Raw genomic sequence first — 288,358 nt, 5'->3', positions numbered from 1 at the left:
TACCTAAAATCCAATATCGTTATGTGTGGCTGAATTGAAGGCTATTGGTGTTCACTATTGCCCCTAGCAGAATTTGTCAGTCTTGGCAGTAAAAGACCTAGGTTTCCATTTTGGCTTTTGGTCTCACGCTACAAAAAAATGACCAGGACAGTATACCCAGGACTAGAGAGATGAGATTTTACCGGGAAGGACCCAAAGAACATAAAAGTAACTAAACTATAATAAAATAAGTTGTAGACAAGTCAATCCAAAAGAGCAGATTGAGCAAAAACAACAACTTTGAAGTAAATCCAGATAAGTAAAAGTTCAGAGAAGATACAGACAGACATTGAGCCAAGTACTAGACTTTAACCAGCAACAAACAAGGTCATGGAAACATCTTGTTATTACTCTAATGGAAAGGAATGGGCTTTAACACGAGAATTCTGATGGCTTCATTGTCCTAATACTCTGCAAGCAGAGAAGAAGCAAAAGTCAGTCGTTTTATAAGCTTAAAACAATAGTTCCTGTCGAAATTTAAAGCTCTCACAAAGAAGGTGATATAAATTGTTTTGACCACGGCAAATGTCTAAAACAACAATGTTAAAGTAAGTGTATGTAAAAAAGATTAACTTTTTTTTTTATAATGATTTGCTCAAAACACTTAAATGATATCTTGGAACCTCAAGAAAAATCATTCTCATTTGCCAAGATTATGGGGCTAAATGTACTAAAGGTCGGCGGACCGCACTTTGCAGCGCATTTAAAAGGTGTTTGTGTCGCATGCGATCGGAACTTGACACATCGACGCTGGCTTTCATGTGACAAATTGGGGGGACGGGCTGGCGGACGATCTGACTGATTCCGACTAAGTGCGGGATTTAACTTTTAAATTGTGTGGCAAGACAATGTACTTACATGCACCAGGAAGAAGAAGGTGAACTCTGGTGGACCTGAACGGGGTGCGACACATCCAGCATATCGGGCGCAGGATCTATGTGGATGGCGGCACAGTGCATCATCGTTGGAGTACAGATCGGGGATCGCGACTTGGTAAGTAAATGTGCCCCTATGACTAATTTAAAGGAAACCTACCATTTTATTTGATGCATAATGAACAAAACATGCCTTGAGAATGCTGTAGCTACACTGATGCAGAATCATATCTGGTTTAATCCCAGTGCTGAGAGGTTTTGCTGAAACAATTATAAAATTATGATAATGAAGCTCTGTCACTTCTGAGCCTGGGCTCGGCACTTTTCCTTTCACATTAGTTATGCACTGCAGCAGAGAATGATGCAATCAGTGTTCTTCCTGCCAGGCAGAATAATCGATTGCTACACCATCCCGCAGGTGCTGTATATGAGTGATCCAGCTCAGGTTGATTAGTCCTGTCTTTGCTGTTCAGAAAGCTCTGTGTATAATGTGTGTCATGTGGATTCAGCTTTCCAAAGGTCCTGAATTTTATAATTGTTTTTTCAGCAAAATCACTCACACAGGGATTAAACAAGATATGTGCCTGGATCAGTGTAGCTACAGCATTCTCAAGGTATGTTCGGTTCATAATTCATGAAATAAAATGGTAGATTTTCTTTAACTAAAAGTTTGGCTCATGCCACTACATTTCAAGTGGAAAGCTTTTCAATGTACAGCAGATAGTTATTTCACTATAAAAATGTGGCAAATCATAAAATCAAATCTGTTGCATCAACAAAAGCTTTCAGAAAATGCAACTTGATGGGTTATAGTTAGTAACTTTCAGGATAGTGGGGCTAAGTGGGTGAAGAGGTCATCAGCGTAGACTGCATTATTTGTGCTATGAGTTGAAAGCTAACAAAGAGGTAGATATCAATGTAGTTTTCTTTGTTCTTCTTGTTCTCCCTTCTGCAGTTTTCTACCACACTCCAAAAACATAGAGGTAGATTAATTTGGAAATTAGATTCTAAGTCCAAATAGAAACAAATACTTATACTTGTGTACAGTAAGAATTTTGCTAATACCTATGTAAAAGCCAGTGGGGTAAACAAATTGAACTTATGTGAACTTTCTCAGAAGAAACACATAACCTGCCTTGAATGAGTTGCATCCTGGGAATTTGCGTCCTGGGAATACCTGGAGTTGCCCCCAGCAGCTGGCTGGCTAGCCCTGCATCATCAACCAACAGCCTAACACAGAGCTGAAGAACAAAACCACCCAACTTTTAAGGGATAGATACCATCAGTCAGCTCCCAGCAAGGCAGCCCTGGGTGGAGCTCATAAGCTCTGTACTCTGCAGCCAGTGTCCAGCAACCAGTATTTAGAGGATCCTGATTGCAGAAGTCAATAGTTTCTAGGGTACCCAGAGGCCTTTCTAAGTCTTTGGCTCTGCTATGGAGATAAGCTTTTAGGTCCCCTCATTCAGATGAGGTGTCTAATAGGCTGCCCATCAGTGTAAACTACATGGGACTTGAAAGGGACTGACATAGAAACAAATTTAATGTAATTTAAAAAAAAAATGTATGCAAAGTTTGAAAAACTAAAAAGAAAAACATTATTTGCCATCTTCTTAATTGTATTGATTCGGAAAATAAAGATAGCATTAATTCTGCATGCTGTTAAGTTAAACCCCTTATTAACATTTTACCACAGAAACAGTTAATAAAATCTTATCAATAAGTTTCATTTACTTGCCAACTATGTCATTGAAATCTACAAATCATCCCACAAAACATAAGTCCTAAATTGGCTACATCGATGGAAAAATAAAAATGTATCGCTCTTGGCATGTGACAAGGGAAAATTTTTAAAAAAATGAATGGGTCATTAAGACCCAAAATAGGCTGATAACTAAGGGGTTGATGATGTACTCAGTTTAACAGTAGGTGTGTCATCCTTAAAGATGAAGGATAATCTTGAAGGGCCTATGATAAATATAGTTTAACTAAAATCCAGATGTTCATAAAATTATCTGTCTTTTCCATGTCTAACATGCGTTAGCTGTATAATTTGATTTGGTATACAATAGATGGGGCCATATTGTAAAGTACATGGTATTTAAATGGTATTTTTATGGCTTCATAGGCTCCAATGGCTCCAAATATGGCAACTGTTTTTGGAGGTGTTAATTAGAAAACAGTAACTTCATTAAAACCATTATTCCATAAATAATTAATCATGCAATAAAACATTCAAACGGACATACCTAGAAGACAGCCATACTTTTTCACCTAGGAAAAAAACTGGAGGAGACCTGAGCTTCTTGTCTACGTGGGTTTTGTTGCGGGTGGATGCTGACCAAAGACCAAAGACTGACGTGTTTTCTCCCTGATGGATCTGAGATCTTGGACCAATTTCATCCTCTGCAGGAACATCAGAGCTCTCAGCAAGAGGGAGAGGCGTCCATACTCAATGAAAAATGGAACGGAGCCGGCAGATTCGAAGTCCAGAGAGTCATAGGAGAATTCAGCCCATGGTAGCAGTCGTCCTGTCAGGCACATACAAAATGTTGGAGATAGCAACCTGGGTCTGATTAATCCTCTCAACTTGTCCATTGAACTGCGGATGGTAGGCAGATGAGAAGTCCAGTTTCACTTGAAGTTGACCGCACAGTTATCACAGAAACTGGAAACAAACTGCACCCCACGGTCCAAGACAAAGCCCACAGGCAGCTGGGTATCCGCAACGGGAGAAGAAGACTGGCGGGCTTGAGACGAGATGGCTTGTTTCGGGCACAAAAAGTGGAGGAGCCCACAAAATCTTGTACATCCTTGACCGGATCAGGCTACCAGTAGAAAGGGGAAATAAGGGCGACAGAGCATTGCACCCCAGGGTGCCCAGCCACATGTGAGCAATGTCCACTGGAGCCGCAAAACTAGTCGCTCAGGAGGAATGACATGCCTAGGAGCCGGTTCTTTCCCAATGACATCCGAGGCACAAGAAAGAGCAACAGCCTTGGCTGATGCCGAGGGTGGCCCCTAGGCGCCTGAGAACTTTCTGTACATGGGACTCAAAGTCCGTGGAAATTACCAGGATATCTAGATAGACCACCACACAGGTATACAGTAAGTCTCTGAAAATGTCATTGACAAACTCCTGGAACACTGGTGGTGCATTACAGAGTCCAAACGGCATGACAAGGTACTCGAAGTGCCCATCTCGAGTATTAAAGGCCGTCTTCCATTCTTAACCTTCACAGATGCGGATGAGCTTATAGCCCCCCTACAGGTCCAACTTGGTGAAAAGTTTCGGACCACATAAGCGATCAAAAATTTCAGTGATCAGAGGAAGGGGGTAGTGGTTTTTCACCTTAACTTTATTGAGGCTACAGTAATTGATGCATGGAAGGAGGAAACCATCCTTCTTGGCCACGAAGAATAATCCAGCACCAGCAGGAGAAGACTTGCATATAAAGTATCTCTGCATGTTCTCCTTCACATAGGCCAACATGACTGTGGTTTCGGGAACAGATAGGGGATACACTTAATCACGTGGAGGAGACGTGCCCAGTATCAAGTCTGTTGGGCAGCCATAGAGTTGGTGTTGTGGCAGAGTCTCCTCTTGCTTTTCTGAAAAGACATCCGCAAAGTCTTGGTATGAAGCACGGAGAAACACCAGTGGCTTGGTGGACACCGAGGAGACTGTGAAGGACACAGGATGAGGTACCACCAAACAGCAAGACTGACACTCCGGTCCCCAGCGGAGAACCTTCCTCATCTTCTAGCTGAGCAGGGATGCTTGGCGCTGCAACCATTGAAGACCCAGCAGGATAGAAGATGTGGACCAGGGTAGCACATAAAAAAACTGTCTCTCCTTGTGCAATGCCCCGATTTGCAGAGACAGGGGCTTGGTGCGGTACCGGACCTGTTTGCAGATGATTTTCCCACTGACAGAGGAGATGACAGCGGCTTCTCAAGAAGGCTGGCACAATAGAGGCAAAGGTTCTCCTGTCTTTGTCTTGTACGCTCTTGAGTCTTCAGACGAGCTTTACCCACCTGCATTGATTGCACTGTAGCCAAAACGGCCGGTGGCTGATAAGGTCTTTAGAAGACAGAAGACAGAAATGGCAGACACTGGGTCCAGATTTGCACTCATTCCAGATGCTGGAAACCGAATGTTAATCTGAGTGGCCAGAGAGATGAGACCACTAAGTGTAGACGGCAAGTCACGTGCAAGACAGTGCGTCTTTAATCTGTTCTGACAGTCCCTTTTTAAAGGTTGCGACCTGAGCTGCTTCGTTCCAAGTTAACTCTGAAGTGAGAGTACGGAAATGAACCACGTAGTCCCTGACAGATGAATCCCCTTGACACAGGTTCAGTAATGCAAAGATGGACCGGATCTCAGCGATGAAGGAGGAAATATCAGCTATATCCAGGTCTTTCCTGTCCCAAAGGAGAGTAGCCCATGCTAGGGCCTTCCTAGAGAGGAGGGGGACGATGAAAGCCACTTTGGATCGTTCAGTGAAGTTAAATGTGCAGCGAGTGGAGTGATAAAGCCCCTGCACAACTTGGGGTCTCTATCATACTTGGATGGCAAGGAGTGTCTCTGCTTGGGTTCCACAGATGTAAGATGAACTGGAGTAGCACGAGAAGCAGCAGGAACTAGACGTTGCTGCTGAGTAGCCATCAATTTACTGCAATATGGCAGTGACTTGTCCAAGTTGCTGACCCTGCCTGGCAATTTGCTGGGACTGCTGGACCACAATGGTGGTAAGATCAGCCAGATCAGGTAGCGGAACCTTGGTGGGATCCATGGCCGGAAATTACTGTCAGGCACCAGGGGTAGTGGACCCACTGGACCACCATGGACAATGACGTAAGTGAACACCTGGAAGCAGAGTCTAAGTGGCACCTGGTTTTTACCACAGCACGCCACAAAGCGGGTTGGACTTGCTACAACGTAGTACCGCCAGGTCGCTCCACAAAGTGTGACTTTTTCGCTTGGAACCCATAACAAGCAGTAAAGCATTGTTGTAAAGATTCTACTCATATGATACTACATATCAGGATGATAACAAAGCCAAATCAGCAATACATTGTGATAAAGACCCTGATCTCTCACTTATTAACAGGGAGCTGTAGCCCCTCCCCTCTGTAAAATTGTATCTGAATCCTATATTTATGCAAGCTACAGTATCAAAGGGATAATCTGTACAGCCAGGGGAGACAACTACTTCAATTATAGGCAAAACTGAGGATGATAGCAGAGACGGGAGAGAAAAAGAACTGGACCGCACATCCACACATCACACAATGATCTACTGCCGCTAGGCTACATTATATAATGAACTCGAGGTTCTTAGTTACATTTTGATCAAATTGTATAAACCCATCAACCACTTCACGGTGACCTCTTTATGGGGGGTCCCTATGCTATTATGTGCGGCATCACATTATAGCAGAGACACACTGGACCCAAGTAATCAAGACAATGTTGTTCTGCATCACAATGGCTACTGATTTGTGAAAAAAAATATAAGAGTTGCATTTTAGACATATTAACTTTTTTTTAACCATTTACAGTAGTGCTACAAAAAAGTATAAACCAATGAAAATAAAAAAATATAATGAACAAATTCCAGATCAATCAGCATAGCACCCAACCACATTATTATTTGGATGACTGACCAGCACATTTATGGAATAGAACGGTTTAACATTACAGTAAATGTTCTATGTTTCAGTAGTTAAGATTAATGTTAGATATGGGCCATAAAATGTGCCCCTGAGATTACAGGTGAATTCATCAAAGGTTACAGAATCTGAAGAGACTACACCATATACTTCAATGTTAGGGGATGATACAACGTTAATGCAGTTAGAAATTATATTACAAACAATATATTTTTAGATGATCATATGTTAAAATGCCTACATTTTAAACTGTAGTTTTTATAGCTTTTTAGGCAGTTTTAAGTAATGATCATGCATACCTAGAATGTTTTAATTTCATTGCTGTTTGCCAGTACAAACATGAAGTATTAAAAATTATCATTTCAAATCCATTTGTTAAAATTTGAATCCCATAATCTGACAGCTAAGGGTATGATAATGCAATATATATGAAAGGTGTCCTTGCATACGGTTACATAAAATGTTTTGTGTACTGCAGTTAGTTTAACTTGAAAATAAGTTTTCTCGAAAATGATAGATCACTGGAAAACAAAAAAGGAAAACAAAAAAGGGGTGATTTGAGAGCTACAGAGAATGACACAAATATTATATTTTCACATGATCTGTTGCCCTCTGGCTTTTATGTGTGTTTGTCAGATGTTTTATCACATATAGAAAAACAAGTACAATCATAGTATGAGTAACGAAAGCTATTATTGAATGAGTTACTGCAGCAAGTCAATATTTGCAGTGTTGACCCTTCTTTTTCAGGACCTCTGCAATTCTCCCTGGCAGCTTTCAATCAACTTCTGGACCAAATCCTGACTGATAGCCGTCCATTCCTGCACAATCAATGCTTGCATTTTGTCACAATTTGTTGGTTTTTGTTTGTCCACCTGTCTCTTGATGATTGACCACAAGTTTTCAATGGGAATAAGATTTGGGGAGTTTCCAGGCCATGGACCCTAATTCTCTATGTTTTGTTCCCTGAGCCATTTAGTTATCACCTTTGCTTTATGGCAAGGTGCTCCATCATGCTGGAAAAGGCATTGTTGATCACCAAACTGCTCTTGGACGGTTGGGAGAAGTTGCTCTTGGAGGACATTCTGGTCCCATTCTTTATTCATGGATGTGTTTTTAGGCAAGACTGTGAGAAAGCCGATTCCCTTGGCTGAGAAGCAACCCCACACACGAATGGTTGCAGGATGCTTTACAGTTGGCATGAGACAAGACTGGTGGTATCGCTCACCTTATCTTCTTCGAACAAGCTGTTTTCCAGATGTTCCAAACAATCGGAAAGGGAATTCATCAGAGAAAATGACTTCACCCCAGTCCTCAGGAGTCCACTCCCTGTACCTTTTGCAGAATATCAGTCTGTTCCTGATGTTTTTTCTGGAGAGAAGTGGCTTCTTTGCTGCCCTCCTTGACACCAGGCCTTGCTCCAAGAGTCTCCGCCTCACAGTGCGTGCAGATGCACTCACACCTTTCCTGAGCAAGCTCTGCACTGCTGGTAGCCCGATTCCAAAGCTGAAACACTTTTAAGAGACGGTCCTGGTGCTTGCTGGTCCTTCTTGGGCACCCTGGAGCCCTTTTGGCAACAAAGGAACCTCTCTCCTTGAATTCCTTGATGATGCAATAGATTGTTGACTGAGGAGGTGAAATCTTTATAGCTGTGATACTCTTCCCTGTTAGGCCAGTTTTGTGCAGTGCAATGATGACTGCATGTGTTTCTTTAGAGATAACCTTGGTTAACAGAAGAGAAACAATAATACCAAGAAACAGCCTCCTTTTGAAGTGTCCAGTGGTGTGTTTCTTACTTAATCATGACAGATTGATCTCCATCCTCATCAACACCCACACCTGTGTTAACGGAGCAATCCCTGAAACGATGTTATCTGCTCCTTTTAAGGCAGGCCTGCAGCAAAGTTGAAATGTGTTTTGGGGAAAAAGTTCATTTTCTAGGCAAATATGGTTGGGGCTTATTTACTAAGAGTATGCGGATCGCATTTCCGTCGGACTCCGCGATGTTTTCGGGATTTGCGCCATTGGGACAGTTCTTTAGAAGGGGATTGTGTCGCACACAATCAGATTTTGGTGTAGAGGAGCTGGCTTTCATGCAACAGAAATGGGGGGGGGGGGGGCTGTCGGACGTATTTGGACTGAGCGCAGGATGGTCCGGCAGACCTGATCTCGGAAGTGGCACATGCAGGTTATCGGGTGAACAATGTTAGTGAATCGGGGCACAGTGCATTCCAGTCGGACAATGCACATCGGGGAATGCGCCAGGGACAGGTAAGTAATTGTGCACCATTGTTCTCTATTTTGAAATCCAAAGCTACATGACAAGTTTTTCCACTCCTGTGTAGAGATTTTTAAAAAAAAGGCTTCAGACTTATCTAAGTTAACTCTCAGTCCGGAGACACTGGCAAATTGTTGCAAAGTCAAGATTGAGGAGGGAAATAAGGCAATAGTTTTTAACCAATAAAGGGTTACTCTTGGGTTTTGGAATTACCACTACATGGGTGAGATAGAATTCTCGGGGAGGATGCTTACTATAGGAGGATGCTTTATCTGGTGAATTGTGTGTGGTCTTGAATAGGTAGGTCATACTATTCAAACTTTAACACTGAAGCCACTTTTCACCTTCCTGACATGGCCCATTTTTTAAAATCTGCCTTGTGTCACTATAAGTGGTTATAACTTCGGAATGCTTTAACATATCCAAGTGATTTTAAAATTGTTTTCTCGTGACACTTTGTACTTCATGTTAGTTGAAAAACTTTGGTGGTATGTTTTGCATTTATTTATGAGAAAATCAGATATTTGGTGAAAATTTGGAAAAATTCTTGATTTTCGAACTTCAAAATGTTCTACTTTTTCCGTACATAGTCATCACCGCAAAAATACTTACTATCTAACATTCACCGAATGTCTACTTTATGTGGACATGGATTTTTTATGCATACTCTTATTTTTGTAGGATGTTATGAGACTTTGAACGTTAGGTGCGATTTTTCACATTTTCATAAAAAACGCAAAATCCTGCTATTGAGGGACCTGCTCAGGTTTCAAGTCACTTTTAGAGACCTAAATAAACCCCATAAATTACCCCATTATAGAAACTATACCCCTCAACGGACGTCAAACAACTTTTATGAAGTTTGTTAACCCTTTAATTGTTTTACAGGGATTAAACAAAATCAGATGCAATTTTGAAAGTAAAATTTTTTTGGCTAAATGAATGTGTTTTTCAAAAAATTTAACAATTTTCAGTGGATAAAATACCAAAACGCTCCACAAAATTTGATACCCAATCCCTCCCGCGTATAACAATACCCCATATGTGGTGGTAACCTGCAGTAGGTGCACACAACAGGGCATCGAAGGGAAGCTGCGCCATTCAGAGCAGATTATGCATTGTCACTTTTTATTGGCTATACAATCTTTATTTTTTTGGCAATTTGGACATATAAGGGCTTATTTTTTGCAACATGAGATGCACTTTACAAATACTTCATTTTAGTGGGTCATTAGCTTATTGATGAAATTTTATTAACTCTTGAATGTATGGGTGAAAAGAAAATTGTCAATTTTGGTACTTTCTTTTCATATTTTTTTGAGGTCGTACACCGTACACTAAAAATACTATATTATCTTTATTCTACAGATCACTACGATTACGGTGATACTTCATTTATATAGTTTTTCATTTATTTTTACAATTTTACGGGATGAAAACTAATATAGAGGAAATCTCATTTGTTTTTGCATCGCCATCTATTTTGGTTGACAGAGCTAGTCTAGGGTTTATTTTTTACATGTTGAGTTGTTCTTTTCAGTGGTACCATTTTGGCGCACATAACTTTTTTGATCACTTTTTAGAACATTTTTGTGTAGAGATTTTATGAAAAATGTACATTTTTGGCGTGTTTTTCGGGTTTTGTTTTTACGGCGTTCAGCAAGCAGGTCCAATAATGTTTCTGAGTTATTGTACGGATTGTTACGGATGCGGCGATACCGAATATGTGTTTTTTTTTTGGCGATTTATGTGTTTTTTTCACTTTATTGCATGCGTATAGGGAATATTTGTGTTTAGGGGACTTTAACTTTATTTCATTTTTTTATTAAAAAATGTTTTAAATGTTTTTAACTTTTTTTATTTACTTTTACAGGTTAGCTTGAAGAAGCGATCAACTGATCCAAGCTCTTCTTCACATTACACAGTGTAATACAGTGTAATACAGATGCGCATGCTCAGTGTGCTACAGCCGGGTCCTGCCAGAAGGCACGGACCCAGCTCACAGAGGAGGATCACGCAGTCCCGGGGCTGCAATCGGAGTTAACACCCGCGATCGGAGAAATCTCTGATCGCGGGTGTTAGAGGCAGTTGTCAGCTATAATCTATAGCCGACATCCGCAGCTTCTGGCCCCGGCTCCGTTCAGGAGCCGGGGCCAGAAGTTTGACGTAATAGTACTGCATTTTGCGGGAACGCACCTCCCACCATGCAGTACTATTACGTCAAATGTCGGGAAGGGGTTAAGAGTACGTATGAATGGCCACAGACATAAAACAAAAAGTAATTTTCTTAAGCAAAGCCTATCAAAGCATCTGCATCTAGAACATGAAAGGGTTTTTTTAATAATAGACATTATCCCAATAGAGCAGATTCCAAAAAAAAAGAGAGCAAAAATAGGATAAAAGAGAATCCTATTGGATCTTTAGACTTAACTCTTTGCACCCACATGGGTTAAATGAGATAATAGATTCCATATAACCTTTTAATGTTTTTATTTTTTCAGTGCTTTATTTTCCTTCACACCGTTCACTATTTATTGCTATAAAATGGTCCTCTGAGTATGTTTGATTACATGCACATTTAATTGTGCCACCAGGTGAGAATCCACTCATATCCTTTACACTATTTTAGTTATTGCTGTATTGATGCACTCTCTCTGATGCAATTTTTGAGTCAACATTTTATCTAGATGAGAAAGGCTTGATGGGCTGAAATGTGTCCTATCTTTTGAATGCTTTTATACTGATATGAAATTTCTGAACAAAGAATAAAGAACAAAAAAGCTGATGCCCACGATTTATAGGCTTCCTGGAGTTCGCGAGTGGTGCTGGAAGCTGAAGTTTGGCAGCAGCAGCAGCATTTATTACAGTATGGATCTCATCAGAAAATTTCTTCTTCCACCGAGCGCCCAAGTCAGGTAGATGTGTGGAAGGAGTGATTCCACAAAAAAACAAGTTGTTTTTGCATATGAAATGGACAGAACATGGCATGTCCCACAGCTGTCCTGTGATAATGAACACTGTATAGAGGTGGTCGGGTAGACCTCAATAGAGCATGTCTGGCCACCACTGCCAGGGTATGGGGTTAGCCATATCCAAGCACAACTAGCTTGTTTCTAAGGGACACACAGCAACGTAGGAAAGAACATGCCAAGGAGGTGGTTTTAAACCTTTTGGAGAACTAACCTGCTCGGCTTGCTTAAATGTATAAGTCTCTCTGTGTAGTCCAAGGCCTTGATGATGTTGAGAAAAGGGTTCCATGGGAGCCATAATATAACTTTCCAAACTTCTTATTCTCTTGTTATGTTGAAGATAGTTCTTAATTACCGTGGCTGTGTCATTAGAGTCTATAAACACTACTATTTTTAGAAAATACTTACTTTCGAGCATTTTTTCCATAACTGCCTAAAGGCTCATGTCCACAACAGTATAAATGGCATTGTGCCCTCCATTTATTGGATTGTACATGACTGCACTAAATACAATAGACCTATGACCTAATTGTTTTTTTTTTTTTTGCATGTATGGCATGAAACATTTGCAAAACCTTGGAATTTGCACCTTTTTGTGGAACATGTTCAACTTATAAAATAACCCAGTGCTGTGTGGTTAAGGTGTGGGCTGGACCAAAACTGGTGCAGTTTATAGCTCACATGTACACTATGGGGCATATTTACTTACCCGGTCCATTCGCGATCCAGCGGCGCGTTCTCTGTGGAGGATTCGGGTCTTCCGGCGATTCACTAAGGTAGTTCCCCCGATGTCTACTTGGTGTCGCTGCGCTGAATTCCGTCGGAGTTCACTGAAGTTCACCAAGCCAGCCCGGATGCAGGTAAGCACGTGTCAAGCCCCACATTTTTTTAAAAAAATACGGCAGTTTCTCCGAATCCGATGGGTTTTCCGACAACCCCCCCATTTCTGTCATGTGCATGCTGGCGCCGATGCGCCACAATCCGATTGCGTGCGCCAAATTTCCTGGGGCAATTCAGGGAAAATCGGCGCAAAACACTAAAATTCGGGTAACCCGACGTAAAAACACGATTTGGGCCCTTAGTAAATGATCCCCTATGACTGTCCTGGTGTAGATTTCAATTCCGCTAGTTTTGCTGAAAATACTAAGAGTTTGGATCCTCTTGTTGCACACCGGGTGCCCCGATTATTAAGACAGAAGCACAACGATCATGTCTTAATATTTTGGCCTCGTTACTTTTTAATTACTCAATTATTTTTAAGGGCCATGCATCCATACTGTCAAAAGTAGAGCATGTTTTAGTCAGAACAGTTTTTCATGGAACACCCATAGACTATAATTTATGAAGATCTATGAAAAAACGGAAGCCAACCAGATGCAAATTGGCTGTGAATCCTTTGCACGGTCCTATATATATGTATTTTTGTAATGAATATTTACCATTTGTCGTGCAATGAACATCTTTTCAATAAAAGCTGTTAATATGGAAGGGATATTTTTGATCATATTTACGTTATTAATATTTGTATGTTCCACTATTGTGACTAAATGTAACATCTCTTCATCCCACAGATTAGTCGGCTGGCCACTTTTGTGTGGATGGCAGTAACATTTTATTGATGTTATAAGGATAGTTCATCAGTCTCTGCACAATGGTTTGATGTTTTTTCATGCTATCTGTGTGATGATAAGTGAAGCAGCCCACCAGAAACATTCTGTCAGTGGATTTGAGAAGTGTTTGAGCTATTTTTCATGCTTGACACAAGAGTCAAATAAGTAATTCAAACTCTGCCTGCAGAGAAATGTATTTATTGATTTCACTCTTCAGTTTCCAGTCCTGTTTTAAAATAATCTGATTAGAGGGAACCCTGAAATGGAGAAATATGTGGACAGAGCAAGTGTTACCTCATTCAGGATCCACTGTGGACGCGGCAGTCACAGTTATTGGTGATATTTACTAGTGGAGGTTGGAGAAATAAATGCCAATGTGTTGAGCAGCTAATTGATTTTGCTGAACTTCTGCACTGCAGTCTCATAGTTAATTGAGGATTTAACGGAACACAGGCCTTGTATTTTCCATTTTCTTTCCATTACAGTAGACACGTTGGAAACATGTATAGTGCAGGGCACAATAAAACTTATACATTATTCAGGGGTTGTCTTATTGCTACTGTAGGGGGATGTTTCTACCAGAAATCCATTCATTATATATATTGGAGCCTTTTTGAGTTTCTTTTTTATCATCAAAAAAGCACAAGAATATGAATGTGTTAAACTCACACAAAAACTTTGCTTTGATCCAAATCAATTTGAAATTAAGTCAAACCTCACTAATAGCCCTAAGACCTATAAAGGACAGCCTATAAACACATGGACAATTCTCAGCAGCCAAATACTGCAGTTTTCACCCTTTTTGCATCCCTGGGACATGTAATCTTTTTTAACAGAGCAAACAGACAGTCCATTACATACATGGTAGCGTGAATTGATTCATTAATCAGTATTACATTTTGAGCCGTGTGCTTTCCGATCTGGACATGAACTTTTTTCACTTGCATGTAAAAAAGCTTAAAGGACCTCCCTAGTTTTTAAACAAAAAAGGGTCAACACACCCTAAATTGCAGTTAAACTGATGAGGTGAGATTTATATTACTGTCTTCAACCATTTTTATGCATTTTTCCAACAAATGCAACAAAAGCGTGTGTCGTTGGTAACGGTGGCTACAGGGGGAAAAGTCTGTGTGCCTAAATAATGCAACTGCACCAAAATGTTGGTACACCATTCACACGTAAGCTACATCTAATAGATGGTGCAAAGTACAGTCATAAAATATGCCAGACACAGTGATGAATCTGATGCAGCATAAGACTGTCTAGTCTAACTCTTCACTGGCCTAATGTGTGACAGTTTTGATAAATCTCCCACATTTGTATACTTGTTACAAAGTAACGCACAATTATCAAAAGCTTCATAGGGTACAGTTAGTGTAAAGTTTTTGATGCTGGGTGAGAAATCTGGTGTAGTTTCACACATGTATCACCTATTAGTTGGCTTAGGTTAAGACAGAAACCAGTAGGGAGTTGAAAGATTCGACAAAAGATAGACCCCAGCGGGTCACTGCCTCATTTAGATTATAGTATAATGTCAGCAGTTACGAGCGCAGTTTAAAACTTACTATTTCTTATCCATTACGTAAAAACAATTCACAATACAATACAATTCATAATATAAATAGAAATGATAGTATGCTCATCCAAGCAATACAAACCTGTGGGGTTACCAATATAATCACTCTTAGTTACAGATCCACATATTATGTCATATCACATCATATTCAATGCTTAGAAGAAATAAGGGTAGATCTTACCATAGTATCCAAAAAATATAGATCTGGTATCCCTGATGATGGACTCTTGAGGCCAGTGGGGATCGGTGGGGATCGGTGCATGTGTCTACACACTTAGCCTTTAAGACCCATAATAGCTCCTGCCCTTACAAGGATTCTCCAAAAAGAAACTGTCCCCAGTCTCCATTATTGCACTTCTATCAACAGTATTTGTCTCATCAGAAGGAACATGAGGTGTCATGAGGGATAGAGTGCCGTCTCCCATGCAGCTCATAGAGCCCTCCATTCACACAGGTGGGCTTTTCAATTAATGGATAATAAATAGTAAATTTTAAGATAGAAACCTACTTCTGTAATTCTGGTCCATAAGCATTATTTTTGGTGCATTGAATTTTTTTGTGACACCATGCCCCTTTTTTATGTAGGGCACTAGGGTCATTACAAGAGCTCCTCTGTTCTGTAACTTCACAGGCTGTCACACTGTTCCCTCTGCCTGCAGTAATCTCACATAATGAGAGAGAAAAGCTGAGTGAGCAGGGGGAGAGGGAGACAGCGTAACAGCCTGTGAAGCTACATGGGGAACTGGTAATGCCCACCAAACCTTTCTGGTTCAATAGCATCATTTTAGAAGCTGATTTTAGAAGAAAGGAGGCCATGGATAACGAATATAAGATTACTACAGTCACAGTTCCTGGATCTATGAGTAAGTGTCCCTGGTTTATCATGCTGGAATTTGATGGCAGATTTTCTTTAAAACCAATCCAAAGAAGAACCCTTATACCTTTGGTGCACAGAATGATCTACTGAGAGCTGAATCCTGTAGTATTTACTTCATCACCTTTTGTTTTGTAGAAACCTGAAGATTGTACAATCATAACAGTTAAAAGGGATAACCATCTAGATAACACATTGTTATTACTTCTTAGGGTTGCCAACATTTTGACTTTTCCCTTAAGAGTTATCATTCTATTAACCTTTGTCAAAATATATATGAGTGATGTAACCATAATAAGATTTACCAGTCGTGCAGAAAGGTGGGATATATTAGGTCATAGAGCGAATTGTTCCTCAGTTTCTGGACACAAAGAAGTTCAATGCAATCTCACACTATAAATATAATGACAGGCCGCAGATCTGCTGGGAATCTTTACTTAGAGCTACATCCCAATCACCCTGTTTCATTGACTGTTCTACAACTGGCTGTAGTTCAAGCCAAACTCGCAATTTATCTCCAGGCTATGTATAGTAGGGCCTTTCATTAGTCTGGGTCAGACATAAACAACCTTTGACTGCTATTCCAGATCGGTGGATTTGACCATTTAATGCAATGTGACAACTCTAAGAAGATTAGCGAGAGCATTTCGTCTTGTGTAGATGCACATTCACATGCAGAATATTAAATGTTTCATCAACTTTAAAGCAATGGTGATGCACTTCTAAAGAAAGCTCTCTCCATTTGTGTCTGAATAAAATGGATTATGTCTTTGAGAGGTGCACAGGATTCTTGCTTGTTTACTAATTCATTTATGTCTAAGCCTCAGCAACATTTTGCAAATTTCTTCAGATGACTGTAAAATGTAAATTCTATGCTCTACTTTGAAAAGGGAAAAGAGGGAAAATCTAAGAAGCGCATGTATGGTAAAAATCGGGTCGGCTCCAGGCTTCGATAGGCCACTGGGCGACAGCTCCTCAATGGGCCCCTTTGACATGGAGACATTAAAAATTCTGAAACTTCTTCTTTTCCATAAAATAGTCCCTAGTTTATTGTCACGGGTGCTTCTGCAACCCATGTGCCTCCGTGTGCCCCCTCTCACCCGCAGTCTCACTCACTCTGCCGTGCTCCAGCGATGGTCTCCTCAGTGCGTGTGTCCCCGTCTCCTAGGGCACGTGCGCCGGTCGTTTAAGATTTAAAGGGCCAGCGCACTACTAATCAGCGCTGGCCATCTGACTACCTATATATGCCAAGCATCTTCCTAGGACCCTGCCGGATCTTTGTGGTTCCATGCCTGAGAGAAAGCTGTATTCCAGATTATTCAGATTTCCCATTGTGACCTCGATTCCGTTCCTGACTCCAATTCCGTGCTGCCTGTCCTGACCTATTGCTATGTCCCCGACTCCGAACCTCTGCTGCCTGTCTTGACCTCCTGCCTGTCCCTGACCACGAGTTTGCTTCACGATTCTGCACTACGCCTTGGCCACCACCGTGGGCAAAGTCGCGCCTGTGTAACAACTTGGTGGTACCACGCTGCCACAACTCGCTTTGCGGTGGGCTCTGGTAAAAACCGGGTACCACTTAGACTCCGGTCCCAGGTGTCGGCTTACGTCATCGCCCACAGTGGTACAGAGGTTCCACTACCTCTGATCGTGACATTTATCATACCATACAGCCCTGTCATGGTTATTTTATGTAAGCCCCCTCACCCCCTATGGATTCATTAAATATAGTCCCTTTCACCCCCATGGATTCCTTATGTACAGCTTATGTTTAACCATACATTTTGTGTGTGTTGTTAGTAGCAGCAGCACTGTGGAAAATGCATTTATATTCCAGGTGTTTTAGCCTGATTTGGATCAGTTTGGTGCACTGGTATCATCTCTCCAATGTACTGCTGCACAACCCTTTTCCTTTGCTATGAGTCACTGCTGTAGCAGCTTCTGTTTGAATACTATAGCAGTCATTCAGGAGGAGGGGTTATGCAACAGTGCTCCAAATCCAGCTACAATCCTGGAATGTTAATGCATTTTTCATGGACTTGTTCTGAATACAAACAGATACAAAGGTGTGGCTACATAGATCTCTAGAGCTGCTACCTTTAGCTGTCTTCAGCTTTGCGTGGTCAATATTACTTACAGAGTCCCTTTAAACCCTTATCTTCTGTTTTGATCAGTTAGGCTTTATCTGTTATACTTCCATTGGCTTCTTGTTAATGGTTTATCAGCTTCCTGCCAGACGTCTGTGTCTTTTTATATATATAGAATATCATAGCATGCTTTTTTATTATTTTTGCCACTAAGTTATGAAGGTACTGTGAACAGATATCTCATCCCATACTCTGCTCAAGGGTGATCACTGATATAGCTCTGTCAACTAACCGAATAAATGTGGTGAAGATTTACTACAGACTGACTATTAGTAAGCTTTTGGAGATTTGAAGGAGGAATGGAAGCATTAACATATACACAGTTCTGTTAGTGTTTAATGGAAATGTGAATAGATTTATAGTGTAAATGAGTAAAGTAAAAAACAACAAAACCATTGATAACATTTGTTGTTTTCTTCCTAAATTCAATATCTTTAAAGGGAAATTGTGATGATTAAATCATCATCCATATATTAATATCAGTACAGGCGGTCCCCTACTTAAGAACACCCGACTTACAGACGACACCTAGTTATAAACAGACCTCTGGATGTTGGTAATTCACTGTACTTTTGCCCGAAGCTACAATAATCATCTATAACAGTTATCAAAGGTGTCTGCAATTAACATTTATTGTTAATGCTGGTTCTTATGACAACCCCACATTTTTTAAATTTTTTAAATTTGTCACAGAGACCAAAAAAATTTCTGCTGGGGTTACAATTATAAAATATACAGTTTCGACTTACATACAAATTCAACTTAAGAACAAACCGACAGAACTGATCTTGTACGTAACCCAGGGACTGCCTGTATTGCAATTGTATATGCATGACTGATCTGAATTAATGGAAATGATGATTTGAATTCAACCCATGTTCTCTATGACTACGATAAACCTAATAGATATTATTACTAAATTATGCAAGCAGTGCACCAGATTTTGAACACTTCACTGTTGTTTTACAACTACTAAACAGCACTCGGTTCTAATTGCAGGAAATAATTCAGATTCTGGCAGATTTGAGTTGTTTTCAAAGCTAAAAAATATAAGTGATCAATCCTAGGAATGGGATATCATAGTATTTTAGCACATAATGCTGTAAAAGTCCATCAAGTCCAACCTTTAAGAATTAAATAAACGTTTTTCCCCATAACCAGTGATATTTTTGCTCTCGAGAAAGTCATCCAGGCCCCTCCTGATCATGAGTCCGCCATAACAACCTCCTGCGGCAGAGAGTTCCACAGTCTCACTGCTCTTACAGTAAAGAACCTTTGTCTATGTTGATGGTAGAATCGCCTCTCCTCTAGGCGTAGAGGATGCCCCCTTGTCCTGGTCACAGGCCGAGGTATAAAAAGATCTTTGTAGAGATCCTTGTACTGTCCCTTCAGGTATTTGTACCTTGTAATGAGGTCTCCCCTCAGCCATATTTTTTCTTAACAGAATAACCCCAAGTTTTTTAATCTGTCAGTGTATTCTAGCCTCCCCCCCCCCCCCATTCCCTAATAATCTTGTTTGCTCTCCTTTGCACTTGTTCCAGTTCTACTATCTCCTTTTTATACACTGGTGCCCAAAACTGTACACAACATTCCATGTGTGGTCTGACCAGGGATTTGTATAAGGGCAAAACTATGTCTTTATCATGAGACATCCCATAATTGTATTTGATTTAGCAGCAGATCTGCAACATCCTGATCTGCAGTAACCTTGGGGTTATTCTGTTATAAAAAAAATAAAGCTATAAAACTATAGAAAACATTATCAATATTTACAGCCAGGAAAATACTTTGAACCCCTTAGATGATGTGATCATAGCATTAATGTGGTAAAAAGAAAGAAAAATCCCTACTCAGATTCCTTTAGGTCTAAAGGGGTTGCCATGATAGACAGAACTCAAAATATTAGCTTTCAAGCTGCCATGAATGGATTTAGAATGTATTGTGCATAGCCAGATGACATGTACTAAATTTTTACTTCAAATTTTACTATTCCTTACATATAATATATGGCTGATTGTATGTTTATATCCGCTAAATCCACTTACCAAATATTCTCGAGTATTAGCCGAGTTTTTCAGCACAAAAATTGTGCTAATAACCTCACCCTGGCTTATAAGCGAGTCAAGAAAAAAAAAAAACTGTGTACTCACCTTCCGACGCCCCCCCCCCCTTCCCCAGCAGGTCCTCTGCTATACAGCGATGCTCCGGCATCGGCTCCGGCATCGGCTCCATGTCCCCGCGCTGTCCGTCTCAGGGATCGTGGCATCAGCTGCTCGCTGACATGCGACTTTGTGTGCCAGCATTAGCACACACTATGATGTCAGCGAGCAGCTGACGTTATGGTTCGTGTGACGGATCGCGCGGGGACACGGAGTCTTGCTGGAGCATCACTGTATAGAAAGACCTGTCGGGGGGGGAGCGTCGGAAGGTAAGTACACTGTTTTTTTTTCCTACAGGTATTATATTGGGGGCAGGGGCTGCAGGCGTTATACTAGGGATAGGAGGGGTCAGGGACTTGCAGGATGTACATATACTACAGTGGCTGGCAGGCTATATACCACAGGAGCTGGCAGGATGGCTATATAGTACAGGGGCTGATTGGCTATATACTACAGGGGGATCACAGGCTATATACTAAAGGGGGCTGGCAGGCTATATACTACAGGGGTTGGCAGGCTATATACTACAGGGGCTGGCAGGCTATATACTAGTGGGGCTTGTTGGCTATATACTACAGGGACTGGCTGGCTGGCTGGCTAAATCATACAGGGACTAGTTGGCTGGCTATATACTACAAGGGGCTGGCAGGTTTTATACTAAAGGGGCTGGCTGGGTATATACTGGGTAGCCTGTGACCAATGCATTTCCCACCCTCAGCTTATACTCGATTCTAGGTTTTTCCAGTTTTTTGTGTTAAAATTAGGGGTCTCGACTTATACTCGGGTTGGCTTATACTCGAGTATATACGGTACGTTTTTTCTACTATGAAGAGGACCAATTTAGGGATGGTTACACTGCTTTCTAATAGCAGTTTTTAAAAATATGTTTATTTAGAGGGAATTAAAGAAGTCAGCTTGATTTGTGACAGTAAACCAACTACAGGTCCTTATGGTGCTGTGGTTTAAGGTTCCAAGTCGACCTGTTTGATGGCTGTAGATTAAGAAATATATAAAAAAAAAATTATACTTACTGATTTGAGTCCAATGAGACATAATGGAGCCACACTGGAAGATCCTGCCCTGGCTTCATTGTGCATGTGCTGTACCTATGGTGCTTGTGCAATGAAGCTGGGGTGTACTACGCTGGATTTAACTGCCACAGCATGCAGGGGTCAGAAGGAACAAGGGACTAGTTATTTACTGTTTGTAAATTTTGTAAATTTGTAAATTTTAAAAATACTACAGGGCAATTTGAGACACTAAACCACTGATAATGGGAAACTAATATTGTATAACTGAGAAAGTAATACAGTTATTTTTACAACAGGTCAGGCGTTGGTGTAATCTGTGGGCAGCATGTTATAGAACATGAGAAATAGTATAACTTATATTTTATATAGTATAAAGAAAGCGGGCAGCACTCCGTTGTAGATAAAAGTAAAAAAGTGTCTTTATTCCATAGTGAGCAACTGTGACAGCGACGTTTCGGCTCTGCAAGAGCCTTTCTCAAGCCATTCAAACAGTGAAATGGTGGCCATATTTAAATGCAACAGGTGATCACATGACAAATTGGGATACTCCCACCATTTTTGTATAACTGTGATATAATGCTTATTACATAGTCAAATTACATATCGTGAACATTAAACATAGTGCACAATGTAAAATACATGTATATGTATGTGATAGACGTTAAAATTGTGTTATATATAACAAACAGCTTTATTAGTGACACAGATTAGTCCAGCCATTGGTCTTGTCTGTGTAAAGGTGCTCAAGTGCTTCTGTGTTGACAGCAATGCTTCCCAGCTGTTTCCACGTGTCGACCTTCCCTGATCAGCAACAATGTTCTCCGATACATATAAAAAAAAATTTTTGAAAAAAAATTTTTTTGAAAAAATTTTTTTGAAAAAAGAAAAAAAATTTTTTTTAAAAAAAGGAAGAAAAAAATTTTTTTTTTTTTTTTTTTTTTTTTTTGAAAAAAGGAAGAAAAAAGGAAGAAAAATGCTCCATGGAACGCAAGCTGAGCGCCAAAATGTGCGCATAAAAAATATGTCGCACGGTGGGACACACACTATGCGCCTGGTTCTGCGCATGTGTATTATGCCCCAGCAAGAGCGTCTGGTGCTATGGAAACCAAAAAATGAAAAATTATCAGATACAACATAGATAATTCTGGAATGCAATATTCATGCAATTTACATAAAGGAAAAGTCCACGATGTGTCAGCCATAAATCAGGACCAATTGGCTGTGATAACAACCATGTTGGATGCACGTTGATATTGATTCACCAACGATTGTATAACTCGCAAATATAAGGGACGACCTTGCTGAATATACCCCTAATAATAAACGGGGCAGACGGCATCATCAATCCCCTAAGTTTTTGACTGTACTTGTATAAAAGACAGTGTGGTCCCTGGCTAGACACACCAACCGTAACCTATGAAAGAACAACAATATACAAAATATAGGGAAATGGATGGAAATACGTTTACCATAGCACTTGACAATTGCATGAACGGCGCATCGATTTGCGCTCTTGAAGCACCAAATGACAAAAGAATATTTTAGGAGTTGTGTAGGGAGGCTTCCACGAGGAGACATCTGGGATAGGCTCATATTCTAAAAGAAGAAAAAAAAGACATATAATGTCAAAATTGTTATATCACAGAAAGTTACTCATTGCTACTCTGATGATGGACTATAGAAAAGGAACTACAGCTGGATCAACAGGATCATAGGGACCAAAGTTTAAAATCCACATTGAGACCCTGTGGTCTCAGTGTGTCAAGGGTATAGATCCAATGTAACTCACGCTTTTTTAGAATAGCTACTCTATCACCACCACGTCTAGGAAGTGGCACGTGATCAATGAGACGGAAACTGAGATGTTTCTCTAGATGTCCAGCTTCTGAAAAGTGTTTCGGTACCGGGAGATCTTTGCGGTTGGATCGTATCGTGTATCTGTGTTGGTTGAGGCGCGTCTTAAATTCAAGTGTCGTTTCTCCCACATATAATAGCCCACATGGGCAACTTAAAATATAGATCACAAAAGAGCTATCACATGTCAGGTAATGTTTAATGTCATAACGTTTGCCTTTATGTTCGAAAAAGGAACCTTTAGTCATATATTTGCAATTGATACACTTGCAACATGGAAAACAACCCTTCTTAAGTTTGCCCAGTATGCCTGGTTGTATGCTGCTTCTGCGTGGACCAATGTCTGCTCTAACTATTCTATCCTTGACCTTTTGAGCATTCCTGTAGGACATTAATGGTGGAACTTGGAATTCAGGCGCACTTTTATTGCAACCTGTTAGTTTAGACCAATGTTTATTGATTATTCTAGCGATGTTATGGCTCTGGGTATTATAGGTGGTAACAAAAGGTATTCTATCTTGTCGTTTTTGTGTGCTATTTGTAGAAAGTAGCTCCCCCCTATTCTTGGTGTTTGCTTTATGTAGGTTCATCTCAATGATGTGCTTAGGGTAACCTCGTTTCCTGAATTTGTCAGTCATTGTCTGTAAGTTTGTCTGAAGTTTTTGTGGTTCACTGGTAATTCTTATTACTCTTAACAATTGACTATAGGGCAACGAGTTGATAGTTTTGCGGGGATGGCTACTCTCGTAGCGGACCAGAGTATTCCTGTCCGTTGGCTTCGTGAATATATCAGTCTCGAGTGTGTTGTTACTGATGGATACTGTGACATCCAAGAACTGTAGTTGCGTTTCAGAGGAAACTACCGTGAATTTAATTGACTCATCAATGGTGTTCACAAAATCATGAAACAATTCTAGTTGTTGTTTAGTGCCTGTCCACAGGAGGAAGACGTCGTCTATGTACCTCCACCACCTTAGGCAAAACCGAAAAAGTGGGGAGGCATAGACGACATCTTCCTCCAGTACCCTCATTACAATGTTTGCATAGGTTGGTGCCATGTTGGCACCCATGGCAACCCCCATGCGTTGTACAAAGAAATCATCTCCAAAGAGAAAATAATTGTTCGTAAGGACAAATTCCAACAATCTGAGAACAAAATCTTGCGCGTTAGGGGTAAACATCTTAGTCTTCAATAATTTGTCAACTGCATTCAAACCTCTCTGATGATCAATAGAAGTATATAGAGATACCACATCAAAGGAAACAAGTAGGATGTTATCAAAAGAAGTAATATCAACATTATTCAGCTTATTGATAAAATCAGTGGTGTCTCGTATGAATGAAGCGCCTGAGGTTGATAGGTCATTGAGTGCCCTGTCCAAAAAAGTTGCAACATTAGAGAAAATAGAATTGGTGCCGGAGACAATTGGTCTACCCGGTGGATGTAGTAGATCTTTATGAATTTTTGGTAATGTATATAACACCGGTGTGACAGGGTTTTCAATAAGCAGAAATCTATGCATATCATCATCAATAATCTGATGTGCTAATGCTTCATCTAAAATGGATCTGAGTTTCCTTATGAGAGAGAATTTGGGATCACATGAAATTTTTTGGTATACTTTGGAGTCAGCCAGTTGTCGGTTGATCTCCGCTACATACGAGCTGGTATCCATGACGACGACAGCACCGCCCTTATCAGCCGATTTGACGGTGATGTCGCCGTCACGGGCCAGCTCACACATAGCAGAGACCTCACCACTGGTTAAATTTGGGTGACTCAGTGGCATGTCTTTAGTGGTGTCACGTAGTGTTGCTATATCCATTTGAACAGCAGAAGCAAAAGCCTCAATATGTGGCATTTCAATGTCAGGAATGAATGTACTTTTGTTACGTAATTGGAACTGTCTGAGATTAAGTTCAGACGACCTCTGTCCTGGTGTGAAAGTTTGTGTGTGAAAAAAGTGTTTCAATTTAATACTACGAATAAATTTCTGGATATCAACCTCAATTTGGAACCAATCTGGGTGTGAAGTATGGTTTCCATAGCACCAGACGCTCTTGCTGGGGCATAATACACATGCGCAGAACCAGGCGCATAGTGTGTGTCCCACCGTGCGACATATTTTTTATGCGCACATTTTGGCGCTCAGCTTGCGTTCCATGGAGCATTTTTCTTCCTTTTTTCTTCCTTTTTTCAAAAAAAAAAAAAAAAAAAAAAAAATTTTTTCTTCCTTTTTTTAAAAAAAATTTTTTTTCTTTTTTCAAAAAAATTTTTTCCAAAAAATTTTTTTTCAAAAAAATTTTTTTATATGTATCGGAGAACATTGTTGCTGATCAGGGAAGGTCGACACGTGGAAACAGCTGGGAAGCATTGCTGTCAACACAGAAGCACTTGAGCACCTTTACACAGACAAGACCAATGGCTGGACTAATCTGTGTCACTAATAAAGCTGTTTGTTATATATAACACAATTTTAACGTCTATCACATACATATACATGTATTTTACATTGTGCACTATGTTTAATGTTCACGATATGTAATTTGACTATGTAATAAGCATTATATCACAGTTATACAAAAATGGTGGGAGTATCCCAATTTGTCATGTGATCACCTGTTGCATTTAAATATGGCCACCATTTCACTGTTTGAATGGCTTGAGAAAGGCTCTTGCAGAGCCGAAACGTCGCTGTCACAGTTGCTCACTATGGAATAAAGACACTTTTTTACTTTTATCTACAACGGAGTGCTGCCCGCTTTCTTTATACTATTACTGGAGGACCTGAGGCCCGGTCCTGGGTTGCCTGCACCCAATTTTCTTTTTCTCTGAAGGTTTGTGCTGCTTGGACTTTCTTCTTGTTATATTTTATATAGTTACCGTATATATCTGCTCTTCAAGGAGATTGCCATGACCGTTCGACAGAGGATTAGTCACCGATAGGATCGCCCTCATGACTTCTCCACCTAGCAATATTTATTTTTCCTTAAAAAAACTACATATGGATTTCCTCAGCTTCCTCTGCTACGTTACATACTACTGACATGGTGACAGGGTTGATTTTTGTGTTTAGTGATAAAAATAACTATCACAGACTAAAATAACTGAACTATTAATAAAATACTGCATCACCCCTTCAACCTTGTGTGTACAAATTCTCAGACTGCATATGAGAAAAGACCAGGGTGTGTTTATAGAGACATACAATGGCACCCCTGTGGTGTAGCACCAATGCAAGTAATGTGTTAATAGCCGGCTTTGTTATCCATGGTAAACACTGCAGAGGGATCTTTGTTAATCACTGGCTATGTGAGAATTCAGACATCCAGATTCCTTTCTCTACGATAGACCCCCCCAACTGGAAAGAAATATAAAAAGAAGGGATTTACAGCAATCCATTCACCTCTATGCTTTTTAATGAAATCCCCCTTTGAACCATAGACATTTGGATGTGTTTTTGAAAGAAAAACTAAATCTCTGCAAAGTTGGATGTGGGTTGCAGGGATATGGGGAAACTTATTTTTTAAAGCTCTAAAAGGGGCAATTTGGCAAGAATTTACAGTAACCTAGGGTCCAAACTGGTAGTCAGAATTTCCATGTTCCTTGTTAAGAAATGCCAGAGACTCCCACAACATACTGTGCAGCTCCTGGTATATTACAGAATATACTGAAACCTTTGTACATATAATTTTCTAATGATTCATATTGTATCATAAAGTAAAAGTTAATTTAAAAAATCTAAATCAAGCATGATAAACTCAGTCCTGCAGCTTCACAGGCTGTTAACATGATCAGAGCAGGTTCCCCCTGCACTTCCTGTTGCTGCTAGATTACAGAGGCAGAGGGAAGAGAAAGAGAGCAGGAGGTTGGGTAAGATATGCTCTTCTCATTGTAACAGCTTGTGAATCTGCAGCATTGAGGGGCTCTGGTAAACTCACAAAGTTGCTATAGCTCCATCTTTAGACTGTTTTTAAGCGTTATTCAGAATTGCGTTTATGAGACAGGAAAGCTTCCCGTCAAACCGGTACCAGCTTTCCTGCCCATTCTGCACTCATTTCAAGGGGACAGAGTTTGAGAACCTTAATGCAGACAATGCAGACTGCTATGGGAAAATGAAAGCTGATCTTTGATTGGTTCTCATGAGCAACTCGAAAAATTTTACCTCAGACACTTCTGATAAATCTTCCCCATTGCGTTTTATATCCATCTAATGGATCTAAGCATCTCTTATCTCGGATCTGTCTCATCTCTTTTTTTCTATGTGTCAGATACTAGTAGAATGTTCAGAAGTTAAATAAAAGTGTATTTAGACCTTGAATCATGATAATTTAAGTGCACTGTCACCACACAACATTTCATAGCACTAGAGGGACCATGAAGTGTCTGCCCACACCCTGGAATTTTACACTGACCAGCACTGAGCTAAAACAGCAATAAACTGTAAAGTAAGGGGTTAAAAATAATCTTTATTGTGTAAACATCACTAGGGGATAAAAATTTGAGAATTTTCTTTTATGGACAAACCCCTTTAAAAAATGTAGGGTATATGTTATAAATAAAACTCCATCATGATAAACCAGGGGCACTTACTCATAGAGCCAGGCATCATGACTATGCTTATCTTCTTAAATTTGTTATCCATGGCATTCTTCCTTCCAAAAGAATTTTTTAAAATTATGCTTATAAGTCTGAGCAACTCTGGCAGGTGTTGATGTCTTTTCACTGGTTGTTACAATGAGCAGAGCAGGTCTCCCTTCTCTGCACTTCCTGCTGCTGCTAGATGCCATAGGCAGAGGGAGGAGAGATAAAGAAGGAGGGGGAGACATGTTCTGCTCATTGTAATAGCAAAATACGGGTTATAGCACATTTACTTTGATAAAACATGCAGGGATGTTTATATTTGTTAATTTTTATTTCTGTTCTATGGAATTGGGTGATTTCGGTATTTTTTACTATTATTTTTTTTTAACTGTTTAATAAATTTCTTAGGGTACTGAAAACCTAGATGGTCTGATCACTGACAAAATATACTGCCATAGGACAGTATTGAAGTATATTAGAAATTTACTGAATCTGTGTTAGCCCTACAGGTAATACCGATCCTGCTATGATAGAAATCCTCGGTGAGGGTCCCAGCTGTCATAGCAACCGATCAACACCTTACAATGATGTGTTTGGTCAACAATTAAATCCAAGATGGCGTTGTCTGTGGGCCACCATAATTCAAGTGACGTGATCTTATTTCACTGCGGCATAGCCAGCACCAATCACATGAGTTGGCAAATAGGAGTTTTCAAGTGCAGCAAACACCCAGTATGTGTGGAGAGGCTCTCCACTCCTCCTGGACCACACCATGACATTCTACTCTGTTATGCTTTGCTAAGGGGTTCAAAGGGGCACAAATTCAATAACGTGATATTCAAGACTAATTTACTTTGGCCTAGGGGAGGGTTGGATGAAGTTATTCTGTAAGTGAAGTCCAACAAGAAAAAAAAGTTTTGTTACATTAAAAAGGAATTTGTCACAGAAATTATTTATGGTAAACATATATATTTTTTTACATTTTTGATCATCTATCAAAAAAGCTTTCATGAGAGATTCTACAATGAAAAGTATTTAAACCCTGCAAATTTCACTCTATGGGGCACATTTACTTACCCGGCCCATTCGCGATCCAGCGGCGCGTTCTCTGCACAGGATTCGGGTCCGGCTGGGATTTAAGATGGTAGTTCCTCCGCCGTCCACCAGGTGGCGCTGCAGCGCCGAAAATAATCTTAACGCCCCGGAATGCACCATCCCATAGAAGGTGAAGGTGAGCGCTCCCCAAGCGACACATTTTCGGTTTTTAAATGCGGCGGTTTTTCCGAATACGTCGGGTTTTCGTTCGGCCACGCCCCCCCGATTTCTGTCGCGCGCATGCCGGCCCCGATGCGCCACAATCCGATCGCGTGCGCCAAAAACCCGGGGCAATTCATGTACAAGCGGCGCAAATCGGAAATATTCGGGTAACACGTCGGGAAAATGCGAATCGGGCCCTTAGTAAATGACCCCCTATGTATCAGATCATCTCCATCTCCTATTTGCACAGAGCACGTCTAGAAAACTCTCCATAGACCTAATGCTCATTTCTGACAATGGCCATGAGGCTTCTGTACAGTATATCACTAAATGTTGTTACTAGAACCTGAGTAAGTACCAGGCAAGATGGCAACCACCATGATAGTTAACAGGAAATAGAATAAAAATGTGCAATAAAACAAGAAAAAGATTAGATACCAGTGATACATTTTAATCTGGTTTTAATCATGAGTCACAATGATGATACATTCTCTTTAATTTTCTTCTGGCATGTTGGTGATCCACACTAGCTGAGCTCCAGTCTCCTAAGCTTTGTACTAAGCTGCTACAAAATCCAGTACAAAGTTGGACAGGGCATTATTTTCTGGTGCTCTTCTAATTAAAATAAGTGGGAAAATTTCACTGACACTCACAAATCTGTTCAATACTTTCTAAAAAATGTAAAAGAAATGATAAGTATACATTTAAAAAGAAAAGAGGAAATTTAGTATTTTTCTGTTGGCTCTTTGCTAGTGGAGCAAGTAACATGATCTGCATTTCGCAAGCCCTTTTATATTTGATATATTTATCTGGCTTTCATCCAACGGAGCAAACTGTACTGGGCTCTCCTCCGACATTACATAAAAGCTGCAGGTACACTTGAGACTGCCCGTGCATTGTGCGCCGTGTTCCTGTCCCGAATGTATGAGTTTGTAATAGATGTCTTATATTTAGTGCTGATTTTGCATTTTATTCTTTTTTTGGCCTTGAACTTCAGAATACACTCGTTGTGGGCCACTTCAAATTTTTTCTGGTCATTCTATAATCTCTCTACCTGCGCAGCCATACACTGAGTTTGTTTAATTTCTATTTATTTACATTACGTTCCAGCAAATTTTTCAATGTCTTATTTCCTGTCCTATAAAAATTCTTTTTCCTCCAGCAGTATTTTATGGTATCCAGCAGCAGTGTATGTGACCATTTCCAAATAGATTTACCGGTAAATTAAAAATTTGCTACAAGCGTAAACATATGCAGTGGCCATATGCTTTTAGGTTGTGTTTGGTTTATACAAATTATGAATTTTGTTAACTAAATACATCAACATTTTATTGAACAATGACAAAGAGTAACTCCCCTGTTTATAGGTTTAAGCCTGATTGAAGGGATGTGGTTATTCCAGTTACTAAGTGCAAGTGTACGAGAGCTCAAGCACCAGCCACCGGCACACTCATTTTCGGGCGCAAAACTAGAAAAGGATGTGCCCCATAGCGAACCATAGAATCCCCCTCCCATCCATGGGTGTACTAAATTTATATACCAAATGTACTTAAATGGTGCCATTAAGGTGCTGGTAAATGAGGAAAGGCAGCATGCAGATTAAATGGCATGCCTTGTTCATAGGCTTGATGAAGTCAGTGTTTTGAAACTTGCATTGGGGTATCTGTCATCCTGGTAGATATGGTGCACTACTTGCAGCCACTTTTGCTATAAGTCTCAATAGATTACCCGTTCTACTGCATGCTCTTTTACTATATGGGCATGCAGTTCCCTTAATAGGCACTAAATATGTTACAGTGAAAACATATATGTTAACATTTTGCAGTAGTTCTTCCAATCTAGTTGGTTGACCACTTTGGATAATTGTATGAATACTAAATTATGGCTCCCGATTGTTTATCTTGCCCTTGTCTTTGTGGTTTTTTGTGTCCCTCTATGTGTTGTACTTGTCACCCCATGAATATTGTGTTTCTTTTCACTGTGTTCAATTATTGAGGATTTAATGAAGGAAATATTGAATGTTTTTCCAAACTTGGTTTTGTTGTTTTTGTAGGTAGTGATCACAATTTACCACATATAGCACATACAGTAGAGCCATGAAATGATGAGCAGATGGAACCAACACATATCCCTGTGGCTGCGGTACATTGATGTTGAGCAGCTTACATCCACACTAAATAAGGAAGAATTTAACCTCATTGTGAGACATCTCAATATCAATGATTTCAGCCTATCATTAATAGCAGAAATCCAGAAAAGGGCCAAAACAGACGTAAAAGAATTTATCAATTGCAGCATTGTCGGTGTCATCTACTCTCTAAATGTTCTTGCCCTGCAAAATATGTGGATAAAACAATAATAGAAATGTGTTGGGTCATAGGAATGCACTTGGTCCAAGGTTAGGAAGCTGTTATTGGGTTACAGGCTTAAAGAAAACTGAAGCTTGAATGACTAGACATCAGTCCGGATATCACCATCCAGATATTTAGAGATACCCAAATGTAGCTGTAACAATACAGTATCATTTAGGGATCTAGTGTGCCTCAAAGAGAATTAAGGTAGGCAGCCAGCAGTATGACAAATATATAAGCTCAGCCAGGAGACAACAGAGCATTGATTCATATTATAAGACAAAGCCAAAATACATACCTTACCATGTGAGCATTATTGCACCTAATAACTAATATTATTTTATGTTAAAGTGGCAAGACTTAGTGACTATTTTTAATTCAACAAAAATAAAGTTTTTATTATGTGTCTGTCAAGGTAGAGAATGGGGTACAGGCCCTAAACTCAGACATAACACAACCTACCTAACAAGCCTCACAAACAAACCCCAATGGTTATGGACTTCAGCTCTACAACCCATACATGTCAATGGGTGCACAGGAAAGATGACAAAACACTGAGAGACAATAGAGAAGACAGACAAGCAAAGTCGGACAAAAACCGGGACAAATTGTAGATTGCGGCTAAGTAACAATTTAACCCGTTCAGGCCTATTTTAGCCTCTAGGATACGGCCCCATTTTTCAAGTATGCCCTACGTCACTATAAGTGGTTATAGCTTAGGAGCGCTTTAACATATCAAGGGGATTTTGAGATTTTTTTTCTAATGACACATTGTACTTAAAATTATTTAAAAAATTTGGATGATATTTTTTGTGTTTAGTTATAAAAAAACCCCAGAAATTTGGCAAAAATTAAAAAAAATTCTTTATTTTCAAATATCAAACATTCAAAAGTAATTTTTTGCTTTTGAAGCAGATAGTTGTAGAACCCAAATTAATTGATAATTTACATTTCCCAAATGTCTGCTTTATGTTAGCATGTTTTTTAAAGGAAACCTACCATTTAGAATGGTAGGGGTAAGCTGTAAGTACCGAGCACCAGCTCAGGGTGAGCTGGTGCCGGTACTTACTTTCGTTAGTGTTATAAACCGTGGTATCGCGGTTTTAACACTTTTTAAAGAAGGGGCTTTGGCGCTGCGTGCGACCGTGCGCGCGCAACATCTCCACTATTTCCTATGTAGGCTCGTGCACGATCGTGCGCAAGCAGCGCCGAAGTCTCTTCTGCTCTAAAGTTTAAAAAGTGTTAAAACCGCGATACCGCGGTTTATAACACTAACGAAAGTAAGTACCGGCACCAGCTCACCCTAAGCTGGTGCTCGGTACTTACAGCTTACCCCTGCCATTCTAAATGGTAGGTTTCCTTTAAGATTCCACATATTTTATGATGCTCACACATGCCACAGTTTGCAGTCAGACCCGGAGGGGGTCTGACTGCCAGAGACATCAGGCAGCCACGGGGCACTTGGCAGACCCTGGGGCTTCCCAGAAGAGGATTGAATACCCTAGTAAGCGGCACTGAGGGTCTGATCCCTATAGGATCCCTATATCCTTACATGCTGTGGTCATGCTTGATGCTTGGTGTGTAAGGGGTTAACACTCGCAATCGGAGCTGGCTCTGATTTTGGGTGTTAGAGTCCGTTGTAACATACAGCCAACAACCGCTGCTTCTGGTGCTGGCTCTGTTTGTGAGGCGGTGCCAGAAGCTGGACGTTATATAGTGTCCCGGTGCTGGAAATATCTTCCTGCAAGGATGTACTATTACTATAACTATTACACCACCATATTAGGGGTCGGGAAGGAATTGTTCCTTGCATTGGGCCAATTGACATCAACCTTGCAGGGTTTTTTTGCCTTTCTGTGGATCAACACTGTATAATGTATAATTAATAGGTTGGACTTGATGAACTGATGTCTTTTTCTGACTTAATTACTATGTTACCATGATATAAAGGTTTTAAAACCTTTGTGACAGAATCATAAAAATGTTGAAAAAATAACTACTGTTGTCGACAGCAACCATTCATTAAGGGTCAGTGAGTGTTCATTTCTTGAAAAATCACACACTATTTGTATCTGTGGGCCACAGTATTGACAAAATTATTAATAATTATTATGAATCTCTGCATTGACAGATAGTGTGAACAGAGGTTTAGGTTTTCACCATCATATTCCTGATCCTAAAAGGGTTGGGGTTCTTGTAGACAATTACATACTTGAGAAATAAAGTACCTGACCCTGATTGTAGAAAAATATTAATGTTTTGTCCAGTTTCTTTTAATCTTTTCTGACTTTTGAGTTTTAGTTCAGCCAAATATGCACCTCCAGAAATAATTTACTTAAGTGGTGCAACATTGATCCACAGTCCACGCACTTTCTTTTTAGTACAGTAGCTGTGCAAACTAATTAATTCATTAAAATATGGTATTGGTTGTAGAAACTTTAGAAGATAGCTTGGAAACAAGAGGGCTAGAGGTGGTGGAGGTGATGATGATATGTCAACTCTAAAGAGGTTGTATTTGATTAAGTTTTTTTCAAAATGAGGACTCCAGGGAAGAGGCTTTGCTACCAGAGGGCAAAGGGGTTGGCGTCTTTAGGCCATTGGGGGCCCCACTCCCCAACTTTCCCTAGGACACGGATAGAGTTGTATGCAGGGACTAGCTCAGCCTTGCTATGCTTTCTATGGCCAACTCCCCACGCACATGTATTTGTTTTTACATTTCAGGACCTGTGAGAGTGAGTATTCCAAAGGTCCTTTTCACGCAGCTCTGCTGAGGGGAGACAGAGCTCATGTGTGAGGTAAGTACGTGTTTTTTATGTCAATGTGTATGTGTGTCTGCCTGTCTAATTTCTGTTGCTGTCTATTTCTGTTTGTTTTCTGTCTATGTCTTCTTTGGAATTCTTTTCCTGTACTAGACCATAGCACAGCACTACTACACCTATCCTGCTCTAGACCATACCACTCCTAGACCTATCCTTCATTAGACTATAATAAAGCACTACTGCACATATCCTACACTAGACCATAGCCTAGTACTAATACCTATGCTGTATATATGGACACAGCTTAGTACTATTATCCCTATCTTGTATATATGGGCACAGCTTAGGATAAAGATCTTGAAAAAGGACAGAAAAAACCAGAGAGAACAGCGTGGCCTGGCACAATATCACCATGGTATGGTTTGGGTATTGAACCGTGGGTTATTTCCACTCACCTTGTTGAGTTGTGCTCATCAATGTAAGAAAGTTTATAGTGTTGCAGCCTTGTTGTCTCCCTAGGATAATGTCCACATAAGGAGGAAGATGGTTAGAAGATGCAGGGATATATATCAACAAAAGATGATGTATGGGATAAATACATACTCAATCCCTTAAAAAAGGAAGATTTGATGGAGCAGACCACTTGGGTTTCTTTTTAAGTTTTTATTGGTTAGCAAAAGGGAATATATAAAAAACACAACGTGTTTCGCTCCTCGGCACTGGGGGCTTCATCTGGTCTAGGGGAATACAAAATAAGTCCCATAACTTTGTGAGGATACAAAGGTGTTGACATATATATTCTAAAAATGGTGAACATAAAAGAGGGAATTTCACATGATGTACAGAGGTCAGAATTTTTTTAAATATACAAGATATAAAAGTTAATCATAAATTCAGAAATCCATAACTCTCATACAGTGTGTAAGATAGACACTGATGTGTTTAGGCATATTCACATTCAGAGTTAAAATATAATATAGAATATGTCTAATATATACGTATGTAAAATACAGGTTGGTAAATACTGTTCGGGTTTTTAGTATGTACACACATAAAGCTTAGAGCTCAAGAATTAATAATAATAATCATATATATTCCAATTGTACATTATGATTCATGAGACTAATAGAGGTAAAAGGTTGCTGTATGTAGGTGGCGAGTAACATTAAAAACACAGTTATTATGTAGGTGGTGAGTTACCTTAAAAACATGGTTATTGGGTTGGTAAAAAACTAAATAAGATCAAACAGAACAAAATACATTGAATATAACATTGAGTTACTCTGTGATCGGTTTCCATAGTTAAATTTGAGTGGTGTGATACTATATAATGAAAGGTGGACTTTACTCCCCCAGAAGTCTTGGTATAGGTTTCACCAGTACTGATATATACACAGTACCACACCTTTTCGGCATCTAAATGGAATTTGATCATGGTCCCAAACTCGAAGTGAAACGCAAACCGGAAGGAGTGGGGGAATAGAGGTTGCTAAGGTTTGCTTACCTTTTTAAAGAAGGTGGAGGTGATGATCTGTCCCTCTGTATTTTGTATTTCCAAATCAAGGTATGTGATTTAGGTACAGTTGAAATCATCAACATCATGAAATCATGAACATTATCCCCCAAGGGTTTCTGTTAAGTTGTTCCAGAAAGAGTTTGGCTCCTATCATTGACCCTGTACAGATGTAGAACAGGTCTTCTATATACCTGCGATATGTGTGAATATGACTCCTGTAGTGGTGTTAAGACTAGAGATGAGCGAACATACTCGTCCGAGCTTGATGCTCGATCGAGCATTAGTGTACTCGTAACTGCTCGTTGCTCGGACGAGTATTTCGCCCGCTCGAGAAAATGGCAGCTCCCGCCGTTTTGCTTTTTGGCGGCCAGAAACAGAGCCAATCACAAGCCAGGAGACTCTGCACTCCACCCAGCATGACGTGGTACCCTTACACGTAGATAGCAGTGGTTGGCTGGCCAGATCAGGTGACCCTGGGATAGACTAGCCGCTGCCCGCGCTGCTCGGATCATTCTCTGTCTGGATGCCGCTAGGGAGAGAGCTGCTGCTGGTCAGGGAAAGCGTTAGGGTGTTCTATTAGCTTACTGTTAGGCAGGAGTGATTCTAAAAGAACCCAACAGCCCTTCTTAGGGCTACAATAACGTTATAATTTTTTTTTTTTTTTATTTGCAGCTAGTACCATATTGTGAGGAATTAGCAGGGGGACTTGCTACCGTTGTGTTTAGCTCTTAGTGACACACATATCCACCTCAAACACCAAAGTGGGAAAATTTATTAGGGGTTTGAGTAGAATTAGGCACAGTCTGCCAGTTTCTTTTTATTTTACGTTTATTGTTTTAATAACTCAGTGTCATCTCATCTGGCATAGTAGTGTGCTGTAATACTTGGCTAGAAAATAGCCATAGGAGAATACAAACGGCTTAATTACGCCTACAGTAGCGTTATATATATTTGTTTTCTGGTTGATCTGCTGGTGGCTGTAGTTGTTGCAGTGCATCTACTAGTAAATTGTGAGCAATTTGGAGTCAGACTTGCGACCACTGTGTTTTAGTGACGCACATATCCATCGCAAAGACCGAAGTGGGAAAATTTATTAGGGCCCGGGGTTGTATTTCAATTAGGCACAGTCTGCCATTTCCTTTTTTATTTTACGTTTATTTTTTTCATAACTCAGCGTCATCTCATCTGGCATAGTAGTGTGCTGTAATACTTGGCTAGAAAATAGCCATAGGAGAATACAAACGGCTTAATTACGCCTACAGTAGCGTTATATATATTTGATTTCTGGTTGATCTGCTGGTGGCTGTAGTTGTTGCAGTGCATCTACTAGGAAATTGTGAGCAATTTGGAGTCAGACTTGCGACCACTGTGTTTTAGTGACGCACATATCCATCGCAAAGACCGAAGTGGGAAAATTTATTAGGGCCCGGGGTTGTATTTCAATTAGGCACAGTCTGCCATTTCCTTTTTTATTTTACGTTTATTTTTTTCATAACTCAGCGTCATCTCATCTGGCATAGTAGTGTGCTGTAATACTTGGCTAGAAAATAGCCATAGGAGAATACAAACGGCTTAATTACGCCTACAGTAGCGTTATATATATTTGATTTCTGGTTGATCTGCTGGTGGCTGTAGTTGTTGCAGTGCATCTACTAGTAAATTGTGAGCAATTTGGAGTCAGACTTGCGACCACTGTGTTTTAGTGACGCACATATCCATCGCAAAGACCGAAGTGGGAAAATTTATTAGGGCCCGGGGTTGTATTTCAATTAGGCACAGTCTGCCATTTCCTTTTTTATTTTACGTTTATTTTTTTCATAACTCAGCGTCATCTCATCTGGCATAGCAGTGTGCTTTCATACTTGGCTATAAAATAGCCATAGCAATAGGATAGCATCGTTTGGTTTTAAAAACTAAAAAACACAAAAAAAAACAAAACAAAAAAAAAAACAAAAAAAAAATTCAAGTTATAACTCTCATTTTCAAAATGTTTAACCCGAGGACTAGGGGTAGAGGACGAGGGCGGGGACGTGGGCGTCCAACTACTGCAGGGGTCAGAGGCCGTGGTCCTGGGCGGGGTGAGACACCACCTGCTTATGAGGGAGCAGGGGAACGCCGCAGAGCTACACTCCCTAGGTTCATGTCTGAAGTTACTGGGAATCGTGGTAGAGCACTGTTGAGGCCAGAACAGTGCGAACAGGTGATGTCGTGGATTGCCGACAATGCTTCGAGCAATTTGTCCACCAGTCAGTCTTCCACACAGTCCACCCATGTCACCGAAATCGGCACTCCTCCAGCTCCTGCACCTCAGCCTCCTCCCCCCCAGTCTGCCCCCTCCCAGCAAAATTTGCCATTTGAACCGGCATACTCTGAGGAACTGTTTTCTGGACCATTCCCACAGTCACAAACCACTTGTCCGGTTGCTGATGAGCAATTTTCCGATGCCCAGGTTTTCCACCAGTCGCAGTCTGTGGGTGATGATGACCTTGTTGACGTACTGGAAGAAGTGTGTAAAGAGGTGTCCGACGATGAGGAGACACGGTTGTCAGACAGTGGGGAAGTTGTTGTCAGGGCAGGAAGTCCGAGGGGGGAGCAGACTGAGGGATCGGAGGATGATGAGGTGACAGACCCAAGCTGGGTTGAGAGGCCGGGTGAACACAGTGCTTCTGAGACGGAGGAGAGTCCTCGACCAGAACAGGTTGGAAGAGGCAGTGGTGGGGCCAGACGGAGAGGCAGGGCCAGAGCTGGTGCATCAGCGCCAAATGTGTCAACTAGTGAAGCTCCCGTGGCAAGGGCTCCTGCGGCGAGGGCTAGATTTTCAGAAGTCTGGAGGTTCTTTAAGGAAACACCGGATGACCGACGGACTGTGGTGTGCCACATTTGCCAAACCAGGATCAGCAGGGGTTCCACCACTACTAGCTTAACTACCACCAGTATGCGCAGGCATATGAATGCTAAACACCCCACTCAGTGGCAACAAGCGCGTTCACCTCCGGCCGTGCACACCACTGCTCCTTCCCCTGTGTCAGCTGATAGTCAGCCCCCTGCCCAGGACCCTGCCACAAAAACCCCATCGTCGCCTCCACGATCCTCCACAGCATCCACCAGCGTTCAGCTCTCCATACCCCAGACGCTGGAGCGGAAACGCAAATATAGTGCAACCCACCCGCACGCCCAAGCCCTTAATGTGCACATCTCCAGATTGCTAAGCCTGGAGATGCTGCCCTATAGGCTAGTAGAGACCGAGGCCTTTCGCAGCCTCATGGCGGCGGCCGCCCCTCGGTATTCGGTCCCCAGCCGCCACTACTTTTCCCGATGTGCCGTCCCAGCCCTGCACCAGCACGTGTCAGACAACATAATCCGTGCCCTGACCAACGCCGTTTCTGACAAGGTCCACCTGACCACGGACACGTGGACGAGTGCTGCCGGGCAGGGCCACTATATATCTCTGACGGCACATTGGGTTAACTTGGTGGAGGCTGGGACCGAGTGTGACCCTGCGGCTGGTCATATACTGCCGACGCCGAGGATTGCGGGGCCTACCTCGGTCCAGGTGTTTCAGGCCTACTATGCCTCCTCCTCCTCCCACCCCTCCTCCACCTCCTCCTCCGAACGACCATCCGTCGGCATGGCGCCATCAGTCGGTAGCTCTAGGCACAGCAGCAGTGCCGTCGCTAAGCGACAGCAGGCGGTGCTCAAACTGCTGAGCCTAGGCGATAAAAGGCACACCGCCCAAGAACTATTACAGGGCATCACGGCGCAGACTGATCTGTGGCTGGCACCGCTGAACCTGAAGCCAGGCATGGTTGTGTGTGACAACGGCCGTAACCTGGTGGCGGCTCTGCAACTCGGCAGACTGACACATGTGCCATGCCTGGCCTATGTGTTAAATCTGATAGTTCAGCGTTTCCTCAAGACATACCCCAATCTGTCTGATTTGCTCACGAAGGTGCGCCGCATCTGTGCGCATTTCAGGAAGTCCAGCACAGATGCTGCCACTCTCAGGGCAGCGCAGCGCCGCCTCCAACTGCCCGCTCACCGACTGTTGTGCGACGTGCCCACGAGGTGGAATTCAACACTGACCATGTTATCCAGAGTTTACCAGCAGCGCCGAGCGATTGTAGACTGCCAGATGTCAACTTCCACCAGAACTGGTAGTCAGGTCAGTCAGCTTCCTCAAGTCTACAATGAGGAGTGGACGTGGATGTCTGATATCTGTCAGGTGCTGAGTAACTTTGAGGAGTCAACACAGATGGTCAGTGGCGATGCCGCCATCATCAGCCTCACCATCCCGCTGCTTGGCCTGTTGAAAAACTCTCTGGTCAGCATGAAGTCGGAAGCTTTGCGCTCCTCACAAGAGACGGGGGAAGAAGATTCCCTTGTTGATAGCCAAAGCACCCTTAGGTCTGTTTCTCAGCGCATATCGGAGGAGGTGGAGGTGGAGGAGGAAGAGGAGGAGAATGTTGGCGAGACACAAGAGGGGACCATTGTTGAGTCCTTCACTGTTGAGCGTGTATGGGCAGAAGAAGAGGAATTGGAGGAGTTGGAGGAGGAGGAAATGGACAGTCAGGCCAGTGAGGGGAGCGAATTCTTACGCGTTGGTACTCTGGCGCATATGGCAGATTTCATGCTAGGCTGCCTATCCCGTGACCCTCGCGTTCAAAGAATTTATTCCAGCACCGATTACTGGGTGTTCACTCTCCTGGACCCACGGTACAAGCAAAATCTTTCCACTCTCATCCCTGGAGAGGAAAGGAGTGTGAGAATGCATGAATACCAGCAGGCCCTGGTGCACAAGCTGAAACAGTATTTCCCTTCTGACAGCGCTAGCGGCAGAGTGCGTAGTGCTGCGGGACAAGTAGCGAGGGAGAGTAGGCGAGCAGGCAGCTTGTCCAGCACTGGCAAGGGTACGCTTTACAAGGCTTTTGCCAGCTTTATGTCACCCCAGCAAGACACTGTCACCTGTCCCCAGTCTCGGCAGAGTAGGGCTGATCTTTACAGAAAGATGGTGAGGGAGTACGTAGCTGACCATACCATCGTCCTAAATGATCACACAGCTCCCTACAACTACTGGGTTTCAAAGCTGGACATGTGGCACGAACTGGCGCTGTACGCCTTGGAGGTTCTTGCCTGCCCTGCCGCTAGCGTCTTGTCCGAGCGGGTTTTCAGTGCAGCTGGTGGCATCATCACCGATAAGCGTACACGCCTGTCGACTGACAGCGCTGACAGGCTGACGCTTATCAAGATGAATAAAGCATGGATTTCTCCTAATTTCCAATCTCCAGCAGGTGAAGGAAGCTCAACCTGAATAATTTATCCACTCCTCCTCCTCCTCCTCATTTTCCTCCTTCTCCTGCTCTTTGTACAGTAAAGCAGAGGAAACTGGCTATTTTTTGACAGGGCCCACTGGCTCTACCTATAGTACTTTATGCATTTAATTTTTCTGGAGGGCCACCGACCCGGTCCTCTGTTTTAAACAATTTTTTGGACTGCCACATACAGGCACTCAATCTATTCCATTTTTCTGGAGGGCCACCTACCTGCTCCTCTGGTTTGAAAACTTTTTTGGACTGCCACATACAGGCACTCAATCTATTCCATTTTTCTGGAGGGCCACCTACCTGCTCCTCTGGTTTGAAAACTTTTTTGGACTGCCACATACAGGCACTCAATCTATTCCATTTTTCTGGAGGGCCACCTACCTGCTCCTCTGGTTTGAAAACTTTTTTGGACTGCCACATACAGGCACTATCCAAATTGAATTGTCTCCATAGCAGCCTCCACACGTTGTCTCCATTGCTACCTCCAAAAGTCGTTTATATAGCTGCCTCCATACATCGTCCCTTTATCAAACGAGGTGTGTCAGGCCGAAATTTGGGTTGTTTTCATGGATTCCACATCAAAGTTGTTAACCTTGTCGCCACCCTGCTGTGTTATCCACAAAATACACTGGCAAACTTTTACCATTTACGGATATTATTTCAGCGCTTCTTGCGCATCTGTTTACATTCCCCTCACCCGCCATATCCTAAACTTATAAGAACGCTACTACACTTGATCTTATACAAAAGGTTCTTAGAAGTGCTGTTTGGGGAGTAGCCTAGAGACAGGGGCTTGGATTGGCGAAAGCTCGCCTGGCAGCGGAGCGCCAGCTCCATGCGCATCATGCGCTTCTTGCGCATCTGTTTACATTCCCCTCACCCGCCATATCCTAAACTTATAAGAACGCTACTACACTTGATCTTATACAAAAGGTTCTTAGGAGTGCTGTTTGGGGAGTAGCCTAGAGACAGGGGCTTGGATTGGCGAAAGCTCGCCTGGCAGCGGAGCGCCAGCTCCATGCGCATCATGCGCTTCTTGCGCATCTGTTTACATTCCCCTCACCGCCATATCCCAAACTTATAAGAACGCTACTACACTTGATCTTATACAAAAGGTTCTTAGAAGTGCTGTTTGGGGAGTAGCCTAGAGACAGGGGCTTGGATTGGCGAAAGCTCGCCTGGCAGCGGAGCGCCAGCTCCATGCGCATCATGCGCTTCTTGCGCATCTGTTTACATTCCCCTCACCGCCATATCCCAAACTTATAAGAACGCTACTACACTTGATCTTATACAAAAGGTTCTTAGAAGTGCTGTTTGGGGAGTAGCCTAGAGACAGGGGCTTGGATTGGCGAAAGCTCGCCTGGCAGCGGAGCGCCAGCTCCATGCGCATCATGCGCTTCTTGCGCATCTGTTTACATTCCCTTCACCCGCCATATCCCAAACTTATAAGAACGCTACTACACTTAACTTGGTGCAGGCTGGGACCGAGTCTGACCCTGGGGCTGGTCATATACTGCCGACGCAGAGGATTGCGGGGCCTACCTCGGTCCAGGTCTAAAAAAGGCCTACTATACCTCTTCCTCCTCCCACCCCTCCTCCACCTCCTCCTCCTCCTCCGAATTACCATCCGTGGGCATGGCGCCATCAGTCGGTAGCTCTAGGCACAGCAGCAGTGCCGTCGCTAAGCGACAGCAGGCGGTGCTCAAACTGCTGAGCCTAGGCGATAAAAGGCACACCGCCCAAGAGCTATTACAGGGCATTCCACATCAAACTTGTTAACTTTGTCGCCACCCTGCTGTGTAATCCACAAAATATACTGGCAAACTTTTCTCATTTACCGATATTATTTCAGCGCTTCTTGCGCATCTGTTTACATTCCCCTCACCCGCCATATCCCAAACTTATAAGAACGCTACTACACTTGATCTTATACAAAAGGTTCTTAGAAGTGCTGTTTGGGGAGTAGCCTAGAGACAGGGGCTTGGATTGGCGAAAGCTTGCCTGGCAGCGGAGCGCCAGCTCCATGCCAAGGTCCAACTAACATAGTTTTAACTGCAGCACCTTTAATCTACTACTAGTTCACTGCCTCCATACATGGTCCCCTTATCAAACGAGCTGTGTCAGGCAGAATTTTGGGTTGTTTTCATGGCTTCCATGTTAACATTGTCGCCACCCTGCTGTGTAATCCACAAAATATACTGGCAAACTTTTATCATGTACCGATATTATTTGAGCGCTTCTTGCTCACCTCCTTTGGTTCCTCTCTGCCACCCATTGGTTTGAAGCCTGAGTCCATTTAGGGTATGTTGCCATGACACTCTCTAGCCTGCCGCTGCTGCCGCTGCCGCTGCCTCTGCATGCCATCCCCTATAGTGTCAGGGTCAATTATTGGATGTTTTAGATGCTATCTAGCCTCATTCGGTCACTCTGTCATGGCCATGCTGTTGCCCATAATTTTGGCATAATGGTGCGATTAAGCAGCCTCAGAGGCATCCATGCATGCTGCCCCTGCTGTTTCCTGTCCATTTCTGTGGTGTTTCCATCCTTTTCTGAGGTTCCCAGGTGTTTGGCCAAGCTTCCCTGTGCAGAGCCTTGGTCCCCTTGAAAAATGCTCGAGTCTCCCATTGACTTCAATGGGGCTCGTTACTCGAAACGAGCACTCGAGCATCGGGAAAAGTTCGTCTCGAATAACGAGTACCCGAGCATTTTAGTGCTCGCTCATCTCTAGTTAAGACATAATGAATTGAGATTCAAAGATGTCCATAAAAAGGTTGGCATATGATGTTGCCATTCGTGTGCCCGTGGCTGTCCCTCGTTGTTGTAGGTATAGATTGGTACCGTGTGTAATGAAGTTATTTTCTAGGACTATAAAGTGTGATGAGTAGTTTTTTTTTAAATTCACTGTTATTAAAGTGTTATGCAGAAAAAGCTCTATACAGTGGATTCTCCTATTGTATTTGATATTCAACTAAAGGAGCTGATATCCATGGTTACAAATGAAATATTAGCTGGTAAAGTGGTATTAGTGAGGTCTCTTATTAGATGATCTGAGCCCTTAAGTAACTGGGTAGTTTTAAACTGTAACTTTGGAGGTAGAGGTCTAAAAATGGGAGAGGTTGCTAGCCTATACCCAAGATTATGGGTCTGCCTGGTGGATTTTTCTCATTTTTGTGAATTTTTGCAGAAATTTGAGCTCTCCCTTGGTGATGGTTTTCTGTTTCATCACTTTGTCAATAATCCTTTGTTCTCTTTTTCTAGTATTGGGGTTGGGTTTTCTTGTATTGTCTTATAGTAGGATGCCCTTAAAAAATATATTTACACTTACACACACGTTTATACAATCACATTTATACACTTAAATACACACACATAACATTCTACACTCACTTTTACATACTTGTATAAACATACATACATAGGTATACACTCATGCACACATTTATGTACTCATATATACATTTGTACACTAATACATACAGTATATACAAACTCATTCTGTATATACATACAGTATATATGCATCAAATTTGCATACATACTATTTATATACATACATATAAAGCGCATACAGTACAACAAATTATTTTACATACGGTATATACCCACTGTGTATACACACACATGCAGTATAAAAACACCATATACGTACATACTGAGCATACAGTATACAGCATATACACACATACATACAGTATATACACTGTATACACACATAATGCATATAGATACAGCATTCACATATACACCCAGTATATACAGCAGATACATGCACATACACCATATGCATATAAATATATATTTATATGCATGTGTCTACATACTGCATATAACCACACACACAGTATATACAGCATATACACATGCACACAGTTTATACAGCGTTTACACACATATTGCGTATACATGCAGTATATACACACATACATACCATATATACAGCATATAAACACATACACATATATACAGCAAATATACACACATACATACAGTATAAACTGTACAGCCAATGCACACATACATACAGCATATACACACATACATACAGCACATATTGTACAGAAAATACACACATACAGCATACATACCTAAATTAATATATAGGGACTTACTTGCATTTCTTGCAGACTGGCTGATGTGCATTGGGGTGGGTCGGTTAGGAGGCTGGCTGTGGCATGGCATCATGTCAGTGGGGGGATGGCTGTGTCTTTGGCTTGCAAGTGGCTGTGGCAGCATGTGGGCCTGTGTGGCTGGGAAGTCGCAGAAGGAGTAGGCTGGCCGCGGATAGCTGAGAATATAACAGGCGGTGCTGGCCGCAGATGAGATGGACAGGCCATGTGGCAGCTGTTGGAGCTGTCGGGGTGGTTAGCGGCAAAAGAAGTGGGCAGGCAGAGGGGCTACAAATGAAGAGGCCGGCTCAGGCGGCTACAGATGAGGTGGGTGGACAGAGGCACTGCATAGGGGCCCGTTTTACTGTACAAGGAGGGCATGAGAAAATAGTGTTTATGAACTTGGTCTTGGCTGTTCATTTCAGGCCCTTGTGCCGCCCAGGCCCCGTAACAGCCACTATGGCTGTTGTTATTCAACTGTATTGGAAGGTGATTATAACCAATCTTCCTCCTTTATCTGCAGATCTAAATACCAGATCCCTGTTTTTTTCGGAGGTCCTTTAGAGCTTTCGTTTTAGGTTTTGATTTTTGCTGGAGTTTCTGTCTAGGCACCATTATTCAAATAGTTTCAGTAGTTTTCTAAAGTCGTCTATGATTGAATCATAATAGACCTTAATGTGGTGTCCTTGATCTTGTAAGGGGTAGAAACGGGATTTGTTTTTGATTTTTCATGGACGTGGTTCTAAAGATGGGGCTATTGGTGTTTCTGGGTGTCTTTTTTCTTTTTGTTCCTGTAATTTAAAATGTATTTTGAGTGTTCATTTTCTTATAAATTGGTTAATGTCTAGGAATCAAATTCTCTAGGTATACTACTAAAGGAGAGGCCTTTGGATAAAAGGAATGAAAATTTTCACTGTGGTTTGGCCCCTAATCTGTTTTTGTCTTTTTCTCCTTCCTCTTTCTCCGTGCTTGTTTTTTTTTTCTTTTTTCATATTCAGTAGTTGAAAAAAGTATCTATACATCTATAGTTTTTAGGTGCTTTATGTATTGAGAGTCTCTCCATGGTGGAACTCAGTGGGGCAGATTTATTAAGCTTAGTAACAGTAATGTAAAAGTCATGTTGGTGGATATAAATTGAAAGTTTTCCTTTCATTGCTGTCATCATGGACAGCACTGTAATTGAAAATGTAAAGACTCTGATGGGGGTTCACCACGGATGGGGGTCCTGGGAAGTATGCAAATATGTTCTCTGAGGTGTTAAATAGAAAACAATGCCTCCTTTTGCTACCTTTTGAACACACTCCCAACTGTAGACAGCGCTGTTTTGAGCTGGTTGGGTCTCCTTATGGAGAGTTTGCCAATTAAGGATACTTTATAGGGGTGTGGAGACCTAAAGTCATTGATACTCCACTAGAGAATTCTGGGAAGCATGCAAATATGTTTTCCAAGGTGTTAACTAGAAAACAATGCCTCCTTGAAAGGGTTGGGGGTCAACTTGGATACGTTTTATCCCCCCCCCCCCTCTCCCATATTGATCCACTACCTAAGCCTCTGCTCCAGGGGTTATAAAAATAAGAGACTAGCTAAAATTGTCTATCTCCAGTGATTTAATGTAGTGCAGCAGCACCTGCCTCTGCCAATCTCTGTTTGTATACAGATATTAAGTGATGATATGGCAATGGCAGCGCCCTCTACAGCCTGACTGCAGTCTAGGCTTTAGTGTGCAGCAGAAGAAGTGATGTTACAGCTGAACCTCTGCATACAAACAGGGGCATTCAGTGACAATAAGAGGTGCCCTGGGCTGGAGCTCACCCGCTGCCAGCTAAAATCCATGTCATCCTCTAAACATAGAGTGTGGCTGAAACCATGATTTTGTCTTAATGTTTTATCCTGAACAGTGGTTAAGTGGTGGTTGAGTTCATTGCCACCACCCTGCAGTTCTGCTCCAATCCATCCAAAGTTAATCCGCTGCTCCAGTCTTTCCTCACAGTTTGTTGACTGCATTCCATATTCTCTGTTTGTAGCAGGCTCTTGCTAACTTGACTTTGGGCTTTTGTGATGGCATTGTGCTTCTTTGATTTCTCTATTCTGGAATCCTGTTCTTCAGCCTGTTTTCAGAATACCTAGCTTCTTTGTAATTTTGTACTGCATTTGCCCTCTTTGTTGCGATCCAGCTCTGTGTTTGTTTGTCTTCATCTCCCTGTTTGATCTTGATCTCCCACTTTTGTGCAGGGAGAAAATGTCTTCTAGTTGTCTACCCACTACCAAGGGTAAGTGGCACAATAGGAAGGAATGGCTGAGAAGTGGGTTTAGCATAAGGATCTGTGTCACCTGTCCATTCCTAAAGCCTTCATTACAAGATGTCTATCAAATTCTTGACAGTGACTTTTCAAAGAAATGCAGGTCAGAAATATTATCTTACAAATGAGATGAGTGCCAGCTCCCAATACAATTTATAGACTATTTGCACATATTCATTTAGATTCCTATTTCTCTAGTTTTCATGAAAAATTGATTCAATAAATCACAGCACTCTCCAGCATTGTGATGCAATTTATAGAACTTATGTTTATTGAACATTTGGTTCCAAGATAATATGATGTCCTGCATAATTTTTGCATTTATATTTCAACCTGTCCAGACTATAGACATTAGTGCTGTTGGTAAGTAGTGGAATTAGGAGGTAGAGCACCTGGTGGTTATCCTAAAGAAACAAATGGTCAAGAGCAGGAGCAGACATATAGCCTGTGCACCCAGTTTGGCGAAAAAGGACTAAAGATGGTTAAAGCTGTTCTTTCAACATTAATATTGCTAAAAATGTTCAGACTGATGTGGGGTTTCCTGAGCAGAGTGGGTGGAGCTTCACAAGCAGGGTAAGTTTCATTTCAATCGAGTATTTGGCTTCCTGTGATAAGTATTTCAGTGTGATTTAAGGGTATGAACGACATGAACTATGTTGTACATATACATTCTGTGCTGTACCTACTTTTTATGCACTCATTTGTATGTGTTGTACTAAGATTGTATGATATGTGTGTGTTGTTAGCTCTCTACTTGTCTCATCAGTCTCTAGTATATGTCTGTTGTGTGTGCATTGATTGTAAAATACACCAAAAATAGAAAAAGCATACACTATGCAAAATAATAAAAATATACATTAATACATCATACTGTCTGCACCAAAATTGTGGAGTAAAAAATGAATTTGAAACACCTTGCGCCAAATTTATTATGGGTTTTAGACTATTTTACGATTACTACTTTTTTACGATGTGTAAAAGAAAGGACCGTGGCCTCGTGAATTGTAAATGTGGCCTCAAGGGCAAAGTCTATGCACCACAAAATTAATTATTTTAGCTGAGCAAACTATACCAGCTAATAGATGGTGAAAAATACAAAAAAAAATACGTTAATCTTATCTACTCCAGTTTATCCAGCATCAGAGAAAGTAATAATTGTGATATAGTTAAAGATTGATTATACTGAGCACTGGTTTAATGTGTGCCACGTTGATAAATCTTCACCAGAGTTTATATTATATAACAAGTAAATCTCCAATGTAAAACACCAGCACTGGTCCCACATAACCCCTTAAAGGAAATCTACCACTTTAAAGTTAGCCTTCTAACCCACAAATATCTTGCAACAGCTCAGAATGAGCTGATGCCGGACCATATCTTGAATAGAAGCAGAAACCGCTGTATTCCTGGAAAAAGTGTTTGTAGCGGTATATAAAATCCACCTTCGGTGCACCACGATATTGGTGCGTGTGACCGTTCGTTGCGTCAGCGTCGTTCCTGTCTACTATTTGGCAAGCACACTGTCTTCTCACCGTAGCCTCGCGATACTACGAGGCTTCAGCGTCGTTCGCACAGCAGTACTGGAAGCTGGTCACGACAAAAGGTGTTGGTGCTCATGCGCAAGTGTGCCCGAGAGCTCGGTGATGTCACCGGCGCTACAGCATGACAGAATTATGCGCACAAACGGTCGCAAGCATGTAGCGAACACCAATATCGTGGTGCACCGAAAGTGGATTTTAAATACCGCTACAAACACTTTTTCCAGGAATACAGCTTCTATTCAAGTTATGGTCCGGCATCAGCTCATCCTGAGCTGTTCTAAGCTATTTGTGGGTTAGAAGGCTAATTTTAAAGTGACAGGTTTCCTTTAAACAGTAAACCATACTCAGATCCCCATAGAGAGCATCACATAAATATTTATACATTTTATATTCTAATCCCTTAGTATAGACCTCCATGTTTGTTTAAAGTTTAGCATGATTACAGAATGATGCAGATATTATGATTCTCACCTTTTTCTTTCCAGAGTTGTGGCATTTTCCTGTACTGAAGCTACTTGTCAGAAATTTTCCTCAGCATCTGATAAGTAGGTGGAGTGTAACCTCTTTTTCTGTTTGCCCCAGCTCCAAGGCAATTATCAGCTGCCCATAGCTTCCATGATTCTTTGTGCTCTCTCATGATGGACCGTAGATGAGAATCCAACAAAAATCCAAAAAGTAATTACACTGAGCCTGTAGAGAGTCTTCTTACAGAACCTACATAGCAACTAGCCTGGTAGCTTTTATTAAGTAGAAGAGCATGAAATATGGAATTAGTAGTAGAAATCAGCACTGAAATACTTACATGATGTGTATAGTCTGCACTGTATGAGTACTATGGTTTCCCTGCTGTAAAGAAAGTGTCAGAGATGAAAGGCTGAGGGTAGGTGGAGGCGAGAGAGATAGTGAAAGTTCTGTAGAATCACAGACTAAGGCTACATTCACACAATGTATGGCAGGCATACATCGGCGCTGCGGATAGGAGCAGGGGATGAATGCAGCTCACCCCCGCCCCTCTCCATAGGCATATAAAGCACATTGCATAGGACATGTCCTATCTTTCTACGGGCTATGGAGCGGTACTGGGCACATGTGCGGCACCGTACCGCTCCCGTACAGGATCGTGAGGCCATAGAAGTGTATGAGGAACGTATATTGGCCGTATATATGTCGGCCGTATATACGTCCCCCATACATGTGTGTGAATGTAGCCTAAGAAGGACTGCACAGACACAAGGCTTTCCTGCTAGCTAAACATAGAAGCACCACTTAGAAGCCCCTCCCATGAATAAAATTAGCTGCCCATCCCATCTGTAAAAGTGTCCTGTATCTTTTGTGTAAACACTCTATGACTCACTGACATGAACAGCAGTGAGAGTGGAGATAAGGATGGCAAAGACATGCTGGATATTGGAAATGAAAGTAAAAAATTATTTTGTGAAAAAAAATTTATATATTTTTGGAGTCACGTTTTAAAGTTAAAGGGGTATTCCCATCTGGGCATTCACATTTAATTTACTTCATTTGCCATATGTAAACATTTCTTCAATTGGATGTTATTAAAAAAAATGTTCCTGTGTGAAGATAATTTCTCATAAATGTAGCCATGTGGTCCCTTAGAAACGAGATAGCTTCCTCGGATACGACCACCTCACATTTTGCCAACAATGGCCAGAGATGCGCTATCGAGTCCTGTCTGACCACCTGGATTCAGCAATCATTACCGCAGGACGGCTGTGGGACCTGCAGTAACTCCCTGACATTATATATACAAAAACCTTTTGTTTCATTGTGCAATCCCTCCAGCAGAGGTGGTCATATACAGGGACATAGTCTTGATTCTAAGGGACTATATGACTACATTTATGAGAAATTATCTTCACACAGGTAATTTTTTTTTAAATAACATCTAATTGAAAAAATGTATATATGTGACAGATTAGTTAAATTAAATGTGAATGCTGAGACGAGAATACCCCTTTATGGTCCCACTGGGAGACCCTCAGGAATCACATATACCTTGTTTGGTGAGACGGATGATGAGAGGACCTGACCTGCAAAGTTCATTAGGGGCTCAGTTGGGGATACGGGTATGACTCAAGCTCCCCACACCGTTAACAAGCACGATCAGGACACCACCATTTTGGGATGGCACACACCAATTCTGAATTTTTCAAATGATTTTTATTTCAGTGATTCTATCACATAGCAAAGCCTTCACCATAGTATAAAGAATTTTTTAAAGAGTAATTTTTCACAGATCTTCAATATTTAGTACGACGTTTCGGTCATCACGACCTTTGTCAAGTAGGATCTGACCTAGGGTGGAAAAACATGCAGTAAATACAAGGCTAAAGTATGCTATCTAGGGGGGAAGGGAGAGGGTATAGTGCAAATATATACATATATACAGGACGTCCTTTGTAAGAGACATATAAACATCTTGGTATGTAGGTACTGAGATCCATATCATTGGTAACATTGGCAAGATACAAAAAATGAAATGGTGAGAGAGAGAGGTATAGGGTAGCATTTGTGGAGAGGGATCTAGGTATGCAAAAGCGATATGTGGTGGGGTCGATGGGGCAGCGAATCGAGGAGAAAATAGGCTGTAATACTTACATGAGAAATCTGTAATAGGGGGGAGTGGTGAGGCCGCCAGTGTGTGTGGCCGCGAGGCGGTTAAAATAGCGTGTGCGCGTCACTGGAAGTGCACTGCGCATGACCGGAAGTGACGTCCGGGACATCGCAGCGCAAAACCGGAAGTGACGTCCGGGTTGCTGTAGCAACGGAACGCTGTGTGGGGACAGGAGCGCCGGCACATCGCGCACCCTGCAGAAATGTAGGGTGCGATGTGTCGCATCTGGCGGACAGGGGGAGTATATATTGGAAAGGAGGAGTATATATTGGAAAAAAGAGGAAGAGCTGTAGGGGAACATTAGATTGAGTAGAGAGTAAGTTATATGTGATAAAGTTGTTGCATGGATAGTGGTGAAGTATCAGCCTAAGATTAGGTCTAATGATTGGGTGTACTATGTGTGGTAATTACCATCCTGGGAGAGAGAGAAGAGCGATGCAGATTCTATGCTGTTATTTTTTCTGTAAGAGAAGGGAAATAACATAAGTTAAAGTAAATCACATCCATGTAGCATAGAAACATACAAATATGAAAATACATAAGACAATTAGGAGAAGGTCCGGTCATAAGCCCTATTCAGGCCCAATGGTTCGATTGTCTGCAAGGTGTGGATCCAGTAGGATTCACGATTACGCAAGAACGCTATCCTGTTGCCCCCTCTGCAGGGGGTTTCCACCTGTTCGATCTCCCCCCCTCATGTGCTATAAACGCACAAAGAATTTGAGGGATAGGCTAGTACGGGCTGACATAGGAAGCTTTCAAAAAACTAAGCAAATATTTCTATCCACCCCTAAAAAAGGCACATTCCCCTGCCTTAATTGTAGTCAATGTTCTTCCATCATTCGTGGGGAATCCTTCTGCCATCCCAGGACCGGACAACGGTACCCTATCCAAGGGTACTTCACCTGTAATTCACGTTTCGTGGTCTACCTCCTTAAATGTCCATGTGGGCTCCTATACGTGGGAGAAACTGTAAATCCCATAAAGGACAGGATTAGTAAGCACAAATCAACGATACGGACAAATCAAACTTTATTACCAGTTCCAGCGCATTTTATCAAATGCCACCACCACCCCTCTCAATTACGCTTCCAGATAATCGAACAGGTGGAAACCCCCCGCAGAGGGGGCAACAGGATAGCGTTCTTGCGTAATCGTGAATCCTACTGGATCCACACCTTGCAGACAATCGAACCATTGGGCCTGAATAGGGCTTATGACCGGACCTTCTCCTAATTGTCTTATGTATTTTCATATTTGTATGTTTCTATGCTACATGGATGTGATTTACTTTAACTTATGTTATTTCCCTTCTCTTACAGAAAAAATAACAGCATAGAATCTGCATCGCTCTTCTCTCTCTCCCAGGATGGTAATTACCACACATAGTACACCCAATCATTAGACCTAATCTTAGGCTGATACTTCACCACTATCCATGCAACAACTTTATCACATATAACTTACTCTCTACTCAATCTAATGTTCCCCTACAGCTCTTCCTCTTTTTTCCAATATATACTCCTCCTTTCCAATATATACTCCCCCTGTCCGCCAGATGCGACACATCGCACCCTACATTTCTGCAGGGTGCGCGATGTGCCGGCGCTCCTGTCCCCACACAGCGTTCCGTTGCTACAGCAACCCGGACGTCACTTCCGGTTTTGCGCTGCGATGTCCCGGACGTCACTTCCGGTCATGCGCAGTGCACTTCCGGTGACGCGCACACGCTATTTTAACCGCCTCGCGGCCACACACACTGGTGGCCTCACCACTCCCCCCTATTACAGATTTCTCATGTAAGTATTACAGCCTATTTTCTCCTCGATTCGCTGCCCCATCGACCCCACCACATATCGCTTTTGCATACCTAGATCCCTCTCCACAAATGCTACCCTATACCTCTCTCTCTCACCATTTCATTTTTTGTATCTTGCCAATGTTACCAATGATATGGATCTCAGTACCTACATACCAAGATGTTTATATGTCTCTTACAAAGGACGTCTTGTATATATGTATATATTTGCACTATACCCTCTCCCCTCCCCCCTAGATAGCATACTTTAGCCTTGTATTTACTGCATGTTTTTCCACCCTAGGTCAGATCCTACTTGACAAAGGTCGTGATGACCGAAACGTCGTACTAAATATTGAAGATCTGTGAAAAATTACTCTTTAAAAAATTCTTTATACTATGGTGAAGGCTTTGCTATGTGATAGAATCACTGAAATAAAAATCATTTGAAAAATTCAGAATTGGTGTGTGCCATGTTCTCCGTATATGATTGAACGTGGATTGAGAATCCTACATTGAGCACCACCCTCCTCAAGTGTGCAGTCACTATTGTTCTACGTACCACCATTTTGGGAATGATCGCTCAAATCCTCACCAAAATGAATCAAGGCTTGTGTCGCTGTTGGCGTGTAAGTGAAAGCGTATTCATGGCCGCAGTGATTTAAATGATGCTGCCACGCATCGCGGGTTTCACTGGTGGGCAGTCTGGGTTTGGTACTCAAACCTGGATCAGAACAGGGTTTTAATGGGTTTGGTATCACCAATGATAAGCATTGTTTGTGAGAAAACCCTGTTAGGGCTACACACATACAAAGCAGTGCATTTCATGACATTTGATGCTAAATATTGGATGATTTTGCAGCATATCACATGCAGAAATCAACAAGGGTTTCCAATTGCCTTGAAACCATGAATCGGAAGTGGAAAGACACAGGTATGCCATGCAGTTACTTTATGCTGTGGGTATTACTTGACGAATATGCATGGGATTTGGTGAAATTTCATTCAGTTCACTTGAACTGTATGATGTAACAGGTTAACTGCCTGCAAATATGTGGCAGCCTAACTACTGCAAGTGCATTAGTTACATATCAGTTTTTCTTAACAGAACATAAATAGGGCAGAACATAAATAGGACAGCATAGTCAAACTTCTCAGTGTAGTGGTCAGGCCAGGGTACTGCAGATCAGTTCAGATCCTTTTGTATAGGCTCTTATCTGAAGTGATGCAGTTCAGCCACTACACAAAGAATGGAGCCACTGGATTCCTATTCAACATTCTGTTATTAAGATGTGGAGAACAATTGATATGTGGGAGAGCGGGGCCCCTGCCAATCTATTATTGAGGACCTAAATCCATATACCATAACTACAATATTTTCTAAAACTGTTCAAGAGAATTACAACACGAGCAACCAACTTCATAGATCTGACATTGCTACCTGGACAAGTCTGTGCATATGTTAGGTTGCACATAAGTATGTATTTTGATCAGCCAATTCCCATATGTATGTGGTGAGTTTAGTTATTCAATCAGCCCTATCAATACTACTAGCAATTTAGGCAGAACCTGGGTTAAAGGTGCACTTTTCCATTCAGTTACAGCCTTTGACATATATTAAAATGTCAAACAGCCGTAAACATTTATTATGTACACAGATCAGAGAGAGTATACTGAGAAAATGACAATAGAGTGAATGTGGCATAAAACATCCTGGAGCAGTATCAGCTATCCTGTATACTGTGTGTCCAATGAAATGCATCATCACTTTGATCATCATTACAGTATTTAATAACGCATTTCTATTTATGTCTTATTTATTACATCTACAGATTTCCGATATGTATCCGGTTTACGCAGCTTTGAAGCATTTTATATTCCATTTCGGAGGCGTATATATTACGCTGCATATCTTTAGCATGTGACTGAATTACTAATTGTCTGCTGTGCAATTCATACACTATGCTACTATGAGTTGGTAAAATGTAAAATCACAACTTTGATGTGTGTAGAAAGTATAGACAACCCTCCTGTAGCACTTGGGACTACGGATTCAGTGCTCACTCAGGCAGCACAAATGGCACAATCATGTAAATAAGTGCAATATATTGATTCCTCTGATATATAAGATGCAGTTTACTGGGTGGATCACCTTACCCCCCAATAAAACAATCAATTCAGATCAATACATCATAAGCAGCTGAATTCCCTTGTTTTGTGTCTTGAGTGTGGATGTCTAGAGTTTGCTGCAGACATAGCCTAAGGTGATGCAAGTTTTTTTTTTAATAATATCTATTGCTGAGTAGTAATTTATAGCTCATGGCTATTGTTTAGAATGCAGATATTATTAAACAGATTTGTTTAGACACATTAGTGTAAAATAAACATGCAATATTTATAAAGTAAATGGCAGCCAACATCAAGGGTTGTGCTTGCCTGTACTAATTGTATTACATGTAGAAATAGGTGCATTTGCTTCCATGGAGGCTGAGCAGAGATATCTGCAGCAGGGGATCTAGACTTACACATTCACTGCTGGGGTGCTGCTGCTATATTTGGGGATGAAGAGGAGACACCTAGTCTTTGTTGTCCTCAGTAATGAAGGGGTTAGCCTGTGGTCCACGTGAGGCTTCTATCGATTCCATCTCCTTGTAGACAAATGCAGAGCTTGTGCTTTGCAGTCGTGTAGGGGCTGCAGTGAGGCTGAGCTCAACGATGCTGCTTTAACTCAACGTCAGATCAAGTTTGATCAATAACCCCCCTACTGGTCCAATTGGAAGAGCCTTATTCATCTCATCTCTTTTTTTTCTCCCTCACTCCCTTTCTCTCTCTCTTCACCACCATCTTTGGGAAAAGTCCCCTTGATTTTCTATAGTGAGGAAGGGGCTGAATTGCAGCTTGCAGTCAATGGAGCTGTCCATGTTGCTGCTGTAAGAAGAGGGACTGTGCAAAGTGCTGCAAAGACTAAGGCTGGGAAAATGGGACAAAACGAGCTGCAGACTGTCTTCCTATTGCTGCTAAGCCTGGCAGGAGAGACCTATGGAGGATTCCCTAACACTATTAATATAGGTAAGTGACTGAATGCTGATTCTATCCGTGTACTGGATGCAGATCATCTCTCTAGCCTTGCATGATCCCTTTGTAGTAACTGTGTATAGGCAGCAGCTTGTCTTTCTAGATCCCAGTGTCCTGCATTACAGCCCAACTTCATGCACTGTACTGTCATGTACAATACTGGCATCATTACACCATGCTATGATCCCATCATATAGGATGCAGCAGCCTGGTCTGCTGGCTATAAGGAATCAGACAGAATGCAGAGACAGATACTGTACTCATAATAAGGGTTGAGGCACTGCAGCTTTTTATGGAAGTAGCAGGGATCTAGGTAGAGCTTCTTATGGATTCAGCACACTGCAGAAAAAGTTGTGTAGAGCAATGCTCACCTAAACCCCCCAAGAATCCATGCAGGGAAAGGGAGATGAATGGGCTGTAGGAAAAGAAACATACAGCCTTCCTTTCAGTCACATCTTGCACACTGCTGAATAGGTTTACACTGTCTTCTTCTTGATGGGAACTGCAGAAGGACTGGAGTCAGCAAATCGTATTAAAAGAAAGGCAGAAACACTACAGCAAAAAGAAACACTGCTGGGTCTGAGAGCAAATTCATCCCTTAAAGGGAAATACACCATGTCACCATTAAAAGTTAAAAGCAGCAGTGATGTATAGTAAAGGGACTTGTGATGTAGTCATTCATTGTGTCTAGCGCACATATCAGGAGTGGCCATCGCACATCGTAGACAAATGTTACTTTTTCATGCCTTGAATTTTCCTGTTTTTATTTTTGCATAGGTGGACTTTTCATGAAAAACACCATTCAGGAACACAGTGCATTTTTATTTGCAGTTCAGCTGCACAACACCAACCAAAATAACACAGAGCGGCCCTTCCAGCTGTTCCACAATGTAGATCACTTAGACTCATCCAACAGTTTCTCTGTGACCAATGCTTGTAAGTATTTGCCTGAATATTTCTCCAGGGTGATGGGTGTGCAGGAATGAAGTGCAGGCAGTGCTTACTAAAGGGAATGACCTGTATGTACTAGCACAAGCAATGACTTCAATGTATTTTGCTGATGTAAAGAGATTTGTTGATGCTTTTGTTGACTTAAAGTGACTTTAAGGAGGGATTATGACAATGACAGGATTTACGTTTATCTATGTGTAAGAAAATGATAAATAACATCTATAAGATTGGCGTTATTAGCTTAATGTGATATAAAGTAAGATAGAGTGTCTCTCAGTCCCACATCGCTCTCCCCATTGCTGTCTCTCTTGTGTCTGTATCCCTCCTTCTTCCTGTCTCTCTGTCTTGCACTCTCTCATTTGCTCTTTCCCCCCATCCCATGTTTTTCCGAGTCTTCCTGTCTCTTCCTATCTCTTTCATCTCATGTAATAGTAGAGGCATTGCTGGGTATGTGAGCCTCTAATGCAGCACTTTGAAAGTCTGGACATGAATAAACAATCTGTATGCCCTGTCATGGCATGAAAATATTTCATTGGCTGGCATAGTACTCTGTGATATACTCTAATTCTGAAGAATACACAAGACATGAGAGTTTTATTGCATAGTATTTAATGAGATCTTCTCTGCAGTGCTCGTTTCGCTTCTGTGGACTACATGAAATAATAAGGATGCCCGGGAAATAGATGTGTGTAGTGTTGCTGAACATAGTCCCCCAGGAGCAAATTTATATGAGGGTTTCTATAATGTAAAATCTATGTATGTTAAGATTTTAACCAGAATAGAGTCACTGCATAGCCAAGACCTGACTATGCTGCAGTGCCAGAGCTAATAGCAAGAGTCAGATGTTGCCAGATTGTGATTTCTAGTCATGGACCAAATTTCTTGTTTCTGCTTCACAGGTGGTATATGCTCTGAACTAGGGTAATGGGGTGTGTAACCCTAAAATCTGAATTAATAAAGTAATGGACATTTACTTGGTGCAGTGTGTTCCCATAGTAACTAATGTATATGCCAAAGGCAATTTTTTAAAATTTCCATTCAATACTATCAATGGCAATTTAGCTACAAAACAAATCACCTCATCCTAAAAAAAATAAATCACTCCTGACGTCACCCTAGGAGCTTCTTTTACATATGGGTTAATGAAATTTGTAAAAATTCTGCTAAAGTTCACCCAAGTACTGAACGCCTCCATATTTTACTATCTTTTGCTCTTTTTTTTTGCTGAATGAATGTCATTTCAATCAAACACATTTGCTCCTTAATCCTTAATCAAAGTAATCCCTTCAAGAGGTTGGCTTTGTAACGCCATTTCTCATATATCAATGAATGGATTAACTCTAAATACACAAAGCTCTTACACATAGGTTTCAGTAATTGATTTCAATCAACAATATTTCTTTGTGGAAATAAAGGAAATTACACAAGGAATCCGATGCAGTCTGACACCTTTTGGTGTATAAGAGTAATTAGGGATATGAAAGATTGAATTGTGGGAATTATGACAACATCTATAGGTTTTTGTATTGAAACGGATACAAATAAAAGATACAAATAATAATTAGAAAAAAGAAAAGAAAAGGGCATTAGGTTGACAGTCAATGCCAAATGCCTCCTGAACCAAAATAGAAAGCCAAGTAGCAAGTAATGAATCAGTCAAGCCTGGTCCCAGCACAGAGTGCTAGTAATAAAAATGTTCAGGGTGTCAAATCAAATGAAAACCAATAATTTTTCATATGTCAGAAAGCTTTTACCTCCTTATTCCAAAAAAAAATGAACGACGTCCCCAGCAGTGAGCCTCCTAACATGAAGGAGTGTATGTGCTCAGCAAAGGTGAAGTGCCAAGTCATCAGTTTTAATTTTACTCCATAAATTGGATCAGTATAAATTAATTTTGGGCCATATTGCTGTCGTTGGGTTTAAAAAAAAAAAAAAACAAAAACAGGAAAAAAGAAGGTTTTGCTCAGCCTTGGCGAGGTCACTCTCACAGACGTGATTGACAGGACTGCTAGAATGATGTAGTTTGTTCACTTTGTGCCTGTTAGAGGCAAACACTCCTCTAAAGATTTAGAGGGCTTCTGCTTCCAAACTGATGAGAGTGCCAAAAATGTCCTGCAGCGGTGCCACAGAAAGCAGAACTGATACAATTTATGTCATTTTAGTCTTGGAGACACTCTCTGTTTCTTGATAAATAACCCTCTAATCCCCATATGTATATAATGCAGCTGCTACAAAGGTTTGTCCTTGAATTCCACAGTGGTCTTAACACGGTATCACATTATAACATAGAGGAATTAACACTTTAGTGGATGCCTTGAAATCTTCCACTAAGATACTTACTATTGACTGGATTGCTACAGAAACACTAGAAAGTGTTACCCTACAAGGCCGAAGCCTTGGGAGCCTGTCACACATACATATACTGAATATTTCATTCAGACACAGTATGTACAATAATATGCTCATTGTTATAAAATTATATGCATGAAAACTTAAATTTAATGAATTTATCAAATTATTATGTTTCAAATGATTGCACATGAATAGTACACACAAACATCTAAATATGCACCCACACACAAATATATACAGTACATCCACACACAACTATACATACAAACATATAAATATGATAAATACATACATACAGTAGTCACACAAAAATATATAGACAGAAACACATATACAGGAAGACATAAATACATATACTCACTCACACAGCCCCATATATATGCATAAACACTCATTCAAACACACACGTACAGGAAGACACCAATACATATACATAAATGCTCACACAAATATACACACTCAGACACACATATACATATACACGAAGGCGCACTTAAATATACACAGAGATAAATATACACACATACATACATACCCTCATACAGAAGCTTACCCATCTACAAAAATAGATGCAATATAAACACACATACATACACATTCACGACTCTCTGCAAAGTGTAGAATGCTTACTTATACACTTATATACATACACTGCATACAGACACAAACTTAAATACATATATGCACAAATACAGGAAGATACTAATACTTATGCTTACACACGCACAAATACGCACAAACACACATCATACAATACATACACGCACATACAAACACATAGTCGTACACATAGATACAGGCATACACATTCATAGTCATACACATACATACACACATAAACATTCATAGTCACACACATACATACACATATAAACATTCATAGCCATACCCATACATACACACATAAACATTCATAGTCATAAACATACATACACACATAAACATTCATAGTCATACACATACATACACACATAAACATTCATAGTCACACACATACATACACACATAAACATTCATAGCCATACCCATACATACACACATAAACATTCATAGTCATACACATACATACACACATAAACATTCATAGTCATACACATACATACACACATAAACATTCATAGTCATACACATACATAAACATTCATAGTCACACACATATATACACACATAAACATTCATAGTCACACACATACATACACACATAAACATTCATAGTCATACACATACATACACACATAAACATTCATAGTCATACACATACATACACACATAAACATTCATAGTCATACACATACATAAACATTCATAGGCACACACATATATACACACATAAACATTCATAGTCACACACATACACATACCTCCCAACTTTTGGACAAGCGAAAGAGGGACAAAAGCCCCTCCCCCTTTTTCTAAGCCACGCCCATTGTCCCACCCACCCACAAGCATAGTATAATATCAACCTTGACGGTCCCCACATAGTAAAGTGCCCCTTACTTTGGCCACCCCCCACCCCCATGGACCCGTATAATATCCCATAAAGCAAATCTGCAACATGTAAAACCCCTCTTTAATTTTATCCTCCCTTGACATTTCGTTTTCCACTTTTATTTATCTCCCCAAACTTACACATAATCCTATCTGTACTCCTATCCCCAACCCTCCTCACATGGTGTGGTCCCTGTTCTCTATCCTCCTCATAATGTATCCTCCTGTCCTCCAGTTTCCTCCTGTATCCTCCTGTCCTCCAGTTTCCTCCTGTAGCCTCCAGTCCTCCAGTTTCCTCCTGTAGCCTCCAGTCCTCCAGTTTCCTCCTGTAGCCTCCAGTCCTCCATCCTCCTCCTGTGGTCTCCTGTCCTCCACACCCTCCTGTAGCCTCCTGTCCTCCACACCCTCCTGTAGCCTCCAGTCCTCCAGCCTCGTCCTGTAGCCTCCTGTCCTCCAGCCTCGTCCTGTAGCCTCCTGTCCTCCAGCCTCATCCTGTAGCCTCCTGTCCTCCAGCCTCATCCTGTAGCCTCCTGTCCTCCAGCCTCGTCCTGTAGCCTCCTGTCCTCCAGCCTCCTCCTGTAGCCTCCTGTCCTCCAGCCTCCTCCTGTAGCCTCCTGTCCTCCAGCCTCGTCCTGTAGCCTCCTGTCCTCCAGCCTCGTCCTGTAGCCTCCTGTCCTCCAGCCTCGTCCTGTAGCCTCCTGTCCTCCAGCCTCCTCCTGTAGCCTCCTGTCCTCCAGCCTCCTCCTGTAGCCCCCTGTCCTCTAGCCTCCTCCTGTAGCCCCCTGTCCTCCAGCCTCCTCCTGTAGCCCCCTGTCCCCCAGCCTCCTCCTGTGGCCTCCTGTACCCCAGCCTCCTCCTGTGGCCCCCTGTCCTCCAGCCTCCTCCTGTAGCCCCCTGTCCTCCAGCCTCCTCCTGTAGCCCCCTGTCCTCCAGCCTCCTCCTGTAGCCCCCTGTCCTCCAGCCTCCTCCTGTAGCCCCCTGTCTGCCAGCCTCCTCCTGTAGCCCCCTGTCCTCCAGCCTCCTCCTGTAGCCCCCTGTCCTCCAGCCTCCTCCTGTAGCCCCCTGTCCTCCAGCCTCCTCCTGTAGCCCCCTGTCCTCCAGCCTCCTCCTGTAGCCTCCTGTCCTCCAGCCTCCTCCTTCAGCATCCTCCACCTGTCCTCCAGTCCCACAGTCCCCTCTAGAATCCTCCTGTCCTCCGACCTCCCCCTCAAGCATCCTCCTGTCCCCCAGCCTCCTCCTCCTGTCCCCCAGCCTCCTCCTCCTGTCCCGCAGCAGCCTCCACCTGTCCCCCAGCCTCCTCCTCCTGCCCTTTAGCCTCCTTCTGTCCGCCAGCCTACTCAAGCATCCTCCTGTCCTCAGCCTCCACCTGTCCTCCAGCATCCTCCTCCTGTCCCGCAGCAGCCTCCTCCTGTCCCCCTGCAGCCTCCTCCTGTCCCCCTGCAGCCTCCTCCTGCCCACCAGCAGCCTCCTCTTGTCCCCCTGCAGCCTCCTCCTGCCCACCAGCAGCCTCCTCCTGTCCTCCTGTAGCTTCCAGCCCCCCCTGTCCTGCTCCTGTGCCCCAGCCCTCCCTGTCCTCCTGTAGCCTCCAGCCCCCCCCCCTGTCCTCCTGTAGCCTCCAGCCCCCCTGTCCTCCTCCAGCCTCCTCCTTCAGCATCCTCCACCTCTCCTCCAGTCCCACAGTCCCCTCCAGAATCCTCCTGTCCTCCTGCAGCCTCCTCCCACCTCCACCTGTCCCCCAGCAGCCTCCACCTGTCCCCCAGCCTCCTCCTCCTGCCCTCCAGCCTTCTTCTGTCCCCCAGCCTACTCAAGCATCCTCCTGTCCTCAGCCTCCACCTGTCCTCCAGCATCCTCCTCCTGTCCCCAGCCTCCTCCTCCTGTCCCCAGCCTCCTCCACCTGTCCTCCAGCATCCTCCTCCTGTCCCCAGCCTCCTCCTCCTGTCCTCCAGCATCCTCCTCCTGTCCCCAGCCTCCTCCACCTGTCCTCCAGCCTCCTCCTCCTGTCCCCAGCCTCCTCCTCCTGTCCTCCAGCCTCCTCCTCCTGTCCTCCAGCATCCTCCTCCTGTACCCCAGCAGCCTCCTCCTGTCCCGCAGCAGCCTCCTCTTGTTCCCCAGCAGCCTCCTCCTGTCCCCCACGAGCCTCCTCCTGCCCACCAGCACCCTCCTCCTGTAGCCTCCAGCCCCCCCTGTCCTGCTCCTGTAGCCTCCAGCCCCCCTGTCCTCCTGTAGCCTCCAGCCCCCCCTGTCCTGCTCCTGTAGCCTCCAGCCCCCCTGTCCTCCTGTAGCTTCCAGCACCCCCTGTCCTCCTCCAGTAGCCTCCAGCCCCCCCCTGTAGCCTCCAGCACCCCCCTGTCCTCTTCCTGTGCCCCAGCTCCCCCTTTCCTCCTCCTGTAGCCTCCAAGCCCCCCCCCCCCGTAGCCTCCAGCACCCCCCTGTCCTCTTCTTGTGCCCCAGACCCTCTTTCCTCCTCCAGTAGCCTCCAGCTCCCCCCTGTAGCCTCCAGCCCCCCCTGTCCTCCTGTAGCCTCCAGCCCCCCCTGTCCTGCTGTGGCCTCCAGCCCCCCCCCCCCCCGTCCTCCTGTAGCTTCCAGCACCCCCTGTCCTCCTCCAGTAGCCTCCAGCCCCCCCTGTAGCCTCCAGCACCCCCCTGTCCTCTTACTGTGCCCCAGCCCCCCTTTCCTCCTCCAGTAGCCTCCAGCCCCCCCCCTGTAGCCTTCAGCACCCCCCCTGTCCTACTCCTGTGCCCCAGCCCCCCTGTCCTTTCTGTAGCCTCCATCCTCCTCCTGGCTCCTCTCCCTGTTGCCCCCCTGTCCCCTCAGTCTCTTACCTTCTGTCATTCCATCTTCTCCCCTGGATGCGCGGAGGGGGCGTGGCCAGCCGGGGGCGGAGCTCGCTCCTCACATGATTGGTGCAGACATCATGTGAGGAGGGAGCAGGGGCTGGTCCCGCCTCCTACCAGCCCCCATGCCTTGGCTGCTCTGCAGTTCTAAACTACGGGGGCTGGAGGAGGCGGGACAAAGCGGAAAAAGTGGGCGGGGCCCGGGACATTCTCTCCCCTTTCCGTGGCAGCGTGACAGAGCCCATAAAACGGGACTGTCACGCTGAAAGCGGGACGGTTGGGAGGTATGCATACATACACACATAAACATTCATAGTCACACACATACATACACACATAAACATTCATAGTCACATACATACACACATAAACATCCATAGTCACACACATAAACATTCATAGTCACCCACATACATACACAGATATACATTCATAGTCACCCACATACATACACACATACACATTCTCTGCCCTCTCCATAGTGTAGATGGCTACTCGTCTGTATTGAACCGCTTATTTATTAAGACACATGATTTTGTCAATACTTTACACTGATGTCATTTACAGACAATCAGGATGCAGTAGATGCATGAGGCACATAGAAAATGGTTTAAGTGAGTTATTGCTGCAATAATAGGGAAGGTTTAACACTGCAGCTTACAGGAATGAATGTGAATTATTAGGAATGTATGGAGGAAGCCACCTGTGTTGTGTGCTGTGGTAGTGCCTTCCACTACATCCTCAGCCTCTGCAGTGTCAGCTCATTAGCACACAGATCTCATATCCCCTCTCTGCACTGTCATTGCAAAAATTGCTGTTGTATGTACTGTATACCTTTACAGTCAGCTATGCTCTTGAATTACGCCCTGTTTGCAAGTCACATTAAGGGGAAAGAGCTCAAGAGAAACAAATGTAACCTTAGGGTTATTTGCTGTGGAATATTGCTAACAAAGAATTAGCACAAATCCTATTTTCTTCATTAACGTTGAGGATATGGGGAGATTAACAAGTGGATTGAGAAATATACGTACAAAAACGGCTTCTTTCAGCCAAAAAGAGTTGGCAATTGTTGTGTAGTCTGCAGGGCAGGTTTAGACAGTGATGTCAGACGTTGTAGTCTTTATTTGCAGTGCATGGCGAGGAGATATGAGTGAGTGTATGTAGGAACGCATTGCATGAGTTTGCATATTCTGGATGAATGTGAGACTAGGGTGACTATTGGGAGATTAGTTGTAGACATGATAGGATGAACATCTGCAAAGAGTTTGTATGCTCTTCCGGTACTCTCATTTCTTCTGATACTTTAATAAGCATGTTAATAGCTTAATTGCCTTACTATAGTGTATAGTTAGGCTATATGTGTATGGAAATGGAAGAAATGTTGATATTGAACCCAACAGGGGTAACAGTGGGTTGTTTGTGTTGTATAAATGATATGGAATAAATAAATACAGCAAGAAGTAAGAATACATTAAAGTAATGAATATGCCAAGATAAACCTGCTTAGTTTCACATAAAGAAATATTGCATGAAGTGTCTCCTTACAACTCTGCATTTTTTATTTTATTTGATGTTGCTTTCATATCCCTAACATCTTATATTTGGTTTCAAATGAAACTTTCCTATTTTATTCCTAATGTATGCTAATTACAAAGAAAGCTATCGGTATACTATATGCTTTTGACATAACATAGTAAGTTGGGAGTACCCAGCTAAACACCCTTGTGCTATAAGCAGAGGTCGATTTGGCATTTTTGGGGAAACCATGCCTTATGGCCCTTCCTAATGCACACATTTAATGTGATTGCTCCCTATTCTGCTCTAGCTGTAGAAGAGGTCTGTCAAGTTTAACACTTATCCACTATCCACAATGTATTATTGTGGAGGATCTGATAGTCAAGGCCCCCATGATTTAAAGGAGGTTGCAAATCCTCACGATTTACTCCCTCCCAAAGAGACTTGTATGAAATTATGGGTGGTGGGCTTGGAAAAGGCGTATCTCAGTTGTATGGAGAATGTCAGAAGACTTCTGCCCCCCATATAGTGAATTACAGTAGTCTGCAGTATAGTTTGATTGTAGGTCGGTATGTTCCCAGTTTCCCAAAACAGCAGTTTTATTTTTGCTTTTTTTACAATCAGTCTAGTAAAGCACCCATCACATCACCGTGAAGGGCGCCCCTGGTCTCCTGGGATCAGCGTAGCTGAAAGGAATGCATAATGGCCCTTAGGTTATTCTCCACTAAAAATCCTCAGCTATGTGTTTCATGTATGATTCTTAGCCATGTGAATTTTTTGATTTACCCAAATTCATTTGGTAAATTGGGCCCCTGAAAACAGATCTAGGCATCATTCACTCATGAATGAGACATGAAGACATAATTTTACACTTAATAACTATTAGGGGAATCCAACTAACAATTCACATTAATAACCACCTGACCGCCCTTTATTATTTTGGGGCTCTATGATAAAGAGATTTAATACTGACATCTGGGACGGGGTATATTTTTCTATTGCTTCAGAATGGAAAAGTAATTTCTAAATTTTATCAACATTAAAACCTAAAACCAACATAAAACCTTGCAAAAGTTTTTTTTTTGTAGGATTGTATTCTAATTTATTAGAACCCATACATCGGTGTAATGAAACCAAATAAAGTATAAACAAGTGATTTGTCTCCAAAAGTAGTCATTACAGCCCAAAATAAAGCTCTGTGTTAAGGTTCTGCAACTCTTCACTTTTACTTTTTATAAAGGTTAATTTAGGGTGGAGCAATTACAAATTACAAAACATATCTTACTCTGGAGGACCTGTCCTGGTAGACACACAATACATCAATTTGCATGGGCAGTGTGTAATGCTTAATTTCCCCAGTGGTTGCACTTGAAGAGAAATTGATCCCTAAATGTCCAGTTTGCATAGTCTCAAAGGACACTTCAATTGTGCGTCTAAGATAGACAACCTAATGGGCCAGAAGTAGACATTAAAGTACATTGTAATTTCAAGCTGGACATCTCAAGCAAGTCTTAAAGTAAGGCCTCATTCACACGGCCAGTTACACTCCCAGACCAGATCATGAGCATAGCAGACGGCCGTGTGAAGAAGGGAGTGAGCACTAATTCTCCCCTCCCCTCTCCGTTAAAAGCTGAGCTGCCAAGCCACAAATCAGGCAAAGCACAGGACATGTCCTGTATTTTGTGGTGCACGGTGCGGTCTATTCCATCCATTGTTCTTTCTATTTTAACTCACAATAAAATAAAATAGACTGAAAATCCTTAAAACACTGATTACCTTTAACAGGAGTCTACCAGCGGTTTTCACCATACAAAAACTACACATAGTGGGGGTCATTTACTAAGGGCCCGATTCACGTTTTCCCGACGTGTTACCCGAATATTTCCGATTTGCGCCGATTTCCCCCGTATTGCCCCGGGATTTTGGCGCACGCGATCGGATTGTGGTGCATCGGCGCTGGCATGCACGCGACGGAAATGGGGGGTGTGGCCGAGCGAAAACCCGACGGATTTGGAAAAACCGCCGCATTTAAAAAAAGAAATGTTTCAGATGCTTTTCAGCGCAGCAGCGCCACCTGGTGGACGGTGGAGGAACTACATTGATGAATCCCGGCCGGACCCGAATCCAGCGCAGAGAACGTGCCGCTGGATCGCGAACGGACCGGGTAAGTAAATCTGCCCCAGTGTGTGTTGTCAGCAGTTGTATTCCAGGATTCTGGTGACACTATGGTGCACAGATGGTGCTTTTTTTTTTTACAATCGTGCTACCATCTCACCCTATACCTTTCAGCAGCTTTGTATGGTCAAAACCTTTGGTAGACTCCATTTGAAAAGATTAATAGATAACAAATGAAATAAATGGAAAGTGAAGTTTCCATTATTAGTTAAACTGAGGCATAGAATATATATATCAATTCAATGGTCACTTCTTTACATTACAAGTGCATTTTCACAAGTGCTGAGAAAGCAGGGGGGAGGGTAAGACAGTGTAACAGCCTATAAAGCCAAACCACAGAGGAGCTATGATAGCTCCTTTGGCTCAATAGCATAATTTTAGGGCATGGATAACAAACAAAAGAAAATTGTCACAATGCATGAATCTGTAAGTAAGTGTCCATGGTTTCCTGGTTTATCCTGCTTGATTTTGATGGTAGATTTCTTTTAATGGTCTTTAATAAATCTCGGCATTGGTATTTGACACTAGTACAACAGGTAGGCCTGTAAGGTAGGCCTTAAAGCGAACCTGTCAACAGGATTGTCAATTTTAACTGGCGTTAGGTTCCAATAGCCTTTGCTATCCTGATGACCTTTGTCAGCATTCTGAATCAGTTCAGTACTTTATATGAGTTTAATTCACATTACTTGGCTCCCTGCCAGCAGTGGGGAGTCCCTGAAAAAAACTTATATAAATTACTGAAATGATTCAGAATGCTGACAGATGAATTTTTAAAAGCAGCATAGGATAGGCTATTGGAAATTGTCACCAGTTAAAAATGACATCCCTGGTGACAGGTTTGCTTTAATATTTAGATACCTACTAGTTTTTGGTAGGGCTTGTTCGGGGAGATTCCATCAAACTCTGGTTTGCCAACATAAATGCTTTCTATTGTGGTTATTTACATTGTCTACTGGGATTACAAATCAAATTTTAAGATTCACCTTTTAATGGCAACCGGTCAAGTCAATCTGAAACACTAAACCACCCACAGGTCCTTATGGTTAAGTGTCTCTGTCCATGACCGCATTGAAAATAGAAACATTTATACTCACCTTAGTCTGTAACTCTCTGTGTCTGTGCAATACTGCAAGTGAAGCCAGGGTAGCCACACCACAGTGGGCATGCGCCAAAGGTATAGTGCATGTAAAATAAACCAAGGTGTTATGTTGACTTCATCGCAAAAGGAGGCACCGGCCCCTCATCGGACTCACAGCCACAGACAGAGCTCATATAGGGCAATTTTGGAACAGTTTCCTATTAAAGATGTGAATTATCAGCAACACAGTAATCAGAATTAAAGACAAACTGATCAAAAAGATTTGATAAAAATAAGAAAAACTTGTCTCTATTCACATTTATGACCTCCATTTATTATATATGCTACTGCATAGGTAGCTTAAGAAGTTGCTGCAAACATTAATTATAGGGAATAATTGTGCATTTTGATGACAAAATGATAGCATCACAAAATTAAGTATGTATTATGCTTTCCTAAAGATTACCCAACTGGCTGCCCTTACAGAGCTTGTAGATAATGTTTCTTTCATGAGCCAGTATGGTGGCATCACCCAGAAAACCAACTTTGAAGTGAGATGTTAATGGGTTGTATAAAGTCAGGAAGTTTAAAGGAAACCTACCACCACGGATCTACCTATAAAGGTAGAACGGGTGGTAGGTGCATCTATTGGACGTGAGGATAGCCCTTTTAAGGGCTAATCCTCACGTCCCCTAAATCTTTTTAAAACTTTTATTTCTCTAATATGCAGATTTTCTAAAGAGGCTACTGGGCTACGCTTCAGTAGCCTCTTTGATCCTCCTACCAGTAATCTTTGGCGTGGCTGCGTGGTCACTGCACCAAAGTCGGAGCAGATGGCAGGCTTTGAGGACGAGGGCGCGCAGCTCCTCATAGCTGCGCGCCGAAGATTTCTGGTAGAATGATCAAAGAGGCTACAGGCGCGTGGAGTAGCCGCGATGCGTAGCCTCAGATCCGACTACTCCACGCCCCAGTAGCTTCTTTAGAAAATCTGCATATTAGAGAAATGAAAGTTTTTAAATGATTGCGGGGATGTGAGGATTATCGCTTCAAAGGGCTATTCTCACGTCCAATAGATGCACCTACCACCCATTTTAAGGCAGGCAAGCTTGACTTCAGTGTTTTACTCCCCGCCTCCTTGACTTCATACAACCAATTTCTGTTCAATAAACTTTTATTGAAATTGGCAAATAACAAGGTTTAAAGTAACGGTATCGGTGAATCAGGTATACACTACATCAGCATGTATATCTTAGTGTACATAGGACAAATGTCATACAACCAATAATACAACTAAGATGGATATGGATAGCCGCTTTATGAAAAAAAAAAAAAGAAAAAATAGTATTAGTGCCGCAATAGAGGCTATCCCTATATGAAGATGCATATGAAAGATGTTGTGAAAGACCATTTCTTTAATTAACAGAACTGATAATATTAACCGCAATAAACACATAGAACGAATATATACCTGGGAAATACATTGGGATCGATAGGAAGGGGAAAAGGAAAGGGCCAAGGGAGAAAGCAAAATAGGAAGGGGGGGGGGGGTAAGAGGTACGAGGATTCATCCACTTGATCCTAGGTTATCTCCTGTTCAGTCTATGCCCCCTCTATCCAAGAAGCAAATTCCGTCAGCAATGCAGTGTCTCAGAAAGCCTTTCTTCACTGCTGAGATAGAACCAGGGATCATAGACAACAACCCAAGCTCTGGAAGTGGTGTAATAGTATCCGACCATAGTTTGTTGTATAAGGCAAAAACCCCTCTCCACAAGTCCCGGACCCCAGGGGAAGACTACCAGATATGCAGCATGGAACCCTGCTCCCGGTTATATCTCAAGCAAGCTTCAGACACCAAGGGGAACATCCTGTGTAACTTTGTTGGGTTTCGGTACCACCTGGCCATGATTTTAAAGTTTGTCTCTTGAATTTGTGATGATACAGAGAGTTTATGAGTCAAGATAGCTGCCTTGTCCCAATCCTCCTTGGAGAATGTTTTGTTCAGAGCTCTCTCCCATGCTTGTCTATATGGGACTGGTGTTTTCTTAGCCCTTTCCCTCAACAACCACCCGTAGACCGTAGAGATCAAGTGTCTAGGAGCGTCTTTATTCGTGAAAATCTGTTCTATAAATGTCATTTCCCGTGTAAGGGATTGTGTAGGGCCTAATGACTGGATAAAACTTCCTAACTGTTTAGCCATAAACCATCTACTACCCCTCATGCCTGTGGGCAACCACTTCCAGGGACTGCATATCCCGATCGACTAATGCGTGTCTTATTTGCACTACCGTGTTTGGTGGGAGTCCAAACAATTCCGGGGTCTTGTCTCTCAGGGTCCATCTAGGGTCTAAGAATATTGGTGACATAGGGCCAGGTATGGATGTCAAATTGTGGCGTTTCCTCATCATCTCCCAGGTGCCAATGAGCGTTTTATATAGGGTTTTGTGGACCGGGGGTAAACCACGGGTTGTAGCACAGAGCCATAGGGACGCCCCCAAAGGTGTTGAGTTCAAGGAGGCTTCTAACATCACCCACAGCTTATAGGGTGAGCTTAAAACTGCGTCCACTATGCAGGCTAACATAGAGGCTTCATAGTATAAACCCGCTCCTCCTAGTTCTTTGTGTGACATCCGGGGTCTGGAAGAGTCCCATACAAATCCTGATATTATCCCTTTGAGTCTGCTAAAAAAGGGAGAAGCTATGCGTAGGGGGATTGTTTGGAAAAAATAGAGTATTTTTGTCCATTTTAATTACACTAATCCTTCCGAACCAGGAACATACAATCAATTTACATCCCACTTCAAAGTAGATATTCTGGAAGCGGCTACTTGACAACATACTGCTAGTGGTTTATTAGGCCAATTTCTGATGACAGGTTCCCTTTAAGAGCAGTGTTTTATTACCTTTTTTTTCCTTCTGTAGGTCCCAGACATAGCAGAAGTATTTGGAGGTCCCGGACTGTTCATTTTAGATTATCAAACACACCAGCCGAGTAGTGGCCCAGATTTCATTCATAACATATACCAGTTTTTTTTTTTTAGATACATCTCTGCTTGTTTTCCTTCTATAGAAAGCTTCTTTGTTTACTTCCGTGGACAGAAATCTGACCATGGTCACACAGGTGATTACTGTCTATGGTACTAATGAGCCGTGCACATGTGTGACCATGGTCATATTTCTGTCCACTGGAAGTAAACATAAAAGCTTTCTATAGAAGGACAGCAAGCAGAGATATAGAAAATGTGATGGAATGATACAGAAAGTATATTGGAAAATTGTATAACTTTTTATAATGCAAGCAATAACTTTTATTTGCTGAAATGGGAATACCGCTTTAACATTTTCCGGTGTATCCCAATGTGAAATACCGAATACATACATCCATACTGAATATTACATGGGGAACATATATATCATAATTTCAAGAAAACTCTGCCCATCAGATTGATTTTTGATATTTGAAGTCTGTCTCTATTTGACCACAAGTTTGACATTGTCAGTCATACTGTAGCAGAACATTGACCTTCTCTGTGTGTGAAATGTAGATGTCCTCAAACTGGAAATATTTAATAATTCATGGCTGCAAGGTCACCATGAAGTGTACTTGACATACAATTCTCCCTTTACACCTAGCTGTTCACCTTGCTTGAAGTGGAGGTATATTCTATGTAATCACTTTACCTCTCAAGCTGTAAAATTTCAATCCAGATCCTGCAGACAATTTTAAGTATCCGCTCTATTCACTGGGGCTGGATTGCTGAAATTCTAAGTTCACTTTTTTTCCAGTATGCATTTACTTCTCTTCCATAAAGAGACTGTGCCACGGGCTACAATAAGATTTAATACGGAGCAGGGAAATTGTGTTTTCAGCATTGGTTCTGTGTATCTTAAAAGACATTGCTCTGCTGATAACATTCAATACATTGAGAAATATGTATTATGCACCGCAGCCAACTTGCTTCGCTTTTCTTTAGATGTTAATTGGAAAATAAATTTAAGGCATTAGTAATTAGTAGATGGAACTGCTGAGCCATGGATTTAACGGAGGCACGCTCATTTGCTTCCACATTGAACTAACCTACCTTCTGCAGTGTTTATCATGCTGGCGCACAGGAACAGAATGAGCACAGCCACTGGGCAGAGAGAATGAAACAGGGTGTTTAGACCATTAGGCTGGACATGAAATATTTCTATAAGCCTACATTCATACCCTGTTCATGAATTATTTACCTCTTCTAAGAAATCCATAACACAAAAAAACATTCCTAGTAGTTCACATAAGGCTTTCCTGGAGGAAAATATCCAATTTCATCTCCCATTTCATTATTAAATTTGCAGAAGTGAATAACAACTCCCACAGGAGACATGTCCCATAGTCTGACCAGTTTTTAGGTGAGATGGCATTTTTCAGTAAGCTTTATAAGTACAATGAGCTTAAGATCTTATGATTGGTAGTGTAATTGTAGAATATAGACTCTGTTTACGGGAAATTGTGTTCTTTCATTGATTAATATGTGAAGTCATTCAAGAATATTGACGAGATTTGCTATTTAAAGAGGACCTGTCACCCTAAAAAACATCCTAAAGTAAGCAGCTCCTAGCGCTATCCCATTTTTAGCAGTGATAAACTGAACAATCCACTAAAGCTAGCAGACACTGCAGCGCCATAGCCTCAGAACACCGGACCAAGCTCATACTCTCTGGTGTATTCATGAGGGGACGCCGGGCCTCTGTAAGCTTGGTCCGGCGTTCTCAGGGTATGGCGCTGCAGTGTCTGCTTGCTTTATCTGAGGGTTCAGATAAAGCTAGCAGTTTAACACTTCTAAAAATGTGGTAGCGCTATGGGCTGCATACTTTATTAAGCAGCTCCTTGTGCGTTTTTTTTAGGGTGACAGGTCCTCTTTAAAATCTGATCAACAGCCAATAATTAGCCAAAAATTAGCCAAAAATTAGAGATAAGCAATATGTGCCTAATCGAAGCAGTCTAATTCAATATACAATACAGACAAAGCCAAACCCAATGGAGAAAACACTAGGCAGGTGCATTGCACCATATAAAGTGGGTTTTTCCACTTTTACATACAGCAGGTTGCAAATTCATTCATTCCCCTTGAACGTTTCCTCATTTATAAAGATTCCAGCCACAAAATTAAAGGTTCTGTATTTATATTTTACACTTTGTGTATAATATAAAGAAAATGATGTGTGATTTTTAAATGTTTTACAGGATGAAAAGAATTAAGTGTGTGTTATACATATGTATTCAACCCCTTGTTCTCATCTAAAGTGAGGGGCATTTATTATTTTTGGCTCAGGGTGGCACTAGAACCATTCTATGTTTTTCAGTGAAATATAAGTTTGTGATGAGTCAACAACCATCATCACAGTGAAGAAGATCAACATCATCAAAACCAAAGAAGATACCACACAACTGGTAGTTGTAGCATAGTGCTTAGCAGTGTTTATGAAAGAAAACAGCTCATTCTTTTACAATTTAGTGATTCCCCAAATAAGGAGAAACACCCAAGAGGCCCAGAGAGATCAACAGCTCAGGTTGGGGAATCTGTCTACAGGACAACTATTAGTTGTGTTCTCCACAAATCTGGACTTTCTGGAAGGAATCTAGTCATCAGAATTATTGCTTATAGTTTCCAGGTAAAGGTCAGATGAAGCCAAAACTGAACTTTTTGGCCTAAATACTACACTCCTTTTGCAACCATTTGTAGCTAAGATTTTATTACAATTTAGTATTGAGATATTTAGTATATTAAATATACATTAGTATATAGTATATTGCCCTATTAATAAGCTGCCCAAATCCAGCAAATATGGCAACATCAACTGGCTTATTCATGTATTCTGTGACTCTTCTTTGACACATGATCTTGGGTAGAAAATGATCTTGTCTGTACATTTAAAAAAAGTAAACAGTTTTTTTTTTAGATTTAAGAATGTACAGTTGATCATTGGATCTACCGGAGGTGTCTGTCAGCATCTCACACCTCTCTCTCCAAACAGGCTATACCATAAATTGTGTATTAGGGTGATGGCAGGAGGCAAAGAGGATTGCAAAGTAATGTGCAAGACTAAAGTGTGTTTTATATAATGATGTCACTTGCCTTTTATTATACTGGAAATTACACAACAGATGTGAAATACATGAAGGCCCATGCGGTTGGACCCTGCTGCTCTGCAGTGTGATTCATACAGTATGCAATGGAATATGATGTCTGATAAAACATGGAAGAATTGTTGTTTTGGAATCACAGGGACTTGCTAAAACAGCCACTATATGCTCTCTGAAAAACTGCACATATCTATTTCTTTTTTCTCAGTTTCATAAGGTTTATTGCTATGATCACAGTTTACAGTACAAAAAGAAGAGCTTAAAAATTAAAGGAGATGATGGCACGCATTAAATCCCTCTACCACTCCCCGAGAGCTCAAATTAGGGTAAATGGATTCCTCTCCGACCATTTTATAATAAATAACGGCACGCGACAGGGGTGTCCGTTATCCCCACTATTATACGCGCTGGTAATTGAACACCTGCTTATAGCAATTCATAGAAACCCCTCCATACAGGGACTAAAAATCGGGGGGACCACTCACAAATGCTCTGCTTTCGCGGATGACGTTCTACTATATCTTGCTGACCCCCTATCATCACTCCCCGCAGTAATGGAATCACTTAATGTGTTCGGCTTTTTTAGCAATCACAAGATTAATCTCTCTAAGTGTGTTGCAATGGGGGTGGGAACGGATGCGGTGACCACACAGACCCTGAGCAGCCAATATCCGTTCACTTGGAAGAGGGAGGCGATATCCTACCTGGGGATTCAAATCCCGTCGGATCTAGCCAAAACCTACCCACTTAATTATGGAGTGATATTGGAATCGCTTAAGGCCGATCTCGCTAAATGGACTACCATAAAAATTTCATGGGTGGGCAGGGTATGTTGTGTTAAAATGACAATTCTCCCCAGACTCCTTTTTCTATTCCAGACCATCCTGCTGTCCATCCCCAAAATTTTTATTAGTAAACTCACCAGTATACTCAACCGGTTTCTTTGGGCATCCTCCAATCCCCGTATAGCTAGGGCAACCCTGATATACAGAAAACAACAGGGAGGTCTGGGGTTACCAGATTTCAGGGCATATGTCTTTGCCTCATCTCTAGCAAGAGTATTGGACTGGTTCCATAATAGGGAACACAAGCTCTGGGTCCAACTAGAAGAAAAGTTAGCTACAACACTTCCATGGTCTGGTAGTTATTTAACAACATCACATTCAATGCAGGAGCTGCCTTATGTTGCCGCTCAAGTTATGAGAACGCTGAAACGCTCTTTGGGCTCCACACACTTATTCACCTTGGATGGTCCTTTGACACCCATATCTGACAACCCAGAATTTCCTCCAGGAATGTCTACAGATTTCTTAGCCACAATACGAGGCCAGGGCCCTCTCCGATTTAAGTCAGTCACCAGAGATAGTACCCTCATCCCATATGAGGAGATTCTTACTAGTGATCTCCGTAACCCCCGGGCACAGTGGGAATACAATCAATTAGCACACTTTTACCATGGCATTAAACCTAAGATAAATCTGCACAGAGAATTAACACCCTTTGAGTTACTGTGCACTGACCAAGGTGCAGTCTCACACACAATCTCACAGATATATGGGCTGCTACTGGACAATTTGGGCAAAGCGTAAATCCCATACGTTAAGGCCTGGGAAAGGGAGTTAGACAAGTCCTTTACACAGGAAGAATGGGCAAAAGCGTTTGAACTGTGCCACAAACTATCCGTCTCATGTAAATCCCAGGAGACGAATTATAAAATTTTGTCACGATGGTATTGGGTACCCACTAAGCTGAGGTCTATCTACCCGACTTGTTCAGACCTATGCTGGAGATGTCACCAGGCCCCTGGTACAATGACTCATGTTTGGTGGGGATGCCAGCTGCTCCGCCCCTTCTGGTCGCAAGTGCGTAGGCTTATCAATAAGCTGACGGGACACCAGCTGGGGGATGATCCCTCGACTCTGCTTCTTTTAATTCTCCCTTCATCAATAACCAAAGCCAAAAGGTCACTCATGGGATTTATGCTCATTGCCGCAAGATCCCTCATCCCTAGGTTGTGAAAGACAACCAGAGTCCCACAGATTTCAGACTGGTTCAGAGAAATAACTCTGCTGCATCGGATGGAAGAACTAACTGCCGCCAAACAAAATACCCGTACCGACAACACGACCCTCTGGGGCCCCTGGCTCACCTTTAGGCAATCGTCAGAGTTTAATACCTTTTCGTAATAGTGTGCACTCACTCTTTCTTTTACATCTAAACAGCTCTAGTTGACAACTAGCTCTACCCCGTACCCCCCCTTCCTGTCTTTCTTAGTTTGTATTAGCTTTCCCCCCTATGTTAGTAATATAGCTATCTAAAAACCTTTATATTAGACATTGCTGTTATACTTACAAATATACAAATATACTATACTATGTTGGCGATGTTTAAGTAAACTGATTGTTAATGAGGCTTCTGCTTTAATATACACATCATCGTAAATAACGTATTTAAGTATTGCTTTAAACTATTTGGACCTGCGTGTCCTATAATTCCAAAAATACCGATTTGTACAATGGTAATGCCACAATTGTTTAATAAAGAATGATATAAAAAAAAAATTAAAGGAGGAAATATTTTGGGACTCATTTTGATTCCAGTCCCATAGAATTTAAATGTAAATATTTTAGGTTTTCATGCAAACTCTATATACAATAAAACTATGTAATAACTCCCAACATGACAAGGTAATATTGTGCTGTATAATTATGATATTTCTCTTTGAGGAAAGCTCTCAACAGTTAATTGAAAAGTTGATTATTTGATGTACAATTTCCAATATGATGAATATTTGATGGAAAAGAAAATCTAGAATAACAATATGGTCTAGACAAATGGATCCCCCTTTTTAAGGGTGATCATTTGGAGCAGTTTCAATGAAAGTTGAGTCAATCATTCTAGATTCCCTTCACTGGCGCTTTACCAAATTTTTGGTAAGATTTAAGTGTAGTACATATCTATTGAGTACATCCAGATCTTGCTTTAATTGCTTTAAAATTGATATTTAACCCCCTTTAGTCCACTAAAACACTGGGGAGTATAAAAGGGATTAGTTTAGTTAATTTAGAATGATAGTATTACGTTTAGTTAACCCCTTCACACACCACAACGTATTATGACATTGTTGTTTTTTTACTGTGGTGTATGGAGAAAGCTCACGGGACACTCACCATCTTGGATGGCCAATCAGTCCCCTGGCAGACTATTAGAGATTGGCAGTAAAATTACCATATACTGCTTTAAAGTAATACTGCAGTATAAAGCATGAGTGATCAGACCCTCCAGGGTTAAATTACCCTAGGGGGTCTGAAATAATAGTAAAAAATAATAATGAATAAAATATATATATAAAAATACAATTTTAAATCACCCTTCTTTCCCTACAACATATATAAAAAATAAACAGTAAAAATCATAAATTGTTAATTATCGCCACATCCCAAAATGCCCATTCTATCAAAATATAAAAATATATTATTTCTGGCAGTGAACACCATATATGTTAGAAATAAAATATTTAGCATGTACCGCAAAAAATTACACCGTACACCAAAGTGTGAAAAAGTTTTTGGCCTCAGAATTTCTCAAAATGGCGCAATTTTTTTTATTATACAAAAGATTTAAGATCTACTGAAACCTAATAAAATCTATATAAATAGGTATCTCCCTGATCGTACTGGCCCAAAGAATAAAGGTGAAGTGTCATTTAGAGTGCACAAAGAAAGCTGTAAGCCCTTGTTTTTTGTCAGTATTACTGCACTTGTAATTTACATTGCATGGAATATTAAATGGCGCCACAAAAAAATAAATTGAAAATTTAAAAAAATATTGCTTTTTGAGGGGAGTAAAAAACATACACGAAAAAACAAAAAAAAATTGTTACAAATTGAGGCATGAGGCATTGTTCAAATAGACGATAAAATAAATCATCAATGGAAACTTTAACTAATGCATTACACTTCCGTTACTATTGTATATTACTTAGGAGTCGTCCTAAGTAAATGTGAAAATATATAAATATTGAAACTCTATTTATTCTGAATCTGAAGATAGACAAATAGATTGTCTCATCTCTAGGTACAAAGTAGTACAATTTAGTATGTTTTATTATTCACTTTTAATTTCCCTACCGTCAACCTGTATCACTGCTGCCCTCTTTATCTCCCTGGTCATATTATATTTGCTATAAAGTGCAGTCGTTGGCAGGTTAGATCTCATGAAATATTGTGATAAATATCTGCCATTTCAGGAAATGAGTTAAATAGTTAATGAAACTTGCACTCAATGTACAAATATCTGTTGCAGTTGGTCATAAATGAGACAGTTATGGACTTTAACAAATATTGTTTGGACTCTAGAATTTATGTATTTGTAACACAGCATCTATTTGCATAATTAGATGTCATGTCCTACAGCAGTTTCCATGGAAATTGCTGTAAATAGGAGGGTTGATAAAACCTCTAGTGAAAATAAAATCTCTGCAGTATTTTCAGATCTTCTTTTTCTATATTTACTGGACAGGACAGGAAACTGTTCTCATTCCCTTCTATATTTTAGAAGTAGCTGTGCTGCCAGACAATTAGATCACATTACTTGTGCCATACCTTCCCTTGTAACCAAACCCATGTCTTATAAACGCAGAAGAGAGAGCCCTGTGACTTCATTAATGTGTCTATGCTGCTGTAATCAAAGGGCCTTAGAAGCTAGATGTCACCAGATGCACATACATTGACCTTAAATTCCATAATTTAGTGAATTGTTCAACCCATTGTATTAAAGTACATATCTACAGGTCTATCAACAGGTCCATCCGCCGGCCTAACTTTAGTTTGTGGGAAAACTCATTTAAAGGGAACCTGTCACCTGGGACCTCATTTTCGCTAAAGACAGATTGTAAAAGCCCATGACACCTGCAGTGCAAAAGTGCCTCTCTGCCTCTTCTAAGCATTTGCATTACAATATAATTGTGTGTTATAACTTACTCTTGCATCCTGACAAAATCCTGGGGTAGTCACAAAGGCTGGGCTTTGGTTTGGATGCATTTCAAAAAACAATATGTGACTTTTCTGAGCAGCTGGCTCCCTCCATCTTTGTGCTCCTCTACAGCTTGTCTCTCCCCCACTGATGTCATCTCAACAGGCTGTGAAGGATCAGGAGGTGAAGCTGTACAGGAGCACAAAGGTGGGGGGCAAGCTCTGAGGAGTGAGTAACACAGACAAGACACATGTTGTTTTTTGAAATGCATCCAAACCAAAGCCCAGTTTTGTGACTACTCCAGGATTTTGTCAGGATGCAAGGTAAGTTATAACACACAATTATATTGTAATGCAAATGCTTAGAAAAGGCAGAAAGGCAGATTTGCACTGCAGGTGTAATAAGCTTCTGCAACCTGTCTTTAATGAAAATGAGATCCCTGGTGACAGGTTCCCTTTAACACACATTTGTTCTAGAAGAAAAAGAGAAAAAAGTGTAGCATTGCTAAACTCCTAACAGTCCAAAATGTTATGATATTAGTGGATAGTGGAAAGGTGAACAGCTGGGTTTGGCAGCACTGATTGGATGTGAGAGTGTCATAGATCCGCGCCTTCAACTTTTAACAGTGTGTTATTTAGTGATTCATAAAGTTAAAGAAGGGATCAGGGAAAAGTTATACAAGGGAAAAGTTATACAGAGGATCGGTGAAACCTATTTTTTTTTTAGAAAAGAAAATTGTTATAATATGAAGAATACAAGTATATAATACGATAGGCATGACATTCAACCTGATTTTATATCATTTTCCCTAATAATAATTTTGAAGAGTTGTTCATCTCCTACATCTACATTTTGTTAAACCATTTGTAGAACTCCATCATGAGTGTTCTTTCATATTACTTAATACATTGTAATAACTGTTTCTCAATTACACTCCATCGGGTGTACATAACAACATTATCTCTCCATTTTCATTACTTCTTCTGACATACCTCTTCAACATAATGTGTGAAAAATACACATCTCGGCAGTAAATTTGTTGGCGTCTTAGTATTTTACAAATGCAACTTTAATAAGTAATAGAATTAACAAGCAGGTGAATTATCAGAGTTATTTCTTGTCGGTTAGATATTATGCAATGGGGATGCTAAATCAATAAATGTCTACTGCAGTATAATGTTTGTTGCCATGGTAAAGCAAAGGGTTAATTAGTCACTGCAGTGAAAAGTCTTGAATACGCTGTAAAACAACCATGGAAACCTTATTTTCTTCTTGAAAGGAACTCATTACGTGACTGCAGTGTAGAAAGGTCCAACCTATTTAATGCATCCACCATTTGATCGCATTGCTATTGAGACAACAAAATGGCACAATATGATGATAAAAAGTGTTGGAACAGCTAAAATTAAGATTCTTTCCACACATTCTCTGTATTGATTTTCAATTAAAAAAATGTGCAGGCAGACCTAGAGGAGTCAAGAGGGTCAAAAGGATTTCAGGAACTGCTATCTGCTTCAGAAGGACAAATATCTTCTTGGATTTGCTTAAGATTATAACAGTGAATTATTGATGGCTTCATTAGTTTCAGTCGGCGATATCAGTGATACTAGCAATCCCACCTCTGGTCTAGAATTATTACTTCTTAGCTCGTTCATAATGTATGGATTATCTTGAAAAAATTCCCATAGGTGCTTTTAATGAAAGTGTTTTTATTGATACAGATACAGTAGACCAGAATGTTTTTTTTTTCTTTAACTGGTTGGAAATCCTCATTAATTAATAACACCATAAGGTTTTATTTATAGCTTTTAGGTTTTTCTCAATGACAATATCATTAATACAATGCTACAACTATTATTTATACTAATTGTTTCGATAGACCAAAAATATTATTACATTTTGAATATGCTGTCCCTGTTACCAAATTTTCCTAACTCCCTTTTCCCAGCAGAATTAGCTAGAATCATACACAAAGTAATCCCTCTTTCTGATGCTGCCCAGGTAGTGACTTGAAACATGTAGATAAGCCAACAAATCATGGACCCATTACCGGTGTTGTGGTGTATAGCACAGTATGCTTGTGATGAGTCTCTGACAATTGCAAGCTAGAACTTTTTTTTTTACTTTCTCAAAAGGCTAAGATGTCAATGATCAGTGGATGAAAAATCAATCGCAGGGTGAAAGGCTAAGTCACATAATACAGTGAATCACGGAACAGTATTTTTTTTTTCAACTAGGGCTACAATAATTGAATAGTTTGAAATGTGTATTGTGTACTATACCGCATAATTCCAATTATCAATGAATTGTTGTTGTTATAAATTCTTAGTTATATTGCTTGTGTAAGATACTGTAGTCAATTTGTAGCCTAGGCTTCTCATAACATCTTGTAATCAAGGACCATTGTATAATTCATCTTACAAACGTGTTTGACTGTTTTCAGAATTACTGTTCAAAGAGGACCTGTCACCCTGCATAAGCCCGTTAGGACCTGCTTACTGAAGTAAGCAGCTCCTAGCCCTGCCCGTTCAACAAAGCTAGCAGACACTGCAGTACATAGCGCTGTGAGCGCCGGACCCAGCTTACAGTTCCTCCCACACCATAGGCCGGCAGTGGTTCAAGCGTCAGTCAACATCTCCTACTACCGCCCCCTCATGAATATGTCGGACCACGTTAAGCTTGGTCCGGCGTTCACATAGATATGTACAGGAGTTTTTCCCAGTTTTAACGGAAGGTTCCGATAAAGCTAGCAGTTTAACACTGCTACTGCTCGGGTAGGGCTAGGAGCTGCTTACGTTAGTGACATGTTCTCTTTATTTATCTATTGGTTCTTGTCTGTCATCTTTCCTCCATTTTTTTTTTCAACATTTTTGGGTTCTGATAATTTTTAGACAATTATACCACTAATACAACATGCTTATAATCAAGATAATACTGAATTTTAGATTCTTCTAATAAATAAAGAATTTCATACACATAAGATAGCTGTTGGCTATATACATTTCATCAAGCATTTTTTTTTTTGCCCTTTTTCACCTGAGCTTTAATAACAATGGACTTCATACACCAACTATAGTCATCAGTCTTGACTAGTATTGAGCAGACCCAAAGTTCTCCTGCCATTGCTGGCACTGATTGTGGGTGTTAACTCTTTAAATTCAGCTGGCAAAGTCCCCAGCATCATATAAATCTCAGTGGTTGTGGAGTTCCAGCACTAACCTGCTGGAGTGCTGGGTGCGGCCATTTTTGGGAAGATCGTGACTCCCTGATGATATCATTGGGATCGTCGACCCTCTCAAAAATGTTTGTGTGCGGTGCTGCGGCATGCTAGTAGTGGCATGCGACCACAGTAATTTTGATGCTGCTGGCAACTTTGCCAGTGGTGTTTGAACAGTTAACACTACCTGATTTCTTTTTCCTCTTCACACTGTAAATTATTTATGTTATTTTGTTCCTATAAAGATTAAAGTTTATTATTGGATATTTTTACAAGACTCTTTTAATACACATCATTCTGCTCTGTTCAAACATTCAAGGCAGCCCCATAGGTTATCCAAAATCACTAAAATCTGAAAATTTGTCAGACATTTGAGAGGTAGACCAGCTGCATACAAAAGTGTATATCCCATGTAAATGGACATGTATGTTTCTCCAGTCACACAGACTGCCCACATTGTACAGGATGTGGATCCTTGTGTCATAGAGAAATCTGATGCATTGCTCTTTTTCTGCTGGCCAGACTAAAGCGCTGGTACTCCAACAGTTATTACTTTGTCCGTGCTGAGGTTTGGTCCTTGATTGCTGTTTCTTTATGATCCAAGGCCCCCATTCTGTGCACTGTGTGCAGTCTGTGAGATTGGACCAACATATGGGTCTAGCCAGCCTTAGACTGTTTATATAATACAGCTTATTTAAATAAAAAAATATTACAACACAACATTAAAAAATGTGTCATCCTTTATATTTTAGCCTTACAACTGGAAGAGTGTAAGTTAATACAGTACATGGGTTATAAAAATCGAGCAAGCTTTGTGTTCTGGAATTTCATTATATATTATGTAAGACCTATATGAAAATTGTTGTCCTGTAGAAATTCCAAAGATGGTTCTGTCATCAGCCAACGTGATGGTATTATTTGCCATTATCTTGCTTCTTTGATTTCTTTCTATCTCTTCTCCTCTTTTGACTTGTATATGAACACTAAAAAATAAATCCATATCCTCCGATTTCATGCCAGAGAAAACCCTTTTAACAGGACTACACATAAAGCTGATTAAGGCTTTTTCCGAGTTCATCAGTTAGCTTAGACCGAGGTTGTTTGATGTAAACACTGACAGCTCAATTCTTTTTAATGAATTTATGGCAGAGATATGAATGGGATTAACTAATAGGCTATTGACCTTAATTCTCTTTTTTTCCAATACTTTTATGGGTCTGCTAATGCTAAATGCCTTATGGGTAGATTTTCACTCTGTAATGTTTATTTGCAACTTACGAGGGAATGTTTGATAGATGCTTGAAAGAGAGGAAGAGACACAGATACCAAAATAATCGCATTATTATCACTATGTGGCCTACTTTACTTTACAAGCTGCAGATCAAATAAAAAAACTATTTTTCTGTCTTTTCTTTTTCTTTTTTTTTTTACAAACCAATGTGGTTTGCATAGCACTTGATATTGCCTTGTGGTATACAATTACTCTCATATGTATGCTTTTCCCTGAAATTACAGATTTTACAGCATAGAGGTTCATTGTCACTAGGCATAAAAGCGACAAAATAGTGATTTAGTTTCACCTAGTACATATGCATCAATCAATCTATCGACTTGTAAAGCCGCTCACATATTGCTTATGCTGCCGCCATTCGCAAGATTTAAATGTACCCGAATGCTGAATAAAGTCTAGATGACAGTTGTCAGACGAAATAAAGCCAAATAACTCAAGAAGAAGAAAGTCTTTTTATTTGTGGTTACAACTTAATGAGAATATATCCTGCTTGTTTTAGGTCATTTGCTCTTATTGCCTTGTGTTTGTTTCCTCAAGTACAATGGAGCCAGATAATCAGATGTAGCATGCTTCAAGTTGATTTGTTATTATGTTTCCTCTGAATATAGTGCATGCTTGACATTGTTACACATGGTATTTATGGAGCTATAGTCAGCTCTGTACAGTACTTCATCAGTCACTAGTAAAAGCACCAATGCCTATAAGCTGAGCAGTAAAGAAATGGAAAAATTCATAGGTTCATTTGGGGTAATTTATCAGTGGTTGGCACAGTTGTGGTACAAATGCTGTTTTGTGACTTTCCATAGAATAGTTTTCACAATACTGAACTGAATGTTTTTCTGGCTGGCGCAAATTTTCATTTAGGCGCAGGTTTTGGCACAAAATGACTCCAGTCAACCCCTGGTGTAGAAATAGGAGAAAAACCACTGACAAATTTATGAAGAACAATTGCTCCGTAGAGAGAACATTTTGCGACAAACACACACAAAATAAAAACAACATTATGAAACAAACAAATAAAAAAAAAATACAACAACATACATAGACTCATTTGATGAATTCAGATAAAGCAAAAATTGAATTGAACATAGACAACCAAGTCAAAGACAAATTGTAATGATAAATTCCCACCATTGAGTCTCTATATTAATAGTTGGATATAGCCAAAAAATAAACATTATGTGAAATAAACCACTTTGACACAATAGGACAGATTTACTTACCCGACCCAGTCGCGATCCCGCGGGGCGTTGTCCGATGAAGATTTGGGTCTGCCGCGATTCACTAAGATCGTGTGCCTGAGTTCCTGCATGTGTCACTTTGTGCGCCAAGGTCTGCCGGAGTTCACCTTCTTCTTCCTGGTGCATGTGAGTGCTTGATCTTGCGACACAATTTATTTTTAAAATTCCGTGGTTTTTCCGAATCCGACGGCCACGCCCCCCGATTTCTGTTGCATGCAAGCCGGTGCGATGCGCCACAATCCGATTGTGTGTGCCAAAACCCCTCGGCAATTTGTCGCAAAACCGAAATAAGCACGAAACCCGACGAAAGTGCAGCGTTCGGACCCTTAGTAAATGTACCCCTATGAGGGTGAATTTTAACATGCAAAAAATAGAAGGTATGTAAAAAGACCCATTTCTGACACTTCTGTTGGTTTGTTCGGGCATGACGTCCCACTCCCCGTCATGGCATGTGGGGTGGAAAAATGTCAGAAATAGTTTTTTTACATCGTTTCTGCATATTAAATTCCCCCTGTTGAGTTAATGAGGCGTATTTTACATAATGCATGTTTTCTGACTATTTAAAATACTGATGGTCCCCTACTTAAGAACACCCGGCTTACAGACGACCCCTAGTTACAAACGGACCTCTGGATGTTGGTAACTTACTGTACTTTAGTCCTAGGCTACAATACACAGCAATAACAGTTATCACAGGTGTCTGCAATTTTTACAACTGTTTATTGTTAATCCTGGTTCTCATGACAACCCAACATTTTTAAAATCCAATTGTCACAGAGACCAAAAAAATTCTGACTGGGGCTACAATTATAAAATATACAGTTCCGACTTACATACAAATTCAACTTAAGAACAAACCTACAGAATCTATCTTGTATGTAACCCGGGGACTGCCTGTAGTCTCTACTAGTCTTCTAACCTGGTGTAAATTTTATTCTTACACCAGAGCACTACTCCAGATTTACATAGAGGCTGGGACCACTTAGCATATTCAGTACTAATGTGCAGTATGCTGGCGGGGGTTAAGACTGCCATTCAATATGCTTTCTTAATAAATGTATTTTTGGATCCAAATTTTGGATTTGCATTAGTAATAATTTCACCCATCCCCTCTACACAGGGAACTAGACAGCCATGCTGCAAAACAGGGCAAGAATAGGCCCTACTCTATCTTTTGCTGCATGGTACCATGGTGCAGTGATTTATTGGCTGAGATTTATTAAAGCCCCTGTGTAACTTTTGCATCCTTAACGAAAAAACTAAATTCTATCCAATGGCAGACTGCATAGAAGAAGAATCTCGATTCCTAGAAACACTATTCGTCATTAACATGTAAATCATTAACATGTATGGGCAGTATGAATGACTGTAAATGCCAATATGGCCTAAAATGCATGTGGCAGTGTCAGCAGAATTATTCCTCAATAGATAATTGTCCATTCTACTACGCAGTTTGCGTACCTCTGCCCCGCCTAGTTACACTACGTAGGGACAGGACCCATGTGCAGTGAGTGGCGTCAAGCAGCGAGCCGCTGCGCCTATGCCTGACATGCGCAGTGAGCGAAGGGATAGATTATGCAATAATTTGGCTGATGTCAAGAGGGGGGGATGCAGAGGGAGGATGTGGGAGGTGCACTCTAGAATAGTGCACTCTGAATTTATGGCAGAGATATGAATGAGATTAACTAATAGGCTATTGACCTTAATTCTCTTTTTTTCCCAATACTTTTATGGGTCTACTAATGCTAAGTGCCTTATGGGTAGATTTTCACTCTGTAATGTTTATTTGCAACTTATGAGGGAATGTTTGATAGAAGCTTGAAAGACTGAATGACTGACTGTAAATGCCAATATGGCCTAAAATGCATGTGGCAGTGTCAGCAGAATTATTCCTCAATAGATAATTGTCCATTCAACTATTTGAGTACAGTTTGCGTACCTCTACCCTGCCTAGTTACACTACGTAGGGACAGGACCCAAGCGCAGTGAGTGCCGGCAAGCAGCGAGCCGCCGCACGTGCAATGAGCTGACCAATGTCAAGATGGGGAGGGATGCAGAGGGAGGGTGTGGGAGGTGCACTCTAGAATACAGAGGAGCTGAGGAAATATGCTAATTAGGGAACACACGTTACCTTGAAATGCAGCCATTCCAGGACTTCAGTAGGACCTGCTGGCAGGGTGCCAGGTAAACTTCAGGGGTGAATATTACAACAACTACAGACCACTAAGGTATGAGAAGACCATGTCTGCTATCCACGTTACAGGGTCTGTGGGAATCTATCCCCACTTAAATATTGTCTTCCGGTGACAGGTTCCCTTTAATATTGAATTCCTTGCTAAAGAACTATAATATTTGGTGAATATTGCTTTAGATATGACAGTGTTCATTACTTTGGGGATAACTCACTATAGACTACAATTGAACCAATTAGCAACCTGACATGCAGGTATTATCCCACTGTATTACATTATACCTGGACGATCCAAAAAGTGCAAGGATGAAAGTCAGTCTTCTCGGAGTGAAAGAGAGATGTGACAGTGAACATAATACTTCTCACATGGGAGTAATAAGGGTGTGAACACTCTATAAGCAGAGTCTTCAGAACCTAATCAATTCCTTTTGACAAGGGGAGATAGTTCCTGCTTTATTTACTGTCTACTGCCAAGTGATTTTCAGGTAATTGTGTTAGTGCTTGTCTTGCTGAAAAGAAGTGCTAGCTATAAGCTTTCTTCTGTAAGTAGATATGAATAGGGAAGGTTTTTAAAGACCAAAGCAAAGATCTCTAGAGCACCTGACAAGGAAGATTCATACAAGCATTAAACATGAAATGATTCAAATAATTAAACACTTTTTTCGGATCAGCCTCCAAAGTAGCCTCCAAAGTCCAGCATATATTTTATCTATAATTTCAACCATTTATTAGTAATTTATTAAAGTATGCCCCAATACAAGAGATCTAAAACCAGACTTGAACAGGCTTGATGTTCTGGCAATAATTATTTAGTCTTAGCCAAATTCTCTTTCTCAAGATGAATCCTGTTGTTAACATACATTGTAAAGATTCCTCCAGACGTGTCTAAGAACACTGGGATCATCCTCCGGCCCCTCCTTCCCCCTGAATGTGGGAGGGGGAGTGAACATGAACAGCAGCCAGTGATTGGCTGATGACAATGATCAGGGAGTTTCCCCAGTGCTATTACTGTGCTCATATGGACAGTGACTTTACTGGGGCTGTCCCTAAGCACACTCTCAGCAAAGACCAGGATGAGATGCAGTACTGCTGAATCTGCCCCCATGGACTTTAATGGCTTCCACTGAGCATATGGATCGCTAAGCAGGAGGTAGCAGAATGGAAACCTGCAGCCTGCCACATCTTTCAAACCTGTTTCCTGGATTATATGACATAGACTGTGAAGACAGAGACAAAATGTATGCCTCTGTCTTCCAGAATAAGTCTATGTACACCCAGCATATATTTTGTGAGCTTGCCCCGTGTAGACTCTGCCATTGTGGCAATCAACAAAATCTCCAAATGATTACAACTAAAAGCTATTTTACTGCTTCATCTGTACATGTTACGTACTTGCGGATTGGGAATTATATGTCCTCACCTAGTATCCACACTTGCTTTTGGCTTCAAAAACTGCATCAGAAAATCTGTGGATGCAGCCTAATACAGTTTGCAAACTTTGTACCAATATGGTTTAATGCAAAATTAATGAGACTTTACATAACGTACCTTATTTTCGCCATGCAACATGTTCAGATGCCCTTACGGTGCTCCTCAGCAAATCGGAATGTTTTACCCATCCTTAGAATCCTAAGTATACATATAATAATATTTCTTAGCTGTGGCCACTAAGTCTAAACATAGATCATAAAATTACAATTACAAATAACACCCTATTATTGTATCTACCATTCACAGAAGATGATGATCACAGCTTCCTTCTCTCTGCACAAATCATGTCTTCTATCAAACTCTCTTATAAACATCAATAAACTTCTGCAGGCCATCTCATCTATGGTCTATTAGCTGCTATATAGCATTTCTCTTATTGTTGTAAACAGAATTTTAGGAAAGACGGCTGCCCCCATTATCACACAATAATAGAATAAAATGAGTAAATAAAAACAAATGAAAAAAATGGATTAACAAATGTTTTTTATCACATTCATCCATTAGATTTTCTGACCTCAAGAAATATGCGTAATAATACATTTTTCCCAAATGTAGTTTTTTCTATCTCTTTCAGTTTTGCGTTAAGATATATTAGCTGAAAATATAATAGTGATTCATAAAATAGTTTTCTATAAAATAATTAAGTGGCTTCATTTCAGGTGTTAGCTATTGTACATGAAACTATGTCAGGGAAACTTGTTAATCTTCAGAAGTTCATCACCATAACGGAGCTGTAAAACTTTAACATCCAATTTAAAGAGCAGTACATCATCAAATAAGTGAGAAGGGAACATGTGTCAGTGTTTATGGAGCGTTGTAAAATGTATTATATCTGTGCAGAATATTTCTGTTTTGTAACAGTTGAGTATTAAGTTTAAAATATAAGTGCAGTCAAAGTTAAAGTTCTGACATTTGTTCTCTTGATGGAATTTAGAAGACGGACGATAGTAAAATGAATAACAAAAAATAAATTAAGATTTAAGGTAATTCTTCATTTGAAATAAAAAAAGACTTAGTTCCAATGTCATATTAAAATAAGCCAGAGCTAGCTAGCAAATACCTATTGCAATTATGCCTATTACTGTTTTATGGGATAATTAATGCAGAATACAACCTCTTTCAGCAATAAACTCTGCCCCTCCTTGACTTTATAGAGCTAATTTTCATAGGACTTAAAAGTAATTTTTTTGGATCATGCCACCCCACAATTACTTGAAAGAAACATGATCTTAAAGGTTTCAAGTTGCATACTGGCAGTTAAGTATTAGGCTAATTGCAGCTCACAGATTCCCTTTAAGGCCACCATTTTGAAATCTGAATCATTATTTCCTTGAATGTATGTTTAATTTACACAGAAGAAGCCAAATCATAAAGGCAGAGCGGTGACATTTCTAGAACAGTAGTTCATATTAAAGAGACATCTCTTGAAGCGAACCTTTCACCACCTTCGCCAACTCCAACTCTTTGGATCTATTATAAAGTGCAGCTGATGTCTTCAATATTCCTGAGCAATCTGCACCCTTAATTTTGAAATCCAAAATGCTAATCAGTCTTTCTACTGCCAGATGGGTGGAGACTAACCACCTGACAGTAGAGTCTAATTAGCCTACAGAGCGTCCAATTGACCCTTGCATAACAAATTATCCAAATATATATCAGAAGTGGAGAATGTACTCAAAAAGGATTCCTTGCGGCTCATGGATTTTAGAGGATAACCACCTATTATGCCCCCACTACATAAACAGAGCAAACAGATGGTTCCATGTTCCTTTATTGTTCAGAAGTAACACAGGTCAAGGAGCCACAGCTTCTACAAGTCACTCCCAGTACATAAATATTTCAGGTGATTGCCCATAATGCTGCTTTATACAGGCGGTCCCCTACTTAAGGACACCCGAATTACAGACAACCCATAGTTACAGAGGGACCCCTCTGCTCACTGTGACCTCTGGTGAAGCTCTCTGGATACTTTACTATAGTCCCAGACTATAATGATCAGTTGTAAGGTGTCTGTAATGAATCTTTATGTATAATCCTTGGTCCCATTACAGCAAAAATTTTGAAACTCCAATTGTCACTGGGACAAAAGAAAAAAATTTGCCTAGAACTTCAATTATAAAATATACAGTTTCGACTTCCATACAAATTCAACTTAAGAACAAACCTCCGGACCCTATCTTGTATGTAACCCGGGGACTGCCTGTACAATGATTTTATTATATCATGCAGTTATCCGACAGAATTGTGTTGCACGCCCTATGTTAAAGGTGCACCATAAAAAAGTTGGTGCACTTTGTTAGAGCAGTGCAAGGAGCACCAGATTCATGAAGAATGTACACCACAATTCCAGAATTTGGCGCATCCTGCAAACTCCACACACCCACACTACAAACTCAACACTGTTTTTGATAAGTGTGGGCCATCGTGTTCATCATCATGTTAAAGCATGTTTCGCTTCATTTTATAGCATACTGTCCTAAGTTTCTAAAACAAGTGAACTAGCTCTGCTAGAACCATGAAAATCAAATTAGGGGTTTGCAGGAGCCTATAGGTCTTTGACACTAGAGACTTTTTCATCACTGTTAGTGATTCACCTTAGGAAATGTACATTACAATCAGGCCAGTCTGATAAATGGTCATCAAGGGGTAGATTCACTTATAACACAATGCATAAAATTGCTTAGGGTTTAAGAGATCACGCCACCCAACACAGTATAAATATGCAGCCAATTCTTAACTGAATCCTCCTTTCATTATTTTAACTATATCAGCAATCACAGGATGCCAATACAGTTAAATGCTATGAAAATGCAATACATTTCTTGCTCTTTTCTTCAGAGTAGCGGTATAAATTAGGGCTCTCTAGACACAACTTTGCTTTGGGTCCCACCGTGATAAATGCATGCATATGGTAGTAAATAAAATGCTTTAACCTATTGTCAGATACCTCTCCAGCAAATAGCTCAAACTCAAGCAGACTGGGTACGTGGTGGCCAGCTAGCCCTGCGCCTGTGGGCTATGGTCCTGCCTACAGCAGATAAACTGCCCTGACCAAGACAAACCCACAACCAGGAACCTGCTAACAGACCCTGCAAATTAAAATTAAAACTTACTTTGTCTGTCAACTGATGGGTAAGATGAAGTTAAAGACAGACTTGTATTCACACAATGACAAGCAACAGATACAGATAAAAAGTGGAGGCAAACAGAGCCAAGAGTCAAGTAAATATAGCAGAGGTTGAATACACAAAATAACCAAGTATAGCAACCAGAAATCTGGAAAATAGGAGACTAGTAGAACTAGCAAGGTGTAATTGAACTGGGCAGGTATGTAAAATTGTTCCTGGATTCGGCCCCCAACAGCCAACTGGAATGGCTGTCCATCACTCTAGTAACTCTTCCTGGACAGGGCTGGGCTGCAGAGGAGCTTGGTGTAGTTCAATCTATGCCAAAACAGGAGTAACCTATCCACAGTACTCAAACACAAAATATTAAGGAGAATCAACGTCACTTTCTGTACTGCCTTCTGTGGACAGAAGAACGTGCTGGAATGGATGTTACACATGCATAAATGAATAAAATGCATACCATATGTACCGATGTAAGATCTAAGGATCTGTTTATTTGATGTCCTTAAAGAAGCACATCACGATAGGTTTACGTCACACGTAGGGGGTAATTTCATAGAACTATTAGGGTTAGACGCGTCACGACTTAATTTATCTAAAATTTATCACCTGCTAAGGGCTAGGATTGACCAGAACTTTAGTCATATAAGCCAAGCGAAATGGATAAATCAGGTTGGCTTTATCTCAGCGGCACAATGGTGTGATATTTATAAGAATGTGGTCAGATCAACGATTAACTTAAATCACAGATGTACACAACTTAATATATTATATAGAATTTATTTTTCACCATATTTAATGTATAAAGCGGGCTTAAGTGAAAACTCTAACTGCAGGAGATGTAAGTACCCTCAAGCCGATATCTTACATGTGCTTTGGCTTTGCCCGAAGATCAACTCTTATTGGGAGGAGATCTTCATGAAATTGGAGGACCAGCTTCAATGCTCCTTCCCACGAGTGGCCACGTTTGGGGTGCTGGGTTTGCTCCCAATCCCCTTAGATGATAGATCAAAATCTGATTTGGCTTTAAAGATTATCTTCCTTGCAAGACTAATATTAGTCAAACATTGGTCAGATGAAAAACCCCCAACAGTGAATGAATGGAGTAATCTAGTGAAACGTATAAAATCGTACGAATGTGCATATGAAAAACGTTACAGGAGGGGCAGCAGACTTAAGGATATATGGAATCAGTGGAGACTAGAGACCCTCTAGGTAGGGTACTCCACTGAGCATTTCAGCGGCCATCCAATATCTCCAGCATCGGTATAGGGTGGGGAGGGTGGGGGGTTGGGTGAGGGAATATGTATATTAATATGATGATACCTGTATTGTCACATGTTGATGGCTCTCAATGTTAGGGAGCCCGATGTATGAAGTTATATATAAAGATGTTATGTAATGTGGCAATGTATTATGGATATTTGATGAAAATAAAAAAAAAAAAAAATAAAAAAAAAAAGGATCTGTTTATTTGATGTCCTTATACATTATTAAGGTTTATGTAAGAGATGTCACATTTGGAAGTTTTCAGTTGAAAAATCTTTTACCCAACTCCAGCTTCTCAGCTTCTTAAGTCAATGTGAAAGTGAGATCAGTGGATGGTGAGCTACAAATACATTTTATTATTTTGAGAGGTATTAAGCTTTTTTCAAGTCTATTAATTTTACAGCTACAGCATGACAAAAAATGAAGATCTGCCAATTGCTGTGTAAATGGGTATTCAATACAATGCATCACAAAACATAAAGGTCAACACTCAAGGAATTGAGACTATTGGTTTAAATAAGGTAAAAAGGAGCAGACTGCCCAGCATTAAGATTTTTTTAAAGGTTTTATTTATGATTTTTAAAATTAAACTATACAACCAAACAAACATGTGGCATTGATTAATTGTAGATATCACAATATAACATTGACAGGCATAGTTTTCTCTGAAGAATTTACTTATTTATGTTTTCCAAGACTTTTATATAACTATCTGTAGCTAAGATAACATTACAAATGTTGTGGCTTTAAAAATAATTCTAAGATGTGAATGGTTATTGCAATATTTCAAGAAATAAATATCTGTAAACTCAGGAATTTGATTGATAGTGCCCATAAACACTAATGCAGTAAATGTTGTGTAACAATACCTAGTAGCTTCCTTATTGGGCTGAGTCCAGGCTTCAATAGGCCCCTGGGCAATAAAGCCTCAGTGGGCCCCTTTGTAGTGAACTCATGTGGCAGCATTAAAAATCAGAGACCAACCTCAAATATTCCCTAGTTTATCATGTAACAGGTTTTTTTTTTATATACAGCCCCTCATAGTTTAAATATATACAACCCCCTCATGGCTCTATTATATATAGCCCCCCATGGATTTGTTATTATTCACCAGGCATTGCCAGGCTGCTAGTGACTGAGATTTGGCAGTGTAGGCCCCCAGCAGTTCAGGGCCCTGGCACATGCCGGGCACATCTGTGGTTGTCTCCCACCCTGCTTATGGTTCTTCTGCAGCAAATCTACTGATTTCTGTTCCCAAATGTTGAAGAATACAAGTATAAATTTCATGTTGCATTAAAAATGAATGAAAATCAGAGGGTCACTTAAATTAAAGTGTTACTATCAATTCTAAAGTGTACAAACAAATTCCCTAAAATAACCTACTGTATTATGGTGCTCCATGCATGGTTCACCACATAAAGGAGATATTGGGGGTAATGTATTAAGACCAGTGCATTGTGTACCAATTTTAAAAATCTTCACAACAAGCCAGAATTCCAGACTATTAATAGTTCTGGACAATTAGGGCCATTTTTCCCCTCCCTTCTAAACAGAAAAACTCCATAAGCCAATGAAATATTTTAGCTCTGCGCACCCCTTGCATTCTTTGGTATCTAATACATACTAATATAGTCTAATACAATGGTATTTGGTATATAGTTTGTTCCTTTATAAGTTAATTCAGATGTTTGTGTCCAACATTCGAGATACAACACAAGTAATCAAAATTGAAATATCCCATGTAAGTCAACACTAATAGTGAGTAAAATCTTTCCTGTGTCACTCATACTGGTCACATATAATCCAATAAACATTTAAAACTTCTTCATTTATTGTATAATTGTGCTTTCATTTTGTTGTACTGTTAAGAGCCCAGTACAGGCTCACCAAAAAACAGCTCTTTAATGCAACAATGAAGATGTTTCAAATGTGTATGGCATTATTCTTATTGTGACTAAGGTGATTGATACTGGAGGGCAGATTTTTCCCCCTATTAAATATGTGCACCTCTGTGGAATACAAGGACGACCTCCCAATGGGCAGTGGCCACAAAGATCACCAAATTGAAATGTTTCCTATGTTGTGCCAATTAGCTTAATCCAAAAAGATGAGAACTTACATACTAGCACTTTACTTTAAAGAATCTTATCGGATTTACACTATTGGTTCCTTGCCCTCTTTTGCTTTTCTTATCCGACCTTTTTTTTGTGATATAAGGCAACTCGGAACAGTTCTTTATCCAATGATTAATTTACCCAAAGAATTAGATGCAGAATTGGACACAGGTTGCCTTATTGTTATATGAACAACCAATAGAGTTTATATTCTAATATTTCATACTGTACATGTATGACATACTTAATGTTCAGTAATGATCATGTTTTTCTTTAAAACTGTTGAAATATTGTATACTTCACAAGATCTCTCTGACCTATTCTCTAATCTTTATTATGCTGTTGAAATATTCTAAAAAAATCACATAAAATATAAAACACTCACTCTGCTTTTAATTTGCCTGAACAGAAATAAGAGCCACGCAAACTTAAGAAAGAATAAACACAGAGACTCTGTATAAAACACCCTATAAATAATTCAACGAGAGAATTGTAGCGGAATGAAACAGGTTCAGGATCATTATTTATGGCAGGCCACTAATGTACCACACAAGCAATTTTATACTGCTTTATCCCGTAATTCATCAGAATCATGGTAACCAAATCTCAAATTAATTTCATTATCAGTCTCCTAAGTATTAATCTAGGTTTAAGGCAACTGTTACAATAAGAGTCTGCTATGCAGAGCCTTTCATTAAAACTAAGACGAAAGTAGTTTATATTACTTACAAATTGAGGAACCTTCTCTAGTGCTGATAAACACAATTACTAGTGATAGGTATAAAAATGTGTCCAATCGGGCTCACTGGCTCCTTGCCCTATTCCCCAGTGCCTGAGCAAAGGTTCCCAGTGTGTCTGGCCCTTCTGCAAGGTGCATATTTTTTCTGATCTGATATCATATGTCTATGACCATGGCTTGTTCCTGACTAATTATCCTGCAATGCATGCCTTGACCATCTGCCTACTTCCTGACAATGTACACCACCTACCCTGATCCTCCCCATCCTCTCACCTCTCTCATTGTCATGCAACATCATCTCATGCCTGCTGGGCCAGCTGCTATCCGCAAGACCAGGCAATCTCTCTGTAATAAAAGTCCAGTTCCCTGTATAGGGATTCTGTATTAAGGATTTAAAATGGATAGGTCTAGGTCTTGGAACACTCCAAGTGATGGCCAAGTCAGACTGGTTGAATAGAATGACTAATTGAATCATATGACTCTACAGTGTTGAGAATTAGGTTAGAAAAAAAATTGATTGGGGAGGGAGAACTATAGGGCATTACAAAACAAACAAAGCTTCTCTCTAAACAGAACATGGATATATAGTGTATATATAGAATAATTATGTTAACATAATTATAGCAAAGCTATCAACACATAACCTGTTTGTAAAGGTCACTAACATTAAAAATAATTGGCCACAGCAGTTGTGAATTTTGTGGTGCACCTTTGACATTTCTGGTTTACCATATACGCATTAAAGCCAGAAAAGCATGAATCGGTATTACGTTTTAGAAAGTGTTTTATTATTGTTACAATTTTCCAACAATAAAAGCTAATACATTTACAATCTTCCCTACTTGAGAATAAATCTTTTTCTTACAGTTACAGTAAATGTTGAAAACCATTTACTTAATGGCAGATAATGCAGAACGGCAGTGCATGGCAGGCAATTAGTTTGAGCCATTTTCAATGTAGTTCCCTTTGAATTTCTACAAAGCAGCAGTGGATTTAGCTGAAATTCATTTTTAGAAGATTGGGGATGGTTCTTCTTAATACATTCACTTGCTGCATGACCAATGTGGTTTACAAAGAAACTGTAATAGTTTATTGAATGCAATCTGTAGCAAAAATACTCCAGCATTAAAGCTAAAACATTGTAAATAAGAGTTTATGTGTTAATGCCTGGTCCGCAACAACTGCAGACACTTTAACAAAAACATCTTAATAGAGTCTTCATATCTAGAAATAACATTATTTTATAAGTGCCGTATTTCATATTACACATGGAGGAGTGCTGGTGGTCCTGCATCCGGAGCTTTCAGATAATTAACTCACAGTCAGACATAGGTGAAATATTTATGTAGTACATTCTTCATTGCATTCATTTAGATTCTAGCATGGTCTTAATGTCCTGTGTGTAACATTTTATTTAAACACCTGTGTTACCAGACATAGGGGAGGGAGTTCGGACAGGACATCACCGGGTTCACTCATCACTATAAGTAATTTTTTTTTTAAATAATTAAAAACATTTTTGGATTCAGAGTATATGATAATAATGGAAGTTCAGTTTTCAATAATAATGCAAGTCTAACAGACTGTGTGCAAACAGATAATAATGAAAACAACCATAAGAATAATTATATCAATATTTATTTTAATGGATGTATAAGCATTTAAGCCACAGCGGTGTGCGGGCTACCATTTTGAAAAAGTTCTTAAAAACAAAGACTTCAAGTCACGTAATGACCATAAACCATTTTACTGTTTCTACACTGAACTGCTAATTTCTGCTGAGTTTGTTGAAATTTTAGTTAATGGGGTATTCTCATCTTAACTATTTATGACAAATGCACAAGATCCACTTCTGGGATCCACACCTATCTTGGGTACAGTGGTCCGCAAAACTCCTTCCCATGGCCGGGCGGAATGGAGATAGTAGGTAGGGGTATTACCTATTACCTCTCCATAAGCCCCTCATCTATTACATGGTGAGTCATTCATTATAATGTAATGTTACATTTTAGATTCTGTGGCCTCTGCATAAAAAAAATGTATCAGTAGGTTTGTATAACCCAGTACAGCAGCTGTTGTGTTTGAGATGCTAGTTTATATTTGCAGAGGTTATTTGAGAGATGACCACTTTAAATAAACATTCTGGGCAATTGCATTATCAATACTCTTTTTAGTGTTTTTTTAAATGTGTGGGTCATGCACCCTCAGTCGCTGTACTTTATGTAGGTTTTTCCAAGGAAACGATTATCCAAAAAGACTGTTGTTCCATGGGAGCAATTATCTAGACTAGTAAAGGTTGATGGAAATTCGGCTTATTCAAGGAAAAAAACCCAAATGAAAAAGTAGTGTTATTATATTATAGTAAGCAATTTAACCCCTCAACCACTGCAAAGTAGTCATGTGAAGATGACAGATAAGATAGTATTGCAGACATCAACTACAGAATAAAAAAAAGTAGAAATAAACTTAAATAGAAATTCTATAACCGGAACTATTTTTTCACATATTTCTGAGTGAGTTTTTGTTTTGTTTTAGGAATTTTTCCTAATTTAGATTTAAAAAGTGGTTAAGCTTATAAGTGAAGTCCTGATGTGCTGCTCCCAGGGTAACCATATGTGCTGTAGCAAGCCATGCTAATTAAATCACCAACCTTAAATGTTGACTCAAAGGGATTTTCCAGGTTTTAAAAAAAAGCACTTGTATAGGGAAAAAATCAAAAGATGCAGTAAGTTATATTATACTCTTGCCTTTGTACCCCATTTCGCTTTGTGTGAAGATATCTTGTCCACATTCCTAAGAGACATAAAAATGTCCTTCCCAGAATTCCCTCTTTTATTTAAAATCTCACCTGTTTACCAATATTAAGAGGTTGTGGGGGAATCTCTGTTTAAATGTTATACTGTGTTTATTGACCGGAGCTCCACAATTTCTCAATCTTTCATCCTTATCTTAGGTTCAAATCCAATAATAACCCACATGACAGGATTTTAAAACCATCACGACCGGTGACATTTTTGATGAGAATAAGTCACTATTCATACACGGGACTGCTACGTATTCTCTCCTGGTCCTTTAATTCCTCCTAGTGGCCAATTCCGCTATGCAGAGAAAATATAGACCAAACATAGTGTAGACAGTTCCCAAAAGTTAAATTTGTAATGCAAATTTACTCACATAAAAACCATAAAATACCTTTTTTGAGATGCCCCTATATTCAGTTCTGTAGTATCTAGATATCTCATCTTTCAGATCAAATAAGGATTTTCGTTCTGTTACCTGAAAAAAACAGATATGGACAGCCAAAAACATAGTTAGGAATGCAAGATAATGATCCTGTTTCTGACTATTTATGTGGCTGCTTATATCTCACAGAAATAAAAGTCTATGACACCAAAAGCTTATTTCTAGGTACTAAAGAACCAAAGATAGGGGCACCTGTAGTGACACCCCCAGGCAAAATATTAATCTTTACTGCTCATTTTTCAATTTTCTGAAGGGGATTTTTAATAGGTAGACAGTATAGGTTTAAAATAAAAGAGAGAATTCTAGAAAGGACTTTTCATACCCCATCTGAAGGTGCTAGTAGTTTACTCGGATAAAATCTGGCGACAGAATATCTTTAATACATACAATAATTTTACAATGGGAAATGTGTGTTCATGTATGTATTCCTCCCGAGGAGCAAATCTATAGACAGCTTATCACATACGTGATTTTTTTTTACATGAATACCATCTGTTACTGTTATAAATGCACAAAACACAAACATTAAACTACAGGCGGTCCCCTACTTAAGAACACTCGACTTACATACGACACCTAGTTACAAACGGACCTCTGGATGTTGGTAATTTCCTGTACTTCAGTCCCAGGCTACAATAAACAGCTGTAACATTTATCACAGGTGTCTGTAATGAAGCTTTATTGTTAATCCTGGTTCTTATGACAACCCAACATTTTTAAAATCCAATTGTCACAGAGACCAAAAAAATTCTGTCTGGGATTACAATGATAAAATATACAGTTCCGACTTACATACAAATTCAACTTAAGAACAAACCTGTATGTAACCCGGGGACTGCCTGTATTTAATTAAAGCTAAAAATAAGTGATATTCAGGTTTATTTTATAAAATCCTACTGACTTTTAACTGTGATATTCATTTGATATTTATTCCTTTCTATGCACGGCTGCTTCTAAATGCCTAATAGCCATTTGACAAATAAAAATGAGATTGTTGTTTCACACTGCTGATCAGATTGTTCAAATGTGAATATCTTAAGTGATTATTCAGCCTGTTAAATAATTGATTTCAGATCCAAATTATACATTAATACCCACAATTAAGACATATATACGTGATGTGCATCAAGACAGAAAAGTGAAAAATTACCGGAGCATAACAAAGCTTAGTTAAGTTATAAACATAAACAAAATTAAACAAACAAAACAAAACTACAATTATAATATATTCTTATGAAAATATAATAAAATCAAGAAACATTAATACATATACCACACGCATATACATGTGTACATTCAGTCTGCATGCAATCTGGAAGGATATTTTGGCAAGTTTTGAGGAGAAGATCCAGAAGCTTCATTTATGATGACCATAGACATCAGAAGAAAATGTAAGGTTGTATAACCATTGAAAAATGTTTTCATCTGATTAACAGTAATTCCACTGTTACGGTCATTGTTACGGGCCATCTTGGTAACTGGGACTATGACTATGACTATGACTGAATTGTTCAAATTCAGCTTTGCAGATTTTGTGATGTCTTAATATGCAATAATAGTATAACCATTGGATTTTATCCCTGTGCTGGTTGAGTTGCTGGACAATTGGATTATTTTGTACCCATGTTGGTAACTAGAGCCCACTAGTTTCACCTAATCATACAATTTCAATGATGCCAGGCGATGGATGAATAATCTTTCTGAGAATGTTCATGGAACATGATTTCATGGAAAGATTATTTATGGATGAAAGACCTTTTGTCACAGTGAAAGGTCTTTTGTCCAACAAGCAGCAATACAATTTCAATAACATCTGACTTCTTTAGAGAAAATGACTTGTCATTTTTGTGTTACAATCATTGGTTTTTATATTTCTCCTAAAGAACATTAATTATGGTCCAAATTCTCAAATTTTCATACATGTTATATTTTAACCTTTGGATTTTGGAACTTTCATTTATCTTCTTTCCTCTCTGAAATTTAGTTCTAGACACATCTAGCTTTAGCAAGTCTAGTAAGGAGGGAGTGGGAGAGTACAGCTAAAAGGTTTCTTTCTCCCCCAAAATGAGCATATTCTTATTAGTACAGGTCATAAAGTTCTATAAAGTTAACTTTTGAGTGTGGGAAATACAGTGCCCATAATGTGTTTCTTCCATTATACATTGAGCCTACTACTATAAACAATACATTTCAGGTGTAACACCTAATACAGATTTTGCATAGGGGTCCCAGTTTAAGTTACAACTCTGCTTAGGGCAGCAGATTTCCCTCTCATCTCTTTACAGGGTAAAGCAGATTTTATTATACCAACATCTCATAGAAAACTGGAAATTACAGATACGGTAGACTCTACAGGTCAGGAATGTCCTCCATGTATACACTCTGGACTATCATATTCAAGGTTTATAGAAACATTAGGTATGCTATAATGAAAGGATATAAAACAGTACAGCCTCACTCATTTATATACGGCAGAGTTGTGAATTACAGTTTACGACAGAAATAGTTCTAAAACCCAACAAAAGTTAATAAAATGTTGTCCAATTGTATTTTGTACCGGCAAAGGGAACTTGAATTTACAGTGAGAAGGGTAAGGTAAGAAGACACTTGTTCATCTCTTAGAACTAATAGGGGCTTTTAGGAGTCAAGAGTAGTGATGAGTGGACCCAAACCACATAGTTTTGGGTCCTGATCTGGCTCAACCCAGACCCGCTGTTACTGCCCATGATCAGTAGGGATCTGGCACCAATCATGCTTGTTAACTATTTACATTCCTCTGGCAAAGTCACCAGCATACTAGCATGCTGGCAGCACAAGGCTCTGCTGTTTTGGGTGGGGTTCACTTTACAATAATGTCATTGGAAGCAAAGTCAATTGCAATGCTGGGTCCCCTAATCACTAGTTAAGAGCACAAACATTATGATCCCAGTTTTAAATATGTATACATTTTTAAGAGATTAATTGATGATTTGTTAAAGTAGCAAGCCAAAATGGTTTTCCAGGCCTGGAGTGAAGGATGCCTTATATATAAGGATCCTAGTCACCTTTCACATGACTTCTCAGCCGTCACATGCCCTTTTTATAAATATTTTAATATATTCTTGACCAAATAAATCTCTTTTTAAACGGGACCAGCCAGCGCCATCTTCTTAGCGTTCGAAAACTGACTTTACCCCCTGAGGGGAAAAAATACCAACTAATTCATGTGTGACCTCTAATGAAAGTGATTGACTGTTGTGGTTATGTAATTGACAACACAACTTGATCACTTTAAGGCAAAGGCAACCAGACCCACAACCTTGAGGTGGCAGATCATATAACAGGTAACTATAGCTTATTTTATTATTTTATAGTTTTGTCTGCTGATTTTCTTTTTAGACAATTCTTTTGAAATAGTACCCTGAATTACCTGAGGCTATGCTATGCCTAATGCAGGTCCTGAGGGAGTATCATCACACAGAATTTTTTTTAATAAATTTAGCAAAATCTTTTTCAGATTTTATTTTTTTAAGTCATAGATCTGCATATGAAACACACAGATTCAGATTTACATTTAATCCAAAATAGTGATTTTCTCATTCACATTCATGACATTTCCCATAAGCTATAGTTTATCTGCAGCTTCAGCAACAATCAATAGGTTGACGTCTGTAGGACACTCTTGGTGTGATGTACAAGGTACCTTGTTCTCTCTATTCCTTATGCATGGCTTATGTAAAAGGATATATTTAAAGAAGTTTCACAGTCGTGTCCCATGAGAGCTTTCATCTAGAAATTATAGGAAAAGACTTGTTTTATGGAAGAGGAAGAGGCTGCTTTAAAATGAGAGCAGTTTCATGAAACATTACTCTGTTCTTGATGCTTCTCATTTATTCCCTGAAATGAGGCAGATGACGTTCCCTTGGTACATTACTACGCACCCGCAGATGTTCTGGGATTGATCTGCAGAGAAGACGCACAGCACTGCATTGATATTAAAAGCAGTATTTTATCTTAATGTATCTCTTATCGACAGCTAGTAAAAGTGTCCTATTTCCTGTTCATTTGGATAAAATTTTGTTTTTATTGATTTGATGAAAAATGTATAGTGGTTGCATGAAACCATGTGGAAGTGATAGTTTTCAAATGAAAAACAATGCTCTAATGGTCTTATGCGGCAAATATAGTCAAACATAACAGATAAGGTCTTTTACCGTGGAAATTACATTTTTTATTCATTTTCTAGGCTACTTGCTTGAAACCCCCCACTCCTTTATATATGTTTTATAATAGAAAGATGTTAATGACTGACTATGTGGGTGTCATCATACACAGAACTTGTTTTTCAACAGGTTAAGGGGGGGCACAAAAAAAAGTTTGGGAGAGAGGGAAAAAATGGAATACAACAAGAATATTATAACCTGCTGATGTTTTTCTTGACACATAGAGTCTTAAAGGGGTATTCCCATTTCAACAAATGAATTGTTTGTATTATAAAAAGTCATACAATTTCCCAATATGATTTCTGTACCTATTCCCTATGGTTTTCTATATCTCTGCTTGCTGTCCTTCTATGGAGAGCTTCTATGTTTACTTCCAGTGGACAGAAATCTGACCATGGTCACACAGGTGCAAGGCTCATTATAACACAGAGAGTATTCAGAGCTGTGTGATATAACGAGCCGTGCACCTTTGTGACCATGGTCAGATTTCTGTCCACTGGAAGTAAACACAGAAGCTTTCCATAGAATGACAGCAAGCTGAGTTTTACCATACCCAAAAAATAGTACAGAAAGCATATTGGGAAATAGTATGACTTTTTATAATACAAACAATAACATTTATTCGCTGAGATGAGAATATCCCTGTAATAACAATAAGAAGTGATGCAGGAGGAAATAAATAAGTGCTGTAAACATACATAAACTTCTGAATTCGGAACCAAAATCCCTTATATATCATATAAACATTAGTTATTATGGTGTTTCATTTAGTTTATCTCCAAACTCTTTGGATTTAGCTGTTGAGATTCAGCTATCCCTTATATCCTGTGTCTGTAAAGTTTTGGTTCCATATGCCAACAGAATTTTTCCAGTAATTATATTATTCTTGGTTCTGTTAACATGGTTGGGGAGTTTTTATCTTTCCAAAGTTCTGGTAATATCATTTTTGCTGCACCTTTTAAAAGGTGAATGAAGGATTTTGGATTTATGACATTGGTATTGTCATTTACAGAGGATAAAGCCAGTTTTGTATTTTTCCCCTTCGCTTCAATAGGACAGAGCCGTGATGTGTGACTACAGTTAGAATACATTTTAGCCTTTTGTAGTCAATCGTTGCCCACATGCATTGAATTATACAGTTTATATAATAAAGTGCACTCCAGCAGATTTTGCTTCTATAAAGTTTATGGTTAAAGTCAGATATTTCACATTCAAACCCAAATAGAACTCTAGTAAGTAGTCCATTACATCAAAAGTTTGGTAATTCCAAGACGTTTCCAAGTTTCTATTCTATCATGCCTATAGCAGGAGTAGTAATAGGAGCCTCCAAAATGACTGTGTTTGTTTTGTTAACCTGTTAAAACATGTAACACAGTGTGAATATGAGCTGCCAATTGTCGTGGAACCACCGAACTGGTGATATAATGGACTATTTATTAAAGTTCTATGTGTATTTACAAATGTGAAATATATAAAGTTAATTGACGCAAAAGCTGCTGGAGTGGATGTGGACTATATTCAAATACTGAGCACACAGAGCTTTCCGTCACACTGCCAGCCAATAGCACTGCCAATCCTGACTGTAAATGGACTCAAACATGGGGCAATTACTATCATAATCAATAACCTAATCTGTCATCTGATTTTTTATATTTATAAAATAGTACATTATATCTTACACCAAATTCCAGAGGAAAATAGAAAATTCCCTCTAACCATACAATAAAACATATGGTGATGGTTGACAAGTGGTGACCTATTGTTATAAATAAAGCATACAAAAAGGCAGGAAGGAAACATAGATTATAGGAACATTGACATTTTAATGTTTATGAATGTGGGACTCAGATCATTGTGCCTTTTCACAGGTCACCGATTCCAGCCTCTGTAATTATGGGAATTCAGAATCCCCAGTCTGACACTCCAGTGATTTATTATTATATTATAATAGGACAGCGGTGGTGACTATATATGGGAATCTATGATTTACATATACATGCACTTAATGGACCCTAAAATTACATGGAGAAAGAATGCTTAGTGAAATTGAATCTGTTGTGTATGATAGCATCATATTTTACTACTTACAGAAAGAAAGATAATAGGAAATGGTATTAAGTACGAAGAAAGTCTGTGATAGGAGAGGTTAAATGGTATTATCCAGAATGCAGGCTTGTAATATTTGTCACTGCCTTAGCAATGATACCGGGAGGGAGACATGTTTACATCCTATTGCACCATGGTCTCTAATAATGTCCAGGGGCTTAACTTAACCGTCTGAGATGCTTCTATGCATTAAATCGCCTTCTGTGAGTAACATCCTGACAACGCCATATGCAACCGTTACTGTTCAGCTGTTCACATCATGTTAGACTTTATGATTAATGTTCCTTCACCTTTGGTCTCCTTCAAAGTTGCTGTCCTAGAAAGTGCTCGATAGTTCAATATATAACACCTTGTGCTAGTATTAACATGTACAAGGTCATTTCTTTATCTACCATCTATACAATAAACCCATTATTTCTTATCCTTACAAATTATTAATCAACTATTTCTTCTTGGTTTAGGAATACTGGAAAGAGTTAAAATTACAAAATCAATTAAGATAGCTATATACCTCTTATATGTTACCAAAACAACAACTGTCTTTGGATTAACATATCCAAACACTAGAAATAAATTAGCCAAGACAGTTTTGTCAAGGTTGGCCACTTATCCAGTGAGTATTGCAGTTCAGAACCTTTCCATCAATGGCAGTTGTCTGGATTGGGCAAGTTATATTTTAACATATTTGATTTTTTTTGCCGGGTTATAAACTGGCGCTGGTGTTTTTAGTTCCCCTTCTCCATTCATGCTAGTCAGTCAAATTAATACTAATATATAAAGGGCTATGCACAAGGTTCTGTATGTTTATTCTTAAAGGGGGTTATCCAAGAGCATAAAAAAAGAAACATTGGTGGGCAAGACAGGACCATTTAAAAAAATAAACATGTACTTACCTCTGTGGTCCCGCGCAGCCATCTCTCCCAGCATGCCCCTGTTTGTTCACAGGGGCACGATAGCTGCACTACATTTAACTTTTAGCCGGCCTATGGGGCCGACCGCACCCACCCATCCTGCATTATACAGCTCTGGAAGTGCCCCTGCTTGTTTAATAAGACACAGACCAGAGATATGGCATCGTGAGGAGCGCCCTCCTGGCCACCAATGTTTTTTTTTTTACGAACTCAGACAACCCCTTTAACTTGAATTTATATACAAGTTGGAACAGGAATATTTTGTAAGTGTAACTTCAAAGAGTCGCTTTAACAATTGGATTTTAAAAATTTGGAGTTGACATGGGAACAAGGATTAGCAATAATGCTTCATTGCATTTATCTTTGATAACTCTTACAGTTGATAGTTGCAGCATGAGGTTAACATTCAGTTAACTATCAGCATCCAGGGTGATTCACCAGAGGTCACAGTGGACCGAGAGTTCTGTCAATAACTAGGGGTCACCTGAAAATTGAGTGTACTTAAGTCGGGGACTGCCTGTATATACAGTGGGTACAGAAAGTATTCAGACTCCTTTAAATTTTTCACTCTTTGTTTCATTGCAGCCAATTGGTAAGATCTAAAAAGTGCTTTTGTTTTGCTTATTAATGTACACTCTGTACTCCATCCTGGCACAAAAAAGTAGAAATGTAGATATTTTTGCTAATTTATTAAACAAGAAAAACTGAAATATCACATGCACATAAGTATATAGGTCCTTAGCTCAGTATTGACTAGAAGCAGCTTTTGAGCTAGTACATCCATGAGTCTTCTTGGGAAGGATGCAACAAGTTTTTCACACCTGGATTTGGGGATCCTCTGCCTCTTCCTTGCAGATCCTCTCCATGTCCCTCAGGTTGGATGGTGTGCATTGGTGGACGCCATTTCGAAGTCTCTGCAGAGATGCTCAATTGGGTTTAGGTCAGGGCTCCAGCTGGGCCTGTCAAGTATGATCACAGAGTTGTTCTAAGGTCACTGCTTTGTTATTTTAGCTTTGTGCTTGGTTTCATTGTCTTGTTTGAAAGAGAAACTTCGGACCAGTCTCAGGTCCAGAGTACTCAGGTCATCCAGGATATCTCTGTACTTGGCTGCATTCATCTTTCCTTCAATTGCAACCAGTCATCCCTGAGGCTGTAAAACACCCCCATAGCATGATGCTGTCACCACTGTTTCATTGTTGTGATTCTATTTGGCAGGAGATAAGCAATGCTTTTCTCCACTCATACCACTGAGAAATAACGCTGAAAAGTTTAATATTCTCCTCTTCAGACCAGAGAATCTAATTCCTCATAGTCTAGTAGTCCTTCACATGTTTTTTTGCAAACTGTATGCAGCTTTCATATGTCTTGCACTTAGGAGAGGCTTCCATCACACAATCTGCCATAAAGCCCTGACTGTGGGAGGGCTTCAGTAATAGATTATTTTGTGGAACTTTCTCCCATCTTCCTGCTGCATCTCTGCATAAGTAATCTTGAGTTTTTTTTTTACCTCTGTCACCAGGCCTCTTCTCCTATTATTGCTTAGTTTGGCTGGCGAGGAAGATTTGTGTTCGTCCAAAACTTCTTCCATTTGAGGATTATGGAGGCCATTATGCTTTTAGGAACCATAAGTGTTAAAGAAATTGGGGCAGATTTACTTACCCGGTCCATTCAAGGTCCATCGGCGCGTTCCCTGCGGTGGATTCGGGTCTTCCGGCGATTCACTAAGGTAGTTCCTCCGACGTCCACCAGGTGTTGCTAATGCGCTGAAGTTCATTGGAATGCACTGAACTTCACCAAGCTGGGCCGAGTGCAGGTAAGCGCGTGTCCAGCGACACTTTTTTTTTAAAAATGCGTCGGTTTTTCCGAATCCGTCGGGTTTTCATATGGCCATGCCCCCCCATTTCCGTTGTGTGCCTGCCGTTGCACCACAATCTGATCGCGTGTGCCAAAAACCTGGGGCAATTCAGGAAAAATCGCTGCAAAACGGAAAAATTTGGGTAAATCGCTGTAAAAACGCGATCCGGGCCCTTAGTAAATGACCCCCATTCTTTTGTAACCTTGGCCAGATCTTTTTCTTGCCATAATTCTACCTCAGATCTCCTTGGGCAGTTCCTTAGACCTCGTGATTTTCATTTGCTCTGGCATGCACTGTGAGCTGTGAGGTTTTACATAGACAGGTGTGTGCCATTCCTAATGAAGTCTAAACAGTTCAATTAAACACAGCTGGACTCCAAAGAAGGAGTAGAACCATTTCAAGGAGGATCAGAAGGAAATGGACAGCCTGTGAGGTAAATATGAGTGTCACACAGCAAAGGGTCTGAATACTTATAATCATGTGAAATTTCAGTTTCTCTGGTATGATAAATGAGCAAAAATATCTACATTTGTTTTTTTTTTCAAGATGGGATCCACATTAAAAAAAGAGCTTCTCTGATCTTACAAAGTGGCTGCAATGAAACAAAGAGTATCCACTGCACATGCAATACATGAGGCTCCTGTATTGGAGCCACAACGTTGCTCAAATGATGGAATAAAAGTTCACTTGCATTTTTCTTCATTCCAATCCTGTGCTGCTCTTATTTGTGAAGTACCTGTGGCGTGGCTCTGCTCATCATGCGCCTATCTATCCAATATATTTATCAATCTATGCATGGATTTAGCATTTGTGGGACACCAAATTAAATCTGAATCTTGTCTGATTTGCTTCAGATACAGCTTTCCAAATGACGGCTAGCTGCATCGGATATGTGATTTTTATGAAAACTCTGTGTTTTAGAAGACTAGAATGGGGTTATATACCATTTTCTAGGACTATTGGAGCAACATTGGTTTGAACTTGAATCTTTTGAAAAATTCAATGAACCTTCTGCGAATCATGGAGGATTCGCTCATCTATAGTTTCAAATACACATTTATCCGGATATCCCCTTTTGCTGAGTTTCCATGCAGAAAACTTTGATTCTGTCTCTAGCGCATATTATAAACCAATTTTATTTTAGTTTTAAGTTTTCCTTTATGCTTGAGGCACCATCTACATCAGATTTTACAACCTAAGCAGTAAATAGCTGTAATATGCTATCCATGCCTTTGATGAACACTTATATCATTTCAGTAAAAAAAAACAAATTCAGAAACAACCATGGAAATAGAAGTATAATAAGAGCTTTCACAGCAGCAAGCCGCAATGACTGCAGGAAAAGCAATTGAGAAGATGTGGCAAAAAATGGGAGGAATTGAAGAGATAAGTGAATCAATAGATTAATGGGGGTGCCCCACTGAGAGTTACAACATCAATTTTCCTTGCTTAGTGTGCCCGTAACCACTTATCATGAACAGCACCAAAGCGGAAGACGATTTAAATTTACAATTGCTTTAATTGTGACAATACATCTTAAAGATGGGAAATATTAATTATATTTCCATCATTACTTATTACATGTCAATGACACAGTTTACCAGGGAATGTAAATAGAGTTTATCCACCATGTCTGTTTCAAGTTATGTAATAGCCTACAAACACGTAAATGACTGTATATAAAAGACGTGTAATATAAAAGCAATGCAGTCTGTTACTCAGTGCAGCGGAATAAGTGCAAATACAAGGAAAACTAGATCTGAATGCAAAGGAAAGCAGAAGAAAAGCTTTACCGTAACCCAGAAATGGGAGACAACTTTACATTTTACTAAGAAAATATGTGATATTGATATGATAATTGATAATATGTGATAAGAAAATATAAAGTCCAATAATTATTATATGGCACAAAATTTCATAATGATACATACTAATAGTATTGATTGAAGGTCTACTTGTTTTGTAACAACAAGGACATATGGGATAGCCAAGATTAAACCAGATTTATAGCAAGCAGTGCCCACACAGTCTACAGTATTCGAAAAATTGATTAATTGTAAAACAGACATGAAATAAAATAGTTAAAGAGGTATTCCAGGAATCAGCATAATTCATATACAAACAGGTCCTTAACCCCTTCCCGCCGCGGCCCTTTTTCGATTTTGCGTTTTTATTTTTCACTCCCCACATTCAAAAATCTGTAACTTTTTTATTTTTCTATGTACAGAGCTGTGTGATGGCTTATTTTCTGTGTAACAAATTACACTTCAAAATGGTGGTATTTAATATTCCATGCCGTGTACTGGGAAACTGCAAAAGAATTCCAATTTTGGTGAAAATGATGAAAAAACACATTTGGGCCTTGTTTTTACAGATTAGGGATCAGTACATTCATAAAGATACTAAAAATGTATAGGTTTTATTATCTTTAAGTAAATTTTAAAAAGTGTAAATCTTTTGTACAAACATTTTTTTTTTAATTTTGGCCACTAACTTTTTCATACTTTGGTGTACAGGACTGAGCAAGATGTTATTTTTTGCGAATTTTTTAAAATCACTTTTTATTACAATAATTAAGTGTTTGAAAATGGCAAAAAAAGTGGCTTTTCAGACATTTGGGCGCTATACCTCTACAAGCTTCACCACCAGGAATAACCATTTTTATATTTTAATAGAAGGGGCATTATAGGATGTAACAATGCCTAACATGTTTAGGATTTCATTTATTTTTATATCAGTTTTTAAGGTAGGGGGGTGATTTGAACTTTTAGGTTTTTATTTAAATAATACAGTATATATAGTATTTTTGCAGTATATGTAGACCACCTAGGGTACATGAACCCCGGTTGTCATAGCAATGGATCACTGCCCCCGATGACGTCACAGGGTGTGGCAATCTGAACCAATATGGAGACGCCCATGCGAGGTAGGCATTTAAATGCTCCCGGTAGCTTTGCTGGGGCATCAAAATGGTTAACACCACAGATCACAGGTATTAGAATGGGTGTATGCTGCATTATGGAGCGAACACCGGGTGTATGAAGAGGGCTCAGCCCGTGACTTATGACTGTGACGCTTGAAAATGTAAGCTGTAGTTTTTGATAATATTGCCTATATGTTGGAGGTCATTGTCATGCTACAGAATATTAAAAAATTTCTTTACCTTACAGCATTTTGTACACATGTGGTTCCATTCACCATGTTTTGGGCCGTGTTTTAGCTGCACAAATTGTGGCCAGATCATGGGTCACACAGAGGCCTATAATACCCAATCATGGTGCAATGAGCATGGAGTGTCTGATTGCACCACGTAAGACCTGGACATCCACGCCACGAAGTATAGATCATTTCCTATCTTTTGACTGAATTGCGGTGTGGCAGCTGAGCTTCCTATGGAGACATGTCATCATATTTCATGATTCCTCTGATTGTTAGTTGGCACATGACAATACATAAGGAAGGAGTCAATTAATTGTTGGTTATTTTCACTATTATTTACTTATGACTGTAAAAAGAATGATCAGTTCATGGTAATAAAAGTTGAATAATGAGGAGTCCTTCCAAAGGTCTCGAATAGAAAATTCTGTTTGAAGCAATTAAAGACCATGTTATTAATGCTAATTTAGCCTTTTCTCTCCAACGCTAATGCAAATCATCATGTGTTATTGTTTACTGCCATCTTTCATTTATCAGATTTAAAACATTACAAAGCCCAGTGCTGCTTATTTACACCAGTGACATTTTTAGCCGGCCCTTTGAATGAACACTATGGAATATTAATAGAGTTGCAAGTTTAGAAACGAAATGAGAGCAAAGATAATTAGTTCTTTTATCTCCATCTTAAAGAAAAGAAGAAAAAAAAAGGTTGATTTGCCCTTTAAATGGTACAATAAAATCCAATTGGCATCCTGTGGCGTGCTCAGAGTAGATAATAAGTCATTCATTAGTATTAAAGGAAAAGGTTTAAATAGTGTTTGTTATTAGAATTTGGCTGTCTCATTTAGGAAGTGGCTGGGATGATGCAGATTCCTGAAATCTATGGCTGATATCTGCAGTAATTACTGATAACACTTAAGCCAACATGCTTCTAATCAGGATGTCATCCAATACAATTATTCTCAAACCCTGCAGATCCTTCATTTCCTAGGATGTTATGAGTCACCAAATTCTTACTCTGCACATTTCTAATCTGATGGTCTGGAGTTTGGGGAGGAGGGGTACATTAAAACCTACTAAATAAACAGTCTATTCAATTTGGGTTTTTGCCACATTTTTTAAAAACTTTTAGCATTTTGAGCATATTTATTTTACCTGAAGAATAATTTGATTTTATTTGCACTCGCTACACTGTATCACTGTATCACTGTATGCAAATGGTTAATACAGAATATGGAAATACATTTTACAAGTTTAGGGATTTGTCTTTGAAGTTATAACTAATGTTCATTTGACAATACATGTTTTAACTTCTTTTTATTAAAAGCTGGCCAGACTACTTCATGTTTCTTGTAACGTGTGTGTAAGTGTGGGGGGGCAGGATATTCAGTAATTTACCAATAGACATCTATTAAATGTTTTGCACCGCTTTCCTGAAATGTAAAGTCAAGACCCCCGGTCCAGGAAAGTCTTTTATCTCATCTGTGATTTCTGTCCATAACATTTTACTAGATGAAGGGTCATATGATCTTAACAGTCTATGATCAATTTATCTTCCCGGACCTTACGTTTGTATTTATGTATACTATCTTAAGGTCATGAAAGGTTAATTGGTTATGGACAGTTAAGATGTGATACATGACAATGCATCACATTTATGAACCAGGGGGCATTACTTTACATTTCAGGAAAGCAGTGCAGAACTTTTTAGAAATGAATATTGGTAAATTACCTAATATCATGCCCACCCACCCACTTCAAGCATGAAGTTAAGTGGCCAATCGCTTGCTTACAAATTTCACGATAAACTGCTGGCACGCCACTGATTCATAGTTCATGCACTGATGCTGTAGTTTTGACCTGATGATAAAAGCCGTTGGAGTGTTTAAACTCATAGGGGCAGATTTCTCAAGCTGTCTGAATGTCAGAATATTTCTAGTTGCCCATGGCAACCAATCACAGCTCCCCTTTAAAATATTCATGACCACTGGTAAAATGAAAGCTGAGCTGTAATTGGTTGCCATGAGCACCTAGGAATATTCTGACTTTCAGACAGCTCAATAAATCTGCCCCATAGCCTTATTAATCAATAAAAAGCTCTCGCCTATTATTAACTCTGGACAACTCTGATATATGCCCTTGTTTTTTAACTTCCATTTTTACATGCTATAATACTATGTTAGAGAAATTTCAATGTAAAAATCCCATACATTGCAGTTGCTTCCTAAAGTCTAAGATATGTCACAGGGCTGTACAGAAGTTGTCTTAATCGACATAAATAGTTTATCCAACAAGACTCACTATTACAGAAACACTGTCAATTTACCAATCATAATTTTCTTTTGCTCTTATTTTTTTGTTTTTGATAATAATGGTAAAAATACATAAACAAAATAAAAATCAATCAGCAAAAGAGTTGTCTCTGAAAAATCAATGAGAAACAAGTGTAGTTTGTGGTGGCACCCATTGAATAGAATTTCCTATAGTATGACAGGCGACTATATGTATACACAGGGGAACACACTACATACTGAATATATGCTAAATATACATTAATGTGAGTTAAACCCAGGAGTCCAGTACTTATGTTCTACCCACCAAGCCACCTGGCTCAGTAGGTAGTCCACTGTACCTTACCTGACAGCAGATGTTTAGAGGAAACATGATTGAGCATGTTGCATTTTAATCTTTTGGAAGCTTTGTTCTTTCAGTAGTTTAGCTGCTGTCAGAGGCTTACCTTAAGCTCAGATGACAGCATGCCTAAACTGGCAATATATTTTAGATTAATATTGGTCAAACTTGCATATTTCTGCAAAAGCAATTATCTATCTAATAGGTAGAGATGTCTTCTCATGCTCCCCGAAGGCGAATGTCAAGGTAGTGAAGAAACACGATGTTGGAATCCAAAGTCTGTGATCCTTTTATCATTTGCATGTTCAGCATATTGATGAGGGGTAAAATTCTACATTTGATATATATGAACATCAAACTGATAGCTCATGAGTATGGCACCACCATTATGGTGGGTGTAATATGGCTTAAATTTTTTGGCCATATCACAGCCCCACATAGAGGTCTATAGCACCCAGTCACAGTGCAGTGCTCACCCCTCCTCCATCCTACACATGGCCATACAAGAGGCTTTATTAGTTGTGTGGACTGCTATACCCTCCGAGCTTTTAAACTTTGTGCTAATAGACCTTAAAAACCATGGTCACACAAATTTTCCTGTTGACTGGTAATTTAAACCTCATTTATGGATTACTTGTGTCTTAATATAGTCACATAATAATTGGATGAATTCATTTACTTAGTGTTTACTTACTTGAATGGATGACCTGTTAAGTATAACTTATATTTACCAATAATTGTCATGTACTTATCTCTGAATCAAATACAATGCGATTAAAAGAAAAATAAAAAAAAATACTGGCACACCACAAAAACGAGGCTGGATAACCTGGGATGGAAAATCACCCATAGAAATCAAGAATGTAAACTGTTCAGTTTTCAGTGGTTGATATAGTCACTGATAACAGTAGACTTATTGGAGTTACTACTACTATATATTCGTTAAGAAATTTTATACATTTACCACCAAATAAGTCATTAGTCATAATACAAATAACGATAGTTATTTGAGGAAGCAACAGGCGAAACGCACGTCGGGGTGAGGGCAAGACGGCAGCCAAACAATAAGGCAATGTTCTCCCTATGAATAACTTTATACAGACTTTGACAAACAGTGTTTGAATGTTGAGATAATTACAGTGTTGGGAACATATAGACACCAATGAGACAGTCTTTATACTGTATCTACCACCTTATTGTTAGAGGCTAACTTATCCTTCAATAATCTTGGGACCATTTTTTATGATTCTTTTTTTAACTGATTTTTGTTTGGTTTTTTAATTAATTGTGAAATAAAAATTTGTGAACTATTTTTTTATTATAAAAGTGGTTAATTCCCTTATTTGAAGTTTTTGCTAGAAGATTTCCCAGAAATTAAGCAAATAAAGGACAAAATCAAATTGGTTAAAAAGTAATGATAGTAGTTGTATTAATAATATTACATGTGCATATACCAGGATTGTGCAGAAATGTTTTCTTCATGTTCTGGTCTTATTAACTATGAATGATGATCACCTTTAGAGAAGTCCCCAGGCAATCCCTGGTACAAGAGAAATGATTCATTTATGTGTGTGTGCGTGTGTCTATGCCGCTGCGTCTTTCTGGAATCCTTAAGGGAAGATTTTAGAGCATGCTTTCTGCAAGCCTATTTGATGGCCATCAGTCTTTGTTATTCACGGCATTATATGCCTCAAGCCCTTTGTAACTATTGTTCCATATACAATCTGTATTTTCCTACAAAAGATTTGCTGTCGAAGAGATGTAACGAATGATAAAGGAGAGGTTCATATTCCATCCAATTTTTCATTTTCTTATCTTAATTGCAAACATTTGAAAAGAACTAGAATTATAAAATATGAATTTTTGAATGTGTTTATGCTGCTGCATCTTTATTGTATCACACATTTGATTATATATCAATATAACTAAAATAATTTATCTTTTTGGATTTATCTAAATAATTTATCTAAACTGACAAGCAACTTGTATATTGTATAGATGAAGGTCCCAAAGTTGTCCATACATGTGTATGAGACGTTCTGTATTAGTAGTTGTCTGAAAATTATTTGGATAAAGGCTTTTAAAAATGTTTAGACATTTAGATACATTTTGTCATTCTGGATTATGTATTATACACTATGGCCCTAATATATAATGCCTTGTGTGCCAGATTTATTGTACAAAAGGCATGAAAAAGTTGCAATTCCTGACAAATTCTATGGATTCCAATTTTTTCCCCCTTTTGCTCCATGAGCGCCACGTAAACAAAAAAAGTGAGTGCAACAGGGTGGGGAAAAAGGCAAGCGGGACTGGCACATATTTAGTAAAAAAATTAACATGGCCTTTACCAAATATAGGTGAGGGCTATAGGTAAAGTCTTCTCCAGGCCAAACATGGGGTAGATTTCAATTCCAGAACATGAGTGATCCAGCAGCATTACTTTATGTGAGAACCTTTTAGCATTCCCAGCATGTGCTGAGTATGAAGACTGGTCCACCAGGTGCCAATTTTAACTTGTTCAGCCACTATATTTGGAAATGACCCTCAGTTATGTGCTGAATTTATAAGCAAACAGAATTGCCATATAGCCAAATGTCAAGGTTTTCTGATCATTTGTTACCAAATGATTAGTAACCCAAGAAAATTTACAAAAATAACAGTTTGGTTGTGAACTAAGTAAAAATGTCTAGCTCTATTTTAGCACTCCAGTACACTCCAGTGTACATTTCCACATTGGTAAAGACTGCATTGTTAAAGGAAACGAGGGACGCTTATCAATATATCCAAGCACTATGACTGTGGTAGTCTTATATATATTATCCCTGGTCTCCTTCCATTTGGAATCAACTTTTACAATTATGTGAATGATCCAGAAGGGCTCTGGGGGGCTTCAAAGGCTATAACACTGCCCCCTGCTCTCAAGGGGAGGAATTAGCATGCAGTAGGACGGGGGAAGTCCACACTGTGAATCTACAGTATGGAGGTGCTCTACTAACACCCCCAGAGCCCTTTTGACTCATTTGCTAAATTTTTAAAGGTTGATTTTATAAGGAAGTATGCCATGGATAACAAATATATGAACATTGATACAGTTACGGTGCAAAGATTTATGAGTAAGTGTCTTAGATTGATTTTGATGATAGATTTTCTTTGTCAATGGACTTTTATTCTACCAACTTATGCTATTTATATAATATGTGTTCTATCATGTTATAAATTTTTCTGACTATTCTGAGAAAGAATGATCAAAATCCCCAAAGACACATGGCTTTCTATACATTGTTTGATGGTCCTGAATGACCTTGAGAGGGCTTTTTATTACTGGAGATGTTCTGTAACATTTCATATCTACACATGGTCATTGCACATGTCTTTCATTGGTACATGTAATCTGTCCCAATGAGGTCATAAACCTTAACTTAATCTTCTTTAAACTATACATGAAATATCTGTTGTGGTGCTTAAGAGAAACTCATCTTAGACATTTGATTGATCCTTAAATACTGTATTTTATTCCAGTACTTTCTCCAACTGAAAAAAATCGACATTTCTGATGTACGGGTAATAAAAAATGAAATGGAATTAGTTATGTGTTTAAGCAGAAGTGCGAGATATCAGGAGGAAGTGCGAGTAATTCAAATACATTTTCATCTGACAAATTGGACTGTTGTATTGTATTCTCTTTGTATTCTCTGTTTTACTCTTCATTTGAAATGTTTGTATTCTCTCAGTTTGTTCACAGTTTTCCCGTGGTGTCTATGCCATCTTTGGGTTCTACGATCAAATGTCTATGAACACCCTTACATCATTTTGCGGTGCCCTTCACACATCATTCATCACTCCAAGCTTCCCGACAGACGCAGATGTACAGTTTGTTATCCAGATGCGACCGGCACTTAAAGGAGCCATTCTATCTCTTCTCAATGATTATGACTGGCAAAGATTTGTTTACCTATATGACACCGAAAGAGGTAAGAAAAACATTAAGATATATAAATACCTGAGTAATGTTCTAGGAGCAAACCCAAAGATATAATATTTGTTTTCTTAACATATTTATTAATTATTTCTTGAGATTATTAAGTAACATTACATGCCTAGTGCTCAGTGCTCTAATTTACTAAAAATTATTTTCTATAAATAACCGATCGCTGAGAGACATTGGAGGTATGTCTGAAAAGCTTATGAAGTGCCTTACACAGTCATACAATGTGATACTTTTATTGACGCCTAGCTTTGTACTCCATTTGCACAAAACGTTTTGCACCAATGGAGTCTTTCACTCACCCCTGGCCACTTTCCGAAAAGGGAGGAATGGCGAAGACATGGAGATGGAGGATTCACTTTCAAAACAGTGTTCTGGCATGAAACCTCATTACAATTGACTCCAGTCCCCTACTAGAGTCAATAGCAGTGTCTATTTTACAACAAGGCCTGTGTTACATCCTGAATTAGGTGCATGCTGTGCTGGGCAATGGGGTATCAAGACTGTCATGAAAAATGCCTCTATAGATGCACATGACTTGTGTGGGGTGATTTGAGAGCTGGTAGACTCCATTTATTGAAAAGTAAATTGATAGAAAATTCAAATGTGCAACATTAAAAGCATAGATTTTATTAGAACTTAGATATTGGGGCACATTTACTAACAACAGTGCAAACTGCACTAAATGCACACGTTCTTCATGAATCTGGCACCCCCTGTACAGCTCCAACAGAGTGCACCACTTTTTATTGGTGCACCTTTAAAATGGGGCATGCAGCACAATTCTGTCAACTTTGCATGTTAAATCTGGCACACAGTCCGATTTAGCTCTGGAATTTATGAGGCAGGATGCTTAGTGTACCAGCGCCATAAAAGGGTTGAGTGAGACATAAATTTTATGCAAAGTCCGACAGAAAACTGGCGCATGGCCCTTAGTAGATGTGCCCCATTGAGTATAAAAAATTGCCATGAGCTGTTACTAAAACTCCCATAGGAACTAAACATAAAAGTCCACACATAGGTTATATTTGGTATAGCAACTCTGAATTGTGCTGGATTACAATGGAAACATTCCACCATTGTGCATGGAAAACATGGACAAGTGAACTGGCTTGTTACTCTGGCATACATAATCATTTGTGTGCAAAGAGGAACGTGAACCCCTTCAGCAAAACAGCTTTGTATTGTTATTGAACCTGCTTGCTACAAGGGTAATGGCAATAATTGGAACATATTGCGGCTTTTTATACGCCTACACTACATGTTATCATATTGTAAATCCTGGTAAAACCATGGAAAAAGTGTTAGGGGGTCATTAAAACAAGCATCTGCATAATGCAGGATTTATGCACATCAGACAATGGATTTCTATCAACGATGTGGTTAAAATAATCCCTATTATGCGTCATTTCATTTTAAAGTGGAGGAAAAGGATTCTAGAGTATGTGAACTGGAGATACATTGAATGTGGCTTCTGCTATGATTCTCTGCCCAAGACAAAGCTGAATCTGATAGAGGGAGAAAAGCTGAGTTTTATTATATATGTTTTCAGTAAGATGTTAGAGTGAAATAGTAAATCTATTTGATTTTATATGAGTGAGTGTTCTACTGATAAATTGCTTTTTGGCTCGTCAACCATGAATAAAAGTCTACTTAATGATTCCATATTTTTACCTGGAACATCTGAAAGACACAAATCTAGATCAGATCTTGAGTTGTGACAAATATGAGAAGTACATCTGAGATTTATGTTTTTGCAGGCTTGAACCCACTTAGAACTTCAGAATTTGCTTTCTTATGTGACTGAATGAATAACCTTAGGTTTGGCTCTTTGGTTAACAACCTTAGTGCAATCCAATTGAGATCTTATTTGGAAGAGGGTTGTCATGTTTTAAGGCCCCTCACATGGCGAAGTCTAATCACCAATCCATAGGAGAGGTCATTATTGTCTAGTGGAAGTCTCAACACTGGAAATTCAGTAAAATGGAACAAAAGATATGCATACAGCGACTACATTCTAATTGGAATGCCATGGATGACTGAGCTATGTACTTGCATTCTCTTCAGCTGTCCCATACGGGCAAATAAAGCAATGGTACACCTGCTCCACTTCCTCTCAATTCAGGAATTAGTTCACACTAGTCACCTATGCTATAGCGAATGTAGCCTATAACATAGGTATCCCTTTCATATACACTGACATTGACTAGGATTCTTAAAGATCTGTGTGTTCATTCAGAGCCCAAAGATGTACAACTAAAGACTTGGCCAGTTTATTTTATGGAATAAGCAGTAAATTTCGTGGGCATCCTTGTTGCTGTGTGCATGAAGGGTGGATTAAGATTTCCATGGGCCCTGTGTTGTATGAATATTATAGCCCCTACAAGTCTGGAAGTCACTTCCTACAAATGATACTAGCATCAAGCTTCTTGGGGAATGTAGGATGCATCCTTTCTGTCGGCTTTCAGTCTGCAGTTTAAGTACCTTTAGAGGACCTTTAGAGGTCCGGAAATGGCTCTTGTGTCCATGTGTATTGAGAGCAGGAACAGATGTACAAGAATTTTATGGATAAAGGTCCTTCTTAGTAGAAAATTTAGTGGGTGATTTGGGTGGCCATGGGCCCCCTAGAAGCCTTGGGCCCAGCTACCGCCCAAACCACCTATATCATAATCCACTACTGGTGTGCATAGATGCATATAATCTATTTACCGTCATAACTAGTGGTTAGTCTTCTGTGTCTGTTCTTTTCATTAAGAAGAAATCTCGGCACTCAGAGATACCAGTTTTGGAATTCTGATTACCAGGATCTGTTCTGTATTAGCTCTAGAATATTTATTGTTGGGATTTCTTCTGTATCAGTTCTAGAATATACTCTTTCGCACACTTGGTGAGAAGGGCTGAGTGCCCACCATATTTTTTCATATTCTTTTTCACTCTCAATTTTCTGTCTTTATTTCCCCTGAACCTACTCTTAATCTCTTTTGGCCTCGGACATTATTGGTAGGCATCTTGACTGTGAAAGAAAGCAGACTAAAGTGATGCGTTTTACATTTATGCTATGCTATTCATGCTATTCCGAGGGGCCTGCTGATAGAAAGTCTCAATATTCCATTCCACCATTTGTATGCTGCGTTTTACATCTTCTTCATCTTTGTAAGATATAATTTACATAAACACCATACCGCAATCAAACTTGTGACACACAGTGTTTGTTTTCTTAGCAAAAGAATGGACGCATAATGAAGGCAGTCACATTAAGTGTTTGCCATTGAATCAACAACAATTTCTGACTTGGTTTCATTGCATTTTTTTCTGCAGTGTTTAAGCAGTGAATGCACCTTGATAGATTCAGCTATGATGATCCATGTGTGCAAGTGGTAGAAGAGAGTCCATCAATTGTAATTAGCCTTTGTGCTGGATGCAACGTCAATGCATTCACAATGTCTCATCAAGTATTCAGGGATAAATGAGTCTTCTGCGATCAGTGATAGGGCTAGAAGGCATACAATGTTGCTTCTTCACATTCTGAGGCTTGACTGCTATAAAGTAAAGCATATTTACATGTGCTACAATTCTGACCTCTGCCTTACATTTATGCCTTATTACAATTATGCCTTACATTAAAGGGTATATAATTGTACATGAATTTTATTCACTTGTTTGTCAAATAATGGGTATTATTATTTTATAAGAAGAAGAAACAATTCATACAATTTTAACATTTAAGTGCAAAGCATAGTATGTTTTATTTTCAGAATAACACGATCCCGACATTCTAAAGACAAATAGTATACAACCTATTGTAATCCATTGATCCTTAACCCATTTAATCATAAATAAATTGTAAATAATATTTACAAAAATAAATCATATTTACTTATTCCCTCCTTCCCGGTTATACACTTATCAGATACAACACTGGGGCGGTGTACTTTCTTTCTTATGGATGATGGCCCAGCATAAAAATGTAACCTCTACCGTCAATCACTGACCCACTGTAGCCACCAATTCAGTACTGTGGTCACATGCTATATCAGGGGTCAGTGCCCTAGAAGTATATGAAGAAAATGGTAGGAACTAGGAAGTGTCCCTATGACATTACTGTATGAGTGGCATCTCATTTCAATATTGATAACATTCTCTGCTGTTTTACGCATAAGAAATTGGAATAATATGCCTATATCACCCAAACATAATTTATTCCAGTATTCCATAATTTATTCCAATTTATTCTTCTTTAAAGGACATCTACCACCGAACAAGGATTGCAAACCAAGTACACTGACAAACTGTTATGTGCCCACCCTGGCAGGATCTGCTCTTCTCTTAGCTTCTTATGCACTGGGGTTTTTTAAAAAAATTCTATTTTAATTATGCAAATGAGCCTGGGGGGCTTCGGGCTACATAGATGTTAATGAAGCCTTGAGCCCCTCAGGCTCATTTGCATAATGCTTAAGCCTTTTCCCCCCTAAAAGTGCATAGGGTATTTAAAGAAGAGTGGATCCTGTCAGAGGGGGCGCACACCAGTATGTCAGTGTGCTTGGTTTACAATCCTTGATTCTGGTTGGTAGATGTCCTTTAACTACTCCACGCCCATATTTGTTTGTAAACAGTTACAGGCCTATCAGACTACAATATGTACAATGTACATTGAGAACCATAGGTGGTCCATCCCAGAACAGGTGGGAATGTCTCAGATTACCAGCTTATAGTCCCCATAGAATAGTCTGATAACCTAAACAAAATTAAAGGGGAGGTCATCTGGTATTTTTCTATGTATTATAGATTCATCATGAAATAAATAGGTAGCTTAGAACTCATATGTTCAGAAAAGTATAAAATGTCCTGAATATGTGAGTAAACATCTATTGTCTTAGATGAAGTATTAATTTCTGAGAAACATCTTGTAAGAAGTGTTGTGGTTTGGAGCACAGGGAAGGACAGACAGGACAGTGAGCCCTAAACTGAGCCCCCCAAAGCTGTCACCTGCCTACTTGCCTCCGGGATCTAGGTGATACAGGACAACGATACAGGACACTTCCTAAGCCACAGTGCAGACACAAAAGACCTATAAACAAGTAACAAAGTGAGGTCAGAGTCGCAACAAGATAGCTGTACAGTACAGAATCAAAGTCCAAGAGCGATAGTCTATAATACAATAGCCAAGATCAATAACCAGAGTAAGCAATAGAATAGCAAAATCACAAGCAAGAAACAAACTGAGATATGATAATATAGCCAACATGCTCTGATGGGACAAGGCAGGTATATAAAGCAGATCCTGGACCCACCTCCACCAGCAGTCTAGAGCAGCTGTCCATCAGACTAGTAACCCTTTGCTGGACAGAGCAGAACTCCAGAGAGCAGTGTGCGGCTCAACCATTCCAAGCACAGAAAAACCCTAGGCTAACGTTCACACACGAGCCACACACATAAAATACAAACAAAAATGAATACCACCTAATTTGCCATCCATGGACAGAGGAACTTTGTGGTACAGATGTTACACTTCTTTTCAATAACATTGTTAATGTACCTTTGTGTGCGTTTTTGTGCCTTTGGGTCAAGGAAACATTTAATGTAAAACTCACATGACTTGCTGCACATGAACATTTACATCCCGTGGAAACTTGTATGTTGACCTGATCCCTCAGACTACACACATTGTATAGGATGGGAATCCTTGCATCATACAGAATTATGATGCAAGGACTCCTTGTGTATTGGCAGAACAGCTGAACTGGTACAGTAAAAACTGTCATTGCACAATTATAAACATATAGGTCGGCTTTTGTGAAAACACATTAGAGAAAAAGCTGAGATCAAGTGCATAAAGTTATATTATATCAGCTCCTCTTTATTATGGTGACAAATTCCCTTTAAATACTGAAGTCAATATTGCCTGTGAACTATTTCTTCATAAAGTTCCTCGGAGCCATAAGAATGCTGGAAACTACACCAGAAAGGCACAGAATAATAGAACAGTTACATACCTAGAATATTACAACAGTATAGTACATCCCCTTCAAGGCAAAGGGTATATAGGGAACTTCATTTCTATGTAAAGCTCCTTTTTTTAGAAACTTGACAGATCCTAAGGAACATTGCATTTATTGAGAATGTCTCATGCATACATTCATATTAACATTGAATTAATCACAGCCTGACATGTATTGAATATGTATTTTCATGAGACTAATAGGGGAGCCAAGGGTTAGTAAGAGCTTTAAAGCTTGTTGAAGACTAACTATTAAATGAGGGTCAAGTTTTAATGTATGTGAACAGGGCTGAGTTAATTCCACTATAGACATTGATGCTTTAAAAGGATGAAATACGTTACGGCGGTGTAAGTCTGGCACAATATGTTGTAATTTTAGTCTGCACAAAGGTAAAACATGTCTGAGAATATAAAGTGTGATAATATGGAAATGTAATTTATTAGATTATATTTAGAATAAAGTCTATCACTGGGAGTGTTAAGAGGAATGTATCACCAATTTCCTTTCTTAGTTATTAAAAACAGATAGTAAAACATATTACTTTTTTTTAACTCAGTTTCAATATCCCTTTTTCTTCATTTATTTGTATATAATTGTGGGGGTGCCATCTTGTCTGAGGTTTGTTAATATCATTTAGCAATAAGCTTTACAGCTGCATCATAGTCAAAGAGACTAATAGAGTGGAACTGACTCATTGAGGTCCAAGGACAGTCTCTACGCTATGTTTGGGTAGGTCTGGAGGAGTATTTGACTTGTGGAGAAGGGCTCAACTATTTGTTCATTTGGGCACGGGGTGGTGCTTGAAGCGTACTATAATTTTCAATGTGATTTAAGTTTGAGGTGCAATGTTTTAAAGATTTGGCGCACAAACTAAAAGATTAAGAATTGTCTCCACATTCATGAAGGTCAAATAAAGCTCCCTAGACCAGCTTTTAGCTGCTCTATTTGTGCCCCAAAAATTGTGGCACAAAACCAGAAAACCAAAAAACAGTGGCGGAAAAGTGGCGGAGTCACAAGCGGCGGCACAATTTTATGCCAAAAACAGAACAATTCGTTAATGTTGGAATACCACCAAAATTGTGGTGCCCACACTTCATAAATAAGGTGCAAGAGGCGCAGCAAGGGGTAAAAAAATGTGCCAGTTTTTCGTTTGAAACACATTGATAAATGACCCTCAAAAGGTTTTAGCGAGTAGGACCACAGAATAGATTATGAGAATATTGCATGATCTGTAGAACATGTTGACATTATATAATTATGCTGAATATTATTAAAGACAGTATATAAGAGGAACACGTTTTTAATGATCAAATTATAATTAATATTCCTGAAGCAGATGTTTTAAATGAATTCAATGTGAACGTTATGACATAAAATGGCCTTTACAGGCTGTACAGTTAGGCAACATGAAATTTTTCTGGAAAATGATTTCAGATCTACCATTACTTCCTCATCAAAGCAGACAATGAACGAATCAGAATATTCTTCCTACATAATTACTTATTACATTGACCCAGTTTCATCAAGCGGTTATGTTAATCCTCGAGTGACTGCCATAAAGAACATTGCTGCACCTAATAAATAGACTTCATAAAACTAGATTCTGACTAGGTTTCCAAGTCCCTCGATGACCCATGAACTTGACTCAACACAGTAGTGTTTTTTTCGTCTAGGACACACACTGAGGTTTGGATCCCATTCATTTGTTATGTTCAGCACTAGGATGGCTTCCTTTCTCAGGATGCAGTTTTATGAAATACAGGCAGTGTCTGGTTAAATATGCAGTGCTAAATGTCTCCCTAATTGGGACCACATAAACGTGTTAATTAATATTGTGTCAGTAGTAAATGACAGGGTTATTGTTTTACTCTCCGTGCTCCACAACATATGCTCATTGCTATTTTTACTACATAAAAGACAATAAAGTTTCTCACATGTGTTTGACTTTATATTATTGTAATACCATCTGTAGTTACTTTTTATTTGTATCCATTTTTTTATCGACATGTTTTGCTGTGTTCTGCTTTACAAATGTGAATGTGTGATGTTTTTATTATTATTTTCTTAATTATTCATTGAATTATTTTATTACTTTCTATTTCTCTAGTTACATGACTCTCTTTACTTTTAAACAAAATAATCAGAATAAGAGACCTTGCTTATTAAAATAGTAAAGAATGTCAAATGAAATAAGAAGCATAACATTGATTATTTCCTTTGTACATTTGCTTTAGTACAAAATTGCTTGACAACTTGGGTCCTAAAAAGAACAGTAACCTGTACAATTTGATGACAAAATTAAAAAACTTTAATTCTAAAAAGCTAAAAAAATGCAGTCATATTGTTGGAAAGATACTTCATTAGTCTAAATTGAAATAAATGTCCAAACATATTTAAAGGGGTTGTCTTGGAATTTCAAAAGCTATGGCTAACACTGGAAAATTTGGTAAAATTAAAAATAATCATTATGCAATCCCTAGTCTTTCAATCTTCAAGGCTGTAGTAGTCACTGTTCTGCTTTACATGTATGTAACCAAAGGCAAAAACAATCACTGACCAATACAAGCAACGGGTCGCGTGCTATTGCTTACAGCTCGTCTAACATCGGAAGTGACCACAAAAATGGGCAGAAATAGGTCTTTTAGTGGTGCGAGCAGCCAGCACATTTTCCTTGAACATGCCCAATAGATGCATTTGGAGCCATGTGTTAGACACAAGTTTGTGCGGCTACCTCACGGCCTAGAACACAGTTATGTGCACGAGGCCTTCTGGTGTGACACCTCTGAGGACAATTAATACCTGCCATCAAGGATTTATTCAAAGCCTTCCTACAAGAAAATAAATAGAGACCTCTGGGAACCAACAGAGAATTTAACAGTTTTGCAAAATCGCAAACCTATCACATAAATAAAAATGCCAGATTTTGAATATGTACTATTTGAATTTACATTGTTTGAATATATTGATAACTACACTAAATAAAAAATACCTCCATCTCGAAAGTTTAGTAATTTAACAATCCAAATGCACCATTCAAAATGCTAGGTACGTTTCTTCATTTTTCTGAATTAATATTTTATAAGATATAGTTTTCCAGGGATCCAAACCCTATCCTCATCACTTCTCATTTAAATGCAGTCTTGGAATTACAAATTATATCCTCACCATGTATTTTTTTTAATACACCCTTAAGAAGATTCTCAGCTGTCTGTTAATGGAATCCAATATCAAGTCATAATGACATTCTGATTCTTCAAAGGATGTCCATATAGGCCTTTGCTTCTACCACTGGCACATCCATGGATTTTGCTTCTTTAAAGTTTATGCATCCCTGAATATATCCACCTTCATAAGTCAACAAACAGCCTCTTCACAGCTTCCAAACCCTTACTTCATAACACCTGCTGTTCACTTAGACGCCTGTGGTCCACATTAATACTGCATATGCAATGAATTACCTACTGTTTTTGTTTAACTCCTGTTTAATTAAGTTGATTAGTTTTTTTGAGCAGAATGATTTTCCACCTACAATAGTGCATACATTTTACATATTGTTGTTTGTGTAACATTATAGTAGAAATAAAAAAGAAAACTAAATCAAGGCCATAATACATTGTAAAGTCGGTTCTTCAGATTTAGAGTTGTATTTAACTATTATATCCCTTTTATGTTCTTTTAGTAATATTCCCTTTTATGTGACATCTAGTACAGGCAGTACTAGATACTGGTTTTGTACAAGACAGGTTCTTTAGGTTTGTTCTTAAGTTAAATTGGCATGCAAGTCGAAACTGGTATATTTTATAATTGTTGCTTCAGACAATTGGATTTTCCAGATTTCCAGGATTATCAATAAACCTTCATCACAGAAACCTTACAGCTGATCATTGCAGCCTGGGACTGCATTGGGCAGAGAAGTCTATCTGTAACTAGTGGTCATCTGTAAGTTGGGTGTCTTTAAGTCGGGAACTGCCTGTATTCTGGATGACTTTATTATATTTGTTATAGGTCCTTACACATCAAGGACACAATGCCTCAAAATATCTTCAGTTCTGTTATATAGATACAGAAGAAATAATATTGTACTATGTCTACCAATGCAACATCTTAGGATTAGGCTAGCTAAAGATGGCTGAAGATGATAAAGAGACACCCGGTGCCATGTAGAGTAGTATTGTGTAGAGAAAAAGTAAACTGTGTATGGGAAAGTAGGTGTTCTCTTGTATGGTGTTGCAGAATAGGAACAATACTATTGAGCACATTTATTTTAAGCTGGGAGCTGCTGCTTCACATGTAGATCATAACTGATGGCAACAAATAAGACACATGTAAAAGGAGGCAGAGGGAAAAAAAAACAAACTCTGCAAGAGGTGCTGCACCAAGGGAAATTTATTTATTGGGACTACGTGGTTTGGAAGTGAACTACTTCCTTGATCAAGTCTAGAGTTGAACAAACAAAGCAGAGGCAGCAGCGGCACATGATCCTCAAAACACAACCCGAGCACCTATCAAAAAGTCTCTGCATTTTAAATTATTTTTCGGAATGTCATCACAAATTTGGTGTAGCTTTGTTTCATGTTGATGCAGAAGCCATACGCCTTTTTTAGTAAACTCCCATCCTTTATTTCTTCAAACATTAAAATGTGATACATAGAATGTACAGTAGGCCTTGTATTTTGTAGCAAATAAACCAGAATTCTGTTTCATTACACTTAGGCCCCATGCACACGAACGTATGGGGGCCTATGCAAGACCGCAAGCTTGAGGTAGGTTACGGTGCTGCACGCGTATATCTGAATGTCACTTTCTTAAATAGTTGGCCAATTGATGTTCTTTTGGACCTTTGCACAGTATTTTGTCACTGAAATTGGGCATCTTGCTTTCTTGAATAATTGTGTGTTGTGGCAGTCTTGCAATTAGATAGATTGGAGATTATTTCAAACAGCAGAGCAATAGCATTGGTTCTGCTATCCTATTGTGATATGCTTGGTACAAGATCTGATGAAACAGTATATAATGATGGGATTCTGTCTTTGCTCTTTGAATCCCTAGGCCAGTGATGGCGAACCTTTTAGAGACCGAGTGCCCAAACTACAACAAAGACCTGATTATTTATCGCAAAGTGCCAACACTGAAATTTAATTTATGATTTATACTCCGTTCTCTGTCACAGTTTTCATTGATACCAGCACCTGAGGACACCAATAAAGCAGAAAATAGTCCCAGGTACAGCTGTCGCTTTAAAATACGTCTGTGCACAGCAAGTCCTGTGCTGTCTGGGACTGCAGGAAGATACTTGGACTCATCTCTGGTGATGGCCTGAGTGCCCACAGAAAGGGCTCTGAGTGCCACCTCTGGCACCAGTGCCATAGGTTAGCCATCACTGCCCTAGGCCATGTACCAAACCAATAGCACTAATGCTAGAATTAAATGGTAAAACTGTAGCCTCATACAAATGATAGAACCGTGTGCAGGATCCTCAAGTACCAGGATCCTGCATGCCATATAAAATATTCTTCGTGGGGGCAGGGGATGGTGTTTTATCAGAGCAGGTTTAGGACAGAAAATAACCACATGAGATGTTTGACTTTGACCTACCGTATCATTATTTATATCTAAAAAGAATTAATAACAGTGTAGAAAATCTGCAGCTTCCTTCAGTCCATATGCCATCTGCAAGATTCTGGGCTCATGGCCAAAAAAGCATAACACCCAAAGCTATAAAGAATCACGATAATCGAGCACACCTAAACTTCTGGATGCTTCAGTGCATTGGCAGCATACTGTAACTCAATTATTCTCCTGTCCAGTGATATTTATGGAGGTATGCTACATTTTCAACTCATCATGTTCTAAGATAATAAAAAAAATCCAATTACTTTAAAACAAATGCCTTATGCAGCTTTCATGGGGGTGAGTGTCCAGTAACACTGCAGGAAAATATCAACTCTGGATTGTCTATGTGAGGTTAATTTGGTGTGAGAGTCTTTGTAAACAAAAGAATTGTACAATGTATGTATGTATGCATGTACAGGACTAGCCTTAGGGTATATTCACACAGCAGATTTCTTACAGCAATGTTTGTGTTTTCATACCCCATGTGTACATCTGAATGAGGTTTCTTTGGCAGCAGGTTCATTAATTTCCACAAGCCTTGATTTCATTAATCGGATGATTGCAAAATTTGCTAAATAATCTGTTGTATCAAGTCTTTTTTGTCTGCCCATCAATTGCCTCCCTCCAAAGAATGGTGATTTGTTTTGTGAAAACCAATGAGGGTATTCATTCTGGCACCTTTATACTATTTTCTCAACTGTTGAAGTGTAGATGAAAAGAGACAATGGAGAAAATTTTAGGCAATAAGTAGCCAATACGTGGCCACATTTTAACTGTATCTTATTCCTTAAATCTTCCTCATTGTCCTATTATATGGCCCATCTCTGGTCCCAGCATTTTTACTTTTGCATTGGTTTCTGAATCAGCTATTTCGGGGAATGGTCTGAGCCAGACAGAAAGTCCTGGTTTCTACACCAACAAGAAACAAAGTGTGGCGTCTAGGACCAGGAGACTAATTTTACCCATTATTTACCATTTAATATTGTAAAAAAGGAATTCTTTGACTAGTGTGCACTTTAACATCGGTTTCTGAACTGCATTTATGTTCTTATTTTTCTCCATAAGAGTTCTGAAAATTCTAGAATCTGGGAATTTTCAGACATACTTTTTGCAATCTGTCACATAATACTTTAAGATTGAGAGTATACATTGATTTGTAGCCATATACTGTGTCTTTTCTATTATCACATGAGAATAATTGTATGCTTAGATTATTAAGCCAAAAAGAGGTTTATTAAGCTCATTAGCCAATGCCCAGAATACAACCCAAGAACTTTATATATCCCAAGAAATTATCAAGTTATCCCAATGACAATAATTACTAACTAATGTCCTCGCTCTGACTCTACATATGTATGTAATTCTCCAACCACTACCAATGTCTTACCGCTTAATTGCTTCTAGAACATGATTTCACATGTAGATCCTTTCCTCATATTCAACAATTTTAACAATTTTAACCAGGATAACACGACACGTTTTCTTGTGCATACTTTGTAAGGGAATGTCAGAAGGGTGCAATGCGCCCTTACAACATATGGCATAGATGTATGCCTACACAGTAGGATATGTCGCTCGGGCCCTGCCGGAGGAAGAGTGTACATTGGCAACAGCTAGCGATTGGCTGCTGCCAATGGAAGGATGTGTTTCCCCAGTGATCTTACTGTCCTAATATGGACATCGTCATCACCAGGTCCTCCCTCCTGCCGAGCAACGTATGCTGTGGGGCAAAATGCAATACGCTGCATCTGTTCCCTGTAACCCTCTATCGCCTCTGCTAAGCTCATATGTCATTCAGGTGTGGCTTGCTATGTCTCTCCATCCTGCTTTTTTTGCGGTACGGGAGGCAAAAGGCAATAACTATGCCTCCGTCTGCCACTATTTGTCAATGTATACACTAAGTGTATACGGCGGGTGCTTCCCCCACATATATGGTTACCATATACAAAAAAGATAATGTGAACCGAGGCTTACACTATTTTACATTTCATTTTACATAATTGTGTATTGACTAGATAATTACTGTAAGGGTGATTAATGCAATTAGTGGAGAGGCATAGTGTGTTCAAGCACATAGCAAACTGGATACGTCAATAGATACGTAATAGTGCTACATTACTGATCTACAAATACAGCAAATGTAGCATATAGAATATAGATCTATATATTCTTTAGTTTATATAGTCAGATATTACTTAAATAGTAATAATTTAAAGGGAATGTGGCAACATCAAATTTATCTCTCTTATTTCTCGATAGACAGATAGTTATAGATAGAGATATGCAGATACCTATATATGTATTTGTTTTTAAAATTGTGACATTTTTCATTCCTTGATACATTAGTCTGTTACCAGGCAACCATATATAACCTGCTGCCAAAGGAGTCCTCAAGGTTGACAGAACATGCCCTCTGTGTGATGCTGGGTCACTAGGACAGGGCTAATTATTTCTCTATGGGGGTTATATACACAGATCTGGAGTTTCCCAGCATCACCAGGCAGAGTGTGCAATAGATGCATTTCATTAGTAGAATACATTTATTTAAGTTAGTATCAGAATTGAATGTGATCCATAGGATTAATATATCAGCTGACTTTTTAGAGGTTAACATCAAAGAAAGAGATTTGTCGATGACACTCAGAAAACCCATTTGAGAGTAAGATCTAATATTAGAACACACAAATCCATAAAAAGACTCAACCACTGATTGATCCATGTATATTAAGGTCACCAAACACAGTGTAATTAGCTATGCCAAAATGGGTCCTCTAATGAGGACAGACAAGTAACTCTTTCTGTTGATTAGAATTCTATTCGCTGTGTAATATAAATGGCCTCATAGACGACTGTTATATGCAGCATCTACTCGTGTTGATATATATATGGAGCTTAGGGCTTTTGAACATGCTGTAGTCATAGACACTTCATGCAATGAATCTATGGCAGATACCACTGTAACATGGTATTCAATGGAGGATGCATACTAAAAAAACTTAAAACTAAAGTAAAGTAAATCTTTCTAGTAATATATACAGCTCCCCAGTAATCCATATATATATATATATATATATATATATATATATATATATATATAGCCACTCACAGTAACACAAATACTTACAGCGATGCCCCCAGAAACACATATTTATGCAGCCACCCTGTAATGAATATATACACCTCCCCAGTAACATATGTACAGCACCAGCCACAGTAACACATACGATATATATATAAATATGTATATATACAGCTCCACTTGCAGTAACACATATACCGTATTTTTCGGACTATAAGACGGTATTGCTGTCACCTACCAAAAAGGAGGGGAAATAATTATTGGCACGTTCCGTCTGCAGGAGCTTTTTCCTCAGAATGTACATACAGAGGAACAGAGTTGACTGTAATTGCCTGCTCTGTTCTGCTGTATAAGGGACAATATCAGATGCAAGTCCCTGGCAGGATTATTTGAAACATGCAGCTCTGGTTGGGGCCCGCCTTGTCTTCAAAGAGGTGGAAGCCTTGGGGTGAGCACCCTGGGATCCCTCCCTATAATACGGCCCTGGTTTGCAGTGTCATATCTTTGGTAGTTTGGGTTTTGGAAATATATTTCAGTGATTTCATTCATAGATTTTGGCAATTTAAAAAAACCTAGACATATGTGGAGTTATGTAAGGATTCTTTACTTATTTGTTCTACCTCTTAACAGGAAAAGCATATATAGGAAAATTGGTAGGAGTCCATTATCAAGAAAAACATATGCAACATTTTGTCAAATTTTTTTTTTCGAATCATATTTTGTTCTCTAAACAGTGTCAGAATAGATGGCGTTAATTTGTGTGTGAACTGGCTTAGTGTTTGTGTTTGGATTAACTGAGCCACACCCGGCTCCTTGCATTTCAGTACTAGCCCAATGGACAGTTGCCCCAGTGTGTCCGGAAACTGCATTAAATACCTGCCTATTACCATCATACCTTGTTGGTAATTTCAGTCTTACCTGTGTATCTAGTGCTCCTGCTATCTTCTTTACTATTCTAAGTTTTGACTTCTGCTTTGCCTACTGACCATTATATTTGCTATACGATTCTGTACCTTTGCCGCCATCTTGGTTTTGACCCGGTTTGTTTGACTCTGCTTGTCTGTCTTATCTGTGGTTTGTTCCTCAGTGTTGTTGTCTCTCCCGGAGTGACCTGTCTTAGACCTGTGTTTGTATTCTGTGTGCCATGGTGAACACTGGTCTATATCAGTATTCCGGTTACCTGTCCGCTCCACCTTCCAGCAGCTGCCAGACTAAGGTAGTCTTCCCTGTCATCTTGTAGAGTCGCTTAGGGACCGTCAGTTAGGTTCATGATAGTGGATTCGCCCTTATCAGGGCGATTTATCTGCTTAAGGCAGGGCCTTAGCCTGCAGGAACGTCGCAGGGTGAGTTCCCCACCACCTTCCTAGTCTGACAGATAGTGCCAAGTCTGGTTTTGGTTGCACGGTTGCTGGACAGGTACCTACACAGTGGGGCAGATTTACTCACCAGGTCCTGTCGCTATCCAGCGGCATGTTCTGTGTGGAGGATTCAGGTTTTGCAGCAATTCACTAAGGTAGTTCCCCCGATGTCCACTAGGTGTCGCTGCACTGAATTCCATCAGAGTGCACTGAAGTTCACCAAGCCTGGCCGGGTGAAGGTAAGCATGTGTCAAGCGACACATTTTTTTTAAAAAAATGCTGCGGTTTTTCCGAATCCATCGGATTTTCATACGGCCACGCCCCCGATTTCCGTTGCGTGCATGCCGGCACCAATGTGCCACAATCCGATCGCGCACCAAAAACCCGGGCAATTCAGGGAAAATCGCAGCAAAACGGAAAAATTTGGGTAACCGGCCGGAAAAACGCGATTCGGGCCCTTAGTAAATGACCCCCAGTGGGTCAGTTTAATATTCCTTATACTTCAGTTTTCAGTCTTTAATAAAGTTAATGAAGACTACATGTTTACCATATGTCAAGGTTGTGCAAAAAAGTGACTTTGCATTACTTTTGTAAAAGATGGGCAGAACAATACAATAATCCAGGTGGTCAAAGAAGGGGATGCTTCAGTCCATTTCTGGAAAATTTTGCTAAAGTCTGTTCGAGTTCATGCCTAATGTAGATTCCAATTCTAGTTTACAAAACCTCCTAACGTCCAGCAGAATTACTGGCCAAATTCCAAACAACTGTTCACTTTTAATAATATTTGATGAAGGTTATTATTATTTGATTATTTTTAGTTTACCGTAATTAAAGAGTTGCTCCTTTTTTACATCACCTTTTGATGTAAGGAAGATCATTGGCACAAGTAGGATTTGGGATTTATAGAATACCACTTAAAGCAATAGTGTCGTAGTTTTACTTAATTTTTATTCCACTGGTATTACAGAGGAGAAGTGCAATGATTCTTCAGCTTACATATATATCAGGGCGAGGCAGTCATTCCATTCCCGGATACTATCCAGCTTGTGACCACACAGACGGCTTAATAGATCTGTCAGCATCAGCGGACATCTTCTGCATGGGCATAGTGATAGGTATTCAGTACGATATGGGCCACACAAACACCAACTCTCCTTATCACACTATGTAGGATTCCAAAAGGCCGCTTTCTACTTCATCTCTACTATCTCTATCTCTCTCTTTACCCTTCTTTTTCTAAGTCTCAGTCTCTGGCTTTTCACCAATTAACATTTAACAATTTTTCTATTTACAAACAAATAAATATTTGCACTTTTTTACCTTCAAAAAGTTACATGTGTTTTGTGTGCTGTGCTTCTGAAAATCATGAATTCTGGAATGTTGGGCTTACAAAACTTTTAACTATTAAGGTAATTCAGTACTTTAATATTGATGGCTTATTATTGGAATGGCAGAGGTTTGACTATTGCATCCTAGCTTTTTAAAGGGTTCATGCATAATTACCAAGCTCAGCTCTCTTAAAGAGAGCCCGTCATGCAAAATAACCCCCTAAACTAAATATATTTTCATAAACTGCCATTAGAGAGCATTGCCTCTATCCCTTCATTGTCTCTATACATGTCTGTAAACCTAAGCAATGAGGTCCTAAAGCTGTATGCAAATGACCTGTGAAATGTCCAATGAAGCATTAGCATATTCAAGCTGTCCACTCTATTCATGAGTGGGAGGTACAGCCACGCCCCCAGTGCATGACTGACAGCCTGTATAATGATGTGAGGCTGTATAATGATGTGCTTCCTGGTGCTGGCGCCCCCTGCAGCCTGTGTGTGCATGTGTGTGTGTATAGGAGAGATACAGCAGCTCCAGGCAGCCATGTTACAGCAGATGTCAGATTCATGTGTAGCTGATGTCTGTGTCTCTCACCTGTATATTAGGAGGATGCAGCATGTCAGCAGATGCAGCACACACACTAGCCATGCTTTACTATACATTACACACAGACATGAGCAGGGGGAGGAGAGGGGAGGGGGAACAGGGGTGACATAACTGCCTCTGACCATGTGACCAGCCTCATTTACATAATAAAGAATAGATGATTTTACAATGATTAATGTATGAAATAACTAGATAAAGGCTGGGATGGGATCCTTGTGAGCTGCTCCAACAGGTAGAGGTGACAGGACAAGTGACACAGACCTGATGACAGGTGTCCTTTAATGTAACATAAGCGGTGCTTAAAGGGATTGGCCACTTTACCTCATGTTTTTTATAATGTGTGTGTAAGTGTGGGGGGCAGGATATTAGGTAATTTACCCATATACATCTATTAAAAATTATTAAATACCTTATCTTCATAGTACTGTAGTTAGGGACTAGGCATATAGACTTCCACTCTCAAAGTATAGAACTACTCCACCATAGCAAATGTACTACCACAAAAAACGGAGTTACAACGTTCTTTGATAAAACCAAAAATATAAACTTTATTCAATATATAAAACAACTTACAAATATGTCATCGTATAATGATCAATGTGACAGAGGATATCCAAAAACAAGTCCGATCAGACAAAAACACTCAAGTGCAATGCAGGGTATATTGCCCTGTTCCTCAAAAAGCACATCCACAAAATAGTATCACCTCCATAAGAAATCACGTTGAAGGTAAATATGAGGCATGCGCCTGAACACTGAGCTTGTAACTAGAAGACTAGTGTCTTACCCATTTACTGCAAACTGAGGTTGCCTCCCCATCTATTACATCTTTTAAAAGTTCGGCACTGCTTTCTTGCTATGTAGAGTGAAGCCTCCTGTCTTTTACCTCATAAGCCAGACATTCCTGCCCACAAAATGGAAGCAGATTAATGGTCATGTCATCTCTATCTGTTCATCAACAATCACCCTGCCAGGATCTTCATCTTATATTCATACTTTCATAAGATCCTAGCAGGGCGATTGATCACGGATAATTGGGGAACACATGACCCTCCATCTGCGGCCATTTTATGGACAGGAATGTCTGGCTGATGAGGAAAAACACAGGAGGCTTCACTTCACATATCAAGAAAGCAGAGCAGAACTATTAATAGATGTATATTGGTAAATTACCTAATATCCTGCCCCCCCCCCCACACACACACACACTTACACACACGTTACAAAAAAAAAGAGGGAGAGTGACCAACCCCTTAAATATTGGTGACAGGCACTACTAGTGTAGAGCTATGCCTGATAACCAATAACCTTGTGGCAGGGCAAAATCACTACTAATAGTCACTTTGCTCTTCTTACAAATAGATATTTCTAACATGAAATGACGACCTGTTGGGGGAGACTGTGGTGCTCGCTGCAGAACTGCAGTCACTTCAATCAGCTTATTGGTGGGGGTTTTGCTGACATACATAGCTTCAACCCCACTGATACTGATGGTCTAAGCACTTTTAAAGAACCACAAAACCTCTGTAAGCACTTCTTATTCCGGTTATTTCCCCAATCTGTAAGAGACCAAGTCCCTGTGGGTACTATCAGGTCATTGAATAAATCAATCCTCTCTGTATTTATGACATCTGTTCAATAGCTTCTGATAATACAGATATTTTAAAGAAGAAATTCATCATATAATGAAAAGGATAAAATCAATAATAATGTTTTTTTTGCGCAGAGTAGTGATGGCACATGATCCTGATGTTAATTCTGCCATTCACTTCTTCATAGGAAGAATTGATTCCATGTCATGTTTTGCAGTGACTTCTAATGTAAAGACACGTGCTGAATATCAATGCACCAAAACCGCTGTGCTATGTCTCAAGAAGGCTAGTTCCTAACTCAAGAATCAAAATCTAGCTATTTCACTCGCAATAGTAAAGACGAGCTGCACATGACTGAGAGCAAGTGATAGCGCAAAATCCACAGATTGATGATAAGGCAAATTGTTACATCTTGATATATTTTATTTAACAAATGCCTTCGCTAAGTAGTTATTGACTAAATGTAGAATGAGTGAATTGTTGCTGACAACACGGGTGTCTTAAGCAATAAAATACTAGGAGTGAGGATATAGGATGACAAATACCCCATCCAACATATATTCGGTAGGGAAATCCAGAAACTAGCCTCATGTTCTGTGCAGAAATGCAGCCCTTATGTTTGTGCTGAGCAAATATTGGATGTAAGACAGGGTCAGTCCGACAACTGTCCGAGATTATGACCGGTGTGGCTTTGCTAAAAGATGAGATGTGGAAGGTTGTCCACTTCAGCAGAACATACTCTGCATCCATAATCAGCTCTATAGGGGTTTGCACTTCTTGTTTCTCTCAAACATATTACAAGGAATGTTAGTAAAGGATTTACGGGATTTGTATCCTATGTAAAGTTAAATCTATTCCTGGTGTATTTATTTAAAGCAACTTTCAGTCCCCCATCAAATTTTTACCATAATTAGGACACGTGGAATGAGCCATTAACTATGTAAATTGGAGCTATTGCTGAAGTTCTCCATAGTCTCTAAAACCAATGAGGAGCAGTTTTCTTGCCACATATAGTGCCCATGATTTGTGACTATTTCTCTCTGTTGCACCCGTCACATCACTTTTTTGGATAGAAATGCTATTTACTGTAGCCGGCAGCAGATTACTGACACAAGTTATTGCTGAAATATATGCCAAGTCATAGTATTAAGCAGCAAACACACTAACAAGCTAAAAAGCTTTTGCTTAGGCATCTTACTGTAGATGAAGTCGCCTTTTATAGCCCACAGAGGTAAGAAGGCAAGAACTGAAGACCTTACTGAGCCAGCTTAAAAAGAAGTTAGCTAGGCGGTGGGAGAATCGGGTAAAAGCGTTTTTACTGCTCTCTACCTACTGGTGATGCTCAACGAGCAAGAACAGTTTTGGAGATGCCCCTGACCCATCATTGATCCAACTGAGCGACAGACTGAGCAGGAACCTTCAAACATTTCCTGTGTGTTTGGAACACCACAGAATAGAGAGCAGTGAGAAGCCAGGCAGTGTCAGTCTAATTTTATTTCCCATACAAGTTAAAAGCTTGTAGCAACAAAAATATGGTGTCACTTTATGAACTCTCTTGGATTGTAGACTGTAGGAGAGGGCAAAGGTAGTTTATGACTCTTTCTGTTTGATTCAATACAAGTAAAAAAAAAAAGATATAAAATCTAAATAAGAAAATAAAACACAGGGTAGTCATTATTTCAGCCCAGGACTAAACAATTCATTATCGAATATTTTTAGTTTTTTTTTTCTAATCTTTATGCATCGATAGCCATCATAATTATACACATTACTGATGTTTGTAAAACACATGTGTTTTGAAAACAAATTTTGTTAAGCAGGTTATAATGTTCCAGTACAAATTAAATCATGTAATAAACATATCCTTTTCAGCTCATAAGCAAATCCATCTTATGCAGGAGAACAAACCACCATACCACCATTCTGGCACTGCATAACTATAGGTTATAGCTACAGGTTGGAAAAGTCCAAGGCACCACTGTGTGCATGAAGACCGCAAGACCTGCAGGTGCAGGCAGAACCTCTGGTAGCTGTGCAGTAGAAAAGCATGCGTCACTGCAAAATAAATCCATTCATGGTGATGTTAATCCAGTGACAACGTTTCAGCATGTGCTACATCTTATTCCAACAAAATACAAGTGACCCCAACCAGGTGTTTATACATTTGCATAAATAATTAGAATGCCTAATCCAAAGTAATTTACAGATATCTCATATATGTACATTTGAGTGTAAAAAATTGCGTACATAATGACATATAAGGTAAGTCCCCCTACAAGTATGGATCAAGCAAGCCGGATGGTGTCCTGCATCTTGAAAATGCCACTGTGCCTTTCTGCAAAGTCAGGGTCAGCACAGAAATAAGAACAAACAACAAGTGCATTGCGTGTGCGCGGATGTAATATAGGAAAAACTGCTGAGCTTCAACAGTTTTTCCTATAAACCATCCTATATCAAAACTGCTGAATATGAAGTCTAGAAGTTTTTCCTACATAACATCGGTGTACATTTGTTTGATGCACCCATTAAGTATAGCTTCCCTGCCCCTGTTCTAACTATTGCACTGATGATGACTTTCTGGACAGGAGTGGTGGAGTTTACAAGATGCGGGACACCATTCGGATCACTTGATGCATACTTGTAGGGGGAGGTACATTTTTAATCCAATGTGGATGCACTACAGGTACTTATGCAGTTTATATGTCACTATGTATGCACTTTTTTACAATCAAATAAACAAAAAATGAGCATCCAGCGGTCTGAAAATCAGAATATTTCCAGTTGCCCAAGGCAACCAATCACAGCTCCCCTTTAAAATATTCATGAGCACTGGTAAAATGAAATCCAAGCTGTGATTGGTTGCCATGGGCAACTAGAAATGTTCTGACTTTCAGACTGCTTGATAAATCTGTCCCTGTGTGTGTATCTATACATATATATTTGATGTCTATAAGTGACTTGACACTGTATTATGCACTCTATACCCCAGTATTTACCTTTGCTAATCAATTATGAAAAATGTAGTCATCTAAAATTAACATGGCACAGTATTTAGGAATGTATATAACTTACAATTTTATTGTGCAATATTTACCATACATTTCATATACATAAAACACATACAAAATAAATTCACATATCATAAATTCAGTATATGGCATCTCAGTATTGGCCTATCCCTGATGTGAGAATTCTAAATGTATTTAATAACCTGTATAACTTAAATGGGTATTCCTGGAAAAGGAACTTATGTTACAAAAACCCATAATGTTATAAATATATGAATAAAACATAAATCAGTGCCATTAATCACAAAATAGATCTTAAATAGTTTGCTTTTATGATTCTCAAAATGTTTTCCTTTCTAAAGTTTTTCCAAGATGGCCACCACAGGATACTACAATTTCCATGAGCCCTCAGTAACAGCTCCTTCCTCTCATGCTTTGCTCTCAGTGATGATACAACAGACAGTAATATTCTGTTACTGTAATGATGTGCGTGTAATTGTCATCATTGTACATTACCTAAGCATCTTTGGGCTATCGTCTCACCACAATACTGGCCATACTGAATGTGTCAAACACTGATGGTGTACCATGCACCAACGTGTGATACATCCCCCTATATCAGTATGACCTGCTATGCCCTGCCTCCATGTACATCATCAACCAGTCCCCTCCCTGTAAAAACTCTCTCTCCCCTCCAACATACAGACCCATTCAAAATACACATGGGGAACACATGTTATTTTTGGTATTTGGCATGGCTGCTTTCTTCCACAAACAGCACCACATCTGGTTACAGCTTGTGCAGTAGAAAACTCAATGTAACTGAGCTGAAATACCTATTTTTACCTGCTTATGGAAGGAAGCAGACAATTTTTTTTAAAATTCAAGACAAACCCTTTAAATCTACTAACAAGCAAAAAAAAAAAAAATTAAAATTCAAGTGTCCAACATACAGTTCCACGTATAATGCACTCCCTGAATCCTTCCAACATAGTCCCATGTAAATGCATCCCTACTGCCCCCCCAGTCTCCTAACATGAAGCCCCATATAAATGCATCTCTCTGCCTCCCAACCTCCTAAATGCAGCTCCATTTACAGAAATTTTCTGATCGCACTTAGATGTCAGTGCTAGGGGCATGGGATAAATAGAGATCCCGGCATTCAGGTGCAGGACATGTGACCTGCTGCCATCTTCAGTCATGTTGTCTGCTCCACTGGACAAAATCAACGGGCTGATAAAATAACCAGTAGCATTTTAATCCTACATTACAGTGTATATGCCCACAACATTTTTTGTAAGGGGAGCAAAATTTTAAATAACAACTAATTACATATTAGCTTATATTTCAATGACCCATTTGAATATTAATTTTGCTTATTCCTGGAAAATCCCTTTAAGTGATTGGATAAAGAAATATTTTGTTTGGTTGTGTCAGAGATTTAATTAGATCCCCATTTACTTCTCTTTTCAAAAAAAGCATCATCTCTCATGGTGTAACTGATTTGTTAATCATTGAACGGGGAAGCAAAAAATTATTTCTGCAGCATCCACAAGGATTTATGAGCCGTGTGTGCCAGATTTTAGCTGGCTTATTAATTGCTGAAATGTTGATTTTTAATCAGTTGTACAATGGGAAAATCAACATAATTAAACTGAAAAAACATTACACTTGGAACTTGGTCAACAAGGAAATAAAGCTTAGGGTTTTTAACACTGTACTTTGATTTATTTTATCAGAATTTTCTTTTTCTTAACCTGGTTTAAACAAATTCTTTAACATCAGTTACATATGAAAAGTTGTACTCGATCTGCGTTTAGTAGTATTTTAAAGGAGAGATGGAAAAAATTGCTAAATCTTTATCTATGTAATATAGAGCTGTCTGCCTAGTTTGTAACCTACCTACTGTTTCCTTCCTTCCGGTCACTAATGGCCACTTTTGATCACTTTGTATTCAGTTTTTATATACATTTTTTATATGTTCCAAAATAATGGAAAAGTGGCATTTCTAACATGTGGGCATAACTATTTTTCCATTTTGATAGAAAGGAATTCTGGGATGTGGCAATGCCTAACATGTTTATGATTTTTTTGTTTCTTTTTATATCAGTTCTAGGAAAAAGGGGGTCATTAGAATTTTGAATTAATTTTTTTTTTCACTGTATTTGCAAACCCCTAAGGTACTTTAACAACAGGGGGTTTGATTGTTTCTATTATATACTGCAATACATCTGTGTCATCGACACACTGTGACCATCTCCAAAAATTACTGTCTCTAGAGTCTAACAGCTGTCTTGTACGTGGTTACATCGCATTATCGGTGCCAGCAACAGTCATGGGTCTTACCATTAAGTACACAAACATCCTTAAAAGCACAGTGATGTACTTGTACGTCCAGTGTAATTAAAGGGGTTTTACCATAAAAGAAAATTAGCAAATTTAATCCCCTAGTGATGTTAACACAATAAAGATCATTTTAACCCTTTAATTTACAATTTTACTCAGTTTTATTGCTGTCTAGCCCCAATAACTCAGTGATGGTCAGTGTAAGATTCCAGAGTTTGGGCGGAGACTCTCTAAGCAGACACCTCTAGTTCTGTGTGCTGATAAAGTGGTTAGATTATCAGTGTAAAAGGTTTATGTACACTTTCATTTACATTCTGAACATTTTACTAGTATCTGACACATAGAAACAGAGATGAGACAGATCAGAGATGAGACAAGTTGAGACCCATGAGATTCATATTACATACAATGACATTCCCCAGTTCTTGCTATATGTCAGCTGCACACACACACGTACTATCAGATCTGATGTGCCCCCCCCCGCTCCGGATGAAGAACTTATCTGCCCGTAGCTTCCTCTTCTCCTTTTGATGCTGCTGCCGGCAGGAAGACCGTGTCTGTGTATCAATGAGAGCTCCATCCTTGAATGCAGGGCGGAGGGGCCCCTGCAGGGAGAAGAGAGAGTCGGAAACCAGGGGCAACTGAAATTGTGTACACCAGGACAGATTGGAATTATATCTGTGAAATGCTGTATTTTTGTTAATAACAGTGAATTAGAGAATGTGTTATTTTGATATCCTGAGCACGTTTAAGAAACTTGTCTTTGTGGGAATACCCCTTTATGGGGTATAATTTCGCTAATCAGTCTGAAGTACTGTGGGGCCGTGAGCAGAACTCATCCAGACTTCCGCTCCAGGGCATAACCAACACCCCCGCCACACTTCCGATACACCCACCGCTCCGTCATGCTGATGCTAACATGGTGGCATCATCCTCATCAGCTCCCAAGTCTGTGCAGTCATTCCATTCAGCACTAGGGCTGTGTAGTTGTATAGTTGTGTAGACTATATATATGTGTGTAGTGCTTCCTCTCTATATGTACAGAGAACAAAGATTGGAAAGGTCAATAAATATGTTGTTGCATCTTTGGAGTACAACAGTGTGACCTTGTAATATGGAGTCATATGAGCACCCAGCCGATTTACAATACAGCTGCTTTTGTGAGAGTATAAAAATTACTATGGTGAGGCTTTTTTTTCTACACAGCCTACTGTACATTATTATAGCTCGAGGCTGATAGTAATTCTTCAACAGACATGTTCAATTTCCTATCTGAGCTTTATGCTATATATAAAATAGATAATTACTATTTTTGTATGTAGGAACTTACCTGCACATAATCTGCATATTGTGCATACGTTTATATATATAAACATGTAAAATAAATTTCAAAAAAGTTACCTTTGTAATATATATATATATAGATAAATAGATAGATATAAAGGAGGGCTGATGGGAAAATTAGGTTATGGCATATGGCTGCTTTATAAAGAAAAGATTGACCTTTGACTAGTATGTCCAGGCCCTGGGAATACCCCCTAAATGGTGGGACATCTGAAAATAGCTCTAATTATTTATTAATTCTGGTAACCCATAACTTTTTATTGTAGGTTTCTGTACACTGTAAATGTTGTAATCGGGATTACATCTGTTGTAGTGCTCTCCTAATAAGATAAAATTTTGCTGCAGCAAATGTTGAAGATTGACTCCTTGAATGGCTATATTTATGTAAGAATTTTGGCACATAACACATACAGTTATTACAGTTCTCTCAGTTTGTAACACATAGTTCCTAGATGTATAATGCATACTGTATCCAGGACCTATTTCATGTTTTTTTTGGTATTGAGGGACTATGTACCTCACATAGTGCTCAACTGAATTTGAAAGAGCTGGAGCCACTATCGAATCCACAGAGCTTGTACCTGTTCTATAACATAGGGTGAAGTGCCCCTTGTTAAAGGTGCTGCGAGTCTGATCCATTTTTTAGTGTTTTTCATTGCAGATTTCCAACTGCATCCCTCATTTAAAATCTGCACTAAAATCCTTGAGGCAGGGACATACTGCAGCCTTTGTGAGTTTGCACTGCAAATGTTCTATGCTGCATACAGGTGGGATGTGCCCATATACTTAATAAAACTGCTTTCTATTTTTTTTTATTTCTCATTCAAGAATACAAGTATATATAGCAAAATAAAGAGAAAAACAATAATAAAAAAGAAATCATATATATTACAAAAATAAATATATATACTTTTCATTCAAAATGTAAAAAATACTGATTTAGAACAAAGAAAAGAACAAAAGAAAAAAACTGCTTTCTTATTATTTGCGCCATATTATGTAGTAAAATATTTTTCTATTCAGCTTACTTGAATAATCTTTCTATTGCGCCCCTGATGTTTGAATAAAATAGAAGTAGCTAAAAGCAACCACATTAATCATAACTCCTTAACCTTTCCGTTGAAGTCTCCCTCATTGTCTATTAGCGTCCATTTTTATGGCCAATTTTTTCGCTCCCATGTATTCTGAAGAGTGGGTTCATGTATTCTGAGGAGTGGGTTAGGGACCATGGGTATATGAACAACAAAAATAGTTGTTGGAAGGAGGAAATACCTTTATATAAATGAGACAAATCTTGTTTTATTATCATTTAATATAAATATTATTTTGGTTTCTCCTCCTGTGTTTTCACTTTCCAGCCCAGCAATATACTGATATGGAAAGAGAAGGAAGAGCTGTACAAATACTGATTAACACCATTCAATATTTCCAAATGGTGACAGCTCTTCCCGTTCAGCGATCCCCTGCTCTAGTTCGCTTTTAGCTTTGTTTGTATTCAATACCAATCACTTTCTGACTGCAACTTTCAGCACATTCTTTTTGCCGCACTATAATACATCACATTGAAATAAAAAACAATAGACCAGATAATGTATTTAAGGTATTAGTAAATTGGTGCCCATGAAAAGATCTGGCAATGGGGAGATGGATATGAAAAACAAATGGTCCAATTACTTTGCTGTGCAGCTCTGTTGGGATATGTAATAGCTCTTGTATCTGTGAGTTGTGCGAGAACGCTGTCTTCTATTATAAATGCAGTGTTTGAAAAATTTGTAGGATTTCAGTAAGAGTAGATCGTATTTATTTTGCTGGGTTTGAACATTTGCTATGTATTTTTATTATATTTTATTATACACTAAACATGTTTTTAGCAGTTATTGACATTTACAATGTTTACATGTTTTTTATGTTATGTAGGTGAAATATGTGACAAGTACTGTGCTAGAACAATTAATCAAGATAACAAAGAGTCCATTACATTAAGTGCAGAACCAGAACCAGTGCAGTGATGATAAGTTGTGTTTGTAAGAACGTTGTTGCCTTACATTTACTATTTCCTTTAAACAGAAGTATAACAATAATATATGATGGCATTGCCTGACAGTTTACTAAAATCGGTTCATATTTTTTATACAGTGGTATATTGCTTTAAAAGTTATCAATGGTTAGGATTTTACAGGGGTTTCCAGTTTACCAAGGAGCTACATTTGGAGGGAAATAGAAGTAAACATTATGCTTATCTCTAAGGCTACAAGTGATACAAATACAACATTTCTTTTTAGTACAGTGCCAGGCACAGTGCTCACCCCAAAGTCAGTCACAAGGCTTCAATCACAATCTGCTACCCTGCCTATTAACAGTCTTGCCATATTGTCCCAGGACTGTTTTTCACAGGCTCACCGGTTGTGGAGAGGAAAGCGTTCATGGAGAGGACCTCCACAGGACTTTTAAACAGGACATTTTTTTTTTAACCAGAGCTCAGAAGCTCCATACATTCAGACTATTAAATGTGGCAAAATATTTACTGCACAGTGATGAGGAGGAATAGTGTTTTTAATAGTCAGTGTATACACAAAGAATAAAGGAGGACTTCTAAATTGGACCAAGTTACAGCTTCTGTTCCATCCCATTATATATGATTTTACTTAAATAAAAATACTTAATACTTAAAATAGTATTCAACAAGGAAGAGCACTACTAAAATGGACCAGCTTTTATCTTCTGGCCCATCCTAATATACATGATTTTATGGTTTATAATATTATTCAACACGTTAAATGTTATATTTGTGTATATACTGCAGAAAGACCATGTGTAACCCAGTCCCCTAGTGTCACGTTCATTGTGTAGGTAACATCTGTGCCAACTCCTGGAGTTGACCCAAATGTCATATGTACAATGAATGTGACATCAATAGTCATTTGGTAGTAAAATACCTTGGGAATTTAGGGACACCCCTTAATGCTACACCTTTAGGGGGTTTTCGCAAAGGTGGAAAGCACAAGTAAAAGTACATATCATATGATGCACAAATGACAAATGCTACTTCTGCATGTATAGTTGTGAGCAGTAATGGGTGGCACATTATCTGTTACTGGTTTATTTTACTAGTTTGATGTCTGTGTTGAACAAGGAAACAACTTTGTAACTCCACAAGTGCAACTCTAAAATGTGAGCTGTAAAAGAGTCTTTGGAAATCTATATAGTGACCCATTTGCAATTTGGTCTCATTGATAATCTCTTCTGTAAAGTATATTTGGAATGAGAGAGTCAGTCCAACCATGGAGTGAAAACAGGAGCTTTAAAGGGAGAAACTGGAAAAACCACAAGACTATGAATTGAATGAGACCATCAACCGAGAAACTGCACGGAGGCATAACTCCAGAATTTATGGTCTTTAAGTTATAATCTGTAACACATATGATTTAAAATATATCTATAAGAGCTTTGGGCCTAGGTAGGACCAAATCTAGTGTCCATGAATACCAGGAAATAAAGGGAACTGAGAAAGTGGGACGAAAACTAATATAGATCTGTCTTCCGTTGCTGCTATTCCATAAATGCTAATATATCAAGCATTTTCTGTTCTCATTGAATGCCATTAACTGTAGCGTATTAACATGTTGACAACTGTTTCCTAATAAAGTATGACAAATAGCCCCAGCAAAATCAATTACCAAGTCAGAGGTCCCAGTAAGCATCCAGTTTGTAGAGGCTGGTGACGATTGGTGACTGACATAATAAGATTTCATTACAGAGATTTCAAGGCCCCACAGGTGTTACAGTCAAGTGCATTGCTGTGAGCTTGTTTACTTGCAGATTGGGCTTTGAGAATACTTGTCCAATATTGGATGGCAATTCATTTGACTGTACCTTCAGAATCCTAATTACTGTGAAGTGTGAAATATATAATCTCTGTAACGGAACAGCAAAGAATCCAGGAAAGTAATGAGAGATCTAACTTAATAACACGGGCCTTGAGGACACACAGTCATTTCTTCCACTTCTTCCATCAACCTGCAATAATAAAGTGCTAGGGCTGCATAAATTGTAATATCACAGAGAAAATTGTCTGGTCAAACTAAAGCATTGTAAAAAAAAATACAATGAGCCGTTGCTTAAAATATAAAGGCTGCTTGTCAGGTTGAATAATATATTGTGAATTATTGTATTGACTGTGTTAGCTGGTACAGTGATAGCCAACTGGGACCCAAACAAACTCATATAAAAGAATAATGGATATGTATAGCGATATGATTAGAATCTGTTATCAATTTCCCTATTCAAAAATTTTTGATTAAACAGTAAAAAAATGCAGGAAACCCTACAATTTAAGGGTTATTTTACACATAGTATTTATCTTTCTTATTTCATTCAAAGTCATTACTACATTTGGCTCAAATACATCATAAAAAAAGTTCCCCAAAAATGAGCAGTCACCATTAATCTGGTACACCTTGCACTGCCTGTGCACCCATTTTTTTATGTACTTTGTTCATGCTGCAGAATTGTGGCGCACTTCCAGTCCTATCCTTTGCACCATGTCTACTTCTATCCCTATCCTCTCTGCCGTGTCCACATCCAACCCTATCCTCTCTGCTGTGTCCACTTAAAGCTTTATCCTCTCTGCCGTGTCCACTTCCAACCCTATCCTCTCTACTGTGTCCACTTAAAGCTTTATCCTCTCTGCCGTGTCCACTTCCAACCCTATCCTCTGGCTGGAAGTGTTACCATCCAGCAGAATTTTATTTCAATTACAATATAATCTCTAATCTAATATGCTTCCTCCAACATATTGCATATCTAATATGTCATGAAGTTATTTGTTAAAAAAAATCATGTACAAAACATACTCTAAGTCCTTTAGTCATCGCATGTTAAAGAATAATGTGATTTACTGGCATATTAAAAAGGAAACTCATCATAAGAAATTGTCTAATTCCACTGAGCTAACATTCGAATATTAAAATAAAGAGCAGGAAGCCTTTTTGGCCCTTGTCCTGAAAACCCCCAACCCCTTTCTTTGTCCTTCACTATAACATGTACACATTCTGTAGGTAGGGAACTTGTTATTGTTATTACTGAGGGCTGGTGGGCTGACTCATTATATAGAGAGAGTGACAGTTCTATCATACAGCAGACACTCACCATTTAGATGCCATGATCGAATCTGACTATAGCACTTGGGGGTGGCCCATTGCTTCATCGGGCATGGTAATTATTTGCTCTGACAGATGTAATTGTGAAGAAGTAAAAGTGAAGCAGTATATAATGAAATTCTGCACTACAATTGCATTGCAGTATGTTTCATGAGCAATCAACCCTAAAACTAAGACTGCAAGTACCCTTCAAGGACTAAAAAATTGTTAAATAAAAGTACATTTCAAATCAGCACAATGCACATATGTACACACCTTTGCTTTAGAAAGGCTCTAGTGTATAGAAGCCAAAAAGGAGCTAACACATGTTGCAGATTGCCTGTATATATTTATGTATATTCATAACTTAGCATGCATGGTCCACTAGCAATTACAGTTTGATTTTTTCAGAAAACAACCGCACATATAACTTAGTAAACTGAAAAAATAGTTATATCTTTTGGAAGGTGGGGAGTAAAAATGAAATGAAAAAAAAAAACGGCTACGATCTCATAAGGTTTTTACCTGATCACGCATGAGTGTGAGGAAAACGAGGGGGAAAGCTGTAAGCCAAATGGCTGTGAATGGGTGCTCTAAAGTGAATTACAGTGACAGAATTGTAGACACAGTTTCTACCCAAGGACAGCATTAGTAACAAGTCTGATCACATGTAACATAAGACCCATCACTTTGACTGATGGTGTAATTTGCTGCATCTTGTCCAGTGACTAACAGATGCCGTAATGCCTATGTACTAGCCATGCACAGGAGAAATCTTTTTTAAACCCAAAAATTGTTATACAAGTTCAACTTCTTGCGTCAGCTCTTTCATGAGAAGTTTGAACTACCTAGTATTATTTATGAAGCTTCAACTAGTCTCTAATGGAATATTTCTCAATTTTTTTTCTTAAGAACATCATATGGAGAACACCAAAAAGTTGAGTAGTTCTGTAGGCCAACCAAATGCCTTCCCGTGTTAATATATCCCTTATAATAACACTGCTCCCTTTAATGTTCAGGATAGCCTAAGGTCAAACACAGACATCTTCAAATTCTGTATGTTCTTGTCTACTGCCTCCTTCTGCTCATAACCTTACATAAACCAGAACAGAAATTTCTTCCCACTTCAGAGCATGACCTTATGTTCTAAGACCTGTGGAGCTACGAAACTTTCTTCTTTTCTACTTTAGTAATTCTCCATGTGTGCTTATACTGCTGAAGCTTACCCAAACTCCGACATCATGCATTAAAAGAAATATCTTCCCTTAAAAAGATATGAGACACTAATAAGACCATGTATAAGAAACATATATGGAGGCATATAGACAAGTACAGTATGGTTTAACAGTATATAGAGAGGAGCATAAGTGCAAGCTAGACGTCTAGCAAGACTTATTAAGTATCTATGTGTTCATCAGAATCTGGGTGTGGGCTTATTGATGTGACCTTCTGATGTTCCTAAAAATATTATTAATCCAAAACTCCCAAATGATGGTAAAACTGCAATCGACATTAAGTAGAAACATTAAATTGAATTTGTCATGCCTTGTCTACCAGTCTTCTGGCAGACAAGACGTGTAAAAAGCTTGATTGTGTGGGGCGGACAGGGCTGGGCAGGGGCATGAATGATCTGGTCTGCTATATTCTCCACCGGAAGAACTACAACTGAAAAACTACTTCTAAAATCTCTGCTAGGTCTAACCTAGTAAAGACTTTATTCCAGTGGTGTACTGCACTCTGGATATACTAGGAGGCTGGAGTCTTAATAAATTCCTCCCAATGTATCATTTTAGAGAGTTGCAAAATTATTAATGCAGAGGTGTTCTTATGTGCGGCCATGCAGTCCGATGTTCATAGCCTTAATTGGGAGACCCTTAAATATCAGGTCAATTAAGTGAGTATTTGTGAAATGTCAGGCAGCTTCATTGCAAAATCATGACTGGAATTAAAAGCTGCCCTTAATGTAGAGCCATTCCCTATAAAATACGAAGCCTCAATGTGGACAGTACTTTGTTATCATGTCATATTCAATGACTAGTAAGAGCGCAGAGCATTATGAGCTAAAATCTAAGGATATCTAATAGGATTTATAGAATGCATTCCCATTAGTTTACTTAACCCATTCATGTTGTATTGTTGTACATAATGGAATTGCTAGAAGTGTGTGTAGTGTGCGTATTAGCCTTGAAGAACCAAAAGCCACTTTGTATGCTAATATGCTGCAAATACATCTGCTTGTGCACCTACTGTCTAATGTTCTCTGTGCCTAAGCTACTGTATAGCTTACTAATGTGATTTATGAGTCCCTCTTTCCCTTCAGTTTCCTTCCATCCATATAAGTTCCTCTCTCAGGAACTGGTTTGGAAGACTGAAACAAGTCTAAAAATATAAAAAATGAAGTGACAAGAGAATGCCTGCGTCTTCTCACTTTAACATGGCATAGATCACTCATATTTAAGAACACTGGCGAGACGCTGTCAATATAGAACAGCTGTAATTGGCGACCATTGAGCACAAATCCACGGCATATCCTTTATGTATCTTCCGTGTATTACAGACTGTTGTTCTAGTTAGCTCTCAATTAATTGTTATTTTAATATGGAGTCTGTTTTGGAATGGACGTATTTAGAACTGTTGGATGGATTTTGATCTTGTAATTCAGGACAGATACATATCATTGGAATAGTAATTATGGAGACTTATGAACCTTGCACAGTAGAATGTATTAAAGATTTAATCTTGTTTCTACTTGATTTGAAACTGTTTTGCATTGTATTTTTAAAGGAATTCTGCATTTCTGTGGGGTTTTTTTGCACCAATAAGTTTGCTTTATGCAAATATAATAAGGACATCTTTTTTATTTATTTTATTTTCTGTACGTGTGAAACCTTTTCTAGACTCTAATCAAAAATGGAATTGAAAAGTGGTCTTATGGGTCTTCTTAGATGAAGACTGGCAGTGTACATAATAAATGAGGAAACAAACATTCTAGAACAGAAATATAAGGGAGAGGTATCCTCAAAAAAGTAGTCAGGCTTAAAATCATTCAAGTTAATACAGCTTATCTCAACCACCTTAATTATGTTATCTAATAAGTCTGCTTGCGCTGATGGACTTTTTTGGGTCCCAGACCAATATAAATTATATAAAAAAAAAATCAATAAACAATTACTTGCATCAAACACAAATTTAAGAACTATAAAGAAAAAATAAACTTGTGGATAATAATAATCTTTATTTATATAGAGGCATCATATTCCGTAGCGCTTTACAAATCATAGGGAATATATACAATTAAAATAAAACATGACAAAGCACAAACATTCATATGGAACAAAAGGAGTGAGGGTCCTGCTTGCAAGAGCTTACTGTGTTAGGCTACATTCACACGAACATATGGGGGACGTATATACTCCGTATATATGCCCCCCATACACTTCTATGGGTTCACGGCCCTGTTCGGGAGCAGTACGGTGCAGCACATGTGTAGTACCATACCGCTCTGTAGCTCGTAGAAAGATAGGACATGTCCTATCTTTTTACATAATACGGCGCTTAGTGCTGTATGTGCTTATGGAGAGGGGCGAAGGTGAGCTGCGCTCATCTCCTGCTCCTCTCCGCAGCACCGATGTATGCCCACCGTACTATGGTACAGCAGGCATACATTGTGTGAATGTAGCCTTAGAGGATGAATGGGGTGACACAACCGGTAAGAAGCTTATATAATGGTCCAGCCATTCTTTATAAGGGAATATAACAATATATAATAAATAGAGGTGCTGCTGCTTGAACCAGTCATCAGTCGCCATCTATATACAAAGTCTACGGGGAATGCAACTGCAGAGAAGTCTGAAGCTTGGTGTCTGGTGGATTACAGATGGCAGGAGTACACAGGATCGGTTTGTAAAGAGAGTGGAAACTTCCTGCAGTTAACAAGTGCGATAGGCTTTTCCAAAAAGATGGGGGAAACTTTGTAGGGTGTGTATTATTGTAGTATTTGTCAGGAGCAGCGCTTTCCATGAAATAAATGCAGCTCTGGAGAATTCTTGGAGACGTGAGTGAGAGGTTCGAATTAAGGTGGAGATTAATCTAACATCACTGGCAATCAAAAAGCACGGGTTAGGCGATAGACTGAGATGAAAGAAGAGTGATAGGGAGGTGCAGCATCATGCAGAGCTTTGTGGATGAGGGTTATGATCTGAAACAGTATTCAGAAGGAGTCTGGCAACCAGTGCAGTGACTGGCACAGACTGGAGGCATCTGTATAGAATTTGGTCTGTAAAACAAGCCTGGCAGCTTCATTAAGAATACATTATAGAGAAGGGAGTTTAGTGGACGGAAGACTGATTAGTAGAGAGTTACAGTAGTCTAAATGAGAGTGAATCGGAGCAGCAGTTCTATTGCTCCTACATATGACAATACACTATTCATAGACACTGTGCAGTTGATGGCAAATTACAGACCATGTGTCATCATTTAGTGTTGCTGCAGTTACATTTTATGCACAGGGCATTATCCATACCTGTAATTTCAAAAATATATGGATATCTGCATAGTTGCTTCAACCAGTTACATGGCTTTGTTAAGTATCCCTAGATTGAGTACATTGGGGTGCTACTCTGGTAAACCTGATAAATGTAGATCACAACTTTAGAAGGGACCCAATCCCTGACAAATTAGATATCTTGTCTCATGTCAAGAAGAAAAAATAAAAATACCATTATTAATTTCAGAACTCATAGAATTGGTATATGAATGGGTAGACTTACTATAATATCTACCCTTCCTTCATTAGCGAGATGAATGTTTAAAATAATTTTTTCAGATTTGAATAATATCTCAGTTATTACTGCACATTTACCTTGTTTTTTGTGCAGTTGTCATAGAAATCATTGGAAATAAATAGTTAACGTTGAAGAAGCATTGATCTGCGATGGTGTCTGACATTATTCTCCTGAGATGGTTCCTCTGCAGTAGTTTCTTCTCTGTAGAAAAGAACTTTGATGCTTTTCTTGCCTTATCTTTCCCCTGGAGTATAGCGGTTTGTAGAAGAAAACATAAAAAGGCATTGTATTTGTGAAGGACCTTTCGGAAGACCTGCAGGAATACAATGTAATAGAGGAATCCAATGTTAAAAAGACAGATGTGTGATTGGGAAAGAACGGAGGAAAACAGCATTAGGAAGAATTTCATACATGGGATGCAAGACAAAAATCATGCACGACTTTTGAAACTTTTTCAAAGAAAATGTTCTCTGAGAAAATTATTTTTGCATGATTAAAACGTTGTCATGAGATTTATGTTCCATTCCTATCTCATTGTGGAAATCTTTACCTACACCCATAACTGTCTCCTGGGGGTTTATTAATCCCACACAGGGTATCATTTATAAAATGTAGCATAAAATAGATGCATTATTTATTTTATTTTATTATCATTCAAAATAGTTCATACACCACATACATTAAAAAAAAAACTGTAGATCATACAACTAAACTTATTCATCCCCTGAATACATTCTCTATCTGGGGTATAAAGTCACTTTTCCATTTACCCTGAAACTACCTAGCTATTGCGCAAAGCCTGAAAAAAAATACCTCTCTGTTTCCTAGATATTTCCTAGGATATTTTTTTCAAGAATATTCAAGAGAAATGCCTCTGGGGGGGGGGGTATTTTTTTCTTACACAGTCCTACAAGCAGGCTTACCATTTGAGCCCAGGAATCAATGATAAGTGGGCATTTCCACCATAGATGAAGAAGGTCAGCCTGTTTGCCGCACCCTCTCCAGCAGATACTAGATAAATTATTATATTTGTTTGCCAATCTAGTTGGGGAAAAGTGCCACCTTAAAATAACTTTTAGAAGGCATTCACTATGATTTAGACAAATTAAACTATTTTGTGCATCATTTATAGAGGAATGCCAAACTTTTAGTGAAAAAGTTTTCCCCAATTTCGATTCCCATTTTGACATATATGTTATTTTTTTATTTGAGAGACTAGAAATATTTATGCAGTTGAAATTCCTCCTTCAAACAGTTGAAATTTCACCTTATTATATATTATATATACAATCACAATACAAAATCAGAATTATATGAGGGTTGTGAGCCCCCTATGTCACTATAGGCCTGTTTGGCTTTGGCATAATCGACAGGGTGTTCTCCAAGTGACGATGCCAGTTTTTACCCTTTAACTGGACTTCCCTGAGACAAGGTCACAAAGCAACTACATTTTGAAGTAGTTCTTATACTGGTGGTAGCTTACCCAGGTGCACTAGGAGACCCTGTGTAGAAACACCAGCTGACCAGGCATGAAATAGTGGTAGACAGGCCACACCACCATCAGAGTCAAGTTACATGTTAAATATAACAGGTGCAGCTACAGTTCAGAGTTCAGATTAAGCTGGAATTAAGTATGAGACAGAACTGCAGGTTAGAGACATAGATATATAACAAAGCCAGGGACAAGAACACAAGAGGCCGATTACAGATAAAAACCTCTGCAAGAAACAATTGAGCTAGTAATTATAATGCTTATATACCTTCCTGTATAGGTAAGTTCTTTTATTGTTGGGGGTGCCTGGGAGTTGGCCAAAGTCATTTTAGGAATGGTAGCATTGGTTTTCTAAAGGAAATCTACCATCAGATTCAAGCATGATAAACCAGGCACAATTACTCATAGATAAAGGTACAGTGACTGTGGTAATCTTCTTATATTTCATATTCATTGTCTCCTTCCTTTTAAAATTAACTTTTAAAATTATGGAATGGCACTGTGGGGTGTTAAAATTGCAACTCTGTTACAAAAGCTGTTACACTGGAGTATTTCCCCCTCACAGTGTATGCTGAATGATATGGTTCTTACATGTCTATCTATAGAAACTAACTTGGTGTGTTTAAAGTTTTTGGGTTTCTTATAATAATGTTTTCACACTTGTAGTTTCTCGACAGTATTTGGCATCTATACTTGTCCTAAAAATAGAATTGGAACATAGAGAAAATGTATGACATTAATTTCACAGGACATAAACAGTAATTATTCATCCATTATCCAAGATTAGATTGGCAATTAGAGAAAGTAATGTAGAATTTGTACAAAGAATGTGTTATCACGAAGTAAAATTTCAGTTAAGTCAGTTTTTGGAATTTGCTTCACCGAAATATGCAACTAGTTCAACAAATGTTGCTTATTAAAATTTTTCATGGTTTCCAAGTGAAATATCAAACTGAAATATCAACCACTAGTGTTGTTGCCTCCTGAGATTGAGTTCTACATCGAAACCTCTTTTTTAATAATTTTTTAATGCAGAATTTGCAACCGGTCAGTAGGGGGCTTTTTTTATATTACAGACATGAAGGTATAGAATATTATGATTACTTTCACTCCTGGCTCGCTGTCTATTACAGTGTAGCACAAGGAAACAGACATGACAGTGAACATAATCAGCTACATCCCATTTAGTCATTAATTTTAGTCAGCAGCAAAGCCTCATGGGAAGTCAGGAACAGGAAGTCTCAGCTTTGCATAACACTGCTAAATTTCAACACCTACAACCTCAGACTGAACTGCAGACAAAAGTGCCAAGACAACAAAGGTGAATTTTACCCCCAAAAGAAGATCAAGCAAGGGAATGGTGAATAAGAAAGAGGTGAACCTAACCAATTTTTTAATGAATAGTCTACTCTATTACTGCTACTCTACTTCTTATTTCAATTGCAAAAATGTTTGTATCTTTTCAAAAAGTTGCATTTCATAAATTTAGCATACATCAGCTTTCTAAGTTAACCATGCACACTTTCCCGTCCATTTATCAGAAATAGTGGCATAAAAATGCATAACTTTTTTAAACATTACTAAGCACAAAAAGTTACAAGAATATAATTTGGGGGCTTTACGATGCTGGAATTCTTTTGTGCAAGGCTAATTCTTCAGTTGGTATACGAAGGTACAAGTAGTTAAGTAGCAAGCAAGGGGTTGTCTTGTTCATTTGATACCATGGGCCTCAGGTAAAGTAAAAATAATGAATGATACTTTCAATCTTAATCTCCCATCACCAATGGCAATCACATCAACAGTGTGCACCTGCCCCAGCCTAATATAGGGTGCAGCCGGATAATGTTTTCTGTCTGACTTTTGCACATGTATTTATAAAGTTTTGTGTTGCAGCTGTACTGTGCCTGACAAGTCAGAAAAAATGTGCACCTAAAGGGGGGTGTTACTGCTTAGTTGGAGTTTGCTACTCACTTATTAATGATGTGGGCCCACAGTTCTGTCTGCCCCACATTTCTGAAGCATGAACGATGTGCACCAAAAAAAATGGTGCACACTTCAGGGTGCGTCAGATTAATGAAGACCCTGCGCCAGTTTTGATGACTCTGATACAATCCACAGACAAACTGCATCTTGTGATAAATGTGGTCTAATGTTTATGTACTTTCCATTAAAAAAAAAAAAGTTTGTACAAAACCAATTGAGAGTGGCCATAGCTAAGATACGTACTTTGCGGTTAGGATTCATACATAAAAGAGATTAAATAATATAGGTTTTGGAATAATAATACAAAACAAACATGAGTGTGTAGTTTAAATCTATGGCAAGAGTTGAAATTTAGTGCATAAATTATTATTGCTGTTATTTCTAAAATAATAGTTACTTATAATATCATAGGATGAAAGTAATAGTTAATATGAAAAAATGTAAAAAGATAGTTAATTTCAGCTTGACATTATATGATGTGCTAGCAGTAGGCAGGTATAATGTCTGTAAACATATGAGCATAATTATATGCATACAGTAGTATCCTTAGAGAAGGTAAGTATCTTGTTATAAGTGGGCAGTGGAGAGTGAATAACCTTGATAGAAAAGAGTGATTGTAAAAGAATTATAGAAATGGAAACTATTATGTTTTGGTTACAAGTGGATCAATATCATAATAACCAGCATATTCTCTTAGGGAACTTTGATTACAGAGAGTTGATGATTTACCATTTAGATTGTGTTTAACAGGAATGTTATCTCCTGAGTAGTTTGATTGGAAGCTATTAAGATTATGTGTAATCATCTTTTTGGGACCCTACATTTGAAGTTACCTCCTATAAGAAATATTACTAGTGGTATAATGGACACACTAGACAGATACAATTTACATTATGTCATCCTGGTTCAAAAGGTCTGGCAACATTTTAAAACTTTCTGCTGTGAAATGATTTCTCGGCAAACTGAAAAGCAAGATAATTGTTGGCCATAGATGTAGGGTTAGATATTTCAAGTATTTTCCCTCTTTCGGAGCTTGGCGGATAAAGTCAGAAGCTTCATGCGCCTCGGTAGTCCTAGTTGTTAAGTACTGGTGAAAAGAAGTGTAAGTAAAAAATTTAAATATTGTAAAAAAACTGAATGTAAAACTATATACAAATTTAATTATTGAAAAACAGCAGAGGATGTACACATTTCTTAGCAGATGGTGCAGGTGCTGAATGGTGCTGAAACAGATGTCACTGTCAAACTCTGAGGTGTATTGGTCGTGCATGCAAAATAAAACAAACGTTGTACACTAGTGGTACTGACCCAAAATGTAACCTTTATATTCAAAAGTTCTGCAAATCAGCAGGCAACTACTTAGTGATGACAATCCCTGTGATCCAGAACTTTTCTTACTCAATAGCTCTGCCTGTAAAATAACCCATTTCTTTCATGAATTCAGTAATATATTCAGCTGAAGGTTTCACTGTTTCCATAAATAATTTACAGTAGTACATAGATTCAGCATCGCTGGTCCAAAATATCAGTCCAATACAATGTGCAGTATTTATTTTAGGTTATGGTCAGACATTTCAGTAACAGGTCACTGGAGCAAATCTCTAATCACTGAAATGTTCCCATCAAACATGACCTGTCACTGCTAGTTGGGGGTACTGCCGCACCTGTAAACACATAGCTGTATTTTCTACTCTATAGATACCACACAGCTCCACTGCTCCTGATTTGGGCAAAAATAACTTATCCATTACTATGTTCCTCCACATAATTATTATTTGTTTTTAATATTGAATATTATTGCTACATTACGTCTCTCCATTCATAATTTGTAATAAATGACCATAGCAGAGATGGCTCTGTCTTATAAGAGTCTTGACTTTTTGTATGCTGGGCTGAGGTGGGCATCTCTCATCCTTGGTGAGCCAGAAACTCAAGTTTGCCCATTTGAGGACACATCACTCCCTTAAGGTCCCTACATGAAAAAGTTACAAAAAAAGTTTTATAATACTTTTTACAATTAGTTTTTTTTATGTCAACAACCTGATATTGCGACATAGAGGGGCGTAGATTTACCCCATGACTTATGAGAGCAGTGAGTTTGCAGTCTTTCAGAACTGGATCCAATTTTAGCTATGCTCAATTACAATCTGTCCAAAGACAGAATAAAGCCTTATGGTCAGGCCTAAAACATAACTTTTATTTGAGATTGTAATAAAAGTGACCAACTCAGTAATCACACTCAAGAAAAAAATAAATTTAAACCCCTTGTTCAATTTGCTGTTACTTATTACTTGTTAGTTATGTATTTAAGACAAAACTGTTCTCAAGTACGTGCTAAACCCTAATAGTGAATCTCTACAGTGATTACACTATACCAGACTCTCAATATGTCAATATGACACTTTAAAATATTATCCTTAGGAGCCCACCGCCCCCCCCCAACATGTTTCGCTGGAGCACCAGCGTCATCAGGGGATACTGTAGACGTTGAAGAGGTTCAATATTAGGGTTTAGCACATTCCTGTTTTGTCTCCAATACGCAGTCTCAACATGAGGTTTTAATTTCATTTTTTCTTGAGTGTGATTAGTGAGTTGGTCCCTTTTATTACAATCTCAAATAAAAGTTATGTTTTAGGCCCGACCATAAGACTTTTTTCTGTTTTTGGGCAGATTGGAATTGTGCTATAGATTAGTCTTGGCGGTCCTTAAGGGGCTATCCAATATGTAAATAAACAATTTTAGCTATGACTACTTTCTAGGTTTTTATTTGTAGGACTATCACCATGCTTTTGGAGTTTTTATCTTTAAAATATTGCAGATTGTATTCTATATCATCTCTACATACAGCATTTTACTTAATTTTAAGAACAGTTTTTTAGTAAATGAAAGTATTTGACAAAAATGCCTTCAGTGTCCTAAATACATAGACACTTTCTAATCTTTAAAATAAATTTTAAAAAAAATTGACATAAAAATAGACAGATTTTGATTTTAGATCTTCTTACTTGCATTTTATGCCTTTTGGTGCAACTCTTGAGTATTTAATTGGAAAAGAAATCCAAACATTTCCTATTCATGTAAATTCCTTGTTACACTTGTTTTAATAAAGAAGGAAAAATAAAGATGCGACAGTACGGTATATGCAGATACTATCCAAACACAATTAGTTTTGTTATATTGTGATACGCTCACAGCAGTCATTTCTGTACAGGGTCATGGTTGCAGCTCTAATCGCTGATCCTGTGCTATTTTGGTTTATTGTGTTTACTTTTGATTATTCCATAGCATGTAGCAGCAATTATATTACAATGCATTCAAGAGCTCATGTTTGCCTCACTTTCTTACCCAGCCGGATAAGCCACAAAGTGTAAAGAATAGCCTCTAGATTGCCGACTATGAAAACTGAAAGTTTCTGAAGGTTTAAGACAATTGGACAGTTTGGATCTTTGTATGTTCAGTTGTATCATTATACCCAAGATTAAAAGAGCAAGGACCATGGGGTCCCTGAGCATTAATATGAATATTTCAGTCAGTATAGAGATGAATAGAGATGTGGAAGAGAGGAGGCCATATAGCAGTGATGGCGAACCTTTTAGAGACCGAGGGCCCAAACTACAACCGAAATCCACGTATTTACCGTGAAGTGCCAACATGAAATTTTAAGCAGTAACTTATTGCTACCTGTTCTTTCACATCTTTCAATTGTATTGGCGGTCTGAGGCCACCAGTTAAAAGAAGGAGGGCAAATTCAGATTATCATTGTAGCTTCTCTCCAGGGTCTCTCTATGAAGGAACAATGGTCGGGTCCAGCATGATGACCTCTAAAGATAATGCAGTTCTGTCAAAACCTCACTTTTCCCACAGTTCCAAACAGCCAACGAAGTGTCGAATAGCACTGAGAAAGCAGCATCCCTTAATTTGCCTGGGACTGCAGGAAGATTGGAAGTGTTTGATGAACTCTGTCCTTGGGTGATGGCCTGAGTGCCCATAGAAAGAGCTCTGAGTGCCACCTCTGGCACCCGTGCCATAGGTTCGCCATAACTGCCATATAGCATAAATTAAATGATTCTGCATTATTGTCCATCAATTGTCTTTCCTAGACTTTTAAAGGGATTGCCTAAGTGATTGCCAGGCTTGCGAAAGTGCTCTATTGACCGTATTTTCCGGCGGTCACCTTATAAGCTAGGTACAATGTGAGTGTTTGCTGTATATTGCAGCAAACACCCACCGGTAAGCTGTTGCCGCTCTTGTGGCTATGGTGAGGAGCCAGAAGTAGAGAACATGTCTGGAGCGCTGTGGCTGGGCCTGGGCCTTTCTTCTGCTGGTGGTGGTGCTGACCACGGCCTCGGATGCTTCTTGCTCAGCTCCCTGTGAAGGCAGAATGCTAGACTGTAGCAAATGGGTCAGGTTTGGTATCCATGAGATTCAAGGATTCACCCTATTCCAAGGTTCTGGAATTAATACCATAGGAGGGTCCTGTGAATCCTCCTGGGAGTGGGCAGAGGTGTGCTGTTTTCATAGTGTGCCCTTAAGGCGATTAAATATAAAATTTAACCTGTGCTGGTCTTTTATCACTATCCATGAACCCCAACGTCTGAGTCTCAGTTATATACATGCTACCGGGTTGGTTCCTCACCCTATATAATCCCGTTATGGATCTGGCTTATATCAAAGGAGAAATGGTGGCAGCTTAATTGGGTTGATAACGTTCTGTTTCACTGAGGCTAGTGATAGGGGTCTTACAGTCATTCAGGATTGAGATTTATTGTTCAGTGGTCTGAAATGTAACGGTTTCCTTCACAGTGTGTCTGGCATCCTGATGTCATGTGACTGTGCCTTATAAAATGCTATTGATATCCTGTTAGTGTGATGTCATGTGACCACACCATATTTTAGACAGTATTAATTAATCAATAAGTGTCTGGAAGATTTTAGGAATTGTTAATAAGAGTTTTTTTTTCCTCAAACTTCTCAACATTGGTTGCAGTTTTTTAAGTACTTTTTAATAGCTTAATAGTATTGGGTTTGTGACCCACATTTATCAAAACTAGTCTATACTATGTGCAGTTTACCTGCGAAATGTGCAGAGTGCGCCAGATTAATCAAACCTGACGCCCGTTTATCGTTAAAGGGGTATTCTCGTCTGGGCATTCAAATTTAATTTAATTAATCTGAAATATATATATATATATATTTCTTCAATTAGATGTTATTAATAAAAATTTACCTGTGTGAAGATAATTTGTCATAAATGTAGTCATATGGTCCCTTAGAAACAAGACTGTGTCCGTGGATTCGTCCCCCTGTGCTGGCATGATTGCACGAAAAAACTAAAAGTTTTTGTATATGAAATGTCTGGGAGTTCCTGTATGTCCCCCAGCCATCCTGTGGTAATGAACGCTGAAGCCAGGTGGTCAGGCAGACCTCAATAGTGCATGTGTGGCCACCACTGCTAGCGTGGGGGGTGGTCGTATCCGAGGAAGCTACCTTGTTTCTAATGGACTTCATGACTTCGTTTATTAGAAATTATGTTTGTGTGGTTACATTCTTTTTAATAACATCCAATTGAAGAAATGTTTACATATGGCAAATGAATTAAATTAAATGTGAATGCCCAGGTGGGAATACCCTTTAATCTGGCGCCCCCTGCACTGCTCGGGAAGTGTCCACCATTTTTTTGGTGCACATTGTTCATGATGCAGAATTGTGACGCAAACAGAATTTTGGCGCAAAACGGTAATAAATATGGCTCAGACTCCGACTAAGCACTTACACGCCCCTTTAGGTGCACATTTTTTCTGTTTGAATCTTGATGAGTATGGAGAAGTGTTAAGCGAAATCCAGTGTTACTGTTTTGCTATTACAGATGTTTTATGTAACATTTGTTAGAATCTTTGCTTGCTGTTATGGCAAAGATGCAAGTTGTTTATTGGTATTCCAGTACATGGACAAAATTATTGCAAAAATGACACATTCCTCATTGACGCCCCTAAAGTTGGGACTGCAAAAAACAAGCAAAAACTCACTTTTATTTTATTGACAAACTTTTAGAAACGTGTTTTTGTTGGTGATTACACAAAATAAAATGTCAGAATTGCATTTTTCCCACTTTGTTCATGCTGCAGAATTGTGGCACAGACAGAAATGTGTGGCGCATAGTCTGACTAAGCAGTAACACCCACCTTTAGATGCACAATTTTCTGTCTTGTTGGACACAGTACAGCCGCAACACAAAACTGGTGCGGACACCGGATACATGTGCAAGCAGTTTGCAAGTTCTTTTCAGTGGAAACACTTTAATACATGTGGGCCTGTGAGTTTGTTACTCAAAATCTCTTTGTTGCCCTTCACGTTGGGTCTTATTGTCCAGCTTTGCATTTAAAACTGAATTCAAGAATATCCCTTATAGCTAATCCAGTCCTGAATATACCATTCTAGAAGAAAGATAAAGACTTTTATGGCCTTTACAAATATAAATATTAGAAATAGAACATATCACCGGCATAATGGAGGGAAATCGGTCTATAGAAATCTGTCTGCCAGTATGTATGATTACAGTGTAATAAGAGGATAGCCGGCCAAGAAGTGTCAGAGAGGGACTTGTGTGCCTGCGTGATATATGTTTCCAGAAAACCATTTTGCAATAATGTTTTTTATTATAAAGTTCTCTTTTCATATTCTTAACAATAAAGAGCCTGATTATGTCATTTCTCTTCCTCAGGATTCTCTATTCTTCAGGCCATTATGGAGGCAGCGGTTCAGAACAACTGGCAAGTGACAGCTAGATCAGTGGGGAATATAAAAGATGTTCAGGAATATAAACGCATCATAGAAGAAATGGACAGACGTCAGGAGAAAAGATTTGTAATCGACTGTGAAGTAGAACGAATAAATACAATTTTGGAGCAGGTACACGGTTTTTGAAATTTCACAGATTTGTGTGTTCTATTGAAAAACTCAATGTTAACAATCTTTGTGATAAAACAGGCGCATTCTTCTATTATTGTCACTTTGTACAGTATATATTGGCTGCAAATACTAGATATAACTGGAATCCAAGGCAATTCTGCAAAGAAAATCAACATCTTATGAAAGGTCACGTCGTGTAATACCTGGCATGCTTAGTGCGATTTGCAGAAGACATTCTTAATAAAGTTTATGTGACGCCCATTACATAGTAAAAGCCTTCCCGCTCTCATGCTGAAGAGGTCATTTGTATCACAATTTCTCTATGGAGATTGCTTTTCCAATGCTAAACAAGAATTCAACAATGTTTTAACATTGTATTAACAATGGCAAGGCAATCCTATTATAAACTGAAAGCCTACGCAGAAGAAAGCCACTAATGGAATTAAAGTTATGGACAGTGGTAATTTTATTGTATGAAATTTAAGTTAAAAGCTGCTATCGGAGATGAAATGGACAAAAAATGCATCAGAATAATTACAAGCAGCATAAAAGAATTAAGGTAGTGCAAACACCTTGCTTCACACATAAAGTGATAGATATGGAACAGGGCTTGTAAGGATACACCGTGTGCACTTTCCTGAAGCTACATGTTGGGTTTTGCTTTTATTCAAACCTTTGTTCCTAATGTAAAGGAAACACCAAATTCTTTGGTGTTTTAAATAAATCTGTAACTTCAATTATTATTTAATTTATTCTATATAGATTTTGTGTGAATTAATTTCTCTTATGGCAGTTAGACTTTGTCTTTCTGACACAAATCCCCTGCAGTGGACTGAAAATTAAATTATAACATGCTGCCACTAGAGGGAGCTTCCTACATACTGGGGCACTCACCGATGCAGTCTTCAAATTTTATTCACAGGTATACAGGTAATACAGGACGCCGGAGTGCGGCAAGGCTAGAGAAAGCGCTACTCAGCGCGAAACGGCCCGTCGCCTTGCCGCACTTCGGCGTCCTGTATTACCTGTATACCTGTGAATAAAATTTGAAGACTGCATCGGTGAGTGCCGCGACTATCTTTCTTCTCTTTTATTCATCCGTGATTGCTGCCTTCCCGCGCTGAGCACTCCCATGGTCTTCACGTCCCTGCAGTATACCGCCAGTCATTATCACTCCAAATGGTCCCATCACGCCCAGGACTTTAAAGGAAACCTACCACTTGTAGTGGCAGGTTTCTGATGGAAATACCGGGCACCAGCTCAGGGTGAGCTGGTGCCGGAGCTTATTTTCGTTAGTGTTTTAAACCGCGGTATCGCGGTTTAAAACACTTTTTAAACTTTATAGCCGGCGCAGGCAGGTACGCGCTCGGCGCTTACCATGCACGCGGCTCTCATTCACTTCCTATGTAGCCGCGCGCACAGTAAGCGCCGAGCGCGTACCTGCCTGCGCCGGCTATAACGTTTAAAAAGTGTTTTAAACCACGATACCGCGGTTTAAAACACTAGCGAAAATAATCTCCGGCACCAGCTCACCCTGAGCTGGTGCCCGGTATTTCCATCAGAAACCTGCCACTACAAGTGGTAGGTTTCCTTTAAGGTGTATGAGGGTAGTGCCAGTACCGCTTCTACTCCGTTGTGATTTGCTTCCTACATACTGTCACAATTTTTTGTGGTGCACTATTTGCCCTTCGGAGCGACCCACGGTACAAGACCCGTCCAAAAAATCTCGATTTGAAGTCTAGTACTACAGAGAAAAAAATAATAATATTTTACTCTGACCGGAGCTCCCAATGGTTCTTTTTACATACTGCCTCATTCACATGACCACAATGGGGAGCGTGATCTGGCCACACAATTGAGGTCTATGGCATCCGGTTGCGGTGTGACCGAGCCAGGCGGCCGTGCGCAAAATATAGGACATGTCCTATATTTGGGCAGATTAATGTCCGCCTATCTTTCAATGGAGATAAGAGAGGAGAGGGTGCTTACTGCCCCTCCCTTCTCCACCCGGCCCTGTGCTCACCCAGGATCCGGTCCAGGCGAGCCATGGGAATGTAGCTTCATGATTTCTTTGTGGTCATACAAAATGAATTGTTAGAGGGATGACCATAGTTAGTTGAAAATATTGTACTTGTATTCCAGTAATAACTATATGGAAAACTGAAGTTTTCATAATATCAAGCATGCAGCAAATACATCCAGAGTCAAACAGAAACTAGTAAATCAAGGCTGGGAGCATTTTCAGGGTCTGAGACATAAAACATTATGCCAACATCATAATATCCCATAAAACATTGTGTGTCCTATGACACTGCAACAACACATAAAACATTATGCATCATACCCTGATATCAGCATCACATAAAACACTACCATAATAACTTATAAGCAATGCAGGCTTCATTGCCACCTAAGCGGTATGTATGTGACGCATCTCCCTTTCATACCGCACTCCACACTATATCTTACGTTGTCCTTGAGGCACCACATCTCATCTAACTTACACTGTGTGATGACTCTTTATCTCCCTATCATGTTCCATGTATAGTATAGGGAACGTGCTTGTCCAATCAGTATTAGATTTTGCTCATAAACAAAGCTCTGGTTGCATAGTAGCAGGAAAGTCCACTTCCCAGATTCTGTTATAGTAATGGCCCCCAGGGATCCAGTGGAAGACAAGACCAATTGAAACTTCTTAGAATTTATTTGTGATCTAATCTGACAATAGTCAACAAATGCATTGTTAACACGATGCTAAGCATAATAAATGTACACATGACATATTCTCTATACATAATATTCTCTTAGACCCTTCCTTTGAAGAACCCACCACATATTAGTCTGTGCGGTCTGTTAATAAAGGGGCATCAGTTATATTTTTCAGATTTTTGGAGAAAATTGAAGAGCAATACAGAATACTGTAGTGGATAAATGTTTTATTCAGTGGTGGGTAATTGGCAGGATTAAGCTGTTCTATAATTTCCGAGATTGTCCTGCAAGCTTTTCCAGAAGTTCCATAGAAATTGATGGAGTGTAGGAGGTGTTAAACCTGAATGTCCCATAAATGGCCAAACTCCTACGTATTAAAAAAAAAGTGAAAATCCCCATGCAAATCGCATATATAACATATCGCCACGTCCGTAACCACCCATACAATAAAATAAAATCATTTCTAAACCTATATAGTGTAGTAAAAAAAAAAAGTAAAAGTAAAAAATCTGAATAGAATTGTTTTTGCATTCCTGCCAAGAAAGTTAATCAATGGGATATAGCCACCCTAAAATAGTGTTGCTATACGCCTTGATGGGTTTAGTTTTATGGGTTTCCCTTGTTCTGGTGTGTTATAGGAACAGCAAATGCCACATAGCACCTTAAATTTGTTTCATCAAAATTTGCTGAAATATGCAAAATATGAGCAAGATATGCTCCTTCCCTTCTGCGCTCTGTTATGGGCCCACAAAGTGCTTTACATGTAGTGCATTACCGTACTTGAGAGAAACTGCACAACAAAATGTGAGATGTGTTTTCTCATTTTATCCTGTACGAATATGTAACTTTTAGCGCTAAATAAACATTTTGTTGTCAAAGTTTGAAAATTCTGTATACAAACCCAATCTTGTTTTATTTCATGTTCGATGCTTAAAGAGGACCTGTCACCCGGGGAAAACACCCCCAACAAATTAGTTCCCCCTCATCCTATCCCCAGCCCCTTTATATTTATTGAATTTTTATTTAGATTTTTGTTTTTATACTTAGTTTAAAACGATCCGACCTCTTATCAAATAAGAGGTCGGATCGTTGTACAAGTTCCCTAGCAGTTGGCCGGGGGCCGGACGACACACCTCCTTCACTGTGTCTATGCGATGCAGCGCTGTGCGGATAGCGGCCACAGAGGATTATTCACAGAACTGGTTGAATGTTTGGCCGGCGCTGTGAATAAACGGTTAACAAGCTTAAATGGTTAACAAACTTATCAAGGGCTGTGTTGAATAGTTTTTAGGACACTCTAAAATAATTAAATCTTAAATTTTCATGAAAATCCGGAAAATTGCTAATCGAATTGTGAGCCTCTTAACATCCTAATAAAATAACATAAAAACAATTACGCCAACATGAAGAAGACATATGGTTAATGTTAGTTAGTACCCTATTTGGTAGTTTAAACTGTATGATGAGCATAACATTTAGGAATCAGAAAATTGTTATTTTTTCAAAATTTTCGCCAAGTTTTACATCTTTTCATCAATAAATGCCAAACATTTCAATCAAAATATACCACTAAGGGCCCGATTCACGATTTTTCCTGAATTGCCCCAGGATTTTGGCGCATCGGCGCCGGCATGCACGCAACGGAAATCGGGGGCTTGGTCATAAAAAACCTCGATGGATTCGGAAAATCCACCGCATTTTAAAAGAGAACGCGCCACTGGATCGCGAATGGTAAGTAAATCTGCCCCCATGTCATGAAAAAAACTATCTGAAAATCACCTTGGTAAGTTAAAGTGTTCTAACGTTGCAATAGTCGCATATAGTGACAAATGGCAGATTTGAAAAATCGAACTGGATCCTTCAGGGGTGAAAGATAAGGACTAGAGATGAGCGAACACTAAAATGCTCGGGTACTCGTTATTCGAGACGAACTTTTCCCGATGCTCGAGTGCTCGTCTCGAATAACGAACCCCATTGAAGTCAATGGGAGACTCGAGCATTTTTCAAGGGGACCAAGGCTCTGCACAGGGAAGCTTGGCCTAACACCTGGGAACCTCAGAAAAGGATGGAAACACCACGGAAATGGACAGGAAACAGCAGGGGCAGCATGCATGGATGCCTCTGAGGCTGCCTAATCGCACCATTATGCCAAAATTATGGGCAACAGCATGGCCATGACAGAGTGACAGAATGAAGCTAGATAGCATCTAAAACATCCAATAATTGACCCTGACACTATAGGGGACGGCATGCAGAGGCAGCGGCAGCAGGCTAGAGAGTGGCATGGCGACATACCCTAATTGGACTCAGGCTTCAAACCAATGGGTGTCAGAGAGGAACCAAAGGAGGTGAGCAAGAAGCGCTCAAATAATATCGGTACATGATAAAAGTTTGCCAGTATATTTTGTGGATTACACAGCAGGGTGGCGACAAAGTTAACATGGAAGCCATGAAAACAACCCAAAATTCTGCCTGACACAGCTCGTTTGATAAGGGGACCATGTATGCTTACAGTTCATGCCAGTCGCTGCACTGGCTGCCAGTCTCCTATCGAATACAGTTTAAAATAATAATAACCCTCATCCATAAAGCTCTGTATAATGCTGCACCCCCCTACCTCTCCTCTCTTATCTCAGTCTATCGCCCAACCCGTGCTCTTAGATCCGCCAGTGATCTTAGATTAACCTCTACCCTAGTGCGGACCTCCCACTCGCGTCTCCAAGACTTCTCTAGAGCTGCACCAATTCTATGGAATGCTCTGCCCCGGACTATCAGACTAATACCTAACCTCCAAAGTTTCAAACGTGCTCTTAAAACCCATTTCTTTAGGCAAGCCTATAACACTCATTAACTGCATGAAGTTTTAACTCTTCTACTAACCCGTCCTGTGTCGTCCTCCCATCTGTTATCCAGCAACCAACAGGCACCAGACTTCTCTGCAGTCCCATTCACCCTGGACCTGGTATATAAGATGACGGCTGAGTGGTTCAAGCGACAGCAATTCCATTTATTATATTTTTTTCTATTCCCTAAGAAGAATGGCTTGACCATTAAATATTCTTTTACCTCGTGTTACCCCATCATCTTCATAAACCGTAAGCTCTGGCGAGCAGGGACCACACTCCTGTTGTTCCATACAAATGTTGTGCTCTGTTACATTACATTTGTATTTGTTTCCTATGATTTGTAAAGCGCTACAGAATATGATGACGCTATATAAATAAAGATTATTATTATTATTATTATGGAGGCAGTGAACTAGTAGTAGATTAAAGGTGCTGCAACTATGTTAGTTGGATCTTGGGATGGAGCTGGCGCTCTGCAGCCAGGCGAGCTTTCGCCAATCCAAGCCCCTGTCTCTAGGCTACTCCCCAAACAGCACTTCTAAGAACCTTTTGTATAAGATCAAGTGTAGTAGCGTTCTTATAAGTTTAGGATATGGCGGGTGAGGGGAATGTAAACAGATGCGCAAGAAGCGCATGATGCGCATGGAGCTGGCGCTCCGCTGCCAGGCGAGCTTTCGCCAATCCAAGCCCCTGTCTCTAGGCTACTCCCCAAACAGCACTTCTAAGAACCTTTTGTATAAGATCAAGTGTAGTAGCGTTCTTATAAGTTTAGGATATGGCGGGTGAGGGGAATGTAAACAGATGCGCAAGAAGCGCATGATGCGCATGGAGCTGGTGCTCCGCTGCCAGGCGAGCTTTCGCCAATCCAAGCCCCTGTCTCTAGGCTACTCCCCAAACAGCACTTCTAAGAACCTTTTGTATAAGATCAAGTGTAGTAGCGTTCTTATAAGTTTAGGATATGGCGGGTGAGGGGAATGTAAACAGATGCGCAAGAAGCGCATGATGCGCATGGAGCTGGCGCTCCGCTGCCAGGCGAGCTTTCGCCAATCCAAGCCCCTGTCTCTAGGCTACTCCCCAAACAGCACTTCTAAGAACCTTTTGTATAAGATCAAGTGTAGTAGCGTTCTTATAAGTTTAGGATATGGCGGGTGAGGGGAATGTAAACAGATGCGCAAGAAGCGCATGATGCGCATGGAGCTGGCGCTCCGCTGCCAGGCGAGCTTTCGCCAATCCAAGCCCCTGTCTCTAGGCTACTCCCCAAACAGCACTTCTAAGAACCTTTTGTATAAGATCAAGTGTAGTAGCGTTCTTATAAGTTTAGGATATGGCGGGTGAGGGGAATGTAAACAGATGCGCAAGAAGCGCATGATGCGCATGGAGCTGGCGCTCCGCTGCCAGGCGAGCTTTCGCCAATCCAAGCCCCTGTCTCTAGGCTACTCCCCAAACAGCACTTCTAAGAACCTTTTGTATAAGATCAAGTGTAGTAGCGTTCTTATAAGTTTAGGATATGCCGGGTGAGGGGAATGTAAACAGATGCGCAAGAAGCGCTGAAATAATATCCCTAAATGGTAAAAGTTTGCCAGTATATTTTGTGGATAACACAGCAGGGTGGCGACAAAGTTAACAACTTTGATGTGGAATCCATGAAAACAACCCAAATTTCTGCCTGACACACCTCGTTTGATAAAGGGACGATGTATGGAGGCAGCTATATGGACGACTTTTGGAGGTAGCAATGGAGACAACGTGTGGAGGCTGCTATGGAGACAATTTAATTTGGATAGTGCCTGTATGTGGCAGTCCCAAACATTTTTCAAACCAGAGGAGCAGGTAGGTGGCCCTCCAGTAAAATGGAATAGATTGAGTGCCTGTATGTGGCAGTCCCAAAAATGTTTCAAACCAGAGGAGCAGGTAGGTGGCCCTGCAGTAAAATGGAATAGATTGAGTGCCTGTATGTGGCAGTCCCAAACATTTTTCAAACCAGAGGAGCAGGTAGGTGGCCCTCCAGTAAAATGGAATAGATTGAGTGCCTGTATGTGGCAGTCCCAAAAATGTTTCAAACCAGAGGAGCAGGTAGGTGGCCCTGCAGTAAAATGGAATAGATTGAGTGCCTGTATGTGGCAGTCCCAAACATTTTTCAAACCAGAGGAGCAGGTAGGTGGCCCTCCAGTAAAATGGAATAGATTGAGTGCCTGTATGTGGCAGTCCCAAACATTTTTCAAACCAGAGGAGCAGGTAGGTGGCCCTCCAGTAAAATGGAATAGATTGAGTGCCTGTATGTGGCAGTCCCAAAAATTTTTTAAAACAGAGGACCGGGTAGGTGGCCCTCCAGAAAAATGGAATAGATTGAGTGCCTGTATGTGGCACTCACAAAAATTGTTTCAAACAGAGGACCGGGTAGGTGGCCCTCCAGAAAAATTAAATGCATGAAGTACTATAGCAAGAGCCAGTGGGCCCTGTCAAAAAATAGCCATTTTCCTCTGCTTTACTGTACAAAGAGGAGGAGAAGGAGGAAAATGAGGAGGAGGAGGAGTGGATCAATTATTCAGGTTGAGCTTCCTTCACCTGGTGGAGATTGGAAATTCTGAGAAATCCAGCCTTTATTCATTTTAATAAGCGTCAGCCTGTCAGCGCTGTCAGTCGACAGGCGTGTACGCTTATCGGTGATGATGCCACCAGCTGCACTGAAAACCCGCTCGGACAAGACGCTAGCGGCAGGGCAGGCAAGAACCTCCAAGGCGTACAGCGCCAGTTCGTGCCACATGTCCAGCTTTGAAACCCAGTAGTTGTAGGGAGCTGTGTGATCATTTAGGACGATGGTATGGTCGGCTACGTACTCCCTCACCATCTTTCTGTAAAGATCAGCCCTACTCTGCCGAGACTGGGGACAGGTGACAGTGTCTTGCTGGGGTGACATAAAGCTGGCAAAAGCCTTGTAAAGCGTACCCTTGCCAGTGCTGGACAAGCTGCCTGCTCGCCTACTCTCCCTCGCTACTTGTCCCGCAGAACTACGCACTCTGCCGCTAGCGCTGTCAGAAGGGAAATACTGTTTCAGCTTGTGCACCAGGGCCTGCTGGTATTCATGCATTCTCACACTCCTTTCCTCTGCAGGGATGAGAGTGGGAAGATTTTGCTTGTACCGTGGGTCCAGGAGAGTGAACACCCAGTAATCGGTGCTGGAATAAATTCTTTGAACGCGAGGGTCACGGGATAGGCAGCCTAGCATGAAATCTGCCATATGCGCCAGAGTACCAACGCGTAAGAATTCACTCCCCTCACTGGCCTGACTGTCCATTTCCTCCTCCTCCAACTCCTCCAACTCCTCTTCTTCTGCCCATACACGCTGAACAGTGAAGGACTCAACAATGGTCCCCTCTTGTGTCTCGCCAACATTCTCCTCCTCTTCCTCCTCATCCTCCTCCACCTCCACCTCCTCCGATATGCGCTGAGAAACAGACCTGAGGGTGCTTTGGCTATCAACAAGGGAATATTCTTCCCCTGTCTCTTGTGACGAGCGCAAAGCTTCCGACTTCATGCTGACCAGAGAGTTTTTCAACAGGCCAAGCAGCGGGATGGTGAGGCTGATGATGGCGGCATCGCCACTGACCATCTGTGTTGACTCCTCAAAGTTACTCAGCACCTGACAGATATCAGACATCCACGTCCACTCCTCATTGTAGACTTGAGGAAGCTGACTGACCTGACTACCAGTTCTGGTGGAAGTTGACATCTGGCAGTCTACAATCGCTCTGCGCTGCTGGTAAACTCTGGATAACATGGTCAGTGTTGAATTCCACCTCGTGGGCACGTCGCACAACAGTCGGTGAGCGGGCAGTTGGAGGCGGCGCTGCGCTGCCCTGAGAGTGGCAGCATTTGGGCTGGACTTCCTGAAATGCGCACAGATGCGGCGCACCTTCGTGAGCAAATCAGACAGATTGGGGTATGTCTTGAGGAAACGCTGAACTATCAGATTTAACACATGGGCCAGGCATGGCACATGTGTCAGTCTGCCGAGTTGCAGAGCCGCCACCAGGTTACGGCCGTTGTCACACACAACCATTCCCGGCTTGAGGTTCAGCGGTGCCAGCCACAGATCAGTCTGCGCCGTGATGCCCTGTAATAGCTCTTGGGCGGTGTGCCTTTTGTCGCCTAGGCTCAGCAGTTTGAGCACCGCCTGCTGTCGCTTAGCGACGGCACTGCTGCTGTGCCTAGAGCTACCGACTGATGGCGCCGTGCCCACGGATGGTAGTTCGGAGGAGGAGGTGGAGGAGGGGTGGGAGGAGGAGGAGGCATAGTAGGCCTGAAACACCTGGACCGAGGTAGGCCCCGCAATCCTCGGCGTCGGCAGTATATGAGCAGCCCCAGGGTCAGACTCGGTCCCAGCCTCCACCAAGTTAACCCAATGTGCCGTCAGCGATATATAGTGGCCCTGCCCGGCAGCACTCGTCCACGTGTCCGTGGTCAGGTGGACCTTGTCAGAAACGGCGTTGGTCAGGGCACGGATGATGTTGTCTGACACGTGCTGGTGCAGGGCTGGGACGGCACATCGGGAAAAGTAGTGGCGGCTGGGGACCGAATACCGAGGGGCGGCCGCCGCCATGAGGTTGCGAAAGGCCTCGGTCTCTACTAGCCTATAGGGCAGCATCTCCAGGCTAAGCAATCTGGAGATGTGCACATTAAGGGCTTGGGCGTGCGGGTGGGTTGCACTATATTTGCGTTTCCGCTCCAGCGTCTGGGGTATGGAGAGCTGAACGCTGGTGGATGCTGTGGAGGATCGTGGAGGCGACGATGGGGTTTTTGTGGCAGGGTCCTGGGCAGGGGGCTGACTAGCAGCTGACACAGGGGAAGGAGCAGTGGTGTGCACGGCCGGAGGTGAACGGGCTTGTTGCCACTGAGTGGGGTGTTTAGCATTCATATGCCTGCGCATACTGGTGGTAGTTAAGCTAGTAGTGGTGGAACCCCTGCTGAGCCTGGTTTGGCAAATGTTGCACACCACAGTCCGTCGGTCATCCGGTGTTTCCTTAAAGAACCTCCAGACTTCTGAAGATCTAGCCCTCGCCGCAAGAGCCCTCGCCACGGGAGCTTCACTAGTTGACACATTTGGCGCTGATGCACCAGCTCTGGCCCTGCCTCTCCGTCTGGCCCCACCACTGCCTCTTCCAACCTGTTCTGGTCGAGGACTCTCCTCCGTCTCAGAAGCACTGTGTTCACCCGGCCTCTCAACCCAGCTTGGGTCTGTCACCTCATCATCCTCCGAGCCCTCAGTCTGCTCCCCCCTCGGACTTCCTGCCCTGACAACAACTTCCCCACTGTCTGACAACCGTGTCTCCTCATCGTCGGACACCTCTTTACACACTTCCACTACGTCAAGAAGGTCATCATCACCCACAGACTGTGACTGGTGGAAAACCTGGGCATCGGAAAATTGCTCAGCAGCAACCGGACAAGTGGTTTGTGACTGTGGGAAGGGTCCAGAAAACAGTTCCTCAGAGTATGCAGGTTCAAATGCCAAATTTTCCTGGGAGGGGGCAGACTGGGGGGGAGGAGGCTGAGGTGCAGGAGCTGGAGGAGGGGCGATTTCGGTGACATGGGTGGACTGCGTGGAAGACTGACTGGTGGTGGACAAATTGCTCGAAGCATTGTCAGCAATCCACGACATCACCTGTTCGCACTGTTCTGGCCTCAACAGTGCTCTACCACGAGTCCCAGTAACTTCAGACATGAACCTAGGGAGTGTAGCTCTGCGGCGTTCCCCTGCTCCCTCATCAGCAGGTGGTGTCTCACCCCGCCCAGGACCACGGCCTCTGACCCCTGCAGTAGTTGGACGCCCACGTCCCCGCCCTCGTCCTCTACCCCTAGCCCTCGGGTTAAACATTTTTAAAATGAGAGTTATAACTTTTTTTTTTTTTTAACTTTTTTTGGTTTTTTTTTGTGTTTTTTGTTTTTTTTTGAGTTTTTAAAACCAAACAATGCTATCCTATTGCTATGGCTATTTTCTAGCCAAGTATCAAAGCACACTACTATGCCAGATGAGATGACACTGAGTTAGTGCCTAATTGAAATCCAACCCCTACTAAATTTTCCCACTTCGGTCTTTGCTATGGATATGTGCGTCACTAAGCGCAGAACACAGCAGTCGCAAGTCTCACTACAAATTGCTCAGAATTGGCTAGTACATGCACTGCAGAAAGTACAGCCACCAGCAGATCAACCAGAAATCAAATATATAGAACGCTACTGTAGGCGTAAGTAAGCTCTTTGTATTCTCCTATGGCTATTTTCTAGCCAAGTATCAAAGCACACTACTATGCCAGATGAGATGACACTGAGTTAGTGCCTAATTGAAATCCAACCCCTACTAAATTTTCCCACTTCGGTCTTTGCTATGGATATGTGCGTCACTAAGCGCAGAACACAGCGGTCGCAAGTCTCACTACAAATTGCTCAGAATTGGCTAGTACATGCACTGCAGAAAGTACAGCCACCAGCAGATCAACCAGAAATCAAATATATAGAACGCTACTGTAGACGTAAGTAAGCTCTTTGTATTCTCCTATGGCTATTTTCTAGCCAAGTATCAAAGCACACTACTATGCCAGATGAGATGACACTGAGTTAGTGCCTAATTGAAATCCAACCCCTACTAAATTTTCCCACTTCGGTCTTTGCTATGGATATGTGCGTCACTAAGCGCAGAACACAGCAGTCGCAAGTCTCACTACAAATTGCTCAGAATTGGCTAGTACATGCACTGCAGAAAGTACAGCCACCAGCAGATCAACCAGAAATCAAATATATAGAACGCTACTGTAGGCGTAAGTAAGCTCTTTGTATTCTCCTATGGCTATTTTCTAGCCAAGTATCAAAGCACACTACTATGCCAGATGAGATGACACTGAGTTAGTGCCTAATTGAAATCCAACCCCTACTAAATTTTCCCACTTCGGTCTTTGCTATGGATATGTGCGTCACTAAGCGCAGAACACAGCAGTCGCAAGTCTCACTACAAATTGCTCAGAATTGGCTAGTACATGCACTGCAGAAAGTACAGCCACCAGCAGATCAACCAGAAATCAAATATATAGAACGCTACTGTAGGCGTAAGTAAGCTCTTTGTATTCTCCTATGGCTATTTTCTAGCCAAGTATCAAAGCACACTACTATGCCAGATGAGATGACACTGAGTTAGTGCCTAATTGAAATCCAACCCCTACTAAATTTTCCCACTTCGGTCTTTGCTATGGATATGTGCGTCACTAAGCGCAGAACACAGCAGTCGCAAGTCTCACTACAAATTGCTCAGAATTGGCTAGTACATGCACTGCAGAAAGTACAGCCACCAGCAGATCAACCAGAAATCAAATATATAGAACGCTACTGTAGGCGTAAGTAAGCTCTTTGTATTCTCCTATGGCTATTTTCTAGCCAAGTATCAAAGCACACTACTATGCCAGATGAGATGACACTGAGTTAGTGCCTAATTGAAATCCAACCCCTACTAAATTTTCCCACTTCGGTCTTTGCTATGGATATGTGTGCCACTAAGAGCTAAACACAACGGTAGCAAGTCCCCCTGCTAATTCCTCACAAAATGGTACTAGATGCAAATTAAAATAAAAAAAGTAGAACGTTATTGTAGCCCTAAGAAGGGCTGTTGGGTTCTTTGAGAATCACTCCTGCCTAACAGTAAGCTAATAGAACAGCCTAACGCTTTCCCTGACCAGCAGCAGCTCTCTCCCTAGCGGCATCCAGACACAGAATGATCCGAGCAGCGCGGGCAGCGGCTAGTCTATCCCAGGGTCACCTGATCTGGCCAGCCAACCACTGCTATCGACGTGTAAGGGTACCACGTCATGCTGGGTGGAGTGCAGAGTCTCCTGGCTTGTGATTGGCTCTGTTTCTGGCCGCCAAAAAGCAAAACGGCGGGAGCTGCCATTTTCTCGAGCGGGCGAAGTATTCGTCCGAGCAACGAGCAGTTTCGAGTACCCTAATGCTCGACCGAGCATCAAGCTCGGACGAGCATGTTCGCTCATCTCTAATAAGGACATAATATTGAGATGAGATATTTCTCATTTATTTAATATGATATAATATGCATGTTTCTAGGTGCTATAAAATGGAAGGTAGGGGCATCTGAAATGACACTTCTGCAGCATCCTGTAAACTTGACTCATCTCTGCCCATGATTCTTCTCTGCTCAAGTTCACATGACTTTGAATTTGAATAGATAAAAGCATGAGATTTCACAAAAAATGTGTCTCTTTACCATACCTCACATGATCATTCTAGTAGTTTAATGGAGTAAAATCTGGCGACAAGTTCCCTTTAAAGGAAACCTACCACCAGGGATCTACCTAGTAAGGTAGATCCGGTGGCAGGTTCCTCTAATGTAGAATACTAATAAATTAATTCAACTTAAAAGTGTATTAAAGCTCTGGGGCACAAACAAATTACATTAGAGGAACCTGCCCCCAGATCTGCCTTAATAGGTAAATCTGTGGTGGTAGGTTTCCTTTAATAAGAGAGAACCCAATTGTATCACCAATGGTCAATTTGTACCTATTTAAAATATGTAATTCTATAGAAATTGAGCTTCAGGATAATAAACTGTTTGATCTCATACTGTATAGTGATTTACAGAGAAAAGGAGTTCACATGGCAGAATATTTCAGGATGTTCTGAAACAGTTCCTTCCATCTATAATGTAGCAATGTTTCTATCAATATTTATTGGTTGCTGTTATATTTAGGGCAGCTCTTCATTACAAAATAATTAGGAAATCTTTTTTCCATACAGGAAATAACCAAACGCTATAGCACATTGAATCCTTCCTAGGCGGAGATGAGATCTTTTTAGAACGGTTCCTGTTTTGGTCTCCATTGATTTTGACCCCAAGGCTTTACAGCAGAGTACATGTCTAGTGTCGGGTGGCAGGGCTCATCTATATTGATAAAGATCACAGTTTGACGGAAAGCTTAATTATAGAATATTGTTTAGCTGGAAGAGTAAACAACTCTGATTACTTCTGTCATTACAAAGGGTTGTAAATCTATGTACCCTGAATGCTCCAGGGACTGATTGGCAGAGTCATCCAAGAATAGGAAAAGTTTATATTCTTCTGTAGTGGTTACCGCATAGCTCCTTTACCACATCTTCCTCCAGTAAAACATCAGGGGGAAATTCTGCCACAAACTGAATTAAGAGATGCCCACTTTTTATATAACATAGGGAGATATTTTATTAAGTTGATATCAGTTTAAGTTGATGTTATTATGGCAAAATTTTCACATCTGTCTATTTGCTACTAATTCTGCTGCTTTTTTTGTAGCAAACTCCATTTTACTTCAAACATAATAATAATTCTCTTCAAACAATATACAGACGGTCCCCTACTTAAGGACACCTGACTTACAGACAACCCCTAGTTAAAGACGGACCCCTCTGCCCACTGTGACTTCTGTTGAAGGTCTCTGAATGCTTTTTTATAGTCCCATGCTACAATAATCAGCTGTAAAGTAACTGTAATGAAGCTTTATTGATAATCCTTGGTCCCATTACAGCAAAAATTTTGAAAATCCAATTGTCACTGGGACAAAAGAAAAATTCCTCGGACTTTCCCAGCATTCCCTTCTTTGACAGGCATGTCTAAGGAAGGGGGCATACCCCCAAAACATCACATGATGCATCTTCCATCTACTGTACGTGGAGTATCTTTGCCACCTTGTGTCAGTACGTGTACTTTAATTTGGCTATAACGCTACACAAATGACCCAGCCACAAGGGTCTATGTATAGCTAAGGCTAAATGTATACTACTGTTCCTTCCTTCCGTTAAAAAAAGTGAAGAATGGAGGTTAAACGTATCAGTTAAAAATCCCATCGACATCAATGCAAATTTTATGTAATGCCTTATGGTCCGTTTTCCATGGATCCATTATTAATGTTTTTTTCAGACTGAGGAAAAGTACTGCAGCCTCTGTCATCGTTTGCTTCCAAAAACCGCATGGATAACAGATCCCTGCCTAAACAGAACATATCGGATGAATCACTTTACATGGGATTTTTAAGTCTCTGTTAAACCTCTACTCTTTGCTTTTTTTAACAGAGGTAAGGAACGGTAGTGTAAAATGAGCCTAGTTCTTTATATTTGAACATATCTTTATATTTGTTATGAAGAGTGAAAAGTACATATATAAAACTTTTGAAAAAAGCTAATGGATTCCAGTACTACTGTGCTTTACATACTAGAAACTCTCTAGACAACATTTAAAGGAAACCTACCATGTGAAATAGTAGGTGTAAGCTGCAAATACCGAGCACCAGCTTCGGCGCCCCATGCGCGCGTCCGTCACCGGCTCTCCGGCACTTCCTATGTAGGCGCGCTCACTGCTGTGCGCTTGGTGCACCGAAGCTGCTTCAAATATAAAGATTGAAAAATGTTTAAACCGCAATACAGCGGTTTATGACAATGAAAATAAGCTCCGGCACCAGCTCACCTTGAGCTGGTGCTCGGTATTTGCAGCTTATTTCACGTGGTAGGTTTCCTTTAAGAAATAATTGTAAAAATATTGCACTGCCAAGCCTACTGTTTCTATAGACTGTGTAACCCTCTGTATGGTCAGATTTCTCTCCACTCAAAGTAAACATAGAAGCTTTCTATAGAATGACAGCAAGCAGAGATCTAGAAAACCAGGAGGAATTGATACAGAAAGTATATAGGAAAGTTGTATAACTTTTTATAATACAAACAATGGGAACATCCCTTTAGTCATGCTGATTGCAACATTTGACACAATTGTTAAAAAACCTCCCTCGCTGTTTCCAAATAATAACAGGATTGTTTGATGATAAGAATTACTCTTGGGGGATATGTTCATACTTGGAGGACAAGCTGCATATTTCCATCTGGATTTGCCTTTCTTGAACACGGTCATCATTTATGAACTGATCAATATGGAAGCTACTTGAATAGCCTTATATAGCAGCACTTATCTCTTTATAATCATCCGTTTCTCTGTATAATCATACACATATATATACAGTTCTGTGTATTATAGTGCAGTTTTGATGCTGCTGAGTAGTAGTACTGGCTGAAGAGGAATACTAAGCATTTCTGCAGTTAATACTATGCTTCTGATTGTGCAAGTAGGAATAAATATCCTTCATTGGTTTTCATGAAATTAAAGCTGATGTATGCTAATGCTCCATGCCCCATTTTCCAGTGTTTGATATGCTGGAGACCTATAAATTGTGTCTCATGAATAGATCAATGGCTGTTTTTAGATTGGTGCTGAAAAGCATTTTTTAGCAGAACAAACGCTGGTGTATTATTATTTCCTTACAGAACCAGTCATGGCACATTAAGTCAGAGGTTATTTCTGCCAGTTCAGTTATGCAGCAATTCCAGATGAAACAAAATTGCGGCCCTTACTTGACCTTGGATCTTGTGGTCTGAGAAGCTTTTCTCTTGCTTATTCCTCTCTTTCCAATCTCCTATTGTTTATCTTAACAATTTAGCTGGACGGCTTTAGCTTCTTCTCTCATTACTTGTCGGGGATCTTAATGCTTGGAGCCGCTGGATGTGAGCAGTGAGCTCATTGCAGGAGATTGGTTTTGAACATCTGGCAGGGGAAAAGCATGTGCATGAATATTTAGTTCATAGGGGCCCTAACACACCAGTGCCTGCAATGTGATAACACGCATATAGCACTGCACACTCTGAAACCCTTTATTAGTAATGCTTACTAGTCGTAGTCCGGTCCCTTGTGGGATTTTGAGGAAGAATAAAGGATAATGAAGTAGTATAAATAAAATATTACAAAACAAGACTGTTGTATGTGGCATTATGTGGTTGATCTTAATAGACATAATACTTCTCACAGCATCAATACATCTCAGAGCTCTTCAGCTCCTCGTTCTTGGACTGCAATCCACCCATTCTGTTCTTTTTATTATTTTTCATTATATAACACATACAAATCAGCAACTATGCAAAGTGGAGTCATATTTTTAATGCAAAAGACATGTCCACAACTCATTACCATAAACATCCCACCACAGCCTTCCCATAGCGCCATAGCCCCATCCACTCTGTAGCCTGTTGCCATTCCGCCATTTACACTTTTTCATCTTTTCTGTACAGTTGTCTCATTTTTTCCTGTGTAAAAATTCCTCTGGTACACTGTATTTTCTTCCATTTTTAATATCCTATTCCTAACTATTTCATATATATAAAACTCTTTCACGTTTGCCTAATCTGCATCATTGTTGGAACGTGTTCAACGTATTCACTTGCTCATTTATACTTCTTGTTTAGTCGGTATTTACATGTACCAACTCCTCTCTATACTTGAACATACCATTTTGTGCAGATGCAGAACAGAAAAAGACCTGGTCCGAAAGAGGTTAAAATTGGCAATTAAACAATATTACTCTCTGAGTAAAAATGTACAGTAGCTTGGTTCCTAGGCCTTCTCTCCGGCTGCTATGGTGCTGGGGCAATGTAAGTAACCAGCTGAATGGCCCTTGCCTTGAACTTTTTATCATTATGACCTGTTAACCTGTGGGTTTCTGTGCATTCTGTGCATTTCATTCTGTGCTCCCCTGAACCACTTCCTACTTCCTTACCTCTTCCACTTTTTCTACAACACGACTGTAGAAAAGTTCAGTCTGTATCCACAACACAGTGTACATAGGAGCTATCTACACAACTGCAAAATTTGTCTTTTCCCATATTATCTGCAAAGTTGCTTCAATTTTAATTCTGATACCCAAGTGTAAAGATTTCCCAGACTACTTTATTCAGAAACACAGAAATATGTGTTTTTCAAGAAGACACTGTGTACTGTATTGGATCTAAATCGGGGCCGTGTAATCCTTTACGCTGTTCAATGTCACTATTCAATCTTTTGCCTCCTCCATAAGCGTTCAGTGTATGAGTATTTGATAGATTTACTTGCTCTACTCCTCTTGCCTTCTCTCATGCAAAACCAAACTACTTTTTCATCTTCTTCAGTTGAGCATTCATGTGGGTGATTGGTTCTGCCTTACTTAGCTAATCCCGAAGCTACATCCTGACTTCTGAAAAGGCCAAGGTGTGCTGAAAAACATGTGCTGAATCCCTAAAAGTATATGAATCACTAATGAAACAATTACTAGATAACATGGTGCAAAGAGAGCTAAAATAAGAGGTAAATTTTAACCTACGCTTCCCCAAATGTTTTCGTTGCCCAGAACCTACACGATTTTCAATAAATAGTTCTTTATTTTTTTTTGTCATGCACTCAGCCAACAAAAGTGGACATTCTACTGTGTTAGCTAGATGAGGTGCTAAGGTGTCTAAGACCATCTACTTTGGGTCCACAATATCTAAGTATCCTCCAGTATCCACCTCAGTGGGGTAACATTCTTTGGGTACTCCGGTTTGCACCCAAACTTCAAAAACATACTGGTAGGTTAATAAGATTGTGAGCCCCATGGGGACAGGGACTGATTTGGCAAGCTCTGTGAAGCGCTGCGTAATCTGTGAGTGCTATATAAATAAAGGAATTAGGAGGAAAAACAACACTGTAGCTCAAGGTAAAAGATTATAAAAATTCCTTTTCTTATTTCATTGGGTTTGTGTCACAATGCATTACATTACATATAGAATCGCAGGAAAACAGAAATGGAAAGCATGCCTGGTACACCAATCACCTGTAGTTAATGCAATTTCTCCAGAGTATGGAGACACCCCACGTTACTTTTTGTAGCGGCATACAGCGAGACGCAGAAGGAAAGGAGGGGCATGCATTAGCCAGTTTTGCCTTATAGAATTTAGTGGTTTAATATTAGTTTTTTCCATTTATGTTGTTATGTAAGTGCTTCTTATTTGCGGGTTGACATGCATTTTTCATTGGTACTATTTTTGGGTGGCTATGCCCTATTGATGAAAATGTATTACCGTATATACTCGTGTATAAGCCGAGTTTTTCAGCACAAAAAATGTGCTGAAAAACGTCCCCTCGGCTTATACACGAGTCACAAGTTAAGTGTATCTTAAAAAATACTTAAAAAATAAATAAACTTATATACTCACCCTCCGTTGGCCCCGATCTGCAGCGCTGCTCCCCCGATGTCCGCGTGGGTCCTCTTCTGGCTTCCGGGGCCGTCTTCTGTCTCCTGTACATCACGCTGGGTGCCAGCATTGCTCTGGCGGCGCCCAGCGCGATGTACAGAAGACGGGCGCGGAAGCCAGAAGAGGACCCGCGCGGACATTGGGGGAGCAGCGCTGCAGATCGGGGCCACCGGAAGGTGAGTATGTAAGTTTATTTATTTTTAAAGTATTTTTTAAGATACACTTAGCTTGCCTCTAAGGTCCCTTACAGGTATTTACTATTAACAGCACTAGGGTCTTGGCTTAGACCTCAAGGTTGCTATAAGTGGTTCAGTGTTTTTATATTGTATAATTGTGTGTCTTATGTTAGTTTTGTTGATCAATAAAGTTTTGTACTTTTGTATGTTACCTTAGGGCCGTTAATTGCATCTCTTGCTCTGTGTCATTTATGGTTCTTATTGATGTATGGCCATTTTATAATAGCTGTGCCAGCTTCATTCCAGCATTTTAAATATGGTTGGTTCCCATTGTTGTGGCATCATGCCAGTAAGTACAGAACATTAACTTTTAGCTGTTGAGTGGTTGCCACAGTCACCTTTTCAACAACACAGACCAGGAGATCCTCTGCTGCTGCAGGTAACCTGGCAAAAATAAGGTCTGAAAAAGAAACATATAAAAAACTGCTGTCTCCTTTTATATCTAGACATAAAGAATATTAGCTATGCATCAGAAGTCCCGCGATATGAACTTCTCTTAGATAGTATCACAAGAAAGCGTTTTGCTCTGCAGAAGGTTCAGTATTCATTTTGCTTCTTTTCAGAGCTGGGTGTGTGTAAGGCTCAAACAGTCAGCTTTGGGGACAGCATCGAGGCACTCCATTGTAACTCACTTACTCTAATCAGTGCTGGATAGACTTGTAGTTCTACATTCTCCATTGTACTTTTGCTGTGTTTTCTGATCCTTGCTTGGACCCTTGATGATTCTGTTTGCCTTAGAATTTGATACCTCACCATCATCTTGTTATTTTAATAAGATTAGCCTAACCAAGATTTTGTCTGTCCGTCATCCAGTGTGAGCAAGTAGGCAGGGGCCGAGGTTGTGGGAAGCAAAGTGCTTGCACCTCTTCCCTATCTTGACACTATGAGAGATTTAAAAAAAACTATGGTATTTTTAAATGGATACTGTATTACTGAGGTGCTCTCCATTACTAAGGTGCTCTCCGCAGTAGATTAAATGTAACATATCGAATTGTACACAAGATGTTGTATAAAAAGAAGTGCTTATTAACATAATAGGTTTTCCATAAGCAACTGTTCTGACATTGACTTTAGTCCCTGAAACTCTGAGCAAAGAGAAGATAGATATTTGATAGGGGGTCTCGGAGTTAAGGAAAGATCACCAATATCTATGACCCAGAAAATCCCCTTTGAGGGAACCTGTCAGAAGAATTGACCTAATTAACCATGACCAGTATGTTGTCAAGGAGCTTAATACCTTGCAGATCATGTTTCTTTCATGGCCCAATGTTGTGGAATTTTCCATAAAATCAAATTTGAAGTGAGATGTGAAATGACTTCATTAAGTCTCGGAGGGAGAGAGTTTACCGATGAAGTCAAGCTCTCCCAACCTCAAAATGCCCCCTCTGCTGAACATCATGTACCAGACTTCAGAGAACCAATTATGGATGTCCGCAGGAACTGTTAATTACAGTGAATTGGGAGGAGAGCTTGACTTCATAGCTTTCAGTGCAACTCTGTACAACCAATTTACATCTCACTTCATAGTAAATTTTCTGAATAATGCCTTCTTGCTGAGCCATTAAAGGAATTATGATCAGGAAGGTGTGTAGCTGCTTCACAACAAACTGATAGTTGCTTGTTAGGTCAAGTTCCGCTGACAGGTTCTTTTTAAGTGTAATCACAAAGTGTCAAAATCACAAAAGTGACAACTGGTAAAATGTAAAAGCTTCGGCCATGCAGGGTGAGTAGGCTCAGTTTCAGGGAAATCAGGCAGTTCAAATACAAAGCATGCACGTTGTAATGTGTTATTTTATTTTAGAAAAGTGAAAGGCTAATTCTATGTTTTACATCTGGTGAAATAGGTTATTATGTGTAATGCGCACTAAAGAGCTTTTAAGATTATTACAGAAGGAGATGTCATGCATTGTTCCACTTTTCATTTCTTCCGTAAATGGCACAGCAGTACATAATACCACTCATTGGATTTAAAGTGTTGACCTCTGAACCTCATTTTACAGTCATATCTGCATAAAATCCACACAAATCCTAAAGCAACTTTGTAAATACAGTATTGCATATACTGTAGTGTTATCCTAAGTAACATCATGTCTCTCCCCTAAGGCTGTAAGCAGAATTTTGCTCAGCTCACATCAGTACCCCTGCTGGTTCTGGGTCTTTGAAGAGCAAGTCTGCGGAAGTGTTATTTTAAAGTAGCTTATTTTAAAGAACAACTCTGCTTCTGGCGTCTCCCCTGAACACAGTGAGATATGACAGGTAGCTTGTGTAGGCTCAAACCCTATCTGACACCCTCTGTTAATTTCACACCCTTCTGACTACTCCACCCGGAGACCTCAGATCGTGATTCCTGTCTCGAAGGTTGTCTTGTTTTGGTATTGATCGTACTACTGCCCAGTATTCCCACCTGATAGGAGTTACACATAAAACTTCCATAGCCTGCAGTTCCATGTTCCATTGAGACTGCACAAACTATTTCAAATGCCTCACCAACATCTTGGAGCATTAGCCAGCATCCTCTCAACACTTCTTCTCTACTGACTTCTACATTCTTCAATTTTCAGACCTACCAACGCCGTGGTGCTGTTAGTCAATCTCTAGGCATGTAGAAGAGTGGAGGTTATTCTGCTAATGGAGAACTTAACTGCTGTTCTTTATAAGACTCGGGACACTGTGAATACTCATTTAAGCAACCAAGAGATCGCTCACACTTATAAGGACAAATTAAATTGAACTGGGTGGGTCATGGCCATGACAAACTGCCTCATCCCATTAAAACCTGAGTTTTAATCTCACACCTTTCCTGACCTCCACACTCTCCCCGTTTCTTTTAAGTTTTTTTGTGACATGTTATAGATCAGGGGTCCCCAAACTTTTTACATAGGGGGCCGCTCACTGTCCCCCTCAGACCGTTGGAGGGCCGGACTAAAGTCTAAAAATAAATAGCGGTACATGTGAACTCATCCATAATACACTGGAACCCCCTTCAATTAATTATTTAATATACCGGTTCTGCACCCCCTTGTGAACTATTTTATATATTGGCCCAATTAATTAATTAATATACTGGGACCTCTCTCCATTAATTATTAAATATGCCTCCCCCCCCATTAATTACTAAACTGCCCCTCATAATTAATTATTTCCTATACCCGCACCATTAATTATTTCCTATGCTGCCCCTCATAATTAATTATTCCTATACTGCCCCTCATAATTAATTATTTCCTATGCTGCCCCTCATAATTAATTATTCCTATACTGCCCCTCATAATTAATTATTTCCTATGCTGCCCCTCATAATTAATTATTTCCTATGCTGCCCCTCATAATTAATTATTTCCTATGCTGCCCCTCATAATTAATTATTTACTAATCTGCCCCTTATAATTAATTATTTCCTATGCTGCCCCTTATAATTATTTCCTATTCTACCCCTTATAATTAATTATTTCCTATTCTACCCCTTATAATTAATTATTTCTTATGCTACCCCTTATAATTAATTATTTCCTATGCTACCCCTTATAATTAATTATTTCCTATTCTACCCCTCATAATTATTTCCTATTCTTCCCCTTATAATTAATTATTTCCTATTCTGCCCCTCATAATTAATTATTTCCTAAGCTGCCCCTCATAATTAATTATTTCCTATGCTGGCCCTTATAATTAATCATTTCCTATGCTGTCCCTCATAATTAATTATTTCCTATGCTGCCCCTTATAATTAATTATTTCCTATGCTGCCCCTTATAATTAATTATTTCCTATTCTAACCCTCATAACTAACTATACTAGCCCCCAGTCGCCACAATCTTTTTACTGCCCTTTAATAAAAAAATAAAACCCTGTACTCACCTAAGTCTTCTATCTTCTTGCCGCGTCCGGGCAGGAAGGGGTGCGCGGCCTTGAGATGACGTCATTGCGCGGCCGCGCAGCCTAGTTCATGGAGCGATGTGCGCCTGGGTTGTATTCCGGCCACATCGTTCCAGTAATAGTGCTCGAGCAGCCGTTTCCGGCCGCACCGGGCACTATACAGTGACGGGCAGGAGCTTCCTGTCCGGACGGAGGCTCCTGCCCGACTGTTGCAGGCCGCGAGGGCACGGCGCTGACGCGCCAAGTGTCGGGGGCCGGATCGAAACGGTCCGCGGGCCGCAGTTTGGGGAACCCTGTTATAGATGATTTGGATTAACACATCATGTATGTTGCATTTTACTAGTTTTCTTGTGTGGATATTGGGGCACATTTACTTACCCGGTCCTGTCGCGATCCCCGATCCGGACGGTCCAATGAAGATGAAGTCCGGCGCGATTCACCAACATCGTGTGCCCGATATCCTGCATTTGTCGCTTCCCTGCTGAGGTCTGCCGGAGTTCCCCTTCTTCTTCCCGGTGTATGTGAGTGCATGTCTTGCGACACAATTTGCAATAATAAATCCCGCGTTTTGTCCGAATCTGTCAGACCGTCCAACGGCTTGCTCCCCGATTTGTGTCGCGTGAAAGCCGGCGGGGATGCACCAAAATCCGATCGTGTGCGCCAAAAAACCCCTGTTAAATGCGGCGCAACACGGAAATCGTCAGGAAACCTGATGAAAATGCGGTCTGTGGACCCTTAGTAAATGAGCCCCATTGTGTTTATTGCCTTTTTTTACCATACAAATGCTCATGTGTAGTTTTTTTTTCCAATCTGTTGTATTTAATTCATAAATTTGTCAATATCTCCAGTTTGCCATTCCATATCTATAAAAGGGAGAGATGGTGCGTTGAATCCAGACACATATCTCTGGATATGAGTCAGACCTCCCCACCAATTCCATGTCCTCAAGGAAGTTGTCTGACACTATTTATAAATTAGTCATTGCCACTTTCATAAATCACCATAATTCCTCATTGTATTGACAGCGGTGCAGTAACCCAGAAGAGACGTCTTTTAGATCCACAGTTGTCGGAAAGCGCAGCATGGACAGCGTAGTGATATACTCATCACCATATATACTTTATTATTCATATTCGTACTATCATTGTAAGTAGAATTTGACATATTGACATCAGTATAGGCAGAGAAGGTCTGTTATTAGTATTTTAATGTCCCAGTGTTAATGAAATAAGGTTAAATAACCTTGAGTCACATATAACATGTCCCCGATATGTGCAAATCCATGACCTTTGCGATGGGTGAGAATGCCGTAGCATGCAAAGAGAAAATCATATGTATTAATATTTATGAAGTCAGAGCTTGTGGATGTGATGGCGGAGAATTATCTTACAATTACAAATCATTATACTACTACGGGTCATTGAAAGATCAGTGTGTTTGTAATGAGGACAAAGTGGGCAAAGACTGAATTCTTATTACTGAGCGGCTACATCCACTGTATTTAGTACTGATGTATTATAGGACATTTTCTAAATGTTTACTTTCGTAATAATAAGGTGCAAGCAAATATTAACAATGAATTCAAAATTATTGGAAAATGCTGGTTTAATAGATTTTGTTGGAAGGTCTGTACAGCTCCTGGTGTATATCTCGTATATCTTCATTGACGTGCACTAAGATGCCATTCACGTATCACTGGATTTTTCCATTGACATACCAGTGAATAATATTTCTTAATTAGCACATTGTCATACATGGAAATTACACAGAGATATGTGGATAATTAGTCCTCCATTAGTCACAGATTACTTCTGTAGGAACTCCCTGAATTCCTTCCTTCCAGCTACACATAGAGGGATGGAGGACATCAGTGAAGGACTGTGGACTGGCTGTACGTTAGGAAACTGTAGGTGGCAGGATATAAGACCTCTTTTAACATCATATATCATTTCTGGATTAGGGTGTCTCAGGATTTGATCTGGAATTTGCATCAGTATTTGATTGAACGATGTGCATCTGTTACATGTTTTGGACCATTCCTTATTTTGGTTTAAAAATACTGGTGAAAAATCCTGACAAAATCTTGACCCTGCACAGATACCCAAAGATTTTGAGAAGGCTTCGTACCTTGTTTAAAATAAAAACCTTTGTTTCTGTGTCAGAAAACCAAAGCTGCACTGCTGTGGTTCCAGATGTGCTTCCGGATTTTCCCTATTCAGTGGCCACCCACCATTGTATCAATAGGGGACACGTATAAAAACGCACGTGTTAGTGCATTGTTAACACATGTGTTAACATCACATTCACCTTGCATTATGTAAACGAAATGTTAACAGTAATGTAATTAGGCACCTTTCCACAGCTGTTGTAATGCATTTAAAAACACAACCAAAATGTGTGTGACCTCACCCTTAGGAGTAACCAATAAATTAAAAGAAAAATGTAAATGCAAAACTGTATAATTTTATAAAAACAGGTTAATGTGCAAAATGTTAAACATTTTAAGCATGTGAAATAATGTAAATTTACATGCTAAAACAGGGGCCATGATTTGCGCTTTATAAGTCGCAAAAAGGTGATACATAAGTGGTTGCAAAAATGAGACAATTTAACTAGCAGAAATAAAGATACATGTCCCCCCATGTGTCTGTTGCAGCAATTGTGAAAGATTGTGCACATTAATCTATTTATCTGCTTGCAAAAAAATCTCACATCTATTCCTCCCAATAACCTGAAATAATTAAAAAGGCAAATTCTCAGCATTTTGTTGAAATATTTAATAAAGTTCTATTTTTTTAATACATATCTATGAAAAAGGGGCATGGCATAAATGTCTGATTTTCATTACTCTGACCTACACTTTTCTCCAGAGAAGTGGTTTTACTGACCTTAATGCAGTCAGGTGAGGTGCAGGTCACATCTATTTCAGGATTTCCATTATACACCTCTTTTAAAACACGTGTACAGGAAACAAAAAACAAAAGGCAGGATGGTCTTTCATTTACCGTCTGTTCCCATAGACCCTCCACTTATGTGTTTGATTGTAGCAGGAAAAAATGCAGGCTGCTACATTATTTTCCACTATTAATAATGGAATCCTTACCAGAACCTAAGTAATGCAGGTGTGAACTGGGGAGATTGCTGGGCCCAATACATATTACAATGAGTATATGTAGAAGAGTGTATCTGGCCGGCACAGTCCCAATACTATCATTGACAGCTTGACACACAGCTTAGGATGATGTGCTAGGGCAAATGCGATCACAGTAGTGCTCAGTCAGTGTGTGAAAGGGAGTACAATGCAATAGCAGAAAAAGATGACGGCACTCACAGGCTCCAAAGATAGGAATGGCGTCCTTTATTGAAGAATAAACATGCAGGGAGGTAAACAAGCAAACTTCGGCAACGGGGCCGTTTTGCGCGCTGCGGCGATCAAACAACCCCGTTGCCAAAGTTTGCTTGTTTACCTCCCTGCATGTTTATTCTTTAATAAAGGACGCCATTCCTATCTTTGGAACCGGCGAGTGCCGCCATCTTTTTCTGCTATTACATATTACAATGAACCTTAATAAATCTTTGGCCTCACTTTTTTTATGCTGTGGACATCTGAATCTCTTTGGCTGCGTTTTTGCTCTATTATATGTAATTACGGTACGTGCACGTCTTAGCATCCAAAAAAGCTGAATAACGTGCATTACTCCCCATGGAACTACAGTAAAACAGGATTTTTCCTTTGTGCCGTGATGAAAAGCCTACTTCACAGTCTCTTAAGTCTCTTATTTACATCCTGTTACTAGCAAAACAGTCACAGGAGGCAACAAAAACACATAAAAGAAATGTGCGTAACTATTTTGGTCTAAGGTTTTTTTTCTGCATACAAATATCTATCCACTGACAAACACTAAAATAATATGAGGCCTTTTATGATGAAGACTACATATTTCGACCCTCTTTGCTGTAGCTTTGTCTGATTTTATAGATCGGTATATTCAGATTTTTTCAGTTTTGTTCTCATGAAATCCAACTGAAGGAGAATCATGGAAAGCTTCACAAGACTTTGTGGAACAGATTTATTAAAAGTAAGATAGAAGTCTTAAACAGCTCCTTATTTATCCAAGTTTCTGATGCGAATGATAAATCTGATGTAGTTTTGAAGACTATGTAGTTGTACCCTTGTAGATCAGTTAGGATTACCAAAATTATTTCTATTTGCCATGTGCCAAAATAACAAGAGGGAGAATTTTTAAGGAATTTTTATTACTTTCTGCAGAATCAAAAATGTATATACAATAAGATAATTATGCCTTTAAACTATTTGGCACAACCCATTTGATGATGTCCTATCTTTGGAAGCTTCTGATTAATGGCACACCTATGGATGTATTTTTAGGCACACCTGAAACACACTGGCCAACACTGCCTGTGGAGTGCGCAGGGTGCACCAGATTCATGAATTGCGGAGCATGCTCTTCATGAATATGGCACACCCTGCACTTTGTCAGAGCGACTGAATGCATCAACTTTTTTTGGTGCACCTTCAACATAGAGTAAGCAAACACAATTCTGCCGGACTCTGCATGATAAATGTGGCACACAGTCCGACTCTGCACCGGAACGTTCCTTTATGTGCAGAATATTGGGGCAGATTTACTTACCCGGTCCATTCGCGATCCAGTGGCGCGTTCTCTGCGGTGGATTCGGGTCCGGCCGGGATTCACTAAGGCAGTTCCTCTGACGTCCACCAGGTGTCGCTGCTGCGCTGAAGACCATCGGAATGCACTGAAGTTCGCCGTCTTATCGTGGGTGAAGGTAAGCACTTGTCGAGCGACACTTTTTTTTAAAATGCGGCGGTTTTTCCAAATCCGTCTGTTTTTTTTTTTACTGCCACGACCCCACCCCCGATTTCCGACGCGTGCATGCCGGTGCCGATGCGTCACAATCTGATCGCGTGCGCCAAAATCCCGGAGCAATTCAGGGAAAACACGTCGGGAAAACGTGAATCGGGCCCTTAGTAAATGACCCCCATTGTGCTGCGTTTGCACGTTCTTTCTAGTGCAAAGTCTGACATCATACCAATAACAAGCATTTTGAAGATGCTGGCTGAAGCTGGTAAAAGTGTGTCATTATCCAGAGTGAAATGAGTACTGAATGGTCATGGGCTGAAAGGCCATTCTGCCAGGAAGAAGCCATAAAAAATAAACATATAAAATCCAGATTAATATTTACAAATGCATGGCCCTATTCATGGGATTGAGCCTAACTTGCTGATCAGTGGTTGTCTCAGTGCTGAGACCCCCACAGATCATGAAAACGAGTGGTCTGATGGAGTCCCACGTACCTTCATCGGACCCTTCATCGGACCCTTCATCTATCCATCAGAGAAATGGAGCAGACGGCCGTGCATGACTGTTCTGCTCCATTAAGCTGTATGGAGCGGACGGAAATTGCCATGCTCTGCACTCCTCGTTTTGTGATCTGTGGGGGCCTCATCACAGAGACCCTAACAGTGTGCCTAACTAAAATTGAACAGTTTGGCTGATCATTTTTACATTTGTAGGAAAAGGGAGATGTTTGCAAGTCTGAGACACCATCCAGACTGTGAAACACAGGAGTGGCAGCATCATGTTATTTATACACCCAAATTACATCTAACTTCAAAGTGATCTGGAAACAGTTACTCCGCTTGACAACATACTAGTAGTGGTTTGTTAGGTCATTCTCTATTGACAGCTTCCCTTTAAGGATTTTTCCTCTCTGAGGAAGAAAGGGACCAAATTCATACTGACATTTGTGAGAAACTTCTGGAAGGATATCCAAAACATTTGACCCAAGTCATACAGTTTAAGGACAATGGAACCAAATATGTAAACTTTTAACTTGGTAATCCTAATGAATCTAAAATGTAAAAGGTTAATTCTGCTTTCATGTTAGAGAAAAACATGCATATGTGTCATTTCATATAGTGTATATAAGTGATGTCTATCCAGTGAGTTATCCATGTAGGGGTCGGGAAGCAGGAGTTGCTGAGTTTATTTGCCTTCCTCTGGATCAACATTCCAAAACTTATAGTTTGGACTTGATGGACCTGTCTTTTTCCAGCCTTTTCTAGTGTAAAACAAAGAAACTATGAGGTTTGATAATGATGAAAAGTTTATTTTCTGGTGTAACGCTATCCTGTCTACCTGACTTGGAAGTTAGTATCTTATATACCGTATGTGTAATCTAGAACCTTTTCAAAGATTTTGACATTTTCAGACTGACATCTAACTTAATCCCTGATCTGTGCTATTTTTCTTTTCTCGTAGGTTGTAATCCTTGGCAAACACACACGAGGCTACCACTATATGCTTGCAAACCTGGTAAGAGCTTGTATTATTACATACACCCCAGCTCTGCAGTGCTTGTGTATTGACAATGTCTGAATTAATCATGTACAGAAAAGAACTGGTGAAGGGCTCCTTCCCTAGTGCTGAGAAATGATCTGGCAAACACAAGACAGAATGTGAAATATTACACTTCACCTTATTCTTTCAATATTGCATTATGCTCCACTATTGAAATCTGTCGGCTTCCGCTGTACCGTATCTGCGCAATCTTTTGAATAGCAATAAAACAGGGAATTGGCCAATTTATCCTCTATTTGCTGACATAATTCGGACAAATGGAACATTTTGTCTGTTCTTTTTCTTAAAAATGCCTTAGTTGCGGAAGTGTAGCTGAGAAGTATATTTTTTTTTCCCTTGCGGATCTTTAATACAGAGATCCTTTACCTGTAAGCTGATGTTTCCCCTGTATGACATGTCACAGAGCTGTCACTTGCCATTTTAGTATTTTGGCAGATCCTCGTCACACTGTTCTCTATAGAACAGTCTGGAATTGTGTCAAAACATGTGCATCGCTGGGAATGATAATAACCACATATTGAGCAGTGCTGTTACTGTCTTATAGGGATCTGTACATAGATTGTCAGATTGAATTTGTCCATCTGAGAACTGGACCATATTGTGAACAATAAAGCAGAATATATTTTGAACAAAATAATTTGTTATACTGCATACAAAAAAAATCATAGGAATATATAACTTTAAGCTATCACTGTGATCACTGCATGATGTATCCCAGGGAGGCGATCCTTTAGTTGTAAATGATTCACAGGGGTGGTTTAAGACCACCTTGGGCTCTCGGCTGTATACAAATTGTGAGCCTCCCAGATGTGTAGTATTAAACGGTTTGACATTTGCTAAATACTTTTGGTTCCAGGACCAAAAATAGAGTGGGTGCCCCAAATGTTGTGGTCATTTGAAATACCATCAAAGGTTTCAAAAGGGCTCTTGTATACATGTGCCAAGAGCTGGTGTGCATGTATATTTTCCTGTCGGAGCTCCCTCTCTTTATTATCTCTATAAGGCAGAATCAAACTTGCTGGGTGGTTTTTGGGTGGTCATGGTCTCCCTAGAAGCTTTGGACCCTGACCAAACCGGCCATACTATACTATACTAAAAGTAGTATACTATACTACTAAATTTATATAGGTTTTATTTTGTTTCAATACATTTAAACAATTAAAACTTTCTGTACAAAATGTTTTTTTAAAACTATTTTTTAGACCACATAGGGTACTTAAAACCCTACGTTGTCTGATTGATCCTACCATATACTGCCATACTAGAGTATGACAGTATAAGGGGATTTTGCAAATGATTGATTACAATGTGCCACTGGCACATTGTAACAGATCTTCAGAAGCAATTTAGCCTCAGGTCTTATGAAGCCCCAAGGCAGTCATAGCGACCGATCATCGGTCTCTGCTGATGCCACAGTGAACAATCTTAGCCAAGATGACGGCACCCACACACGGTTGGCATTTGACGCAGCTGTCCCTAGTGATCAGTCCTAGCATGTGAGTCCTCTCTGTATAACCGCAGCTGACATGTGACGTACATATTTGTCACACATCAGTAAGAGTTTATACTAACAGTACTGAAGATAAGGACATCAAAAGTGACTCTCCTTTTGCAGCCTCTGAACTTGAACTTACTCAAGCAAAATATGACCCTTCTCTGCTCATTTTCACATGACTTTGGATTAGTTTGTTTTATAGATAAATGGGTAAAATTTCAAAACTTCACACTAGAGGGGATTCTAGAAGTGGGGCTAGTAGTTTGATGAGGTAAATCTGATGACAGGTTCCCTTTAAACTTTCAAATACATGCATCTTGCTAGTTAAACGGACAGCGGTTACTGACGTGGCAAATTACATGGAAGCTCTATGAGAAGGCCGGTGGAGCACTGGCTCACATCAGCTAAATCTCTAAAGCTAAATCTAAATGTACCGCATTGTTCGATTGAACACCGTAACACCCATTTCATTGCATGAAGAATAGTGCAGCCGCGCCACAAAAAGGTTGCAAGCGACACATATTTGTCTCAGACACTTCTTAAATATATGTACAGGCAGTTTGCCCTGAAAAGAATGTGCAAAATCCAACATAAAACTGGCGCAAGGACCTTATTAAATGTGGGCCATTGCCCCACATTTATTAACGTGTATGCGCTAGTTTTCTGTCTGACTTTGCAATAGAAAGAATGTGCACATTTATTTAAGAAGTTTTTGAGCCAGTTTTGTGTCGCAGCTGCAGTGTCCAACAAGACAGAAAAAATGTGCACCAAAAGGGGCGTGTTAGTGCTCAATTGGATCGTGCGCCACAATTCTGTCTGACTGTCTGTCTGTGCCACAATTCTGCAGAATGAAGAATGTGCACCAGAAAACAAAGGTGCATTCTGGTGAAGCAGTGCACACTACACAGGCAAACTGTATATAATCTATCTTTGATAAATGGCCCACATTTCTTAAAGCCCCTGCACCAGTTTTTTCAATGACCTTGCAAGTTCTTTTCAGTGCTTGCACATGTATTTTTAAAGTGTCAGCAACATGGTGCACAGTCGTAATTTGGGCAAATTTAATAAGGGCCATGCACCAGTTTTCTGCCAGACTTAGCATGTTCTTATTAGTGCAAACTGTTTGCACAGGTATTTAAGAAGTGCCTGTGCTACATTTGTGACGCACGGGACCCTTTTGTGCCTGCACTCGGCATCATGCAACACAAATTAGGGGCTGTGCACCAGATTTAACAGGAAAAGAATTGTGTTGCTTGACCTATGTTAAAGGTTCAAACAAAAAAGAATGGTGCGCTCTGTCGGAGCAGTGCAGGGAGCGCCAGGTTCATGCGCCAGAAATCCTCAACAAATCCTGCACATTACACAGGGAAACTGCATTTAGTGCAGTTTACACTGTTGTTAGTAAATGTGCCCCTCTATGTTAAAGGTGAACTAATAAAAATTTGGTGCATTCTGCCGGAGAAGTACAGAGAGCGCCATATTCATGAAGACGCATTTCACGGCACCCTCGACATGGTGTTACTCCTCACATACTGGGCTACTGCTTTCCACAACGTTTGTGGAAAGGTTAGGTAGGCATTAAGACTCTATAAGTCTATTTTATAAAAAGCCATTGGGAAGTCTAAAAGGATCTTTAGGCTATTATTGTATTTCTGAAGTAAATGTGACTGTGTCAAGTGTCATAAGGTCAAAAGGAAAGAACCTAAGCTCTCAAGAAAAGAATTTTGATGCTTTACATTTGTAAGGCAGAGATCACCTAAGGGTAAAAGACGCCAGAGAATGTTTTCTATTCTGAGGAGTAAAATATGAAACTATTCAGAAAATTATTCTGGATAGAATATATGGTAGCGTGCAACTGGTCATCACTGTGATTTTCTGAGCTTTTCTATAGGTAATAGTGAAGAACATTTAGATATTTATAAGCTGTCAGACATTTAACTTTAACTATATATGTACCGTATACATACTTTTGTTGGGTTGGGGCATCTAAATATTTTTGACTCTCATTTTGGTAAATATCAGTTAGTAATTTAGATATATTACACAGTATTTTTTCTATTTTGCTATGTTAATATGACTATTTTACTACTTTGAATTAAAATATGTTGTTACATGTTAAGCTTTTTTTTTTAGAGAACATAATAATCCAAAGTGTTATCATCGAAAATGCATAACCAAAACTGATTTCCTTTGTACTGGTTATAAATCTGCAGTTATTCAGCCACACAGAATGGAGCTGTCCATTTTCACTCCACCTTGAGGGCCAGTGCCCTGCTCCACCTATGAAACTGGAAAACACCCATTATCCCATTGCCACACCCGTTATCTCTGCTTTCAGGCCATCAATTTAATTGATGATACAGAACACTGCACTTAAAAAAACAATATTTTTAGTTTATGTGTGATCATGGAGCTGACAGGTTCCCTTTCAGTAAAATACATTTTCATTACAATAACCTGAAGCTTTTCTTCTTAGTTAGTTTTCAGCATCTAATACACAACTTTCATTCACTATTAATATTGTATTCCAGACATAGTTCAAGGCTGAATTTTCTTCCTAGCAGCTGGAAGAGTTGACATATTCTTTATTTGTGTGTGCCTACAGAACAAACCCCACACCTCTTAACTGCCCTCAAAACAAAGCAGATAAAGATTGTATTCATTTTTAGACCGAACATGAATTCGGTGACTCATCCCATTTCCTGGCTGAATGACTGATGCGTTCTTGAAATAAAATATATATTTTTTGCATGTTCTGTCATCATGAATCCCCTGAACAATGCAGCTTAGTTACACTAATAGCCTTTATCTGATTCCTACCCTTGGAAAATTGTTCTCTAGGTTTATAGTTCACAAGAAAACAGTATGTGGTTTCTGCAAATTAAACTACAAAACTTCCCTTCATCTTCCCTAAAGGCCATATACTGTCTGAGAAGCAATGGAGAAAATAATGGGTATTTATTTCTGTCTTCCGTTATCTGTTTGGTATCAGGATGCAATTTTATCCACAGAGTTACATGCACTGGCTCAAGACAAGTCCTTGAAGATGGAGACAGTACCAATCTAATTCCCTAAAGTTGAGGGTTTTCCATAAATTGTATAAGCATGTAACCTTAAAGGGAATGCATTACGTATTTAATGCTTGCTTGATTTAATGAGTGGTCCAACATTAGATAAATGGGCACCGGGAAGTAGATAATGACTAAAAATCAGATGAAAGGTGATCACTGGTGGTCATGTTTATTGTGCACATGACCACTGAGCTAATCACTGGCCTCAATGGAGATAAGGAAAGCTGTGCCAGAGAAATACAAGGACATCCGGGTGCTACAAGATGTCTCCCCTGGGACTTTGATGGGACTTTTAAGAATGTGACCATGGCACTGCAAGCCAAAAATATACGATATAGATGGAGCTTTCCATTAAAGTTAATATTTGAATATGATAGTACAACCCATATATGTTCTTCTGTGAGCCAAGCTGAACATCTAGTGAAATCATGGGGATGGCCCATAGAAGAGTCACCAACAACTTGTGTTGAAGTCCCGCAAAAATTGGATTTTGGATGGTTTAGAGCACACACATAACCGCAAAACCCGAAGCGTCCATATATTGACAGACAGACTATCTAACACACCTGTCAATATCACGTCAAAACCTGGATGAGGAACTCCAGGACTGTATCTTCTCCTGTTAATTGCGAAAATTGGAAAAGAACATTTCTTCTCTTTTTCTTCTTTTCTCTATCTTTTTCTTTTTCGATAATGATGGCAACTATTTTGGATGTTTTTTCTCTTTTTTTTTCTCTTTTCCCTTTTTCTTCTACTCTCTTTACGAGAGAACGGATATATTCCAGGTCTAGGTGAAGGGCATGTTGGGAATGATAGGAATGGGGATGGCAAAATAAACAAACAAAAAAAGTAACAGTAAGATATGAGTGTTGATATTCTTAGTATTAATGTGAGGGGGCTGAATTCAGCAAAGAAAAGGTTTTTAGCATGGAAAGAAATAATCACTTCTCGCTGTAAAATAGCTTTCTTACAAGAGACACACCTGGTACAAAAAGACATACACAGATTCAAAAACAGTCAATTCAACACTATCTATTATGCATGCAATAAAAGGAAAAAGAGTGGTGTTCTAATTGCAATCCATAATAGCATACGCCTCACATTTAATACAATCGATCAAGATGAGGATGGTAGATTTATTATACTAAACTGCAATCTAAATAATAAGGCTTTTACACTAGTAAATGTCTATGCCCCTAACAGCAATCAGAAGAAATTCACGAAAGAACTATTTAAAAAAATCAAAGAAAAGCAAAAGGGGGGATTAATTATCGGGGGAGATTTTAATTCCATAATAGATCCAGAATTAGATACAACTAGTAATATGAAGAGGGTACTGATTAAAGATGAAATCCACCAATCGAACTATCATGATGTATGGAGATATCTACACGGGAATGAAAAAGATTTTACGTTTTTCTCTAAGGTTCATCAAAGCTATTCCCGTCTGGATTTCTTCTTGGTAGATACAAATTTATTATCCAGTATAAAAGAAGCAGTAATCTTACCAACGGTTTGGTCTGACCATGCACCCATTAGAATCTCAATATATATAAATCAGATTCGGCAAATCAGACCCAGATGGAGAATGAAAATAAGATTACTCAAAGTACATCATAAAGAAATAGGACTCAAGATCAAAAATATAGTAGAGAGTACAGAGGAGGATCAGATAAACCCGCTTCAGTGGTGTGCACATAAAGCTACCATTAGAGGGATCTTTCAAGAATTAAACAGTAGGCAGTGGAAAAGTGACAATAACGAACGACTAACTTTAATTAAAAAAATCGAGGCGCTGGAAAATTCACATAAAGAGACCAAACACGCCACTACATTAGACAACTTAAATAAAGCCCGTAATCAACTACAAAACACATTTCTGAGGGAATATACGGAAGAGCTGTACAAACTTAATGTTAAAAGGTACACACTGGGACAGAAAGCAAAGACATTAACTAAATGCAGAGCAAAGAAATCAGGGGACAATAGGATTGATGCGATTAAAAACAAAGCGGGGGAGGTGATAAGAGATCCACAAAAAATTCTTGCAGTGTTTGCAGACTATTATACTAGTCTGTATAATTTGGAGAAAGAGGAAGGTTATCAGAAACCGGACCCGAGTGATATCAACAAATACCTCGATACGCTACATCTTTTAAAATTAGATAAGGAGAAGGCGGAGACTTTAAGTGCGAGATTCAGTAATGAAGAAGTATTCAGAGTTATGAAATCCCTAAAAAAAGCAAAGGCCCCAGGCCCCGACGGCATAATAAATGAATTCTATTCAGAATTTACAGATATCCTTGTAGGTCCCCTGACCAATCTTTTCAACAAATTCAGGGAGGGAGGAATAGGTTTGAAAGAAATGCTAGAAGCATCAATAATTACAATCCATAAAGAAGGGAAGGACAAAACAGAATGTGAAAACTATCGTCCCATATCACTCATCAACTCAGATACAAAAATATTTTCAGCAGTCTTAGCGTCAAGATTAAAAACGGTAATCGAATTTATAATCCATCCCGATCAGGTAGGATTCATGCCAGGTAAGCAAACAAGAGACTCCATTAAACGTATTATTAATCTAATGCAGATTGCAAACAAATCGGGGACTCCCAGTGTACTACTGTCAATTGATGCTGAAAAAGCATTTGACAGAGTACACTGGGATTTCATGAGGGCTGTTATGGTAAAGGTTGGCTTACCGGAAACTTTCATTCTGCTGGTCATGAGCCTATATAGTGGGCCCTCTGCCTTTGTTTCTGGTATGGGGTTTACTAGCAAGAAATTTGAGTTGAGCAATGGTACAAGACAGGGGTGCCCATTGTCACCCCTGCTCTTTAATCTGTTTATTGAGCCGCTGGCATGCTCAATTCGGCAAAATAATGAGATAAGGGGTATTAAAACCAGCCTATCGGAATATAAAATTAGCTTATACGCTGATGACATCGTGATTTCGTGCTCTGACCCACTAGATTCACTTGAAGCTCTAAGTACTACCCTTGTGGAATTTTCTAAGGTCTCGTACTATAAAATAAATGGGAATAAAAGCCATATCCTGGGTCTAAATGGGAGTCTCAGATTAGAACAAGAAATTACCGATAGATATAAATATATTGTGTCAAAAGAAACTTTTACATACCTAGGTATTAAAATAGGAAAGACTATAGAACATACAAGAAGTATCAATAGTCAGTTCCTGCTAGACAAGGTAAAACTGATGTGCAGAAATGCGACACAAATAGTGACCGCTTTATTAGACAGAATTTTTTATGTAAAGCAAAATATCCTACCGGTAATCCTGTACAACCTTAGATGTATTCCCTTCCCACTAACTAGAAACGTTATTAAGGAAATAGAGAAACATCTAATTACATGGATATGGGCGTATAAAAAATCAAGAATAGCAAGAAGGGTGCTCTATTGCCCAAAAAGTCTGGGTGGAGCAGGATTCCCTAGCATAACACATTATCAAGAGGCGGCATTATTAGAACCCATCAGAAAATGGTGGACAGCAGGGGAAGTACAGGACAGGTGGATGATGATAGAATTAGAAGTAGCAAATGTACGCTCAGTAAAGGCTCTGTTGCTGGGCCAATTTCTAGAATTAAAGGGGAAAAAAAGATTAGGAATCATAGATAGGGACATCTTAGAAACAACACGCGCAACGCTACATATATGGAATAAATACTGTATACTCTTTAACCCCTTCCCGACATTTGACGTAATAGTACTGCATGGCGGGAGGTGCGTTCCCGCAAAATGCAGTATTATTACGTCAAGCTTCTGGCCCCGGCTCCTGAACGGAGCCGGGGCCAGAAGCTGCGGGTGTCAGCTATATATTATAGCCGACACCCACCTCTAACACCCGCGATCGGAGATTTCTCCGATCGCGGGTGTTAACCCCTAACACGCCGCGGTCGCGCTGACCGCGGCGTGTCAGAGGCATTTAAATCTAATAGAAGTTGAATCGGACCCCCCCGCGGCGCTTACCGGGGGGGTCCGCTGCTCCGATCGCAGCCCCGGGACTGCTGGTGCCCGGGGCTGCGAGATCTTCGTCCGGAAGCCGGGTCCTGCCTTCTGGCAGGACCCGGCTGTAAGACACTGGGCATGCGCAGCATGCTCAGTGTCTTACATTACACAGTGCAATACATCTGTATTGCACTGTGTAACCTGTATAAAAGCTTGAACAAGTGATCAGAAGATCACTTGTTCAAGCTTAGATGTCATTACCTGTAAAAAAAGTAAAAATAAATAAATAAACGTTTTTTACAATAAAAATAAATAATAAAAGAAAGTGAAAGTCCCCCCAAACACCACATTTCCCTTTACACAAGTAATAAAGTATAAAAACCACTAAATCACGAAAAACCCCCACTTATTTGGTATCGCTGCGTCCGTAACAATCTGTACAATAAATCCTAATCATAATTGGACCCGCTCGGTGAACGTGGTAAAAAAAAACCCCCAAAAACTTGCCAAAAATTAAAACTTTTTATCAAATTGCTTTACAAAAAATGTTCTAAAAAGTGATCCGAAAAAGTTACAAGCACCAAAATGATACCAATAAAAAGAGCAACTTGTCACGCAAAAAATAAGCTTACAACCAGCTCTGTCAACTAAAAAATACTATAATTATGCCGCTATAAAAATGGCAATACTAAAACAAATGCAATTTTTTCTATTCTAGTTTTCCTTCAATAAAATTGGACAAATAAAAATAAAACTATATAAATGAGGTATCACCGTAATCGTAGTGATCCGTAGAATAAAGATAATATATTATTGTTATGCTACAGTGAACACCCCCCCCAAAAAAATGCTAAAAATCCAAAACAAGAATTGATGATTTTATTTTCCTCCACACGTAAAAAGTTAATAAAATTGCTTCAATAAGCTAAAAACCCACTAAAATTAAGTTTTTTTACAGTGCATCTCGTCTCGCAAAAAATAAGCCCTTATTTGTCTAAATTGCTTAAAAAATAAATAAAGATTGTATAGCCTATTCCCAACGAGCGTTGTTATAGAACGGTGCGGCGGGTAGTGACTTTCCAACACCGGTCAGGGTAAGACGGCGGCTGTTCACTGATCGGGGTAAGATGGCGGCTGTTCCTGACAGCCATCCATCCTGCCCCATGGACCAGAAGGGTTACGTCCCCCCCACACACCCCCAGTTTATTATCGCTGCTATTGGCTCATCAATTCAGACAAGCCAATAGCAGCGAATTTACTTATGACGTCTGTAATACCGGTCACCATGTCTGTAGACACGGTGATCGGGGCAGGGTGGCGGCTGTTCCTGACAGCCACCAATTTTGCTTTGCGGTCCAGAGGGGTTTTGTTGCCCCCCTCTGTCCATGTTTGTCGCTATTGGCTGGTCGATTTGGTCCAGCCAAAAGCAGCAATATTCGTCACAATGGGCATCGCTAAGGTGAATAAGAGCAACACTTGGCTATAATTTCCCTACTAAAACGAAGATATGGTACAAAAGCGCTGGCCGTGCACAATGTACAGATTATGCTGTACAACTCTTACGAGCTGTTCCAATGTGCATGTCCTGCCGTATCATTTCTCCGTTTTCAAGAGGAAGATATTAGGAAACTAATATTGGGACAAGAAGGACACGGCCCCAGTATCTCTGGTTTAGATGTTCCTGTGTTTTGCTAGGACAGCATTTTCCCGGTGAATTCTGCTGCTTCTAATGGTAGGACTCAATAAAGAGTCTGTTCCAAAAGAGAAGTTAGGATGGACACTACATACTACTAAGAGACCTGCGACACCTCCAGAGTGACAAAAGTTTAGTTGGTCCCCTGGTATATTCTACCTCCTTATACGCAACACATTCACAATTCACGCCCAAGCTGTTGTGAATTAATTTCGGCAAAATGAATAATTGTAGCAACTGTTATGTCCCGTTGCTCCCTGTACCCCTCCATTATTTCATAAGGGGCGCCACATAACGGGCACTGAACTTTCCAGAAATAATTGCAATTTCCATCTTGGACTCCATTGCACATCGTATTTGGAAACCACCTATATGTTCAAAATGCTCATTTCACCATGTGTATTACACTATACCACATATTACACCTTGCTATATTCCCCAAGGGGTGTACATTCAACAATTAGGGTCACTTTTCGGGTTTTCCTCTGTTTTGGTACCACTACGGCTCTCCAAATGTATCCTGACACATGTGAAGGATTTCTTGCAAATTTGGCCTCTAAAAGACAAACATCCCTCTTTTACTCTACTGTGCGCCCATAAAGCATTTTATATGCACATGTGGGGTACTTCTACACTCGGGAGAAATAGTTTTACACCTTTTTTGGGGTTATTTAATATATTATCCCTTGTGGCTTACATAAATTAGCGGTAAAGTGACATTTATAGGAAAATTTTCACCTTTTTAATGTTTAGGGCCTAATTGGATCATTCACCTGTAGGGGCAAATACATATATTACACATTGCAAAATTCTCTAAGGGGTGTGCGTTCAAAAATTAGGGACACTTTTCGGATTCTTCTCTGTTTTATACCACTAGGGTTCTCCAAATGCATATCAAACATTTCTGTCAAATTTGGCTTCTAAAATTCAAACATTCCCCTTTCCTTTTACTGTGCACCCATACAACATTTTATATACACGTGTGGGGTACTTCTACAATTGAGAGAAATAGGTTTACACATTTTGGGGGGTTATTACATTTTTTTATCCCTTGTGGCTATAAAAAATTAGGGGTACAATGACCTTTATAAGAAAATGTTCACCTTTTATCTATTTAAGTCCTAATTAAACCAAACACCTTTACGGACAAATACACATATTACACCTTGCTAAATTCTCTAAGGGGTGTGCTTTCCAAAATGGTGATACTTGTTGGGGTTCCGCTCTGTTTTGGTATTACTACGGCTCTCTAAATGCATCCTGACACATGTAAAGGATGTCTGTCAAATTTGGCTTCTAAAAGGCCAACGCCCCTCTTTCCCTTCTGAGCTTCACTGCGTACCCATACAACATTTTATTTGCATGTGTGGGGCAATTTTATACTTGGGAGAAATGCTAGTACACATTTTTTGGGGTTGTTTCATCTTTAATGCCTTATGGGATACAAAAATTAGCCGTAAAAGTGACTTTTTTGGGAAAATGTTCACCTTTTTCCTTTTAGGGACCTAATTGAAGCAAACACCTGTAGGGGAAAATACACGTATTACACCTTGCTGAATTCTCCAAAGGGTGCACTTTCCAAAATGGTGACACTTGTTGGGGTTCCCCTCTGTTTTGGTACCACTAGGGCTCTCCAAATGCATCCTGACACATGTAAAGGATGATTGTCAAATCTGGCTTCTAAAAGGCCAAAGCCCCTCATTCCCTTCTGAGCCCTACTGTGTACCCATACAACACTTTATATGCAAAAGTGGTGCAGTTCTGTGCTTAGGAGAAATAGTTTTACACATTTATGGGGTTGTTTCATCTTTTATCCCTTGTGTCTTACAAAAATTTGGGGTAAAAGTGACTTTTTTGAGAAAATTTTCACCTTTTTTCCCTTTTGGGGCCTAATTGAATCAAACACCTGTTGGGGAAAATACACAAATTACACGTTGCTAAACTCTCCAAGGGGTGTACTTTCCAAAATGGTGTCTCATGTTGGGGCTTTCCTCTGTTTTGGTACCATTATGGCTCTCCAAATGCATCCTGACACATGAAAACTTTTTCAGCCATATTTGCCCTGCAAAAACGAAAACAACGCTCTTTCCATTCCAAGTGCCCCCCTGTGCCCGTACAGCAGGGTACAGTGACAAAATGGGTAATGGCATGCTCAGGAGGAATTGCCCTAAACATTGTAAAATGCATTTTCCTTTTTAACCCATTGTGAAGGTGCAAATTTTAGTGTTCAATGAATCTATAGTAAGATAAAATTACATTTCTGTAATTTCACTTTCATTTATCTTTCACCCTCATGAAACGCTCAAAGGGTTAACAAAATTCCCAAAGGTTGTTTTGAATATTTTGAGGGGTGTAGTTTCTAAAATGGTGTCATTTGTGGGGGTTTTCTGTCATGTAGGCCTTATAAAATCACTTCTAACTAAATTGACCCTCCAAAAGTAGGTTTTGATGATTTTCGTGAAAATCTGAAAAATTGCACCTAAAGTTATAAGCCTCCTAACATCCTAAATAAAGGAAAAGATGTTTGAAAAATGATGCCAAGTTAAAGCAGACATATGGAAAATGTTAGTTATCAAGTTATTTTAGTGATATGACCAACTTTCCAAAAAGTAGAAAATTTTGAATTTGGAAAACATTGTTTTTTTCAAAATTTTTGCCAAATTTCCATTTATTTCATAAATAAATACTAAATATATTGATTAAATTTCTCAACCAGCATGAAGTACAATGTGTCACGAAAAAACAATCTCAAAATCAACTGGATATGTTAAAGCGTTCCAAAGTTATAACCACTTAAATAGGCACATGTCAGATTTTAAAAAATGGGCCGTGTCAGGAAGGTGAAAAGTGGCTTCAGCGTTAAGGGGTTAAAGATAGAATAAAACTCTCCCTACTTGAAATAGACCTAATATCTATACAAGACATAGTAGGCAATCTTGATTTGTCAATATGGATACAAGCTGGAGTCAAAAACCTTAGGGCCTTAAAGAAAAATGGAAGTTATATCCCCTACATCGAACTGAAACGAGAATATGGCTTACCGGCAGCGGACTGGTTTAAATACACCAGACTGAGATCCCTATTACAGTCAGTAAAAGACTTCCCAGAGGATCCAGTACGCAACAGGCTAGGATTCATTTCATATATGAAAGCTTCCAGTTCAAAAGGAGGCACCTCGGCAGCATATAGGGACCTTACCTATCAATACAACAGGAGTAAGCTTCCATACATGCTGAGCTGGGAGAAAGAATTGGGTGTGTCTATTTCAGAAGATCAGTGGAGGAAGGCAATAGGTGACTCAAACAGAAATTTGCTATGTACAAACCACATAGATAATATGTTTAAGATTCGAAATAGATGGTACCTAACTCCCCAAAAACACGCAAAATTTAATAAAAATTCTAATGAATATTGCTGGAGGGGGTGCACAGATACAGCAACAACCCTACATATGTGGTGGAGCTGTGACCGAGTGATGCATATATGGAACTTTACCTTTGATCTAATTTCAAAAATGCGGAATATCTATACTCCACCGTGCCCTGTAGTTGCCCTGTTAGATATATACATGAAGGGGTTTTCTGAGAAAGAGAAATGGATAATTAGTAGACTATGTGCAGTCGTAAGAGTCATGATTGCAAAACAATGGAAATCTTTAAGCCATGTTGACCAGGGTTCAATAATAGGAAATCTGAACGAATGTTATAATTATGAAAGATATATGTGGGAACAAGGTTTAATAAAAAACAACAAGTTTAAGGGGAACTGGGAGATGTGGCTAAATATGGATTACTAAGTGTACCTTCTGTTACAATCATGAGGAGTCCATTTCCCTGTGAAATTCAACTACATAAATACGGAAATCCAGAAGTCTTCTCCTGCTGGCCATAGGACCTGGTCCACATAGCAGTCTCTACATAGACTAGACCATTATAGTTACTGTCCTATTTACCTTAACTGCTCGTTCTCTATTTTTCTTCTTTTTCTTTTTCTTTCTCTTTCTCTCTTTTTTCTTTTCCTTTCTTAGTACCTACATGTAGTGCCATAATAGTTCGAGTAACTGGGGAAAGTACCTTAAGGGGAGATTTTTCTCTCCCAATACATTCTGTTGACATTTACATGTTTAGGTAATATTGACGACAGTATAAGAAATGTTACATTTATTAATTGTATGACCACTAAATCTATATTTTGTATTCGGATGACTGTTCAATAATAAACATGTTTATATCTTCAAAAAAAAAAATGGTGTGAATGAACAAAACATGGCAGCTGAGCCAATCACTGGTCTCAATGGTGTGAATGAAGAACACATGGCAGCTGAGCTAATCACTGGTCTCAATGGTGTGAATGAAGAGCACATGGCAGCTGAGCTAATCACTGGTCTAAATGGTTTGAATGAAGAGCACATGGCAGCTGAGCTAATCACTGGTCTCAATGGTGTGAATGAAGAGCACATGGCAGCTGAGCTAATCACTGGTCTAAATGGTGTGAATGAAGAGCACATGGCAGCTGAGCTAATCACTGGTCTAAATGGTGTGAATGAAGAGCACATGGCAGCTGAGCTAATCACTGGTCTCAATGGTGTGAATGAAGAGCACATGGCAGCTGAGCTAATCACTGGCCTCAATGGTGTGAATGAAGAGCACATGGCAGCTGAGCTAATCACTGGTCTCAATGGTGTGAATGAAGAGCACATGGCAGCTGAGCTAATCACTGGTCTAAATGGTGTGAATGAAGAGCACATGGCAGCTGAGCTAATCACTGGTCTCAATGGTGTGAATGAAGAACACATGGCCGCTGAGCTAATCACTGGTCTAAATGGTGTGAATGAAGAGCACATGGCAGCTGAGCTAATCACTGGTCTCAATGGTGTGAATGAAGAGCACATGGCAGCTGAGCTAATCACTGGTCTCAATGGTGTGAATGAAGAGCACATGGCAGCTGAGCTAATCACTGGCCTCAATGGTGTGAATGAAGAGCACATGGCAGCTGAGCTAATCACTGGTCTAAATGGTGTGAATGAAGAGCACATGGCAGCTGAGCTAATCACTGGTCTCAATGGTGTGAATGAAGAGCACATGGCAGCTGAGCTAATCACTGGTCTCAATGGTGTGAATGAAGAGCACATGGCAGCTGAGCTAATCACTGGTCTCAATGGTGTGAATGAAGAACACATGGCCGCTGAGCCAATCACTGATCTTAATGGTGTGAATGAACAGCACAGAGCTGCATAGCCAATCACTGGTCTCAATGCTGAGAATTTAAACTACATAGCTGCTAAACTAATCACTGGTCTCAATGATGTGAAAGAACACACGACCATTAACCCCTTCCTGCATTCAGATGTTGTAGTGGCATTTAAATAACTCCAGAGCATGTTGGTTGTGATTGGTCCAGTGATGTCATTGGTGAGGACAATGTAATGGTCTGTGAGTAACAGACTGAAACAGATTTAGTGCAAAATCAGTAGTATTGCAGTATATGGCGGAAGTGATCTGATCCGTTAGGGTTCCAGTAACTTAGGTGTATAAAACTTTCCCTAGAATTGATATAAAAATTTAAAAAAATCATAAACATGTTAGGTATCGCTGCCTCCCAAAATACCCAATATATCAAAGTCTAAAAACGGTTATTCCAAGCAGTAAACCCCATAATGAAAAATAGCATATATCAGAATCATATGTCAGAATCAGCACTTTTTTGCCATTTTGCAGTACAGAAAAGTTTGAATAAAAAGTAATTACAATGTAGTACAAAATTAAAGGGGGGGGGGGGGGAAACATCAGAATAGGGCAAAATTAAGAATTTTTGTACGAAAGGTTTGAATTTTTTAAATACTATTAAAACATTATAAAACCTATATAAATTTGCTATCCCCATCATTAGGAAGGACAATCTGTTGCATAGAAAACAAGCCCTCATACATCTTTGGGGTCCTGGGTTCAAGGCCCAGAGTCAACATCTGCAAAGAGTTTGTATATTTTCTCTGTGTTTGCATGGATTTCCTCCAGGTCCTCTGGTTTCCTCCCACACTCCAAAACATGCTGGTAGGTTGATTAGATTGTGAGCCCCATGGGGACAGGGACTGATTTGACAATCTCGTAATCTATGTGCGCTATATATAATAAAGAATTATTATTATTATTATTATTATTATTATTATTATACAGTTCAGTGGGATGCTTGTGCTTTATGGCAACCAAAATGAATATATGCTGCCTCAGAAATTTAAGCGACAAACATGTTGCTGCTACCCAGCGCTTCCAAGTCACATGGAGTTACAGCAGATAGGGCACAATAGGGTCCATTTACTTACCCGGTCCTACGGAGTTCACGAATGTGCATTGTCTGACGATATGTCACTCAGATTGTTCGCCCGATATCCTGCATGTGTTGCTTCCCAGCTCAGGCCTGCCGGAGTTCACCTTCTTCTACCTGGTGCATGTAAGTGCATTATCTTGTGACACTATTTGAAAGTTAAATCCCGCGCTCAGTCCCAATCAGTCGGTTTGTCCACCATCATGTCCCCCAATTTGTGTTGCATGAAAACCGGCATAGCTGCAACACCATCCCTTCGCAGACACCTGTTAAATACCTGTCAAGGCCGTGCAATCCCCAAAATGGCGAACAGTCTAACAAAGGTACTTAGTAAATTACCCCCATTGAGTCAAGAGATAATACAACTTTAGTTATTCTTGTACAGGTGGTCCACAACTTAAGGACACCCGACTTACAGATGGACCTCTGTGCCCGCTGTGACCTCTGGTGAAACACTCTGGATGTTACTATAGGCCCAGGCTGCAATAATCAGCTGTAAGGTGTCTGTAATGAAGCTTTATTGATAATCCTTGGTCCCATTACAGGCAAAAATTTTGAAAATCCGATTTTCATAGAGACGAAAAAATTATGTCAATGTTGAATTCCAACTTACATAATATATTCAACTTAAGTTCAAACCTAAAGAACCTGAGATTGCCTGTACTAAGGGGTTTATGATTTTATTGTTAGTTAGTCGGCAGCATTTTCCTTATATACATTTCTCCCAAAATCTGAGACTAGCAGAGTGCAGCTGCAGTTGTAGGCTGAGATTATGTAACCAGGCAATCCAGCTGCTGTGAATATTCATAGACGCTGCTGTAATAAAAAAAAGCCATTCCTGCAGTCACAATCTCCAGTACCTCTGCTAAGGGGCTACATTTCCAAAAAAAAGTGTTTTACAAAGTGTAATCAGTTTAGTGTAACATACATAAAGAAGAGAAAAGGTACCGGCCTGTGGCTACAATGGGTAAGATGTCATACAGGTGGCAGCATTAGAATCAAAAGCATTTGTGGGATTCTGAAAAATTGCTATGATAAAAGATCTGTGCTTTTTGTGAACAGAAAATCAGTGTTCAGCTAAAAGGTAACATATTCTGTTGTTGTGATCTAAATTTATACTAAACCTTTGGACTAATACCGCATCCATGGTAACAATGGGGGAGTATACACAGTAATGTTCTACTGTAGATTTCAAGAAAATGGCATATTTTTGAGAACATTTTGCATTTTGTGTATTAAAGCCCAGACTCATCATAATACATACGGTGACCTCAATTATAATAAAACACAAGAGCACTAACAGAGCGTGCCAGATTCATGATAAGGATAAGGAAAACAACAAAACCGAATAACTATCTTTAATGAATACAAGACTTGCTTGCTAATGCAGAAATTTTACTGTACTTATTATTATAATTTTTTTCTAGGAAACAAGCACTTTCTTTGTGCAGATGTGGAGTGATTGCAAACGTTTATGGATTGTGAGACTTAAACTTGATAGGATAGCTTTATCGATTACACTTTTTTTTGTATAAAGATTTAGCAGGCAAATAACTAAGAGCTTTAATGGCACTTTTCCCATTAGAGGTTTTTTTTAATAAGCAGTTAACCTGAATAAACCTTTACCAAAATGTGTTAAAAATGTACAGTGTCAATCTGTCAACCTTCCTGATGCATGTAGTTCTACAAACTGTCAGCTATGTCTCCCTACAGCCCCCTCCTTCTCCAAGCTACCTACAGATGACAGGCTGGTGGAGGGTACGCTTCAATCTTTCCTTTATAGGACATATACTATCAGTTTACTGATGGTAGATGTGTACTAATAAGACACATAGGGGCTTATTTACTAATATCCACTTTCGTTGGATATTCTAAAGTTTTCTGAGATTTGCACTGCTGGGACAGGTACTTAGAAGGGGATTTTGGCACATACAATCGGATTGTGGCGCAGCTGCGCTACTTCCATACGACAGAGATCAGGGGGGTGGGCTGTTGGACAATCGATGGATTTGGACTGAGCGCGGGATTTAGCTTCAAAATTGTGTCGCAAGATCAAGCACTTATATACACCAAAAAGAAGAAGGTTAACTCTGTAGGACCTGAGTAGGGAGGCGACACATGCAGGAAATCGGGCGCACAATCTTTGTGAATTGCGGCAGATGTGCATTATCGTCAGACAATGCACAGCAGAGATCACGACAGGACCAGGTAAGTAAATGTGCCCCATTATAATATATGCACCAATTGAGGAAATAGAGTTATGCTATTTGCCCTGGGTCGCTCAGGCTACATTAGAGCAGAACAAGGAACTGGAAAGTTTCTCAGAAGTTGGACATCCGTACTAACTCCTGGAAGCCTCTTTGTAAAAAGTGTTAGAGCCACAAACATAGTTGCATATTCAATCTTCCAGAACAGGTATTGTAATATAGTGTACCTACAGAAGTAGATTAATTATAGGAAACCAGCAAATGATGGGGTACATTATAGACAGGAACAAAACATGTATAAGTCTCTGAATCATAGCATCATTACATAAACTATAATACACTACATAACAAGGTATATCAGAGATATCTAGTAATATGATGGTACTTTATGAGATGACCAACACCCTTTAAGGTGTTTCAGTACTATAGAAATGTAAAGGTTTCATAGTTCCATGGTGGGACATATAAAAAATATATATTTATCATTTTATGGGTGGAAATGGTTTCAAAAAATTAGTTTTAATAGAACACCAGTTATTTTACAAGTAATACCTCCTAACCTGGGTTTTTGGAAGTGATGTGGCAGTGATTGAGATTTTTCATTGTCTTTATTGTTGTTTGTTGCCTTTGAATTTTAATTATTTTAAACGGCATATTTAATTGTCTTTTTGAAATGATATTGTTTAGTCAAAAGACAGATGTAGCACCGGTTAACATGATTGAAAGTGTGTTAGCTCATTTAGTTATCACAGAAAAATTTGGGATACATGTCCGCATGAGCTGCACTTACCACACACCGCTCCTTTTTCCATAGGGAGCTAAGGCTGCTTGAAGCCATTATTTTGGCTCTGTGTTTATGCTGTGTCTTGAGTAGCCTCCTTGTTTATTGTTGTTGGGTTGATTTTCTTTTTTATATTGGTTATGAAGATTTTGCATAATTGGTTGTGCAAGCAATTGCTGGTATAGTTCTTCTTTTCTGATGTCTTTACCTTCCAATGTAACCTTTTGGGGGTTGTCTACATCCTGCACATATATTTTATTTGTACTGTAGGATCTGTGTTATCACTAGAGATGAGCGAACATACTCGTCCGAGCTTGATGCTCGTTCGAGCATTAGCGTACTCGAAACTGCTCGTTGCTCGGACGAATACTTCGCCCGCTCGAGAAAATGGCAGCTCCCGCCGTTTTGCTTTTTGGCGGCCAGAAACAGAGCCAATCACAAGCCAGGAGACTCTGCACTCCACCCAGCATGACGTGGTACCCTTACACGTCGATAGCAGTGGTTGGCTGGCCAGATCAGGTGACCCTGGGATAGACTAGCCGCTGCCCGCGCTGCTCGGATCATTCTGTGTCTGGATGCCGCTAGGGAGAGAGCTGCTGCTGGTCAGGGACAGCGTTAGGGTGCTAGTAGATTACTGTTAGGCAGGAGTGATTCAACAAGAACCCAACAGCCCTTCTTAGGGCTACAATAACGTTATACTTTTTTTTTTTTTGTTTGCTTGTGGCTGGGCTTGCTGGCACTAGTAGTGCAGCTAGTACCATATTGTGAGGAATTTGCAGGGGGACTTGCTACCGTTGTGTTTAGCTCTTAGTGACACACATATCCACCTCAAACACCAAAGTGGGAAAATTTATTAGGGGTTGGATTTCAATTAGGCACAGTCTGCCATTTCCTTTTTATTTTCCTTTTATTTTTTCATAACTCAGCGTCATCTCATCAGTGTGCTTTCATACTTGGCTAGAAAATAGCCAAAGGAGAATCCAAACGGCTTACTTACGCCTACAATAGCGTTATATATATTTTATTTCTGGTTGATCTGCTGGTGGCTGTCCTTGCTGCAGTGCATATACTAGCCAATTGTGAGGAATTTGGAGTGAGACTTGCGACCGCTGTGTTTAGCGCTTAGTGACGCACATATCCATCGCAAAGACCGAAGTGGGAAAATTTATTAGGGGTTGGATTTCAATTAGGCACAGTCTGCCATTTCCTTTTTATTTTCCTTTTATTTTTTCATAACTCAGCGTCATCTCATCAGTGTGCTTTCATACTTGGCTAGAAAATAGCCAAAGGAGAATCCAAACGGCTTACTTGCGCCTACAATAGCGTTATATATATTTTATTTCTGGTTGATCTGCTGGTGGCTGTCCTTGCTGCAGTGCATATACTAGCCAATTGTGAGGAATTTGGAGTGAGACTTGCGACCGCTGTGTTTAGCGCTTAGTGACGCACATATCCATCACAAAGACCGAAGTGGGAAAATTTATTAGGGGTTGGATTTCAATTAGGCACAGTCTGCCATTTCCTTTTTATTTTCCTTTTATTTTTTCATAACTCAGCGTCATCTCATCAGTGTGCTTTCATAGAAAATAGCCATAGCAATAGGATAGCATTGTTTGGTTTTAAAAACTAAAAAACACAAAAAACAGTTAAAAAAAAAATTAAAGTTATATAACTTTCATTTTCAAAATGTTTAACCCGAGGGCTAGGGGTAGAGGACGAGGACGAGGGCGGGGACGTGGGCGTCCATCTACTGCAGGGGTCAGAGGCCGTGGTCCTGGGTGGGGTGAGACATCACCTGCTGATGAGGGAGCAGGGGAACGCCGCAGAGCTACACTCCCTAGGTTCATCATGTCTGAAGTTACTGGGACTCGTGGTATAGCACTGTTGAGGGCAGAACAGTGCGAACAGGTGATGTCGTGGATTGCCGACAATGCTTCGAGCAATTTGTCCACCAGTCAGTCTTCCACGCAGTCCACCCATGTCACCGAAATCGGCACTCCTCCAGCTCCTGCACCTCAGCCTCCTCCCCCCCAGTCTGCCCCCTCCCAGGAAAATTTGGCATTTGAACCGCCATACTCTGAGGAACTGTTTTCTGGACCCTTCCCACAGTCACAAACCACTTGTCCGGTTGCTGCTGAGCAATTTTCCGATGCCCAGGTTTTCCACCAGTCGCAGTCTGTGGGTGATGATGACCTTCTTGACGTAGTGGAAGAAGTGTGTAAAGAGGTGTCGGACGATGAGGAGACACGGTTGTCAGACAGTGGTGAAGTTGTTGTCAGGGCAGGAAGTCCGAGGGGGGAGCAGACTGAGGGATCGGAGGATGATGAGGTGACAGACCCAAGCTGGGTTGAGAGGCCGGGTGAACACAGTGCTTCTGAGAAGGAGGAGAGTCCTATAGCAGAACAGGTTGGAAGAGGCAGGGGTGGGGCCAGACGGAGAGGCAGGGCCAGAGCAGGTGCATCAGCGCCAAATGTGTCACGTAGTGAAGCTCCCGTGGCGAGGGCTCCCGCGGCGAGGGCTAGATTTTCAGAAGTCTGGAGGTTCTTTAAGGAAACACCGGATGACCGACGGACTGTGGTGTGCAACCTTTGCCAAACCAGGATCAGCAGGGGTTCCACCACTACTAGCTTAACTACCACCAGTATGCGCAGGCATATGAATGCTAAACACCCGAATCAGTGGCACCAAGCCCGTTCACCTCCGGCCGTGCACACCACTGCTCCTTCCCCTGTGTCAGCTGATAGTCAGCCCCCTGCCCAGAACCCTGGCACAAAAACCCCATCGTCGCCTCCACGATCCTCCACAGCATCCACCAGCGTTCAGCTCTCCATACCCCAGACGCTGGAGCGGAAAAGAAAATATAGTGCAACCCACCCGCACGCCCAAGCCCTTAATGTCCACATCTCCAGATTGCTTAGCCTGGAGATGCTGCCCTATAGGCTAGTAGAGACCGAGGCCTTTCGCAACCTCATGGCGGCGGCCGCCCCTCGGTATTCGGTCCCCAGCCGCCACTACTTTTCCCGATGTGCCGTCCCAGCCCTGCACCAGCACGTGTCAGACAACATCATCCGTGCCCTGACCAACGCCGTTTCTGACAAGGTCCACCTGACCACGGACACGTGGACGAGTGCTGCCGGGCAGGGCCACTATATATCGCTAACGGCACATTGGGTTAACTTGGTGGAGGCTGGGACCGAGTCTGACCCTGGGGCTGGTTATATACTGCCGACGCCGAGGATTGCGGGGCCTACCTCGGTCCAGGTCTCAAAGGCCTACTATGCCTCCTCCTCCTCCCACCCCTCCTCCACCTCCTCCTCCGAACTACCATCCGTGGGCATGGCGCCATCAGTCGCTAGCTCTAGGCACAGCAGCAGTGCCGTCGCTAAGCGACAGCAGGCGGTGCTCAAACTGCTGAGCCTAGGCGATAAAAGGCACACCGCCCAAGAACTATTACAGGGCATTCCACATCAAACTTGTTAACTTTGTCGCCACCCTGCTGTGTAATCCACAAAATATACTGGCAAACTTTTATCATTTACCGATATTATTTCAGCGCTTCTTGCGCATCTGTTTACATTCCCCTCACCCGCCATATCCCAAACTTATAAGAACGCTACTACACTTGATCTTATACAAAAGGTTCTTAGAAGTGCTGTTTGGGGAGTAGCCTAGAGACAGGGGCTTGGATTGGCGAAAGCTCGCCTGGCTGCGGAGCGCCAGCTCCATCCCAAGATCCAACTAACATAGTTTTAACTGCAGCACCTTTAATCTACTACTAGTTCACTGCCTCCATAATAATAATAATAATAATCTTTATTTATACAGCGCCATCATATTCCGTAGCGCTTTACAAATCATAGGAAACAAATACAAATGTAATGTAACAGAGCACAACATTTGTATGGAACAACAGGAGTGAGGTCCCTGCTCGCCAGAGCTTACGGTTTATGAAGATGATGGGGTAACACGAGGTAAAAGAATATTTAATGGTCAAGCCATTCTTCTTAGGGAATAGAACAAAATATAATAAATGGAATTGCTGTCGCTTGAACCACTCAGCCGTCATCTTATATACCAGGTCCAGGGTGAATGGGACTGCAGAGAAGTCTGGTGCCTGTTGGTTGCTGGATAACAGATGGGAGGACGACACAGGACGGGTTAGTAGAAGAGTTAAAACTTCATGCAGTTAATGAGTGTTATAGGCTTGCCTAAAGAAATGGGTTTTAAGAGCACGTTTGAAACTTTGGAGGTTAGGTATTAGTCTGATAGTCCGGGGCAGAGCATTCCATAGAATTGGTGCAGCTCTAGAGAAGTCTTGGAGACGCGAGTGGGAGGTCCGCACTAGGGTAGAGGTTAATCTAAGATCACTGGCGGATCTAAGAGCACGGGTTGGGCGATAGACTGAGATAAGAGAGGAGAGGTAGGGGGGTGCAGCATTATACAGAGCTTTATGGATGAGGCAGCCAGTGCAGCGACTGGCATGAACTGTAAGCATACATGGTCCCCTTATCAAACGAGCTGTGTCAGGCAGAATTTTGGGTTGTTTTCATGGCTTCCACAACAAACTTGTTAACTTTGTCGCCACCCTGCTGTGTAATCCACAAAAAATACTGGCAAACTTTTATCATTTACCGATATTATTTCAGCGCTTCTTGCGCATCTGTTTACATTCCCCTCACCCGCCATATCCTAAACTTATAAGAACGATATTACACTTGATCTTATACAAAAGGTTCTTAGAAGTGCTGTTTGGGGAGTAGCCTAGAGACAGGGGCTTGGATTGGCGAAAGCTCGCCTGGCAGCGGAGCGCCAGCTCCATGCCAAGATCCAACTAACATAGTTTTAACTGCAGCACCTTTAATCTACTACTAGTTCACTGCCTCCATACATGGTCCCCTTATCAAACGAGCTGTGTCAGGCAGAATTTTGGGTTGTTTTCATGGCTTCCATGTTAACTTTGTCGCCACCCTGCTGTGTAATCCACAAAATATACTGGCAAACTTTTATCATGTACCGATATTATTTGAGCGCTTCTTGCTCACCTCCTTTGGTTCCTCTCTGCCACCCATTGGTTTGAAGCCTGAGTCCATTTAGGGTATGTCGCCATGCCACTCTCTAGCCTGCTGCCGCTGCCTCTGCATGCCGTCCCCTATAGTGTCAGGGTCAATTATTGGATGTTTTAGATGCTATCTAGCTTCATTCTGTCACTCTGTCATGGCCATGCTGTTGCCCATAATTTTGGCATAATGGTGCGATTATGCAGCCTCAGAGGCATCCATGCATGCTGCCCCTGCTGTTTCCTGTCCATTTCCGTGGTGTTTCCATCCTTTTCTGAGGTTCCCAGGTGTTTGGCCAAGCTTCCCTGTGCAGAGCCTTGGTCCCCTTGAAAAATGCTCGAGTCTCCCATTGACTTCAATGGGGCTCGTTATTCGAGACGAGCATCGGGAAAAGTTCGTCTCGAATAACGAGTACCCGAGCATTTTAGTGCTCGCTCATCTCTAGTTATCACCATATATTAATGATCTACTCCCCTACTTAATAGCTCTATCATCTGTCACGTTCATGATGAAATGGTGCATGACCTTGCCAAAATGTGGCTCAGTAAACTAGATCACATAATAGGAGGTGCAAAGTGTGACTCGACAATCACAGTGATAAATCTGGCACAGCAGTATCGGCACAAATGCTGGCATATGATAAATACAATGTCATCAAGGCAGTCTATGTATGTGAGACAAGCAGTGACTAGATGCCAACTGATCCAGAGGCATGGAGAGAGCTAAGTATAAAATTGTTATTTTATGTCCGTCCCTGCTTATATACATATTATTAACAATCTTTATTCATATAGCAAAATCATATTCCGTAGCGCATATATACCGTGGTCACTTTCTGCACAGATCTTTCAATTACAAAGCAGGTGTTAACGTGAATGTAGCGATGTGTACACATCTTGCTGCAGAAATTTGTATGCAAAATGTAAAAAGCATGCAGATATTCATGTACTGATAATTGCTAACAGGAATTAGGGCCACAAAATCTGTCATCAGTGAGTTCCCGTAGAAAAATATAGCACTTCTAGCAGTAGTTGTCAATTCTAGAGTAAGAGTGTAACGTGCTGGAGAAAATGATCGAAATAAAATACAGAAGCTGGACTGGAGCTTGACATAACACACAAGGCTGTTAGAGGCTGTATCACAGAACACATTTGATGGCTGGCCAGAATTTTTATTGCATAATTGACCTATTCAGACCCAGTTCTAGGCTTGGCAGACCATGCTTAGCAGATTTTATATGTGTGGACAAGAAAGAGTTTAAAGCTTGGTTAACCGATAGTAATGTCCCTCAGAAACACAGCAGCCTGGCTCTTATGCTAAACTCCCATCTGCCTTCTACCATAATAACATAATAGCATTTGCAGAGCTTCCTAGTTACTTATAAAACATGGAAGTAACACAAAAAAATCCAACTGAATTATTAATTACATTTATTTTATTTTGCATAAATTAAGGGATTTACAAGCATATCACTGGATCGGGTCATGCATGGTGGTGCCAACGTCACAGGATTTCAGATTGTCAATAACGAAAACCCACTAGTCCAGCAGTTTCTACAGAGATGGGTACGTCTGGATGAGAGGGAATTTCCAGAAGCAAGAAATACACCATTAAAGGTATGGTAGTCTACTGTAGAATTATTTTTGAAACAAATCTGTCTGTGTAGACACAGATTAGCACACAGATGTTATCTTAAGTAAACGTTTTGCACAGAAGTATACACTTAATACTTTACTATATAAAACATATCAAGAATAGTAATAAAAATGCAGGTTAAAATTCAGGTGCTAAACACCCACAAGTACCAGTGTAGGTGTTAACTATTTAAAAGCTGCTGGTAAACTATCCAGCGGCATTTAAATTGGTGTGGGTCATCGGGGAGCAACGATCCTACCCAAAATGGAAGCTCATGCTAATGCCAACACAGCAATTTAATGGGAACCTGTCATCAGAAATCTGTCTACTTAACAATTACCTGTATGTTGTCTAGCAGCTCTACACCTTCCAGATCATGGTTCTTTCATGGCCCCGCATGGTTCCATCATCCACAAAATCAATTTTGAAGTGAGATGTAAATTGGTTTTAGAGAGTCAGGGAGGCAGAGAGTTTAACATGCAAGTCAAGTCAAGTCAAGCTCTGTTTCAGAATGCCTCCTCCCATGTGATTGATCATGCACAGGACTGAGTGATTTCTCCTGGTGCAGGACCATCAATTACAATGAAGGGGGCTTTCTGGGGAAGAGAGTTTGATTTCAGTGTTAACCCCTTCCCGACATTTGACGTAATAGTACTGCATCGCGGGAGGTGCGTTCCCGCAAAATGCAGTACTATTACGTCAAGCTTCTGGCTTCTCCGTTCAGGAGCCGGGGCCAGAAGCTGCGGGTGTCGGCTATATGTTATAGCTGACACCCGCCTCTAACACCCGCGATCGGAGATTTCTCCGATCGCGGGTGTTAACCCCTAACACGCCGCGGTCGCGCTGACCACGGTGTGTTAGAGGCATTTAAAGCTATTTAAATGTGAATCGGACCCCCCCGCGGCGCTTACCGGGAGGGTCCGCTCCTCCGATCGCAGCCCCGGGACTGCCGGTGCCCGGGGCTGCGCGATCCTCCTCTCGGTGCCGGGTCCCTGCCTCCTGGCAGGACCCGGCTGTAAGACACTGTACATACATCTGTATTGCACTGTGTAACCTGTAAAATAGCTTGAACAAGTGATCAGAAGATCACTTGTTCAAGCTAAGATGTCAGTAAATGTAAAAAAAGTAAAAATAAATAAATAAAGGTTTTTTACAGTAAAAATAAATAATAAAAGAAAGTGAAAGTCCCCCCAAACACCACATTTCCCTTTACACAAGTAATAAAGTATAAAAAACACTAAATCGTCCGTAACAATCTGTACAATAAATCCTAATCATAATTGGACCCGCTCGGTGAACGTGGTAAAAAAAAAAAAAAAAAACTTGCCAAAAATTAAAACTTTTTATCAAATTGCTTTACAAAAAATGTTCTAAAAAGTGATCCGAAAAAGTTACAAGCACCAAAATGATACCATTAAAAAGAGCAACTTGTCACGCAAAAAATAAGCTTACAACCAGCTCCGTAAACCAAAAAATACTATAATTATGCTGCTATAAAAATGGCAATACTAAAACAAATGCAATTTTTTCTATTCTAGTTTTCCTTCAATAAAATTGGACAAATAAAAATAAAACTATATAAATGAGGTATCACCGTAATCGTAGTGATCCGTAGAATAAAGATAATATATTATTGTTATGCTACAGTGAACAACCCCCCCAAAAAATGCTAAAAATCCAAAACAAGAATTGATTATTTTATTTTCCTCCACACGTAAAAAGTTAATAAAATTTCTTCAATAAGCTAAAAACCCACTAAAATTAAGTTTTTTTTTACAGTGCATCTCGTCTCGCAAAAAATAAGCCCTTATTTGTCTAAATTGCTTAAAAAATAAATAAAGATTGTATAGCCTATTCCCAACGAGCGTTGTTATAGAACGGTGCGGCAGGTAGTGACTTTCCAACACCGGTCAGGGTAAGACGGCGGCTGTTCACTGATCGGGGTAAGACGGTGGTTGTTCCTGACAGCCATCCATCCTGCCCCATGGACCAGAAGGGTTACATCCCCCCCACACACCCCCAGTTTATTATCGCTGCTACTGGCTCATCAATTCAGACGAGCCGATAGCAGCGAATTTACTTATGACGTCAGTAATACCGGTCACCATGTCTATAGACACTGTGATCGGGGCAGGGTGGCGGCTGTTCCTGACAGCCACCAATTTTGCCTTGCGGCCCAGAGGGGTTTTGTTGCCCCCCTCTGTCCATGTTTGCCGCTATTTGCTGGTCGATTTGGTCCAGCCAAAAGCAGCAATATTCGTCACAATGGGCATCGCTAGGGTGAATAAGAGCAACACTTGGTGATAATTTCCCTACTAAAACGAAGATTTGGTACAAAAGCGCTGGCCGTGCACATTGTACAGATTATGGTGTACAACTCTTACGGGCTGTTCCAATGTGCACGTCCTGCCGTATCATTTCTCCGTTTTCAAGAGGAAGATATTAGGAAACTAATATTGGGACAAGAAGGACGGGGCCCCAGTACCTCTGGTTTAGATGTTCCTGTGTTTTGCCAGGACAGCATTTTCCCGGTGAATTCTGCTGCTTCTAATGGTAGGACTCAATAAAGAGTCTGTTCCAAAAGAGGAGTTAGGATGGACACTACATACTACTAAGAGACCTGCGACAACTCCAGAGTGACAAAAGTTTAGTTGGTCCCTTGGTATATTCTACCTCCTTATACGCAACACATTCACAATTCACGCCCAACCTATTGTGAATTAATTTCAGTAAAATGAATAATTGTAACAACTGTTATGTCCCGTTGCTCCCTATACCCCCCATTATTTCATAAGGGGCGCCACATAACGGGCACTGAACTTTCCAGAAATAATTGCAATTTCCATCTTGGACTCCGTTGCACATCATATTTGGAAACCACCTATATGTTCAAAATGCTCATTACACTACACTACACTACACCACATATTACACCTTGCTATATTCCCCAAGGGGTGTACATTCAACAATTAGGGTCACTTTTCGGGTTTTCCTCTGTTTTGGTACCACTACGGCTCTCCAAATGTATCCTGACACATGTGAAGGATTTCTTACAAATTTGGCCTCTAAAAGACAAACATCCCTCTTTTCCTCTACTGTGCGCCCATAAAGCATTTTATATGCACATGTGGGGTACTTCTACACTCGGGAGAAATAGGTTTACACCTTTTTTGGGGTTATTTAATATATTATCCCTTGTGGCTTACATAAATTAGGGGTAAAGTGACATTTATAGGAAAATTTTCACCTTTTTAATGATTCGGGCCTAATTGGATCATTCACCTGTAGGGGCAAATACATATATTACACATTGCAAAATTCTCTAAGGGGTGTGCATTCAAAGATTAGGGTCACTTTTCGGATTCTTATCTGTTTTATACCACTAGGGTTCTCCAAATGCATGTCAAACATTTCTGTCAAATTTGGCTTCTAAAAGGCAAACATTCCCCTTTCCTTTTACTGTGCGCCCATACAACATTTTATATACACATGTGGGGTACTTCTACACTCGAGAGAAATAGGTTTACACATTTTGAGGGGTTATTACATTTTTTTATCCCTTGTGGCTATATAAAATTAGGAGTAAAATGACCTTTATAAGAAAATGTTCACCTTTTATCTATTTAAGTCCTAATTAAATCAAACACCTTTACGGACAAATACACATATTACACCTTGCTAAATTCTCTAAGGGGTGTGCTTTCCAAAATGGTGATACTTGTTGGGGTTCCGCTCTGTTTTGGTACCACTACGGCTCTCTAAATGCATCCTGACACATGTAAAGGATGTCTGTCAAATTTGGCTTCTAAAAGGCCAACGCCCCTCTTTCCCTTCTGAGCTTCACTGCGTACCCATACAACATTTTATTTGCATGTGTGGGGCAATTTTATACTCGGGAGAAATGCTAGTACACATTTTTTGGGGTTGTTTCATCTTTAATGCCTTATGGGATACAAAAATTAGCCGTAAAAGTGACTTTTTTGGGAAAATGTTCACCTTTTTCCTTTTAGGGACCTAATTGAAGCAAACACCTGTAGGGGAAAATACACATATTACACCTTGCTAAATTCTCCAAAGGGTGCACTTTCCAAAATGGTGACACTTGTTGGGGTTCCCCTCTGTTTTGGTACCACTAGGGCTCTCCAAATGCATCCTGACACATGTAAAGGATGATTGTCAAATCTGGCTTCTAAAAGGCCAAAGCCCCACTTTCCCTTCTGAGCCCTACTGTGCACCCATACAACACTTTATATGCAAAAGTGGTGCAGTTCTGTGCTTAGGAGAAATAGTTTTACACATTTATGGGGTTGTTTCATCTTTTATCCCTTGTGGCTTACAAAAATTTGGGGTAAAAGTGACTTTTTTGAGAAAATTTTCACCTTTTTTCCCTTTTGGGGCCTAATTGAATCAAACACCTATTGGGGAAAATACACAAATTACACGTTGCTAAACTCTCCAAGGGGTGTACTTTCCAAAATGGTGTCTCATGTTGGGGCTTTCCTCTGTTTTGGTACCACTATGGCTCTCCAAATGCATCCTGACACATGTAAACTTTTTCAGCCATATTTGCCCTGCAAAAACGAAACAACGCTCTTTCCATTCCAAGTGCCCCCCTGTGCCCGTACAGCAGGGTACAGTGACAAAATGTGTATTGGCATGCTCAGGAGGAATTGCCCTCAACATTGTAAAATGCATTTTCCTTTTTAACCCATTGTGAAGGTGCAAATTTTAGTGTTAAATGAATCTATAGTAAGATAAAATTACATTTCTCTAATTTCACTTTCATTTATCTTTCACGCTCATGAAACGCTCAAAGGGTTAACAAAATTCCCAAAGGTTGTTTTGAATATTTTGAGGGGTGTAGTTTCTAAAATGGTGTCATTTGTGGGGGGTTTCTGTCATGTGGGCCTTATAAAGTCACTTCTAACTAAATTGACTCTCCAAAAGTAGGTTTTGATGATTTTCGTAAAAATCTGAAAAATTGCACCTAAAGTTATAAGCCTCCTAACATCCTAAAAAAAGGAAAAGATGTTTGAAAAATGATGCCAAGTTAAAGCAGACATATGGAAAATGTTAGTTATCAAGTTATTTTAGTTCTATGACCAACTTTCCAAAAAGTAGAAAATTTTGAATTTGGAAAACATTGGGGCACATTTACTTACCCGGCCCATTCGCGATTTAAGATGGTAGTTCCTCCGCCGTCCACCAGGTGGCGCTGCAGCGCCGAAAATAATCTTAACGCCCCGGAATGCACCATCCCATAGAAGGTGAAGGTGAGCGCTCCCCAAGCGACACATTTTCGGTTTTTAAATGCGGTTTTTTCTGTCACGCGCATGCCGGCCCCGATGCGCCACAATCCGATCGCGTGCGCCAAAAACCCGGGGCAATTCATGTACAATTGGCGCAAATCGGAAATATTCGGGTAACACGTCGGGAAAACGCGAATCGGGCCCTTAGTAAATGACCCCCATTGTTTTTTTCAAAATTTTTGCCAAATTTCCATTTATTTCATAAATAAATACTAAATATATTTATTAAATTTCTCAACCAGCATGAAGTACAATGTGTCACGAAAAAACAATCTCAAAATCAACTGGATATGTTAAAGCGTTCCAAAGTTATAACCACTTAAATAGACACATGTCAGATTTTAAAAAATGGTCCGTGTCAGGAAGGTGAAAAGTGGCTTCAGCGTTAAGGGGTTAAAATCTCTACCTCCTTGACTTTATACAGCCAATTTATACTCACTTCAAATTTGATTTTGTGGATGATGCAACTATACGGGATCATGAAAAAACATGATCTAGAAGGTATTCTGCTGCCTGATGATATACTGGTAGTGGTTTATGAGGTAAACTTCTGCTGACAGGTTCTCTTTTAGTGCCGTTGGCAACTTTCCTGGCTGCATTTATAGTTATTGTCCTCAATTGGTGAAAGCACCACTCGCAGTTGTTAACCCCAGATAGGGGGAGGTTGAGCCAAACTTGGATCCAAACTTCTAATGATAACTTTGCGGTTCAGGTCTGCACAACACTAATCAAGAATAAAAATGTAATTTAAATGGACAGATAAACATTAACTGCCATCTATGGCAAAGGAGGGTTACGTGTCTGGATCTCAGCATGTCTTTGAGGGATGGGTTTTGTTTATAACTATCTTATCTGTTGTATTTAAGAATTATTGTTTCTAAAGATGTCTTTATCCTGCTATACAGTTTTCTGATGCTGTATGTTCATTCTGGACAGTTGTATAAAATTGTAAAGTTGTAACACAGTCATGTTCATGGCTTCCTAAACAAAGATAGTTGGGAACAAGCAGTTTAGCAGGTAAAATCAGATAAACAATAGATGTGTCAAAAGACATCTGGGGGCCGCATCTTCTCAATGGGTGGACAGATTTTTAAAAGTAGACACCACATTGATCAGGAGTGCAGTTTAAATTGAATGGGGAATGTTATTTGCCATTTTGTACTTGGTGTCAGGTATTATTATTAAATTAAATAACTAACCTAAGAAGTATTTTACAAATTATTTCGGAAGGCTACAAAACATTAAACCATTGTCCATTCCTTAGAGACCATAATCTTTAATGAATGTCATGATATTTTGATGTTAGTGTGAGTCAATGATGTCTGAAGGTGCCAATGGGAAATTGTATTTTGTTTTAGTGGATTCTGGTAAATATGTCTGAAATTTATCATTTTTTAAAAGCCAAAGAAATATCTAAAAGGGTCAAGATACCACTCTGTGCCAATATAAGTGCAGGACATGGACTAGAACAGTGATCCCTAATTCTGAGCCAACCAAATTGTCGCTGCCTGTTTACTGGGTCCACCCTAAACAGTGGAAAGTAACCAGTGGTTGTTTCCTCCCTGCAACAAAGCCTAAACATTGCAGTGAACCAACACAAAGAGGAGGTAGATGGTCCAGGTCACCACAGGATAGCAAGGAAAGTACAAAATCACATAATCAGGATAATAGTTGGGAACATAGCCAATATCAGCAAATAAACCAGAAGAACAAGATAATAGTAGAATAAGCACAGAGACAAAACAAGCAGATAAACTGTTTGACCGGCAAGGGAAGATGGTGCACACAGGGCTTAAATAAGAGTACACCAAGTGAGGGAGGGCTCAGAAGGTGTGCAAACGTTAACCCTTGCTAGTCTAAGGGTTGCAGAGAGCCAGCATTCCAATAAATAGAGCAGTGTTTAGACTGATGACTGGAAAGCAGCGGATAAAATTCAGCGCCTTCTTAGCCTAACAGTACAAACAGCAAAAGAGTAAACCCCAGGAGTAACGGCCACAGTGTTTATAACTGGATATGAGTCATGCTCAGTTTTGCTACATCTGTACCTGTCCTCTCCTTTCCTAGGCTGGTGGCCTAGTGACCTGAAGCCCCCTATCATTGTCATATAATTGTAAAGTAGATTACCACTACAGTCAATGACTGGCTTCTGCAAAGGCTAGTCAGTGATGTGCCAAGGGTGTAATTGCCACTGCTAAGGTCTTGTCAGTTATGTTCCATGGTTAAAGAGGCCAATGCTGCCTTTGTTATAACTGTCTACTTGTCTTTAACATACATTTTTTTATATATTTGGTTTAGTACACTTCAGCTTTGACCCATGATGCTGTGTTAGTAATAGCAGAAGCATTTCGATACCTAAGAAGACAACGAGTGGATGTGTCGAGACGGGGGAGTGCTGGAGACTGCCTAGCAAATCCTGCAGTACCTTGGAGCCAAGGGATAGACATTGAGAGAGCTTTAAAGATGGTAAATATGCTATACCTTTTTGCTCATATTTGGGTATATTGGGATGTTTTAGTCATGGACATAGCTACACAGGGATAGGATGGTAGTTAATCCCAGATTAATCTTAATAGCAGCAATCAGCCCGGTACACATGTGCAAGTTTGATCCATGGCTGGAACATCCGTCCCAAACTCTGAGAAACCTAAACTGAACTCAGCATGTCAGTTCAGTTCTAGTTGCTCATCGTTCAGGTTGGAAGTTCCAGGCAGGATACGCTGCAAGTTTGATGGATCAAACTCACTCGTGAGTAACCAGCCTTAGTTTCTACAGTCTCCCGTAGACCATAACAATAAATTATATAATGTTTCATCCACAGATTGCGTGCACCGACCTTTTACACAATCTGTGAAAGTTGCCTTTGTGTAAAAGGACAGTCACAATGTGATTAACTGTTTTAGCAGATTTTATAGAAAGAGCAAGACATTGCATTAAATGTCATGTTGTGATTTTTTTACACGGAGCCCCATTCTGAACACACAAATTCCCCAGATTCTTCTACAAGCGATTAATATAACCCAAAATGGGCCTAGGCTCTAACATTGCAGAATGAGTCCCCAAAATAAAGCCAAAGACAACCATATTTGGGGATGTCTGTGGCAATACTTTCTTATATATTGTATAGGATAATGGATTATTAAAATGTATTGATGATGTGAAGATTGGAATGGTATGTATGAAGGGTGGGCTTGTAAGATCAACACATGTGTTTTGCCCATGATATCTCATTTCTGAATGACAGAATCTCGAGTCCCCACCAATCTAATGTTCATGGATAGTTCGTTAATATCTTAAAGAAGAAAAACTCCATTAAAGATGTAGATATTAAGGCTTGTTGTTATACCTTGGTGTAGCTATAGTTTGTTATATAAGGAATGCCCATTGAATAAGCGGCAATTAAAGAAAATATAAGCATCCCAGATGTACAGTTGGGTGTCTGGAGTTATGGGAATTTGTTGGGTATTTCCCCAACATCTGTCTTGACAAAAGGTTGCTGCAATGATTTCTTGACTAATTTAAGGCAATTATTCTGATGTATTTATATCCACATAAAAAAGAACTGATTAGAAAAACGTTGATCTAGCGTGATGTGCCGCTTATGTATGCGAGTTTTATTCGGCTATGTTTTGGAAGAGGCAAAGTAAATAAAAGGATAACAGATTGTAAAAGAATTTGTGAAGCATGATGATCTCCAATCTGCAAGTCTTGTGTTTTCAGACTCACAGCACAGACTGATCCTTATGGAAAGAGACAAGCATTCAGTATTGGGCAGCTGAGTAGAAATCCATGCTTCCACAACAAAATATAATACTTTACATTGCAATATTCAGCAATTCCGCTCCGGCTTTTATGTTGTTTGTGTGGTTTTCAGGATGGGAATGTGTTACCCTTTATATAACTGATTACCAGGTCTATTTGTGGATACTGCTTATATATGTTTTAAAGTTACATTTAAAATTAGTTGTCAGTTTTCAGCAAATAATTCGTATTGTGTAATGAACAGTTCTACAATTTTCTAATATAATTTCCATATCAATTTTGTATGTTTTCTATATCAATCAGTTTTCTAGATCTCTGCTTGTTGACATGCACCAGGAAGCTTCATTGTTCCCTTCCTGTGGGTAAAACTGATCCATGGTCAAGAGATGTCCCACTGCTGTAAAGGTCATTAGTATCACAGAGAGTAATTAGATGTGTGTGTTATAATGATTGTGCACATCACATGGCCAGGGATCGGTTTTATCCACAGGATTTAAGTGCTGGATCTTCCTGTTGAACGACAGCAAAGAGAGATCTAGAAAACTGTGAGTAATTCATACAGAAAGTAAAGAGGAAAATTTTAGAACTTTTCATTACACAATGATTCGTTGTAACAATCTGTTTAACCCCTTCCCTCCAACCAACATAATAGTACGTTGATGTGTGGTAAGGGGTGTATGAAAAGTGTTCACGGCTTGAGCCCTCAGCATATTGCAGAAAATACCAAGAGTTAACAACCTTGATCGTTGCTAACGCCGATCACGAGTCTTAACCCTTTACATGCCGCTGGAAGAGTGGCATGTAACAACCACAGACGCATTTTGCCTGTGATCATTACTTCCTGTGACGCCATTGTTCATTCCAGAATGTTAACGAGACTCCAGGCATTGTTAGTGCTATAGATCTTTTACAATGTGCAGGTGGCACATTGTAAGAGATTATCAGCAAATCCACCATATACTGCTATACTGTAGTATGGCAGTAAATGGTAGGATCAATTATACCCTCTAGGGTTAAAGCACCTGGTCTAAAATATAGTGCTATATTTTTAGTTTCAATCACCCTCCTTTCCATAGAACTTAAATAAAATTTTATATTTTAATTATATATTTATAATCAAAATCATAAACATCTAAGGTATTGCAGGCGTCTCAAAAAGTCCAAATTTATCAATATATGAACACGGTTATTCCTGGCGGTGAACCCTTTTATCAGAAAATAGCGCCCAGATGTAATATTTCAACACAAACTTTCAGCAAAATGTGATCAGATTATCATATCCTGCAAAAATTATTAGCATTAGAATATGGCAAAATGACACTTTTTTGTACAAAAGGTTTTAATTTTTATTAAAACCTAATAAACCTATTGAAACCTTATAAAATATATATAAATTTGATAATCCCATAATTGCACCGACCCAAAGAAAAAAGTGGACGTGTCATTTGCGGTGCATAGTGAAAGATAAAAAAAATCAAAAACTATATGTGTAAAAAAAAATTCAGCTCACTGCAATCAGGCTTGTGGTACAGGTATAAACTTCAAACTTTTTCTGTTGTTGCGAAAGCTGTAAAAACAGAGCCCACAAGAAAAGGGTGCAAAAGCAATTTGCTTTTGAGCGATAGATATAAGGAAAGTTTGAGAGTAGGTTAGAGTCAAAGCAGGGTCTTGTATGATTTCACCATCTGCTTGTTCTGGTACCTGACTAACATCATCCTTTTATTTATCACCTGACTAACCATCCTCATCATCTCTTTGTTCCATCAACCACTACCATAGGGTTTTGGTTTCCTCTTGGTGAGTTAGTTCCTTGCTACTATTGTAATATGTCCTTCATATCACTTCATTGCATAATTGGGTCCTGCTTTAAAAGGTCCCAATACACATGAAATAAAAATCAGCAGGGAACAAATGACCATCTAATGTGTCTACCGAGTCCCCTTCAAACATTCACATTGGGTTTGGGAAGTAATTTTCCCCTAATTTGGGCCGATCGGCATCAGTTGTAGAATTTTGTGCCTTCATCTGAATCTACAATGTATGATTTATAAGGGGAGCTTGAGAGACCAGCATCTTTTTTCCAACCTTATCCACAATAATACAGGCGGTCCCCTACTTAAGAATACCCGACTTACAGATGCTCCCTAGTTACAAACGACCCTCTGGATTTTGGTAATTTACTGTACATTAGCCTTGGGCTACAATAAACCGCTATAACAGTTATCAAAGATGTCTGCAATTAAGATTTATAGTTAATCCTGGTTCTTATGACAACCCAACATTTTTAAAATCCAATAGTCATAGAGACCCAAAAAATTTTGCCTGCAGAGACAATTATAAAGTATACAGATCCGACTTGCATACGAATTCAACATAAGAACAAACCTGAACTGCCTGTACTATGATCTCCTAGTAAGGGGTTATAAACATTATGACATGTTATATGTTTTATATTTCCCGTTTTAAATGCTGCATTATATTAAGTACAATGACATAAATCCAATATCTTTTGCAAATTAAATTTCACATTAGTCCCCAATTTTGCAAATTGCCAGTGTATGAGACTGACTCTAGCTACAGTAACTTACAGCTTTGAGTATAGCACATGAATACACAGTGTCAAGAAGGAAATATCCATAATGTAAGAAGATGTTATTTTTCATCACTTGGCATACTGCTCCAAGCTACAGTCATGTATTTTGCATGCAATATGACAAGATTCTGTGAAAAATATAAACCATGTTGTGACATATTGAAAAATACAGTATTAAGACGCATTGAAAAGTCAACAGCTTAATGATTTGCATTCTGGTCGGCAAAAGCAAGCAGCCCAGGGAGTCACTTTAATTTCATGCTAGACTGCTTATCTATGCTTCACCTTGTAGTATATAATTATATAAACAATTAATGTATCATAGAACAAATATAGGATGCTATTATAAAATATTGTCATGCCTAATAGACCTTGAAAACGGAGCCCAAGAGTCAACACACATGAAGATTTTGACTTTATTACAATCCCTGTCTGTTGAAAAATGTATGAAATACTCTATGTATACAGTGTATATATATATATATATATATATATATATATATATATATATATATATATATACTTGAGTATAAGCCGAGACCCCTGATTTCAACACAAAAATCTGGAAAAACATATTGACTTGAGTATAAGCCGAGGGTGGCAAATGCATTGGTCACAGTCTCCAAGTATACAGCCAGTCCCTGTACTATATAGCCAGCCCCCTCTAGTATATAGCTTGCCAGTGTTAGGGATTTTTATGCAGGGCCCCAACAGCCCTCTTGACTTTTGTAAGGTGAGTCCTAATTAACCCATGATTGAACATAAAGACCAAGACATACGTCAATCTCTTAGTCAAGATCTTCTCCCTTTAATAATCAAAATGCATAATATATAACAGAAGAATCATCAAAGAGGCGTGAATAGTATACTCCAAACCTATTGGTCATCAGCACATTCTGGGAAAAACAATTAATTAATTGTGCTCAGTTCTCAGATACCTTGTACACAGATATTGTTTATACTAATGCTGAGAAGAATAAGATAAGTGGGCTCCAGAATCACAATATAATCAAGGACAGACTGGCTTCTCATTAAATGTCAAAGGGTATTAGCTGACAGGCGAGCAAACATGTTACATAAAATGAAGTTTGAATAATGACATTAACTTGACAATGGTCAGGGAACATGGCCGCTGTATCTAAGATGACGGACAGTAGTCAAGATGGTGTCCGAAACCAGTGCGACCTCCTTAACAATTCCCCCCTTTGAGCTTTGCTGGCCTGTAACCCCATCCTGAGCGACCTCCTCAAGCTCCAGGTACCCACAGGTAGGCTAAGCCCGTACCTGCTGGACTTGTTACCTCTTCACCAGATCCCCTGGAGGCCAGTCACTCAGGGGTTACAGGTCTGCACACTCAAATCACATCACTGAGTTCCCATAGTCCACAGGTTTGTAAACAGGCAGCATCATCCTCCGGGCACTTCTCCTGTCGTGGTTCTTACCGCCTGGACGGCCATCTGGGACATGGTGGACTTGATGAGGGGGACCACACAACACGCAATAAGTGACAAGAGCAAAATCACAATCCCCAATATCACCCCCACTTAAAGGAAACCCTTCCAATCCCTCAACCACAAAGTGAAGGACAAAGTGTCCACCCCAGAGTTTCTCTTGAGTTCCCTGGACAGTCCTCCAATCCTTCCAAGTGCATGGGTAATGGATCCATAGGGGGCGATGTCATCTGGGATGTATATGCGACAAGCCACTCCCACCATCTTACAGACTCCTCCCTTCTCAGCAAGGGTCATGTCCAAAGCCATGCGGTTCTGGGAAGCATCTCCGATATAATTCACAAATCTCTGTTGATTACAATAAAAACAGTTAACTCAGCCAACATCTTTGCTCATAGCTATCTGGGGAATAATGGACTCTAGACCTGCCCATATCTGATTGTGGGCCTTGTACTCATCTGGGACCCCCCCCCCCTTGGTGCTCCCACTGTATCCATGTAAACTTTGTCATCTAGGTGCTTCTCTCTCAGACCATCAGAATCCTTTGGGATTCTCTACCTTTTCTTATGTGTCTGATCAACCTTATCCCTGGGGATCACGAGGAAGGAATGCACAAGTGTTATCACCGTACACTCACCTTCCCAGCCTCTAGGCCTGACCAGACTCTCCTATCCCCACAAATACAGTACACATCAGACACTGCTAATACAGGGTTACCTGTGCTGTCAATGTTAAAGAAGGTCATTGTCTTGTTGCACCAACCGTAGGTAAAGTCTCCTACCCTGGTCGGTCCTATAGTTACAGTGATAGTCATGGTTGGGGTGTCCCTGAGCATACAGTCAGTCAGAAGAGACCAGCTAGCAAGAAGAATAAGTAAGCATGGAATAGAAAGCGTGGAAGCGTGCTGACTTCCCTCTAGCTTCACAGACGTGGCACTGGTCAGCAGGACTTGGAAAGGACCATCCTAGCGAGGCTCCAGACTGTCTCTTTGGTGTCTCTTCACCACCCGTAGTCTCCAGGCTTCAGGTTATGCATCCTGAGGTCTCTGTCTGCATCTGAAAAAGGAATCAGAAACACTTTTGCTGACCTTTTTCAAGGCCTGGCTCAACTGTGGCATGTTCCACCTGGTTTCCTGCCATCAGCTATAGGGTCTGTGGGAAGTAGGGGCTTAGTCTGGGTGCACGGCCAAAAAGTACATTTAAAGAGGGACAATCCCATCTTTCTGTTAAGGGTGGTCCTAACTGAATGGTGGGCAGCAGGAAAGCACTCGCGCCATGGTTTCCCTGTTTCTTCTATGGCCTCCTGGATCTTAAGAGTGCAGTTTAAAGTATCTCAAACGCACCACCAACTTGGGAAGGGTATGGGGTGTGCAGGGCCTGTTCTACACCCAGGAGGGACAAGGTTTCAGGTCTTTACCTGTCCAGTGAAGTGGGTTCTGCGACCGGACTCTATGGTCTCTGGAAGTCCAAACCTGCAGAAAAATCTCACTCACCACCTTCTTGGCTGCAGCTTTGGCAGTAGCCTTGGTCATGGGAGAAGCTTCTGGCCACCCTGGAAAGAGATCAATGCACACAAGCACGTACTCCTACGTACCACTTTTTGGTAGCTGGATAAAATCCATCTGCAGTCTCTGGAAGGGATACAGCAGCTTGGGTGTCACCTTCTGTGGGATCTTTACCACCTTACCCGGGTTGTGGTGGGCACAGACTATAAAGGCTTTCACTAGTCTAGTGACAGGGGTAGTAATGCCCGGGCAAACCACTTGTGGTTTATGAGCACTAGCATGGCCATTTTGGATATGTGTGTGTGTCCGTGGGATACTTGACTTACTTTCGGGTGCAGGGCTCCTGGCAGGCACACCCTCTCTCCCAGCATCCAGGTCCCATCGGCATCTGGGCTCCAGCTCTCCTCCACACTTCCTTCACTTCTGATGACTCTCGGGCCACCAGGGACTGGAACACCTGTGGATCAAACTTTTAGCTCAGAACTCACCGCTGAGACTTCAGGACAGTCTCTGGGCTCCATCTGTGCAGCTGCCTTCGCCATCCCGTCGGCCACATACTTGCCCTTGGCTTGTGGAGTTACCAAATTGTGTGTGGTTTAACTTTTATTATCCTCACCTCTTGTGGAAGTAGGAGAGCATCCATGAGCTCTTTAACCAGCGTGCCATGCTTAGAGGGGGTCCCTGCAGAGGTGAGGAAATCTCTAGCCTTCCATATGGGTTCATAGTCGTGTTTAGACCCCAGAACTATACCTTGAGTATAGATGTTTGCCCTTTTACCTTCCGCCAGCTGTAGCGCTTCCCTGAGTGCCGTCACTCCATCTCCAACGCTGACCTGTGTGGAGGGAGTGGTTCTGCTTGTACTACCTCATGTGCACCACTGACCACTGCATATCCAGTGTAGAACCGTCTGTCTTCTCCTGGAGACCTGGAGCCATCTATGAGAAAAAAACTCAACATCTGTTAATCACCCTTCTCTCTCCCACTATGAATCCTGGAAGACTGGCGATAGAATGAAGGATTCAGAGCTGTGCACCTTATCAGTGTGTCCTGGGGCATCAGGAGTGCACACTGGAGTCTGAGCTGTCTGGCCTTGGCTCACATGCTTGGGCTGTACTTGGGTGATGACACTGTGCAAAGTATGTGGGGTTTGCACAGTAACTGAGTGATCTAGGGTCTAGGATCAGCTCACTGGCCTTGCTGAGCAGATTGCTGGCTGCAGCTACTGACACATGAGGGGCTCCCTTCACGACTGAGTCTAACCGGGCCTAACAGTGGGCCACTGGGGAGGCCACCACGTTCCTGGGCTAAGACACCTGTCTCCTAGATACTCCGTGCAAAATAAAATAAAAGGTCTGGTTCAGTGGCATGTGCCTAAGGCCGGGGCAGACAGGATTTGCCAGCTTAAGGCTCTGGAATGCATCAATTGCCTCCTGACTAAGGGCAAATGGGGAAGAGGCAATGCAGTCAGAAAGGGGCAGCATTGGGCTGGGGGCAGCAGACCTTATCCCAGGCCTGCAGGAGCTGGCCAGTCCTAGAAACATGTAAAGAGGCTTAGGGCCTCAGGGCAGGGGCATATTCTGGACTGCCAGCTTTCTTTCCTCTGTCAGGTATCTGCCTGTGGCTGAGAAGCAGTGGCCTAGGAAGACCACCTTCTCCTGGCAGTACCAGAGTTTGTCTCTGGGAACTTTGCAACCCTTCTGGAACAGAAAACACACACAGAAAAGGTCAATAAATGCATCCTGGCAAACAAAAACAGTAGGTCATCCACATACTGAAAAGGAGAACATCCAGTAAGGGGGTAGTCTGCCAGTCTACTCCCTGTTGGGCCGTGGGGTACTGGCTGGGTGAGTTTTACCCCCCTTGTGGGAATCTGCACCAGATATACTGGAATACTGAACTGGTAAAGGCAGATAGGTACTGGCAATCTTCATGTAGGGGCACAGAGAAGAAAACATTTGCCAAATCAATAACAGTGAATAATGACATTAACTAGACAATGGTCAGGGAACATGGCCGCTGTATCTAAGATGGCGGACAGTAGTCAAGATGGCGTCCGAAACCAGTGCGACCTCCTTAACACCAGCCTCCTGTAGTATAGAGCCAGCCAGCCCCTGTAGTATACAGCCAGCCAGCCCTCTGTAACATATAGCCTGCCAGCCCCTCTAGTATATACCAGCCTGCCCCTGTAGTAGATAGCCAGCCTGCCCCCTGTAGTAGATGGTGATTAGTGAGTTTATTTTTTTTTTTATATATACCCAAGTATAAGCAAAGTTTGTGCTGAAAAACGTATTCTCGAGTATATACAGTAGATACATATATACATATATCTATATGATGTTACAGTAATTGTGTTATTATTCCTTATGTGTTGTATAATTATATGTGTACTTACAGTAAATTTACCAAATGTTTACTGTTTTAGGTGCAAGTTCAAGGGATGACTGGGAATATCCAATTTGATACATATGGAAGAAGAACTAACTACACTATTGATGTGTATGAGATGACAGCTACTAAACCTCGAAAGGTAAGACTTTTTACTGTTCATAGTATAAATAAATTACCTAAAGTTCTTTTGTCAACTATAAAAATAAAAGGAAACCTGTCAGCAAAATTGTACCTAATAAACCACAACCAGTATTTTGCTAATAAAACCTTGCATATCATGTTTCTTTCATGGTCCATCATCCAGAAAATCAATGTTGAAGTGAGATGTAAACTGGTTGTAATGCGAAAGAGGTTTACATTTTACCATTGAAGTCAAAGGGGCACATTTATTAAGGGTACGCGGACCGCATTTTCGTCGGGGTTCCTGACTTTTTCTGTTTTGCGATGAATTTAACTGGGATTTTTGGCGCACACAATCGGATTTTGGCGCAATCACGGCAACTTTCATTCGACCCAAATCGGGGACGTGGCCGCTGGACAACCTGGGATTTAACATTCAAAATTGTGTCGCAAGCTAAGCACTTTACATGGAAGAAGATGGTGAACTCCGGCGGATCTGAGCGGGGAAGGGACACAAGCAGGAAATTTAGATGTATGATCTTAGTGAATCCTCGTCGGGCAACGCACCTCGGGGGTCGAGACGTGATGGGTAAGAATGTGTGTCCCAAAATGTCCCTACTTCAGAATGCCCCCTCTGCTGTGACATCATGCACCAGACATTATGAGACTAAGTTATTAATGTCCCTTGCCACAGAGGGTTGAATTACGAACAGGTTGAACTTTAGTCGAAAGAGCTTGACTTGTTCGCTTTAACATGTATTTAAGGTATAGAAGTTAAGTGTCTTAATTGAAATCCTCTCTAATCATAGCCATATGATTTATGTGAATGTGTAACCAGTGTATTCTTCACTTATATGTGTTAAATAGTTGTCTAACTGTAAATAAAAAACTTGCAGAGTCCCCTACTTAAGGACACCCGACTTACAGACAACCCATAGTTACAGACAGACCCCTCTGACCTCTGGTGAAGCTTTCTGAATGATTTACTATAGTCTCAGATTGCAATGATCAGCTGTAAGGTGTCTATGATGAAGCTTTATTGATAATCCTTGGTCCCATTACAGTAAAAAATGTTTAAACTCCAATTGTCAAAATTTTTATTGTCTGGATCTACAATTATATAACATACAGTTTAGACTTACATACAAATTCAACTTAAGAACAAACCTCCGGACCCTATCTTGTACGTAACCCGGGGACTGCCTGTATAGGCATCAGAGAAATCAGGCCCCATTCTCCAGATTTTGATGAACTTTCAGCATTCAGATACTTGTCCTGCTCCTGTGAAGGGGATTTTTTTTTTTTCATAGGGAGATCATTGCATCACAAAAAGAAAGCCATTTTGGCTTTTTGGGACATATAATTGTCTCAGAAGCTGCTCATCTTTAAGGACAAGTTTCCCAGAGCTAAGACCAGTTGGGAATATGGGGTCCAATATTGAGAAATTGGCTTACTTGTATCCTTTACCTTTGTTGATAATAACTGATCGCCTGGGGGCTTGCATTTTTCCCTAAAGGAGTGGTTATAGCTTTAGAATTAAACATATATAATATGTCACCTTGTCAAAAACCTAAACTTTAAATTATGCCTATATCAAGCTGCTGGCTTTTTCCTAGTCAGAGATCCAGTCTGATATATCTATCAGGAAAACTTGTAAAATCCTCTTTAGCATCTCCTGAAGGATTAATGAAGCATTAGAATTTTGCAAAAGGTTAAACATGCTATAATATGGTTCAAAAGTAAGGACCTACAACAATTCCTTCCTATCAGACAATGGGTCCATTCATAAAGCACCACCCTGATATATAGCCATAGGAGAGCAAAGGTATAGAAATCCCTTCTGTAAGAATGTACCACAATTATGGTGCCTAGTGCATGACAGATGAAGTGCCCTGTGTAGATGTGGAGGTACTTCGAGACATGGCAAAAGTTTTACCAAACTATGGTTATACTTTCAGTTGAATGTAATTTATAATAATACAAAATGTCTTAGTAGTCAGTTAATTAAATGACATAAGATATTCATCGTTACAGTAGTCAGTACAAGATTTCAGACACATGCTAATTATAAATGTAGTGATTTAGGTTCTGCGGCCTTCACAATCGTCAGTGAAAAGTAACTATAAAACTTATTGCCAGCGTGATACCGAAAAGACAAAACAGAACTTGCTGGTCTACAGAGGGATGTAGCACAGTACGTCGTATAACAAGCAGAGTGTGTTTCTGTGCAGATGTATTCACTGGAACACCTGGGAATCTTTACCCATAACATAGGCAATCTCTCTGAAACAGAAAAAACGTAATTTCTCCTTTGCCAGGTGGCTCTTAACATATTATCCTGAAAGGAGTGATTATCTCTAATCTCATAGAATAATGTAATATAGAAAGTACACACATGTTAATATGTATAAAACATGTAGTGCAATTGTTACTGCTGTGTTGAAGCTCAGTTATCTGGTTTTGCTGTTCCTTTTGTAAGCAGTTTCAGTGCCAGAATCCCTGGCCTTAAAGAAAATCAACCACATTGAAAACATGAAAAAACGTATAAATACTCATCTTCGCTCCTCTTCACCTTGATCCCAGCACTAATCTTGACAAGCCGGGATCACGTTAGAAAACACAAAGCAGCCAGGAGTAAGAGGCAAGACATCCGGCACTCCAGGCTGCTAATTATGCAAGCCCTTGCCACCTCCCCCTCCCATGCTGGGAACAAGGAAGAGCAAGGTGACGTCACCTTCCTCTCCCATCTTAAAGAGACACACCATTAGGGGCCTGTCACCCTCCACCGTTGACACTGTGAAACCAACAGCACCATCAGGTAGAGTATGACATATTCTGTCTTGGGTTCCACAGTACCTAGGACCATGATTTGTATCAAAGCTTGTGTCATATGTAGGAAAAATATTGCATCTTTCAAATTGCATCAGACTTGTAGTTCTGCAAGTCGCACAAATCGAGATGCTGGCAGTTAAAGACATTTACTTAAAGATTTTTAGCTACACCTAAAAATCCTATCCGCCCCTTTTTCTTTAACTGACTATATCTCCAGTTCTGTAGCCCACAGAACAACAAGCCCGGCATACCCCCTTTACTCTCATGAATTCAAAAAGTGATGCTTCTTGCATATGAGGTGATTTTTTTTTTTTTTTAACATAAGAGGGAAGTTTAGAAATGATATGTCATACCTTGTTGTTAGTCCTCTTGCTGACAGAGTCCCAGATGCCTTATAAAGGTTTGGTAAGTGAGAAAGATCAAGTAAATGGAGTAAAGTATTGTGATCCAAAAAGTCCACATTGCTAATATTAGGAAACAATAGCAAAAGGTATTTCCAGATATAGGTTAAAGGACTGATCACCTATTGTGGAATTTTGAGGTTTTGTGGAATTTACTGCTTCTCTGTATCATGGGTCACTTGTTTAAGTCCATGATTGAGTTGAAGAAAAGGCAATAATGACCCTCTGTAATCTCATGGACACCCAATCAATGGGTCCTATAATAAAAGTGCTACCTGACAACAATATAAATGTATCTAACTTTTATGATTAATTGCTTGATTTTTTGTTTTTTAATTAAATTCAAGCAAAGACCTCATAGAATTTCCATTGTCTTTATATGATTCTATTTAAGGCTCGGAGTTGGCTGAGTGACTGCTATTAGCCTAAGGGCCCTTTCATCCAAAAATAGCTTAGCGATGTGTATAGCTTTCAATATCCTTTCATGTTCATCACAGAACAGTGTATCTAATGTGTAAGCGCAAGCCCTGAAAACCAATTTTCACATCAGCTGGACAGTAAAGTGATGCTAGAAACAACCAACACTGTTTTCTACATTTATTTTCCAACCATGTTAACATTTGTCATTAAATGTAATATTTAGCAAGTAAATGAAAAGAGGGATAATGGAGCAGCAAAAAAGCTCGGCAATGAGTCATTGAGAGCTCATGAGGGCAGATGCATTGGAGACCTGCAGCATATCATGTGGTTATGCCATTTGAAAGTGTTTTCAGTATCCTGGTATATCCCTACATCCAAATATCATGGTGCACATTGATTCTTTGTTATTGCTTACCACGTACCTTAATAAGCTTCATTAGATATGCAAATAAGTTTTATATTGGGAAAGCAAAGTAAGCAAGTCAGTTTTTTAAAACTAAGCAGTCCACAGTATGGTATATGGTATATAACAGCATGCTATGGGTGTATATACACCGGTGTGTAGCAAATTGATATTCTACTGACCACATTGCATTAATGGACTGTGTTACAGGTTGGACATTGGAACGAATATGAACGTTTTGTTCCTGCTCCTGATCAGCAACCTACAAATGACTCAACTTCTGTAGAAAACAAAACTATCATAGTTACTACAATTTTGGTAAGATTATATTATGACCTAAATTAGTTTTTGATTTTTTTTTTTTGCGGTATTTGTGTTAATAATAATAATTTAAAAGCTATGAAAACATTTTTTAAGTTTCCTCATGTGCGTATTCAGCAATTTTCAAAATATCCTTCAATAAGGGAAGTCTATCCACATTTTCAAACTCTGACAAAAGTGTGTTATATGTTCTATAACTATTAAAGGGGTTGTCCACTTTAAGCACGTTACATTAAATAATTGATATTCTTTGAAACGAAAAGTCATAACATTTTGCAATATATTTTCTGTATCACTTCTTCATATTTTTCTAGATCTCTGCTTGTTGTCATTCAACAGGAAGCTTCATTGTTTACTTCCAGCAGATAAACACCAGTTATTGGTCATGTTATGTCACACAGGTGCACAGCTCATTAGTATCACACAGCTTAGAGCCATGCACCTGTGTGACATTACTTGACCATGATCCGGTGTTTATCTGCAGGAAGTAAACAATGAAGCTTCATGTTGCATGACAGCAACTTAAAAAAACTTGAATAATAGATAAAGTATATTGGAAAATTTTATAACTTTTCATTTTACAAACAATATCAAGTCTTTGCATGAAAGTGCTTAAAGTGGACGGCCCCTTTAATAGCTTTCGGTATTCTTATCCATTGAATATTCCATAAATATCTTTTTGGGAGAGTTTTCATTCCAGGAACCCATCTCTTTTTAGAAAGGGGGATTGATGTTTTCCTATTTGCTTATTCATAGTAGATGCGTTCCGCAAATAATTTAGCAAAGAGTTGACAGCACTTCTGGAAAAACTGTTTTCGAAAGAAGGAAATGTCTGTAAAGAAACCCCATTGTGATTTGATCTGATAATACTTGTTACACACCGTACGAGATACGCTTAATGTTACAGTTACATGTATATACACGTTCTTACATGAAACTGGGATAAAATAGAGTTGCTCATATTGGGGCAGAACTTTTCATGGGTCTGATCCTCACTATAGATTGCTTTTCCACATTGGCTTTGTATTAAAAGTACGCAACATTTTATAGTTAAAGATACATCTGGGAAGAAACATTGCACATTTATCTAATAGAAATGCCACCCGTGAGCACTCACTATAAGGAAAACTCAATCAATGCACAATGGATATAGCTATATATTATTTACTTATATTTACTTCATTGATCTTACTAAAAAGCAAAGCAGTCCTAATAAAAGGAAAAAAAATATGCATCTTGTTGTATAAAAAATTCCACCATAAAGGCAGCTTTATTAGTGCCACATCTAGGCTATGTTCACATCTGCATTGTGAAGGGTATTGAAGGATATTGCTGGAAGTACTAATGGTTTCAGATGGACCACAATGACATCCATCAGGATTCTGTTGTGGTGTTTTGAGAGAAGCTATTCTTGCGGTTAAATATACCTGAACGGCCAATCACAGCAGGGATCTATGTCAACATATGTGTAGCCAAAAATTTACTGCTGGTCACCTCAGCAACAGTGTAAATTGAGTAATTATGTAAGTAATTTTGTCAAAACTTTGATATTTGTTTAAACAAAGTTTATCTAGGTGAATCTTAGAAAAACTAGGATGAAGAAGACATGCGGCTAGGGACCTAGCCAATATTTGATGGTCATGTAGGTCATTCTTTCATAGTAATGAGTCTTGAAGTCTGTTCTTTTACATGAATATGATTGAAGTAATTTGTTTCTTTTGACTTTCATGTTTGGATTGGTATTATTGTAAATGACTGTATTAGTTTGATTAAAAAATAATATTACTAAGGAACATGATAAAAATAATGGCAGATTGAGCCTTTTTCTTTGCAGTGGAGAATGAAAGATGACTCCACTCAGGTATAGATTTATCTAATGATGGTAGGAGTCAGATACTATCTCCTTTCATCTGCAGAACATTAACAAGTACATAATGGAGCCACTTTTCAGTAATGTGCTATGAAATATGCTTGATCCATAATTTGTTTTATTAAAGGAAAATCCATATGTCATGAAAAAGAAAAACTATGAGCAGCTCGATGGCAATGATAAGTATGAAGGATATTGTGTGGACTTGGCTAGTGAGATTGCAAAGCATGTTGGGATAAAATACAAACTTTCCATTGTTGAAGATGGCAAATATGGAGCTCGTGATCCCGAAACTAAGATTTGGAATGGAATGGTCGGTGAACTTGTATATGGGGTAGGTATTCATCTTTTATTAACATATATAAATATATGTATTAATTACTAGAATTTATAGTACATAAATATAGTATAACCAGCATTAAAATATAAACTATCAATATATTATATTAGTTCTACACAAAGACCAGCCTCTTGACTGGAAAGCAACGAAGACCCATCTTTTGCACTAATTATCTTCTTAAAGGGATTTTCCCATGAAAGAAAATTCTCAAATCTCAAGCCCCTAGTGATGTTAACACAATAAAGATTTTTAACCCTTTTACTCAGCTTTATTGCTGTTTTAGCTCCTATCACTCAGTGATAATCAGTACAAATTCCCAGGGTGTGGGCGGGGACTTGGGGAAGCAGACACATTATAATCCATCCTGTTCTGTGAGCTGACAATGTGATTAGATTATCAGGGTACAAGTTTTTATATACTTTCATGTGGCTTCTGAACATTGTACTAGTATCTGACACATAGAAAGAGAGATGAAACAGATCAGAGATAAGATCTATGAGATGCATATTGCACACAATGACAGAGTTAGATCTCCTACATCACTGCTATTTCACAACACACTAGATCTGCTGTGCCTTCATGCTGTGCCTCCCCAGATAAATAACTTATATGTCTATAGCTTGTAGTTCTCCTCACGCTGCTGCCGGCAGGAACTTAGTGTCTGTGTATCAGTGTGCATCAGTTAGTGAGCTCCGTACTGGACTGCAGGGGGTGGGGCTAGAGGGCAGCGGGCAGAGAGAGAAGCTCTGCTTCACGGCTGTCACACAAAAATCCAAGTTGGAGTCCCCGACCCTAAGTCAGAAGTTACAGGGTTGTAACTAGGGACAACTGAAATTGTGTACACCAGGACTGATAGAGACAGGTAAGACTTATATCTGGGAAATGCTGTATTTTTATTAATAATAGTGAATTAGAGAATGTGTTATTTTGTTATTCCGAGTACATTTAAGAAACCTATCATTGTGGGAATACCCCTTTAACAGTTGAGGTCTTAGGAAATATGAGCATTTGGTCAATTCAGATGCCCAGCACCCACACCTAGGGGTTGGTGCCTAGTGGTCAATTAGGCGCTCCTTCCACATCACAGACCAGAGACACCACATTCATCAGTCATGTGGACCCATTCCCAATGCTGAGCACAGATGCCATCCTATGTTCTCCAGTGGGAAGGGAGTGAAAAGATAGCAGTGTTCATCTGTTCATATTACTAGTCAATAAATGTAATAGTAAATGTAATATAATTCATTAACCATTAATGACCAGGGAATTTTTTGAAAATTTTCTTACATTGCGGTTAAGGGGCCCAAATTTTTTTTTTTGTGTGTGCACAGGTGATTTGTGCCTTGGGTCTGCTCTTTATCTTGTAGGGAGCAGTGTATCTAAAAGCTTTCCCTGAAATCTCCACCTCAATCAAAAATGACTAATGATTAACTCTTTTTTTTACATCTATAGCATTTTATACAGTGAATGTCAGTCATTAAAAACATGATCAGATTCCTGTGTCTCTCAGCTGTCACTGTCAGTGTTGTACCAAGAGACTGAGCTAATTTACAGAAACTACTTAAATAAAGAAGAAAAAGGAGGAAAAAGAAGGACACAGGAAAAATTTCTTTAATGAAGTATATTGCAAAGTTTTCTATTATCATCTACTCTATTACAAAATGTTATCAAAATATAGTTACACATTAAGTTGTGTATAGACATAACACTAACTTTACTTGAATCTAACAATTTTGGCTGCACTGGCCAAACTATGCACTTTACAGGAATGTCCAACATTTGCATAGATATTCCTACATGCTAAGAATTTATTCCTATGAAACTGAATAAAGGTTGTGTTTGAGATAGAAATTTAGATTGAGAGCCTGACTGTGAGCAATGGCAAGGTGAGTGATGGCAGAATAGTTGTCTCTATAAAAGCAATACTTTACAAGTTAAGAGACTGTTCTTTCTGCTCATTGCATCAGCCTATAATTATGTAAAGAACAGACCACATATTTCTTGTTTTTGTGTTGGAGCTTTGTAGAAATGAGCATAGCCATAGCAATATATCTTTGTAGTGCCAACTAGTGGGTGGACAGCAGGGAATGTGATTTTGTTTGCACGCCTGTTGTTTTAATACAGTTTCCTTTTTAATACAGCCTGGGCAATTGGTAACTCACTGTAAAACACAGCAGCAACATCCATATGGACTTGTTTTTCTGTTAAAAATTCCAGGGAATTTTTGATTCCTTAAGCAGTGTGTGGGGTAGAGAAGAAAATGAGTCACTGCTCCATGACAGAATGTGATGCTTCTTCAGTGCATACATGGGGATAGGCTGCAGATGCATTTCATGTTTCAAACCAACTAGAAATAATACATGTAATTACATCCATCAAATATGCCCAGTCCGGAGATCAACTATAGAAAGTTACAGACATTCTGTAAGTGATAATAGAAATTTAGAGCTTCTTACATTAGCAAATCTCAATACTATCAGCACGCAAATGCTTTGTACTAGCAGTCTCCGTACCTAAAAATTCATTGAAACACTCCACTGTACAAACATCATTTATGGTGCTAGCAACAGTGTCATGGAGTCATCTTTCTAAGGCTACATGCACATGAACAATGATGTGTGTGTGTACTAAGAAACAGCGGACCCATGTTTTATTGTTTGCTGTGTCATCGGTGTGTGAGGTCCACTCACGTGCCGATGACAATAGAAAACCAAAGCTCGGAAAGAAATAGAGCCTGCTCTGTAATTTGTGGCTCCAGCAGTCAGTCAGCTCATACAAACCACAGGTGGGTGTGAGCCCATTGAAATACAAGGAGGTTTGTACTAATGGTTAAAACAATGGTTAGCACAGAGCCAATACAACTTTTGTGTGCCGGTAACCTAACACTTATGGTAAGGTCATGACACCGGCTACGTTTCCAAGCCTGTGCCATCTCCAGGTTAAATCAGCTATGATATACAATCCAGACCTTCCTCCAATGGCCGAGGCCAGAAGAAATAATTTTTATTTCCTGCCACAAGTTCTAATAATGTCCCTTATTGCTGCCATCTTACCACTCCTATCATGCTATTCAAGTGGAGAAGGGGCTATTCAAGTGAAGAGGGGGTTTGTATTTAATATAAAAATAATATAAATTAAGGTTCACAATTAACAAAACAAAACCCCACAAAAATAAAAACTAAGCTTTTAGTTTTCCTTATGTAAAATGAAGATTACAGGGCATTTTTTTGCAAAACATTTTAATTTTAAATTTAATTTAAAATTTTTCTTGTACATTTTTTCATGGATTGTTGGCAAGTATCATGTGAAAGGATGGTGATGAGTGGCACTGGGCATTGTAGAAAGAATAAAAATGATGTACCAGTAGATACGTCATGGATCCTGGTACACCAAGCATATTTGTATAAAGAATAGGGATGAATTGTATTTCTAAGCTGACAGATCATTGGGAAACAGCAAATGCCTGAAAAGGTTGCAAAACGACCTTCACAAAGCTGCTTGTACTTGTGGGATGATTTGGGAGCTGGTGGACTCTTAGGAGCACAGTCACACTATCAGTTATTATAATTTGAAACATAATTGAGAAATAAGTGTTAGGAGAACATGGATGAAAATGGATTTCTTTGGAATAAATCCTGAAAGATTATGGAAGAGAGAGCTGGATTTGCTTATAAATGCACTGCCTTAATATTAAGGATGGTATTGTTAGAATCCGTACGATTATACTAATTCATTTCTTCAATTTTCCTCCTTCTCCCTAAATTGTGTCATCTTTAGTATTATCACAGCTTGACCAAAAATTGACTTACAGAGAACACAACTTTTTAGTTAAACAGTAAATTAATTTTTGCTTGAAATCTCCTTTTTAGTCCTTCAGAGGTCACATATTATCATGGGACGACATTGATCCGTTGAAAAGTCAATAATTATTGACTGGGATTGTGTGTTAAAAGAACTGGCATCATATTCCGACTTATCAAAAGAAGGCATTGATTTATTTTTCTGAAGGAAAATCTGCATCTGTAATGTGGCTGGGTGTAATGTTATCTCATTTCTATTTACCATGAATCATCCCGCTGTTCTATTACTAGTACCTTGAGGATATTAAAGATAATTTTCACAATTTTTTTTCATTTTACATCATTTACTGGTAGAGATGCCAATATTAGACAATTTAGTGCACTAGGTTTAGATTTCCTTACTTAAAAGTGCTGTACCAAATATTATTGTTATTAATGTAACAAACTGATCAGGAGTGGTCTCATTCTTCCTGTGGTACCATTCTATATTATGGTAGAGTTTCAAAATTGCAAAGCAACATGCTCAGTTATCTCCAACAATACAATTTCTGACCATTCCTATTGTATTCAATGGAGCTGCAGGACACAATTTAATCGGTGGAAAGGAATTTTGTTGTAATAAATAAAGATGTTGTGAATGTTTGGTCCAATTCCTTTAAGCAGCTTCCCTACTCTTTAGGCACATATATAGCTTAAAGGGAACCTGTTAACAGGGACCTCATTTTCACTAAAGACAGGTTACAGGAGCCAATTACAGCTGCATTAATCTGCCTCTCTGCTTTTCTAAGCATTTGCATTACAATATAATTGTATGTTATAACTTACCTTGCACTTTGACATAATCCTTTATGTAGTCCCAGGGGTTGGGCTTTGGTTTGGATGCATTTAAAAAAACATGTGACTTGTCTGTGCTGCAGACTTCTCAGCCCCCATGTTTGTGCTGCTGTACAGGTCCTCCCTCCCCCACTGATGTCAGCTCACCAGGCTGTGAGCTCTGTGAAGGAGCAAGAGGGAGGAGCTTTACAGGAGCACAAAGATGGGGGCCAAGAGCTGAGCAGTCTGCAGCACAGACAAGTAACGTATTGTTTTTTGAAAGGCATCCAAACCAAAGTCTAACCCCTGGGACTACACAGAGGTTCTGTCAGGGTGCAAGGTAAGTTATAACACACAATTATATTGTAATTCAAATGTTTAAAGAAAGCAGAAAGGCAGATTTGCAATGCAACTGTAATGGACTTTTGCAACCTGTCTTAAGTAAAAAAGAGGTCCCTGGTGACAGGTTTAACATTTCCAGATGTTTGAATTTCAAGGTCAAGCAATTCTTTATTTTTGTTTACAAAATTTGCCTAACTGTAAAAATATTTTATTCAAAATATACACTATAGCTATTAATATGTTTATAAATATTTATTAAGATCTATAGTATAGCTTCCCGTAGCCCCTGCCTATTAGAAGGTACTTTTTTTTTTTGTCTTACATCTGTATTCAGCTTGGGGATCTGACTTTAGGGGATTGTCCTGGTCTTTAACAAAGCTTCTAAAATGCAGTTTTGTGTGAAATAATTAAGCCTTAATTGTCTTTGTTCCAGGATAGGAGTCTCAGTGATGCATACAAAAAGTCTTGTTTGTCTGTTGTCGTTTGGTTGATCTAACCCAATCGCTGACTTCAGTAGTGTAAACACAGTACATCTCTGACTCACCTTATTAGTCATGTGCCATTTGTATAGAGTTCACCACTAAGGCCAGTGATTGGCTGCATTGGCAACTTGCCCCTGAATAGCACTTAATTTCTTAAAGAGAACCAGTCAGGCAAATTAACCCCCTAAACTGAATATATGTTCATAAACTGCCATTAGAAAGCATTGTCCCTCTTAATGCCTGTAAATTTAAGCAATGAGGTCCTAAAGCTGTATGCAAATGACCTGTGAGATTTCCAATGAGTCATTATGATATTCAAGCTGTCCAGCTTATTCATGAGTCATCCCTGTGCTTGACTGACAGCCTGTATGATGATTTGAGGTATAATGGTGTAATGGCTCCTCCATGTGCTTCCTGGTGCTGGCTCCCCCTGCAGCCTGTGTGTGTATAGAAGAGATACAGCAACTACAAGCAGCCATGTTATAGCAGAACATGTCAGGTAGCTGATGTCTGTGTCTCACACCTGTGTATAGGAGGATGCAGCATGTCAGCAGGTAAAGCACAGACACTAGCAATGCTTTACTAAACATTACACACAGACATGAGCACGGGGAGGAGAGGGGAGGAGTAACTGGGGTGACATCACTGCCTTTCTCCATGTGAGCAGCCTCATTTACATAATAAAGAAAAGAGGATTTTACAATGATTAATATATGAATTGACTAGATAAAGGCTGGGATGGGATCCTTGTGAGCTGCCCCAACAGGTAGAGGTGACAGAAATAGTGACACAGACCTGATGACAGGTGTCCTTTAACTGCTGAATGGGGGCTTAAAGGGGGCTTTATGTACTGTTAAGACTTAAAATCAATTAAAAAAAACAATTAAATAAAAAAATAAACAAGTAAAGGGAACCTGTGACCAGGGACCTCATTTTCACTAAAGACAGTTTGCAGAAGCTTATTACTCCTGCAATGCAAAATGGCCTCTCTGCCTTTTCTAAGCATTTGCATTACAATATAATTTTAATTATAACTTACCTTGCACCCTGACAAAATCCTGGGGTAGTCACTGTGGCTGGGTTTTGGTTTCGATGCATTTCAAAAAACAACATGTGACTTGTCTGTGTTACTAACTCCTCAGATCTTAGCTCCCACCTTTGTGCTCCTGTACAGCTCCTCCCACCCAACTGATTTCAGCTCACCAGGCTGTGAGCTATGTGAAGGAGGAGGAGCGAGCAGACAAACATGACTTTTAAAGGTGTATGCTATGCTCATTCATTGATAACAATTAAATCAATGGTCGACAGGAATGATGTTTCCATCCCGTGAAACTGTACCGCCTGTGTGCAGGAAATTTAAGAAACCAACAGCTATCATCAAAAATATTTGTTAGATGGTTTGTATGCACTATATTGAAATTTAGAATAGTATAATAGGTTATATGGTTGAAAAAAGACACATCAAATTCAACCAAGGAAGGGAAGGGATTGGATGCGGAAGGGATTTAGGGGAAACAATTCTATACAACATAACCATTAATGTTATTTAGATGTATAAAGGCATGTAGGCCCTTCTTGAAGCTCTCTGTTGTCACTGCTGTGACCAGCGCCTGAGGCAGGTTTTTTCACAGATTAACAGTTCTCACCTCTGGTGAGTAAACCTTCTTTTCTTCAGTTGGAGACATTGCCACCTTGTCTTTTGATTTGATTTAATCTGGAATAACTTTCCACCATATTTATTGTATGACCATTCATATATATCATTTATAAAAATTAATCATGTCCCCTCGTAGTCGTCTCTTTTACGGACTAAATAAATCTAGTTGTTTTAATCTTTTCTCATAACTGAGACCCTCCATACCCCTTATCATTTTTGTGGCTCCTCGCGGAACCCTCTACAGCTCCAGTGTATCCTTTTTATGGACTAGTGCCCAGAACTGGACAGCATACTCCAGGTGAGGCCGAACCAATTCCTTGTACAGTGGTAATATTACATCCCTATCCCGAGAGTCCATACCACTTTTGATACATGATAACGTCTTGCTGGCTTTAGAGGCAGCTGAAGCTCATTTGCTAAGTGCATGACCAAACATTCAGTTTGTACAAGTCACCCTGCAGCCTATGAACATCCAAATGGACACATTGCTATTAATTCCTACCTCTATATCATTATTAAATATATTGAAATGTAGTGGGCCAAGCACAGAACCCTGGGGTACACCACTTATAACTGGTGACCATTCTGAGTAGGAATCATTGACCACAACTCTCAGGATACGATCCTTCAGCCAGTTCTCAATCCAATTGCAAGTGATTCCTGCCAAAAGGGAGCTAAAAAACCCATTTAGCATCTCCGCCTTCTTTTGGTCGCCAGTCCCTATTCCTCATTTTCAGAATATACGGGTACAACCTGCTCTGACCCATTTGTGATGATGACACAATTCTTCAATATTTGGGTTTTCAAAGGGTTATTCAAAAATTATTCCTTTGGCTTTGATGATCTAATTAACTATGCAAAATCTTAAATGGCCTTTAAGGACATTCCATTTAAGGACATTCCAGCAAATAATTGATATTATTTGTGTAATGAAAAGTTATACAATTTTTCAATACACTTTCTTCACTCATCAGTAAATCAATTCTTCACTATGGTAGTAATCATAGAAGCCTTTTATAGAATGACAGCAAGCAGAGATCTAGAAAACTATGAAGAATTGATAGAGAAAGTATATTGGAAAATAGTATAACTTTTCATTACACAAACAGTATCAATTATTTGCTAGAATGTTCTTAATGTGGACAACTCCTTTAAGTTCTACATTCTGTCACTAATTCTGTCACCACTACATGTTGGAGCAGCTCACAAGGCTTCCATCCCAGTCTTTATCTAGTCAATTCATACATTAATCATTCTAAAATCATATTTTCTTTCTTATGTAAATGAGCCTGGTTACATGGAGAGAAAAAGTAATGTCACCCCCATTACCTCTCTTCTCTCCTCCCCCTGCTCATGTCTGTGTGTAATGTATAGCATTGCTAGTGCTTGTGCTTTATCTGCTGACATGCTATGTTCTCCTATACACATGTGAGAGACACAGACATCAGCTACACATGAACCTGACATGTACTGCTATAACATGCCTGCATCCTGAAGCTGTTGTATCTCTCCCATACACACAGGCTGCAGGGGGCACCAGCACCAGGAAGCACATGGATGAGCCATTACACCATTATACCTCACACCATTATACAGGCTATCAGTCATGTCTATAGGAGTATCTCACACACAGGCTGCAGGGGGCCTAGCCAACAGCACCAGGAAGCACATGGAGGAGCCATTACACCATTATACCTCACAACATTATACAGGCTGTCAGTCAAGCACTGGGGTTGTGGCTGTGCCTCCCACTCATGAATAAGCTGGACAGCTGAATATGATAATGATTCATTGGACCTCTTTCACATCATTTGAATACAGCTTTAGGACCTGATTGCTTAAGTTTACAGGCATTTAGAGGGACAATGAAATATATTTCGTTTTGAGGGTTAATTTACCTGACGGGTTTTATGTGATAGTTTTATATATTTATTTTAATAAATAAAAACAGCAAGTGGTGAAAAATTAAATAAAAACTGAATCAATCTCATGAATTGATCCAGTGCACATGCTCAAAGTATAATTTTTAAAGGTAGCATTTACATTGCAACTACAGATAAGCTAATCTATTTGTTGGTTCGTAGTACAAATGTGACATTTTTCAGGCATAGAATCGAATCCCAAACTTTTCTGACTTGCTTTGAGCATCTCTTGTCGAATACTGCATCCTAGAGCTTAGGGAAGGGGCATGGGCAAGGAAAATGAAAAATAAATAATTAAAAATAAACAAGATAGGAGCTTTCCAAGATGTGGCAAATCGCATCTCAGCAACCAATTATGCGACCTCGGTGGTCTTGGTCATTTTGGAATCATGGATTAACATGTGTTGCTCCTTTTATTAAATTTCTTTTGCTCTTTTCAACTACTTTTAAAGTCAGTGGGGCACATTTACTAACAAATGCAGTTTGTCTTTGTAGTGTTGTCAGTGGCGTTGCTAGGGTCACAAAAGATCTGGGGCACGGGCCCCAATGCATACGTACCAAATTCTCAGTTGCGTCCCCTTTCGTACACCCCCCCCCCCCCATATGCTTCCACCTGAAAAAACTGCACTTAAAAACAACTGTACAGCTACAGAAACCACAGTAGAAATGCTACCTATTATATCCAGAGCAGTAGTTGTTCTTCATGTTCTCCATTAAGCCGCCCATCATCATTTCTCTTTATGCAGCCATGCGCTGTGCCTATGGAGATTACCACATTTTATGTTCTACACTTTTCTATTGTCCCTAAATCTTTGTCCCCTAACAGTGTTATCATTCTTCTACCCCTAAAACTCTTCAACCAAATAATGTAATACAGCTGCACACAAAGTCCTAAAAATACTAGTAATGCCCCTAGTGTAACACATTATAAAGCCCACCTTTCTAAGCCGCACATTTTACAATTAAGCCACAATTATGGCCCCACTCTGTATACCACCACACCCCTATCTTGTGGTCCTTACACTTACTAAAGCCCCCAAATTGTGCCACCCACCTAATAATGATCCCTAAATGTGGCCTGACATGTAACAATGCCACCTACATTCAGTAATAGAACCCCACACAGCAAGTGCCCCACATACTCACTCATAACCCCCTATACACTTTGTAATAATCTCACAAACTCACTTCATCACCTCCTGCAGCTCTCACTACAGCACAGAACTGCTGTATGTGCTCTGTAGTGGAGCAGGATGCTGACAGCACCCTGCTCCACTACAGTAATCATCTCTATAAGCATCCAGAGGATACAAATAGAGATGAAAGTAGAGAGAGCCAGGTGACAACATTCGGGGCACCAGTCAAAAGATTCGGGGCTCGTGCCCCGGATCTTTTGACCTAACGACGCCCCTGAGTGTTGTGCAATTCTGGATTTCTGGCACATGTTCTACATGAATCTGTCGCTCCCTGCACTGTTGTGACAGAGTGCGCATTTGACTTTGCATGTTAAATCTGGCGCACGGTCCGACTGAGCACCAGAACACCCCCTAATTTGTGTCTCATGATGACTAGTACAGCTGCACTACAAAAGGCGACACATTTGTGGTGCAGACACTTCTTAAATACCTGTGTAGGCTGTTTGCACAAAAAAGAATGTACAAAGTCCGAAAACTAAGCGCACATCACTTAGTAAATGTGCCCCAACTACTTTGCTTTGCTGCAATTATATTGATTACAGAATAGATACAGGTCTACAAAAACTGCATCATTTTACCTTAAATAATGCAAAAAAGTATATAAAGGACATTTTTCGTCAGGAATGACGCTGTGGTTGAGAGACAATTCAATTCATACGCCTGCAGTGGAGAACAATCTATCTTCTTGTGAAACATCTTGCACAGTGTTTAGGTGAATTTGTCCTGGCACTAGCCTCTGAAAGAAATGTTTTTTAAATAATGACCCTGAGTCCTGTTTAAAAATTGCTTATATTCTTTTTTTTCGCCACCGTACATCATCCAAAGCGATTTACCTTAAAAGCTTAATGCTTGACGTTTCCTGAGTTATGGATTGTTAGCTGGTGTGAATGCCATCAAATAATAATGAATTCTGCACTTTAAAGAAACAAAACCAGCACTTTTCTTAAGACGCTTGCTACATGTGCAATTTTAAATGGATTCATGCTTGATTTATGATCTTAATATGAAAGACAAGGAGGGTCCAGCCCAGAGCGGGGGAACATTTTACCATACCTCTGCTATAGAAGCAGTTGTTTAATACAAACAGAATGTGATCAATAATTTAGACTTATTGCATTTGGCAATGATGTGTCCTTAAAAAACTCAGCTCCACATTTAATTATTTCATTTCATTATTTCATCAGATTTTGTAATAAAAACAATATGGTGTCACATCTCAATAATCTTTAAGAACTTTAAGACTTTAAACATACTTATTCATCTGGATGTCTTCTTTCTTATAATGTTTTTATTAAATCCTGGAACAGGGCCTTTTTCCTAAAAAAAACACTATTATAAAATATGTAAACTATGTACACTCAGGCTTGTAACACCAGAGCACCTCCTGGCTCCAAGGGCTGATAACTTATTCATTTCCCCTTATTGTTAGTACAACCGGGTCCCGTCTTGTGATCATTCATTTGACTTCAATGGCAGTATGTCTTGATCACAACTACTCCCTTATTAACCTTTTTACGAATGGCCACTCTTGAGGTCAGACAGTTATTTGCCATTCCTGTGGAGGTAACCGCTAAGTCTAGGAGTTGGTCCAGCAGTGACATGTCCGCAGATGGCACCAGCTATGTAACAGAGGAACACAGATATAGGTTATATTAATGCTACTGACTCAAGCCCATTGTTAAATTTTCACAGTAATGTGTTTGAGAAAAACAACCAGTTCAAGGGGAGTCTACCACCTCCTAACTCACCAAAAAGGTCAAATTGTATAGGGCATTTTCTAAGCTTATTATGAACAACTTTTCTGTTTGAAAGTGATCTGCAAGGGATGATCCTGGGTAATGTAGGAAATAGAAAACCATGCATCAGCAGACACAGTCATGACCCTGATCTACATATCTATGGGGAATGGGATAGAAATAACATAGGTTTGTAAAGAAGGCTGAAAAAGTTCCTTGCACATAATAGTTTTTTTGTGCTGTGATTTTGGGTCTGGAAGGACACCTTTAAAGAGAATCTATTATCCCCACAATATTTCTGTAGCCCAAACAATTCTGGAACATTATTTTACAACACTGGGTTGTACAGTACCTCTATTCTTCCTAAAAATTATGAATACATTTCATGGAAGGACATTCACATTCATTGAATTGTCAATTCATAATGTATATTTCTTGGGGGAATTACAGCACACATCCTTCTCTATACGCCTGCATGCCCACTTGGCATGAGGGGCTTAAGAGGGGAAAATGTTGCAATTTCTGGCCTTAATACTACATAGGTTGGAATTACAGCTCCTCTGGCGTAGATTGTGAAGTTGTGGCTGTTTTAACATCTTCTTTAGATGGATTGGTATAGTATGATGCTAAGCTACTCGGGTGTTTTATATGTAATTCAAAGGCACACGTTTCATGGGGATTGATGGAAGACTTTGATTTAAAAATATGCTTAATTTGCACTTATTGAAATATTTTCTTTATTTTCAGAGAGCAGATATAGCAGTCGCCCCTCTCACCATTACTCTGGTACGAGAAGAAGTGATTGATTTTTCAAAACCATTTATGAGCCTGGGCATCTCCATCATGATTAAGAAGCCTCAAAAATCAAAACCAGGAGTATTTTCCTTCCTGGATCCCTTGGCCTATGAAATCTGGATGTGTATAGTTTTCGCCTACATTGGAGTCAGTGTAGTTCTTTTCCTAGTCAGCAGATTCAGCCCTTATGAATGGCACTTGGAGGACACAGATGAAGCCCGTGACCCTCAGAACCCTCCCGACCCTCCAAATGAGTTTGGAATATTTAACAGCCTATGGTTTTCCCTGGGTGCCTTTATGCAGCAAGGATGCGATATTTCTCCAAGGTTTGTTTCATATCACTCCATCACCTTCTTGCATTTTATGGTCATATAGAGATGTCATGGTGTATATATGTTTATTTAGCAATCATTTTTCTAATTCCAAATTTTTGTTCATGCTTTACATACCACTTAATGCTAAGCTTCATCATAAATCTCACTGCTTGCCACCATCTATCATGTATAATGGGTATAGACCACAGTACCCTTTATACATGTCCATTAAAACTTATATTCACCATGTTGAGACTGTAAAATGCATAGGGTCTTTATGTTTTAGCAATGCTTGGAGTTCTACCGTGTTTTTGCTGCATATCTCATTTTACGGTCATCTGCTTGGTGCATATAACATATGTTGCTATGCAAAAGTAGCAGCTGATTGCTCTGAAGACACATGTCACAGCAGTTTAACTACCTTCGTCTTCAGTTCATGCATGTCATTGCACTCTCCCTCCATTCCGTCCATTCTGTTTCCATAGTTGTCATGCCTTTTTCTTTTTGGTGCCCTTTTTCCATTCCTATTGTCATGCTGTTTATCGTGCATGCTATGACTGGCTATTAAATCTACAATTTTATTCACTAGGCCATAAAGTTAAACACAAATTGTCAATGTACAGTAGATTCTATTTAAACTCTGCTACAATGTAACGGGAACTGCTTCCAAAAATGTAACAGCTCATTTTCTATCAATTCTAGCATTTATGTATATGCTCTTTATCATATTCATAAGTCATTTGCATGCAAATCTCTGAGCACATCTGCAGATGTAAACTAAAAATGAAGATTAAAAATAAATCAGGGAATTTCCTCTTGCATTCTCAATGTCTCTTGATGATCTTGATTTTATTCAATCAAGAATTTTTTTCTACAAATCTTTAAGCATCCTGTTAAAAGTTATCAGAACTCTTTAAAGAAGCAATCCCGCAAAAAGTGTTTTCCGTATGTGATTCTGGCATTCATTATAGAAGTGCAGAGTGTTATATATGCTCATTTCCGTCCAGTGAAGCCTCCTGTCTGATCTGGTCAGACACAATGGGGCACATTTACTTACCCAGTTTAGTCGCCATCCAGCGGCGCAATCCAACGAGGATTCGTGTCTGCCGGAATTCACTAAGGTCCGTGCGCCCGATATCCACCAGGTGTCGCTGCTGCGCCCGCCGGCCGGAGTTCGCCTGCTTCTACCCGGTGCATGTAAGTGCTGATCTTGCGACACAAATTATTTTTTAAATTCTGCGGTTTTTCCATATTCCACGCCCCCCTGATTTCTGTCGTGTGAAAGCCGGCGCCGATGCACCAAAATTCAATTGCGTGCGCCAAAAACCCGGGGCAATTCAGGGCAAATCGGAAATCGTTGGGAAACCCGACGAAAGTGCGCAATTCGGACAATTAGTAAATGAGCCCCAAAGCCCCAATAATGTGCCAGATTATTGAACCAGCACCCTGCAGTGGTCTGGAAGTGTGGACTGACATTTTTTGGTGCACTTTTAGCATTGAGTGTGCAACACAATTCTGTCAAGTCACAATAACAATTGTGGTGCTTGGTCCGAATCAACACCAGAACACCCATTTAGGTGAAGAATTTTGTGGCACAGCGGACATAGTGCAACTGCCACACAATACTGACACAAACACTTCATAGATACATGTGCAAGCAGTTTGCATTAATCTGGTGCACTCTGCACGTTAGTGACTCACTAATAGTAAATCCTGGTCATTAACTTGCTGAGCTATGTGGACCGCCATGAGCCCTCAGGAGCAGGTGGCCCGGTCAACCGCTCTTAGTGCCTGTATGGTAATTGGTAACACGAGACGAATCAATATGGACAACTGTGGAACTGTTTCTGGAAGATAGTTGTCTTTTTTTGTAATCCGAGATAAATAGTTATGATAAAAGGATATACAGTTCTATATGCTACCCTTTTTGCTTAAATATTGATGACCAACCCTACAGGGGGATCCAATACTTAACACACTCTACATATCAGCTGTTTTGGCATTTTATAAACAGAGAATAGAGGAGTATGTCTTTATACAGCAAGGACAGGATGCTTTCTTATTGGCTAAAGTAGTTGTAATGTATAATTACAATCAAAATCTTGGGTATATGTGAAAGTGTAATTATATAGGCATTGAATAGATTCAGAGTTCCCCACCTCTGAAACTGTCAGCACAAAACCAAGAACAAATCACCATGCGAGAAATTGGTTTTTCATATACTTTAGTGAAAAACATCATAATACAAAAATTATTTTACTTCTTTCTATTTTTCAATTTTTTATAAGAATCCACAGTCCATTTTGAGTCGTAGACTTTAGGAAGTACATTGTACTGCATTTAGTCGGTAAATTACCTTCTTAATCCATTCTCTCAGGAAAGTGTTGTAGTTCTCCAATAGTTAGGTATATTGGGTCTGCGGAAGGAGGCGTACTCCCGAAACGTCACAGGACACAGCTCATGCTATAGTCCTCTGGTCTAGTGTAATGTCTCTGCCTGTTAGTCACTAGGAGTCGATATACCTAACTATTGGAAGACTGCGATACTTTCCAGAAAGAGTGAATAAAGGGGTTTCCGCACAAACAAAAGTTAGTGCTGGGACCCCCACAGATCCCGAAAACAAGGGGTTCATCGTTTTTTTGCATTCGGCAATTTCCAGCAGCTCCATAGAGATTAATGGAACAGAACGATTATGCATGGCCGCCTGCTCCAGTAGTCTGACGGAGCAACAAGGTGTCCAATGGAGTCATGTGGGACCCCATTGACCCCTAGTTTTCGTGATCTTGTTTTCAGCACCGAGACCCCCACTGATCAGCTAGCTAGTTTTGTTTGTGGGAAAAACCCTTTAAGAAGGTAATTTACCGACTGAATGCAGTACAATGTACTTCCTAAAGTGTATGACTTAAAATGGACTGTGGATTGTTATAAAAAATTGAAAAATAGAAAGAAGTAAAAGAATTTTTGGATTATATGATATTTTTCAGTAAAGGATATGAAAAACCAATTTCTTTCATAGTGATTTGTTCTTGGTTGTAGTTGTTATGTATACCATCTCAACAAAAATTATGTTCAAGTTTTTTTTGCATGTAATAATTTTCCTTGCTAAAACTAGTAGTGGATCCTTAGTAGAAGTCAACCATTTTTACTTCTTTATGATGCTATCTTTTCCCAGTATATGTAATTCTTTATAATATTCTTTATAATATTTGAAACCTTTATAGGCTATCCAAAGATATAGCCTATATGTCATATATGTCTGATAGAAGTAGGTTCAACCTCCGAGACCTTCATTTTTCTCCCAAGTAATCTGTTACATATGGATAATATTTTAGTAGAATACCCCAGGATTGATATTTTCCTTCTTTTACCCCTTTTCACATGTTTTTTTTCCGTTTGGTGCTTTTTCTTTTTCTGTTGCTATTGCACAAAACTGGTATTTAATCTGCTGTTGTGCATGTTTTTGCCCAGTTGGAAAGACCGGCAAATAAGCTTTGTGACATCACATGGAAAGCTTCAAATCTCTCCATTATTTCCAGTTTGCTTTCTCGGCATCGTAAAGTTTTTTGTCTCATTTGGTGAATTTGGTGTTTAAAGGAAAATAAGCATTTTTACATAACTAACCAATCTTAGCTACAAAATGTTTATCATATGAGAAGCTGCAAGGGGTTAAATTTTGTTTAGAATTAACAATTTTACCCAAATTCTGCCAAGTTGTCTTCATTTAAGAATCTAATAGTTTTTTTACACTCCCCAGTGCTCTACCTTCTGTATAACTGAGCTTTCTTTAGGATATAGAAGAGTTGCCTTTCCGTTTAATTACATTAACACGTCAACTCCAGCTCACATGGTCTTCACTTTCAAAAATGATTGCATCGTTAGATCATGTGACCAAGGCTGGATTTAGGCTGCTGTACTTAGGAGTTCCAGTCCCTAAGTCACTTGATGGAGTTTATGAGCTGTATCAACCAAGAAAGATGAATCACCTCAGTTCAGCAGCTTGAATCCAGTGTATCAAAATGATATTCCTGCTCTGTTTCAGGGGTCTCTCCCTCCCAACAGCTAGTGCATCATTAGATAATATGACTGGTTAGTTCATTGTAATTGATTAGGAATGAAATGCTTCTGGGTCAGATATTTAGGAGACAGAGAACCAGGGAGGTGTCCAGAATTTTCTGCATAGCTGCTTAAAGGAAGTTAAGAAGAAAACCCCTCTTAGAATTTGGCTACAAGGGTGAGATTCCAAGGAATTCCAGCTTAAAACCTAATTTGCCAGATGATATTGCAGCCCTAAAGGAAGGTCTATACAGGGTTTCCCTCTTTATGATACTTAAGTGATCTAATACAACATGATAGTAATTGTTTTATGGGACAACCTCTCATACAAAGAGTGTAGCTTCAGTTTACGACAAACACTGAATCAGTGCAAGGCCAGAAATCTGTAGAGTATTGCATTTTATGAATCATTTGTATGTTTTCCTTTTTTCATATCACTGCATACATTCTTCATTTTGTTAACATTCACTTTATTTTTCTGCTTCCTTTTGTCATCCTCTTTCAAGGTATGCAGATTTATTTTATGTATTTATTTTGCTTTGTTTTCTTTTTACCACCCTACATTATTTAGACCAATAAAAAAAAGAGTGACTGTATAAGCCAAACCAAATATAAGCCGACGTACCTAATAGTACATCAAAAATACTGGGAAAACTTATTGACTTGAGTATAAGCCTAGGGTAGGAAATCCAGCAACTACTTGTAAATTTCAGATATAAGAAGATACCAAATAAAACCTAGTACCTAGGATTACCCCTTAGATTTAAATTGCGCCACCTTACAATTAAATATTATTATATCCCTGGTTGCTATTACAAAAAAATTTAGCTTAACCATTTCTACATCATCCGCTTGTCTTCTCTGTGCAGTGGACAGGAGTTGGGATTGACGGCAATCACGTAGCAGTGCATTCTGGGTCGGAGAGCAACATGCACCAAAGAAGCCTCCTGGACAAATCATACTTTCATTGTCAATATTATCTGCATCTTAACCCCTTAACGACTTGGCCTTTTTTAATTTTTTCACTCACCACCTTCAAAAATCTATAACTTTTACAATTTTCACTGTGCACCCCAAATGACAGGTCTAATTTATTCTTTGGGTCGGTACGATCACGTGGATACCAAATTTGTATAGCTTTTATAATGTTTTCATACATTTAAAAAAATTAAAACCTCCTGTACAAAATTTTTTTGGGGGGATTTTGCCATCTTCTGGCGCCAATAACTTTTTCATACTTTGGTGTATGGAGCTGTGGGTAGTGTCATTTTTTGCAAATTTTGATGGCGTTTTCATTGCTATTTTTGGGACTGTGTGACCTTTTGATCACTTTTTATTAATTTTTTTATATTTTTCAAAATGGCAAAAAAATGCCATTTTCGACTTTGGACGCTATTTTACGTTACGGGGTTAAACGCAGTGAAAAACCGTTATTATATTTTGATAGAATGGACATTTTCGGACGTGGCAATACCTACTGTGTTTATGATTTTTACTGTTTATTTATATTTATATCAGTTCTAGGGAAAGGGGGGTGATTTGAATTGTTAGGTTTTTTTTATTATAATTTTTTTTGTTAAACTTTTTTTTATTTTTACTTTTACTATTTATCAGACTCCTTAGGGTACTTCAACCCTAGGTTGGCTTGTACAGATTTATAAAGTATCGTCAAATATAGTTGCGTAATTTCACCTTTATATATAAGGGAGAGTCTAAGTGGTGAATAAAATATAACTTTTAATGTAGCAATGCTAAAAAAATGAATAAAAATAGTGCAAAGGTATAAGTTACGGTTACTCCTATAACAAAAATGACTGCCTAAAAAGTCATGTGTCTAAATTTCTGGTGTCCTTACTAACCGTGAGCAGTCTATCAGTAATTTTTACATAAGTAGAACTGATCTCTAAACGGTGCGAACTCACCAGAAGTAGTGCTAGGACCAAAAGCGGGGCACCATCGTCCAGACCTTTTCGTGTTGTCTATGCAGGTTGGAGTTGGTGTAGATAATCCAATCGGTGGTCCAAACGAAGTCACGGAGGAACAGTGCAGGTTGTTTGTAGAGTATGCACAAGGATACAACTCTCAAGAGGGAAGAAGGACAGATACGGATATCGTGCAGTACTGACCCTATTAATCCCTGATGAGACAGATAGCTATTATTCCCTGTGCAACCTGACCTCGGAGCCGCAGCCCTATGAAGCTGCCACCCCGACAGGAACCTATCCCTGGTAAATCTGGCCCTGTTAAAAGCCTAGACGTCCAGGGGAAGGTATGTACAAGTATATTTCATGGAGTTATCAGGTGGAAGTCCCAACATGTCATGTTTCGCCTTACTTGAGGCTCATCAGGGGACATATATAACGCAGCCACCTTGAACAATAACAAGGGTGCTGTGTGAGAAGATGTCTCCTTTCCGGGAAATAGGTATTTATCCCGAGGGAGTATATCCTGTTGGCGGTGCTTTCAGTGAGGAGCATCCGCTGTCTTGAGTGAACCAGTGGGTCATTTTTGTTATAGGTGTAACCCTAGGTTGTCTGATCGATCCTACCATATACTGCCATACTGCAGTATGGCAGTATATGTGGATTTTACTGTCCATGCATTACAATGTGCAATTAGTACGGTGCGTGTCTGGAAGGGGTTAAAGACACAGATACCATTGACTGTGGTAATTACCATGATAATCCTCCAGCAGCCAGGTCCAGGCACATCAAGTTTGATCATAAACACAGATAGGGGCCTCCTGGGAGCACTGAGGCCCCTGCTATAATGTCCGAGCCTGCCCTCACTTCAGTATAAGCCGAGGTGGCTTTTCTTAACACAAAAAATGTGTTGCAAAACTTGGTTTATACTCAAGTATATAAGTTAAATAAAAAATGTGAATATTACTCCTGAATATTATAGCTACAGAATTGGATATTATGTTCACGTCATCATAACAAAGTTAGAGAGATGACATTTTGACATTGACATCCGTGCACAAACGTTCTGGTTGTGCTATGCAAGACACGTTGAAATGTACACATATGGAAAAGTTTTCAAATTGCAAAAAATTATGTAAAATTTTTTTCATAATAAAAACTCATGTAAACTTATAAATCATGAATTATTTTGGATTATTTAGTATTTCCACTTCAACAGATAATATTCTTACAATACAGGGTGCTACATAGAACAGTTTAATGATTGCCCTAGTTTTTTGTAGGAAGGAAAACTGGACTTGGGGGATAAATGTTTATACCTACTGTTCAAACACCTGCCACTACTATGATATATGAGAAGTCATTTGGACCGTACCAGATTATCTGGATTAATATCTAATCTACTTTTTTTTGCAGATCTCTCTCTGGGCGAATAGTTGGAGGAGTGTGGTGGTTCTTCACTTTGATTATAATCTCCTCCTATACTGCCAACCTAGCTGCTTTCCTTACAGTGGAAAGGATGGTGTCACCCATTGAGAGTGCAGAAGATTTGGCTAAACAAACAGAAATAGCATATGGCACTTTGGATTCTGGCTCTACCAAAGAATTTTTTAGGGTATGCAATTTGTTACTGATATTGTCTTAAGTTTGTTTGTTAAAACAAAATACATTGGGGGAAATGTATCTGTCTACATTAGAATGATGTCATAGTTTGCACAAAAAAACAGTCTGCACTACATTTATAAAGGGTTTTAGACAGTTTTCTGGCTCTCACATGACCTGTGAAAAGGGGCTGTGACACTGAGTAATGCTATACCTATTGGGCTATCAAGACCAGAGAAGGAGGTAGGGTGAATATACTGAAAAAAATTTACTGAAAGCAATGCCCATCAAGGACCTCCTTGGTATTTTATTAGGAGGCAGATTTTAAATAAATAAAGTATGTTTTTTTCTTTTACGCCTGTATTAACTCATCTAGGACCACCCGCTGACGATAGACATCAAGACGTTGCTGCAGTTTTCTACTGCTCCCGCGCTAGCCACTAGAGCAGAGACACCTGGAGACCCTAGGGAGAAGTAATAAATATTCATAAAAAATTCAATGACTTGTTCCCATATAATAAAAAAAAAATCTACTACACTACTACACTACAAAAAGCATCGCACTAGTTGCACCGTTTCCTGGAGATTTTACACATTATATATCAAAATGACCAAAACAAAATAGGGAATTCATAATGTTTATTTTGAGCTAATTTGAAAATTACCAAAAAGCCTTTTTTTCGCTTATTACCTCAAATAAAAATGAAAAAAAAATGTTTCAACTTTTATTACCTTTTTAACTAGTTCTATGTGTCCTGAAAAGAAAAACACTGCAAAAAAATTAAGGTAGCACACAAAAAGTTATGGCCCTTAAATCAGTGCTTACGAAAATTCGATAAAAATGCCCGGTCACTAGAGCCTTTTCAGACCTCATCAGCAAGTGGTTAAGTCAGGATTTAATATGATTTTCCGGTTTATTAATATAGATTTTTAAGGTGATAAGAAAGCAAGCCCTGACATAAAAAGTTATGTTCAATCTTACCAATCCTCCCCTCAATGGACAGTAAACGCATGGTGAACCATTCACTGGTTGAGGTAGACCACCAGCACAAACATTGATTGTCAAGAGGCACCAACCAGGACAAACTAGGGAGCACTGAACCAGAGCACCGTGGAAACCTGCATGATTACCAATAATAATTACCAATAGTATATTCAACAGATTTTAGGTCTGTTGTTAGGCTACCCTTAAAGGGGTATTTCCTGTGTGAAAATAATTTCTCATAAATGTTGCTATGTTGTCCCTTAGAAACGAGATAGCTTCCTCGGATACGACCACCTCACATTTTGGCAGCAGTGGCCAGACATGCGCTATTGAGCCTTGCCTGACCACCTGGCTTCAGCGTTCATTTCCACAGGACGGCTGTAGGACCTGCAGTAACTCCAGAAAAATGACATATACAAACACCCTTTGTGTCTTTGTCCAATCCCTCCAGAAGAGGTGGCCATATCCAAGGACACATTCTTGTTTCTAAGGGACCATATTTCTACATTTATAAGAAATTATCTTCACACAGGTAAATTTTTTTAATAACATCTTATTGAAGAAAAGTTTATATATGGAAGATTAATGAAATTGAATGTGAATGCCAACACGATAATACCCCTTTAACTATGGTTATTTTTTATGTTAACTTGTCATAACTCATGAATCTCTTAATTGATTAATTTCAGAGATCAAAGATAGCAGTATATGAGAAAATGTGGTCATACATGAAGTCTGCAGAACCCTCTGTGTTTACGAAAACAACAGATGATGGTGTGGCTCGTGTTCGGAAGTCGAAAGGAAAGTTTGCCTTCTTACTGGAGTCTACAATGAATGAATACATCGAGCAGAGAAAGCCATGTGACACCATGAAAGTTGGCGGCAACCTGGATTCTAAAGGATATGGAGTGGCAACCCCAAAAGGCTCAGCATTAAGGTGGGTGGAATAATATAACAATATTTGTGTTGTTATAGTATTCCACCTTCCCTGATGTATTTTATTGTTCTTTACTTTCTTGTGGATGTTTGAGGTAACATGGTTTACTTTTAACATGGCAGGATGGTAAATGGTATAATTTACTTTTTCATTTATTTTTCATTTATTTCTTTGTGTGTTGTGTTTTTGTTTGTTATATTTCTTAAACCAATGGCTTTTTCAATTTAAATGTTAAAAGCCACATTCAATTACCATTTGCTTAGTGTTTTTGCATGCTTTGGTGTTTGTGTTAATTTCCCTGGAAAACAAATATCCACCCCTCCCCGGTCCTGCATTGTTTTTCTATGTATACAGCCCCCTTCCACAGCACAAGCCACCTTATTATATCCCAATCTAGTATCTGGTGTTGTTACCTTTATAGATTTATGTAAAGCCCTAGACAATTTGTCCTCTTGTGCTCCTTTTAACATATTACGATTTCCTTAGTAGAGATGTGCGATTTTTGCTGAATTTCAACAAATTCAGATGCAACTTCTTACTTAAAACAAATAGATATATCTATATTGTTCTATATCATTCTAAGAATTACCTATTGAGTGAAAACCTATATTTTTCTACTTTGCTTTCAAAAATGCACCATAAACTGGTGAAACTATTGCATGACTTTATTTGATTTAAAAAACATTTATAGAAAAGGCAAATTTAACAGTAACAAAATACATGCAGTATATTTTGAGACATTCGCACAACTCTATTCCTAAAAGCCTTTTGTACATTTTCTTACAAGTTATGTTTTATCGTTTCAAGAAATGCTGTTAACCTGGCAGTATTAAAACTGAATGAGCAAGGACTCTTGGACAAATTGAAAAACAAATGGTGGTACGACAAAGGAGAATGCGGCAGCGGGGGAGGTGACTCCAAGGTCAGCCTCAATGTCACCACAATCGGGTACCTTAGTCAAGAGTAATCGGCAAGACTGTTATTTTGGTAAAGATAAAATAAGTAAAATTGGTAATATAGTAATAAACCAATGGATCATTATATCCATTATATTAATATGAGCTTTGGGATTTACACTTACAAATGAAGAATGGTTAGTGTACAGCTTTGGATGCCTTTTCCACTCAGAAATTTAATATTTGGAGTTATTGGTCACAAAATATACAAGGTGGATGCAAAAGATTGTTTATTCAACACAGTATATGGTTTCTTGATCAATGATATCTATAAGAACAATCAAGTCTATGAAGAGGTTGTACCCCCCCCCCTCTTATTTGTTTTAAGACAAGCAGAAAAACAGGCCTAGTAGCCTAATACTGAGGTCTACCGTAATTTTAAATGATAATATTTGGTCACCAGCAACTTGTTAATGATGGCCTTCTTCGACCAGGAAGACACAAACCATAACAAATAAGTTGCTTATTTTTAAGATTCACTATAGTCTCTGATAATGTTCTTCCGTCATCAACTTCTTTGTCAAATAATGAGAACTTTTTATCATCCAAGTTAAGTTGAAGAATTTTATAATTCTCAGCAGAGACTGACACTCAGACAGGTTTATATTGAGAAAATGCAATTTGACTCTTTTCACCCTGCCTGTAATAGAATCTGCAACTTACAGCAATGTCATTTGAGGAAACTTATAGCAAATGTGGCTAAAATAGGGAGTGGCCCATAGCAGGCTGGGTAACTTAGAAAAAACATCCCATGCAAATTAACCCACCCCAAATAAATACTTTATTAAGACTATTATTAAAAAGCATTGCCCTTATCCCTAAATGGTTCCTTTCCATGGCATGTTAGAAAATCAGCTTGTTTACTTACATTCAACTCATCTGATGTGATTCCAACTATAGTAATGGGGTCCAGTATATACAGAGTTCACTGTACTGCTGTACCTCCTTGTTCCTGATTGACAGGTCTTCCTGCTACAGAACATGCTGCTGTGTGGAATATTGAGAGAGAGCTCCCTTACATTATTGAACACTGCATGTCATGTGACCAGCTCGTCATCTAAAGTCCTGTTACATTTGCAACGTCTACCCCATGTATGTATCTGATCACTTTAAATCAAAGAATGCCCTTAAGGAAGCATGGCGAGAAGTAGAAGTCCATGTAGGTATGCTGTGATCATGCCATGATGCCACCATGTGATCAGATACATACATGGGGTAGATGTTACAAACGAAACTGGATAAAGAAGCTTAGATTACATCACCCTGGTCATGTGACATGCTGAGAAGAAGCATGAGACATAGGGAGGAGTAGGTGCAAGGGTCCTTCTGATGCCAGGTAATATAAGAAGTAGGAGCACATTTACTTACCAGGTCACTCGAGTTCACTGAAAGTGCATTGTCTGTCTATAATGCAGCGATTCAATAAGATCATTCGCCTGAAATCATGAATGGGTGACGCTCAGGTCCGACAGAGTTCACCATCTCTTTTGTGGTGCTTCTTTAACATACAGCATGCTACACAATTTGAAAGTTAAATACGGTGCTGGGTCCGCATCAGTTGGATTGTCCGACGACGCGGCCACTAATTTGTGTTGCATGGAAGCCAGCGCAGCTGCGCCCCAAAGGCTGCAATCTGAACCCAAGAACAATCTAATTAAATTGCGTTGCAAAGCCCAAATAAATGTGCCCAATAGTTGCCTTATTGGGGGTGTAAGGAAAACAATTTTTAGATAAAAGAAGAATGTCAGTTAGTTAGACAGGATCCATGAGAACCTATCACTAGCTGTATTTATAAAAATGTTTTGATAGGTTCCTTTTAAAGAATCTACTGCTCCATTTAATATTACTGCTTTCTATCCATGTATGGTCAGTGGCAAAGGGAATTTGTACTATTGTGCAAATGATTGTATGTAAATCAGTAAATGACATACCTTTGTAGTCTCTAAGCTGTGATCTTGGATGTATGACTGCAGAACAATGGTATGTTAACTTACATGACATCCTTCCATTTGTTGTTGGACCTATGAGCACAGCAGAGTATTACAGTCTTATAGCTGCAGACCAGGATTTTTCCTTTTGGGATAAATATTTGTGATTGGGAATCAGTGTGTGAGAAGTGTAGGTCTACCTGGGCTTCTGCATACAGTAATAATATGAATAGTCTGTATGAGGTTGTGCTAAATAAAAATCAATGGGACTATTTTACATACATGGACACCCACTGTCTGTTCATTCTTCTGATCATGGGAGTCGCATGGTTGGAGTTTCAATAACCACTACTTTCTCACATCAGTATTTTTATCAATATTGGTTGTGGACTGGTTGTGGTTGTGGACCCTACATATAACAAATATAATGAAGAGACAGGTTCCTTTATTGTTGTTTTTAACACATTCCAGTGTTTGGTTTGCAAATACTGATGAAGGTGGATTTTGGTTAAGTTGTCACTGCACCACTCCATAAAGCTCCGTTACAGTGGCAGAAAAACATGGCTGCTTTCTCCCAGAATAGTTCCTCACCTATCCTAATAATAATAATTCTTTATTTACCGTATATACTCGAGTATAAGCCGACCCGAGTATAAGCCGAGACCCCTAATTTTACCACCAAAAACTGGGAAAAACTACTGACTCCAGTATAAGCCGAGGGTGGGAAATGCATTGGTCAAACCCCCCCCCAGTAGTAAACAGCCTGCCAGCCCCCAGTAGTATACAGCCTGCCAGCCCCCAGTAGTATACAGCCTGCCAGCCCCCAGTAGTATACAGCCTGCCAGCCCCCATGTAGTATACAGCAGCCCCTAGTAGTATACAGCAGCCCCTAGTAGTATACAGCAGCCCACAGTAGTATACAGCAGCCCCTAGTAGTATACAGCAGCCCACAGTAGTATACAGCAGCCCACAGTAGTATACAGCAGCCCACAGTAGTATACAGAAGCCCCTAGTAGTATACAGCCAGCCTGCCCCCACGGCCCTTAAAAAAATAAACTTATATACTCACCCTCCGATGTCAGCGCGGCTCCCCGATGTCGGCGCGACTTACCGATGTCCCCGATGTCAGTGCGTCCCGTCTTCTTTCTTCTCCACGGCTCCTCTTCTCTCTTCCGGCATGGACGCGGCCATCTCTTCTTCTAGCAGACGCATACTATGACGCGGCCGCTGCTGACGTCATAGTATGCGCGGCCACTAAGAAGACATGGCCGCGTCCATGACGGAAGATAGAAGAAAGAAGAAGAGCCGCGGAGAAGAAAGAAGATGGGGCGCGCTGACATCGGGGACATCGGTAAGTCGCGCCGACATCGGGGAGCCGCGCTGACATCGGAGGGTGAGTATTTAAGTTTATTTTTTTTTAAGTGGGTAATTTTTTTTTTGTTATAGACTCGTGTATAAGCCGAGGGGACGTTTTTCAGCACATTTTTTGTGCTGAAAAACTCGGCTTATACACGAGTATATACGGTATATAGCGCAGACAGATTATGCAGCGCTGCACAGAACTTGCCAAATAAGTCCCTGTACTTGGAGCTCACAATCTAATCAACCTACCAGTATATTTTGGAGTGTGGGAGGAAACCGGAGGACAAAGAGGAAACCCACACAGTCACTGAGAGAACATACAAACTCTTTGCAGATGTTGACCTGGATGGGACTTGAGCCCAGGACCCCAGCCTTGCGTTGCAAGGCTGTAATGCTAAATCCCTGGGTTGCGTGGTATCACATTTTGGCTATGATGATTGGATTGGGTCTAAGGTGCAATAATATTTAGAAATATGTGAAAAAGTGTGTTGTTATTTTTAAAAGAAAGTATCCATGTTTTTAAAATCCCATACAACCCCTTTTAGGTATGTTTTTTTGCAACATTTCTGGTGCACATCGAAGTTGCATTGATTGTAATGCAGAAACTATCAGAGTCCTCCCTTATCCTGGGCAGTTTCAGAGCGGGAACTTTGCAAGCTGTGTGAATATACTCCAAGTCTGGAGACTTATTTGGTATATTGTTTTATACTTTAATATGTTTATTTGTATGAACCTCCAATACAGGAGAGAGTTCAGGGACAGCAGCCTTTTGATTAATAGACAATAATACAGAAAATTATGATTTTGAAAAAGTAATTTGACTATTGTGATTGAAATGGTTACCTAAGAGACGACAGAACAGAACATGCTAATACAATTAATATTCTGCAAATCTCTCAGTGGAAAAGATATCCTGGCTGATCCTTACATTCATCCTAAAAATGACCTAATTCTTTCTAAGCACAGTATGGTGTCAATTTATTATTAGTTTCTGTTATTCCTTTAACAGTGTGTGCCGATTACTCAAAGCGATATAGGCAGGACCTGGTAATTTAGTGTCACTTGTAGTGTTAAAACTAAGGTGATATTCAGGTTGCCTGCAGTTCAAGATCTTTGTGTCCAGGGTCCCTGCTTTATCGCTTTGTATAGTATGAAAATAGTTTTAAGATTGAATAACATAAAATAACATAATATAATGTTATTTATGTTATTTCCCACGTGAAGAACTCCCGTAAACCTTGCAGTATTGAAACTCAGTGAACAAGGCATCTTAGACAAGCTGAAAAACAAATGGTGGTACGATAAGGGTGAATGTGGAGCCAAGGACTCCGGAAGTAAGGTCAGTCGCAGAAGGTCTTTTGAATTGATTAGAAGTCCCATTCTGACTCACCCTTCATGCACACAGTTTTATTTCTTTTAAAGCACAGTCCAGAAATATTAAAAACCAGTGGACACTGACAAAGCAAGAATCACAGTCATCTCTTTAAACTCAATGGGGAAGATTTACTAATCCATGATGATCCCAGATCTTAACATCACTGAGAACCATCAATTACCCCCAGCAGACAAAGCTTAGTAAACATCTTCTAATAACAAAATATTACATTAAAAAGTCTACATAGTAATATCAACAAGGGTAACTTAAAGGGAACCTACCACCCCGACTCTACCTATAAAGGTAGAAGGGGTGGTAGGTGGATGAATGGGACGTGAGGATAGCCCTTTTTTGGGCTAATCCTCACGTCCCGGGTGTCTTTTACAAAACTTTGGAGGCATATGTAAATTTTTTTATGTGGCTACTGGGGCGTGGAGTAGCTGGACATGAGGCTACTAGTCGTGGCTACTCCACGCCCCAGTAGCCACGTTACTCCACCTACCATTTAATCTTCGGCGCGCCCTCGTCCTGGTCCCCTGCGTTCTACCATTTAACCTTCAGCTGTGGCTCCGGGGCCAGAGCTACTGCGCATGTGCAGAACGCAGGGGACCCGGACGAGGGCGCTCAGCTACGAGGAGCTGCGTGCCGAAGATTAAATGGCAACGTGGCTACTGGGGCATGGAGTAGCCGCGACTAGTAGCCTCATGTCCGGCTTCTCCACGCCCCAGTAGCCGCATAAAAAAATTTACATATGCCTCCAATAAAGTTTTGTAAAAGACACCCGGGACGTGAGGATTAGCCCAAAAAAGGGCTATCCTCACGTCCCATTCATCCACCTACCACTCCTTCTACCTTTATAGGTAGAATCGGGGTGGTAGGTTCCCTTTAATGAAAATCGAAATACTCAAACTTCATTACTGTCATGTTTTTTCTCCAATGGGGTGGATTTATAAAGCCAATAAGGAATACGTTGAGGTTAACAACCTATTGTAAAGGGTTTCCCTAGTACATGCACTCTTGCAACTGCTAACTTTCTTAGGAATTTCCTTCCGGCCACTTACAGCTGTTGATGGACACCTCCAAGACCTGCACTAACACTGATGTAAATCTTTCCCTAAAAACATGGCAAAAGCAGTTCATCTCCAGACTGTGAGGTTGTCTCTTAAAAAATACCTCTTAATCTTGTAGCACATCCTTTGGCCATCCTTGGGTTTAATAGTGGCACAGTATTTATCATATTGTGCTACGCCCTGCTGAAAAGGAATGACTTAATTCAAATAATATAAAACACAAATAACAGTTTTCAGTGGACAGTGAGCAGTGGGCCTATAATGAATTTTCTATGAAAATGGTGATCCATGTATAGATTTGTACCTGTACTTTTGGTTTTAGAGATAACAGAATAAGTGGCAAGTCATGACCTTTGAAATAAAACATAATTTTGTTTCTCAGAAGAGATTCATGCTATATGTTTTCTGTGCCCACCCAGTGGATGTGATGGGGAAACTTTCAAGATTTTGCTGAACACATATTGTTAGACACAGCTGTACAGTTTTATGCAAGTAAATACAGAAGACTATAACATCTTAAATCTTAACTTAGGATCTGTTTCCCAACTTAACTTACAGCAGTGCTGTAGCAAGTGCAAGCTCATAGGTTTGGAAGAAAGGGCAGTATGCGCCAGTTGCAAAGTCCACTTTTAATCACAACCGATCAAAGAGTTCTGAGATAGTATAGCCAACTATCAATCATCTGTCATCTGTATAAATTGTTTAACATTTCTTTAACGTAACATTAAATTTTTTTTTTTTTAATAAACTTTTTATTAATTTTGTAAACATACAGATACACATATACACAAAATCACGACAAATGTTGCCATATATGTTGAATCTTTCCAGAGTGAGTTAAAGCGTTGTTGGTTCAAGTTCGTATTCTTTTGCTGTTGTTAGCTAAGTTCGCCCTGTAGAAATCTGGGTATCCAGTATAGATTACAAAACCAACTTAACTAATCCAAGTGAAGAAAGACAATTTTGTGCTATATTCCTGAGCAAAAAAAGTTCGAATTTGAAGGATCTTCAAATAAAATATTTCCCTATTGCCCTAAATATACCACCTTTTTGCCCCAATATCAATTCTTGTGCAACATAATTTAGCTATGCTATCGATATCTTATATTAATAGTGATTAGTGCTGCTTGAGATACAGTCGAACTGCATCAATAACAAACTATATCAACACATACAGTATTCCTTAGCACAGGAAATTATGTGAGATGCTATATCAAAAAAATGCTTGCAAAGGCAATCTCCAATCTAACTAGTTCCCTATACTTTCCTGTTTTGAAGTCATTGTATCTTGTCATCAATGTCTACAGTTCAGGATCTTTTCCTTCTAGGAAAGACTTAACTGGTTTGGCTATTCTTTACGGTGAAACTGCGAATGGCTCATTAAATCATTATGTCACAAGGCTTCTTAAAAGTCAGACATTGATGTATAGAGAGCTGTAGTACTGAAGGCAATTTTTTTAAAACCGAAATTTACATAACGTCAGTTTCAACCATAAAAAGGAACCTATCATCAGTAACCCTTTTTTGGCTCCCCAATGTCCCCATATGGAATAGTGTGCACCAAAGTGTTTTTATGATAAAACTGTCTTTTTCCAATAAAAAAAACTTTAGATAAAAGATTGCTCTGCAGAGAGAAAGGTAGTGTTCCGTGCCCCATGGGAGTGACCAGTGATGAGAAGTTTCCCCAGATTTCCAATAAAAAAGCACCCATATCTCTCCTATTTGAAATAAATGCATGACGGAGTGGTTTCCCAAGGGTGGGAAACCACTTCTCACTGGCCACTCCCTTGGAACAAGGGACACTGCTTTGAGGAGGGAAAGGTAAACTTTCATCTAACTTTACTTTTGATTGTCCCCATGTGTTTTTATAATAAAACTGGCATTTTCCAATGTGTACACTATTCTCCATGGGGACATAAAGTAGCTAGAAAAAGGGCTCCTGATGACAGGTTCCCTTTAATACTTTGTAAAACACAGTTTCGACAGTCTCCGTTATCAAATTTCAATGAAATCAAGCAAAGTCTTTGTAGGGGCAATTCCCAATTTTTTTTTAGTTTTGAAGTTTGATTTTATTGTTATTAACATTTTAAAATGTTATTTTTGAGGATTTATGACCATTTTTAACAATTATTTTTGCAAGTACTCATGCAAAGCTACAAAACTCATCTTCTTTTCAGTTTATTGTAGTAGTCATTGTTGCATATTCACAGTAGCATGTATATTTATAAACAAAAGAGGTGCTTTATTGGGTTTGCTTTAACCTAGCAATATTCACCCATTAACCCATGGAATCATGAAATATATGACCAAAATATCCCAGTGCAAACAATTTCCAATGGTAAATAATTTTAACAGGTTTTCCAGGATTGGAAATTACTATCAAACTAGTTTAGGATATGACATTTAGCTCCAGCAACTGATACATAGAGAATGGAACTGAACTCAAATCTCTGGGGGCGACTTATCACCACACTGATTTCTATTACTTTTCTTTTTGACCTATTTGTCCCAGTGGAGACTTATTTGTCCCAGTGGAAACTTATGAGTCCAAGTTGAGACTTATTTGCCCCAGCTGAGACGTATTTGTCCCAGTTTTGTCTAAGACAAATAAGTTTCAAAAAGTTGCAAATGAAACCAGGAAAGTTGGTAATAGATCACTCCCACTGTATCTTAACTTAAATTCAAATTAACGTGAGCTGATCTGCAGTAACCTGGTCTACCACTACACAGAGAATAGAGCTGCCAGTTTCCGCTTGTCAACGGGCTAGAAATACTGACCTGTGGGAGTGCTGGGTATTGGACTCCACTAATTTGATAGATTTTAGCCTTCACAAGCATGTTAAATATGTATCAAAATGTGAAGACAAATCTCATACTGGGTCAATATCCATCACTTCAAAGCAGCAATGTTTTCACTTCTGTTGACATTACATAGTAAATCTACCCCATTGTGTGAAAGGGATGAAAGCATGTAATAGATAAGTATCCTGAGGGTCTTGACTTGTAGGAATTTTATATTTTAGTAATGACATTGAGCACCGCTCAGTTCATCTCACCCATATATCTCAGTATTTGTTCCTATAAAAGACAATACATTTTTAAATAAAAAATTTTAAAAAATATTTACTCCCAAATACCGTATTTTTCGGACTATAAGGCGCACCAGTTTATAAGGCGCACTTAATTATAAGGATAAATGACCAGAAGGTGTTAGACCTGTGCACAGTTCAAGGCAGGTGTTGTCTGTAGATATGGTTCATATATAAGGTGCACTGGACTATAAGGTGCACCTTTAATTTCTGAGAAAATCAAAGTATTTTTTTGTGCGCCTTATAGTCCGAAAAATGTGGTAATATTATTTTCACTTTCCTTTAAATCAATTTTATTTTAATGATGAAGGCTAAATAGTAATATATGAGATATTATATTTCACCACATTTTTCATGAAAACATTTCAGTCCAATAACTTTTTGGATTCTAATTTTTTTTTAATTAGTATATGTATTTGACACTGTCCGTAGCTCACTCCATCAGCATTCATACATAATGTGTATTCACTTATCTTGCTGTTGTTGAGCCAGTGCAGTCAATTGAAATATTTTCTGCAAATGCAAAATAAATATATGAAGATATTAAAAATATTAATAAAACACAACTCGAATGACCCAAAATGGATTCATTCAGTTGGGATCATTCATGTAGTGATTTCATTAATAAATTCTGAGATCCATTATATTTTTATATGCTTATATTTTCATATATTGTAGTTTACACGATAAAAGGCAGTAAAGCAGTAAATGAATACATTTCAGGAGAATTAAGATGTATTATGGGATTAGCTTTTCTAGGGTATATCCGGATTTATGCCTGTTATCTTTTTTCTGTATAAGTTTTCAATCTGCATGAAAAAGATTATAGCTTAGAAATTCCAAGTACTGCATTAACCATAGCTTATCTGTAATATGGTTCATGTTTGCATTAAATACTCTTACATATTCACTACAAATTATCCTTATCCAGTGACATAAAGGTATATGCATGTCAGATCCCTAAGGTTATAACACAGAGACATAACTTTTGGGTCTCTGTTGCTTGTTGCTATGGCCAAGCATGACAGGTCATAGTTACATTGAATAGTAGAGAGATTTACATGATTTTTCTTAAAGTAACTAATTATTAGATTAAAATACAGAATGTTTAAATTTATGGAATGCATAGAATGTAAAATATTATGTGTTTCAAAGTATTAATTGTTATTCTTTTAAAATAGTGTTATTGAAAATCTTCATAATTTAAAAATAAAAATGCAGTAATGTATTATAGGGAATTATAGTGTATTATAGTGTTATAGGGAATTCATACTCATATGTGTGTGTGTATTGCCTTACCTCAGTTTGTAGCCTATATAGGGTAGAAGTCGATCCAAACTTTAATCTATTGTCATTTATTCAGTGACCCTAACAATGATGTTCATTTTTCTTAGGACAAGACAAGCGCCCTGAGTCTAAGTAATGTTGCAGGGGTGTTCTATATCCTTGTTGGAGGTCTTGGACTAGCCATGATGGTGGCTTTGATAGAATTCTGCTACAAATCACGAGCAGAATCCAAAAGAATGAAACTTACAAAGAATGCACAAAACTTTAAGCCTCCTCCTGCAACCAGCACCCAGAATTATGCTACATACAGAGAAGGTTATAATGTCTATGGAACAGAAAGCGTTAAAATTTAAGGGTATGATTGACTATAGTAATGACTTTACATTGTGATTGGTAGAAATGTGCATACTATATATTCTTACCCTCAGTTAGGCAAGTACACTATTGCTAATCTGTTTAATTAGCAAACGTGTCAGTAAAGTTGAAATAGCACAAATTAACCTTTAAATGACAGTTCAGTATGTGTATTGTGGCATACAATATGTAACTTCACCATAACAGCAAAGGAGGACAGCATCCAAATGGGACCCAAAATTAGGTTTTTAACACATATACCGCAGCTAGTGTTGAACTCAGCCAAAACCGAATTTTAACAGGTCCGTTCATCAATATATATAGCATTTGTTGACAGTTATAGCAGTTGTTGTTGCACTTTGTGAAACAAAAAAGTTGAAATTGCCAAAAATATTTATTGATAGGCTGTCATTAGGACATACCTTTATTATGGAAAATGTGACTTTATTACTTTATTATTGACTCCCTTGATAAAATTAAGGGAATACAATACTGGTTAAAATATACTTGAGGCTGAACCTTTTACCGAGCAACCCTATTTTCTTTCATATGGCTAAGCAACACTAGCAAAACTGCATGTACAGCTGTACTTCTACGCTGTCTCTGTGGCCCAGGAGTTTTTGTCACTGTGGCCCAGGAGCTGGACCATATGAAATCCATAAATGCATTCATTACCCAATTACTATCTTAATGACAGTCCATTTATGACTCTTTTTAAAAAACACATAAAAAAACTGCAATACAATACCAAAAAAGCAATAATTACTAAATAAACAACAAAAGGGCACCTCTCGCCATAACCAGCAACTTCAACTCTTTAATCCTTTAATAGGTTCCACTTCACTAATTTTCACAGTCTACATTTTCTACTCCAAACCCTACTATTTCAGGACAATTAATGTCTTTATTTTTTACCAAATGAGCTAAATATTATATCTACTGTCAAATGGGCGGCACCAGGCAGTCTGCTTGAACCCAAAGCTGCCAACTTGACTATACAAAGCCTAATTACCATATTGGTTGCTTAACCAATGGTACTGATTGCTCAGGAATGGTGGGGCTAGAGGAAAATATTCCAATTGTTCCACAATTAGTGGAGCCAAGCCAATGAAATGATGAAAAGAATTAAAGTGGGGAAAGTTGTCAAACTTAAGGAGTAAGTTACAATTATTTTTGACATTGTCACACGTTATATTGAAGTAATCTCAGTCTATTTGTCTTTGATGTTTGCAATAAAGCTTTTATATTAGCAGAATATTATAAAAATATGAATTACTGGTATTCTCTTCTATTTACCAAAGATATGTCTATTATATTGCAGATAACTATTGAGATGAGTCAAGTCATAGGGTGAGATGATGAAAATGAGGCTTCCTCCTACATCCTGAACACCTGAGCCAGTTAAACTCTTTCCTTGGTGTCGGGGATGACACAAACTGCTGATGGTGCAAAGAACTTTTAATAGAAAGAACAGATTTCTTTTTTCTTTCCTTCAGTGCCTTATGGAACATTCTGAGTCTCACAACAATGCAAACTATCACTGAAATGCTATTGCTTTGCTTGAAAAACAAAACTTTAACTGGCCACAAGACGAGATTCTCGTGTAAGAATATGTACTCATATAAAGAACAAGTTCTCTAAAAGCCATTGATTATTAGCACTCTACAGAGCCTCAGATGCTCTATATGCATTTTTTAAAGGTGCATTCACTCTTTTCCATAGTAGAAACACAGTCATTTAGTAGGTTTCATATTGTCTTTTCTCTACTGTAATTTTGTCCATGTTTCATTGAAATCACTCAAAGAAGAAGACCTATTATGACTTGTAAACTAGGATCAAAAGCTTTAGATTAATATGGCCTATTTATTGAAATACAGATCAGAAGAAAGAAAGGAGTGACTTTGTACTGACCCCATAGCAGTCCCTAAAAACATGAAAGTATGTCACAGTTGTGTGAAAAACAGGTTTGTGTCTAAGTTGACTTTAATGTTTGTGTAGAGTGAATGCACTTTTAAATTCACATGTGTTACATTTTATGTATTATTGTTATGTATGTGGTATGTTATGTTCTGTTACACTGGGGACTAACCATGTCTTTTGGGTTCTTCCGAAAGCTAAAATGTTCATAGGATAAAAAAATATCATCTGTTTTCATTAAAATATATGAATGTTGCATTCAGGGGTGAAAGAAACACAACCACAATTATTTCAGGTTATATATACATATATTTTTATACCTAAGATAGCCACCTAATTGAGATTAAGAGGTTATTTGGTTACTGTATTCACAGCTTTCATTTATCATCCTAAATTAAACCTGTGTATTTAGTCTGTATCTTAACTAAAAGCCAGTATGTGAATTTATTACATCTGGATATTACAATATATGCTATTATAATGTACACAATGCAGTAAACCGGTCAAAACAGCAACACGGAAGGAATGTTAATATTAGCCATATATCCTTTCTTTTATTTGCTGTCATTAATGTTCTGGAATTGATTACTTAAGAGCATAAGTATACTGTGACAAAAGAACATATGTAAATGGTTGATTTCTTACAGAAAATCCCTTTAATCGGAAAGCGTGATTCAGATGCCTATACAATTTTCCTCTACAAAGGAAATATGGTTATATATAGCTCATCTTAAAATCAAGGGAATCCATAAAATAGATGACCCAAACCTGCATTTCTGGCTTATAATGGGAGCCTCAAGTAGGACACATTGACATCTATAGGTCCTAGGAGATAGGATGCTACAGAATGCTAACCTCCTTTAAACATATTGATTCAATAAGCAACAAGTTGTTCTGATTTTAAAAGAAGATTGCTTTTAATTAACACATTCAGAACCCACACGTGTATATTCAGGCAAGCTCACCATTTCAACCTATAGGTATATATTGAAGTATTTTTAATTAAGAGAATAATGTCCATTGCACTTGACAACAAAAACACATAAAAGTCTATAACTAAACAAATGTTTGTTAAAGTATATTAATAATTATATTATAATATTGTAATTGCAGAACCAATTTCCACATAATGATATCATTTACACCTGATTATGGAATTACATAGTTAAGATCATGTGTTCTAATCAAAAAGGATTGATCAAACTATGAGAACAACCATTGATTCAAAAAATAAAATATATAAGACAACGGTCTCAATGTTCGATCCTATACATATACAGCATAACAAAAAATCAAGGGCATATATGCAGTAGATACCGTAACACACACTGCTGTAAAATACTAGCCAAGCAGAAAATACAGCACTGAACAGCAGAGCTGTAAGATCCTGGGAGTTAAAGTACTAAAGCTTGATACATTGACATGCGATGAAAATGTGTCAGTCCTGATCTCAAATTGCTTTGACCCTTGTGTGTTCTGTAAAATGTGCAATCCAATACAATATTACTTTAAGCTCTAGGTAAAATGTTCTTTCAAGGCGTTATATATAAAGTAGAAGAGCACAGTGAAAGTGATTGCTTTGAGTCCAGTTCAGCCTCCATTGCAACTAGTGAAAGAAAAAGTTTTACAACATATAATAGCATGTATATAATGCTTCATTGCTTCACGGAGTATTGAAGGTACCACAGACCAAAGGGGCATTTTACACAGACAATGAAACCGATACCTATGTGGGGTAAGTAAAGTAATAACCCATGATACAACAATAGGCACAACTGAATATTTGTCATACTGGACATATTACTGTTTTGCATATTGTATGTGCTCAGCACCGATTAAAGTAACTTATTTCTTAAATTGAATTTAAATTAGTCATAAAATTCATAAAACAATTTAAATCTTGTACCAGGACTCTCTATATTTTAAACTCTTTAGACACTAGTCATATATGGCACAGAAACCAGAATCAGAAATATGTAACCAATCTATTTCCCTTTTTTAGCCATTGCCTACTAAGACCACTGTTTTCAGTCTTAAAATATTCCCCTCCCTCTTTCAAGAGACAAAGATATCCTGGTAACATTTTGTTTTTAAGACACTTAAAACTTATCAAAATATTATTATTACTGGTGCACGGTCTTCAATTATCTGGCGCACCCTGCACTGCTCGGAAATTGGGCACCATCATTTTTAAGTACACCTTTAACATACAGCATGGGACACAATTCTGTCCAGTCGCTGTATTAAATGTGTTGCAAACTCTAACTAAGCACTAACACGCCCCTTTAGGTGCACATCTTTGTTGTCTTCTTGGCAAGGGGCAGGCGCGACACAAAACTGCTGTAAACACTTTATAAATACATTAGCAAGCTCCAAAGACGTTCTTTTTAGTGCCAGACAGAAACATGGTGCAGCCAGTTCAATAGATCTGGCCCAATATACATAAATGTCAGGCTGTTTCCACTCCCTCAACCTTCACTCAATGAGGTTACTTCTACTCTTATAAATGCCACAAGGAAGAAGACATTCTATACAGTCAAATGGGAGTTGATAACAGCTTTGTTAACATTTAATAATTTAACAACCATCAGTAAACCACACTATGAACTATGCCCAAAGTTTAAGGCCAACCTTAGGTGAACTTGGTCATGGATAAACATTACTTAGTTGTAAAACGTGGATTTAAACAAAATACCAGAAGAAGCAGAGAATTTACAAAACAAGAGGGCAGAGTGGTGGCCATTCTTATCACCTAGAGGCAGAAGGAAAGGGCCCAATCATTTTTCTTCACTGTGTTTTTGGCACTTAACTCTTCCCCTAATTCTGTTATAAAGGAACAAGAGCCTTGTATTCTGCATCCATCTTGCTGGCTCATGTAACCATTGTGGGCCTTAACCCTTTCCACAGGGTCTTCGAAGCCATTTGTACCAACGATCATTTCTTTACTTCACTCTGCAATAAATATAAATTGCTATCTTCAACTAAGGATCCACACTGTTCTTTTCATATCAGATTCTAGGCCAACTAACAAGAAAGGTATATTTTGTGGCAACCTATAAAAATATTCAAACTAAAAGGAAATTATTGTGAATATATAATTGACAAATAATGAAAACATTATTTAAAAAGTCTATTTTTCTATTTCTATACAAAATACCATGTCTTCCAGTTTTACTGCGCAATGCAAAACATAGACTTATGTCAGCGTCAAATGAATGCAACTTCAAAATTTCCACATATTACAACCTTGTTCCTTCAGGTTATGCTTGTGAATAATGTAAGATGGGCGATTTTTAAAGGTGTTACTGTGTTAGTATATCAAAAACATTTCAACATGGAAATTTTCATAAAATAAGTCAACAGTTCAAAACTAAAACACTTCTGACAAGTATAAAACAATATAGAGGAGCTTATTAAAGAAATTCACAGACTTATAAAAACCATAATCTAAGAAATGTATATGGTGTAGAAATACAAAAGTTACTGATGTGTACAATTCATAACATTTCTTTAAAGAGGAAATTGGCCTACTACACTATTACCAGGATGTTGTCAACCAGCTCAACAGCTTCACAATCACGTTACTTTCGAGGACCAGCTTGGTTGCCTCATCAAAAAAACACAACTTTGAAATCAGGTGTTAACTAGTTGTATAAAGTCAGGGAGGTGGAGAGTTTAATATAGTCAAGCTCTCCCCACCTCTAAACACCTTCTACCCTGTGATTGGCGTCATGAGCGGACTTCAGGATATCTGGTTAATGATTTCCCTGGACGCAGGGTCATCAATTACAGTGAAGGGGGCATTCAGAAGCAGAGAAAGCTTGACTTCAGTGTTAAACTCTCTACCTCCTTGACTTCATAAAATAAATTTACATCTCACTTCAAAGTTGATTTTCTGGATGATGCCACCACTCCAGGCCTCACCAGAAACATGATCTAAAAGCTGCTCGGCTGCTTGATAGCATACTGGTAATGGTTTATTTGGCCAATTTCTGATTATGGGTTCGCTTTAAATGTCCATTTATTTTGATTACCAATTTGTTTTTTTATACAATATTAAGTTATTTGTTTTATGTTTCAGACAATTAGGAATTACTGACTGAAACATTCAAAGTGTAAATTGAAAAAAAATAGTCTCTTAAAGTGTATTGAGATGGAAATTATATTTTGTTCATTCACCAACATGCATGGGACAAGGGAATCTCAAACCCAATATCAGTTTTGGTTACTTGCCCTTTAATTAAACTTGTTATTATTCTGCAGCACCAAAAAGAGATTACCCTCACTTTATTTCAAGGTTGTAGCTGGGAATGGGAACTAGATGTGCGATGGTTCTGGGTGCCAGGAGAATGAGAACAAGCCATGTTGTCTTGGCTCATGAATTACCTAAACATTTGCTCTAGGTAAAGCAAAGCTTAGCAATCAGTAATCTCATTATTATACTAGGGCTGAAAATTCTCAAATTTCCTTCAAAAACACTAAGGCCAACTTCATTAAGAGCCAATTATTTTATAATTACTTTTAAGGAGTATAGGAGTACATTTTTTCTAATACATAAAGGATGAACCTGTCGAAAAGTTGGTAAAGTTGGTGCTTAGTGAGAGTTAAACCCAGGAACCCAGTGCTAACCTATGAGCCACCATGCTGCCTATTATTCCTCATTCTTAGCTACCTTTAGAACTAGGAAGAACTCTAAATGTAACTCACATACATCAGCAGCATATAAACCTTTCATTAAACATCATTGTAACTGTCTTGTAATGATAATGCAGATATGTAATGTACTTTATTTCCAAAAATATATATATATATTAAGACTAGCCTTTTGATACCTTCTCAGCTGGAAGCACGTGGAAGAATATTGTATTATGGGTAACTTAACATGAAGGCCAGCTGGGAAATGGGACTCTCTTAAAATGGAACTGTGATTTTTATTTTCAAAGTCTTAATGCTATTAATATCCCATTATGGGAGAACAATGCTGTGCAGAAAATACTAAAAAAAACTATTGTTTTCTAGATGTTATTTAACTCTTTCTGTGATAGAGAAGCCAGTACCTATGATTTTGTGGCAGCATCTGTCAAGGAAAGTGTTAAAAATATAATTACGTTTATGAATGAAACATTACTTTTTCAGAGTGTGAGCTTCATACCGAAGCAGGGATGTTCGGTATTTTTTAATGGAGACAATGCATGTAAAAATTACTGATTGCTTACATTTTCCTGCTATAACTGCAACAATTCAGCAGTAGGACATTTGGGATATATATATATTTTCTTTGTATTTTAATGTTTCATTTGTTTCGTTTGAACTTCCTTTTTTAACTGCAGATTGGTGAGCAGTACAATTGCCAAGCAAACTTATGGCTGTAAAGAGATATAACTGCATGTGTGGACGGATTACTGAGCCTCATTTTAATGAGGCATGTACAAAGTTTTAATACATTTTGTAAATAAAATGTAAAGAAAATGGATTTTTAAGTTGGCATTGCTTGTCATTTTATATGGGGCAATCAAAAGCTATTGTTTCCTTTTACATATTTGAACATTTCCTCATGTAATGCACAGAGATGCAAAATATAAGATTCCTTCAGGCATGCATGAATTGTGTGACTAGTCTACATGAGCCATTTCGCTGTATCAGGAGGATTTATGGCTAGGTAAAGACAGCACTTGCCATTAGTCACCTTTAAGACATCTTGCATCAGCTCCTTTCATAGGCTTCTTCTATCATTTTCAAAGTATGGCATACATTTGTGTTACTACAAGAGCTTAAATTGTGTAAAAATATGCTTATTTTTTATGAGACATGGGGTTATAAACACTGTGATTATTGGCCAAAAATTAAAGTATAATAAACTGTCTTGTGCATCCATCTTACTGATTATGCTCCGTTCCCCCGCACCAATGTAGTTTTTTTCTCACTGCCCCAGCTTTCCACCACACATTTGAATTCATGTGAATAGAACTGCCCAGTTGTGACTGGACATTGGTTGTAAATGGCATTACAGAAGTCATGAGGGTGTTCAGGAAATGGGGGGTACAGTAGTCGCCCAGTGACTAGAAAAAAGGTTTAATCTCCAGAAGGAACAAGGCTTCTTTACTATAAGAATTTTTTAATGGCTGAGCTCAGGGCTGTTCACAGTAGAGACTGCAGATAGCTTCAAAAAGGGCTTAGATGCCTTGTTAGAGCTAAATAACATTGATGATTATATTACAATATAGAATTGTGTTCCCTTACAGCCCATACTTACATCAATTCTTCCCCTCAGCTCCCTTCCTTGCTTGTTTGAACATCATTGACAGATGTCTTTTGTTAAACTATAATAACTACCTAATTATGTAAAATATATTAATTTGTAAATATGTAAAATCAGATATGAAGGGGTTGGATACTATCACAAAAGAATAGGGTCATCCATAGAGTACTTAGCCTGGTAAAGTTTCTGTCACTTTTCTAGTATCTTTCGGGTAAAGTTTCAGTATCTTTTCTACCATCACTTCTCCCCACCAACCAATGGGGCCAGTTAAGGAGCCAGTTGACAAAAATAGAAAGGTTACCTGAACACAATCTCGGCTGCAAACAACAGACCCACGATCCTCTGTTTCTGGCCCATGTGTCATAGGTGTGTAAGGTTTGCTTAAATGCCAATGACAGGAGCAAAGACTGCCCAAACTGCATTTTTGAATAGGACCTGCTCTACAGGTTTCAGGTCAGGCAACTGGGACTGTGCAGCAAAATCAAAGGATAGCACAAGGTCATGTAGCCTTTCCTTGTTAAAAATGGCAGATGATCAGCCAAATTAAGCTTTCATACCTCACATAACCTAAACACGATATTAATGATTGGAATCACTAGGGATATTAAAGTATTTGCTGTTGGTTGCATACTTTTAAGTAGAATCAAAGCTTAACTCCAAACTTACCGGGCCAAAAATAGACTTAGCAGAGCTGGGGAGAGCCTTTAACAATAATTCAAATAATAGCATGTATATCATGCTGCTAGCTTCTTCCTAAGCTGAGATCTATCCTGATGTATCAGACATTTTAATAGCATCATCTCCAGCTTCTACTGGTGAACGTGCGGGCTGCGCAAGGGACAAGTACTCATGACTGCACAAGATTTCTTACAAGCCGGCTGACGTAAAGGGAGGCTGGGGAACTG

The 288,358-nt window shown here is 39.6% G+C and overlaps 1 protein-coding gene across 4 annotated transcripts; it reads left to right on the top strand.

The window, feature by feature from the left end:
- Positions 1-55,736: 55,736 nt before the first annotated feature.
- Positions 55,737-287,056, top strand: GRIA3 (glutamate ionotropic receptor AMPA type subunit 3). Of its 4 annotated transcripts, none has more exons than XR_011849648.1 (16): positions 55,737-56,323; positions 57,107-57,265; positions 118,338-118,577; positions 164,984-165,171; positions 195,259-195,312; positions 221,409-221,570; positions 229,194-229,361; positions 238,628-238,732; positions 242,980-243,087; positions 245,088-245,294; positions 257,996-258,369; positions 265,749-265,947; positions 267,609-267,856; positions 268,664-268,778; positions 273,327-273,441; positions 279,031-279,170. XR_011849648.1 is itself a non-coding variant. In XM_072123433.1 (16 exons), exons 1-15 carry the CDS (start codon positions 56,233-56,235, stop codon positions 279,274-279,276), a joined length of 2,664 nt encoding a protein of 887 aa, XP_071979534.1. In that variant the 5' UTR covers positions 55,737-56,232; the 3' UTR covers positions 279,277-279,278; positions 280,599-287,056. The 4 variants fall into 4 exon arrangements, 2 of the variants coding, with proteins under 2 accessions (XP_071979534.1, XP_071979533.1); XM_072123433.1 differs by lacking the exon at positions 268,664-268,778 and adding an exon at positions 280,599-287,056 and having other exon boundaries at positions 279,031-279,278; XM_072123432.1 differs by lacking the exon at positions 273,327-273,441 and adding an exon at positions 280,599-287,056 and having other exon boundaries at positions 55,738-56,323; positions 279,031-279,278.
- The last annotated feature ends 1,302 nt before the right edge of the window (positions 287,057-288,358 follow it).

The sequence above is a fragment of the Engystomops pustulosus genome, chromosome 9 (genome assembly GCF_040894005.1).
Source record: "Engystomops pustulosus chromosome 9, aEngPut4.maternal, whole genome shotgun sequence".
Lineage (NCBI taxonomy): Eukaryota > Metazoa > Chordata > Amphibia > Anura > Leptodactylidae > Engystomops > Engystomops pustulosus.
This window is presented reverse-complemented; position numbering and strand designations above follow the sequence as displayed.

Excerpts from the sequence above, each read along its gene's own strand:
- GRIA3 (XM_072123433.1), top strand. The coding sequence starts at position 56,233 with ATGGGACAAAACGAGCTGCAGACTGTCTTCCTATTGCTGCTAAGCCTG. Across the intron at positions 238,733-242,979 it reads CAGCTACTAAACCTCGAAAG|GTTGGACATTGGAACGAATA; the intron begins GTAAGACTTTTT and ends ACTGTGTTACAG. Across the intron at positions 258,370-265,748 it reads GGATGCGATATTTCTCCAAG|ATCTCTCTCTGGGCGAATAG; the intron begins GTTTGTTTCATA and ends TTTTTTTTGCAG.